At 36.4% G+C, this 288,358-nt stretch overlaps 1 protein-coding gene across 1 annotated transcript; it reads right to left on the bottom strand.

The window, feature by feature from the left end:
* Positions 1-174,269: 174,269 nt before the first annotated feature.
* Positions 174,270-286,046, bottom strand: ZBBX (zinc finger B-box domain containing). Its single transcript, XM_082625499.1, has 20 exons — positions 286,011-286,046; positions 278,795-278,911; positions 274,660-274,773; positions 271,934-272,024; positions 265,595-265,643; positions 264,617-264,726; positions 258,474-258,569; positions 226,730-226,882; positions 221,243-221,417; positions 213,561-213,681; positions 204,453-204,562; positions 203,972-204,072; positions 202,495-202,574; positions 200,724-200,863; positions 195,409-195,716; positions 191,348-191,501; positions 190,509-190,622; positions 184,947-185,204; positions 176,324-176,462; positions 174,270-174,553 (listed from the first exon to the last, which is right to left on the bottom strand). The coding sequence occupies exons 2-20, from the start codon at positions 278,860-278,862 to the stop codon at positions 174,427-174,429; spliced, it is 2,508 nt and encodes an 835-aa protein (XP_082481625.1). The 5' UTR covers positions 278,863-278,911; positions 286,011-286,046; the 3' UTR covers positions 174,270-174,426.
* Between the last annotated feature and the right edge of the window lie 2,312 nt (positions 286,047-288,358).

Here is a 288,358-nt window from a genome sequence, read left to right as displayed (position 1 = left end):
ATGATATTTTAAGTGTCTTAGGAATGTCAGATGAGAACTGTTGTTAAACTGGACAAGCACCAACTGTAGTTAGTAGCAGTGCTCTCCCGCCCCCTATTGGTTAGTTACTTGAGCATCAAATTGAAATTAAGTCATTTTGTGCCCAGAGAAAAATGTTCAGTGCTTTTTCTTGGACTAATTATAGGTCATATACTAAAAAAATACTTACACACACACAGACACACACAGAATTTATCTCTCTGGTTTCACTTTTGAGTTGAAGCTAAAGGAAAAACGGGGGATTAAAAAAGAGGGTAAATTTTGCACTGGGTGTAAGAATACTCCTACACCCAATTATATTCAACTATTGGTGAGTGCTAACTATGCACTAGGTATTTCTCATGCAATGTTAATGTTTCAGTTTAATGGGCTTTTAAAACAAGTAGCCCTAAATTTGAATCAAGGGAGTTGTTCTTCATTATCACATTGAACCATATAAACATGGGAAAGTTATTATATTTTATCTTGAAAATGATATGGTTTATAATTATTATTGCACATGATGATATAAAAAATGATTTATGTGAAAATGCCTACTAAGCATATAGTAAATGCTAAGTTAATGTTAGTTTAATTTTTGTTTCTTGCAATAACTGTAATATAATCATTACCTATATTCTCATTTTATAGATAGAAAAACTGAGGTCCAGAGAGAGAAAGGAAACTACAGCTACTAAATAGTAACGCTGGAATTAAAATCCAGAACATTTTGTTTCTAATATAAAGATTCATCTTCTTGTGTTATATACACTGGAACTTTATTATAACTCACTGCTATAGAATCAGGTCCATACAAGCTACTCTCTCTTGAATTATACCTTAAAAAATTTAATAAGCTAGTGCAAGAAAAAAAAGTTTTGATCTTATTTGTGGAAGTGTTCTAGACAATATTTTTTAAAAGATTTAACTTGTGTTATGAAAAATATCATGGGCTATTATCAAAAAAATGAACAAACAAAACATGTACATTTCAATGACATAAAAGATTCGTCACTCAACAGCTATTCACATACTTTGTAGGTATATTATCCTACCTCTTGGCACTTTGCTTCCATCTCTTCTATTAGAAATATTAGTGGGTTTTTATGCCTACTCCATAAAGAAATGAAAAGTAACTATTACAGCTTTTGACTACTACATATACATCTACAAGCAGAATTAATTATTTTTGTAAGTACAAAGATGTAATTACTAAGTAGAACTGGTAATGTTCTCAACATAATTAAGACAGTTAAAATATTTTGATTTTTAAAAAGAGCTACAATTCATATTACACCCAGATATCACCTCTATCACGTTAGAAATTGGTCAAACTTTTAAAATCATGTAATTAGAAATATATGCGAAATGGTACAGATGAATCAGTTTGCAAGGCAGAAACAGAGACACAAAGGTAAAGAACAAATGTATGGCCACCAAGGGGGGAAAGTGGGGCTTGGGGGGTGGTGGTGGGATGAATTGGGAGATTGGGATTGACATGTATACACTAATATGTATAAAATGGATAACTCATAAGAACCTGCTGTATAGCATAGGGCACTCCACTTCGCTGTACAGTAGAAACTAACACAACATTGTAAAACAACTATACCCCAATAAAAAATAAAGAAAGAAAGAAAGAAAAGAAAAAGAAAAAAAATAAAATTGATGGTGGTGATAGTTGAATAACCCTGTGAACATACCTAAGTGGGCGAATTGTATGGTATATGAAATAATATCTCAATAAACCTTTTATATGTTTTTTAAAAGTAAAAAAAAAAAAGAAATACATGTGATATGTTTGTCTACCAGTGCTCTGGCTGAAAATTATTAAAAACTGCTTGAATCATGTCCCAATTCTAATTTTTACAACAGAAGAGAATCCACATTTGTGAGCAATTGAATACACACTTATTTCCATTTTAGGATAATGTGGAAGAGCTTAACAACTTAAATATCTGCCCACTCATAGTTATTTCCTAGCTAGATCATAAGTCAAAGTTAATTAGGCCAAGGCATCATTTCTTGATGAGTCTGGAATTTGCACATATATGTTTAATAATGAATAATTATAGGTCATTTTATTATCAGCAAAGATACGTACCATTATAATTGCATTAATCTTTGTGGAAAGTGCTAAGCTAAGGTTATACAAGTCAATTAAGCTTTTCTGAATGGGATAAACAAAAACAAATAATTATATACCTGGAGCTCCAATGGTGTGTTGTGGGACACTGATACACTGAAACATTCTTGTCAATTCATTAATTTATTCATTCACTCAAAAAATTTATTGACTTTCCATTTCATATACCAAAGAGATAATTAGGTTCAAGCCTAATTAACCACTTTTTAACTAGCTGGTATACAGGAGACCACCTCATGTTTTCAAGTCTCCCTTATCTGTAAAACAGGGATAAGAATATCAACTTCACAAAATTGCTGTCGGATCCCAAATGCAGTATAAGTGCAGTTCCTGGCATTTAATATTGCTGCAATAAATATTCTCTTGATCTAATCTTGAGCTTCTTTTTCTGAAGTGGGCAAGTCATTTCACTTCTCTATAAAGGTTTCTTGATCTATAAATTGTTGGACAAGAATATGTGTGAGGTCCTTTTTGAATCTAACCTTCTGCAATTTCTGCTACAATTCCACTGTGCCTAAATGTCAGGCTTAGACATTGAGCTACTTTGTCACATTCTTCTCTGCAATGGATCTTTTAAAATGAAACCTGTGTCAACCTTATTCTATAATTTGAACTAAGGTATATTGAGTGTGGAAAGAGATAACTGTTTTATAAAAATATCCAAACAAAGCTTTAGTGTCAATTGGACTATTCTGTTCTATCTAGGAAAATTTTCAATATGTGTGTCTTAAAACATTTCTTAACAACACATAAACAATACAAAAGAAGAAAATGTAGATTATAAGCACAGAATGTTACTTGAAAATGCTTCCATCATGTAGTTATCCCACAATAAGTTTTTGTCGATGCCTAAATCTGGCCCAAAAATGTCCCATAAGAAACAAAAGTATGAAAGTAAGCAATAACATCACACCATTGAGATGTTTTACTCCCAAAATCTTCCTATAAATAGTTGGTCCCTGAGTGAAGTATTTTCCTGTACAAGGAGCTGTATTTTGTCTATATCTTTTCTGACATACAGGCAGTTGGAATGCTAATAATTGTTGAAATGTAAAGAAAATGAAAAGATTGTTACACAAACTTTCTTTTTTTCTTTTTTTCTTTTTTTTTGCGGTACACGGGCCTCTCCCATTGCGGAGCACAGGCTCTGGACGCGCAGGCTCAGTGGCCATGGCTCATGGGCCCAGCCGATCTGCGGCATGTGGGATCCTGCCGGACCGGGGCACGAACTCGTGTCCCCTGCATCGGTAGGCGGACTCTCAACCACTGCGCCACCAGGGAAGCCCAACACAAACTTTTAAAGATTGTTGGAGCCTTGATCGTGAGTCCTTAGGTTGCCTTCAAGAACTCTGGGGTAGTTTCAACAGCAATCTCTTTCTGCTTCTCTGTTCCTTTTAAGTCAAGTTGGACAAAATTTGTCAAATTCATACATTTATTGAATTTGAATGTCCTGAAAAATTCTGAGGAAATAATCCTCCTTAAAATTGTCTCACTGAGGGTCAGCTGGAGCAAAAGGAAGTACCTTGAAAGTTAGTTCTGTTAGTCTGGCCCACTCTATCGTGACACAGTGTCTTTGACAGGCTGGCAGCAGGGATGAGGGAAGGAAGAAAAAACAGATAAAAACAACAAGAGTTCTTTTTTAAAACCTCATCCTCGGCCTTTCCTGTAAATCTGCCTCTTTGACTCCCTCATGTCTGCCATATGTTCAAAACAAAAACAAAAACAAAGCATAGCAAAACCAGCCATCAGGGACAGTAAGAGAAAGCATCACAGCATGCACATATAAATCCCTTCAATCAATAATTAGGAAGCATATACTGCATGTTCCTCAAAAACAGTAATAGGAAAACAAATGAGATGTTATTTTGAGAGATTAGGACTATCAGGCAACATTGATGTTATTTTATAGATGTCAACCTAAATAATAGATGCTATTTTGGTTATGATAATGAATCCTCAAGTTTCTTTTCATGAAATTTCCATTTCAGAGATTAATTAAATTTGAAATGATGCCTTCTTCACCTTAAAATATATTCTGCATGAGGTCAAATGAGTGTAAAATTGAAATGCCCTTATTTACATGCTTGGAGGTGGTGATTAATTGCAGCTAGTGAAGAATATGGAAAGATTAGGGATGTTGGAGTCATATGAGGATTTTGCGTGCATGCACACCCGTACGCACCAGTATCCTACAGAAGTGAGAAATCACTGCTATGGTAAACCGTTATCTATCTCTCAGGCATATCAGAGTAAGAAATACCCTGAGAACCATAGGTCCAGATCATGTTTCCAAAATATATTTTATTTCAAAAGCTAGTATGATATAGATACCTATATATCTTTAGCAATAACATCTAAATGGCTCTAACTACCAGAAGCCTGTATAGATAAAAATTAAAAAAACAGCTAGAAGTTAGAGTACCTACTCTTAGCCTGGCACTGCCCTGAGTAATTTACTTACCTTTTATTTGTAAATATCTTGTTTAATAGGCTTTAGAAGAAGAGAGGTAGTAGTATAAAATCGTTTCTTCAGGTGGCAGAATGGAGTCTTAGAGAATTAGCATAGTTTGTTCATGTTTACATATCTTGTAACTATCAGAGCAAGAATTAAGACTCGGATATGCTTAACATCAAAATTTACACTGTTTCAATTGCATACCTCAGAGTGCTTCCCATGCTAAGACATGTTTGTCAGTTTAACTCAAAGATGTGGTCAGAACGGGCTTCAACCTTCTTTTATAACAGTACAGAGAAATATAGCCTTACTGATTCTTTTTCCTTACTTTAAATCTCTTCCAATGAATTAGAATTCAAATTACTTCCACATGTGATTTCTCTCAACTCTTGAATAATTTTAGTCATGTGCCCTATCTCATAATAAACCACAATAGTATTGAGAGATTGGCATCCTTTAGTGACAGGGTGTTATAAGAAAGCACTCCCTAACTTGGAATTGCTTTACTGTAGGCAATGGTATTACCAACTTTCAATAATTTCAGTTTCATCTTTCCCGTAATGAATTTCCCTACACATTTAAATAGTGAGTGTCAGAGATACTGAGTCAATTAATTTCTCAAGTTCCAGTTCCATAATGTGATTGCAATGTATGCAGTGTAAAAATCTAAATAGAACTGTTATAAAATTTAAAAAATAGTAATAATATAGAGAGAGACACAGAGATAGAAATTCTTGCTAGCAATAGATTGGCCTTTCCAAACTCTAAAAGGAAAATGACTAGTCTCTGAAAACTTTTATTTTTTTTTCTAGCAGACATACTTTAGCTATGAAATTCCAAGTCTATATTTAACTACAAAGTTCTTTTGACATACATCAAGTTCAAAGAGAACAATCTGTGCCTGGTAGAGCAGATTTGAAAACATCCCAATATGATATTAAATGATAATGATCAAGTTCTGAAAGCATAGTCAACCTTAATAACCCGATGAATTCTATCTGGTTGCCTTTTTAAAGTATGATATGCAGTATGTTTTTCCTACCTGGCCCTCTACCCAACTACCAAATTGTATTTAGCTAACTGAAATAAAAGTACAAAATCTTCATGTCTATCAACTTTATAATTGAAGGGTAATTCTATTGGTGTTTATCATCTGAATTCTAACAATCTTCAACTAGAATTATATGAAATACATTCAAACTGAAGAATAAAACATATTTGTAAAATCTTTTTAAAGTTAGAATAGAGAACTGGAATGCAAATGATCATGTAATGACAGAAATATGCCAAAATGAGTTCCTGACATAACAGTTAAATTTTCTGAGAGAAAGGCATTTAATTGAGCTTACTTTCTTCCTAAATACAGAAAGCTTTCTGAGGAGAGAAAGGAGCAGCAGTTTCTTTTTCAGTACTAACATAGTTTACTTTTTTCTAGTTACAAAATTAATCAATTAGGTTTTATTTTGGAAATTAAGCCATCATTAAGGTACATAAAATATTCTGGAACTAGGTATAGGTGGTGGTTGTACAACATTGTGATGCACTAATTGCCACTGAATTGTTCACTATAAATTGGTTAATTTTATTATATGGGATTTAACCTCAATTTTTTAAAGTACATAAAATAAATATTATATTTCCATTTTAAATGATGAGGTAACTGTATTATATAAATATTATATAATTTTGAGTTAAAAAAAGTTTCAGAGTTGTGTATCACATATGTATATCTCATATGCATAGACCAGATTCCACCCTCTCACCCTTCAGTCTGTCTTCCTGGCAGAGAGTTTAGCTAGGGCTCCACCTTCACATAAGATGTTCCCCTCCTGAGGCCAGGGCGGGAGGAGGGGAGACATGACTGACATAATCCAATTTTGGACATTCACCTTAGTAGTGACTGTGGAGGTGAACCTGCTAGTAGGCTTCCAGGAAAAGCTGTCCTTACTAGTAAAAAGAGACAAATGAGAAGAAATGCCTTTCTTGTCCTTGTTGCATATTGTGATGTCTGTTTGTGACACTTGGAACTACTTTAATCATCTTGCAACCATGAGTGGAGATATCAAAACAGTCTAACGAAAGCTTCGTGTTATACGCATCATTGTGCCACTCATTTAACCTCCAGACTTCTGGAAAATGTCACATCCAGACTTTGGTTATGCGAACTAGTAAATTTTCCTCAAGGTCAAAGGCACTTTAAATTGTATATTTTACTACTTGTACCTGAAAGCATCCTACTTACAGTATGATTCCCAAATTTCCCATTTTTGTGGAGAAAAATATGGTATGTAAAATACATAATTAATATATAGTTTTATGTGTATAAAATAATGAATACAAATATGAATGTATATTAAGAATTTCTTGCAGGTTACACATAAATGGGTAATCACGATTCTTCTAGGAAAGGAGAAATAATGAGGAAAGAAGCATCATTTTTTATTTTATAGAAGTCCTGTTTGAATTTGTTTTACAACAAATGTATGTTATTTATCTGAATTTAATAATACATGTGAAAACAAAAAGTAAACGTTAACTACCCATTCATACATGGGGAAAATAGCATCTCTTTTTAGGAGGAAAATTATATGTTATATGATTATTTATACATAAGATATACATTTATGTTATTATTTCTGCTCTTCTTTTCAAAAATTTTGTTTACATCTTGCATCAGTCAAGACTTAATTGGTTAAAAAAAAAAAAAACTTACTTGGTTACCATGAAGAATGTCTTGGTTAAAATAACCAACCCAAGAATGGTAGGATTAGAGCCTACTTTGTGGAAGACTGAAACCAGGGATGTATATACTGTCAGATTTTGCACTGTAGCTTCTCTGCTATTTGAGACTTGCCCATCCCTATGGAAATGTCACCTGGAGATTCTGACCTATGCCAAATTCTCACAATTCCACAACCAGAGAAGTAAAGACTCTTTGCATCCAGCACCAGTTTGAAAATGTCTTGTCAGCTTGGGCGATGTGCCCATCCCTTTGACTAATCATTGTGACAGAGAGTAAAGCAAAATGATTGTCCTCAATTGAGTATTATGCTTCCTTATACCAGGATGCATCTAACAGACCCAGCTCCCTGGAACATCTCTGTGAGCTGGAGACTACCTTCATTTATGTTCACTGCACATCCTTTGTCCTAGGGACTGACAGTTCTTTTGCACTTTCCTCCTGTTATGTGAACCTTAATGACCTTGTCAGTCAGGCTGCAGCATCACAAGGGTAAAGGAGGGGATGAGTGCAAAGCCTGTGACAGTCTCCAGGCTAGGACTTGCAAAACTTAAATTGCCAACATTTTATTTAAATGCACCTGTATATTAGTGTATTAGTTTGCCAGAGCTGCCACAACAAAGTGCCATAGACCACATGGCTTAACAAATAGAAATTTATTTTCTCATAGCTCTGGAAAGGAAGTCTGAGATCAAGGTGACAGCAGGGTTGGTTTCTCTTGAGGACTGTGAAGGGAAGATCTGTTCCAACCCACAGAATGGGAGAAAATATTTGCAAACAATGCAACCAACAGGGATTAATCTCCAAAACTTACAAACAACTCATGCAGCACAATATTAAAAAAACAAACAACCCAATCAAAAAATGGACAGAAGACCTAAATAGCCATTTCTCCAAAGAAGAAATATGGACAGCCAAGAGGCACATGAAAACATGCTCAACATCATTAATTATTAGAGAAATGCAAGTCAAAACTACAGTGAGATATTACCTCTCACCAGTCAGAATGGCCATTTTCAAAAAATCTACAAACAATAAATGCTGGCAAGGGTGTGGAGAAAAGGGAGCCCTCCTATGCCGTTGATGGGAATGTAAATTGGTACATCCACTTTGGAGAACAATATGGAGGTTCCTTAAAACACTAAAAATAGAGCTACCATATGATCCAGCAATACCACTCCTGGACATATATTCAGAGAAAAACATGGTTTGAAAGGATACATGGGCCCCAGTGTTCACTGCAGCTCTGCTTACAATAGCCAAGACATGGAATTAACCTAAATGTCTATCATCAGAGGAATGGATAAAGAAGATGTGATATATATATATATGCAATGGAATATTAGCCATCAAAAAGAATGAAATAATGCCATTTGCAGCAACACGGATGGACCTGGAGATTATCATACTAAGTGAAGTAAGTCAGACAGAGAAAGACAAATATCATATGATATCATTTATATGCGGAATCTAAAAAAAATGATATAACTGAACTTATTTACAAAGCATAAACAGACTCAGAGACTTATAAAACAAACTTACGGTTACCGGGAGGAAGGGTGTGGGGGAGGAGTAGATGGGGAGTTTGGGATTGACATATACACACTGCTATATTTAAAATAGATAAACAACTTATTTTGATGATGAATATGAAGGCAGGCTAAGCTGGGCTGTAGCATAGTGTCTCAGAGGTTGTGCTCCTTCCAGAGCCCAAGAACTTAGAGCTTCCTCCACTGCCTTCCTGTTCCAACAACGCCCAAAAAAGCTGTGATGCTTTTCTTCACCCAGTGCTTTGGGGCTGTATTAGATTTCATTCACCTCTGCTTTCAGCACTACAAGGCAAAATGGGTGTTCTCCGCCACTGGGCAACTTCTCTGCATTGCAAACCCTGTGCACAACCTGAAGCCATGTAGCTGACAGGGTCTTGGTGCTCTGGCCTGGTGTCAGCCCTGAGCCTCTGAGGTGGGAGAGCTGAGTTCAGGACATGGGACCACCAGAGACCTCCGGGCTCCATGTAATGTCAATCAGCTAGAACTCTCCCAGAGTTCTCTGTATCAACCCTAAGACCCAGCTGCACACAATGGCTAGAAAGCTCCAGTGCTGGAGGCCCCAAACCAAACAACTAGCAAGACAGGAACACAATACCACCCATTAGCAGAGAGGCTGCCTAAAATCATAATAAGTTCACAGACCCCACAAAACACACCACTGGACGTGGTCCTGACCACCAGAAAGACAAGATCCAGCCCTACCCACCAGAACACAGACACAAGTCCCCTCCACCAGGAAGCCTACACAGCCACTGAACCAACCCTACACACTGGGGGAAGACACTAAAAAAGAACCGGGAAATATGAACCTGCAGCCTGTGAAAAGGAGACCCTAAACACAGTAACTTAAACAAAATGAGAAGACAGAGAAGTATGCAGCAGATGAACAAGCAAGGTAAAAACAACCAGGCCAAACAAATGAAGAGGAAATAGGCAGTTAACCTGAAAAAGAATTCAGAGTAATGATAGTAAATATGATTCAAACTCTTTTTTTTTTTTTTTTTTTTTTTTCTGTACGCGGGCCTCTCACTGTTGTGGCCTCTCCCGTTGCGGAGCACAGGCTCCGGAAGTGCAGGCTCAGCAGCCATGGCTCACGGGCCTAGCCGCTCCGCGGCATGTGGGATCTTCCTCGACCGGGGCACAAACCCGTGTCCCCTGCAGCTGCAGGCTGACTCAACCACTAGGCCACCAGGGAAGCCCCAAACTCTTGAAAATAGAATGGAGAAAATAAAATAAATGCTTAACAAGGACCTAGAAGAACTAAAGAGCAAACAAACAATGATGAACAACATAATAAATGAAATTAAAAATTCTCTAGAAGGAATCAATAACAGAATAACTGAGGCAGAAGAACGGATAAGTGACCTGGAAGATAAAATAGTGAAAATAACTACTACAGAGCAGAATAAAGAAAAAAAGAATGAAAAGAACTGAGGACAGTCTCAGAGACCTCTGGGCCAACATTAAATGCACCAACATTCTAATTATAGGGGATCCAGAAGAAGAAGAGAAAAAGAAAGGGTCTGAGAAAATATTTGAAGAGATTATAGTTGAAAACTTCCCTAACATGGGAAAGGAAATAGTCATTCAAACCAGGCAAGGCAGAGAGTCCCAGACAGGATAAATCCAAGGAGAAACACACCAAGACCCATATTAATCAAACTATCAAAAATTAAATACAGGGCTTCCCTGGTGACGCAGTGGTTGAGAGTCCGCCTGCCGCTGCTGGGGACACGGGCTTGTGCCCTGGTCCAGGAAGATCTCACATGCCGCGGAGCGGCTAGGCTCATGAGCCATGGCCACTGAGCCTGCGCGTCTGGAGCCTGTGCTCTGCAACGGGAGATGCCACAACAGTGAGAGGCCCGCACCGCAAAAAATAATAATAATAAATAATAAAATATAAAAAATAAAATAATAATAAAAATATGTAGCATGTAAACCTCATTTTAATTGTTTTTTCTGCTTAAGTCACAGAAGTCATATGAATACAGATGAGTTTTTATGAGAATTAGGACACTAACTACATTAGTTATACCTAAAGATGACCCAGTGAAGGAACTCTGAGCTTGACAGCATTTTTCAGTAGATATCTTGGGAGAAATGTGTGTTCATTCTTAGCTGAAATGACGAGGTAATCAGATATATCCAATTTTTAATCATATGGCATTGTCATCTTCAGTTTCACTTCAGTTTCTCCTGTTACACCCCAAAATTGCATTAGTTATATATATTTCTGATGTAATACAAAGTTTTACATTAGAAAAAAATGGTAATTTTGGGAAAATAATTACATTTATCACTTTCCTCTTTTGAAATGTGTTCTATATTTAGCTGATAATTCTAGCTACCCGAGGAGCAATTAAAAATACTGGTCTGTTAGCACTAGCCCAAGTTTTTCTAATAAAACAGATAGGGATGTTTAGTGGTGATGGGCGCCAGGATGTATGTTCTTAAAATATCTTTCTGAGCCATTTTGATGATGGGGAAGGCTTGGAAATACTTTTGTAAACCATCTATATTCACTGTGGCAAAGAATTTTTAGAATCATTGCAGGGGTAATTTAGAATCAAAGAAACACTCTGTTCCTGTACAAAAAATCACATTTGGTGAGCCTGACATTTCTAGGTCTCTACAAACCATAACATCAGAAGAGTGGATTATAGTTAAAACCATCATCAGATTGGATTTTGGAAACATTTTCTCAACTGTGCTATCCCTGACCACTTGTAACAATTACGAATTTAAGAAAGTCACTTAGACTTTTTAGCATTTCACATTCCTCATTTGTAAAGTGGACAATAATAATAACATTGATAAAATTTGAAAACTTCTAAGAATTCTGTAGGCTGTTAATCAGTATAAATATATCATATATCCTTAATTTCTTTTTCTTGTGAATTACCCAACTATCATTCAAAAAGCAGAATCCATCTTCCCTCAAAAGCTTTTCTAAAGCTCCCCAGTCAGAACTAAACTGTCTCTTCTCTCATAATACTTGACTAAATTCTTTACTCAAGGACGTCACCTCATATTTCGTGTCAAAACTATTTGTGTATGTTAGTCAGCGCCATTAGGTTTAAAGCATCTTGAGAAGGAACACCTTTTCCTTATCGTTTGGGTGATTCTTGGTGTCTAGTACAGGGCCTTATATACAGTAGATCCTCAGCAAATATTTTTTAAACTGCACTGATGAAGACATCAGGCTGTGAGAACCATGAAGTGACCCTGCCTCTCCATTTTTTATTACATTGCTATCTGAGAATACCAGTGCAATTTCTTTGCTCCTTTGCCTAGTAGAAGCAATAATAAATATTCTGAATCTATTATTTTCCCTGTGTTTGAGCCTTCTGAGTTGTATAGCACTATAAGGAAAAAAATTCATATTCATAATGTTCTTGCAGGACTGCTATTACAACCCATTATAGCAATTTGGTAGGTAATACCCTTGAACCAAATTGTACAAATTTGTTTATTATATTTAAGAAATAATTCCAAACTATTAGCTGTTTATACACTCATTCTTCTTAATTTCTCATATTTTCTAAATGTCCCAAATTTATGAACCAGAAGCAATAAAAACTCTTTAATATTCATTATTTTAACTTTTGTGAAAATTTATCTTTTAAATTATAAATAGGTTTGTTATTATTACCAAAATCTTTCTTTTTCTAGTTATTAAAGGAACTGTCATTTTAAATTTGAAGTTCTACTACATCAGGGACATTCACAAAAATAGGTTTTTACATCTTATTTCTGCTTGCTGAATTTTATCTGTTAGATACTTTTTGTAGCAATACTTACAATGTATGATCACCCAAAAATTCAAGAGCTCCTTTAAGTAACCAACAAGAATTACAAATAGCCTGAAACATGGCAGCTATCAAGTCAAAAAGGAAAACTATAATAAATTTAAGTTACAGAGCTTTGACATAGAGCCTGTTCCACTGGAGAAGTTTAGGTACAATCTAAAGACTCATATGACTACTTCAGTCACTGTCATTAGCAGATCAATACTCTATTGCAAGAAAGAAAGATACTGTATCTGTAATAGGCATGTTTAGTTCTGCTTCCCAGTTTGCATGTATATGATCAAACTGGCACATACCCTAGTTGTTACAAACAAATGACTTATTGGTCTTAGGGCTGGGATGCAGAAATGAGGAAAGAGAGCACTGAAAGTGCATTCAGCAGCTGGAGGAACCAGAATAAATCACAAATGGGGAAAACAGGGGATCCAAGAACCAAGCACCCAACACAGGAGGGCAATAAAGAAAATCACTAAGAACACAAAAGGAAAATCCAGGATGACAGCTTGGCTGCAGACTAGGCAGTACTAGGTCAGATAAGTGAAGAAAAGCTTCTGGGATATCACCAGGAAAAAGAAAATTGAGACTGATAAATTATGAGGCAAGTTTGGCTTTGTGGAAATCTGGCATAAGAGCAATGTCAAGCAAAGAAAATAAAAGAGCCAATTACTTGCTGAAAACAATACAAAATTCTTGAGGAAAGGAAATAAACTCGTAGAATACTGCTTGACTCAGCAATAAAATCAAAACAAAACAAAACAAAAGATATGTCTTCTCGATGATGAAAACCTCTCAACATGGAATTAACCAAAAGTGAGTTACAACTGTATTTCAAGGATAGAGGAGGGGACATATGTTTGGAGGCGATGGATGATAAAAGAGAACTAAATTCTAAACTCTAATTCCTAAATAGTTTTAATATTATGGAAAATTTCTAAAACTGAAAAATTAAGAAATAGTATAATCATTTTAAAGAATAATAATGTAAATAAAGGAGTAATAAATTTAAGAAGTGCAAATGATTGTCAATGGAAATTGGGCTAGGAGGGAACCATCGTCTTTCTTTATATGAACTACTGTTTCCTTTTTAGCACTCAGAAGAGCTTAAAAATAAATAAAATTTAAATATAAACAAGTTTATCAAAATAACCAGACACATGGACACATTCAGCTCATTCATGTCTGTGGACATCTGCCCTCCCAGAGTTCATGGTGCACACATTCTAATGCTATCAACACACGCCCTAAACCCAACAACAGTTATCTGTTCAGAGTTGTCTGCTCTCTGAACAGAGTTATTTATCTGTTTAGACCACCAGCGTCTGTGACTGTGGAAAACTTGGTTAAAAGAAACCCTTAGAAATTAGGCATGGCAGGGCTTCCCTGGTAGCGCAGTGGTTGAGAGTCCGCCTGCCAATGCAGGGGACGCGGGTTCATGCCCCGGTCCGGGAAGATCCCACATGACGCGGAGCAGCTGGGCCTGTGAGCCATGGCCACTGAGCCTGCGCGTCCGGAGCCTGTGCTCCGCAACGGGAGAGGCCACAACAGTGAGAGGCCTGCGTACCGCAAAAAAAAAAAAAAAAAAAAAAAAAAAAGAAATTAGGCATGGCAGAGTTTGGGATTGACATATATACACTAATATGTATAAAAAAGATAACTAATAAGAACTTGCTGTGTAAAAAAACACATTAGGCACGGCAGAGAAATCTGTCATCCAAGTTATCACTTTCATAATTTGACACTTGAATGAGGGCAATTCACCAGATCCTCCTCATAATGTAGATGATATTATTCCCATTTTCCAGATAGCCTAGATGAGGCTGAAGAGATTAACCGATTTGCCTAAAGCCACACCGTTGGGAAAGAATAGTCAAAAAGCTCAACTGAGGTCTGGTACCAAGTTCCTGCTTTTGCCTGAACCAAGCATTCTCTCCCCGTGAGGTGGAAGGACCCTTTTACTGTCACTGAGGTCTCCGGTGGTGACTGACACCGGGGATAAAACCCCACGTATTTGTAGAGCTTTACAAAGCGACATTTTGTCCTCACAATAACCTTCAAAATGTGATAAGGAAGGCACTATTGCCTTCGAAATGAGGAAGTTGAGAAGGCTGCCCAAGTTCTCACTGCTGGTTAGAGAGAGTCAAAACTGACACAGATGTTATCCAACTCCAGGGCTGCTCACGCTGGCAAAATCACATCCAGTGTGAGAAAAAGACCCATGGCCCTGAACTGAACCAAACATAACTTGCCCAGATAAAGCAGTAGTTTGGGATTATTATATTTGAAAAGTGCATCTGTTTCAAATTTGGATCAAATTTTAATCTAAGCATTTTCCCTTGTCTTCCCTTACAATAAAAGGTCAACTTCAAATTCCACTGAAGTGAATTAAGCACGTATTTCTTAGGCAATTGGGCATAAAATATCACAGTTACTCCTCTGAACAGTTCTGTGGAACCAGCATTGTCAAATGGAGGTATGGAGGGGTTAATTGACTTTCCCTTTACATTTCCAATAAACTCATGGCATTGAGATTGCCATGTTTCATAATCTGAAGGTTTATTAGTCTATAACATCATGTGCTTTATACACAGATCTCAACTGCAAATGGAAAAGGAATAAATACAATGTGTTAAAGAGCTCAAGCAACTTAGATTTGTGTCCCACCAGTTTAAGACATAAACTACCTCCTTCTTCAACAAGACAATGATAGACTTGTCAATCATCTGAAGTTTCTAGCTTATGTCCTTATGTAATTTATGGTAATAAATAGAATATATACAATATGCCAGGCACAATTCCAAGAAATTTATGTCTATCAATTTACTTAGTCATTATAACAATCCTATGATATAGCTACTAATGCTTTACACAAGAAGAAACTGAGTCACAATTACAGAGGAATTAGGGAATTTGCCCAGATCCTTGCAGCACCAGGTAGCAACAGTATTCAGACCCAGTTTTCAGGAACAAAGCTTTTAACCACTACCCTCTACTAATTTTCTATGTAGAGTGTGATAAGCACACATCAACAAAATAGCATCCTAACTGCTTTTTGTACTTCTTTTGTGTACCAATTTCCCTTTATTGTGGTGCTTCTATGGTGCAGCTAAGGGAAACATCTTTTTTTTAAACACAGATATGAACATATAACTCAATTGTACAAAAGTAATTGAATAGCTCCACACTAACTCACTCTTTAGTACGTAAAAAAATTTCTTTCACAATCTATCCCACTCTTCCTTTGTCATGCTCCATCCCTTTGAGACATAGTGCTACTCGATGTTCCAGAACCACCTGAAGGCAGTAGAAGGTTACAGGCCCAGGGGACTGAGGATCTATTTTGTTCCAGTGCTGGGCTACGGACTTAGAGATCTGAACATAAATAGAGCTCTGAATCTAATCCCAGCTCTGAAACTTCATTTTGATTTTGTTTCAAGGAAGATCACACAGCCAACCTATTTCTTCCACCAGGGCAACGGTTTGCTGTTTCTACATAATGCAATTCAAGATCCTAATGATTTTTTTAAAAATTTAGATTAACTTTCAAAATTAGCCAGACCCATGCAACCAGTTACAGATAAGGTTTCCTCTTGGATGTTTCCATAAAATGTGTGTGTATGTCTGTGTGTGTGTGTGTCTGCATGTGCATGTGTGCACACATGCGTGTTTGTGTTTGAGAAAGAGTCCAGTTACTATGGAGTACTGATTGCATTCCCAGTACCCTGCTAAGGTTTTACTTATTCTATGCCTTCACAGCCACCCAGTGAAGTAGATATCAGTGTCCCCATTTTGTAGATGAACAAAGTAAAGCTCTGAGTACCTGAGATGACAGAGAAGACAAAAATGATACATGCCAAAGGACTGAAAAATCTTGACAGTCTCTGTATTTTTATTGTACATAGATACCTTGGTGATGACTAAAAGTGTCAGATAATAAGTTATTAGCAGCTAACAGTGAGATTTTCATTCATATTAAAGTAAACATCTCTATCGCACAATTCAAGTTTAAGAGTGTAATTTTAAGTCAGCAATACATCTAAACAGAAGGCATCTGAAGATGCTGAATTAAACATCTGTATTTTAGGCAACCTTGAGATTTGCCATTAATAAATGACAAAAGAAGTCATTTTACTGTTCAATAATTTAATTTAGAGTGCATTTCTGGTTTTGGATTTTTATACTTTGTCACACAGTTCTGGAATCTTTTAAAGACTTCCATTGAAACTATTTCTGTTCATGCGATAGGCATAGGGTTTTTCAAAATGTGTAAGGGAAAGCACTCCCCTACCTGTTATTTAAACCAGTGTGTCCTAAAGCACCTCTCATTCTCTTTGATGCTACACTGCAATGTGTCTCATAGAACAACCTTTTTAAAAACATTCAATTTCTTTGGTCAGAGATTAGGGTATTTGATGTCATATATAGACAATAAAATCATTTTTATCTCAGTGGTATTTCATTATACCTTGTGACTTAGAAACAAAACAGATTTAAAGTCAAGCCAAGGCACATCTTTAAGATTGCTATGATAATACTAATATGCCTTTTAAAATTGAGACCAGCTGGGAAATTGAAAGGGTGACAAGTGAAACCAACTTGCATCTAACTGGCATGACACCAGACATTGGCATAGCCTAAGTGACAGCTGCAGCATCTGGAGGGAGCTTGATAAGAAAATCCTGTTATAATACTGAGCTGGTTTTCCTTAAATTACATCTTATATGATTTCATAGGTGCCATATTTTATTTTAGAACAAAATTCATTTCTTTTTGAAACTGAAACTCTCTTGTCCTTAATCAAAGGTGAAGGAAGTGGTATTTGGCTGTCCTTTGGCAAAAGGAAGACCCATGTATATTTAATTAGGCCCTTTACCTGAGGGATTTTCATTATAAGAACAGTGTCAGACTATAATTCTGGTGGCACCATAAATGCTATCAGAGCATTCAGAGCAGAGTTCAACAAAAGATCTGCTGTCTGTTACAGGTGTTGCAATGCACAGAGAAGTCCCGGACTGCAAGTGATGAAGTAGAACCAAGTCTCATTTTCACTCCCAGTTGAGTATTTTCTTTGGACAGAAAGTCAATGGGTAACTACTCAGGTGTCTTGCTCCAGCTTATGGACCACCCCCATGAGCCTCTTTTCATTGCAGTGGGAAATACTCTAGGCAAAGACTATTCCATCACCATCTCAGCCTATAGCTTCAGGCTGTGAATCTGCACCGAAGGAGATGGCTCCTTTTAGCAAAATGCCTCTCCTCTGGGGACCAAAAAGACCAGTGGTCTCTCTTCTCTTCTTCATTTATTCCATGTGAGTTTATTAAACAACTATTCTATGACAGGCACTGTGATTCTATGATTTGGACTCCTGAAATATAAAATTAATATCATATGGACTCTCCCCCTCAGCTCATACTGCAGAAAACAGTCAGCTATATAAACAGACAATTGCAATGTGATTGATGAGAGCATCAGTAGAAGCAGGTACAAAGAATTCCCACCACTGCAGCCCTTCTTGGCTTTCCCACCATGCAGAAGGTACACACTCTGGTTATTGATGTTTTCAAATCGCTTCTGCTAATTTCAGGGAGACTCTTCTCTAAAATGTGTGAGCATTCTATGACCCTTTGAATTTTGACTGATCCTTTGTAAACATTAATAGTTAATCTGTCACTTCAATAAAACAGTTCAAACTCAAAAATTAGAAAGTATACAATCTAAAAATAAAATGAAAATGAGGCTGGAAAATTTCTAGTAAGTGATGTGACATATTTTACATTTTTTAAAAAGCACAAACCTAAGTCATAAGAAGGAAGTAATAGTGTTTGGAATATGTAAATTTATTACATTAGTTTCTTAAATCTTTTCTGAAATAAGGTGGAGTATACAAAGGAAACAATGAATACAGGATTGAGATATAATCAGTGCACGCATAGAAAGATGATAAAAAGGGAAAATAATGTAATAGAACAGACAGCTAAAAATAAATATTTACAGATGGCATATCTGATATTGGCAATAAATTATCAGCTGGCAGCAGTTCACCTCAAAACCAGAATTGACAATGATCTCCGATATACATATAATAATATTTAATAGCATCGACAGATATCATAAGCATATAATCTTCCACAGAATCATAAGTGGAGGTAGTTGGTGTCATGTGGGTGATTTATCATTAAGTCTCAGTGAGGATCCTAGGAAATGCTAGCTTCGGAGATGAGCACCATCTTCCCTTCCCACTCTACATTCTGGACTCTACCACCTTGGCAAACCTTATGCCAATGTTCAAACACTTCTGTTCCATGTGCTCTATGTCCTCTATTTCAAGGATGTTTAATGATGCTTGTTCAATTAGCTAGTTGATCCAAAAATATAACACAGGAATTAGAACCAACACAGAAAGTAACTGCCTCCCACCAATATGTGAAATGTTGCCCCTCTGCATTGTAATTTTCAGATTCACAAAAGAAAAAGGGGCATTTTCTAGACACTTGGCTCACAGGCCTAATATTTTAACCTATTTCACTTGACTGTTGACTATGAATACTCCCCTATAAAGTATTTATCACCTACTGCAGGAATTTATTCATCTTAGTATGTCATGAATGTATTACAATTATATGTTTTTCTTTTTACTAATACTCTTTGTTTCTACCCTGTGCTTCTGAAAGAGAGAGAGCTCACTAGAAAGAGAGAAATAGAGAGGCTTCTTGTCATCCCAATTTTCATAAATTCCTGACTATAAATTTTGCTTCTGACTTTAAAGTGTCTTGTAGTTCTCACATTCTGTCAACTAGCATGGACGTCCCAGCTCTCTGCCACTAGAGGATCACAATGCATCCCAGTTCTTGCATTAAAATACATGCAGAGCAAATGAAATTCCTGGCACCGGAAGTTTTCCCCTGCTCTCTCCGTTCCCTCTTTTTTTCCCTTTGTTATATTTATTTTATTTTTATAGTAGAATCATCTTGCTATATCACCAATGGGACTGCTACACTGTAGCAACAAAAGAAGTGTCTGTCAAATAATGTACACTGGCTAAGAATGAAAAAAACATCAGCTAAGTTGGGGGTATTATCCAGATCCTTTACGGTGACCTAGTCTCATTCATTGTTTTGTCCCGAGCCAATTATTCTCTGCCTGAGCTTATGACCAACTTCCTCTCTTGACCAATGCATATTGCATGACTCCAGCCAATTTTAGCTGGTTGTGTCCCCAGGCAAATCCACATATTGTTTGTTCCTTTGGATGAATGGTCATTCAGCAACCATTACTCAGTGCTTTAGTAGTGCCTCAGGATAGGAATCATATCCAGAAATAAGTGTTGACATCCCACACACTGCCAGCTGTTTATTCACTACATGATTACAAGACTGTGTGTTCTAATCCACCATGCCAATTCTAAAAGAGTTTAGTCATATCAGTGTGGGGGAGAAAATACCTCATTGGAGGTGGATACAGAGATATAAATATAGAGATAGAGATGAGATAGATGTAGAGATAGGGATAGGGATAGGGATAGGATACATGGAGATAGAGATATAGAGATAGAGATAGAGATAATTATTGCCTAATCAACAGCCATTCCCAATTCTCTCCCTAACAGACCCAGATCCACTCTTGTTATCAAGTATCCATGATCTTAGTAGAGTTGAAGGACCCCCAATTCCCAAGACCTAAGATGAGAATTTGATTGGCTTGTGTCAGTTGTGGTCACTTCAGTTACCTTAATTAATTGTGAATAGTTGAGTCGTGGGCATGAGACCCAGTTCTGGTTAGTGGACACCAAGGGAGTTTCTGTGGGACTTTTGGGAAAGGATAGCTCATTTAAAAAGGAGATGTATAAGAGGAAAATCTTCTCTTCTAAAATATGTCATCAAGTCTGCATATGGTGCCTGGAAGTGCTACAGCCATCCTGTAGCTATGAGGGGAAGCTCACTGACATGCTGAACAAATCAGAGTAGAAACATGGATGTGGGTCCCTGATGAGGTTCTTCAACTTCTGAATGAACCAATCATGGATACTGCTTACCTCTAGTTTTATTATCATGTAAGAATTTAAATGGCCTAATTTTTGTGAGTGATAAAAAGTGGGTAAATATGCCAATTTTAGTTGGATTTTCTAGAACTTGTAGCTGGAAACCTCCTAGCAGGCACAGCCTGCATATCTAATTTACAATACTCTTTCTTCTCCTATTATCAAAATGTCAAAGTTAACCCATTCTCAGTGTAGTGGAAGTTAAGGATGAGCAATTGCCTACTTCTCTAAATTTTATTAACCAAATATTATGTCTGTGTCTCCTCTCCTATTATGACAGCTAGATTAAAAATGAAACTCTTACCTTTGATAACACTGTATGAAATTAGAGTCTGAAAACTAGAATAAGTCACTAAGGAAGATGCCGACAGTGGGCAGAAAAAATGATCCAAAATAAGTCAGCCTGTACAAGAACATATGAAGCTCTTGCTAAAGAAGGAAACCCTAAGAGGCTGAGAGAAGCCAGTAATAATGAGGAATAGCAAGGTGGAATTGGAAAATTTCACAGTAGGTGGAACACAATGAGTGCTTTTATACACGTGGGGAGGAACTGGGTTGGATTAACTACATAATTTGTGGTTCCCAGCGAAAAGTAAAAATGCTGGTCCCTTTGTTCAGAAATCATTAAGAATTTTAAGATGAGACAGCAGAGCACTAAACAAAGCATAGAGTTCTAGAAGGATTCTTAGAAAGAGTGGGGCCCTAAGCAACTGCAGGGGTGGCACATCCATGAAGCCAACCTGAAACCTGGATACACCTAAGAGGTATGGTTCTTTCCAGCCTGTGTAAAGGCATTGGGATGGGGTGGACATGGTAATGAGGTTATTGGTACAAAGTGGGAGTGAGCCCCAGCAAAACTTTCTTAGGCAGAGTTGATTTCCAGCCCAGAGTTAGGAATCAAGAGGCGGGTGGTACATAAACAGCTCTAGAGTTAAACCTACCATAGATTCTTTATGAAAATCATAAAGTTAAATGCTATTTAAATGAGAGGGAAATACTTGATTACAATGTTAGCAAAGGTAGCCAGATATAAAAGTATATGACTATATCTGTATTTGTGGGGTGTGTATCTTAATAGACTCAAATAAGTACACCAAAATATATTAATAGTGTTTGTATTTGTTTACTAACGTACCATATAAAGTACCACAAACTGAGTGACTTAAAAACATAAATGTATTTTCTCATAGTTCTGGAGGCTAGAAGTCTGAAATCAAGACATTCATAAGGTTGGTTTCTTCTGAGGGCTGTGAAGAAGAATCTGTTCAGGGCCTCTCTCCTTAGCTTGTAGTTGGTTGTCTTTATGTTCACACGGCATTCTCTCTGTATGCATGTCTGTCTCCAATTTTCCCCTTTTTATGAAGACACCAGTCATACTGGATTAGGGCCCATGCTAATGAGCTCATTTTGCCTTGATTACTTCAGTAAAGACCCTACCCCCAATAAGGTCCATTCGACATTACTGGGAGTTAGAACTTCAGCATATGAATTTTTGAGGGACACAGTTTAACCTGTGTTTTAGGTTAACCATATGAAAGAATATCACTTTTTCTTTATGTATTTTCATAGCTTTCACAGGTTGTTAAATCAGTTTTTAAATGAGAAGAAAAGTTATGAAAATATGCATCTTAACAATGTTCTAAATAACAGACTAAATAAAATATCACTAATAAGATATTGACTGATTAAGAGTCTTGGTGAGGAATATGGAGAACTAACAAATGATGCATAAGAAAAAACTATCATGTAGGGTGAATCAATCTGTAGTACCTACACAGGTAATTCATTAGAGTAGAGGACTTCTATGAAAATAATCTTACACCCTTAAGAATAACAATCCCAAGTCTCAACTTTTACCTTTTACCCTCTTCCATACTTCTTCCACCACTATGTTGATCCAAGAGTCCAGCTCTACATATCAAACCACACCATACACCTATCCATTCCAACTTCCAGAATCCCAAACCAAGTGCATCTAGCACATTCTAAGGAACAATCTCAAACTCTGATTAGATTGAAATTGCAGGATAAGCATCTATTCAGAAATATATTTTACTCTTTAGTATGCTTTAGGAGTGCAACAAGCCCACATTCTCATAGACCTTAATCACTTTGGAGTTGTGGATTCATAGTAACTACTTTGTAAAGTCATTGTAACAATCACTATTAGTTATTATTTTCATTTGTTTATTGTCTGTCAATATTTTTATTCAGAACTCATAGTGTATACAACACAATGTAGGATATATTTGTTCATGGTTTTTTGAATGGAGCAATCTATGAATATATTCAAGGCAATGGCTCAATTGTTAGGGGAACTAATTAAGCTTTGCTGTATTCCATTCATACAGATTCAACCCCCAAATCCCCATCTGACTACGTGGTATCTTACAGGAAACAAACAACATTGTCCAAGAATATAAACTAACCAAATAATCCCAAGGAGGAATTACACACACACACACACACACAAACACACACATCAGACATATAAAATTTCAGCAAATGCCAAGATTACTAAAAAACATTTTGGAAACACTTCAAAGGAAGTTACAAGAACATGTCACCCATCAAAATCAAAACTCTTAGCTGTCACTGAAATTTCACAAGACAAATTGAAGCTGCCAAAATCTTCTAGAAATCCCATTCACTTCAAAGATTAATATAGTCTTTGCATTGCTTCTTAATAACAACAAAAATATAGATGGAAACTATAAACATAAATTTAGACTCTTCTAAGGGCTTAATTGCTTAACATTATGACTTTCTAGATACTATCATATATTTTAGCTGACATTAACAATGGTTTTCTTCAAATTAACATTCATAATATAAAGCAGCAATTATAGCTAGAGATATCATCTATTAAATCATACCCTGACAATGCCAAGTTGTTTTTTGTTTGCCATTATGGAAAATAACATTCTCTTGTTAACATTTATTTTCTACAAATATGATAACAAAATATCAAATATATATTTCCATAGCAATGTGAAAATATAGAAGTTGACATGCCTTCTACATAGGGTTTCAATATTCAAAGTCAGGAAATACTACTGTCTTCAGAGTCTGAATTTGGATAACATCATCATGTTGAATCAATGTCATTTACTTTTCAGTGGAGGTTGAAATGGCTACTATGTGTAAACTCCTGTTACATATTTTGTGTGAGTTAAAAATATACAGCCCCATCTCCATTCTTCAAAAAAATCACAGTCTAGTAGAAGTTATAAGGCATAGGAAAATTACATTACCAGGAAACACAATCGCTTTGTAATTGATACAAATAAATAACTATGAAGATTTAAATGATGGAGAACACCTTTCTGTGCAGCATGATCATGAAAACTTTCAAGCAGAAATGCTGAGTCTTAAGAGGTGGGAAGGATTTCCATAGGAGTCCATAACAAGGAAGGAACTCCTGAAAAATGGAATATTTTCAGCCAATTCATAGAGAGAGCAAAGTACAAGAGGTATTTGAGAAACAGCCAGAATTATAGTTGGACTAGAAGGAAAGCAGGCTGATAATTAGGAGGACCAGCATCATAGGATGGGAAAAGGAGAGAGAAGGCAAAAGACCAAGGGATGGCTGAAGCAAAGAGGGACAAAAATGCATCTTCCACGAGTATATTTCATTCTAATATTTGGCATTTTGTCTCTTGTTTTTCAAGTGGGGCTGGCCTTGGTTGCAGAAAGTACTGTCAACAAGCAATTTAGATTTCTGAAATTTCAAAAGTTATGATTTCTTTTTTTTCCTGATGAAAATACTTTATAACAAAGGAATATTTTATGTATTATTGATCATCTTGGTGAAAGTGAGTTTACCAGTCATGGGAGTTTGAGCTAGAATAGAATAAGAGATAATGACTAAAATAGCATAACTGAAAACAACTGCTCACTTTCATTAGTTCAGGTTTTAGAGAGAAACTCATGTCTAATCACCTGGACTCAAAATTTTGATTTTTTAGTAGATTAATCAATTTCATTTTCACACACGTACATACACACACGTGCACACAATATCTCTGTTACCATTACTTTTAGCCTTAAGATTGAGCAGGGCTTGATAAATTTGACACAAATCAGCAGGCAGTTCTGAGTTTCAATAGAGAACCAAAATGTTTGACACTTATTTACTGTACAACATTTAAATCAGCATGAAAAAGATTGCCTGTTTTTATGCTAACAGTCAACCCAATATTTAAATAAATATTTAAATAAAAAAATAATAATGGACACTGTTTTTTTCAAAAATGTTTAAATTTTGTCTCATCTCATACATTATCTTGTATTTTTATTAAGTATCTTTCTTACTAGATATCTTGTATCCCTAATACTATAATTTCATGCCTCCAATACCAAATTAGTTATTTACAAATAGCTCTATGACCTTGGGAAGTTACATAAGTTTTTTGAGCCTATGCTTTCCTATTTGAAAAAAAAAAAGTTATACTATTTAAATGAACCATTCCATGCATCATTCCACGATTCTGAATTTCTACATTTTACCTTCCTTCTGTGAAAAATGACAGTCTCAGTTGCCCCTTTGAGTACCAGATTGCACCATTTATACATTATGATAATTAAAGTAATGATTAGAGACAAAATTTGCAAGTGCACATTTCGGTCTGAATACATTTCTCAATCCTCCCCTTCTGGCTTGGGAGGACGCACCAGCGTGCTCATGCCAGCCGTTGAGCTTAGGATGTGTTCTGCCTGTGAGGAGCCTGGATTTTCACTTCACAATGGCTTTATCAGCTTCCACAGCTGCAGGATAATGCAAGCTCCTAAGAGGCACTAAGAGACGCTTAGACACCTGTCAAGCCAGGTGCACAGGGACAGCAGTTGCCCAAGAAATATCTCGGCTGGCATACAGCCAACTCCTTCTCCACCCTAAAGAAAGAGGCTAATATGATCACATTTAACTAAGAGGACCCTTCCCCATCCAGACACTTTTACAGGTACTGAAAATACAGAAAAGTGTGCTTTTTAAAAATCCGAAGCAAGGCTAAGCCGCAATCCAGAAATGAAGCTTACTCAGCCTGTTCTGAAGTGTTACCTAGTTGTTAATCATTAATGAGACTCTCAATTTATGAAACATTGAAGTGAAATGGAAGACTAAGATTTTGGCATCAAGTTTCATTTGAATCAACTTTCTGGAGGAAAAACAGCCCAGTAATTTGGACTTTAGGCTGCTAGGGCTACCCCAGGGCATCTGGGTTGTTCTGGGGGGCTATATCAACAGCATACATGTGTGCAAGGGAGAAAACACATTCGACTGTAAGATAATCATCAAGCAGAGAAAATAAAATACTCCCTCAGGCGTCCCATTTGTAATTCCCTTGATTCTATGTTCACAGAGCTTTCTTTCCTGTACAATTTCTCAAGTTAATGCAAATCACCTTATGCAGTCTCTACAAGGCCCCAAATTTTTGAAGTTTCGTAGGGGTAATTTATGGCCTGCTAAAGCAAATGCCTTAGAGAGGTCAACAAAAATTGAACCTATCACAGTCTTCATCCATTGCACTGGAGGTACCTCAGGTGTCACATCCTGGATGATTGGTTTGCTGTGAAGCCTGACCAGAAAGGAGTCAGCAAGTCCTTTGGCTGCAGTAGTTTGAAATGTGTACATATACTTTTTTATTTTTCAGAAACAGAACCCAAATAGGCCTTTGCTGAAGCAAGTCTCTTAATTTCCCTTCTGCAGACATGAAGTACACTGGCACATCTCCCACACTGAATAAGGAAAGACCTCATATCAGAGATCTTTTACCTCAGTTGTTAAAGGAATTTCCAAGTATAGAAATTTGGGTTTTTCCCTGAGATTGTATCTCAACTCAGTGTTCACCAGGAAATAATTTCAAACCTTCCAGTGCATGAATTAATCTCCCTCCACCAGGTATCCACATTCCTGACTCTTGTGTGCATTTATGAGCATGAGGTCACAGTTCCCACCACTATCACCAAAAGAGGAAATTGATCAAAGAAAGAACAGCCATAAAATCTGTGTTTGTTATCAGAGGTCTACTGTTATAGGTGTTTATAGTTAGATAGATAAATGAGATATAGATGGATAGATAGATAGATATATAGAGGTATAGATATAGATATATACCCCTTAGGCATGTATCTCCATTTTCTAAGAAAGACTTTCCAGATGTTTCTGGAGATGAATTCACTAGTTATGTATGTATTAGACAGAAGAGTTGGCAGGTTTCGGTCTTCTGACTACAAACCAATGTATATTAGTCAGTGTTCTCCAGAGAAACCGAACCAATAAGAGAGAGAGAGAAATTTATTCTGGGAATTGGTTCACAGTGATTGTGGAGGTTGAGATATGCCAGGGTATGCCATCTGCAAGTTGGAGAACCAGAAAATCTGGGTGTATAATTCATTCTGAGATGTAAGGCCTGAGAACCAGGGTACTGCTGGTGTAAGTCCTGGAGTCCAACAGCCTGAGAACCAAGAGCTTCGATGTCTGAAGGCAGGAGAATATGAACGTCCCAGCTCAAGAAGAGAGAGTGGAAATTTATCCTTCCTCACCTGCTTGTCCTATTCAGGCCCTCAACAAACTGGATGATGCCCACCCACATTGTTAAGGGTGGATCTTCTTTACTTGGTTTATCTAGTCCTACTTAGTGTAAAAGAAAGCAAAGTTATGCATATTCAACATTAGAATGGCTAAAACACGAAAAAACCAACTGAAACACCTGACAACACCAACTGCTGCTGAGGAAACAAAGCAGCAGGAGCTCTCATTCACTACTGCTGAGAATGCAAGATGGTACAGCCACTTGGAAAGGTATTAGGGCATCTTCTTATGAAACTAAACATAGTCTTATCATACAATCAAGCAATCACATTACTAAATATTTACCCAACTGGTTTGAAAACTGGTGTCCACACCAAAATCTAAATGTGAAAGTTCATATCAGTTTTATTCATAATTGCCCCAAACTAGAAGCAATCAAGATGTCCTTCAGTAGATGACTGGATAAACGTGATCCTGTAATGGTGAATACAAAACACTATGCATTTGTCAAAACCTATATAACTGTACAGCATGAAGAGTGAATCTTAATGTATACAAATGTTTAACATCATTTCAGGGATTAGGGGAATCCAAGGATGGAATACAGAAACTGAAAAAAAAAAAAAAACCTAACAGTATTAAAAATGTGTAACATACTTTCACTGAACAGGATGGGGAATAGGGTATTAACATAATTAACTAAGGAAATTAATAGTCTGAAAGACTAAAGGCTAAAGAAATGTACATAAGCATTACACTCTAGTTAATAAAGTTGTCTTCCATGGGGATACAGGTTAACAATTCAGATATCACTATACCTTCATGCTGGAATTAAATTAAGTGAATGGATAGTTTCTCATTGCTAGAGTGGAAATTTATAGATAAGCAACAGGTGGAGGTTATAATGATCTAAACGGTAATGGATTAGAGTTGAACAGATCAATATGAAATCATGTTTACCTTAATATTAAGATAGAAATATTTATAGATATTGGGTTAGTATAGACATATATTTCCTTGCTCTGTCAGCTGAGAGATCCTAGAAGTAACTACATCTCAGAACCAATGAGCACTCCTAGTGCTCAGATCTTTTTTTCTAATATCATTTTCCAGTAGGGAGAACTAGGTTTCCTTAGAGAAGTGTCTGATTCTAAGACTAGGCAGAAAATACAAAAGATGCCATCCTATCTAAATTAAGAGCATAGAATTGGTTTAGACAATTACCCATTTAAGTCACAGAGTTCTAGTTATTTCTTACATGTCTCTTCATCACCTCTGCAGGCAAGAGGTGCAGGGCAGTAGCTATGGAGGTAGGGTAAAGTCATCAGATCCTACACATGATATGTAGGTAGGAATACTTATTTTCTGTATGGATATGTTAAGGAATATCATTTTATATACATGGCCATGAAAGTTGTGACTATGTAAAACATAGTCATGGATTGTTAAATATCTGTTTGGCTTTTGTTTTCTTTACTATATCAACAAGTTTAAATACTCTTCTCATTTCCCCCAGCTATTCATTCTAAGAGTTTGATCTGAATAGGTACAGCCCCAGGTATGGCTTATTTTGCTGGCAAGCATTTGTTTTAAAGATCAAATGTGGAGTTTTAAATTTTGTTTTCATGTTCAAAGGCTAAGGTGTTTCCTTTTTTAAATTTTATTCAAAATATACTGAAAATAACATATCACCTTCAATTTTCTCATTTCAATTTTCCTCTTATTTTATTGATACTTTTATAATCCCTACAGGGAGTTTAATTCTCTTGATATCAAAAATACTTTCAGGATACTCCTAGTATTCATAATCTCTTTTGGACAGACAACTTACCCATAATTTAATTAATGTTAACCCTCATCTTACAAACTCGAGCAGCTAGAAGTTTTCTTCATGTAAAAAAAAAAAAGAGAGAGAGAGAGAGAGACATGGCCATTTTCATGACACAAGAAATATTATGTCCTCCAGAAAAGTAGACAAGTATTTTCATCTTTAACAGGGAGACAAATGCTACCATATCAAATTTTTTTCTTCACTGAAGTTGTAGCTTAGAGAACTATAAATGGAATAATGTTATTTTAAAATAGTTAGACACCTATAATATTTTCAAAGTAAATATCCAATGAAGTAGACAAGTAGACATATCATTATTAAATTCACAGAGAAGTATGCTCAAGAAAATGATAAGTGAAACTGGGCGATATATAGAGAGCATTTACCATACCAATGCATTGTTCCAGGTATCATTGAGATATAGACAGGATCCGTCACTAAGACAATGTGGAATATGATAAGAATCAAACAAGAAAATACTTAATCATTCAGAACAACTGTAGGAAAGACATCATTTGAAATGAACAGATAAATATTGCTCTAAGAAATAATTGAAGGAAATTATCACTTCAGACTAAGGTCATCAAGGAGAGCGTCAGGAATTTGAATTTGAATCAGGTCTTTGAAACATTGGATTTGTACAAGAACCAAAGAAAACAAGGAAATAGAAATTTAAGAAAAATGATGGTTATATACAAGTATTTAGCAACAAACAGTAATGTAATATGATAGATGTAGAAATGGAGTGAAATGATAAAAAGAAATTAAGGGATGAAAAATTTAGGCATGTATCTGGCTATACACTTTTAAACAACCAAAGTCACTCACTGAGGTGAATGGGTTATTAGGAAATTTAAAGCAAAAATGGACTGAAGAACAAATGTAAAGATAAAAAGCCTTGATTGTTATTAATAACTTTAACAATTTCCAGCCAAATCTTCAACCCATTTCTTCTTTTTCATGCAACACTCAGATTCAGTGGGATTGTGTTGCCTATGAGAATGGAGGTTACGGATGAGGGAAAAAAATGTAGGCTGCTCTCTACACAATCATTGAATCAGTTGTTCCTCAGCTGATATTTTTCCTCCCTATAGCCTCAGAAATTTATTTCTATACAATTGCATTAATAATACTGTCTATCATTTCACCAAGGAATCAACAATTTTAATCCTATTCATACTTCTTTATAAATAAAACAGTAGAGCAGCAAATAGATTTTATAGTTTCACACATCTGGATGTTCCAAAGCTCACTTTTCCTTTGGATATTCCTCTTGGACACTTGATTGGCATCCTTTTCAAGAAGGGAACTTATTTTCTCAAGTTTCAAATAATTAGTATTTTGAATCACAGGATACCATAATTCTCAAACTAAATATTGGAAATTCAAATCTACACACTGGTATTGACCTCTGTTGCAATCCCATAGTACAGAATGTTTGTTGAAATTATCTCATAAGTGTAATACTTTGATAATCTGAGCATAACTTTCTTTTTCCTCCAATTTCTTTATTATTTTTCCAAAGAAATTATGTTTTGTTTTAATAAGATAACATCTCTTACATATGTATTTTAAAATTTCCTAATATGTTGGAGAAAGAAAAATATTGACTCTTAAACATGCTTTGCTTTTTACTAGTTTAAAGAAGTAAATTATCAGCTCAAATTAATATGCAGAATTACTTAGAACAGAACCTCTGATGTATATATCATCACAATGGGCTTAACCTCATACTAAATTCAAAAATCAGTTCAGTTGTGCTGAACTGATCAACTTTAAATAAGTCTATATTTTAAAATACTATTACATTAAATTCAAAATATACAATTAGGTTGATCATAGTGGATGCCTCAATACTAGTAACTAACATTTGGATATTGGGTTTTGTTTTGTTTTATTTTTATATATAATTTCCAAAGTAACTTCCACAAGATCTGCTTGCATTTTTGCATTCATGTGATATCTTCATCTAAAAGCATCTCATTGAAGAAAATCATCATTTCTTATAACCTTGATTCTCCTCTACCACCAATATTATAGATTTTAAAATGCCAGAGACATTTTTTATAAGTCCAGAATTACTCAGCACACTTATTGTGAGATCCCTAATTTATTTGATTTTTTCACATGGGAAGCAAAGTTCAAATCTCCTTGGACCTATCTGAAAGCAATCATATTATGGACCTTTGGTGGTCTAGGTTTCAGTTCTCCTTCACAAATGTGATGAGTTAAGCCTCTGTGGGTATGTTTCATGGTACTCAATAAATACTTTAAAGTGCATTTGTGCTCACAGGCAGTATCAGGAAGGTGAATACATAATAAAATAAAAATTTAAGAAAGAACTCTCCAAGCTTTTATTGTAAATGATTCCAGTGAAGTGACAAGAGTAAAGACACAGATGTAGAGAATGGACTTGAGGACATGGGGAAGGGGGAAGGGTAAACTGGGACAAAGTGAGAGAGTGGCATGGACATATATACACTACCAAATGTAAAACAGATAGCTAGTGGGATGCAGCCGCATAGCACAGGGAGATCAGCTCGGTGCTTTGTGACCACCTGGAGGGGTGGGATAGGGAGGGTGGGAGGGAGATGTAAGAGGGAGGGGATATGGGGATATATGTATACATATAGCCGATTCACTTTGTTACACAGCAGAAACTAACACACCATTGTAAAGCAATTATACTCCAATAAAGATGTTTTTAAAAAAAGACATAATGATTTTTAAATGTTTCAAAACAAAAGCCTAGGAAACAAAACATTTACCAATGCTTATCTAAATAATTACATCTGGATATAGAATAAATTTCATGGAAAAGAAATATGAACCAAAAAATATATATATAGGGGTGGAAAGCAAAACAATGATTGTCAGGGATTGGGAGTGGAATGAGGGGGTGACTACAAGAAGACAGTATTAGGCAATTTGGGGGGTACATGGAACTATTCTGCATCTGACAGAGATGGACACCTGGCTATATGTATTTGTCAAATCCCACAGGACTCCACCCCATAAATTGTACATTTTACTGTATAAATGAAAAATAAAAATAGTAAAGAGAGATTTCTTAAAAGTAGAAAATCTAATGTCCTTTGTTAGTATCAGCTACTATTACATGTATCAAATAAGTCATTTTATTTTTTGTGTTTTGTTCATATTTTTACCCACAGCCTCAGGATACAACACGTTAATTTTTAGTGAAGATAGAAAAGCCTGAATATGAACGTAAGCCAGTGAGATAAAAAATCAAAACCACCATTAAAAAAACCCTGTTTAATCATTCTCTTCATGCATCTATATTAAGTCTCCTGAATATAGTGCAATAATGACATTGTAATAAGTAAGCGATCTACTTAATGCTTTTCTTTTTAAAGTGCTAAAAGTTAGCTCAACTTCAGAATAAAATATGATTAGTTATACTTTGTATAAAAACAAAAACCGGGCTTCCCTGGTGGCGCAGTGGTTGAGAGTCCGCCTGCCGATGCAGGGGATACGGGTTCGTGCCCCGGCCTGGGAGGATCCCACGTGCCACAGAGCGGCTAAGCCCGTGAGCCATGGCCAGTGAGCCTGCACATCCGGAGCCTGTGCTCCACAACGGGAGAGGCCACAGCAGTGAGAGGCCGGCGTACCGCAAAAAAAAAAAAAAAAACATTTCAGACTTTCATATATTTTTAGTTGGAGCATAAAATGGAAAAACCATGTTGGACAATACGTTTTTTAAAAAACCATATAGTTTTTTTAAAGGGTTAAACAAATATCTATCATTTGACTGAGAAACTTTAGTCCTAAATTTACCCAAGAGCAATAAAGTTACCTGTCCACACTAAGACTTATAAACTAATATTCATAGCATCTTTATTTGTAATAAAGAACAATCCAAATACCCACTGATAAGTGAACGAGTAAACAAATTGTGGACTATTTATACAATATATGATAGAATACTACCCAACAATAAAAAGAACAACTTACTGATACATTATTCTAAAATTACGAATTCTAAAACCATTGAGCTGAGTGAAAACATTCAGATGCAAAAGAGTACATACTATATAACTATACTTATATGAAAGTCTAGAAAATGCAAACTAATCTATAGTGACAGAAGAAGATAAGCAGCTGTCTAGGGACTGGAAGTGGGGAAATTGGCCTTAAAGGAGCAGACATATTTTGGGAGAGATAATGGAAATGTTCTAAATATTGATTTGAGTCATGGTTATAAATATATAAATATATATATATATATATATACACATATATATATATACATATATTTGTCAAAATTCATTGAACTGCATATTTTAAATAGGATGATCTTAGTGTATATACTACACTTCAATAGAGTTAATTTCAAAAGTTCAAAAATTAGATCTTGCAGTTAGATCTTCATTTCTAAATACCATTTTCCAATAAAAGGAAATTATGGCTTATGAAAAAGTGGTTGATTTCAGGTTTGGGACATTTTATTGTACCAGAAAATAAGAAAGTTATAAAATGAAAGAAAAGAAGAAAGGAGCATTAAGAACCAACCTTAAAGTATTCACCACAATGATCAAAGTTTGAATTTGAGCAACAAAATAGTAACCTATAGTACTGAATATAACCCAAAGAATTTTTTAAGAAAGAGTCCATACTGATATAAATAAATAATAGACAAATAAATGGAAGATAAGTGGCAACTTTTCCCTACAGAAGAATTCCAATTAATAAATATGGAAGGAATGAGGGAAATAGAAAATATCCGTTAGAGTACCACAGTAATAATTGTCGTAGACAAAATATACTGATAAATGCTAAAACGAGTGGGCAAAAGTTCAAGTAGAAACAAGATGTTTACATAGTCTCAAAGTACCTCTCCCAATGTATTTAGTAATAACAAAGGGAAAATTGATAAGCTTATGGCATAGAATCCTGGCAGACACCCCATTAGCCAAAGGATGAAGTATAGCATCAAGAGTATGAGGACATTCTGACATCGTATGCCTTCTGATATAATGCACGAAGAAAGGCCCCTCGCCCCTGTGATGTCCTTCCCGATAATACAGAACCTCAATTTAACTATAAGAAAACATCAAAGAAACCCATATTCTGCAAAAGACTGACAAGGACTCACAAAAGTGTCAAAGTAAAACTGAGGAAAGGTCATAGATTTGAAAAGAGTAATGAGACAAGGCAACTAAAGTGTGAGATCCTGAATTGGATCCTGGAACTGAAAAAAGATATTAATAGGAAGACTGGTGAAATCTGAATAAGTGCTGTACTTCAGTCAATAGTATTGTGCCAAGGTTAATCTGCTAGTTTTGATAATTTTTTTATGGTTATGATAAGATATTAACATAAGGACAAACTGGGTAAAAGCATATGAGAATTCTGTTTTATTTTTATAATTCCTCCAAAAGACTAAAATTACCTTAAAGTGTTTATTGTTAAAAAGCATCAAATATTACTGATGATATTTCATGTTTCTAAAAATACATAGAAAACTAGATCCTTAGCAAATATTCAGTGGATTAGCTTTTCATCTTTGAATAAAATTAATCAATTAAAAATATATATTTAATTCTTACTCTGTTCTAAGTACAGAGCCAGTTTCCTATAGACAAGAAATAAAACATCCCAACTTATAAGGTTCCAGTATTGTTCATTTATTCAAAGTTACCTAACATCTACTATAAAAAATATACTAGTAAAAATATGCATAGAAAAGCTAACTTAAAGTATCAGCAAGTATGACAGGACTTGATGAGTCTCCTGGATATCACTCAAAAGCCATCATAAAAACATTTTTCTTAAAATTTTTCCTTTAAATTGCTTTAAGAAAACTGGTTATAATTTTTTATAAAATTATGTTATTAAAATTATTATTTTATTCCAAACAAATGCCTGACCATATACATGGTGAAATAATATGAAATCATTATTCTCACCAATTTATACTACTTGAAAGAGGTTCCATTCTCTAAAAATTAATTTTTAGAAATACCCTTACATTGTACCTAGATTTGGTTAGAGAACATCAAATAAACAACAAAAATAACTACAACTACAGAAGAAAAAAGTAGGGCAAAGCTTGTGCATTATTAGCTTTTCTTTAGTTAATAAACTTAAAAGGGCACAGAAACTTGATTGCTACTTTTAAGGGTTTTTTTTAGTTTTGTCTAAGTGTATTTCTTGTATGCAATATGCAGCTGGGTTTTATATTTCAACCCAATCTGATAGTCTCTGCCTTTCACTACAGAATTTCAGACTATTTGCATTTAATACAGCAATTAATCTATTTCTTTCAAGTGATAAAACATTTTACACTTTCTTTGTTATTCTTTCTTTTTCCATTTTCCTTATTTTTATAACTCCTTCTTGAATGTGAAATTCCTTGCCAATGAAGCATGAATACAATAAAAATGAAAGAAAAGAAGTGAAGAACTACTTTATATCTATGCATCAGATATTGAGAAATTTTGTACAATAAGAAGGTTCATATTAAACAGCCTTGAACTTTACCCCTTGATTTGTCAAAAAACAAAAGTATCCTCATTAAAGTATCCTATTACATTGGTTATTCTATTATTAAACAAAATAAATAACAGTCAGTGTTAAATTATGTACCATGGAAAAGGTTGAACTCATTTGTAGCTCTGAGTAGAGGAAAAAAGATACAACTATGTTCCTGTATAATGCCATCCACTTAAATATCTCTGAAGTTTTTCCCACAACTTTGAAACAAATTATCAAGGAAGCTGGCATCTCTGCCATTTTCCTGCAGTGGGCAATAAATTGGAACTACTGATTTCTCCCAATGTAGCCACTTCTTGGGTTAGTGCATTGTGTGCTGCTGATGACATCACAAAAGCCTCCCTATTTTAAGAGCTCCTTTTTGAAATAGCAAAGATTGTCAACTTCTTCAATATTGTAATTTTTGTTTATTTTAGCAGTCAAAATTTACTGGAAAAAATCCCAGTACTCTGAAGATAAATCTTCTGTGACAACATCTGGCTTTTCTGCTTTGGTAAAGAAAGAAGATTCAAACTTCATTTTTTTTCTTTTTCCTGTTTCATGCTTTGGTACCAAAGACTGCCAACATTCCTGAAAGAATGTATTCACTGTGTAGAAAGGATTCAACTTTATCAGAAGCAGGGTCTACACAAATCATCTTTTTGAGTTTTATCTAGAAAAGAAATCATAGTATGAAGTTAAATACCTACCACACAAAACTGTATCATTAAACTGACCAGAAATGTTATTATAAAGAGAGAAAGAGGAATCTAAGCTCAAAATAATATGACAGAGAGAGACTGAGGCATAGCTTCATTTTCTTAGTAAATATTTTATAAGACTTTGGTTGTAAGGTAAATCACTAAATCAAGACTCTTCTGAAACAATTAGAGACATTGAAAAATCATGAGGTTTTTAGCCACATTGTGTTAGATATTGGAGGTAGACAAATCTCAAAAAAGAGTTTCTGGCTAGCTGATGTACAGGGTGACAAATCTATGTCTATTTTATCCCCAAGTGGAAATCCATAGAACTTGTAAATGCTGAAGAAATTTTACTTCTGTTCAGAAAAAATTAAAAATTGAAATATGGATTTGTGATTATTTACTGATTGATCTAGATAAACCACAACAGTGAGACAATCCTTTCCAAACATGCTGTCACTGACTTACAAAGAAAATTGTTCAACATAAATCTATGGCTAAGAGTTAAAGTCCAATATTTCTTAATACAAGTCTTCCTTCATTTAGTAAAGTTAGACACATGAAATTTGGGAGCTATTTGTTTTCCTATTTGTATAAGATTTTGCATTAGGACTTAGTATGATTGAAATGCAAAGTTAAAATTTATGTGATTTCAAAGATGTTACGTAAGAGATTGGTCAGTAATTTTTGACACTCTCACTTTTCCCCATCTCAGGTGTCTCAACCTTCTCTGGTACCTTTGAGGAGTCTGATTTCCCTAATCCCATCTAGGAATTAATTTGCAGTGATACCACAGGCAAAGTATTGCAAAGCCTGATTTATTTTCACTAAAATGTCAAGGTAGTCAATGAGAGAAACAATGGGCCTATAGTATCCCAAAAGTTCTCAAATACACAAACTTGAATTTGCATACTTACACAGTTTTAAAAAATATTCGTTGGGCTTCCCTGGTGGCGCAGTGGTTGAGAGTCTGCCTGCCGATGCAGGGGATGCGGGTTAGTGCCCCGGTCCGGGAGGATCCCACGTCCCACATCCCACATGCCGCAGAGTGGAACAGTGAGAGGCCCGCGTACTGCAACAAAAAAACAAAACAAAAAAAATATTGGTTTCTCTTTTGACTTAGATAAGCCACCTCAGTAAAACCATATTTCAATCAGTTCTCCTCTTAACTTGTTACTTCCTTAGGGTGGTAGGTTTCCCTGAGCACCCACGTTTATTCACACTGTCTCTGCATACTCTAAAAGCCCACCTCAAATGATATTTGTATGTCTGTATCTTTGTTATCACATGATTAAAGAAATGAAGAATGGTTTTATGTCTTTGTCTTCTGTTTGAAACCTTCACAGTCCCTAATAATGGTAATCCTATAGCTGCTTGATTTTCTTCCCTAAAGCTCTTCGATTTTCTTCCAAGTATGTGAATAGCATATTGTAGTTCCTTAAAATATAACATTCAAATGGAAAGGTTATTTAAATTAAAGATAAATAAATCAATTAAAAGTGTGCTTACAACTGACAAAGGATTAATCTCCAAAATTTTTAAGCAGCTCATGCAGCTCAATAACAAAAAAACAAACAACCCAATCCAAAAATGGGCAGAAGACCTAAATAGACATTTCTCCAAAGAAGATATACAGACTGCCAACAAACACATGAAAGGATGCTCAACATCTTTACTCATTAGAGAAATGCAAATCAAAACTACAATGAGATATCATCTCACACCAGTCAGAATGGCCATCATCAAAAAATCTAGAAACAATAAATGCTGGAGAGGGTGTGGAAAAAAGGGAACACTCTTGCACTGCTGGTGGGAATGTGAATTGGTACAGCCACTATGGAGAACGGTATGGAGGTTCCTTAAAAAACTACAAATAGAACTACCATATGACCCAGCAATCCCACTACTGGGCATATACCCTGAGAAAACCATAATTCAAAAAGAGTCATGTACCAAAATGTTCATAGCAGCCCTATTTACAATAGCCCAGAGATGGAAACAACCTAAGTGTCCATCATCGGATGAATGGGTAAAGAAGATGTGGCACCTATATACAATGGAATATTACTCAGGCATAAAAGAAACGAAATTGAGCTATTTGTAATGAGGTGGATGGACCTAGAGTCTGTCATACAGAGTGAATTAAGTCAGAAAGAGAAAGACAAATACTGTATGCTGACACATATATATGGAATTTAAGGAAAAAAAATGTCATGAAGAACCTAGGGGTAAGACAGGAATAAAGACACAGACCTACTAGAGAATGGACTTGAGGATATGGGGAGGGGGAAGGGTAAGCTGTGACAAAGCGAGAGAGAGGCATGGACATATATACACTACCAAACGTAAGGTAGATAGATAGTGGGGAGCAGCCACATAGCACAGGGAGATCAGCTCGGTGCTTTGTGACCGCCTGGAGGGGTGGGATAGGGAGGGTGGGAGGGAGACGCAAGAGGGAGGGGATATGGAAACATATGTATATGTATAACTGATTCATTATGTTATAAAGCAGAAACTAACACACCATTGTTAAGGAATTATACTCCAATAAAGATGTAAAAAAAAAAAAAAGGGAGGGTATAGAAAAAAAAAAGTGTGCTTAGACAGACATTTATTTTTATAATAACACCAACTAGTGTTAAAGTAAGCTAACCATTTTCTTCACTGTCTGATACTTTTCATGCTGTTATTTTGTGCAGACAATAAGTCTGCTTTTTCAGATATAGGAAATGAACATACATGCCAATATATCATGCTGTTCAAATATACTCCTCATCATTGTCCTGACCCAAAATTTCAAATACTTTTCATGCTAAATAAAAACATCTTTATTATTGTCATTTACTTTTTAATAGAATTAAGTTTGGGTTTTGGCTTATTTTCATAGTTTGAATTTCATCTTATTCAAGAAATTGCAATTATATTTTGCTTGAAAAGTGAGAAAAATTGAATCCTTTGTAAAGATTGTTTTTATACCCTATCTATGTAAAAGGAAATATTTTTTACTTTTTATGAAAAGTTTCCACTGAATCTTTTAATTTTACATTTACCATGACAGATTTGTCACTGTTTTTAAAATATATCATTGTAATCCAACCAGTCATCTTATTCTTCTTAGATAAAGTTGACCTGATGTCATGGTATATAATTTTAAAAACAATTTCAGTTACATTATTTCATTTGATATTGACAGTAAACCTACAAGTAATGGGCCAAACTTTCATTGGCTAACTCTTCCAGCTGCCTTCCTCAATTTCCCAATTTTGCAGTTGATGACACAGAATCAATGTGATTATTTATAGATATTTATAAATATTTATATTAGATACTTATATTAGATATTTATATTAGAGCTTATTTATAGTTATGCAGCCACTAAAAAAGGAGTTAAGACTAATGTTTATCCCTCTGGGACAGAATGTTCCCTTTGCCACACCCCTTTTTATTGTGAGAGAAAAGGGAAGAAATGGGGTTCATTATTCATTAATTATCCCAGCATATTAAAGATTTCCCAGAGTGAATAATTTAATTACTTTTAATATTTACTTAAAATCTACCAATGTTACAAATGAAGAAACTAAAGGAGTCAACAGACACAATTTGCAATTTTATATAAATCCTAAAGTATTTTATACATGAAATGAAATCCTTTTACTATCCCTGAATATGAAAACTATTTTTCATACAAATTATCAAAATTACATCAAAATCTTTATTACCTCAGCCTACGTATGTGAGTCAGTTGAGATGTTTCAGCCAGAAACATGTCATCATCTAGATAATTTATTTGATTTAAAGCATGTTATTGATTCTCAAACTGTACAAAATTATTGAAGACTAATCCAGAAGATTATTATTAAAATGTTTCTAAATCTCTATTATCAGAATGTATTCACATTTTGCTTTTTATTATATTTAATAATACTTTGCATCAATATGCAACCTATTCACAGAGGTTATTTTGTCTAATTGTTACAGAAGGATTATTGGTTTGTTTTATTGGTTTGCTTAGTTTTGGAGGTAGAATGGACAGTCAGATGATTATCTTGTCTTTGTTACTTACTTTCAGAAAGGCCAACCAGAGGTCAGCAGACTTTTTCTGTAAAGGGTCAGTAGTAAGGATTTTAGGTTTTGAGGATGAAAAAGAAAAATAGAAGATATCATGTGGGTTTTTATATAACCATTTAAATGGAATCATTTACAAATGTAAATAGGAATCTTAGCTTTCAGGGGCAAAAGCCCACACAGAGCTAGATTTGTTCTCAGTCATAGTTTGCTAGCCCACCACTTTAGGAAATTGATTAAATGTCTTTGATTCTCCAGTTTTCTAATCTGTAAAATAAAAGACTGATAAGGGCTCAGTGACAGGAAAGAGGGAATTTGAAAGCAGCATGAGATTCAGGTTTGAATACTAATTGTACTGCTGACTTGCAAAACCACTCCCAATTAGAGACCCCCAGACCCTCCTTGTTTCTAAATCCAGTGTTTGTTTCCAATCCTTGTCTGAGCTCTAGGCAGCCTTTGTCTTCACTGATTAGCCTTTCATCCTTGGAAAGCACTCTTTTCTTGGAGTCTAAGGCTTCATCTTCTCTCTATGTTTTTTCTTCCTACAACCTTAGAAACTCATTTGTAAACCCTACAGTGAACCCCTCTTTCACTATCTAGCCCTTAAGCAGTGGTATTTCTCCATGTTACTTCCATCCCAGATCTTCTATGTATTTCATTCTTCCTTAGCGATCTCATCTACTCCACACAGATTCCATCACCATCTTTTTGTCTACTAGTGACTTGAAAATTCTGATCTTCAGTCCTGATGCTCCCAAACACCAGATCAAAATGTCCCACAAAGACATCAAGTTCTATCTAGGACTGGGACTTCCCTGGTGGTCCAGTAGTTAGGACTCAGCACTTTCAACACCGAGCCTGGGTTCAATCCCTGGTGGAGGAACTAAGAGCCCACAAGCCACATGGCACAGCCAAAAAAAAAGACTCTAAGACTAAAAGATTGTATATCCCTACCTCCCAAAACACCTCCCTAGGCTTTCTTGAATTGGAAATGTTACCCCTTTATTCCATCATGCCTTAATCCTCAAACTCCTTCACCCCTGGTATACAGTTGATCACCACATCTGACGATTCTACTTCTTAAGTTTTACTCCATCTATCTCAAGGTTCCTGGAATCAAGACACACCCTCCTGGGAGCTATGGCTTGGATGCTAACTCATACCTTTTTGTTTTCCAGATTCCTTTTACTTCCCTACAAATTCAGGTCTGTGTTTAAAGGACATTAGTGACATTTTCTCTAGGCTTTCTATGTATTTTGCAGAGGGAATATTTTTGCTCCTGTGTTTTTTTCCAGTTTATTTCATATGCCAAAGTGCCTGAAGTAGAATCTCTACACTTATTTCATAATCACTGAAAAGTCAATTTCATTTGTTGTGTATGAACTATCGGCACAGATCCCTTTTTCCTCCTTAACTATTTATTTATTTGTTTATTTGTTTAGTAGAGTCATTCAAAGAAGCTCAGCCCTGGGGACTCTCCATAACATTCACTTCGACCTTAGGAAAATTCTCAATCTTTGCCACTGCAACCTGTGGAAGTGCAGGCTTCTCCCACTATTTCCCTCTCATTTCAGGCTACCATTCATTGCAAGACTGTTTCAGCCTGCCTGCAAGATTCAGACACAGGAACTCAGACTACAGGTATACAAGCTGAGCTCTTCCAAAAAATCTCTAGAAATGCACTGACAATAATAAGGAGTGGGTCTGAACTGGAATTTAGAAGAAAAGCATTTTCTGTCTGAACTTCCCCTCATGTGGGTGTGGGTACAGGAAAAGTACCCTATCCCATTCCCCAGAGCACCCTCTGCTCCCAAAAATTTCCTTCAAAGAAATCTGCTCTGGTCTCTGAAATTTTCACCTTCTATTACATAACCTGCATATGGGGTTCCAGTGATTCCAGATCCACCTTATTATGTTTTACTAAATTATCTCTTACTAAATCCCATGCAGACTCATGACCTCTGGGACTTTGCATTTCCCTTTAAAGGGAGAGTAAAATTATCTTTATTTGCCATAGGAGAGTTACATCTTGTCAGGCAAGAGCTTAGTGTTATAATTCCTGTTATATTAAAGTTTAAATATCTATAAAGGGGTATTTAAGGATGTTCTGTAGCCAGATATTTGGCCATAGTGGCCATTAATCTATTATTTCTCAGCTCTAAATCCACCCATCTAGACTGTGCTTTGTAAGGTTGGTGACATGACTCTGCCAACTATATTTTTCTTTGGACTACAGCCGAGGGCACTAGAGGGAAATGAGAAAGCAACAGCAATACTTGACTGCACCCTCCAGCTTCTTTTAAACTCTCAGAACCAGCCTCATTGCCTATGCTGGGCATAGCAGCAGCAGCAGTGGCAGCACCCTTCCTCAAAGGCCTGAGTCCCAGCTTCACTGGCCTTTCCCCCATGAGTCCAGGTCTGTGCAATCCAATCTGTTCTCTGGGGGTAACAGCTGCTTCCTGCTATTAATACCTCAACATTTCCTTTTTACTTTTTCAGCTCTCCATACCTATGTTCCTATCGTTCCTTCTATCAAAGATCTTTGTTGAAATGTCGAGTGTGGTTTTTATTTTCCTGTCAAACACCTGTCTGATGTAAAGGACAGGCTAGATTTTAGTTAAATTGAGGTTGTAAAGAGATTATTAATGGAAAATAACAAGATAGTGGTAGGTTTTTTGCTTTTTTTGGGGGGGTGGTGCGCGGGCCTCTCACTGTTGTGGTCTCTCCCATTGCAGAGCACAGGCTCTGGATGCGCAGGCTCAGCGGCCATGCTCACAGGCCCAGCCGCTCCGCGGCATGTGAGATCTTCCCGGACCGGGGCACAAACCCGTGTCCCCTGCATCGGCAGGCGGACTCTCAACCACTGCACCACCAGGGAAGCCCCTAGTGGTAGGTTTTTTGAACGTAGAGCAGGAGGCATATAGTAATAATCATAATTTCAAAACAGGATCTACACTGTTACATGTCTACTGATGGCTGACATTGGTCTAAGAGTTCTATGTTTATTAAATCTTCACAAAAGTGCCACAAAGTAGGGTCACTATCTCTACTCCACAGGTGAGGAAACTGAGAGTCACGATTTAAATGATTTGCACAAAATCACGAAGCAAGTAAGTGGCAGGGTTAATACTGAAGTCCAGTTCTATCTGATTCCAAATTATATCATTCTACCTCCCAAGGAAGACACCATTAGAAGGACAGACAAAAGGGCTATGAGAGTGCTTAGTAAATAATGCCACATAGCTAAAGAGGGATATGAGAAGAAACAAATGTTGACGAAAAAGTTTGTTTCTTTGACAGTAAATATATGTAATAAGTTTGGAGAAAGCAAGACATGTACCAGTTGGAGACTGTGAGAATAGAAGTCTGCAAATTCAAGGAACACACTTGAGATCAAAAGGGCATGTCCTATTTGGGGACACTTATTTGAGTCAATTTGAAGAAGCAATTTTGATTTTAATACTGACTACCTCAGGCGTATATTCATGTTATGCTACAAAATATTGTAACATGGAAAGAATTAATCTAATTTTTAGGGGATTTCTCCCATTACTTAGAGGCCAGATTTTCTGTAATAGGTCAAAAGAGCTCAATTAATTAAGGGGGTGGAGGATGTAATTTCAAATCTAGGATCGGGGACTTGGAAGCGAGGGGCAGAAATGGGGCATTAGTTGTGGTGACGATAGTAAGAGAGCCAGCCAGGGTATTGGTTCAGAACAATAATGGCTGTGGAAAAGCCATTGCAGGGCCACTGGAAAGCAAATGGATCAGGGCATTTTCCATAACAGTAACAGCACTGAGTGATATAAAGTAACAACATCTGTGATATTTAAGCACTTGGTTGTTCTGATAGCTGGTATGGATCATAAGGTATGATAAAAGGTAAGCTATTTAGAGTGTAAAGTCTATTCTGTCACATATCCTACATTCTGGCCATTTTGACCTCTCCCCTAAGTATAAAATGCATCACAGGTTCACCTTAAGCAGTCTCTGAGTAGAATGTTATGAACAAATCCTCCATCTAATAAACATTTACTCATCCTCAATGCCAAATCAAATTTTATCTGTTTGATGAAACTGTTTTAGGAACTATCAGGAAAAATTCATTATTTCTCTGTGTTCCCCGAGCAGTTTGTCAAATTCCTTTAATTCTACTTAAAATGTTGTACATGTTTAATTACTTCTATGTCTTCCCCCAACTCTCCAGCTATGGACAGGAAACTTGTTTTCTACATTTTCTAAATCTATCTAAAATGATTTCTTGCAGAAGATAGTTGGAAAATAAGACAGAACTCTTCCCTCACCAAGAAATATTTGTTGAACAAATTAATAGCATGAGTTGATAAGTTGATTAAGCACACAACTGCAAGTTGGTTATCTGATTACAAAGAACAAACTATTCTACTGTCAATTAAATATAAAGTCAAGGGGAATGAATAATCACAAAAACCCAGGAACAATTTCTCTAAATGCCACAATTTTATAATTGTGAAATATAACCAATTAAAGCAGTGCTATACATTAATGATGTCTGGTAAATTAAGCAACTTGGGTATTCATCCATGCTGTTTAATTACCTGTGTTCTTAAGCATTACCAATTATCTATCTCCTTTATGTGAAAAAAATATGGCTGTAAAGCGTCACTCCTTCTGGACAAGGAAAGTGAGTAGTTAATTAGTGAAGAAGACAAAACTGCTTCCTTTTGGATGAGCAAAGTGGCATTCAGGAGCATCTAGAGCATGAACTGAGAAATAAGTAATTTTAGGTAAAAGGGCTCTTGAAGTAGTGACTTCCACAAATTAACACCCCAAATGTAGGCTATAGTATACTTTGGCAGGTGGTGGACAATGAAGGAAACTAACAAATACTCAACTAAATTAGTTTATTTGTATGATTTTTTGCTGCAACTGAATATACTTTCTCCCAGGTTTTCAATGATACTATAATTAGTGGTCAAACGGGAATACTAATGTTACTCCAGGTGACAAATATATTGATATCTGAACCATGAGATTTCTTCAGTGATGCTTGCTCAGGTCATCTTTCTTCTGTTTTGCATATGTTTGTCCTCTTCATGCCTAGCAATATTTCCCCCTTTCTTAATAGCACAAAATGTGCAGTTCATCAAAGATCAAAGTTGATCAAGAGGTTTAATGTATAACTTTTTGCTGGAAATTATGTTTTATTTTACCAATCCTTTCTTCCTTGTCATCCTCCTATATCCTAAGTCTTTTGGTTTCTGACTTGGCAATTGAAAAATTTGGATAGTAAATGTGTTCCTTTCATGGTAATGATGTATAAGTGAATACGTAAACATTCTTTCTGAAAACTGGTTATTTCCTGATGCTAGGCTACAACTATGAGATTCTCAAATACAATTAAACCATCCCCGTTCACACCTGACTAATGAGTCATCCATTTATCAACCTTTTTTTTGAGCATCTAAAAAGTTTAAAAGGTAGTCCCTACCGGAAGAAGCAGCATGTGTTCAAAAGGAAGAATAAAGTAGCAGAAAGCATCAAATGTGGGCTGAGAACAACGAAGTTATGGAGATAGTTAACCTCTCTAATGTTGTTTGTTTCATGTTCTAAAAATGAGGGTATTAACATCAACTTTACAGGGTGTGTTTGAGGGTTAAAGATGATAATGTTTGTAAAACATTTGGCTTGACAGAGATTGTGACTTATTATAGCAGCCATTTTGTTCCGGGTATGCTATATTTCCCAGACTTCTGCAGAGTAAGATGTGGCCACAAGCCTATCTTCCGAGCAATGAAGTTAATTAGAAATGCTATGTGTGGTTAATGGAAAATAGTGCTTCCAAGCACTCCTCTTCTTCTTCTCACCTCCTGGTGTCTTGACCGTACCTATGTTGGGTATAACTCAAGCAGCCATCTTGGCTCATGTGGTGGCTTACCAAAAGTGGTAAAGCAACAGTAGAGAATGAATCTAGTTCTCTGTAATCATGATGTTCTAACCCTACTCCTGGACTCCTCCTATGTGCAAGTAATAAAAACTTCTGCCTTCATTTTGCACACACTTATTTGTTTGTTTCTTTGTCCCTATACATTCAGCACAACCTAGCATAAAGTAATACAACTTACAACTCCTATAATCTCAGGTGATTTTAAAAGAACAGAAATTGAAGGCAAAGAGGCCAGATAAGAGACTCTTACACTTGTTAGGACAAAATATCCTAAATGCACAAATAGGAACAGTGGCGATGGGATTGGCTAAATGAAAAATATTGCAAAGGTAGAGTGAACAGGCAAGGCACTGAACTTTGAAGGGGCTAAGATGATGCTATGGAGTAATATATGACTGAGAGTTTACCTGGAGTGTCAGGGAACATATAATGACATTCATTAGAACAGGAAATTAACAGTAATGAAGGTATTGTTGAAGAAAATATTAAGTTTGATTCTAGAGATGTTGAGCTTGGTGTGCTGATTTAGTATATTGGTGAAAATGTAAAGCAAATATCACAGTCTTATACTTTTGCATGGTACAAACTTAGGTTGTAGTTGATTTATTATAATTATCCATTAATTCATTCAAAAGTTTTTCTTAAGTGTCTACTTTATTCCAGACATCATTTGGGGCCTTTGGGATACAGTGGTGTCCTTGTCCTCAAGAAGGCTCATTCTAGTAAAAAGCACATTTATCTCTGTTCTAGGACATGAAGAAGGTAACTTCCTTTTACAGAATTCTTTACTGTTAGGGTAGCACAGTAATTGCATTGATACCTTTACATTATCCAATACCTTAGCCCAAATTTTACTTTTTTAATGTAATTTCATTTTGATTGTGTCATACCATGAAGGAGCTAGTTGCTTAACCTTGAAATTTTCAAGTTGAAAGAGTAATAGAAGTAAGGTGCAGGACAGAAATTAAGGGAAAACAGTCTTACACATTCCACAGATTTTAAGCAATAATGTCCTGAGTAAAATCTGGAACAGCACTTTGAAATTGTAGACATTAATAAAGCCCATTTCTTGCCCTTGTTAGCAATTTGGAGCATGTACGTGTATTATTGCAAACATAAATTCAGCTACAGGACCATGTAAACAGCTCTATTAATATTTATTACCTTCTTTCTTTGTTTCATGAGGTTTCAGCAAAGGTCCTTATTTTGGTCATGGGAAAAAAATATTTCAAGGCATATAATCCTGAGATTGCTGAAAAGTAAATGATTATTCTTCAGTTAAATGCAGATGTTTATATTGGTTTTATTGGTTTTTACTGGTTTTACTAATCATCTCTAACAATTTTCACATTCTTTAACTATCTTAGCTATACAGAAGTATCAGTAATACTATGTTGCTGCAATTGTATAACAGAAATATTAAACTATAGTTTAGGACTAGCTTCTGACTAGATAAATGGTTTTGAACCAAGTCATAAACTCCAGATGACTGAGCAGTTCAGTGCACTAAAATATTTATTTCTGGCTTTAAACATTCCATAAAAACACCAACTTTGGTTCCCTGAACTCTTCTAACATTTTAAAGGTTTACATACCAGTTAGTTTGGGAGGCTTTCGGTAAACTTTTTTGTAAACTTTTTTATAACTACCTAAGTTGCTCATTTTACACACAAACCATGGGTCACAAAGTCACTCATATTGATATAGCACTGCCTATGCACTTACTAAGTTGTCTGTTGTGGGTTTAAATAATTAGAGGAGAACAATTAGTTTATACATTAAGGTCAATAGACCATACACACTGATTCAGATTGGCTGCCAATCTCATCATTTTTGAAGGACATCACATGAACTTGAGGATAAATATTAATTTTAATTGCAATACTTGCCACTTACAGGACAAACTTATGCTTTTCAAAGTGCTTCATCATTTCTAACCCTACGACATTCTGTGAGGTAATATTTAAAGAGAGCCAACAGTCAGTGGATATAACTGAGAACTTCATCTTTATAAAAATGTGAAAATCTTATTTACCATATAATATTTTTACATCACTTATGGAAATAAGTGTATAGGACCTGTTTTTTGTACTTAAAAGATGTTTTCTTTGATACATTGTTCATGTTATAATGTTTAGTTATGCCCACCTGCTATGTCCATTCAGCAGTTAGTGGCTGTAAGACAAATGCATAAAACCTGCATGGGTAATATTGTTTTTCTTAAAACGTCAAGAAACAAGAACACAAGTTACAAACCATTCATTTATGTATATATTTGTTTTAAATTGATTCGTTTTTTAATAATTTACTGCATTCAAGAGGGTATGATTAGGATAAACGAGATTGTGTATTTTATGAAGTCTGAAGACAAATCAGCAGCCTGCATCAGGACTCGGCTATGATGGCATTGATCAGAGGAGGCGCGAGCTGAAGGGTTGGGCACCTTGGTTCAAGTGCCAGCTTTGCCATTTAATAGATGAATCACCTTGAGCAGTCTTTCCACAGTCAGGAGTATCTGTTTCCTTCTTAGAAAATATATTCTTCCCTACATCACAGGAAGAATATGGCACTCAATTAGGATAATTTATCCCAAAGCACTTTCTATTTCAAGCACATAAAAAAATGCAAGTTATTAATACTGATGCTGGGTAGTTACCACATTTTTGTGGATCACTGGAGAGTAATCAAATGCCACATGTTCCAGAAATGACAGCCAAGGTCACCTCTACTCTATTCAGTTCATTGGGAATTGAAGTTCCTCATCCATGGATCTGATCCTGTTCATCTTCTGTTCACACGCTGCTGGTCTGTCTTTATAGTACTTGTCAGGGAGATGATAAGTCAGTTAACTTCGATGGTCCAAAATAGTGATTCTACCCCAAAACGTCAGTTCTGAGATTTGGGTGATACTCACTGAGCTGTTCCCTGGAATATATTCCCTAGCATATTATCAAGGAAATAACAAGTATACTGAAAAACTGAATTGGGATTTACAACCCAGCAGTGATTCTGCATCTCCATTTGTCTTTTTCTACCCTCTTCTTATATCTCCATCATTCTTTGATATAGGTCTGTTCTTGAGTTAATCCTGAAGGAAAAGTTAAAGCATTCATAAATTCTGAAGACATTCCACTCATTATCTTCTCACTACTTCTGCTTAAAAGAAAAATAATTTCAATAGAATTGACCAACAGTGTTAAATGATATTTGGTTAACATTATATTTATTAGGAACGTCGTTTTGCCCAGTTTTCTTTTTTTCATCCTTGTGGTTGAGAATATAGAATTTGAGGTCTCACTCAAACATTAAGATCTTAGATCTTTGAATATTTCCCTGTTCAGGCTTTTTCTGAAGCATGGGTTCACCAGTTAATTGTTTAAGAAGAAATTAGTAAACATTGATATAAACAATCAGATAATCTCTCAAATTACATTTTATTGTTCCCTAACAGTGAATCTCTTTTAACCTGTCATGTTTTTTCTGCCTCAAAGTTTTTCCTACTGTCAAAAAGTCAAAAGTGTTTTTCAGAACACTTTTCCTGAATCAAGAGCTTTTTAAATTGATTCCACTGCCTCTATTATTATCATTTTCCTTAAGCCTTTTATGCAAGGTGGCAATAACCATTTGAAAAATTAATAAAAATGCATACTATATAAAACTTTTTCCCTTATTAGCAGTAAAATAATTTTGAGTGCAGACAGATGATGAAGGGCTGATTCCCAAATTATCAAAGACCTATCTATCTAAATATATGGTCATATTCTTTATCTAAGCATATTATGTTTGCTATATATCCATTTTAACAGAGAGCTAAAAACTATTCATTCAATCTTTTCAAGATATAGTTATGGAACACTTATAGGACTGTATAATATAGGGACTAAATGGGATATAGCAAAGTTACAAAATATGACCTTTACCATTTGAGAATATATAATATACATGGAGAGAAAATACAAACAGACACACTCACTCATGGACAATTTTTGTTCATTTTTTGTTCACTACTTCCTTACACGGTGCCTGACACATAGTAAATAGTAAGGACTTTGAATGAGTAAATATACAAATGTCATAACCAAAGGAGCATGTATTCTACAAAGAAAGAAAAAAGGAGATAGTTATATGAGTTGAAGTCAAAAAATACTATATGGAGAAGATAAGACACACAAATAGTATTTGTCTAGGTGCAAAATGGCAAAATGTATTTCAAGTAGAAATTATTTCAGAGTACTAGGAGATGGTGAAGTGTTTCTACCGCTATTTATGTCAGCCAGTGAAGTTGTCACTACTCAGCCTCTTACCACAGCGAAATTCTGAATATCCTCTTTTCTGACCCCATTGCTCCCACTTCCCATTTCCTGAACTTTCCAATGCACTCCCTGGAATTCACAGACAAATCCCTTATATGATTATCAGCTTCTCTGGATGTTCCCTTCACATCCTTGCTCTAACTTATCTGGCTTTCCCCTGAAGATATTATTACCCAGAAACCCTCCTAAGTGTCTCCTGATTTTCTCTCTTCATCACTCATACTATCAAGCTTAGAGATGGGATAAAAATCATCTTTGCTCCTCATTGCTACTTCCAAACCTTCTTCTAGGATTAAAAAAAAAAGCATTCAATCTAATGTTTTTACATATTACTACAACCTCTCCTTGTTACAATCACCTACAGACACCTTGGGTCCCATCTATGAAGATTTTAGCTCCAATATCATTGTTTATTTGACATAGTTCTTATAATTATTAGTGATTCTAATATTCATATACATTATATTTCCAGTATGCTGTGTTCTCAGCTCACTGGTCTCTTCTGATAAACAGAACCTTTCCTTTTCTCTTAGCTTCTCACCTCCATTATCATTCCCTACACTTTGTCATTAAGAACAAGTTAATTCTTTCATGGTCTCAATTTCCATCATCTCATTTTCTCTTCCATTACTGTCTAATCCTTCTCAGTGTCTTTTCTGATTAATCCTTATCTACTTGCCCAGAGCTTGGTCCACATATATATTATCTTGTCTCTCTATGCTTACTTCCCTGGTGACTTCATCCAATCTCACAGTTTTTAGTACTACTCCAAACTCTAGAATCAAATATCCAAGAGTCTTGACACATTTACATGAAAGTCTAATAGACATCTCAACGTCAACATGTCCAGAGCAAGATTCCTAATTTCTTTTTTTTTTTTTTTATGTAGCTCCTCTCCTCCAGTGTTTCCTATGTTAATAAATGTCAATCACATCCTTCTGGTTACTCGGGCCAAAAACGGTGCAGTTATTTTTGATTCTTCTCTTTTTTTCAAGCTCCATATTCAAGATACTGAACTTCACATTCAAACCATATTATTTATATTACAAAAACTATGTTTCTCTGTTACTACCATCTCGGTCTAAGACAACATTTTTTTCCTGAATTACTCAAATATTCCCTAAGTGGTGCCCCAGCCCTGCTTTCACTGCTCTATAAACTAATATCCAGAATGATTCTTTCAAAATTTAAGACAGATCACGCTATTGCTCTACTTTTAAAAATCCATTTTTTTTTCTATTTCACTCAGAATGAAAGCCAAAATTTTTACAAAGGCCTACAGGGCCTTAAATTTAATGGCTCCATATTATTTATATAACCTAATCAACTCTAGTCCCCTGTCCACTCCATTTCAGCCATAGTGAACTCATTGCTGTTCCCCAACCATGCCAAGCCCGTTTCCGCCTCAGGGCCTTTGGACTTGCTATTTTTTGACCTGAAACACTACTTTCCAGGTAGTCACATATCTCACTCCCACATCTGCTTCAGGTATCTGCACAAAAATCTCCTGAGGATATCTCCACTTCTTGTCAATGAGACCTTCCTTACCAGCAATCTGAAATTCTACTCTCCTAGAACTCCCTAATCCACTTCCCTGCTATTTATTTTCTCCATAAATTTTACCACCATTGACATAATATCTTTATTATTTATTAAATTTATTGTCTCTTTCTTCCCAGTTGGAATGTAAGCATCACAATGGAAGGAAGGTTACCTGGTTTTTTCTCCTGCCATATCCTCAGTGCCTCTTACAGAATCTGGCAACATAATAAATATTCTCTGTTGAATAAATGAATGAATGAGTGAATGAAAAAATAGTGAATAGTAAAAGGCTAGCACTACAACAGGGTAGAAAGGGTCTTTACTACCAAGCTAAAGAACTAAGATTTCATATCTTACAAAACTATCCATGCTGCTACATTTCTGGTGCTTTCATCATTTCTCACTCCTAAGATTGTCTCCAGGCTTCTTTATTTCAACTACCATTAAACTACCAAAGTCATTTTATTTCTAAAAGAAAAATGTGTCCGTGTCACTCACATTCTTAAAGTCTTTCATTTGTTTCCTATTTCCCAGTGGATTAAATCCAAATTCCTTTTGGCACTTCAGGACAGAAATAAGATTTATCTAAGACAGCATCCTGGAAAGATATTTTTACCAAGTTTGACATCAGAATATACCAGAATACCTAATGTATCCATTAGGAAACTCTATCTGGTCTAGTTAACTATATATAGTGCTACCTAATCTGTTCTTTAACTTAATTATTTATATGCAATACAATTTTATGTGAGATTGGTATTATGGAATGAAAGTTCTCTATAATACTATATAGCTAACTGCATAAACAGTTATTTTTATGCAGTTATAAACAACTATTTTTGCTATACAGTGCAGTTCTGATATTAATTATAAGAAATTGATGGAAATGTGGCTGAGGAAAATTTCTATTCTCTTCCTTCCTTCCTTCCTTCCTTCCTTCCTTTTTGTGTCATTTTTCTTCAGTGTGTCCCACTCTCTTCTGGCCCCATTGCACCTTGTCTAGAGGCTTTGCTTTCTTTCATTGCCAACTATAAGAATTTTACCATGAATTTAATTTACCATCTCTTATAATTGCATGATACTGTAGCACTAATTTTTCTCTTCTTAATTTGAAACCATATTTCCCTGTACATACTTTCTTTTTCCTTTTTTTTTCTTTTTTTTTTTTTTTTTTTGCGGTACGTGGGCCTCTCACTGCTCTGGCCTCTCCCGCTACAGAGAACAGGCTCCAGACGTGCAGGCTCAGCGACCATGGCTCAGGGGCCCAGCTGCTCCATGGCATGTGGGATCCTCCCGGACCGGGGCACGAACCCATGTCTCCTGCATCGGCAGGCGGACCCCCAACCACTGCACCACCAGGGAAGCCCCATACTTTCTTATTATCCTTGATCTAACCTTTGCCTAAGGGACTCTACTCATCTTTTCTAAGACACTGGACACTACTACATTTCATTATCATCACAGGTCTTTTGCTTGTTTGTTACTCATAATGTACTTGATCCTTTATTGCCCAATTCCACTACAAAAAACAATGCTTCATACCTAGTTACATCATTCTTACATTTTACCTGTATTATTCAATAACTTTATGTTGGTACTGTTAAGGATTTTGCATATTAATCTCTGGTGTTTGGCATTATACCAAACACATAAGTACCTCAAAAGTATTTGTCGAATTATCTTGTAGAAAGTAAGGAATGTGGAGTTTCTATTATTTCTAATGGCTGACTATGTAACTGAGACCAACATCCCCACTAAGGACAATTAGAAAAGATGTCCAAAAAAGAAAACAAGAAAAAAACTTTTTTTAAAAGTCAAATTAAAAGCAGGAGAGTACTAACTGAGTACCAGGGAATTGAGCCAGAGGGTTAGAGCTCCATTTTTCCCTGGAGCTATATGGTAATTCAGGAAGGCGAAGCTGATATGTCAAGAAGCTGGGCAGCTTCTTATCTAGTCATGGGACTAAGCCAACTGGAAAGGGTGTATAAGGCCTGCCAAGGTGGGTAGAAATGTTCTGGGCAAGTAACTAGAATAGCCAAATCGCAAAAGAAATTATTTAGTTTGCCAATGGGAAAACTAAAAGCACAATGAATTGCCACATTTAATTTGGCCTACCTTTAAGGGTCAAAAGTAAAAGCATTGGCAAGAATGTACAAAATAATAACTTTCACACATGCTGCCTGGGAGAGCAGACTGCTGTAACTACTTTAGAAAAGTTTGGGATTATCCACTCAAGTTGTGTATATGCAACCCAGTGACCTCAAATATGCTATTCTTATATACCCAACAGAATACATGTACACAAAGAGACATATAAAAGAATCTACATAGCAATATTATTTATACTGACCTCAAACTAGAAACATCCCTAATATATATTTAGAGTATAGTGGAGAAACAAATTCTCTAGAGTGATAAAATGGACTACTATGTAGTACTGAAAATAAATAAATTACAGAAAAGTGCAACAACAGGGATGAAGCCGACAATGCTGACTGAGAAAAATAGTCACAAAAGAACACATTCTGTATTATTCTATTTATTGAATTTTCAAACAAGCAGGCAAAACAAAATCATAGTATTTAGGAATGCAATCAATGAAATAATAACTGTAAAAGTCAAAATAGTAATTACATTTATAGGTGGGAATTGGGAGTAGAGATTGCAAGTTTGCAAGAGAGAGACTTCTGACATGCAGCTACATTTAAAATTTTTGAGCTGATGTTGATTACAAGCTTGTTGGTTACAAGTTAGTTACATGTCTTGTAACAACATTTTTGTTCTGTAAACTCTTTTATACATGTTTTGTCCCCCATCTCAAATAATTACTTGTGAAGTAGAATGTGAGGATCCATTGGAATATTTTATGAAAGGCAATCATATGTTGTGGAGACCAAGAATAGCAGCCTATTTAAAAGACCATTAGCAATGCCCAGGTCATCATGAGAGTAAGGTTCTTGTTTTCTTGGAGAGAAGAAAAATGAAAAGAAGAGGAAGAAAGGAAGGAAGGAAAGAAGGAAAACATATTCTTGAAGTACATGAAAGTCTGTATCTTGTGATCTTAGCCACAAGTGTGACATCAGATGGGAAAAAATGTTATATTCAGAAATGTGTTAGAACAGTCAAAAAAAAATATGAGCTACATTGTGAAACAGATGTTATAATTCTGTTTTGTTATGATGATGAAATCGTTATTCTCCCTTAAAAAGGAACTTTTCAAAGAAAAAATTGGTGGTGGGTCTGCATTGTGCCATCTTGTAGAGAAACTAACCCAGCTGAGTCCAAATTTTCTGTGCCTACCCCCTACACTGACCCACACCTTCCACACAAACTATTCTTTGTAAATGCTGTGCCTATATTTTAAATACAGAATAGTTTCACTGAGTCTTCCCTGAAATGATCTGCATAACATTTTGGTATGATCTAAATGGTGTAATCGATAGAAAAGTAGCTGAAGCAAAGCAAGAGAGTCAAGTGTTTTGTTAGACAGTCTGTTTTGAAGCAGGAAGTGTGATTGTCACAATAGGATATAATCCATATGATATTTATTCCTCCAAAAACCACATATTCAACAATAGCTAGAAAATTACAAAAATTAAAGAAAAGTATGCGGATATTATTTAATTGATCCTTTCCTTGCTCAGAACACCTCAAGTATTACTGCTTAAAAATAAGTAATTTTATATGTATTTAAAATCAGTACCATGAGAGAATAAAATATAGCACCCATAGAAACTCAGTGATTATCCTGATCTCAATTTCCTTCCACAGTTGTGAAAAATAATACTGCTTTTAGGTAATCCATATCACAACCACAGCAGGATATCAAAGTCCTTAATTTTTGCTTCTTCTGTCATAGCAGAACTTTAATAATATGAGATAAATTATAATGTTTAAATGCTGATATGCCTCTAATGTAAGTCAGGGGTAGATTAAACTTATTCTTCTCCTTCAGAGCAAAAGCACTATAAGTCTCCCATGGAGAAAAATTACAAATAATATATGTACATACTCGATCCTTAGAGAAAGAACATAACTGCCCACTCTAAGTGTGGGTTTTGCATAGTGACTTTCTTCCAAAAAGTACAGTATGGAAAGGGGGATGGGGAAAGTAATTTTGCAGCAGAGAAACTGGCAAATGTGTCTAGCCAGCTGACTAAGGTTGATATCAATGGTTTCATTGACAGTGTGCAACCTTGATATGATAGCATGAGATGGAACTTCATCTTTGTGGTATCCCTCCCAAAAACATATACTCTCGTCATATTATGAGAAAAACATTAGAAAATTCCCAGTTGAGGGATAGTCTGCAAAATTCCTGACTAGTAATCCTCAAAACTGTCAAGGTCATCAAAAACAAAGAACATCTGAAAACCTGTCACAACCAAGATGAGCTCAAGGAGACATGATTAATAAATGTAATGTGGTATCCTGGATAGAGCCTTCAAATAGAAAAACGTTATGGCAAAACTGACGCAATTTGAATAAAGTATAGAGTTTAGGTAATGACAATGTATTAATATTTTCCGTTAATTGTGACAAATGTACTATATTAACTTAAGAGTTAATAACAGGGAAAATTTTGTGTGGGGTTTAAAGAACTCTTTGAACTATCTTTGCAATAATTCTATAGGCCTAAAATTGTTCTAAAATTAAGATAATTTTTTAAGATAATTTTAAAAATAGGTATAGTTTTTCCCAAGTCCAGACTTTTCCTTAGGGCTTTGCCATGTGCAGGAAGTGGAAGTGGTCCTAAGGAGGTGGGCATGAGAAGGATTCACCAAGTCTATCGGCCGTGGTCATCGAAGGTCTTTTCCAAACTCCCTGAAACTTCGAATTTTCTTTCACTGTCCTGAAAATGAGGACACTGAACAAGTGTCTCTATAAGAAATTAAAATATAATTTTATTTTAAAATAGAATAAAAAATATTTTGTAACTCTAATGGCACCTAGTTAGCATTAAGTAGAAGAGCATAAAAAGACAGCAATTCCGTTTGAACTCTCCTTATAGAATGTACTTTACAATTTGACTTTCTCAACTAATTAAAATCTTTTATGGATCCCCTGAGACTCACAGACCTGTCCTAATCTGCTAATTAGGAGGCAGCAATGTGCTGGCTAGGTTTTTTGGAGTGCCTGCCCTGAGCAAGTGTTTAGTACCAAGTGTTTCCCTTGGGGCTGTCTACAAATAAATTTTAATGAACAAGATATTATCTGTAGTGCTCCTATGAAGACCTGATGAGCACTGTTAGTTTAAGAAAAAGCACATCAGCTCGGTGCTTTGTGACCACCTAGAGGGGTGGGAGGGAGGGAGACGCAAGAGGGAAGAGTTATGGGAACATATGTATATGTATAACTGATTCACTTTGTTATAAAGCAGAAACTAACACACCATTGTAAAGCAATTATACTCCAATAAAGATGTAAAAAAAACTCCAGTGTACAAAAAAAAAAAAAAAGAAGAAAAGAAAAAGCACATTTTCATTGATATCCATTGGCTTGATTTAGAAAAAGGAACAAGAAACTCTGCACTGGGAACTAGGAAATCAAAGGCATCAGCTTAATTCTATGACTACAGACTTTTTTATTTTTTTCTCAAAGATTCAGTGTTCTCATCTGTAAAATGAGGGGATTGAACTAAATATTAGCAAACTGGGAGCAAACTGGGAACCCTGAGATCACATGGGTGTCAACTTATAATATTCTACATTTGACAAAGATTTTTTTTTTTTTCAGTATGTGGGCCTCTCACTGTCGTGGCCCCTCCCGTTGCGGAGCACAGGATCCGGACGCGCAGGCTCAACGGCCATGGCTCACGGGCCCAGCCGCTCCACGGCATGTGGGATCTTCCCAGACCGGGGCACGAACCCGTGTCCCCTGTATCGGCAGGCGGACTCTCAAACACTGCTCCACTAGGGAAGCCCTGACAAAGATTTTAAATTGGTAGATTTAACTCAATAATATAAATTAGACAATTTTCTTGAAACATTGGAAGATATGGTATTATTGGCTTCATTTCTCCATGTGACAACAACCAGCTGAAATTGGGTAGTAGCACAGAAGGGTTATGATGATGCACTGTTCAGAGTCCCTCTTTGCAGTTGACATAACCATCATACCTCTTCACCCTGCATTCAGTCTCCACTGGGAATGTCAACTGCTGACAGCTCATAGTTGTGTCCCATATTCAGAATTGCCCTTGACCAGCTGCAAGGAACTATCTAACTCAAGACTGTATTCCCTCCCAGTAAGGGCCCTTAGCTATTGACTGGCTCCTTTACATTAGTTGAAGACAATTCTAAGGGGCCATCCCAGCCCCTCAGAACTCTCCATGTAACCAGATGATATCTTTGCTCAGCCCTGCCTTCCTCATTTTCTTACAAATGCATCTCTTAAGAGCACACCCCTGTGAACCTACATGTCATTCTCTTCCTCAGAGTCTGTTTCCAGGGATCCAGTGTAAGGCATGCATCTCCAATTTGCCCAAATTGCCACCACACACTAACTTTTCCTAGTTATAGAAACTAAAGTTCCATTTCTATTTATCAACACTCTCCCACTCTTGTTTTCCTCATAGTAAAAAAAAAAAATTAAAATATCCATATTCAAGTTTCTATCACATATGAGAAAATTAAAGGCAAGAGGGTCACAAGACTCTATATTCATCATTCTTCACTCATGCCTAGAAATTTGAATTTATAATTCCGGGAATGGATGTTTTCTCAGATCCTTTCCAGGGCAACTATTCTGTGTTATAAGATCCCATGCCATGTTTTTCTTGCAAGTAAGAGCAATTTTTATACAAAGAGTTGACTGTAACTGTGGAATTTCAAGACTAAGCAAGAGGCAACAGCCTACTTGCAGAGTCAGGTAAGAGCAGAGTAAGAACAGAGTCAAGGTTGAGCAGTAGCATCTAGGATCATAAAGAATAAGCACAGGGGATATTCTATACGACAATTGTTTCAGTACTAATTACATAATACAGCTGGAACATATTTTCTCTTCCTTCTATATTATATAAGATCAATGAAAATTAATAAACGACCTGGTAATATAGTCCAAAGATAGAGCCCTTGCTATATCCAGTAACTATGTCTCTAGCCCATTAGTACTCACTAACATTTTATCAAATAATTTTTTAAATAATTTATTTATCCTATTATTATTATTATTATTTGTCTGTGCTGTGTGGCATGTGGGATCTTAGTTCAACAACCAGAGATCGAACCCAGGCCCCCTGCATTGGGAGCATGGAGTCTTAACCAGTGGGCCACCAGGGAAGTCCCTCAAATAATTTTTAAATATGAATGCACATTACATTTTGACAACAGCCATGTCAGGAAGGTATTTTTAGCCCCACTTACAGATGAAAAATCAGAAGTTCGGAGAAATCAAATCTCTTGTACAGCTGGTAAGTAGCAAAGCAGGGGCTGGGTGTGCAGATCCCAACCTTATACTATTTGACTCATTCTCAGTCATGAAAAATACAATTCATGGGATGCTAGCGTTCATCAGAATCACTTTGGAGTTGTCAGAATTTTCCAGACTCAGTGTCAGTATATGAATGACCAAACTGACATTGTGGCAAATCTTAGACCTTGTGGCTTTATTTCTTCTCCACGTGTCCAGTCTAGTATATGGGGAAGTTTGGTTGGCCATATGAGATTTTCTTTATAAGTTCTACAGTTCTGTTCAAATATAAGACATTATCATTACCACTCTTTCTAATCTGCTCAAAATAATTACATAAAGCCAGCTCCAAGAAGAGTTTATTCTAGGACTGAACTCATTGCCTGGAAACAGTACTAGTTTCCTCATATCTTTGGCAAAATTTAGAGAGAAAAAATTGGACCAAAAAAGCTAGAATAAGAAACTCTCTGTACAACAAAACACAAACATATATACATATATGTGTTCCAAATAAGTGAATAAATAAATCTATATATATAGAAATAAAGATATCTAAACATATATATATATATGTTTGTATATAATATATTATATACATGTTTTGTTATACAGAGAGTTTCTTATTCTGGGTCCAGGCAATGAGTGCCCTCCTAGACTAAACTATTCTTGGAGCTGACTACATTATATATATATATATATATATATATATATATATATATATATATATATATAGAGAGAGAGAGAGAGAGAGAGAGAGAGAGAGAGAGAGAATATTTCAAATTGAATATATGTATCTATTATTATGTATGTATATATTTATATATTTTCATATATGTATGTATATATTTTTACATGTTACCTATGAATATATATTTATATATATGATATATATTTGTATATATGTATCTGAATGAGCAAATCAGATTAGATAGTGCTACCCTCAAAAATGTTTATCACAGTTTTATTCAGAGTAGTGAAAAACATAAAATGATCCAAATGTTTGGCATAAGAGAATGAGTTTGTAAATCATGTCACACCCACAAAATAGATTATCATGTAGTCCTTAAAATTATATTTATGAAGAAAACTTCATGACACGAGCAAAGAGAAAATGATAATAGAAAAAGGAAACATGAAATTTGTGCAAACTATGTGATTTCAACTTGTTTAAAGAGCAATTAATAAAAAGCTAGAAAGAAATGACCAATTTCTTGTATACCCTCAGTATCCTTACCTTTAAAGAGTTATAATAACCTATTTCATCAGGCTGCTGAGAGAATTAAAGGAGCCAGGGAGGCAATATGGTGGAGTGGATGTATCTTCAGGGTCCTAACAGGAAACATAGCACTTTCAAATTGGGTAATTAGAGATAATTTGAAAAGGAACTACTTACCAAAATGCTTCAAGGGTATAAGAAAACACAAAGGAGGGGCTTCCCTGGTGGCGCAGTGGTTGAGAGTCCACCTGCCGATGCAGGGGACGTGGGTTCGTGCCCCGGTCTGGGAGGATCCCACATGCCGTGGAGCGGCTGGGCCCATGAGCCATGGCCGCTGAGCTTGCGCGTCCGGAGGTTGTGCTCCGCAACGGGAGAGGCCACAACTGTGAGAGGTCCGCGTGCCGCAAAAAAAAAAAAAAAAAAAAAAAAAAAAACACGTGGGCAGTCATAGACAAGGCTGAAAACTTTGAAATTATAAATGTTGAGGCTCCCTTGCCAGTTGGGGTATAACCAACCACCCGGTCAGGAGACAATCTTCCATCATTCTCTTGCATTTCCACATGCCTTATGAGCAGAGACACTGACTACCTTTGTTCCAGATTATTTTTCAATGGATATATATATCTATATAGTGAACAGCCTTGGAAGATAGAGATAGTGTTTCTTTTTGGAGAAAAAGGCAGGAATACTTACTATCTTGTATGATAAAGTTAATGTCTCCTGCTAGAGCAAAAGGCAAGCAGGTTTGCTGCTGTGAATGATTTGAGTTCTCAGAACTCACAGTTCTTCTCCTATGCCTCAAACCACTGCTTGAACATGTATCATTTGTTCCTCTTCCCATCACCAGGGGACTAGAACAAGAAAATGTTAAAACTCTGATAATTGCTATTGTTGTGGGTAATAAAGCCTTTTGTGCCTGACACAGGAATCTCCTGTCTTCTGCCCACCTCCATGGGCAGGCAAACTTGTTAGCTTGTAAATGAGGTAAAATCTCTGACAGTTACCAGTTCTAGATAATTTTATCAACAAAGATGAGATGCTGATAGAGGTATGGCTTTCTAGAAGGGGAAAAACGAGGATCTTTCAAGTCAATAAATGAGATTTGAGGCAAGCCCATGGGGATTGGTAATATTGGGTTGGCCAAAAGTTTTGTTCGGTGTTTTCCATAAGATGGCTGTAGTAGCACTTAGTTGTCTTTAACTTCATTCAAAACAGTTTTGTCAGGTTGTATTGTGACAGCTGTCATACCAGCTTGCATTAAAAAAAAAATCAAAATTGGTGAATTTTTGTGTAGCCATTTTAATATTGAAGGTGGAAGAAAAAAAGCAATATTTTCAGCATATTATTCTTTATTATTTCAAGAAAGGTAAAAAAGCAACTGAAACGTAATAACAAGATTTGTGCAGTGTATGGAGAGGATGTCATGACTGATCCAAAGTGTCAAAAGTGGTTTGTGAAGTTTCATGCTTGAGATTTCTTGCTGGACAATGCTCCACGGTTGGGTAGACCAGTTGAAGTTGATAGCAATTGAATCGAGACATTAATTGAGAACAATCAATGTTATACAACGGGGGAGATAGCCGACATATTCAAAATATCCAAATCAAGCGTTGAAAATCATTTGCTCCAGCTTGGTTATGTGAATCGCTTTGATGTTTGGGTTCCACATAAGTTAAGGGGAAAAAAGCCTTCTTGACCATAGGTCTGCATGCGACCTCTACTTAAACATAATGAAAATGTTCCGTTTTTAAAACAAATTGTGACAGGCAATGAAAAGTGGATATTGTACAATAATGTGGAATGGAAGAGATCGTGGGGCAAGTGAAATGAGCCACCACCAACCACACCAAAGGCCGGTCTTCATCCAAAGAAGGTGATGCTGTGTATATGGTGGGATTGGAAGAGAGTCCTTTATTATGAGCTCCTTCCGGAAAGCCAAACGATTAATTCCAACAAATACTGCTCCCAATTAGACTGAAAGCAGCACTTGACGAAAAACGTCCAGAATTAGTCAACAGAAAACACATAATCTTCCATCAGGATAGCGCAAGACCAAGTGTTTCTTTGATGACTAGGCAAAAACTGTTACAACTTGGCTGGGAAGTTCTCATTCATCCGCCATATTCACCAGATATTGCAACCTTCGGATTTGCATTTATTTCGGTCTTTACAAAATTCTCTTAATGGAAAAAATTTCAATTCCCTGAAAGACTGTAAAAGGCACCTAGAACAGTTCTTTGCTCAAAAAGACAAAAAGTTTTGTAAAACCGATAGCTAGTGGGAAGCAGCCACATAGAACAGGGAGATCAGCTCGGTGCTTAGTGACCACCTAGAGGGGTGGGATAGGGAGGGTGGGAGAGAGGGAGACGCAAGAGGGAAGAGATGTGGGGATGTATGTACCTGTATAGCTGATTCACTTTGTTATAAAGCAGAAACTAACACACCATTGTAAAGCAATTATACTCCAATAAAAGATGTTAAAAAAAAAGTTTTGGGAAGATGGAATTATGAAGTTGCCTGAAAAATGGCAGAAGGTAGTGAACAAAATGGTGAATACGTTGTTCAATAAAGTTCTTGGTGGAAATGAAAAATGTGTTTTTTATTTTCACTTAAAAACTTAAGGAAACTTTTGGCTAACCCAACACATATGTTGACCAAATCGTACTGTCAACCACACAATAACCGTTTTTCCAATTCATTGTTGTAACTGTCCTCCAGGTGGCAGTATTTCCTCACCAATATGGTGGTCAGTCTCAGGACCACCACACTGTAAAAACTAGTACTAACATTTGTCCTGGGGGTGGGGGGTCGGACAGAAGTCTCTGACGCCCTTCAGAAAACAGTTACAGAGAAACACACCTAAACCAAGAGTGCAAGAAGGGAAATCTATGATCACTACTGGCCGAAGACAGGTGAATCATTAGAACTTTGGTTGGTTTGCCTGAAAGATGAGGGAGTGGAACGTGTAATATAAAGAAGGTAACAGCTAGGTTATTTTAGGATTCAACCCCTCCTGCAGTCTATCATGTTAACCTTCAATCCACTTGCAGAAGTCACCAAAAGTTCTCCAACACTTTTGCAGTAGATATTGGCTGCTTTAAGAAACCTTTGACCTTCAGATTTCCCTGAGGAAAACCCCCATGGTAAACCATAGATGAGGCACTGAATACTAAGTTCGTACTGATACGGATTGAGTTTAACTGTAGATGAAGATGACCCACTAGAGAGTGAGAAACTGACTCAAAGAAATCCAGATAAAATTTTGCTGTCAGTCTCACCACCCTGGAAATCTTAGCTTGCCCTTATGTAAAAACTAGGCAATAACTGAAGAGGAAGAGTTGTTCTCATGACAATAGGAAAGAAAACACCTCAGATTTTAAGGTGGACTGTGTTAAAAATAAATAACCACTGTGCCAATCAAACCCATGACAGCCAAATGCGACAAAGCCCAGAGCCCCAGCCAGAAAGCAATGTGACTTTGGCTGCTGAGTCAAAGGGTCCCCAAAGTAATAAAGACCTTGCTGCCCCATATAGAGCTGTGAGTAAACTGAAAATATTGACAGTTTGTGTGGCTGAGTTGCAAGCAGCAGCAATATTGCTGGAAATCAGATGAAAATATGACTGGTTTACTGGTTAGAGCCCCTCTCTCCCTCTGTCACCCTTTATCCCAAGTTCAGTTAATTTAAGAAGAAAGATGATTAAGGGGCAAGCTGAAATCTCTTGTACCAAGAGAAACCAGAGACTCTAAGCACCCATTTGAGTATGCTTGGGAACTCTGGCGAAGGGAGGAATTGAAACTTAACTTCCCATCACAATATAGTCTGGAGGAACCTTGATTTTCTTGATGTTTAGCATAGTATTTAAGTTTAGACTTTGGATTCAATCAGATCTTTAACTAGCTGTTTGACCTTGAGTAAATATTAAACCCTCTATGTATCACTTTTCCTCCTTGTAAACTGAAAACATTAATAGTACCTATTTTATAGGATTATTGTGAAGATTAAATGTGATAATGTATATAAAGCTCTTATCATGTTGTCTGGCATACAATATAGTCTCTTTTCAATCATTATTAGCTATTGCTGTCATGTATATAAAATGTGTTATGGATATAGCATCATAATCATTTTGCCATTGATAGTTATGCAAAACAAAGTCTCCTAACACTGCTATAATAAAAATGCAGTTTGTACTACAAATTATCATGTGTAAAATTAGTATAACTATAAACTCCAAAGATTTAGTGCAGACATTTTGTTAATACTTAAGTTTACATATGAATATAAATTTAGACTCCCTGGGAATGAAAAATTAGGATTTAGATCAATTTATATTCAAATATAGACAAAATATTGGAGGAAAAAAGCAAGTTGCCAATTATAATTGATAATATAATAGTATTTATATACATATAGAAAATTATCCTGAGAAAGAGTAAGAGATGATGCAAGTCTGCATGTATATATATGCAGTCTAAAAAGATATGCTGTAGATTTTAACTGGCTATCTCTGGGAATAGAACTAAGAAATATTTGTACTTTCTTTTTTATTGTCTTATAACTGTTTACTTTACAACAAGCATGGTTCATATACCAAAAAATGCAATGCTTTTTTCATTGTGGAAAAAGTAAATTTTTATATAGTGTACATCTCTCTGAAAATTGAACAGTAAGCGAGATGATAAGTGTTCAATATATAATACACCTTCTATTATTTTTCATATATTTCTGCTATATAACTCCCCAAATCCTCTGAATACCCAGAACACGTATAATCCCAATGTAATAGATAAAGAAAGGACTGAGAAATATTTAGATTACACTTTCTTATGTAATCCTCAAAAGAACCTCAAAGACTTTTATTAACATGCACAAGGTCAGGACAAGCACAAGGATTCCTGTTCCTGAATGCTTGTCCAACACTTTTTCCATTACTTCACAAGGATCAGTTTATCAGAAGTTTACATGAAGGTGCAGTGAGAAGAACAGAGGAAACTGACATGTCCAGGTACAAGTTGCTGTGTTAACATGTTGTTAAACAGAGAGGAGATTTGGGAAGAAGAAGTCAAATCAGCTGTGACCCACCGACTCCCTTAACCGGTGAGATACTCCTGAGAGAAATAAAAGAAGGCAGGACATCTAGTCTAACATCCTTGCCAACAATTTTCTGCACCTCTAGGTAAATAGAATGATAATATTTAGTAAAAGGAAGATCTTTATTCATAGAATATTCTTTACAGGAAGCCCATGGCTTAGGATTGCTTGTAGTTAATAAACCCAGAATCTACAGATTTACGAAGCTTGGACAATATTACATAAGCAATGGTATAAAACGGAGAGAACTAAAATCCTTCTGCTGTGTGAGGGGATAATCTCTCACTTGGAGACCATGTCAACTCTGGCCAGAGGGCACATGTCAGAGCACATGTCTTATGCAGGAACAAAAAGGACCTAGGAAGCCACCCTTCATGTCCCAGACTTCTCCCTACTTTGTCTGAGCCTCCCAAATATCTTTAAGATTAATAACAGGCAATATTTTTGGTTCATGTGAGTCAGATTCAAAAATAAAATCCTTTGCTTTAGCTCAAAAAGAGTGTTAAAAGAACTAACAAACAAAAATATGTACTTAGCAATACATTTCTCCAAATAACAGGTATGATTTAAAAATGCAAGGGGAAGTGAATATTAACTTACCATGTGCCAGGAGCTTTCCCTATGTTACTTCCCTATACTACCTACCATGTGAGGTAGGTAGAATCATTCCCAACTTCTTATAAAATAAACAAGACATAAAGAATTTTTTTACATGTGCAATTATTCTCAGCTACTAAGTCAGGAATCTGGTGTTCCCACCTAGATCCAACTCTCCTCTACTTCCTGCTGCCTCCTAGGAGGAAGTTAAGTCTCTGATTACCCTTTTCATGGGTTGAGTTTAAGAAGCAGTTCTCTAGGCTTCCCTGGTGGCGCAGTGGTTGAGAGTCCACCTGCCGATGCAGGGGACACGGGTTCGTGCCCCGGTCCGGGAAGATCCCACATGCCGCGGAGCGGCTGGGCCTTTGAGCTATGGTCGCTGAGCCTGCGCATCCGGAGCCTGTGCTCCGCAGCGGGAGAGGCCACAACAGTGAGAGGCCCGTGTACCACACACACAAAAAAAGAACCAGTTCTCTACTTTAGAACCTGATGTGAAATCCCAAATATATTAAAAAACAATAATTTCCAGGTTTGGCGGCCCTGTACTTATACCCTTCTAAGCTTCATATGTTCAGTAACTAACTTCATTGCCTTTGCTTAGATGTCCAGCAGTAGGGTCCAGGACTCAGGCAGATGAAACGATTCTTCATCTAATAGAAGTTCCTTTGATGACACTCAGCACCCTCTCTTGGAAAAGTCACTTTTAATTACACTTTGACATTTATTTTACTTTACACCAAAAAAACTAAATAAATAAACCTCATGACTTTTAATGAAATGGATATGGCTTTTGCCCTGGTAGTAGGTCAAAATTGAAAGTCATCTATGAAACTTTTCAAAGAGTTTGAATGAAATTACTTCATGTTTCTTCAGCTAAAACTAAAGAAACTGAAGTGATACTTCAGTGCTCCATAAATAGAATGTTTTCTTCTTTTTTGACATATGATCCAAGGGGATTTATAATGCTTCTGCAGAAAAATGAATTCTAGAGAGGCTGAGACGATGAATAGTTACAAGTAACAGTGTTTTCCTTTTCATGTTATTCCCAGTTACTCCTAATTCTGCATAAATAAATATTCCTAGGAACAGAAGGGCAGTGAAAGAGTAGGAGCAGGTAGGAGTATGTCACATTCTACAGCTCCAGCATGCATCTGCAGGTAGGCATTATGCCCCGAAACAGAAATCCACAGGTGAGCAGATGGCATCAGTCCACAAGCAAGGTCATTCATGCCACCTCTCTATAATTACACTTAGGATATATAACTCACAGGGAAACAAAGATAATTTTCTTGTTGCTCCATGATTTTTAATATTTTTCCAGCATTTACAGAGCCTATTTGTGTTTAAAAATAAAAAAAGAAAGAAAGAAAGAATGAAAGAAAGAAAGAAAGAAAGAAAGAAAGAAAGAAAGAAAAAACACACAGTCAACACACACAAATGGCAGAAAATCTAAAGCAGAGGTGATCAAAATATCTAACTTCTGGATGATCTGTTTTAAACCCTTTTGAAAAAAATGTGTCTAATATGGTAAAATTGATTATTTTGGCTGCAATTATTGTTTTTGCATAAATTAATAGTGATGTGCAGTTTATCTCATCCAAAGCAAGCTGGTTTAATTATTGGTATGATTTTTCTAGTGTGAAAAGTGGTTAAGAGAAGAATTCCTGGTTCCATGGCTGTCTACCCCAATGAGGGGATGCATTCACATGCTGACAGTTCATTTATAAATACTAAAGTAATTGACTCAATTCATTATCAAGGCATGTAGGACTTGCTTTTATGAAACAAGGAAGAGAGTCCCTCTGAGGTTCAGAAGTTGAGAAGAGCACTATCAGGGCAGATGCACAAGTCTCTGCTTGTAGTAATCCATATTCTGTAGACTTTCCCTTGGTATACACCCTTAAAGTGTGATATTTGCCAAAAAAAAATTCTTTTAATTCATTCGGTATTTATATGCCAAGTTATAAAATGATGAGGGAAGATACATTGCCCATATTTTTCAAATAGACAGATGTGAATTTATGAAATACATATATATTCATTTGTAATATATAATATAAAATATATTATATATAATAGATAATACATTATATAGAGATATAGAATGTAAAAGAGAGAGAAAGAAAGAGAATCTTGTTCAGTGTTCCCCTTGGTAAACTAAAGAGAATTTAATTCAAGACTGAATGATGTTTCCTTTGAGGCAGTGCAGTCAATATCCCCAAATACCTTTTACCTTATTGCCTAACTTTCTTACTGCTTCAGTTCCTATTTGGAAATGAAATTAGTTATGCTACTAAATGTGACTGTCAGTAACCAGATAATCAGGTCTTCCCAGTGATTTTCTGGGGACCCATTTTAGACCAGAATCTTTTTGCTGTAGAAAATTGATACATGTGCTCAAATAAAGTTCCCATCTGAGTTGACTGGTTTGAAGACAGCAAGTTTGGGAACCATAGAGAGTGGGAACAAAGAAAGAGATAGATAGAAAAGATATTATGTCAAGTCTGAGTAATACTACTTATTTTTTACAAAAGAAAATAAACAAAATACCTTGTTGTTTCTAATACATGAGTCAAAGTAATCTCTCCTCTCTCATTCAAAATCACTCCATTCCCTCTAAGCACCTTTTGTTGAAATTCAGCTGTCTAAAACTGATTTATCTTTCCTCTCTAGCCTACTTCCCCCCAGTTATCCCAATCCGGTGAAGAACATCACCATTCACTCAGACAGCCAACAGATTTGGAGAACTCCACTTCCTCTCTGATTCCTCTCTCTCCTTCCTGTGTCATATCCAATCACCAACTAAGTCCAGTGGTTCTCTCTCCTGCATGGCTCTGGAGAGTGGCTCAACCACCACTGCATCAACTGTCTTTCAAACCCAGACATTTCTCACCTGGGGAAAAGCAGCCTCTGAACTGGTACTTCTGTATTTCCCTAATCCCTCATACCCTTAGTGGTCAAAATAATTTTTCTAAAATCATATTCTGTTACTTCCTCTTTAAAATTATTTAGAAGTATTGGAGAGCTCGCTGTCTAAAATATAGGTATCTTATATGTTGTATATTATCTTCTGGGCTCTGCCTATGCCTACAGGCCCCATTGATGAGGGAAATGTCACTCTTAATTGGCTTATCTTTCTAGCAAACGAATTGTGTAAAAAAAGATGTTGACACAATATATGCAAATATTATCCCTTTATTATAGGTCATATGAAATATATTTTGTGACGCTAAGACTTTAATGCAGAAGTTATCAGGGATGTGGAAATAATGTGAAGGATGAATTAGGCAGAGGAAGAGGTCAATCTGTGAAGCTGTTGCATCAGAACCTTGGCCAATCCTACAGTGAGTTTTGAAGCTGGAAGTGCCTTCAAAGTTTTCCATAATGGAGGCGAGGGGCCAAGTTTTTATGCCCCCACATGGTCAAGTCATTGAATATTGGCTGTCCCTGGGGAGACACATGCCGGGGTGAAGCAGCTACCTTCCAGTGAGGTAATTCCTGGTAAAGGATTTACCTTTGAGTCATTAGCTGTCAATACTAGCCAGAGCTGGAGGAATTGGGTATCTAGGTGCCAAAGGGGCTCCCGGGTGGAGCATCCCAATCACCCTTACATCTTACCAGAACTTCTTTATTTTAGTAGTTATTGTGATTTAAAATTGGTCCTAGCATGACATTAATGAAAGCCAAATTCTAAATTTAAAATGGGGAGAAATGTTAAAGATGATCATCCTGAAACCTTATATAGCTTAAACACGATTTCCAACACAAACAGAAAAAGTAAAGTGAAAATAGAAGAAACAATTTGTTCATAACCACTTGTGTTGACTTCAGGATGTGGATTGTTAATAACATGGATTTTTCAGATTTCCTCTCGTCTTAGCATTTCTATAAAAATAGAATGAGAACTCAAGCTTTCAAAGAGCACTTGAGAAAGTCAAATATCCTTGTCCTTTGGTTAGTCTCATTAATATCACATATCTCATTATTGCTGTCTACAAGAGATTTTCTGCAATAGTTGGTGTTACATTTAAATTACAGAAATAGATTAAAATTTCAAAGTTTCTTCTGAATTTATTTTCTGTGCTGAAATATTTTCTGAAAATATATAAATAAATGTGCTATTTTGAAAATTATTTATTATTATTATTATTGTTCCTCATTGAAACAAATGCAATTAGGATTTACGTAGAATTACTACCACTCACATATCTTAAGCCAACCATACCTACAAACCAAAAATGCAGAAAATTCTCTCTAAGTGATTGTGCAAAAGACAGTAGGAATGAACAAAGCCCTTTCCCCAATACATACACACATTCCTCCATGAAGAAGAAATGAACAGTCAGTTGCCCTTACAGTAAGTGCTGTAGGACAAAGGGACAGTCCTCAGAGTCTACATGTAAAGACGGCTACTAATGACAGGGAGTGCAATAAACTGCAGCAAGGGAATTTGGGGAAGCAGAATGAGTGTGCAGATTTTTTAAAGCACTGAGATCAGAGCTGACGTGATACTCTCAAATTTTTAAATAAGGACAAGAGATACATCTTTTATTTTTCAACCTCTTCTAAGAATAATATTCACAATGACACCCATATTTCATTAGCAATACATAGCTTCTCTCAATCCCTCTCAGAGCCTGTTCAGACAAAGCTCACTGAAGCTGTTGAGACAAAGATCACCAATGCTGACTTAACTTGCAAGTCCAATGAACTTTTCTCCACCTTCATCACATTTTACCTTTTATTGAATTCAACACTGTGAATGTATATGTAAACACACATATACACACATACCTGCATACATACATAGAGTTTGGAATTTTTGTTGTTGTTGTTTTTACAGTTGACATTCGAGCCTTTATTTATTTATACATGGTAAAAATGACTGAATATAACATAATTAAAATCAATTGCATTAAAATATATACATGTATTTTTTGGAAGAACATATAACAAGGAGACATTTAAATTAAATTGTGAAGTATGTCTTAATTCTGATATTTAAAAAAAAATAAAATAAAAACCAAACAGATAACAAAGCCCAAAAAAGTATGATAAACTCATGTTCTCCTTTGAAGGCTGAGCTGGTTTATTACTCTATTTAGTTTGAGCCGACCCCCACATCTTTCATTACTGGATCAATCTTTCAAAGAAGCCAACACAGTCAGTAAAGAAAAAAGAGAAAGCCACTAGATTTGATGTCATAGACCCAGAAGTTCTTATTCACTCTATGGATCACTGACCAAAGGCCACAAAATTTCCAAATTAAAACAATGAATGAGAAGAAAAGTTAGCCGCTGACTGGGACACCTTTGTCCTGATTCACAGCAGCTCATGGCTCTCGGGTTTGATGTGCATCAGCAGTGTTATTTTGGGTTAGTTACTAGGCAACTCCGTCTATGAGTCATGGGAGAGCACTCAGCAGCACCATCATCCGTGTCATCTTTCAATAGACTTAACACAATAGCTAAACACCAGTCACCTTTTTTCCACAAAGACCCATGTCAGGAATCAGGAAGCTGGGTTGCGTAGGATGGTTTTATATTGTAGCCCTCATAATTGGCTTTCATGTAATTTCAGAAAAAAAATGCCATTAAGACTGTTATGGAAATAAATGGCTTACTAAAAGTCAACCACAAGGAGTACAAGGTAAAAATAAATAAAAATCCCTGAGTTGGGTAGATCAATAAATAAGGTACCTTTAGAAGATTATTATCGATTTCAAGTCTCCAGGATTCAGCCTGGGAGAGCAGTTACTGTCTTCAGTGCCTTAAAATAATCAACTGGATTCTCTTTCCCAGCGTTTAGCACAATATACCCTGTAATCCTCATGGAGACAAAAGCCTTCTCTTTGTTACTTTTAAGCAGATTCAATTATTCTTTGGTTTAAAATTTTGATTCATCCTAAAATATAAAAGTTACTAGGGATTGTGGATGTGGGACCTGAGAAGGAACAGGTAGGTAATGAAGAAAATAAAAGCAGATTTTTTTCCAGGCAGATATTCAAATGCTCACTGGACACTACCTGATCAAAGTGTCACAAATAACTAAATTTTAGCAGTTCCAACATTTACCTAAGTCTGCTCCTCTCTCTCGATTAGTTTTCTCCACCATAGGTACCTCCCATCTTACCCTTGTGCTGAAAATAACCCTCATCTCCACGCCCTCCCTTCGTCAGGGCTAGCTTCAGGAGTATGTGATCTATGCAGGTACAATGGACCCCGTTCAGTGAAGGGCCTCACACTTGATCAAATGCTTCAATGTCACCATTTGAAATTCTTAATCATTCGTTAACAATGTGCCCTGTGTTTTCATTTCGCACTGGGCCCCACAAATTATTTAGCCAGCCTTTGCCTTTCATTTGTCATATGAAATTAGCCACCATCCAGTCCATTCTACCTCCTAAGCTAACCTAAAAACCTGCCAGCTCTTTACCCAACTTTCATGGTTCAGGCCTTCAGCATCCTAACCCAGGAACCTCACTGTGACAAGTATTTTAGGGAAAGTGTCTCCTTAGAAATGAACAGAGCCTATATGTGTATGTATAGCCGATTCATTTTGCTGTACAGTAGAAACTAATACAACATTGTAAAACAACTATACTCCAATAAATATTTTTTTAAAAGTAATAAAGTTGCTTAAAAATGAAAAAAAAAAAAAAAAAGAAATGAACAGAACCACGAGTAGGAGTTAGCCGAGAAGAATAGGGGAAAGAACATTCCAGGCAATAGATAGAGCCCTGGACAGTTCTGAGGAGGGAAAGAGGATGGCAGCTGGATGGAGAGAGGCTCAGAAATCCCAGATGTTCTCCCTTTATTGCTTTTCCTCTTCTCTCAGTCTCCCCCTGCATATTATCCAGGTCTAGGATTCCTGGTTGGAATTCCTCACTCCTAGCCCCATGTACATCTAGATCTAACGTGAGATTTTATTATAGCTGTTTTTAATTTGTGGCACAGTCTTTAAAAAAAAAATTAGAACTCTCCCTTGGAATCTCTATACATCTAAATACTCCACTGTTAGGACTATCCTACTCCTTCTAGTAAGGGGACAAGGTCAGATAGAGTTTTATCCTTTAGCATTTCTGTGCTCATTACCTGTGATACAACAACAAACTACATGTCTCTGTGCCTTTGCACAGACTGCTCCCTTGGCCTGTAATTCTCAAACGACACAACTTGCCAAGGAGTTTAACTAGCAAATTTCTAGCCAACCAGTATCTTCCTGGAAAGACTGAACTTCTGGAGAGAATCACCCCCTTCCTTTTCTGTGTTCATGTAGTTGGTTTGTACATGTCTACTATAGAACCAGCTAAATTGTTTATATGGTTAGAAGAAGAAAGGAAGGGAAAGAGGGAGGAAACAAGAGTTCGGAACTTCTAAAGAGAGGGTCTGCAAATTAACAAGCCAAGGCATTTGAAATGGAAACACTATAGCCACCAAAGACAATTCACCTGTTTCTCAATTTCCCCTACATCTCTTCCCTAGGAGAAATCACCACAACTTTCCTAAATGGGTTGACGCTAGTCTGGTTTGTGCCAGCATTTCTCAGGAGAAATGCCTGAGTGCTCTCCTTCTAACCTTAAGAGAGAAAGTTAACCAGAAGTCAGCAAGATCAGCCACCCCAGCCTCCTGTATGCCTATCTGCTCCCTGCATGTATAACAGAAGACCTCAAGAGTTGTTCCTTCCTTTCCCACTGGAAGTGACATATTGACATTTATGCTAGTTCGCTGATTCTAAAGGGACAGGATAAGAGAGCCACAACTCCTTCCAATTACCCAGAATAGCTGAACTCAGCAGACAGTAGAAGACTCCCTCCACAGACTCTTTTACAAAGAGCCAGCTATAATCCAGTCATCTATGTATGTACAAAAGACTAAAATAAAAGACTAAGTCATTTTCAAAGAACAAAACACTTAGATCACACATGAAAGATCTCTCACCCTCCTCCTCCTCGCCAAGTAAATAATTTCAACTAGATAAACTGTTCTAGAACTAGGAATTTGGATATACAATTAAATAACACCTTAAAATGTTATAAATGTGCTCAATAAAAGTCCATGCATACTAGTGCACGACTTTAATATCAAATTGAAATATGAAAGAAAAATCATTTTGCATTATTTTTGTACTTTAGTTCCTAGCTTAATGTAGTGTGTGAGAATGTTCATTTTATCCCTAGGGACAATATGGGGAAGAAAAGAAAAGGGAATCACCCCTCTTCATTACCCATTTTATCTTTACTCTGAATTTATAAATATATAATGTGAATAAATCTGGCAAATTAACATTCAATGCCAGGATAACATTACTTGATTTCTGTTATTTTGCTGTTTAGCTCTTTATTCCTATTACATTTTCAAGTTTTTCCTAAATTTTTTATCTCTTTTGAGTTTAAATTTCTGATTCTAATTTTCTGTTTTCAGTTTGCTCCTTTGCAAGATTTTTTTTAAGTTTATACACCATGGCATTCTGTGGCCATTCTGTAGTGGATAAGAATGTATAGTCAGAAGCCAGTTTTATCTTTCAGCCATGAAATAACATGCTTATTACCACACACACAAAAAAAGACCCTGATGAAATTTTCTTTTGTTTTTATGGTCACACCACCTGTGACAATGCAAAGTGCATTAAAATGCAATTGCATTATGCTACACCATTAATGACTTAATATTAGAAATATATTCCAAAGAAGCAGAAATGCTTTACTTAAGTGCAAGTGCTTTTGATATTCCCTTGTACTAGTGACATCTGTGGAGAAAGGATGCACTATATTTAATAGCATGAGCTATTCAAGATGATTGAAATAAGCCCTCCCGCGTCCTTCCATGCTCAGTGCCTAATGGTGTGTGCCTTGTACTGTCTCCAACCTTGTTGCTTTAGTGAAGCATAATGTCTATATTTTCTAAATTCTCCTCCTGTGGATAAGTTGATTATAGCTTAAGTTTTTATAGAAATCTAACTCTCATATAGATAAGGTATAAAGTTAGATTTAAAGAACTGAGATGTAAAATGTATATCCTTATTTTCTACTTTACAATTCAATGCAGAAAAATGACCTCAGTATCACTTCTCTCTACTAATTTCCTTATTACTAGTAGACATTCATGCCCATCCACAGTGCCCTAAACCCCCAAACCTATTCATTTTGCCTTTCTTTTACTTAGAATACTAAACTTAATTTTAAACTATGTAGAAATAAGATGATTATGGTACAGGAACTATAACAATAGTAATAATAGTAATAATAACAATATAGCAACTAACAGTTATACAGCATTTGCTATGTGCCAAGCATTTAAATAAGGCTTTTATTGGCAATCTGTATGTCTTCTATGGAGAAATGTCTATTTAGGTCTTCCACCCATTTTTGGATTGAGTGGTTTTGTTTTGTTTTGTTTTTTTTAATTGAGCTGTTTGTATATTTTGGAGATAAATCCTTTGTCAGTTGCTTCGTTAACAAACATTTTCTCCCATTCTGAGGGTTGTCTTTTCATCTTGTTTATGGTTTCCTTTGCTGTGCAAAAGCTTTTAAGTTTCATTAGGTCCCATTTGTTTATTTTTGTTTTTATTTCCATTTTTCTAGGAGGTGGGTCAAAAAGGATCTTGCTGTGACTTATGTCATAAAGTGTTCTGCCTATGTTTTCCTCTAAGAGTTTTATAGTGTCTGTCCTTACATTTAGGTCTTGAATCCATTTTGAGCTTATTTTTTTGTATGGTGTTAGGAAGTGTTCTAATTTCATTCTTTTATGTGTAGCTGTCCAGTTTTCCCAGCACCACTTTTTGAAGAGGCTGTTTTTTCTCCATTGTATATTCTTGCCTCCTTCATCAAAGATAAGGTGACTATATGTGCATGGGTTTACCTCTGGGCTTTCTATCCTGTTCCATTGATCTATAGCTCTGTTTTTGTGCCAGTACCATACTGTCTTGATTAGGGTTAGGACAGGAATAAAGACTCAGACATAGAGAATGGACTTGAGGACACGGGGAGAGGCAAGGGTAAGCTGGGATGAAGTGAGAGAGTAGCACTGACATATATGCACTACTAAATGTAAAATAGATAGCTAGTGGGAAGCAGCTGCATAGCACAGGGAGATCAGCTCGGTGCTCTGTGACCACCTAGAGGGATGGGATAGGGAGGGTGGGAGGGAGACGCAAGAGGGAGGAGATATGGGGATATATTTATATGTATAGCTGATTCACTTTGTTATACAGCAGAAACTAACACAACATTGTAAAGCAATTATATTCCAATAAAGATGTTAAAAAATATAAAAATAAATAAATAAGCCTTTTACATATGTTAACTGATTTACTCCTGTAAGGTTGGTACTACAGATCTTTATAGAGTTTCCTGTTCAAATTTCATTCTTTGTGAAACAGCTGTGAAACTCACAACATAGGGTCCACTATTTCTTCCACAATCTCAGTACTCAAAGCAATGCCTACAATAGACTTCAAATGGCTCTGCAGTTCTGAGAAGGTACCATTCTATCTTGGGCCACAGCAGTGCTCTTTCCTACTAGCTAATGGCTAATTCCACTGGCTACTATGCTCACCTTCTATACATCACTCTCAGTCAATTTCTACTTGTTCTGCTTACAGTTACTTCCACTAAGACTATCACCTCTGCCAGGCAGCAGTGCTGGTTCCATTAGAGCGTTAGCAGGGACATGTCACATGGGACAACATGGATTGCTGAAATTCATATGTTGAATATATCTGCATGTATATGACTCTGGCATAGGTTTATTATTTTTACCAAAGGTTAAGAATTATTGCAGAGGTATGTCACAAAGTGGGTAAAATTCTTTTCTCCTCTTCTGCATTTTACTCCCTTAGCAGGAATCTAAGGCATCATAGTTTGTGTTCCAATATTTTATACAGTGTTGATACAAAAAAAAAGCTTTTATTGGCTTTATTTATTCTTCTTCTTCCTTCCTGCAAACCATAAATATGAGTTCAGGCAGGCCTGAGATGACAGTCATATCTGAGGAACAAACTCCCTGTTCTTCCTCTAAAAGCTCCTTTTTGAGATCAAGGATTTCTATATTTGGCCAAATTCGAGGACTTATTCCTTCTTCCCTTAGGATAAGTTCTTTGTCACAAGGCTCAAGGCTCACCTGGAAAACATCATCTCAGTGGACCTATCTCATCAATTCAGGATGTATGACTAGCCATCTTCATCCAAGAAGTAGATATGAATTAGATTATAGGTAATTTCACTGCATCAGAATAATCATTATTCATTATTAGCAAACTGATTTTCTCAAAAGCAATAGAATCTATAAATAAGAATTAAGGGTTATTAAATTTAACATTTAACCATTATCCATGGCATAAACTTTGGTGCTCACAAAACATACCATGTGATCCTCATTATTCCCTTGCTTTCTTGCATTTAAGCTCAGCCATTTACTTAATTCAGGACAATGGCTGTGAGTGGAAACCAATGCATAGAAAAGTAATACACAATCTTCCAACTGTTCTTTCTCTGCCATGGCTAAGGTACCATGACACAGATACAAAATGGTAGAACTTTCATGAGCCTGAAATCTTGATTTATAACATTTGCTAATTTCCTTGGTGTGAATATTCCCAACATGGTTTATTTCAAGCTCTTAACATGAAGTTACTAAATTGGGACTTGGGAAAACATAAGGAGAATTGACTCTCAACCATTACACACCATGTCTAGTACACTCTATAAACTCCAAAGGAAGACATACCTATAATTTAGGGACAGAGGAAGAAAACATTGCCCTGTAAAACCTAAGTAAATAATATTCAATATAGACTTAGTTGAACCTAGACATCTACATAGGTAACACTAAGGAACTGAGAAGGTATAAATGTGTGTTGCATTTGAGATAGTGAATCTATCAAAGGGAAATGTTCTCTTAAATATATTAAAGATAAAACAGGATGCTTCCTACATCCTGTAAAGGTGATCTGCATGAACTCAGGTTCAATCAACACTTTACTGAATGCACGTTATGTACCAGGAGTAATGCCCCTTGTTTTTACATATGTTATCCCATTTCACCACAGTCTCCTTTGCCTTATCTCTATTTTGCAGATGAGAAAAAACAAGACATAGGCAATTAGCAAGAAATACAAAGGGGATTTGAATCCAAGCACTCTGACTCCAAGCTCAACATGCTGCTTCTGGGATCAGAGTGTCTCTATAGTCTCAAAACAAAAGCAAAAACAACACAACGAAAAGGTGACTGAAATTTAATTGAAGGAAAAAAAGTTCTATTCTGCTCAAGCATATCATAACATTCTGAAGCAAAGGGTGATCACAGCCAAAGAACTTAGAGACCAAAAAAAAAAGGAAAGAAAACATTAGATCTTTTTCATTTCTCTCCCTCACTTTTGTGCAATCAGTAAACATTTAAGAATTTCCTACATGTTACTTTCTCCATGTGAAAAAGGGAGTGGATTCTAAAGAACCAATATTCATTATTAATTATAATATCACTAGCATAAAGAATGATTTATTTGCAGTTACTATAGTTTGAGAGAAACATCCCTTAAAAAAAAAAATCCTAATTTGTTTTTTGTCCATCTGAACTCTTGTGCTCATGGAGTCCTGAGTGTACCGCCCCAACAAAAGGGAGACTTCCTCAGCAAATGTCAAATATTGGTCATCTCCTAAGATATATCTCCCATTACAATAATAATTTGATGCTCTAATTTATAAATCAGTCCCGTTAGGGTGTTTCTGTTGTGTAAGTCATTCAGAAATTGAAACTATCTAGAATACTTAAACAAAATTTTTTTTTTTTTTTTTTTTTTGCGGTACGCGGGCCTCTCACTGCTGTGGCCTCTCCTGTTGCAGAGCACAGGCTCCAGACGCGCAGGCTCAGCGACCATGGCTCACAGGCCCAGCCGCTTCGTGGCATGTGGGATCTTCCCAGACCGGGGCACGAACCCGTGTCCCCTGCATTGGCAGGCGGACTCTCAACCACTGCGCCACCAGGGAAGCCCTGTTTTTGTTTTTGCTTTTTTTTTTGATCCTGTTACTTTGGGAGACAGTTTGTGGACCCACGGTGGCCCACCAAAAGTGTCTGACTCTTTCTCTATACATCTCATTAGCAGCAACTGCATTATAAGCATATTTAACTATAAAGACATGTTAAAAGTTAATTTTAATTTAATTTTCTTACTTTTAAGTTAAACATAGCTAAAGAAATGACTTGACAACTGAATTAAATTTTCTTGAAAAATAGTAGATTTTATTCCCTCATGGTATTAGAGACATTTTTCACAATGTCTACCAAGAGCATCATTTTACAATTTGCAGAACTACCTTGAATTAGTTTTATTTTCAAAGGCAAACAGAAGTTTTCTTATTCCCAAAACTCTTTTTAACTTCAGCATGCCAAATAGCAAATTAGTCTTACCTGTGCGTAAGAAGACAGGATGAGCAGTGAAAAGTTCATTAGATTGTTCTTTTTGAAGTTCTTTGAGGTGAAGATTATATAAGGCTGCCTGAAGATGGTATAACTTGGCATAACGTCTAAAATGCATTTAGCAAATGACTATAAAATGCCTCTTCTGTCTATTCTGTGTTTATATCGGATGTTGTTGCTTTTCTGAGCTATCCCCAGTTTTTCTCAGGCTTTGAGCGTGCCCACATATAATGCCTTTCAGAAGGTTACTGTCCTTACTAAATATTTTATTTTTGAATGACTATTCAAAATAGACTTATACTCTGTCTATATGTTTCCCTCTGGGACTTCTCAGACTGATAAAAAATTGGTGTAGAACAAGACTGACATTCAGCCTCTTAGGTCCCTAGTCAAATACATTTTAATATCTCCTTATCCCATACAGAGGGTTTCACTCCTTAAATAGCTTTGAATAATACCTAACTGCCATCAGAGCAATAATTCTGCTACTGTCAAGGTTCCCTAAAAGGTTATGTATGAATGAGAACATATACTTCCCAAATGGAGTTGAAGTCTTGAGATTATTGGAAATATTAGGATTTATAATCAGGAGTTCTTCATTTTTAGACTCACCTTTGCCACTATTTATTCTCTGAGTTTATGCAAGTCATTCTTCCTTCCAACACTGTTTCTTGACATGCAAAATAAGAAGATTGAACTGAAGTTCTTTTTGTATCTAAAATGCTAGCAGTTAAAAAATTGATGAAGCAGAAACAGATGATGTTTCTAGGCGTAAACAAGCCCAAAGAATTCTAGCTATTTTAACAACTGAGAAAGAACAACAGCTGCCAGTCTGCTCTTCGTCCATGTACACTTCAGAAAATCTACCTATCAATACATTCCATTCACTCACACCAAGCTTACAGTCCCCCTCACATTTGGTGGAAAGGCCCAATAGAGAAAGAAATCATCACTCTGCAGAGGAAAATCTCACACATACTATTCAAACTGATTCATCATAATCAGAACAGACCACAAAGAGATCACTGGACATTTGAAGAAAATCTGTATCATGTTAGTGAAAGGCTGAGATGAACAAACAACACAATTCATGACACTGAAGGAAACAATGCTAATTTAAGGAGCAGAAGATTTTCATGAATTTTAGCTTAATGGATTTAAAGATATTAGAGGTAATATTCTATTGACAAAAGCAAAAAAATTTTTAAAGGATATTATATATAAAAGAAAAAAATTTTTAAAGAAGAGAATCACTTTCTCCCTCTCTTCCACCTCCCCACTCCCCAAACTAATTCTTTTCTACCTGTTTTGAATATTTGATAAATGTGTCTTAAATCCTTACTTGATATCAATGTCCAGAGGTTTTGCCAGACATTGTTTTACCTCATCTTCTATCTCTAACCCCAGCATGCAGCAAAAATTTAATCTATAATGGGAAATAAGTAAACATTCAATAAATGTTAATTAAACCATTTAAGAAAAATGTTCAGAGCCAAAAAAGGACAAAAGTGTTCAGATTGATTAAACCCACCTAGTACCAAGCAGAATAAACGAGGAAAAAAACAACAAAAACAAAATTATACCAGGAAATTTTCTGGTAAAATTTCATAATCCAAAGTACAAAAACTTTTTTTTTAAATAATTAACTGACTTTATTGGATATCCCATTAATAACATTCAAAATGATACATAAGATCATCTTATGTCACTAGAATTCTATACCAGGGAAATTATCAGGTATGCATGAGGGCATTATCAGAAATGCAAAAATAATCCTAAAATTCCTTACAAAATAAATTGTTCAAAGAGATGTTCCAGAATAAGAGCAAGGAATCTAGAAATCGGAATGCCATAAGACATAAGAAGCAGTGGCAATATGACACTGAAGAACTGTAGAAAGTTTCATTTCTTTGGCATTTCTTTTCCTGATCAACAGATTCTATTAGAACAACAGTTAGAATATTATTTTGAAGAAAAAGAATTAATAGTACAAGAATTTATTTTCTTACATCTGTGTCTACTTGTTCTACTACAGTGTTATAATATTTATATAATCATAACTTGCAAAGGAGGTATTGGGGTTTTGTGTTTAGAATCTACCTATTGACAAAGGAATGGATGATGAGTTAGAATTACAGAACGTAATGCATTGTCTTCAGCTCTGACCATGTGAAAATAATAACAGAAACAAGAATGGGAAGCAGAAGAGGCAGAAAAAAAGGTAGATGTGCTAATTTCCTTGTTTCAGAACAGGAGTCAATAAATAGTGCCTAAATTTGTTAAGTCAAGACACATAGATTCAAGAAAGTTCAGGTGAACAACCACAAAAGAACCCCTAAAACTAAAAATATAATTATTAAAAATTATGTAATGAAGAAGAGTACAGGATATAAAATAATGATACCAAATTTCTTAGACTTCATGATGAGGAGTCAATAGATATGATGGCAGTTGATCCATTTAGGTGTAGGTATAGTGTCAAATTAACGACAATTACTAGAAAAACCAAATTCAGAAATCCTCAGTGGTTGCCTCTGGGCACTGGGGAAGAGGACTCGTGAGTGGGACAGTGGGGAGTGAGATCATTTTAATTTATACAACTTTACATCACTTGATATTTCTTTAACATACATTATTTCATAGTATTTTTCATGAATACCTTGTTATAGAAAAAGTCTAAAGTGATGTAGATAATATTAGTAGCTTATATTGGTGAATTACTTAGTTTATAAAAAATATATTCTTATTAATTGTCTTATCTGTGCCTAACAATACTTAAGAAAGTAAGATTCTGGTCACCAATTCCAGTGTGTGGGGGTTTTCCCTACAACACCAAGCAATTCTCTTTAACACCAGTTGGCTGTCTTACAATTCAACTCAGTTCTGACACACTGTACCAAGAGATAGCATCAGATACCTCAGTCTAGGGCTCAGAGCTACAAGACTCCTCCTCCCCAACTTCAGCCACCAATTACAAATCCAGGTTGTCACTTGTGCAGCTACAGATAGAAGATTCCAATGACTCCCTCCTTGGTTTGATTAATTTGCTAGAGCAGCTCACACAACTCAAGAAACCAGTTTACTCACTAGATTAACAGCCAAGGACACAAATCAACAGCCAGATGAAGAGATACAGAAGGCAAGGTCCCGAACAAAGGAGCTTCTGTCCGCCTGGGGTTTGGGACCTGGCACAGTGGTACATGGAAGCAGTCTGCTTTGGAAGCTCTCCAAATCCCCTCCTTTTGGGTTTTTCTGGATCCTTTATTATGCACGGGCACTATTGATGAAATAATTGGCCATTGGTGACTGATTCAAACTCCAGCCCTTCTTCCCCACCCTGAAAGCAGGTGTGGCACTGAAAGTTCCAACCTTCTATTCAAGGTCGGTTCCCCTGGCAACCAGCTCCCACCCTTAGGTGCTTTCCCAGTCAGCTCATTAACATAACAAAAGGCACCTTTATTGTTCTCAGCACAGGAAGTTCCAAGACTTTTAGGAGCTCTGAACTAGAAACAGAGACAAGAAACCAAATACACAAATATATTACTATAAATCACAATGTCAAAGAAAGATTCTGTTATTCTTACATAAGATTGAAGAAAAAAAAAAGGTAACAATTGTTGGTGAAGATATGGAGAAATTGGAACACTTGTAGACCATTGATGGGAATGTAAAATGATGCAGCTGTATGATCCAGCAATCTCATCCCTGGGTATACATCCAAAGGAACTGAAATAAGTATCTCAAAGAGATATGTGCAGTCTCATGTTCACAGCAGCATTATTCACAATAGCCAAGGCATGGAAACAGCAAGGGATGGATGGATAAACCAAGTGTGGTCTATAAGCACAACAGAATACTATTCAGCCTTTTAAAAGAAAGAAAACCTGCTATGTACAACAACATGGATGAATCTATAGGACACTATGCTAAGTGAAATAAGTCCGATACAGAAAAACAAATACTGCATGATTCCACTTATACGAGGAAGCTAAAATAGTCAAACTCATAGTAACAGAGAGTAGAATGGCAGTTACTGAGAGCTGTGGGGAGGGGGAAATGGGAGTTGCTGTTCAAAAAATATAGTTTTGGGCTTCCCTGGTGGCACAGTGGTTAAGAATCCAACTGCCAATGCAAGGGACACGGGTTCAAGCCCTGGTCCGGGAAGATCCCACATGCAGCGGAGCAGCTAAGCCTATGCACCACAACTACTGAGCCTGCGCTCTAGGGCCACGAGCCACAACTACTGAAGCCCACATGCCTAGAGCCCGTGCTCCACAACAAGAGAAGCCACTGCAATGAGAAGCCCGCGCACCACAACGAAGAGTAGCCCCCACTCGCCGCAACTACAGAAAGCCCACATGCAGCAACGAAGACCCAATGCAGCCAAAAATAAATAAAATAAATAAATTTATTTAAATATATATATATATATATACATATATATATATATATATAGTTTCAGTTATGGAAGATGAATAAATTCTAGAGATCTGCCTTTCAACACTGTGCCTATAGTTAACAACATTGTATTGTTATGTACAAATTTGTTAAGAAGGTAAATCTCCTGTTGTGTTCTTACCACAGTGAAAATAATAATAATAACAATAAATTAAAAGGAGAATAAAGACATGGGGGAAAACTTTAGAGAAAAAACTCATTGACTTGCCCAAAGTCACACAGCTATTAAATGACAAGACTGAAGTCTCCTGATGTCAATTATTTTTTGAAATTTTAATATTAATCCAACTAAGTGCCATTTAAGTGAGTTGTTTTATTGTTTTTGTTGTTTTTTTTAAAATTTACAACATAATTTGTAATAACTCTGTCTTATTCAGGTTCCCCCAGAACCAGATTCTGAGACAAGGATTCAAGTACAAGTAGTTTCTTAGAGAGGAAATATCAGAAAACAGTAGTACTGTGGAGCAGTGCTGAGATGGGGGAAAGAATGAAGAAAATAAAAGATGTGTTAACTAGCAAGTTACCACTGCAGAAGACTGGAGTGGGTTCCTTGGAGACCCAGGAAAGAGTGTGAAATACACACCTCAGAGTACTCCATCAATGGGCAAAGGAGTCTAAGTATTTAACTACTAAATGCTCCTGGGGGCGGTAGTGGGGAGGGTGGAGATAGGTTGGAGATGTTTATTACTTGGCATTTCCAGTTGGCCCTGTAAATAGGGCAGGTTTCTGTGGTTTCCATTGGGAGTTGGATCTGCAAAGTACAGAAATGGTTGTGCTAAGGACATATGTGTAGGACTCTGCTACAAACTCCCAGCTAAATTATAACATTCCTTGTAAGCAGAACCTACATCTTGCTCTTTATTTCTCCCAGGTAACATGGGACTAACGTTGAATAAATATGTTACAATTCATTTGAGTTGAGAATACTCAAGCACTTTGAACACATGACTGGCTTAGCAGACAGTCTTATTTTCCCCAAAGTGAGAAGAGTTTTGTACCTATTCTGCCACCAAATGCAAAGATTTTCCCTATGGCATCAATTCCCAGATGTTGTTTTATAGATGAGTGCTGGTCTAGAACTAAGTTTTTACCAGTACATGGTAAAAGAAGAAAAAAATGATAATTTCATACTTGTGTGAGATTTATAAAAATTGGATTCAAGAACTATAATTTGAAATTATCTCTGTCCTGTATTTTTGGTATTAAAATATCATTTTTCTTATGAAATTATAGTGAGAACAAATGATACTTTATTTTTGCCTTTCAATGCCTATGTGTTCTCTTTATTTCCCTGGACAAAATTTTAAGTGTGGTTATATGTTGTATAAATCAATTTTTAATTAAAATCATACTACTCTATAATATAAAAAAATCTGGAAATATATAGGCTATTCCTTAATAAGATTTTGTGTACTCATATTATCCTATCAGTTATTTTTCAAACCTAAAATAGCCTTAAAGCCATTGATGTGATTTCATCATCAGCACTTTCAAAAATGATAAATATAAAATTTGTTTACTTATAAAGAAACAAAAATATGAACATCTGATTGGCTATTTTAAGATTACATGGTTAAAAATTAATGCTGTTTACTTTGTAATTAATTACCTTTATTGTATATTATGTAAATTAAATGCTTCACTTTAAACATGTTATATATGGATTTATTGAGCAAATGATTTACAAAGTAAAACAAAGGAAAATGATATTTGACACAAAGTCTTGTTTAAAACTCGTATATATAGGATTATAATAGCCATATTTTACATGTATAAGAAGACATTCAGTGGTCATAAATATGGTTCTGAGATCACATCCTCCTTGACTTTAAAACAATAACTCTTTGTAGCCCAAAATGTTTTGTACACATTTATAGATCTTCCTATATACATATTTGAATTCCTATATAATTCCTTTTTGTTTATGGAATGTTGAATATGACATAAATAATTTGATTGGAAGATTTGAATAAGTGGTTAGCAACAATCTGCATGATATTTGGGAATCTGGCAGGGCCCTCTCTAGTAAATGATGGAGCAAGGGCCACCTGGAAACAGATCACATTGCAAGGCTCTAGCCAAACAAATGCAGACAGAAACAGGTTAAAGTGAACAAACATACACACAAACACACACAAAGAGACACACAAAACTTTGAAGGAAAAAGAAAGCCACCATAAGGCAATTTATAGCTTGGGAATATGTCTTAAAAGGAGGCTCCATCTTTGTGTTTGTAAAGGAACATACTCAAAATCCCTTTTCCATTCATGGATATTAGTCTTGATTCACTATTTAGCATACATTCCAGGCTTCCTTGTCTTTAGGCAGTTCTGTTTTGAACTTACCAGATATGTCCTTATTCAATTTCTCCTATGTTTTATATGTTAACTCACTCACGAGGCAGTGAGCAGAGCCTATCAGGCAGAGTTTGAAGATGTATGGTGACTTGGCATCACCTCTGTTTATTTTTTTCAGACATGTGGCACTCCTTTTCCTCATAGTTAGTATTTCTTATGAATCCACTGGAGTATGTCAGAGTCTGAGAAAAAGTTCACCAAACCTGTCTCTAAGTAACTTCCACATATTAATGTGAACTTATAAATCCATGTATGGCCTCGTTTGCATGAGGGCGCAGAGATTGCTATTATTATTACTCCTATACTAACTGGCAAAGTCACCTAAAAGATTTAATTATCCTCCTAATACATAACTTACTGCCAAAGATTAAGAATTTAGAGCCCATTTAGTTTTGAAATAATGAATTTTTAAACCCACAAAAGGTACTTGAATAGATATTTCTTATGAATATTCTAATAAGAAATTATGCTAATAGCAACTGCTAAAGCTAAAAATTGTTGAGATTAATTACTTATAATATGCCATGAGCAACATGAGACAAAAATAGATAATTCTTCAATCTTTAATGCTCAAGAATTTTATTGATATATTCTTGATGAGAAAAGAAACAATGATTAACCTTCAGAAGTTTAGAAAAATATTTTAAGAAGAAACAAAAAAATTTTCAATATGTGTTTAAATGTTATAGCTTAACTTCAGCAAGTACTATACAATCTATGAGATGCTTTTGTAAAAACTAATGACTTGGTTGTAAACCACTAACATTAAGAAGAAACAGAGGACTTACTCCACCAGCTATTAAGATTTATTATAAAGCTAAAGTAATATGTGTGGCATTGTTGCAAAATAGATAAATAGGCCAGTGGAACAATAAAGAAGTTCCAACAACTGACACACATATATAGATAGATGATTAATGACAAAGCCTATACTTGATTGAAAAAGAAATGACAAAAAATGACCTTTTCAAAAGATGGTATTGGGTCAATTATACACCCACATGTAAAAGAAAAAAATAAAATTGACTCCTACTTTCAAACATGCTCAAAAATTAATTCCAGGTGGATTGTTACTCTAAATGTAATGTACAAAACATTAAATCTTCCAGAAGTTAGGAGGGAAGAATATTTTCATGAACTCAAGATAGGTAAGAATCATTTTTCATTATCACTAACCATAACAGAAAAAATTGATAATTGGATTACATTGTCAGAACATCTGTTCAACTAAAAACACTATTTTTAAGAAAGAGAAAATACAAGGAACAGAGTGGAGAAAACATTTTCAACACATATAAGTAACAAAGGGCTTGTATATAGTATATATATGTATACATATATAGGAGGAAAAAAAGCTCTTACAAGTCAATTTTTTTTTTAAATGGCAGATAATCCAATAAAATGGGTGGCTGGGCTGCACCCTGCAGGCTTGCAAGCCCTATACTTGTCCATCTTCAAGACACAAGGAAGGGCCTGAGTCAGTAACAGAGACATCAATGGCTTAATGGATAGGGGGATCCTACATGTCTGAAGCAAGGTTCTGGAGCAATACCCCACAGTGCAGATGGCTAGCAGGATGAGGGGGAGGGGAAGGTTACCAGTTATAGAGGGAATTGACATCTGGTTGGCTCATCCGTTACCAGGGAAACAAGCAGAGGGGCATGCCCCTTTGATAAAATATCATCGTAGAGATAGTTCTGACCTAAAGATTAGGACAATCACTAGCTGGGGCCCATGGCAAGTATGTAAGCATTTACTGATTAGGCTCTATGATTAAGAGGAAAGGTCAGTCAGCTGAGTAAGGTGTGGGCAAGGCAGGGACTGGTCAGCAGGGGATGTACCAAGAGCAAGAGAGCAGCCATCTTGAGTGGCCTGTATGTAAACAATAGCACTATATAGTTCTATAGGGAAGAAATGGAAGTACACTGTTGACAGGTTCTTGTATTGGGTTGGATAGTGTTCCCCAAGTTTTCATGTTCTTCCTGGAGCTTCAGAATATGACCATGTTTGGAAGTAAGGCTGTTACACATTTAATTATTTAAGATAAAATGAGATCATACTGGAGTAAGTAGGGTAGGTGGGATCTTAACTTAGTATGACTTCTGTCATCACAAGAAGAGGAGAAGAGCCACAGAGATAGACAAACAGAAGAAAAATGCATGTGACAACAGAGGCAGAAACTGGAATGAGACAGCTATAAGCAAGGAACACCAAGGATTGCCAGCCACCACCAGAAGCCAAGGACAGGCAAGGAAAGATTCTACCTGGAGTCTCAGAGGGAGCATGACACTGCTGACACCTTAATTTTGGACTTCTAGCTTCTAGAACTGTGAAAGAAGAAATTTCTGTTGTTTAAAGTCAAACAGTTTATGGTACTGTTACAACAGGCCTGGAAAATAAAATATAGTTCTTACACTACATGTGAAATGTTATATCACTCCAGAGTAGTCTGTGATAAGTTAAAGATGCATACAATAAATCCTAAAGCTACCACTAGAAAATGCACTTGACAAAATCTAACATTCATTCCTGTTAAAAACAGACAGAAAGCTAGGAATAGGAGAAAACTTCCTCAGTCTAATATCAATAAAATTCATCCATGATCAACCTAATACTAACATCTCACCTTGAAAAGTTTCCCCCTAAGATTAGGAACACAGTAAAGATACCTACTATCACACTTCTAGTCCACATTGTGCTAGGGGGTCCAGCCAGTATAATAGGGCAAGAAATAAAAATAAAATACCCTATTTATATAATAAAGACAGAATTTAGAATGTCTTTATTCATAGACAACATGATAATGTATGTGGAAAAATTGATTGAAAAACTACCCAAAAATGCTATTCATACTAATAAGTGAGTTTAGTAATAGTTACTTAGCAAGGTTCATTGAGCTTCTTGCTTCCAGATACAAGATCAATATACAAAATTTACCTGCATTTCTATATACTAATAATGAACAATTGGAAACTGAAGTTAAAAGCAAAAATAATGCCATTAAAAATAGCACCAAAAATATGAAATACTTAGAGACAAAGATCTGTATAGTAAAAACTACAAAATACTGCTGAGAGAAATTAAAAACTTAAGTAAATGGAGAGACATACCTGCTCACAGGGTATATCTCAATGTTAATGTTAATATTAATTATATTGATATAATCAATATTTGAGTCAGTTTTCCCCAAATTAACTATAGATTTGTTATATTCCCAATAAAAAGTCAAGAAGTGCTCTATTAGCATAAAGATAGATGTTTGGCATCCAAAAGATCAAAGAAACAATATAGAGTGTCTAGAGATAGACCTAAACATATGCAATCAACCAATTTCTGACCATCCAAGAGAGGCAATTCAGTGAAGAAAAGATAGAGCTTTTTTCTTTTTAACAAATGCTGGAATAATTGTATCTGCATATGCCAAAAAATGACTGATTCGTACCTCACCCCACATAAAAAATTTTAACTCAAAGTTGACCATAGTCTTAAATAAAAAATGAAACCACACAACTTCTAAAGGAAAATATAAGATAAAATCCTTGTGAACTTGGGTTAGATACAACAAACACAATCTATAAAAGAAAATAAGTGTTAAAGAGTATTACAACAAATTTAAAACTTCTGCTCTTCAAAAGACACTATTAAGAGACTCTTGTGTCCCGCAGAGAGGGAAAAAATATTTTCAAAGCCTATATCTAAAAAATTATTTTTTTCTAGAGTATATAAAGAAGTTTAAGAACTCAATCCTAAGAAAAGACAAACTAACTTTAAACAAAAAATGAACCAAAAAATAAAGTAGACACCTCATGAAAGAAGGTATACTGATGACAAATATACACATAAAAAATGCTCAAAAACATTCATTATTAAGGAAGGGCAAATTAAAACCATAATGAAATATCACTATATACTTATTACGGATGTCACTACATATTTCTGTTAAAAGACTAACATTAAAGACACTGGCAAGTTTGTGAAGCAACTGAAACTCTCATGCACAACTTCTCCTGAGAATGTATATTGACACAACTGTTTTGGAAAACACTTTGGCACTTTCTTTTTTTTTTTTTTATTGATCATCCATTTTATACACATCAGTGTTTACATGTCAATCCCAATCTCCCAATTCATCACACCACCACCACCACCCCTGGCCGCTTTCCCTCGTTGGTGTCCATACATTTGTGCTCTACATCTGTGTCTCTATTTCTGCCCTGCTAACTGGTTCATCTGTACCATTTTTCTAGGTTCCACATATATGCGTTTCTCTTCCGGACTTACTTCACTCTGTATGACAGTCTCCAGATCCATCCACGTCTCAACAAATGACCCAATTTTGTTCCTTTTTATGGCTGAGTAATATTCCATTGTATATATGTACCACAACTTTTTTATCCATTCATCTGTCAATGGGCATTTAGGTTGCTTCCATGACCTGGCAATTGTAAATAATGATGCAATGAACACTGGGGTGCATATGTTTTTTTTTTTTTTCCCCCTGTGGTACGTGGGCCTCTCACTGTTGTGGCCTCTCCTGTTGCAGAGCACAGGCCTTGGACACGCAGGCTCAGTGGCCATGGCTCACGGGCCCAGCCACTCAGAGGCATGTGGGATCTTCCCAGACTGGGGCACAAACCCGTGTCCCCTGCATTGGCAGGCAGGCTCTCAACCACTGCACCACCAGGGAAGCCCCATATGTCTTTTTGAATTTTGGTACTCTCTGCGTATATGCCCAGTAGTGGGATTGCTGGATCATATGGTAATTCTATTTTTAGTTTTTTAAGGAACCTCCATACTGTTCTCCATAGTGGCTATATCAATTGACATTCCCACCAACAGTGCAAGAGGGCTCCCTTTTCTCCACACCCTCTCCAACATTTACTGTTTGTAGATTTTCTGATGATGCCCATTCTTACCGGTGTGACGTGATACCTCATTGTAGTTTTGATTTCCATTTCTCTAATAATTAGTGATGTTCAGCAGCTTTTCATGTGCTTCTTGGCCATCTGTATGTCTTCTTTGGATAAATGTCTATTTAAGTCTTCTGCCCATTTTTGGATTGGGTTGTTTGTTTTTTTAATATTGAGCTGCATGAGCTGTTTATATATTTTGGAGATTAATCATTTGTCTGTTGATTCATTTGCAAATATCTTCTCCCATTCTGAGGGCTGTCTTTTCATCTTGTTTGTAGTTTCCTTTGCTGTGCAAAAGCTTTGAAGTTTCATTAGGTCCCATTTATTTATTTTTGTTTTTATTTCCATTACCCTAGGAGGTGGATCAAAAAAGATCTTGCTGTGATTTATGTCAAAGAGTGTTCTTCCTGTGTTTTCCTCTAAGAGTTTCATAGTGTCCAGTCTTAAATTTAGGTCTCGAATCCATTTTGAGTTTATTTTTGTGTATGGTGTTAGGGAGTGTACTCATTTCATTCTTTTACATGTAGCTGTCCAGTTTTCCTAGCACCACTTATAGAAGAGACTGTCTTTTCTCAATTGTATACCCTTGCCTCTTTTGTCATAGATTAGTTGACCATAGGTGCGTGGGTTTATCTTTGGGCTTTCTATCTTGTTCCATTGATCTATGTTTCTGTTTTTGTGCCAGTACCATATTGTCTTGATTACTGTAGCTTTGTAGTATAGTCTGAAGGCAGGGAGTCAGATTCCTTCAGCTCTATTTTTTTCCCTCAAGACTGATTTGGCTATTCGGTGTCTTTTTTGTCTCCATACAAATTTTAAGATTTTTTTGTTCTAGTTCCATAAAAAACGCCATTGGTAATTTGATAGGAATTGCACTGAATCTGTAGATTGCTTTGGGTAGTATAGTCATTTTCACAATATTGATTCTTCCAATCCAAGAACATGGTATGTCTCTCTATCTGTTCGTATCATCTTTAATTTCTTTCATCAGTGTCTTCTAGTTTTCTGCATACAGGTCTTTTGTCTCCCTAAGTAAGTTTATTCCTAGGTATTTTATTCATCTTTTTGCAATGGTAAATGGGAATGTTTCCTTAACTTCTCTTTCAGATTTTTCATCATTAGTGTATAGGAATGCAAGAGATTTCTGTGCATTAATTTTGAATCCTGCAACTTTACCAGATTCATTGATTAGCTCTAGTAGTTTTCTGGTGGCATCTTTAGGATTCTGTATATACAGTATCATGTCATCTGCAGAGTGACCCTTTTACTTCTTCTTTTCCAATTTGCATTCTTTTTATTTCTTTTTCTTCTCTGATTGCCATGGCTAGGACTTCCAAACCTATGTTAAATAATAGTGATGAGAGTGGACATCCTTTCCTTGTTCCTGATCTTAGAGGAAATGCTTTCAGTTTTTCACCATTGAGAATGATGTTTGCTGTGGGTTTGTCATATATGGCTTTTATTATGTTGAGGTATGTTCCCTCTATGCCCACTTTCTGGAGAGCTTTTATCATAAATGGGTGTTAAATTTTGTCGAAAGCTTTTTCTCCATCTATTGAGATGATCATACGGTTTCCATTCTTCAATTTGTTAATACGGTTTATCACACTGATTGATTTATGTACATTGAAGAATCCTTGCATCCCTGGGATAAATCCCACTTGATCATGGTGTATGATCCTTTTAATGTGTTGTTGGATTCTGTTTGCTAGTATTTGGTTGAGGATTTTTGCATCTGTATTCATCAGTGATATTGGTCTGTAATTTTCTTTTTTTGTAGTATCTTTGTCTGGTTTTGGTATCATGGTGATGGTGGCTTCATAGAATGAGTTTGGGAGTGTTCCTTCCTCTGCAGTTTTTTGGAACAGTTTGAGAAGGATGGGTGTTAGCTCTTCTCTAAATGTTTGATAGAATTCACCTGTGAAGCCATTTGGTCCTGGACTTTTGTTTGTTGGAAGATTTTTAATCACAGTTTCAATTTCATTACTTGTGATTGGTCTGTTCATATTTTCTATTTCTTCCTGGTTCAGTCTTGGAAGATTATACCTTTTTAAGAATTTGTCCATTTCTTCCAGGTTTTCTGTTTTATTGGCATAGTGTTGCTTGTAGTAATCTCTTAGGATGCTTTGTATTTCTGTGGTGTCTGTTGTAACTTCTCCTTTTCCCTTTCTAATTTTATTGATTTGAGTCCTCTCCCTCTTTCTGGATGAGTCTGGCTAATGGTTTATCAATTTTGTTTATCTTCTCAAAGAACCAGCTTTTAGTTTTATTGATCTTTGCTATTGTTTTCTTTGTTTCTAATTCATTTATTTCTTATCTGATCTTTATGATTTCTTTCCTTCTGCTAACTTTGGGCTTGGTTGTTCTTCTTTCTCTAGTTCCTTTAGGTGTAAGGTTAGATTGTTTACTTGAGATTTTTCTTGTTTCTTGAGGTAGGCTTATATAGCTATAAACTTCCCTTTTAGAACTGCTTTTGCTGCATCCCATAGGTTTTGGATCATCGTGTTTTCATTGTCATTTGTCTCTAGGTATTTTTTTATTTCCTCTTTGATTTCTTCAGTGATCTCTTGGTTATTTAGTGGCGTATTGTTTAGCCTCCATGTTTCTGTATTTTACGTTTTTTTCCCTGTAACTTGTTTCTAATCTCATAGTGTTGTGGTCAGAAAAGATGCTTGATATGATTTCAATTTTCTTAAATTTACTGTGGCTTGATTTGTGACCCAAGATGTGATCTATCCTTGAGAATGTTTCGTGTGCACTTGAGAAGAAAGTGTAATCTGCTGTTTGGGTAGGGAATGTCTTATAAATATCAATTAAATCTATCTGGTCTATGGTGTCATTTAAAGCTTCTGTTTCCTTATTTATTTTCATTTTGGATGATCTGTCCATTGGTGTAAGTGAGGTGTTAAAGTCCCTCACTATTATTGTGTTACTGTCAATTTCCTCTTTTATAGATGTTAGCAGTTGCCTTATGTATTGAGGTGCTCCTATGTTGGGTGCATATATATTTATAATTGTTATATCTTCTTCTTGGACTGATCCCTTGATCATTATGTAGTGTCCTTCTTTGTCTCTTGTAATAGTCTTTATTTTAAAGTCTATTTTTTCTGGTATGAGTATTGCTACTCCAGCTTTCTTTTGATTTCCATTTGCATGGAATATCTTTTTCCATCCCCTCACTTTCAGTCTGTATGTGTCCCTAGGTCTGAAGTGGGTCTTTTGTAGACAACATATATATGGGTCTTGTTTTTGTATCCATTCAGCAAGCCTATTTCTTTTGCTTGGAGCAACCTATTTACCTTTAAGGTAATTATTGATATGTACGTTCCTATGACCATTTTCTTAATTGTTTTGGGTTTGTTTTTGTAGGTTCTTTTCTCCTCTTGTGTTTCCCACTTAGAGAAGTTCCTTTAGCATTTGTTGTAGAGCTGGTTTGGTGGTGCTGAATTCTCTTAGCTTTTGCTTGTCTGTAAAGCTTTTGATTTCTCCATTGAATCTGAATGAGATCCTTGCCAGGTAGAGTAATCTTGGTTGTATGTTCTCCCCTTTCATCACTTCAATTATGTCATGCCACTCCCTTCCAGATTGTAGAGTTTCTGCTGAGAAATAAGCTGTTAACCTTATGGGAGTTCCCTTGTATGTTATTTGTTGTTTTCCCCTTGCTGCTTTCAATAATTTTTATTTGTCTTTAATTTTTGCCAGTTTGATTACTATGGGTCTCGCCGTGTTTCTCCTTGGGTTTATCCTGTATGGGACTCTCTGCACTTCCTGGACTTCGGTGGCTATTTCCTTTCCCATGTTAGGGACGTTTTCGACTATAATCTCTTCAAATATTTTCTCGGGTCCTTTCTCTCTCTCTTTCTGGGACCCCTATAAGGCAAATGTTGTTGTGTTTAATGGTTTCCCAGAGGTCTCTTAGGCTGTCTTCATTTCTTTTCATTCTTTTTTCTTTATTCTGTTCTACAGCAGTGAATTCACCATTCTGTCTTCCAGGTCACTTATCCATTCTTCTGCCTCAGTTATTCTGCTATTGATTCCTTCTAATGTAGGTTTCACTTCAGTTATTGTATTATTCATCTCTGTTTGTTTGTTCTTTAATTCTTCTAGGTCTTTTTTAAACATTTCTTGCATCTTCTTGATCTTTACCTCCATTGTTTTTCTGAGGTCCTGGATCATCTTCACTATCATTATTCTGAATTCTTTTTCTGGAAAGTTGCCTATCTCCACTTCATTTAGTTGTTTTTCTGGGGTTTTATCTTGTTCCTTCATCTGGTACATAGCCCTCTGTCTTTTCATCTTGCCTATCTTTCTGTGAATGTGGCTTTTGTTCCACAGGCTCCTGAAGCCTATTTTTGAACATCTCTGAGGATGATGTCTTTTTCTGGCTCCTTAGGCGACACTGTCAACAGCTGTGGCTCATTAGATGTGCTGGTTTTCTGAGGTCAGGCTCTGTGCAGGTGAAAGATCCCATGGGGTCCTGCTTTCTGCTTCCCAGTCTGTCCTCCTCTTTGCTAATCAAAATTATCTCCTTCCCTCAAGTCCAGCTCAAGTGCAGAAAGTTCTTCTGACCTTCTGGAGGAGGGGAAAGGCTGCTAGTGTTGGAGGGTCTCCTGAAGAGTTGGGGGGTGGCTCTGTCTCACCATGAGGACAAGGATACTGGCAGCAGAAGTTCTGGGAAGTACTCCTTGGTGTGAGCCATACCAAAGTCTACTTTGGCACTTTCTTAAAAATTAAACATATGACTACTTCTTGACCCAGCCATTTCTCTCCTAGGGTATTTCTTTACCTAAGAGAAAATAAATCATATATTCATACAAAGACTTATACACAAATATTCATAGACACTTTATTAGTAGCACATCCAAAAGTAGAAACAACTCAAATATCCATTAATAGGTGAATGAAGAAACAAAACACGGTGTATCTATACAATGGAATACTACTCAGTAACAAACAGTGATGAAAGTGATGAAATATCAATTCATACTGCAATGTAGATGAATCTCAAATAACTATGCTAAATTTTTAAAAGGCAAAAAAGAGTGCATATCCTATTATTCCATTTATATGATATTCTAGAAAGTGCAAACTACTTTTTAATGACAGAGAGCAGGCTAGCAGTTGCCTAGTTGGCAGAGGGGGAAGAAGAAGGGATTACAAAAGAGCAAAGGAGCATGAGATAACTTTTGGTGGTGATCAACTTGTTTACCATCCTTACTGTGGTGATGGCTTTATGGGCTATACATAAGTCAAAACATATTAAATTCCATAATTGAAACATGTACAATTTGGTGTATATCAGTTATATCTCAGTTTTAAAGTCTTTGTACCTTACTAAGTTATGTCTCTGCAATATTTGCAAATATATTCTAGAGGACTGATTGTTTACCAGGACCATATCTTTTGAGACTATATATTCAGTGGCAGAAGATTACCTTGTTATTTATAACACTCCTTTTCAATCAATAAAGAGTAGCCTCCCTCTCCAATCAGAGCTACTGCTAAAAGTATGTTCTTTTCAAATATATGTAACTTAAATATTTGGATTAAGAATGTTATTATTGGGCTCCTCATTCCTTTTTATCAACATTTATACAAATTTTCTACTCTTTCCTCTCAATGAGAATATATTATTCATTATGAGAGACAGCCTGGGTGACAGAATGAATGGCACATCAGACAGCCAGAATTCCCCATTTCCTCAGTTTCATTTATTAAGTGACCATGGGCAGTCCCTTAACCTCCCTGAGCCTTGGTTACCTACTAGAAATATCAGGACATTAATTCCTTCCAGAACTACTGCTACAGCAGATGATTTGTTTTGGGCACTTCTAGTTCAAACAGCCATGACACTGCATATACTACCAAAATTTTAATCAGACTTTTTAATAAGTCAAGGTCATATAATGATTTTTTTCGAATAACATAATAAACATCAAAATTATGTAAGAATCCATAGAAAATTCTTTCTACTTAGGAAATATCCTTCTTCGAAAGATGACAATTTCTCCTAATGTTTATTTTATGCACCTTTCAATGAAGTCATACAGGGAATACAGGCATTTTAAAAATATTGATTTTAAAATTCTCCTTGGTAATATTTCTAAAAATTACCATTCTAACCAGAAAACACACACACACACACACACACACACACATATTTAGCACTTGCAGTTGATATTCATAGAGTTTTGTAGCACTTTAGGGCAGTAAAGGACTTGAGAGATCATGATGTTTTAAACTTCTCATTTTAAAGTAGAAGAAAAAAACAAAAAATACTGAATCCCAGAGGTGTTAAATGACAAATCAGAAGCACTCTGCTATATAGCAGAATTTGGTGTGATGCTCTAATCTACAGAGAATTCCTAGGGCAACAAAAACCCTATTTGTCCCGAGGAAATGTCCAGATAAAGATGTTCAATTCTTACTGTCTAAAAATAAAGAATTGTCTTATTGAAATTATCAAAATAGACTTGATCCAGTGGCCATATTTGTCCATTCAATAGGGACTCACTTTTAAAATGTATGATTTGTTGTTATATTTGACCAAAGATAGCTGGAATATTCTAAAGGTGTCTTCACTTTTGCCATTGTGAATAGCATGTTTCATCCATTGTTATCTATGAGAACAGAGAGATATCACCCATATGGATCCCATATAGGCAGATAATCTTTTGAACTAATGCTCTACCTTTGTATCCAATACTACTTCATGTGTTTCCTGGAAGCTCTTAGTAATTACAGTATTTTATTCTGTCCCTTTAGGAAAAGCATTTAATGCCAACACTAGACATAAAATACTAGGATTGATAGCTAGTTAGATTTTTCCAAGATATACTTATATTTCTGATTAATACCTCTAAGCTGACTAGTATTTAATGCCTTGCTGGGATGAACAGAGATAAAGTAATCATATAACCATTCATTGTTTTGTTGCTTTCAAGAAATAGAAAAATCAAGTTCCTTGAATTCCTGCTTCTCATAAATTTTGTTCAGTCAAAAAAGTCTAGCACAAATTCAGTACATAATGCAAGGTCATTTTTTAAATATAAATGTTACATATTTCTTAATCCCTTAAAAATATTGTTATCCATCAAAATTGGGTAATGTAGCATGTATTGTGTCTTTCCATTACTTTGTGCAAAGATTTCAAAATGTAACTTTCCCTAGCCTAGTCTGTTTCTTTCTGTTCAGCTTCAACAAGAGGAAATGTTCTGACGTTACAAAAAGATGTAATAGTGTTCTCTTGAGTTTCTTGAAGATCAGCTGCTCTGTCAGGCATGACGTAATTCGTCAATGATTACTGTAAAGTCCACTGCAATGAAACAACATGCACCAACAGCCATGTTGTATCAATATATTGCAGGAAGGAGGGTGGGGCACGAGAGGATGGTCATGTCCCAGGTCTCAAGCACGTCCCTGGGATGGCTGCCAAGTGTGGGTTCTTGGCTTTGCACAGGAAAGAATTCAAGAGCAAGCCATAGTAAAGTGAAAGAAGGTTTATTCAGGGAGAAACACATGCCACAGACAGAGTGTGGACCATCTCGGAAGGTGAGAGTGGCACCAGGGTATGGGGTTGTCAGTTTTTATAGGGGTGGGTAATTTCATAGGCTAATGAGTGGGAAGAATATTCCAGCTACTTTGGGGAAAGGGTGGGGATTTCCAGGAATTGGGCCACTGCCCACTTTTTGACCTTTTGTGGTCAGCCTTGGAACTGTCATGGCGCCTGTGGGTGTGTCATGCTGATGTGTTACAATGTTGTTGTGTTACAATGAGTATACTGAGGCTCAAGGTCTAGTGGAAGTCGACTTGTCCACTATTTTGGACCTAGTTGTTTCTAACCAGTTTATGTTGTGTCCTCAGGCTATGTCATTATTTTAAAGGTTGTGCCATGCCCCCTTCCTATCTCAGGTAGGCAAACAAGCCACACAGCAACCATAACCTGAGTCTACAAAAAGCTTAGATTTCAACATCAAATCAAATGTAAAGATAATTAACATAATGTGCATTGACATTTTTCAAAAAGGGTAAATACATTTCATGTTGACATTGTTTCACCAGTGTGCAAAAGGATTTCTTAGGCCAGATGGGCAGTTTTTCTTTGTCTATTATTCTTTTGTGGTAATATTCTATCCCAGCCTGAATTAATACAAAAGTCAAGGTTATAACTTTTCTCTTCCCTTAGTTTATTTTTCAGTGTTTATATACCATATCAGAATAAACAGATTTCTCTAATGCAAGGCTGTTTGCTTTTTTTTTTTAATCCTCTATACAGCAACGTATGTGCAAATTTACAGGTGTTAAACTGCATACGCCTTTATTTCTAAGAACTATGATTCCCAATCAGGCTGAGTTTCCTCAGGCTTTATCACATTTTCCCTTTGTTTTCTTCTGTTGTTCATACTTGTGTGGTCTTGGCTAAATACGTTCACCTCTTTCCTGCTCCCCTATTACTTTGCAAAAGAACCAATCTTATTTTCCTTGGAATCTGTAATCTTTCTATTGAGAGGTGGGAAAGAAAGAGCTTCTGGAGGAAGGAAGGAGTAACCCCACCCAGATACACTGGTTTGGAAGGAGAAAGAACTTCCTGACATTTGGGAGAAAACAGGAACCTTTCAGATAAGAAGAAATATACTTCTTCATGTCTCAATTACTGGGACCTTGAATTAGCGGTAGCCTACAACAGTTCCCAGTAAAAGACCTTCATCCACCTAGAAAAAGATACATACTCTTACCTTGAGTGGAAATAACTCCTCTTAGAAAACTATAGATTATATGGAGGGAATAATATTAGAATGCTAGGGGAAAAGGGTAGGGATGAAATGAAAAAAAAATTTTATTTATAAATTAGTGATATCACTGGTCTCTAGCCAAGACTAGAATATGCAACAGTTAACAGAATAGAAACTCACAAGGTAACATCTTTAATGCATTTTATTTAAAATTTTCAAGGTATATGTACCCACTTTGAAAAATGCGTATCATGTCACTGTGGATTCAGTCATACTCAAATAATTCTTTAGTTTTGCATATTCCCCAAATCAGGACTGAATGCTTATCACCTAAAAATATAGGATTCTGGCACTCAGAACAGGAAAAGACAGGTAAAGGAAACCCCCAAACTTAAAAGCAAATGAAAATGGTATTTAAAGGAGTTTTCTATTCATGAATTATTCAAACGGGAAACTTAAAAAATTACTTATGCAAAGGCACGAATCAGTTCTGCAATATCCTGCCTCACTCAGAGGGTCACTGATTTGTTGAACCATAGAAAAAAAGGCACCAGAAATGGCAAAAATCTATGACAATTTTAAACAATTGTTTTATCAAACTACGGTCCATGAACTACTTGCATGAGAATCATTGGTGTGCTTTAAAAAAAAAAAAAATGCAGAGTCTTAGGCCTCATCCCCAGAGATTTGAAGTCTACCCAGGAAGAGGCTCAGGAATCTGTTATTTTATCCAGCTCTTCAGCCTATTTTTCAGCTACCTTAAAACTTAAAGATCTGTGCCCACCACCCAGTTCAGAGATCTCCCTGTGAAAATATAGAAAGCATCCTCTATTCTAGGACCCTACAACCTCAGGGACATGTCTTTTAAAAAACTATCAAAACCAGTCTCCCAACTCTATCCCCATCCCCAACTCTGTAACCTAGTATTCTCTTTTTCTTCCTCCAGAGTAATTATTCTTATCATATTTTTTCTAACTAAAAGCTGAGGTCCATGAGAGCAGAGATATGCCTGACTTAGTCACCTCTATCCCCAGTGCCCAGTAACATAGGTACTCAAAAGTTAGTTGTGGATTTAACCGATGGATGAATAAATAAACAAAAAAGACAAAAGGATCCATTGATCGTAACTGAAATGACACTCTAGTAATATGCTTTTTTTTTTGGTTTTTTTCGGTACGTGGGCCTCTCACTGTTGTGGCCTCTCCCGTTGCGGAGCACAGGCTCCGGACGCACAGGCTCAGTGGTCATGGCTCATGGGCCCAGCCGCTCCGCGTAGCATGTGGGATCTTCCTGGACCGAGGCACGAACCTGCGTCCCCTGCGGCTGCAGGCGGACTCTCAACCACTGTGCCACCAGGGAAGCCCTAGTAATATGGATTTTATTATGGAGTTAAACTAGATGTTAGTAGTGTGTGTGTGTATCCAATTACAAATGAAGTCTTCCCTTTGTGGGTGAGAAAACTGAAGTACAAAAGCCTTGTGCAGTTAATTCCAGTTTATCATGTGAAGATGGCAACATTTGGGGTGCCATCTCCACTGCGGATCTGTTATGCAATCAACTCCCTGATCATCACTCATAACATCAGGAATAAGGATGCCCTTGGTGCCCCTTTCACACCAGATTCAGAAACAGAAATATGAAAGTTTGGTAACTTATGAAAGAAACATAATCAGCAAACAACAGAGAAATAAAGAATACACATTTCACATGGTGATCAAATGCTCTTCATTCTCCAAACACTAGCATAACTCCTCATTAATTCATGGAACCATTTTGCAGGGCTCCAGCACTGCTGTGAAATCCTACTACATTTTCTTTCTGTAGCATCAGTATGACAATCATATACTTTCTGCCGTATACTGTTGTTATTTAACATAGGGTGTTCCCCATAAATAAACCAGGAGCTGCTTTAGAGGTGAAACAGTGTATCTTACTTATTGGAATGTTAATTTCCCTATCCACTAAGAGTTTAAAACAGTGTTAAGTTTGTAGTTAGCTTTCAAGAAATATTTGTTGAACAAATAAATTAATAAATGGACTGCACTGGGTTGAGTCAGACAAAAAGAAACACAAACCACTGAGCAGATTGTCCAGAAAAAGAGCTATTAAAATTGAGAAAGAGCTCTATTTCTTTGCAGTTAAATTATTCAACTAAATCAGGGTAATTAATTATAATTAGACAGAAAAACTATTCAAAACTGTATTTTACTTTGTTTTAATTTTTCTATGTTAATACTGTATAAATAAAAGCTCTCCTTCTTGACTGCAGTAAATTTAGAGACCATATGTAAAATGTCTCATATTCACAGAACTTGGTCATAATAATAATTAATTCTCTCCACATTTCTAAAATTCACACTTTCACTATTTCCATAGAGAACATTTTAAAATAAAGTTTCTTAAGAGCTGATATGGTTTATATTAAGTTAAATAGAAAAGGCCCAAGGCCTCAGACACAAAGTAAAACTCATCTCTGTAAAAGAAGAAGATATGTCTGTCCGCATTTCTTTACACAGAAAAATAATCTAAAACAGAGTTAAAATACACTTGGGGCCAAGGAGAGTTTCTTCACCAAATGCTGTGAGTGTGAACATTTTACTATAAGGCTTTGGGCCTTCATTTTTGGTTGTCATGAGCCACTTTAAAAGGATCTATTGAAAATTACAGATTTCTCCAAGGCAAACCACACCTATACACAAAATCTTTATACAATTAGGAGACATTGCTCAAGTCAAGACCCACACCCCATCTTAGGAAAGCCATTCATTTGTAATTGCTAAATAAGCATGTCTCTACATACTCTGTTGGAGGCTATAATAGGCCCTATTTTGAGGTTTCTCTTTTCTCTGTTAGCCTGTTCCCACCTGCACAGCCTGCTTTAGCATTGCTGCAAGGCTGCCACCTCAACTTTGAACTGCATCTCATTCATGGTATTTATCTGTATGTCTTGGTTTCCACTCACTAAAATCCTCTTTTTCTTCCATCATTGTTCATGGTCCCACATGATCCAGCTGCACGAATTTATATTCACTATGACAAATTATTCACCTTGGAAATTGTAGTATCTTATTATTTTTCATTTTTAGAACTAAGGTAACATGTTAATGACTGATGAACGGACATATGCCAAATACCAAAGTTCTCTGGTGCAAAGTCCTAATGTAACCCATGTAGCATAGCCAAAATAGCAATTTCTACTTCATTTGAAAAAATTGTCCCCATTGTGCAACCATAACATTCTAAAGGGGATACACATTGAATAACATGAGAGTAAGGAAGCATTTCCCTAACTAACCACAGCAGAAAATATTAGAGATGGAAGGGGGTGTCAAAAGCAGATTCTCTTCAGAACTTTTTTTTTTAATTCTATTTAATTTTATTTTTATTTTTTATTTTATTTTTAACATCTTTATTGGAGTATAATTGCTTTACAATGGTGTGTTAGTTTCTGCTTTATAACAAAGTGAATCAGTTATACATATACATATGTTCCCATATCTCTTCTCTCTTGCATCTCCCTCCCTCCCACACTCCCTATCCCACCCCTCTAGGTGGTCACAAAGTACAGAGCTGATCTCCCTGTGCTATGCGGCTGCTTCCCACTAGCTATCTATTTTACGTTTGGTAGTGTATATATGTCCATGCCACTCTCTCACTTTGTCACAGCTTACTCTTCCCCCTCCTCATATCCTCAAGTCCATTCTCTAGTAGGTCTGTGTCTTTATTCCCATCTTGCCCCTAGGTTCTTTATGACCTTTTTTTTTTCTCTTAGATTCCATATATATGTGTTAGCATACGGTATTTGTTTTTCTCTTTCTGACTTACTTCACTCTGTATGAAAGATTCTAGGTCCATCCACCTCACTACAAATAACTCAATTTCATTTCTTTTTATGGCTGAGAAATATTCCATTGTATATATTTGCCACATCTTCTTTATTTATTCATCTGTTGATGGACACTTAGGTTGTTTCCATGTCCTGGCTACTGTAAATAGAGCTGCAATGAACATTTTGGTACATGACTCTTTTTTTTTTTTTTTTTTTCGGTTCGTGGGCCTCTCACTGTTCTGGCCTCTCCCGTTGCGGAGCACAGGCTCCGGATGCGCAGGCCCAGCGGCCATGGCTCACGGGCCCAGCCGCTCCGCGGCATGTGGGATCTTCCCGGACCGGGGCGTGAACCTGTGTCCCCTGCATCGGCAGGCAGACTCCCAACCACTGCGCCACCAGGGAAGCCCACATGACTCTTTTTGAATTATGGTTTTCTCAGGGTATATGTCCAGTAGTGGGATTGCTGGGTCATATGGTAGTTCTATTTGTAGTTTTTTAAGGAACCTCCATACTGTTCTCCATAGTGGCTGTATCAATTTACATTCCCACCAACAGTGCAAGAGGGTTCCTTTTTCTCCACATCCTTTCCAGCAATTATTGTTTGTAGATTTTTTGATGATGGCCATTCGGACCAGAGTGAGATAATATCTCACTGTAGTTTTGATTTGCATTTCCCTAATGATTAATGATATTGAGCATTTTTTCATGTGTTTGTTGGCAAAACGTATATCTTCTTTGGAGAAATGTCTATTTAGGTCTTCTGCCCATTTCTGGACTGGGATGTTTGTTTTTTTGATGTTGAGCTGCATGAGCTGCTTGTAAATTTTCGAGATTAATCCTTTGTCAGTTGCTTCATTTCCAAATATGTTCTCCCATTCTGAGGGTTGTCTTTTCATCTTGTTTATGGTTTCCCTTGCTGCGCAAAAGCTTTGAAGTTTCATTAGGTCCCATTTGTTTATTTTTGTTTTTATTTCCATTTCTCTAGGAGGTGGGTCAAAAAGAATTTTGCTGTGATTTACGTCATAGAGTGTTCTGCCTATATTTTCCTCTAAGAGTTTGATAGTGTCTGGTCTTATATTTAGGTCTTTAATCCATTTTGTGTTTATTTTTGTGTATGGTGTTGGGGAGTGTTCTAATTTCATACTTTTACATGTACTTGTCCACTTTTGCCAGCACCACTTATTGAAGAGGCAGTCTTTTCTCCACTGTATATTCTTGCCTCCTTTATCAAACATAAGGTGACCATATATGCGTGGGTATATCTCTGAGCTTTCTAGCCTGTTCTATTGATCTATATTTTTGTTTTTGTGGCTGTACCATACTCTCTTGATTACTGTAGCTTTGTAGTATAGTCTGAAGTCAGGGATCCTGATGCCTCCAGCTCCATTTTTCTTTCTCAAGATTGCTTTAGCTATTCGGGGTCTTTTGTGTTTCCATACAAATTGTGAAATTTTTTGTTCTAGTTCTGTGAAAAATGTCAGTGGTAGTTTGATAGGGATTGCATTGAATCTGTAGATTGCTTTGGGTAGTAGAGTCATTTTCAAAATGTTGATTCTTCCAATCCAAGAACATGTCTCCATCTATTTGTATCATCTTTAATTTCTTTCATCAGTGTCTTATAATTTTCTGCATACAGATCTTTTGTCTCCTCAGGTAGGTTTATACCTAGATATTTTATTCTTTTTGTTGCAGTGGTAAATGGGAGTGTTTTCTTGATTTCACTTTCAGATTTTTCATCATTAGTGTATAGGAATGCTAGAAATTTCTGTGCATTAATTTTGTATCCTGCTACTTTACCAAATTCATTGATTAGCTCTAGTAGTTATCTGGTAGCATCTTTAGGATTCTCTATGTATAGTATCATGTCATCTGCAAAGAGTGACAGCTTTCTTTCTTCTTTTCCGATTTGGATTCCTTTTATTTCTTTTTCTTCTCTGATTGCTGTGGCTAAAACTTCCAAGACTATGTTGAATAATAGTGGTGAGAGTGGGCAACCTTGTTTTGTTCCTAATCTTAGTGGAAATGGTTTCAGTTTTTCATCATTGAAGATGATGTTGGCTGTGGGTTTGTCATATATGGCCTTTATTATGTGGAGGAAAGTTCCCTCTATGCCTGCTTTCTGGAGGGTTTTTATCATAAATGGGTGTTGAATTTTGTTGAAAGCTTTCTCTGCATCTACTGAGCTGATCATATGGTTTTTCTCCTTCATTTTGTTAATATGGCATACCACATTGATTGAGTATATTGAAGAATCCTTGCATTCCTGGGATAAACCCCACTTGATCATGGTGTATGATCCTTTTAATGTGCTGTTGGATTCTGTTGCTAGTATTTTGTTGAGGATTTTCACATCTATGTTCATCAGCAATATTGGCCTGTACTTTTCTTTCCTTGTGACATCTTTGTCTGGTTTTGGTATCAGGGTGATGATGGCCTCGTAGAATGAGTTTGGGAATGTTCCACCCTCTGCTATATTTTGGAAGAGTTTGAGAAGGATAGATGTTAGCTCTTCTCTAAGTGTTTGATAGAATTTGCCTGTGAGCCACCTGGTCCTGGGCTTTTGTTTGTTGGAAGATTTTTAATCACAGTTTCAATCTCACTGCTTGTGATTGGACTGTTCATATTTTCTATTTCTTCCTGGTTCAGTCTCAGAAGGTTATGCATTTCTAAGAATTTGTTCATTTCTTTCATGTTGTCCATTTTATTGGCATAGAGTTGCTTGTAGTAATCTCTCATGATCCTTTGTATTTCGGCAGTGTCAGTTGTTACTTCTTTTTCATTTCTAATTCTATTGATTTCAGTCTTCTCCTTTTTTTTCTTGATGAGTCTGGCTAATCATTTATCAATTTTGTTTATCTTCTCAAAGAACCAGCTTTTAGTTTTATTGATCTTTGCTATCGTTTCCTTCATTTCTTTTTATTTCTGATCTGATCTTTATGATTTCTTTCCTTCTGCTAACTTTGGGGTTTTTTTGTTCTTTCTCTAATTGCTTTAGGTATAAGGTGAGGTTGTTTATTTGAGATGTTTCGTGTTTCTTAAGGTAGGATTGTATTGCTATAAACTTCCCTCTTAGAATGCTTTTCCTGCGTCCCATAGGTTTTGGATCATCGTGTTTTCATTGTCATTTGTTTCTAGATATTTTTTGATTTCCTCTTTGATTTCTTCAGTGATCTCTTGATTATTAAGTAGTGTATTGTTTAGCCTCCATGTGTTAGTATTTTTTACAGATTTTTTTCCTGTAATTGATATCTAGTCTCATAGCATTTTGGTTGGAAAAGATACTTGATACAATTTCAATATTCTTAAATTTACCAAGGCTTGATTTGTGGCCCAAGATATGATCTATCCTAAAGAATGTTCTCTGAGCACTTCAGAAGAATGTGTGTTCTGTTGTTTTTGGATGGAATGTCTTATAAATATCAATTAAGTCCATCTTGTTTAATGTATCATTTAAAGCTTGTGTTTCCTTATTTATTTTCATTTTGGATGATCTGTCCATTGGTGAAAGTGGGGTGTTAAAGCCCCCTACTTTGATTGTGTTACTGTCTATTTCCCCTTTTATGGCTGTTAGTATTTACCTTATGTATTGAGGTGCTCCTATGTTGGGTGTATACATATCTACAATTGTTATATCTTCTTCTTGGATCGATCCCTTGATCATTATTTAGTGTCCTTCTTTGTCTCTTGTAATAGTCTTTATTTTAAAGTCTATTTTGTCTTATATGAGAATTACTACTCCAGTTTTCTTTTGATTTCCATTTGCATAGAATATCTTTTTCCATCCCCTCACTTTCAGTCTGTATATGTCCCTAGGTCTGAAGGGGGTTTCTTGTAGACAGCATATATACAGGTCTTGTTTTTGTATCCATCCAGCCAGTCTATGTCTTTTGGTTGGAGCATTTAATCCATTTACATTTAAGGTAATTATCGATATGTATGTTCCTATTACCATTTTCTTAATTTTTGGGGGGTTTGTTATTGTAGTTCTTTACCTTCTCTTGTGTTTCCTGCATAGAGAAGTTCCTTTAACATTTGTTGTAAACCTGATTTGGTGGTGCTGAATTCTCTTAGCTTTTGCTTGTCTGTAAAGGTTTTAATTTCTCCATCAAATCTGAATGAGATCCTTGCTGGGTAGAGTAATCTTGGTTGTAGGTTTTTCTCCTTCCTCACTTTAAATATGTCCTGCCACTCCCTTCTGGCTTGCAGAATTTCTGCTGAAAGATCAGCTGTTAACCTTACGGGGATTCCCTTGTGTGTTATTTTTTTTTCCCTTGCTGCTTTTAATATGTTTTCTTTGTATGTAATTTTTGATAGTTTGATTAATATGTCTTGGTGTTTCTTCTTGGATTTATCCTGTATGGACTCTCTGTGTTTCCTGGACTTGATTAACTACTTCCTTTCCCAAATTAGGGAAATTCTCAACTATAATCTCTTCAAATATTTTCTCAGACCCTTTCTTTTTCTCTTCCTCTTCTGGGACCCCTATAATTTGAATGTTGGTGCATTTAATGTTGTGCCAGAGGTCTCTGAGACTGTCCTCAATTCTTTTCATTCTTTTTTCTTTATTTTTCTCTGCAGTCATTATTTCCACTATTTTATCTTCCAGGTCACTTATCCGTTCTTCTACCTCAGTTATTCTGCTATTGATCCCTTCTAGAGAATTTTTAATTTCATTTATTGTGTTGTTCATCACTGCTTGTTTGCTCTTTAGTTCTTCTAGGTCCTTGTTAATCGTTTCTTGTATTTTCTCCATTCTATTTCCAAGATTTTGGATCATCTTTACTATCATTATTCTGAATTCTTTTTCAGGTAGACTGCCTATTTCCTCTTTATTTGTTAGGTCTGGTGCGTTTCTTCCTTGCTCCTTCATCTGTTGGGTGTTTTTCTATCTTCTCATTTTGCTTAACTTTCTGTGTTTGGGGTCTCCTTTTCACAGGCTGCAGGTTCGTAGTTTACATTGTTTTTGTTGTCTGTCCCCAGTGGCTAAGTTTGGTTCAGTGGGTTGTGTAGGTTTCCTGGTGGAGGGGCCTAGTGCGTGTGTTCTGGTGGATGAGGCTGGATCTTGTCTTTCTGGTGGGCAGGACCACGTCTGGTGGTGTGTTTTAGGGTGTCTGTGGCCTTATTATGCAGCCTCTCTGCTAATGCATGGGGTTGTGTTCCTGTCTTGCTAGTTGTTTGGCATAGGATGTCCAGCACTGTAGCTTGCTGGTCATTGAGTGAAACTGGGTCTTGGCGTTGAGATGGAGATCTCTGGGAGATTTTCGCCATCTGATACGACATGGAGCTGGGAGGTCTCTTGTGGACCAGTGTCCTGAACTTGGCTCTCCCACCTCAGAGCCACAGCCCTGACACCTTGCTGGAACACCAAGAGCCTTTCATCCACACAGCTCAGAATAAAAGGGAGAAAAACTAGAAAGAAAGAAAGGGGATAAAATAAAATAAAATAAAGTAAAATAAAGTTATTAAAATAGAAAATAAAAAATAATTATTATGAAAAAAAAGTGTTTTAAGTAAAAAAAAAACCATAGAACAGCGGACAGAACCGTAGGACAAATGGTAAAAGCAAAGCTATACAGACAAAATCACACACAGAAGCATACACATACACACTCACAAAAAGAGAAAAAGGGGGAATATTTATATATCTTTGCTCCCAAAGTCCACCTCCTCAATTTGGGATGATTCGTTTTCTATTCAGGTATTCCACGGATGCAGAGTACATCAAGTTGATTGTGGAGATTTAATCCGCTGCTTCTGAGGCTACTGGGAGAGATTTCCCTTTCTCTTCTTTGTTCGCACAGCTCCCGGTGTTCAGCTTTGGATTTGGCCCTGCCTCTGCATGTAGGTCGCCTGAGCACGTCTGTTCTTCGCTCAGACAGGACGGGGTTAAAGGAGCAGCTGCTTCGCAGGCTCCGGCTCACTCAGGCCGGAGGGAGGGAGGGGTACAGAGCGCGGGGCGAGCCTGCGGCGGCAGAGGCTGGCGTGACGTTGCACCAGCCTGAGGCGCGCCGTGTGTTCCCCCCGGGGAAGTTGTCCCTGGATCCCGGGACCCTGGCAGTGGCGGGCTGCACAGGCTCCGGGAGGGGCAGTGTGGAGAGTGACCTGTGCTTGCACACAGGCTTCCTGGTGGCGGCGGCAGCAGCAGCAGCCTTAGTGTCTCATGCCTGTCTCTGGGGTCCGCACTTTTAGTTGCGGCTCGCGCCCGTCTCTGGAGCTCCTTTAAGCAGCGCTCTTAATCCCCTCTTCTCCCGCACCAGGAGACAAAGAGGGAAGAAAAAGTCTCTTGCCTCTTCGGCAGGTCCAGACTTTTCCCTGGACTCCCTCCAGGCTAGCCGTGGCGCACTAACCCCCTGCAGGCTGTGTTCACACCGCCAGCCCCAGTCCTCTCCCTGTGCTCCGACCGAAGCCCGAGCCTCAGCTCCTAGCCCCACCGGCCCCGGCGGCCGAGCAGACAAGCCTCTTGGGCTGGTGAGTGCCTGAGGGCACCGATCCTCTGTGCAGGAATCTCTCCGCTTTGCCCTCCGCACCCCTGTTGCTGTGCTCTCCTCCGCAGCCCCGAAGCTCCCCCACTCCGTCACCCACAGTCTCTGCCCGTGAAGGGGCTTCCTAGTGTGTAGAAACCTTTCCTCCTTCACGGCTCCCTCCCACTGGTGCAGGTCCCGTCCGTATCCTTTTGTCTCTGTTTATTCTTTTTTTCTTTTGCCCTACCCAGGTACGTGGGGAGTTTCTTTCCTTTTGGGAGGTCTGAGGTCTTCTGCCAGCGTTCAGTAGGTGTTCTGTAGGAGTTGTTCCACACGTGGATGTATTTCTGATGTATTTGTGGGGAGGAAGGTGATCTCCGCGTCTTACTCTCCCGCCATCTTGAAACTCCTCCTTTTTCTTGATTTTCAAAAAGACGTCGTTTCCTTTAATTGACACTGAGAACAACATTCATGCCTTTAAATTACCAGTTTTTCCCTGATAGCAAAATGAATCATCAAACAAAATTAATTGTTGCACCACCAATGTCTTATTTCATTTATTTTACTATTGGAAAGCTCATATTTAAAAAAAATAAACAGCTTATACTAAAACATAGTGATGAATCCTTGGTGTTAAAATATTCCTGCCTTTGCTATCAAGTGGTTTGTGATTACTGGAAGATAACTTTGCTTATTTTTCCCAAGCCTCTGTCTCTCAGATTAAAAAAAAATGGTAGTATTGACTGTCAAAGATATTGTATTTTGATTTTCTTCTATGTCGATTTTATTGATGAATAAACATGGAAACATTCATGATGAGGAAAGAATCCTAAACCACTGATACAGAGAAGGGAAAAATGAATGGGTTCCGAGCACAGGAAAGTTGACATCCATCTCTTATGTAACCTACATGGGAAAATTCATTTCTTTTCTTGCTTTGGGACACTGAAATTCTAAGCAGATCAAGTACCAAACCAAACAAAAGACATTTGGTACATCTGTTCAGCTGCTAGGCTTCAGCTTCTTGACCTGCAGGATAGGAATGTTCCAGGAGCCAGCTACCCAATGTGCAGTCTGCAAATCAGCACCATGGGCATTACCTGGAAGCTGGTTGGAAACAGGGACATTCAGGCCTCCACCCTCCAGAGACTTTCAGAATCAGAGCATATCTTGTAATAAGATCCCCAGGTGATTGTTTGGTACATTCCAGTTTGACAAGCATTGATCACGACAGTTTTTCCCCAAGACCTGAAGGAAACCGTACTGAAAACAAAAAAAAAAAAAATAGATGGAAACTTTCCCTCTGCATTTTAAAATCTCCCACATATTTCACAGAAATAATTATAGCCCCAGGTTGTCTGTCTCTGGGAAAGCACATGTGGCCACTTGTGAGTTCAATTAAGAAATAAAAGACATGGTTTTATAATCAAAAATTGTATAGAAAACGTAAAGAAAAAGAAAGAGCAAGACTGAGTAAGGTTCTTTGAAAATTTGCCCGTTTGTTTTCTGTGACAGGAGAAGATGAAAATAGATTGACTTCTCCAGAAAGATAATAGGGAAAATTTGCCTAAGAGCATGCTATTGAAAATAAGATACAGATGCAATGAAGGAGAGCATTGACAGGTAACAAGAAAACAAGCACAGTGTAAGAAGGATGTTTATTGTAATGCCTGGGTATACGTAACACTGTTATGAATCCCAAAGTCGATTTTCCTTTCTTCTGAGGCAATGGTAACTTGAATAAAACAAAATAAAAAAGAAGAGAACACTCATAGTCCAAAGCTGGAATGAGATGCAGAAGCAGCACTACTTGGCAACCGTGTTGCTTAATGATATTAGGACAATATCACTTGAAGGGAGAAATATGCTCTTTCCACTTGCTGAGTCTCTGAAATGTCTATAAGGGTATAAAATGTGAGTAATAATGGAGCAGATGCATCTGAATTTGTCAGAGAAAATGCCCCACCGCACATAGCTCAGAAAATTAGAGCTATATTTTCCTCAAATGTTTCAAATAAGAAAATCCAGTTGAATGCTGTGGTTTGCTTAGTAATTTTTCAGTGTAAGTTTGGTTTTTTTCCCCCCATTTTTTGGCTGTATACAGCCTATGGGTTTTTGAAAGAAATAACATTGCCAGAGGAATACAAACAAAGTGAGAGGAAAGCCATTCTCGGTAAAGCAAAGGAAAAAGGGTGCTTTTTATAAGCACTGATAATGTTCTCCATCAACAAATGTGTCTGTGATAGATGGATACAAAATACTTTATCCTGGGACTGTATGGTAGGTTTTTGCTTCCCTTGCCTAAGCTGAGAAGTTCGGTATGTCTTTTTTTCATGATATCAGCAATATAAGCAAATCAAAAATTTTGGATTAAGTTTTAATAAAAGTAAAGAGACTGGGGGAAAACCAGATCTGTCACATTCAGGACAGGCTTATCCCAAGTAGATACCTAAGCAGCTCAAAAATAGCAATGAAAATTAAACTATACAATGATATTTTGGGAACAGTGATTGTGAATGTCTAACAAGTTTCTAACATCCCCAGGGCAATGCTTCATTTTCTAATATGTTTAAGTTACTTTTTGGAAGTCTTTTTAAGAATGGCACAAGCTGTTTGCATATGCAGAGGATTCTAAGACATTATGTCTATTAGCAGGAGCTCCAGGATTCTGTAAGGAGGTCATTCTGAAGAGTGTTTAAAGGGCACACAGAAAGAGTGAAGGCCGCATGTCTTAGCCCCTTTGAAGAGTAAGTAAATTTGGAACAACTTTACGCAAATCATGGTACAGACCCTGGAAACCAATTATCGAAAATACATAAACTTAAAGCAACAATGCTTTCTTGTAAAAAGCAAATCTTCATTAAGTCTTTTGGCATTGATTACTTTCGCATGATTCATTTTGAACTCTTCTTAATAATGTGAATTTAATGCATAATTTCTTTGTAATGACATTTTTTAATTACCACATAATCACGGGAAAAAAAGTATCTTCTAATTGGTCCATTTTATGAGGCTAAGCAAATAAATCTATAAAATAATTTATTCTGCTAGTGGCTTGGAAACCTTATTGTTGATATGACAACTATAGCATAATAAATCAAATTACCACTTTCTTTCATTTGCATGTAGAAGTCATACAATTTCAGAAGAAAAGTGTTCTTTCGTTTTGTTGTGCTACAGTGACATCTACAGAAAGAAAAATCGAAAGGAAAGAGCTTTCTTTCTTTTTTTTTTTAATACTCTAACATAAAGTACATTAAAATTCCCAGCTTTAAGAAATAAGTTTAATGTTTCCAATACAAAATCTTTTTTATAAGTACCGTAAAAATCTCAGTGGGCCTAATTTATAGAAGCTTGTAACTTGTGCTTCCTGAAAAATCTAGCTAATAGCAATTTTCCAAGCAAAGTTAGTCATGTTAATTGCAAATAGAAGACATTATTTCCTTCATGAGGATCAGTGAATACTTGAATTTTTAGAAAATCAGCATTTGTAATCAAGTATAAGTAATCACTTGTCTTCACAGCTTTTTTCAAAATGTCTCATTCTACATGCTGCAATCCATTACTACAGATTACTATAGTTTTTTTTTTTAATTCCCTGTCCACTTTAAAATAATTTGAACAAGTAACCCTTTGGGCTTAGAGCTGGGGGGAGAGCAGGGATAAGTCCTGATCTCCATATCAAATAAATTATAAATGAGACCTTCTTTTATTTCTCATTCAACCAAATATCTATCTTCTCTGACTACAAAGAGTGATGGAGAGGGAAAAGATCTTAATTTCTATGTTCTAGCGTCCATAAGTTATTCCACCTACACCTCATTAAAAAGAACACGAATGGAAATAATTCTCCTTTTTTGTCAGGGTCACTACCACGCAGCGATGTTCAAAAGAAAAATGTCATTTTGAGCGGAACCTATTGAAACAGCCCCCTTTCCTCCAGGGCTTCAACATGTCCCACAATGATAGATCTCAGTGTAACTTCGAAGAGGTAATAAAGTTATGTAAAGCAGTACAACAAAAGTTTTTGTATTAGTGGAAAGGAATCTTTCAAAGATCCTGTGTTATGAATACTTTCTCATTGTCTGTACTTCCCTTATAAAACAGATCAAGGGGAAAGGGGATTATGACATTGTCATTGTCATCATCATCATCATCACCACCACCACCACCACCATCACCATCATGTTGTTTTGTATGGGGGAGAATGTAACTGCATGCTATGGTCCTGTTTGATAGGGTAGTAAGGAGTCTAGCAAGTGTTGGGGGAATCATTTGAGAAAGAAAGGCATTTCAGTTCAAGAAAACAAATTGAATTATTTCAGCTGACACTTACAAAGCACCTGCTGTGTACCATGCTCTGTGTTCACTGGCAAAGGCACAAAAGAACGTAGAAGTGAGATATCCAAAAACATGGAAATTATTCCTTGGAATGGTGACGTCCTAAAGGGCTCAGTAGAGATTTGTCTTAAAAATAGCTAGACGGGCTTCCCTGGTGGTGCAGTGGTTGAGAGTCCACCTGCCGATGCAGGGGACACAGGTTCGTGCGCCGGTCCGGGAGGATCCCACATGTTGTGGAGCGGCTGGGCTCGTGAGCCATGGTCACTGAGCCTGTGCGTCTGGAGCCTGTGCTCCGCAGAGGGAGAGGCCACAACAGTGAGAGGCCCGCATACCACAAAAAAAAAAAAAAAAAAAGCTAGACGTAGACAACTAGATATAGATAGATAGATAGAGAGAGAGAGAGAGAGAGAGAGAGAGATTAGATAGATGATAGATAGATAATAGATGGTTAGATAGTTGATAGATAGATAGAAGAAATATTTACCCTCCACAAAAGACATTACTTTTGGAATTTGGATTTTGTGTTTAGCTTTGCAGGAACAGATTTAATTCTTAGAAATAGGTATGATTCCTCCTGTTGTATTATTTTAAATACACAGAATTGGTGTTTATTAGAGAGGATATTACTTCACCAAAAGCAACGCCCTTGCTTTTTTCTGCTCCTGGTATCACACATTTCAAAAGTACATGATTCAATATGTCAGAGGCTCTTTCTTTTGAAGAAAATCCCTTAATCCTGCCTTCATCTAAGAGGCACTGTGCTCATTCCAGTAAACCCCGCTGGAGCATTCTGCACAATATAGAAGGAAGTCCCCTTTCACAGGGCTGCTCCACTCACATTTAGCACTGGTCATAGCAAAGATCCCAGGGCAATCCCAAAGAAAATGCTAAAGAAAATAGTCAGTGAAGCACAAATGATGGAATGCTGATAAATGTTGATGTTAGGGTTGGATTCATGAGGGGTTTGTGATATTACAGTATGCATCTCACTATTGAAATTTATTAAAGGAACATTAACTTCACAACAGTGACTAAGATCCTGATTCTATGACAGCTGATCTACCTCACTGTTCACTATAAAATTTAAAACCTATTTGCAGTGAATTTGTATAACTTCCCTTTCAAAGATCACTAGATAATAAATCCAATCTAAGATTCTATGCAAGGTTTATGCCTGTGAGATAAGACCTGGTAAATCATGCAGAAGTTAGCAGTTATCTATGTGACTCAACTTCTCTTTTTTCAATGACTATCACATATAACACAGAAAATGGCTTCTAGGACATGACTGGGATCCTCGGAGCCAGGCTTGGCACAAGTATATGGCAGGTCAAGAGCTAGGAAAATCCAACAGATATGACCCAAGGAAACAAGCAAAATCAAAATTTTAAATTTACAAACTTTCCAAAACCTACTTGTGCCTGCCTTTTCCCCACTGACTCTATTTACACCCCTTATTTTCCCACTTCTATTTCCTCTGGCACCCTGATTCAACAGTTCTTCTGATACTTGAAACCCCTATTTTATTTCTAGTATGTGACTCATCCTGCATCCTTGCTCATACTTAGATTTTGCTTCCTTAGGGGGTACCTGGGGCCCCCTTCTCTGAACTGCATCCTCCTGCATTTCTCCAGTCAAAAGCCTGCTTTCTGGGCTTTACTCCAATCCTGGCTCGGGCCAAAGTGGTCGGGCTCTGACAGGCAGTCTTCTCTCTGCGGGGGACTGCATAAGTCAGCAATATGAACTGGCATTGGGGAATCTGATTGTCCTTTCACTTCTACCCTGTACATTACAGTTTTATCTGGCAAAGTCAGCGAATCCCTCTGAGTGTCAGATCTTCAATTGTGATCCAAAAAGTCACATTTTACTGATATTTCATAAATATTCAAAACATAAGAGCTTCAAAAGACATAAAAGCCAATGCAAGTTACCACCTCTACACATTGTATGGAAAGCCACTGCTGAACTAGAGAGTCCATGTTTGGTTTATAGAATGGTTATGGCCTCTGACTTCACTTAGTTATTCTTCAGTTTGAGAATTAAAATATGTAAGTACTATGTGACAGTGTGCAGTTATACAAAACACCAGCATATGAAGGTACTCAGATATTATCATCTTGATTTCTGAAACTCATCCATACAGTTACTCAGTAAATACATATTCAGTGCCTTTTATCCACCAGGCCCTGTGGCAAGGCATCCTGGGATGACAAGGTGAGCGTGACCGACAGGGGTCCTGCCTTAATGGAGCTTTCTGTCTTGCACAGAGGAGTGGAAAATAGGCTGTGATAAAATGATCATCAGGTGTACATTTTAAAGTAAAAGTAATTACTATGAAGGAAAATTATAAGAAGCCATAAACCCAGAGTGAGAGGGCCTGATTTTTTCTGAGGTCATTTGAAAAGGCTTTCTAGGGGAAGTGACATTTTTGCTGAGATTTGAAAGGTAAGTAGGATTTAATTAGGTAGAGAGAATGATTGTGGGTAAGAGAGAGATTTTCCTGGCAGGGGAGATTCGCATGTGGAAAGGCATCAAAGAAGCTATATGCCTTTGAGAAATTTAAAGAAGAGCAGGTTGGCCAAAGCACTCAAGGGGAAGAGGCTGTCTCATAAGGGATACAAATTCCCGGTCACTGTGGCTATGAAAACCTGTGAGAGAAGATGTACAGGTTGTATACAACTAGTGACTGTCTATATATAGTTACTAAATTTGTTTATAGCTTTCCTAATACTTAACCCCAGGTTAAATTATGTCAGCTAATTTAATTTGTTTATGAGAAAAATAATTTCCTCTTATTCATTTTGTTGATTTCCAAAATCACCTTGAACTGACTGAAGGATGTTCCCCTCTGTTTGCCACTTGATAGTAATCTACAAGTTCTCTAGTTGTCAGTAGCTGGCACCGTTCACGTATCTCCCACAGGTTCCTTGTTTTATTGGCAAGAGTTACAGTGTTTTAGTCATCGAAGTAAAACTGGTAATTTTATAGACAAATAAAGTGATACTTACATTAGCTAATGATAATTCATTTCTTACTTTGTGTCAGGAGCTGAAATAAGTACTTTATCTGGTGAACTTACCACAGCCAGAACTGGAACCCACATTTTCTGATGGTCAGCTCAGTGGTCTTATTACCACACCATGCTTCTCTCTCTACCATTAATCGTGAGATACACACTTAGAATTTAATATAGCCGTAACATGTGTGAGACCTAGGGATTTGTTTAGGACCCACTTGAGTGAATGTCAGGTATAAAGCAGAGGACAGGCTTATCGCTGAGGAAGACTTCTTGGGACAGGGCAGCTGGCTATTGTGTTCTATGATTAGGACCAGTGAAGAGAGAAGTTCTAGGGAAAGAAAGGAAATGCATCCTCTGAAAAATAAAATTGAACTTCATTATGGATCCCAGGAGTCTTCTCAAGAGATACACTCCTTTTTAAAAGGCAGGAAAAAAATAATTATTCAGTAAGTTTAAGCATCCTTGCATGCTTCAGATTAGGTTGGCCACAAGGGTTTAGGAGGACACAAGCTGAGGTAAACAATTCTTCCAAATAACTTTGCTCTCTCCGAGATCAGGACTATGGTTACCACTGGCGATATTTTTGCTTTGTAAAGTAAGGCAAGGGATAGGAAAGAAATCAGTGCCATCTGGTCTCTGTAACAAAGGGACCCCACATTTCATTTGGCCTAACAGTGGAGGGGTATATATATTTTCACAACAATCTACATCTTCCATTGAGGGAAGGTATTTATTATGTCTTGCACAGTTGGTGTCTGAGTTGTTGTGTGTGTTTTAGATATAATCAGCAATAAAATTCCCACAAGACATAACACCAAACATGAAGCATTTTCTATTTCCGCTATATGACACAGTCTGGAAAGAAGGTGAAAATGGGCTGCAGTCTTGTCGCTACACCTACATAAAGCATTTGAAGGGAGAAAGCATTTTTTTCTAAAGCAGTTCTCTAACGCTGCCTGTAGATTTTAACCGATAAGCAAATAATTCAGCTTCCTCCTTTGTGCTACCTAATTAACCATACATCAACTGGAAAATATGATTATTCTTAAAGAGATCCTTCCCAAATCATGTTTATTGAGTCACCTGCATAACTACTGTCCTATGATCCGTTTCACATTTTATTCAAGCATACCATATTACATATGGTTATATCGATTCATTTATTCATTTTTCAACCAATATTTTTGAGTAACATTGAGTAGGCGGTAAAGACACAGTTCTCACAGAGCCAGAATCTAGAAGAGGCTTAAAGATGTTACTTAAATCGTGCAAATGAAATTCAATTCACATCTATGACAAGTACTTTCAAGTGTTACAAGAGATTTTGAGAAAAGAGATTGACCTTGTTTAGGAGGCCAGAAGAAGCCTTCACCTTGTGTTGTACAAGAGCAGGGAATGAAGCATTTCCAGTGGAGGAGAGAAGGCTGAGAGAAATTATGGAAGATGGACGGGGAAGTCAGAGTGATTGGAAAGAAAGAGGAAGTGGTCGGGACAGTCTTGTCACAGATGAGAATGGAGAAGGTAAGAGGAGACCAGACTGGGCTTCAAAAGCCATGGTAATGGGGTTCAGTTTACCTCATGGGAAGCACGTGAATGACATATCAGATTTGCATTTTCAAAATTTAATTTGTCTCGTGTAGAGTATAAGTTAGGTATAGAACAGGGTAGATCACGGAGAACTGTGGCTTGAATGAGATTGGTTCTTCACATGAAAAGAGAATGGAAATCAAAAAGAATTGTGTTTTGGTGACTTATGAATTTCTATAGCATGTTACTCTAAACTAGTATATTATGATCTCTTAGGAACTCTGGAAATATTCCTGAGCCGTCACCAGCTTCCCATTTCCATATCAGCTCACTCTGGAACTCTGAGCCCAATGCAGCTGCCCTGACAACAAAATTTTCTCTTACTTTTTTCCTCACAGAATCTCTGGCTGGTATCATGTAATTCAAGCTGTAGGTGGTATTACTATTTTTGTCCAATCTGGCATGTCACGATCATCACGCCTCTAGTCCTGGAACTCATGTGGTTTGAATTTCCATTATGTGCAACAGTTTTCCTCTAATTCCAGTTACTAGACATTCCAGTGTTCCCAGTGTAATTTTGAGAAAGATAAGAGCAGCTAGATTTTAATGTCACTTGTTGATGATGGCATTGTGTTTGTTTTTATCCTCTGTGTGATCTTTAAGTGCAAAATTTTCTTAAAGTTCTATTGTTGAAAATAATAGATTTCCTTTTTTCTCTGAATTAGATTTGTTCAGTTTTTTCTTGGTTAGGAAATACATTTACTAATGATTAATAGTACATAATTCATGTTAAGTGCCTTAATTGTCATTTTTTTTCTATATATGTTAGCACCTGCTAAGTACCTCCACAAAGGCAGTTTCTGGCAGTAAGTTTACCCCTCCCCACCAAAGCAAATGTTAAGTAAACACTTGTCTCACTAAGGAGCTCAAAACAATGAAAAAGTCCTGTCATTTTTGAGTTGCAATTGCCATTATGTTCAAATTATTGCCATATAGGATTTACAAATTCTCACTCTCAAATATATATATTTGTTTTAATTTAAATTTAATTTTTTTAACATGGGACAAGACTGAGTCTTGCCAAAATATTTCAAAAGCATACTTTTTTCTACAATGTTTTGTAATTCATTTACTTAGGAAATCACAGCTCAGATGCAGCATCTGGTTTTCAGTGAGTTCTGGCATTTTCTCCATTTTTCCATCTGGATTGACGAGGTACATGTCAATCAAGTGTGAAGCCAAATGTCTCACAGCAAGCTAGAGTCTGGTCCAGCAATAAAATCCAAGAATTCTCCTTGAAAGCAGTGGGCCATGAGCCTTCTTTATATATGGATATTGTTTTACTAATTCTATATTTAAACATGCATTACTGCAGCCCTGCTTCTGTTAAAATTGCACTTTTGACTAAAGATTGCAGTCATAATAGCCATCATTTTAGAACATTTGTCACACCACACGTCCAAGTTAGCAATTTTAATATTCAGCAGCGTGGCTTCCTTTGGTAAGCATACATCCTGTTTGGAAGACTACACTATACAATCTACCACTAAAAAAATGACCAGCAAATAAAAATATATCCTTCATGAAGTAGAAAGTACAAGATTTCGTGGAAGAAGGTCTAAGTTTAAGACTCAGTTTTTCGCTACCTGACTCTATGATCTGAGCAGAATCTTTAACCCCTTGAGGCATGTTCAGTGTCCTTAAAATGGGTGAAAGTACTTATGTAACTCAAAGTAGTGTTATGAGAGAATAAAATTTAAATGACAGTTTGCTAATAAACATAGAAATACTTTAAATATCATATCAAATAGAGAAGAAAAAAGATCATTGGCTAGTGATTATATCAACTTCCTACTTAAATGGTTACATATAGAGTAAGATGGGGCCCAGGATATGCTTATTAAAACTTCAATGTGTGTGTGTGGCTTTCCTGTTCTCTGTGACAGAGAAAGCACTGCACATCAAACATTCTACGGACTCTCCCACATTCCCTAGTTTCTTGCAGTCAGGTAGGTCTTTGTGATTAGCTGTGGAAAGGGGCTTTCAGTAGACAGGACCCATGTCACATCAAGGTGGAAAGATTTAAGTCCTAGAACTCAATATTCCAGTAACCTCTTCCCTTACTGTATTATTTATTTCTATATAACAAATCACCCCAAGATGTAGTGGCATTAAACAACACACATTTCTTTATCTCCCAGTCTCTGTGGGTCAGGAATCCCCCTTGATGCTGAGTCTTCTGTTTCAGGGTTGTTCACAAGACTACAGTAAAGATATCAGCTAGGACTGGGATCCCAATTGAAAGCTCAACTTGTGATGGATCCACTACTAATCCCACTAATGTGGTTGCTGGCAAGAAATCAGTTCCTTGAGGGTTGTTGAAATGAAGCCTCAGTCTCTTTCTGCCCGTTGGCTGGAGACCACCCATGTGGATCTCTCAACAGGGCCTCTGGCTTCATCAAAGCCAGGAAGAGAGGGAGTCTACTGGTAATACAAAAGCCACAACTCTTTGTAACCCAATAATCAAAGTGTCATGCCTTCCACATTGTTATAGTCTACTGGTTAGAGGGAAGTTAATCAAGGCGGGGGAGATTTCACATGGCCATGAATATCAGAAAATGGGTATTCTAGCAGGCCATCTTAGAAGCTGCCTGCCACACCTATCAAAAAGTTTATCTAGAAGACAAAATAGCCACTCTCAGCTTGATTCTCCAATGACTGTGTAGAGCAGAGCCTTACTTGTGCTGGATGTGTACCACTGAGATTGCAGGGTATTTTGATACTGTGACTAATATAACATGTATTTAATTTGACCCCTATGGCAATAATCTATAACATAAACTAGGCAAGACATTTCCCAAATGCAGCTAAGAGAATAGACTCAGAAATTAGGTCATTTTTTTCAAGGTAATAAAGCAAGTTATACCCAAACCTATGCACATTGAGGACTTTTGACCTCAAAACTTGTGTTCTTTTCTTTTACACTTTGCTGTAATGATGTGTCAGTTAGAACTCCTCTCACTCCCTATACTGCCACTCCTTTCTTCCCTAAAGAATGAAGTGCAAACTCATAGAATGGCGCAGGTAATTTTGTATTTCTGTTTCTGACTCACCCAAGCAGAGTCACTTGATGTATCCTCTATGCGATCGCAAAGTTTGCTCATACATCTATTTTAGCACTTAATACCCTGAAGTGGTATTTGTGGTATTGTTTATATCTGTACCTCTTCTAGATGGTAAGCTCCGTATGAGCAGAGGACCTAACTTACTCTTTGTATTTCCATAGCAAAACGTGTGATGAACTTGGAAAGCACTTTATATCTCATCAATAAAATTTGGGGAATACTACAATTTAGATATTTTACAAATTCCAGGTCAAGTTCAAACAACAGAGTACACCATTTACTAAATTTAAAAATAGCAACACAGATTGGTAGGTCAATCCATGTAGAAAATATAAGCTAGTTAAGAAACTAATAAAGCTCACAATGACTCTTGTCACTGAAAGATTCCAATTGCAATGGAATATTTCAAATATTTCATGGATTTCATATTGTAAAGAGTTCAGATTCCCTTTCTTCTCAGATTAATCTCCCAATAAAATTCCATTGCTCCTGTAGAATTTATGAATCCTTACTCCCTGATGATGGTGATGATGATGATGATTTGGTGACACCATCAACACCTATCCCATGCCAGACATTATTCTGTCTGTAAAATGTGCTATCTTATTTAACCCCTATTAAAAATAAGAAGTACCATTATTTCTCCACTTTATGTCTACAACTTAGAAAAAGGAAGAAAATTGCCCAGGATCAGACTGCTAGGAAGTGGCTGGGCAGAACCTGAGCCCATTGTGGTCAACACCAGAACCAATGTTCTTAATCCCATTCTGTACTGTCACTTCTGCCACATACAGACCAAAACACCACTGCAGCCTATGGACACCCTTTCCTTCTGACCTGGTACCATAATGGAATCAGCAATTCTACCTAACATGACTACATTCTCCAAACTTAAACCACACCTATTCTAAAACAATGCGGTGGAGTAGCTGAAATTATGACTGTCCAGAATAATCCAAGACATATGTTTTTATACTCTCATCTTTCTCCTGCAGAGCCTCTGACCTTGTAAAAAGACAAAATGGTTCCCAGCTTTTCTTCCAGGTCTTATTTTAGCCTCTTAACTGTCTAGCATCAAACCCTACTCTAAAAGAGAACACAGTCCTAGTTCTCCAAGTGGGCATCCCACAAATTACTGCTCTCAACCAAAAGAGCTCAAAAGACCCCAAGAAAATAATTCCCACAAAAATTTTAAAAGTCATGAGTCTCTCTGGTAGCTTACTTTTGAATGGAAGTACTTTAGGCTAGGATAATAGCATGCACTAGATCCAAGAGATCCATTGTCTCTCTACCTTCTCTAAATCCACACATTGGAATGGCAGTATAAGACTGCTTGATTGTCTTGATAGTTCCAGACATTTAAAATTGTGTCTGTATTACTCAGATAGATTCATTTCTCCCCTTCATCTTGCTTTAAAAACATAGCATTCGAATCTAAACCCTATTTCTCCCAAATGTTCTCAGGCTGGTATGGATCTTAAACAGTCAAATGTTTAAGGCATGTTAATATATACAAAAATGTTTCCTGTCTAAGCACATGTTTTTCCCCACACATCCCTGTTGTGGCCAAGTGCAGAGAGGAATGAGCGAAACTGATATTCAGAGGCACTTGACTCAGCTTATTATCCACTCGCAGCAAGAAGGTAAAATGGCTTTGTAGGGCTAATCTGGTGCGTTAGCCTGTTCTCAAGCAGAATCAGAGCTTTAAGAATGGTGTATGGCCACCAGCTGACAGATGAGAATCTATCCTACTCTTGAAACTTCCAGTCAAGGAGAGTCCTTTGTGTCCTTCAATACCCTTTAAGGGAAAAGTGCACTATTTACAAAACTGACTGAAATGGGGGCTCATGATTTCCTTTTCAATAACTAGCAACAATGTAATATTGTGCATTCTTTCATAAATGATGATGTGAAAATGTAATAGTAAAATAAAAAGCAATAATGACAGACAACATTAAAGGAGTGCTTATTATTTGCAGGCACCATGCAAAGAACTTTACATGTGTTATCTCATTCAGTCTCCATAATGTAAAAAGGAAATGTTACCAGAAGAAACCAGACTGAGAAATTAGATAACTTGCCCAAGGTCAAAAACACAGCTTTTTATGGAATTATGATTCAATCTCTGGCTTTCTGATTTTAAGTCCTAAGTTGCTCTGCTATACTTTCTTTTGAGTAAAATATACATTCAAATTTTATGACACTTCCAAACATTTCAGAGCCAGACTAATTTTGTGAATCCAGAGGAGGTCCCATGTTAGAACGAGAGCACAGAGATCATTCTAATTGCTCTCCCTGCTTTCACCATTGCAAATCTATAGCTACTGTCAACTCAGCAGCCAAAATGATCCTTTGAAACATAACTCTGATCATGTCACTACTCTGGCTTGAATACCTCGAACGTTTTCTCCCTCATACTAAAAGGCAGAATAAAAGCTCTCCCCAGCCTGCTCCACACCGTCTACCCCCTCTCTTTCTGATCTCATCTTCTACCCCTCCCTCCATCCCCCCCACAGAGCTATACTCACTCCCCCGTGGTCCCCTGAACACACTCTTCCTCCTCAGGGCCCCTGCATTTCCTATTTCTTCACATTGAAATGCTCTTAGCTTGTGATCACATGGCTTGATCTTTCAACTCCTTGAGGTTTTTGCTCAACTACAATTTTCTAAATGAGACCTTCTCCGACTACCTTTTTATTTATTTATTTATTTATTTATTTATTTATTTATTTATTTTTTGTGGTACGCGGGCCTCTCACTGTTGTGGCCTCTCCCGTTGGGGAGCACAGGCTCTGGACGCGCAGGCTCAGCGGCCATGGCTCACGGGCCCAGCCGCTCCACAGCATGTGGGATCCTCCCAGACCGGGGCACGAACCCGTGTCCCCTGCATCGGCAGGCGGACTCTCAATCACTTCGCCACCAGGGAAGGCCCGACTACCTTGTTAAAATCACAATCCCCTTCTGACTTCTCTTGGCATTCACTGAACACCTTCCACAGCACTTACAACCATCTGATGTATTATATTTCACTTACCATCTCTCTCTTCATGAGAACTGAGATCTCCGAGAGAAGGGCTTATTTTTGGTCTATTTTGTTTGCCACACAAATCTCGAGTGCCTAGAATGGTCCACAACACATATTAGGCACTAAATGAATTCTTGTTAAATAAATAGAAGAGAATAAATGAGTGAATGGTGTTCACAAAGACCACAAGGCACATTATAATACCATTCTTGACTATATTCTATTAGCAAACTGGAAAAACATGTATTTGAACTGTAAATGGGAAATATGATCTACAAACCTAGGTAAAAATAAAGACTAACCTTAAGGTAATTTTAAATTAAAAAGGACAGAAAGATCTCTCAAGAGCACATTTTAAAGTTGTTAAATGGCCAAACTGAGAGTTCACAGAAGAACAAAGACATAAGATGAACCATGCAGACACTGCGAATAGAAAGTGCTGCAAACAGAGCAACTAATAAAAGTTACCGACACAAAATGTCATGTTCGGAAAAATCGAGATTACAGTGTCATGACTTCATTGTTCCTGTCAATTGAGAAGTGTAGGAAATTAAGTAAAATTTAACCAGGAACACTAGCGAAGAGACTGATAAGAAGACAAGGGAATAATAGCTCCACAGTAATGACTCACACACACGTCAATTTGTGCTTGCTCTTTACCAGTTTCACATTAAAACATGATAGAGAAAGATAAGAGGGAAATCCTGCCACACAAGACCTCTATGAGCTTGTCCTATGAACATCAGAGAGATCAGAAGTCAGAGAGAAGAGTGATCCTTAAATAATTTTTGAATGATCATTAATTCCTCACACTGTCAGCCATGGAAAAGAAGGCAAATTAAAAAAGTGATCTGGGGCTGGGAAAACATTTGTGAAGAAGCATTATATCCCCAAATACTCATTGACTTGCTTTTTAACCATCTTTCCTTGGTACCTAAACCAGCCAAACTTTGTGAACTCGGCTTTCTCACCAGATAGAGTGTTCGTAAGTTCCTCTCTACTACTATCTTCTCCAAGTATAATTGAAAAAGGCAAAAAAAAAAAAAAAAAAAAAAGGAAAAGAATTCCAAGAGCTCGGCAGAGGGAACCATTCTTTTTATTTTGGCAGTGATGTGCAGCTCCTTGGCAGGCGGCACTATTAGTTAATGTCATTAGCACTTTGGAACTGTCTATGACTTTTGTCATGTGTTTAAGCTGATTAGCCCCCTGGGTGACTTTGGCTTTCAAGGCAGCATTTCCTCTGACAGCTTGATGAGGGTACAGATGTCTGGACAACAGATAAAGTTCTTAACCCTTATTTCTGATTTGGTTTCTGCTCAACTATTTTGATAGCACCTTCAGATTTATAAACAGAAGGCAATGGTTTGTAATGTTTTAAGATGCTCACTTACGGGCTAACCACTATTGGCTAAGGCAAATTTGCATCAACAGATGCACAGAAAAATGTGACTCTTCTTTCACATTCTAACTTCCTTCACATGCTAGACTGTGTAGATTCGACCTCTGCAATCTCAGATTGGCTCCAGCATTTTCATTGCCATTACTGCTACCTTTCTCCACCCTGTTTCTTATGCCTGAAAACAGAATTAGCCTTCCACCTCATTCTTCATGATATGAGCTCATTTTCAGATTTATATTCTACTGTTTCCATCCAAACGATCAATGCTCCATCCAGAGTGGAATAATTTCTAATTCCTGATTATACCCACTGCATTCCAGGCTCAGTGCTTTTGTTCATGATTAATCCACTTAATATATTTTTATATAATCCTTTGTTCAAAATCAGTTATTTAGCCACAGCTAGCCATTGTGATATATATTTTCTTTCATAATTTTAAATTTAACATATCAAGTCCTAGTTCTGTTTTTCAAGCACCTTTAATTATTCCTATATATGTTCTCCATCGCATTAACCTTGCACACTGCTAACAAAATTCATTTTCCTGAAGAACAAATCTTAACTGGCCATAAAATAAAATTCCAACCCACATTGATATAAGCTGTTATCACTATAATAAACCCCTTATTTTCATAATGATTGTGGTACTTGTGTTTTCCTGACTGAACTATGACTGATACAAATCTAAAATTTAAAAGCACAGATTCTTTGACTCAATTATTTTTTAATTTACCTATTACAAAAAATACCCATCCAGGTACACAAAGAAAATGGATAGCATTGTTCAATGTTTCACTGTAATCGCAAAAATTAGAAAACATTGAAATATCTATTAATAATGAAGTAGTTAAATGTATTTTGAAACTTTCTATGGAATGAATACTAGCAGCAGTTAAAAATATGTCTAGATCTAAATGGCAATCATCAATATGAAAAATTTATCAATATAAATTGCAAGTGAAAAATAAAAAGTTGCAAAAAACACATACCATGTAAATAATTCTTAATGAAAACAAATGCTTTGAAAAAATTCTGAAACAGTTTGCCATAAATGTTTACTTCTTGAGAATGATGTATGTTTGAGCAATGGAAATAAAAGGACACTTTCTTTTGTACTCACTTTACCTTTATTTGAATTATTTGTTTGAACTATTTCAGAGAAAATTATTTAAGTGCTGTGCATTTATTTTAAACAGTATATAAGAAGGCAAATGTCGGGCTTCCCTGGTGGCCCAGTGGTTGAGAGTCCACCTGCTGATGCAGGGGACAAGAGTTCGTGCCCCGGTCCGGGAAGATCCCACATGCCGCGGAGCGGCTGGGGCCGTGAGCCATGGCCGCTGAGCCTGCGCGTCCAGAGCCTGTGCTCCGCAACGGGAGAGGCAAAAGAAGACAAATGTCTGGCCTCACAGTGGATGAAAAATGGAGACCTGTTGTGTTATTTATGTTTGTTTTTTTGTTACTAAACAACCACATCAGAGCCAACAGCTTATTGGAATTATCTAGAATGCTAATTTAATTTTATAGGGCACTGGCAAAAACAGAAAGATCCTCTCAAGCAGCACTGGTCATCCTGTGTAGGGTATAATCTTCCATTTTGGGTACCACATTTCATGAGGAAAATTAATAACCAGAGTGGCTCTGAAGTGGAATAATCAATGTGGTAGTTAATTTTACATATCAACTTGACTGGACTAATGGATGCCCAGATAGGTGGTAAAATATTATTTCTGGGTATATCTGTGAGGGTGTTTCCAAAGGAACTTAGTATTTGAATTGTTAGACTAAGTAGAAAAGATCCTATTCACCAATGCAACTGGGCTTCATCCAGTCCACTTAGGTTCTGAATAGGAAACAAAAGGCAGAGGAAGGGCAAATTTGCTCTCTGCTTAAGCTAGACCATCCATCTTCTCCTGCTCTCAGATATTCCTGGTTCTTAGGCCATTGGACTCAGATTGGGACATACACAATTGGCCTTCTTGGTTCTCAGGCCTTCAGATTTGGACCAGAGCTATGACTCCACTTTTCCTGGGCCTCCAGCTTGCAGACAGCAGATGGTGGAACTTCTCTGCCTCCATAACTGTGTACCAATCCCTCATAATAAATATCTTTCTGCATATCTCTACATATGTATCTTACTGGTCTGTTTCTCTAGAGAACCCTGACTAATACAATGAGGATATAGAACCCATGGGATATGAAAAACTTTAAGCTCTGAGAATATTTACACTGAACAAGAGAAGGTTCTATCATTTAAGATGTGTTTAGCTAGAAAGCATCAGACTACTTGCCTAAACAAACTTCCAATATATCAATAACAAGATAGCCCCTGGTAGTCATTTTCAGGATGAGATACTTCGCCAGATCTCTATGATTGTTTTAAATTTTCCACTCATGGTTGCAAAATGACCCCAAGAATCATATGCTTTCATGGAAATACTGAAGGCCAAGAAGAGGGGGAGGGGTCATTTTTCCACGTTCACTGGTTAAGTATAGTCAAACAGAACCTCTGCCTGTTCACACATCAGCCACACAGGAGAAAATGGCCACATGATGATACCATGTGAACTGAAAGCCTGTAGAATTTATTCCAACTCTAAGATTCTAGGTTGTCCAAGTACCTCCATAAATCTACTAATCAACATAGGAGAAGCAGCCATCCAGCACTGTTAGAGAAGTAGAGAACAGTCTTATTTTTATTTCCTTTTTTTTCAGTTTTTTAAATTGAAGTATAGTTGATTTACAATGTTGTGTTAGTTTCAGGTGTACAGTAAAGTGATTCAAATATATATTAATATGTATATAGTATAGTATATATAAGTAAATTTTTTCAGATTCTTCTCCCACATAGGTTATTACAAAATACTGATTATAGTTCCCTGTGCTATACAGTAGGTCCTTGTTGGTTATCTATTTTATATACAGTAGTGTGTATTTGTTCATTCCAAACTCCTAATTTATCCCTCCCCCACCTTTCCCCATTGGTAATCATAAGGTTGTTTTCTATGTCTGTGTGTCTATTTCTGTTGACCTTATTTTTAAAGAACCAAAATCCAAAACTTGAAAACAGTTTATCTAGCCAGTAAAAAGAAAAAATAGCAGTTTTCTTAAAAAAAAAAAAAACCCAAAATATTATACCTTATTTACTAAGCACCTGAAATAGCAGTGGTGTCACATTCAGGGCAGAGAAAAAATAATCATTTTATACAGTTATAAATGTCATTTAGAAATCAGAAAATTGCTAAAGTTTTCCCATGTAAATTTTTTAATAAACCAATCTAAATGTACTATTATTGTGCCTTGAGATATAAAGCACATCCTCATAGGAACATTTTTAATTATTATTTTAGAGTCTTATCTTTAAATTCAGTACCATATTCCAAGATTCTGTTATTTCTCCACATGTTCAGTCAATTTTTTCTGTCACCATTATCTACTAAGCCTCCTCACTATGTGAAACTCATCATTATTTCCAATTCACATCCCTGAGAAGATGGATTTAGGAGCTAGGTAGTGATTATACCATAGTAATTTATAAAGGTCTTTTTAGAATTGGTCCATTTTACATGTGCTAATGACCAGCCCACTGAGTTTTACTTTATCCACTATTACTAAACCTGCAGAGATGTTTCCCAGGGTTTCAGCCTCAATAACAATGGAAAAGCAGATGGAAGGACCCATTTATAAAACCTCAACATCTAGTTTATTTACTAAGCAGTAAGTACAGGCCATTATATTGACTCAGTTTCTTTCACTTTACCAAACACCTAAGGCTATTGAATAATTTCTTCATTATTTGCTTATTAATTTTAAATCTAAGTACTAGATTTATGTTGCACTATCATCACCTTTTAAATCTAAAATGCTGTGTTTATATCTCTTTATCTCCTCTCTTGACATATGCCTTATCTATCAGCTATAAATTGTCATTTGATTTCTAATACATACTTTATGATGTTTGACCAGCTTTCTGCTAAAAATGAACACTTCCATCTCTCAGATATTAACATTAATCAACAGCTAGCCAATGACAATGGGCTTGATTTTTTTAAAGGATTAATACTCTTTAATTACATTAGTAGATTTTATTCAGTTATATATATATTTTTTCAGATTATATTCCATTATAGTTTGTTACAAGATATTGAATATAATTTCCTATGCTATATTGTAAATCTTTTTTGTTTATCTATTTTATGTATTGTAGTTTGCTTCTATTAATCCCATACTCCTAAGTTATCACTCCCCACCTCCATTTCCCTTTTGATAAATATAAGTCTGCTTTCTATGTCTGTGAGTTTGTTTCTGTTTTGTATATAGATTCATTTGTAATATTTTCTAGATTTCATATATAAGCGATATCATATGATAGTTGTCTTTCTCTGTCTAACTTACTTCACTTAGTATGATAACCTCTAAGTCTATGTTGTTGCCAAAAGAAGCATATCATTCTTTTTTATGGCTGAGTAATATTCCATTGTATATACAAACCACATCTTCTTAAGCCAATCTACAGATTTAGTGTGATCCCTATCAAAATATCCATGACATTTTTCACAGAACTTGAACAAATTAATCCTAAAATTTATATAGAACCATAAAAGACTTAGGATTGCCAAAGCAATCCTGAGGAAAAAGAAGCTGTAACCCTTCCAGACTTCAGACAATACTGCAAAGCTACAGTAGCCAAAACAGTGTGATATTGGCACAAAAACAGACATATAGGTCACTGGAACAGAAATACCCACACTTTTGGTCAATTAATCTATGACAAAAGAGGCAAGAATATACAATGAAGAAAAGGAAGTCTTCAGCAAGTGGTGTTGGGAAAGCTGGTCAGCTAACTGTAAATCAGTAAGAATTAGAACACTCCCTCACAACATATACAGAAATAAATTCAAAACGGTTTAAAACCTAAATATAAGACATGACACCGTAAAACTGTAATTCAAAAAGACACACCATCAAAATGACTAGGAAACTCCAAATAGAAAATACATAACTTCATAAAAATATATGTATCCCATTTTTTAAAAATCATCATGAAGCTATGATTCTGCATGCTGTGTGTGGTTCATTAAAAGTACATCCTACATTTTAAAGAGAGCTTTCAATAAAGCTAAGATGTAGATACTGAAAATTCTGAAAATTAGCTTTTTTAGCCAGACACTTTCTTTTTTTTTTTTAAAGAAGATGTTGGGGGTAGGAGTTTATTAATTAATTTATTTATTTTTGCTGTGTTGGGTCTTCATTTCTGTATGAAGGCCCTCCCCAGTTGTGGCAAGCGGGGTCCACTCTTCATCGCGGTGCATGGGCCTCTCACTATTGTGGCCTCTCTTGTTGAGGAGCACAGGCTCCAGACACACAGGCTTAGTAGTTGTGGCTCACAGGCCTAGTTGCTCCACGGCATGTGGAATCCTCCCAGACCAGGGCTCGAACCTGCATCCCCTGCATTAGCAGGCAGACTCCCAACCACTGTGCCACCAGGGAAGCCCAGCCAGACACTTTCGATAGCTGAGCTGGGAGAGCTAACAAGAGTGTTACCCTCTACAATTTCAGAGATAGAGGACACAGAGCCATAAAATAGTTTGCTTTTTCACTGGAATATCTATATTTTGAAAACAATCAAAGCACGTGGAGGTTTATATAGCTCCAATATTAAACCACCTATAAAAAGGATTAAGAGTGAAAATTAAGTATGTTAAACTAACTTTCTAGTCTTGTTGAAATGTAGTCAATTAATTAAGGGAGGTAATTCATAAATCTGCATGCTTTTTTCTTAAAAACTGAAACCCAACACTTAAAGAGTCAGCAAGACAAAGATTCTCATCTGAATGACTGAAACACATGACACACACACAAATATATACACATACATGCACGCACACACTCATACACCTCTGTTGAGCAAGTGGAAATGCATTAATATGGTTCCTTAAATTTCCATCATATAGTCATTATCAAGAACCAGTTGGTCATTATTACTTACAATGTCACTTAAAAATGCATAAGATAATCTTGTTTAATTAATTTTTAAATAAAACCAATTATAAATAAAGTCATATATGTTGGGGTAAAATCCCAAACTAGAATAATCCTCCAATTTCTCCTTTGAGGGTGATTACTCTCATTATCTACCACAAATAAAACTATGGTGATAAATAATGAGAGTAACAATATACTTTTTAATTCAGAACTTTTTTGCAAGGACTTCCCTGGTGGTGCAATGGTTAAGAATCTGCCTGCCAGTTCAGGGGACACAGGTTGAGCTGTGATCCGGGAAGATCCCACATGCTGCTGAGCGACTAAGCCCGTGCGCCACAACTACTGAGCTTGCACACCACAGCTACTGAAGCCTGCATGCCTAGGGCCCGTGCTCCACAACAAGAGAAGCCACCGATGAGAAGCCCGTGCACCACAATGAAGAGTAGCCCCCCGCTAGCTCACCGCAACTAGAGAATGCCCACGCACAGCAACGAAGACCCAACACAGCCAAAAATATTTTTTTTTTTTAAGGAATGTTTTTGCTTTATGGACTCCCTATTTCTTTTTGTTTTTTTCTTTTTCATCCTGAAGTCCAAGAGTGTAATGAATAGTATGATGATTTATACGTACAAATAGCTGGAATGGTATGCTTAATAAATCAAAAAAAAACATCTAGGGCTTCCCTGGTGGCACAGTGGTTGAGAATCTGCCTGCTAATGCAGGGGACACGGGTTCGAGCCCTGGTCTGGGAGGATCCCACATGCCACGGAGCAACTAGGCACGTGAGTCACAACTACTGAGCCTGAGCGTCTGGAGCCTGTGCTCCACAACAAGAGAGGCCGCCATAGTGAGAGGCCCGCGTACCTCAATGAAGAGTAGCCCTCGCTTGCCACAACTAGAGAAAACCCTCGCACAGAAACGAAGATACAACACAGCAAAAATAAATAAATTAATTAATAAACTCCTACCCCCAACATCTTCTAAAAAAAAAATCATCTAAATATGGTCAATATCATTAAAATTATAGAACCAAATATGTCTCAGGAGGAGAAAACTCATCATTCAAAATGCATAGTGAGTAAAGTGATTTTGACTTTCAAAACAAACACATTTCATTCAGCATATAAAATTTAAGTTGGTGATTCTTATCTAATACAGTTAGGAGAATTTTAATTTGTATTTTAAAATGAATTGTACTTGCAAACAAGATTGTAAATTAAAGTCTTGAACATCATAACTGTCTTTTAAATTGTCAGAAATAGGCTTGAGAATTACCCAAATTAATGTGCAACAATTACTTTTATGATAGGTTTTGATCAATTGTACAGCATATTTTCCCAAAATTATCAGTCATAAAGAAAAACCTTCAACAAAGATGAAACCTAAAAATAGTTTATTGCATTCACATTTACTCAGAATCTTAAAAAGATGCTCATTTATGTTTTTTGTTCCTCTATTTCAGATGATTTTCTTGACCTCATTTCCTATATTATCTCTAAAGCAATATACCGGAACATTTCTTGATGTTTGACTTAATTTTTGCAACACAAAACTTTTAATGTGGAACCAAGATAGGTAATTATCTTAAAAATATATTTGCATTTATTTGCCAAAATTCATTTTTCAGAAGTGCTTTGTTGTTGCAAACGATAGCCGGTTGGAATACTGTCTCCTTTTAATTAAAGAGCAGTCTGATTTCTGTGAGATTTTATAATTAGCAGAAGCAAAATAAAACTATGTCTCAAACCTTTCTCAGTCAAACTGTAGCAAACACCTAAAACTTTGAAAGATTAAAAATTGTGCCCAAGGAAGAAGGAATCAGTTTTGTAGAGCCTAAAATTTATACAATTGGGGTTGGGGTGGGCTCTAATAAATACAATATTACAGACACGGAATTAGGCCAAGGAAGGAGCTAGTAAGGAGCCCTACAGTTTCCTATTTATTAACTTCATGGCACACTCACTCTGACTATTCACTAAAAGCATATCTATATACTTATTTTAAACTGGTAAAATCACCTAATCCATATTAAATCTTCTATCACATTTCAACAGATTGAAAATTAAGGATTAAAACCAATTCCAATGTGGAAAACAGGTCAAGTGCTGCCAGAGATAAATATCATGCTGAAAAATAAATCTTTATTATGAACAAAAAAATCACTGAGCATTAAGGTAAAACCTGATCATTACAGAAATCTAACCATCACCTCCCCCTTTGGAATCCTTAGGTTCCGAGAGACCTAATGGCAACTTATTTGTTGTTGTTTGTTTTCTTTTAAATCTAACCAAAGAAATTAAACTCTAATGGCCCCTCCAAGTGTCAAAAAAATGTATGATAATACAGTGAAATCTGAGGTTACACAAGTGTTGAGGAGAAAGAAAAAAGTCTTGTTTTGGAGCTAAACTTACAGTTAAATTATGACTCTGGGGCTTCCCTGGTGGCGCAGTGGTTGAGAGTCCGCCTGCCGATGCAGGGGACACGGGTTCGTGCCCCGATTCCGGAAGATCCCACATGCCGCGGAGCGGCTGGGCCCGTGAGCCATGGCCGCGGAGCCTGTGTGTCCGGAGCCTGTGCTCCGCAACGGGAGAGGCCACAGCAGTGAGAGGCCCGCGTACAGCAAAAATTATGACTCTGTCTCTTACTGCCTCTGGAACCTGAGGATATAATTTAATCTTCCTTAGATTGAGTTTTCTCATCTGTAGAAGGCAGACCATAACGCTTACCCTAAAGCAGTGCTGCAGAAATTAGAGCTAATGTATGCAAAATGTTAACCTGTAGGAGATTAAGGAAACAGTAGTTTCTCACCCTGTAATTGTCAGTAATAGTATCCTCTAACCCTGTCTATAGGTAGTTTCACTTTGACCATATGTTTATGCACAACTGACCAAAGCAACTAAAGATATGACTCACTCTTGCTATTAGTATTATAAAGCTATGGACAAGTTGTGTGTGGCTATGATTTTGTCCATGATTCAAATCAATCCAGCTAGACAGGTTAACCCCAAAATCACATTCAAGTGAAAGCTGAAATTCTACTCAAACATTTGCCATATTCTAGAACAAACCAGAGAGATTGGTGACTTCTGTTTAAGATGCAGAAAGCTGAAAAGTGCATTGCTTCTACTGTTATAACAAAAATAACCAAAAACTCAGGTAATCAACAAATCCACAACTTTCTTGAACCCATCAGAGAGCTGTGGTCTCAGAACAAACAACTGACCTGAAATCTAAGGAGAAAAGTTGCCTCCAAGAAGAAACAGTATAGGAACACTTGTTTACCCAGGAGACAATCTACCTGTTGACAAAGAAGATGGTAAGAAGAATTAAGGTAAAATTGTTAACCCATTTCTAAAGGCCAACTGTAGGCAGGAATGAGAATACAGAATCCCTGGGGGCCAAAACACAAGGGAGAGTTCACATCAGTTCAAAGATTCTTCAAAGACTTCAAATGATGCTTACAAGGAAGACTGGGTAGCAATGACAAGGCCTGAGAAAACCTCCTTCACTGTGAGGGTGTTAAAGAAGATAACAGTAGTGCTGTAGAAAAAGCACAAAGTCCTTCCCCAGACTCTTTTCATCTATCTCTCCTATGGAAAAAGACTTAGACATCTGGGTTTAGCGCAGTAAAGCCTGTTGCCTTTAGAGCTGAAGAACCACTGCAGCTGGGGAAAGGAAACAAAAAAATAACCTTCTAATCCTGGGGCTGTGTGTGTCCTTGGACAATACCATGAGATATCTAAGCAGGCTTTTTTGTTGTTGCTGTAGAAATTCACAAGATGATTTTTAAAAGCAAATAAACTAAATTAGCCAAAAAACTTTAAAAAACAAAACAAAATTTGAGGTTTACAATAACTGATTTCTAACTGTATAACAGCAGTCAGAATAGTTTTGTGTTAGAATAAAGATAAACCTATGGACCAATGGAATTGAATGGAGAGTTCAGAAATAAAAATAGATTTACACATACATGTTCAATTAATTATCAGTAAACGTGCAAGGAATTCAATGGAGAAGGAATAGTTTTTTCAATATATGGTGATGGAAAAATAGCCTATCCATAGGCAAAACAATATAGAACCTTCATTTAAGCATCTTACCTTATATAAAAAATCAAATAAAAATTGATTCATAGAAAAGACCCATTAAAGAACAGATTGATAAATTGAACTTCATCAAACTTTAAAACATCTGCTCTTCAAAAGACAAGGTTAAACAATAAAAAGACAGGCCATAAACTAGAGAAAATATTTGCAGACCACTGATAAAAACTGATAAAGGGCTTATATCCAAAATAGATTAAGAACTCTTAAAAGTCAATAATAAGAAACAAAATGGGTAAAAAATTTGAATAGAAATTTCACCGAAGAAGATATAAGGATGTGAAATAAGCACTTTAAATGACGCTCAATATCATTAGTAAATAGAAAAAGGCAAATTAAAACCAAACTGTGGGTTTCCCTGGTGGCACAGTGGTTGAGAGTCCGCCTGCCGATGCAGGGGACACGGGTTCTTGCCCTGGTCCAGGAAAATCCCACATGCCGTGGAGCGGCTAGGCCCGCGAGCCATGGCCGCTAAGCCTGCGTGTCCGGAGCCTGTGCTCCGCAGCGGGAGAGGCCACAGCAGTGAGAGGCCCGCGTACCGCAAAAAGGGGAAAAAAAAAAACAAACTGTGATACCACTACACTCATATTATAATGGCTAAACTATAATAGATATAAAGTGCTGGTGAGGATGCAGAGCCACTAGAACTCTCATATCTTTCTGGTAGGAATGCAATAATGGTGAATCACTTTTGAAAATATTTTGGTAGTTTCTTATAAAATGAAGCATACATTTACCATATGACCCAGCAATCTTACTCCTTGGTATTTACCCAAGTGAAATGAAAACATTTTCACAAAAAACCTTATACATAATGGAGTGGATGGGCAGAATAGTCAAGAAGGTACCAGTCACATCAAGCACCCAGGTCCTGGATGCCTCCATGGACATGAGATCCCTCTTGCCCATCCAGAAACATCCAGTGCCCTTGCCTGGGGAAAGCCCTTCTGTCTCTGGAAGAAGCACCAACAAGAACTAGTAGGAGTCCCAGTGGCAATAAATAAACCAAGCAGACCAAAACAACGTGTCAAAGGCTCTATAAATTACACCGTCTTTGGAAACACAGCCCACAATAGGCCAGGACTTAACATGTTAAATACAACAGGGTAACTGCCTGTTAAAAGATTTAAATAGGACCCCAAGTCATTGTCAAAATATTGGTTGTGCTACTGTACTATAGTTTTTCAAAATGTTACTATTAGGGAAAACTCAAAGTCTCTTCATTATTTCCTACAAATTCATGTGAATTTAATAATATCTCAAAACAATTAAAATACAAAAAGAAAATCTATACATAAATGTTTTTATAGCAAATTTATTTGTAATTGTCCTAAACTACATCCAACCCAAATGACCCTCCCCCGGAGAATGGATAAAATAATGGTGGTACATTTATACAATGGGAAACCAATAAACAATAAGAAGGAAAGAACTACCAATACACACAATAACATTTTAAAATCACAAATGCATTATGCTGAGTGAAATAAGCAAGACTCAAAAAGCTACATATTCTATAATTCCACCTATATAACGTCCTTTCAGAAGCAAAACTATGGGGGAATAAAATCCAAAGATGGGCATGGGAGTAGCAGTTGACTCTTAAGGGCATGATAGAATTTGGGGGGATAGAACTTTATTTTATTTCCTATCTTTTCCTTTTTTAATTTTATTTAATTTTATTTTTTTTTAACTTTCTGAACTGTTTGCTATAAGGATAGATTTTGTTGTATGTAAACTTTACCTTAACTAAAGAAAATGGAACAAAGAAGCCACATTAGTTTCCCCTGAATATGCAATACTGATTGTGATCATAAAATGTGGTCCCATTATGAAGCCTATAAAAACATTAAAAGTGCAATTGTAGCATTCTTTAAAATCACCCACAAACCTGCCATCCCAGGATGTTACATTCTTTCATTTTTTCATGTATCACCTATGTTTACTATAATTCTTTAACTGAATTCAACATATACTCTGCTTTTCCCACATAGAAATAAGCATTTTTCAATACAAATATATTCAATATTTATAATCATCATTTTCCATCTGTACATTATTCCATCTATTTAAATTATAATTGACTTAACCTTTCCTCGGTAGTGGACATTTGGGCTGCATTAAATTTTGTTTAGTATTATAAGCAAAAATCCATTGAACATCTTGATATACATAACCAAATTTTCTTTAGATTTTTTTACCCTCAGGGTAAATGTCAGTGCATGGAATTATATCCATAAGCACTTAATTTTTCTTCATGAATGTTGCCCATTTTTCATAAAAAGATTTTTACTTATTTTTCCATCCACAGTGGAAATTGAACAATTTTATAATCTCTCATATTCATTGGGGTATATAGATGTTTTATATATAGAGATGACACATTATATATTTTATATAGCATAGATTTATGTATAGCATTTTAAACTTAATATGTATGAAATGGGGTATTTTGCTTTCATTTTCATTTTTCTTATGTATTACTGATCAAATTATGTCAAAAGTTTGCTTCAAACTTTTATCCATTTGAGGTATAGTCTATCGATGGCCTTTGTCCATATACATTTTTAATATATAAGCATAGCAATTTTGCCATGAATCAGTAGTCTTTCCCTAAATGTTCCCTTCTGGGTTTTGGTCAAATTACACTGGGAAACTCTACTAAGTAAAATTAAGCTAAAGGCCATGTGTTGTTCATCAGTTACTTGCATAGTGACTGCCATATACCAGATGCTCAAAAAATATTTGTTGAAAAGAAGGAAGGAAGGAGGGGAGGAAAGAAGATAGGAAAGAAGGAAGGAAAGAAGGACTCAAGGAGAAAGCAATTATAAACAAGTACCAATCATCTTAACAGGCAGGTCTGGGAGAAGTCTTTCTGAGATAAGCCCTAACACTGAAAATTATGTGGTCCTTATTCTCTCATGAGTCCCCTTGGCCTGAATCCCATAATATTTCTATTATGTAGCTACAACTGTATTGCTGCTTTTCTCTGCTTCAGAGGAACAATTACAAAGAGAAGCACAGACTTAATATAAATTACTGACCTCAGTAAATTTTCATTCTAACAGTGAAATATATACAAAAGTGTTTCTCAGCCAACAATATCAATAAAATGAGGCAGATAATTTGGAACTGAAGAATGAAAAAGTAGTACCCACCTTCAAATATATTGCTGATACAGATGGAGGAGTAAAGTCACATTGAGCAGGTGGCCATAGTCACAAAACTTCCTCTAGCTTACCATATGTTGCTGATTTGAGCTTTCTTTTCATTAGAGGAATTAGGATGCCATATTTTCACCCTTTTAAATGTTGACCTACTCAACTTTAAAATGTATTTTTTCTGGTAAGGTGAGCATGAAGTGTCATCTCTAACTGGAATACTACATTTCTATTCAGCAAAAAGTAACAACTCCAGGTATTTGGCTTTCGGGGTTTTCACTGTTTATTTTGTAGAGAGGAAAAAGTGCTAAAAGTAGGGGAGGTTTGCTACTAGACCCAAAATGCTCAGTTTTGCTGCATTTTGTGTTTTAACTTCCACTCTCTTGCCATTATACTGTATATGATACCATTCTTATTCAGATGAGACATTTTTGTTTGCCAAGTGAGATGACAAATCTAACAATACATTTCCGGCAGAAGGGTGAAAATAGTGAGAAAGCTATCTTTGATAAAGAGTAGCAAAATCACAGATTAGTGGTCACATGTGAGAACTGTACTACACAGAAACATCTTCTCCCACCCCACCTCCAGAAGAATAGCTCCTGGGATATTGGTGGTCCATATTGAGTGCTCAGAGCCAATTCTGCTAAATGCAGGAGGATGGTGTGTGCATCAGAGCAAAGCTGGAATAATCCTGACAAGTTAGAAAATGATAATTGGTGACTGACATTGAAGGTTTTCAGAAAGGCCAGAATCAAAGAACATCTCTCTTTTTACTATGAATGATGGAGCTTTGCTTTCGACTGTCACACTAAATCCCCTTGTGCTGTAGCTTTGTAAAATGAAAGCAAACATTATTTGGAACATTAGCTATAAGTCATGCAAAATTCTGTAGCTCCAATTTGCATTTGAATAATAAATTGAAATGAGCCCAACAAATACCAAGTCTGCAGCAGACTAATAGTGGAAAATATATTCTTAAGAATATTACCATCCAAGGTCGCAAGGGATACAAATGAATGTTGGAGTTCAGCATAAACCTGTCCAGTATTTCATTCATCAATATTTATGAAAATTTGCAACTGATTTATGATTTCCATTTCTGGCATTGAATCACAGAACAGGAACTTTTCAAAGAAATGAGTTAATATTGACAATATATTCCATTGTTATAAAAACTGGTAGAATGTCTCAAAGTAGAAAACTAGCACAAGAGAATCCCAGGGATCTCCAGAATGACATACTTTCCAAACTTTACCCCAAAGACAAAGAAGACAATTTGGGATTATAGTAAAAAAAAAAAATAGAGAAAAAATATGACTGAGGTTAAAGACAGTGTGGTTAAACTCTGTGGGATCAGTGGAACTACTATAAAGAAATTATTTGGAGGAAAACCTTGTGGGAAGAGACCAAAGAATTTTTTGACACAAGAAAGTAGTGTGGTATTGGGGAAGATTTAGTTTATTTATTTACTCACAGATTCATTTGTCAAAATATTTCTTGAGTATCTAATGCTTCTTATCTGTCTGGTAAGATCTAGAAATAAACAGGTAAATATAAAATATGCATTTTAAAAAGATTTCATAACTCAGTGGGAAGACAACATGGAGAGAGAGAGTAAAACAATGTGAAAGTCCTTCAAGGGAATTATGTACAAGGAAATCATTATTAAGAGCAGCTCTAACCTCTTCTGGTTGACTGTGATGCCTAAACTAAATTTTTTTTTTTAATTTATTGGGTCTTCATTGCTGCGTGCAGGCTTTCTATAGGTGCAGTGATCAGGGGTTACTCTTCGTTGTGGTGAGCAGTCTTATTGCGGTGGCTTCTCTTGTTGTGGAGCACGGGCTCTAGGCGCACGGGCTTCAGTAGTTGTGGCACATGGGCTCAATAGTTGTGGTTTGTGATCTCTAGAGTGCAGGCTCAGTAGTTGTGGCACACAGGCTTAGTTGCTCCGTGGCCTGTGGGATCTTCCCAGACCAGGGCTCTAACACATGTCCCCTGCACTGGCAGGCAGATTCTTAACCACTGCGCCACAAGGGAAGCCCCATAAACTAAATCTTAAAGGATGCATAAATGTTATGTGATCAGTTCAAGAAAAAAAGATCCATAATGTAATTTTAAATGTTCATTATTATGATACTGAGAGTCAGACACACATCTAATATTTATGATAAGAGATATTAAGAATACAAACTATTTCCTCATCCTTATGTTGACTTTGAAGACCTGATGACTTTAACTTTTCATCTCCAACATGGTTTTCCTTTGCTCATTTACTGCCTGGCTGTTTGAGTTAGAATACCTGTGTAAACGAGTCTGATTCTCAGGAATTGCCTGGAGGTCCAGTTGGTGCTTTCACTGCCATGGCCCAGGTTAGAGTCTCCAGGTTAAACAAGACAGTGGTGGAAAAGGTAATGTGTGTGTGCTTTTCTCTATCAGGTGTATAAGGTCAGGGCTGCTGATTTTTGGTAAAAGGCCCTGAAAGAAGTTGTTGAGGAACCCCTTGAAATTTTAAAGGACAAATTAAGAATTTGCTGGACAAAAGTGATTTTCATACTTTACTCTCTCAATCTTATGAAGGTGATTGTTACATGTTTGGATTGAGGGATGTGTTGGAGAATGGGACTAAAATTACAATTAGAAAATTACAATTTGGGAGGTTATAAGATATTTAGAATGTCTGTTTCTTAGAATTAAGTTTGGTCTAGGATATCATCTGATATGCAAATGTCACATTGTGAGTCCAATTAAGTTGCCAGAATTTTTGGCAGGGCAAAGTCCCTGTCCCCTATAGTCTCAGATCACATTATTCCAGAAGATTGGAAGTCATAGAAAGGCCTCAGGTTTTAGAGAAGAAAACAGATTTCTGTGATCTGAACACAAGGCAGCCACTTGCAAAAATTTCTCTCTCCATTTTGACATCTAGAGACTATTTCTTACTTCAGCTTTCTGTATTGAAAGACGTTAACAAGCCCATGAGGAATGTACCATATTCTTCAAAAGTTTCAAAAAGTAAAAACCAACAATTACTTCACCACAATTTTTTTCTTTTTTTTAACCACAATTTTGAAGTATACTAATAAGTGAATGCCAACCACACACACACCCATACCAAATCCTCCTGAATTCTACATCCCAGAGTAATAACTATAAATAGGTATAAATCTTTCCAGAATATTGTCCATCTTATATAGATATATATGTAATGATATATGATATATAAATATTTTAAAACACTTTTTTTTAAAAAAAGACTTTATATTTTAGGGCAGTTTTAGGTTCACAGAAAAATTGAGCATAAGGTATAGAGAGTTCCCAGGTACTCCAAAGTCCATGGTTTACATTAGAATTCACTCTTGTACATGCTATGGGTTTAGACAAATGTATAATGACATGTGTCCATCATTATAATAGATACATTTAAAAGATATTTTCTTATTTTACATAGTCATCTGTAATTTCCTTTTTCACTAAATATCTGTTTATGTCCATATAAATCCACCTTACATTTGGATAACATTATAGAATTTCATGAACATCTGTACTTTAATTAGAAATACTTTGTTGATAAACATTTAGTTTTTTGGTCTACATTTTTTATCACAAAAAGGGTACAATAAATATTCTTGCTCGTATATATTACCATTTCATGTACAAAGTTCTGGAGATCATATGTATAACATCTAAGTAGTACAGTAAAAGGATCATTGTCTTTGGAACCATAAATATTTTGCTTTCAATTACAATTACATCATTTGCAATTTAAACAACTTTGACCAAGTGAAACTATAGTTTCATCATCAATAAATTGGTGGTAATGATAATCTCGTCACAGGATTCTGAAGCTAGAATGACATATATAGAGTTTATTTTTGAAACTGAAAATAATGCATATGGTTTTATTGCTAGAGGTTTTGTGCAGTTGTGAGAATATCAACTTGACAGTTGTTATCACTTATCTGAAGCAAGGCTATTCACTGAAATTCACACCAAAAAGATTTGGGGTGGGGGTGCAGAATAGGGAAATGAGGATGCCAGTGAGCTGGTCAGCCTTTGAAGTGAACTTCAGAACATCCCGGTGCAAAGAGTCTACTGGAGGTTCCTAGACTAGTTACAGGAATTGGGAACTGTACGTCTCTTCATGAAGGCATGGCTCAGTTTGAAAGCAGAGTAGGCAACAGGAAGCATTAGACAGCTCTCAGCATTGTCCTAGAAGCAGTGGCTGCCAAAATAAATATGGTGGTTCCAATGTGACAAATCCTGAAAGGCAGGAGCCTTAAAGAGGTCTGTTGATTTTTTTTTCAACTAAGTTATTAAAATGGAAAACCCAATCCAGAGATCTAGAAGTGTCTCCCCTAGAAGTAAGGGGTAGGGGGAGATCAAACAGATTTTGTCACATCCAGTCTCTGAAGAATAAAGAGGAAGAGGCTGCCTTTGCTGACAAGAAAACACATACTAATTCAAGCTATGTGTGTGATTCCTGCAGAGGAGATAGAAAATTCATAAATTAGGACCCTGCATGGGCTTTGCCACTCTAGGGGAGCTTTTCCCTCCCCATCACCACACTCCTCCATCTTCCTCCATCTCAGCAATATTGGGAAGAGATCTTGTGATCTTGTTGCGAAGGTCTGCATTTACCTCTCCCCAAGAGAGAAGGTGTGGTCTCTTGATTGGTGAAACTGGCACATGGAGCGCAGGGCAGAGCAAGCCCAGTCCACACTGCCTTTCCTTAAGATCCAGTCTGTCCACAGGCCACATGTATTGTTCACTCCTCCACACTGTGAGTAGCTTGTGCAGCAGTGGGAGAGAGACCTGAGTTCTCTGCCTTCTCTGTCTATGACTGTGTGAGTGAATCAATTCGTGGAAAAGGAAACAGGACCACTTTTGATCTCAAGTCCAAGGTTGCTTCCCCAAAATACTTGGTAGAATAAAAGGGATGTCTTGGTCTTAGACTCTTGTGTGTAATTTCTCATCTGGTTCAGAATTTGGAAATGAGTGAGATGTGTATGAAGCTGAACAAACACAAAGAGTGTGGCAATGATCAACCAGGGAGCTGTCAATGACCACATTGTTTAGGCTGAAGCCAAAGAAAGGCAATGACATCATTATCAAACTTGACTGGTTTCCACGTATCCTCCAGCACTCATTTCCTTCAGGTGGACATTTTTTTTACTATTTTGACTGTTGGCTTGGGCTCCACAGAGCAACCAGGACTGATCTTAGGTAGGAAAGATTTAAGGGAACCTGAGTCTAACCTTTAAGACTAGAGGCAAGTTCACTGTGGAGCTAATGAAGCTCATTCCCTTGCACAGGAACTTCCCAAGGTTTCAGTGGCTTCTCTCTCTGAAACACTGGGAGGAACAAATGACCCTGGCCAAGCACCAGAATTATGGGACACTCCTGCCTTCCTAGAGATTATCCTTTAAGGTACTGGGAAATAGGAAGGGTCAACGAGCTTCTAGCATTATCTTTACTCAGTCTCCAGCAACAACCTGTCCCTGAAGACCTCTTTGAGCAACCAGATTCTATCTTTTACCCCAAGGAATAGAATGTGAATTAGATGCTGTTTGTTCCATGGCAACCTCCTCCCTAAAGAATGACCCAAGATGAGGAGGTGATGGTGTTGAGACAGTTACCAGCAACAAGGACCTGGCTGAGCTGGACCAGTTGTAGAATCAGAGGTAGTTCCAAGGAATAGTGAAGGCCTGAAGTTTCCTGAGGGTTTGCCCTGGTCAAGAACCCCCAGCAACTAACTACAGAAGTTACAAACGTGGGATTACCAATAATGAGATGTGAAAATGATAATAAACACATTTTGATTAACCAAGCAGTAATAAATTTACTTCTCCTCTCAATATTAAAAATAATATTTTAAAAAAGCATTGTCAGATTAAGAGGCAATCATACACATGCCAAATAGTGTAAAAATTATATTTTAGAGATGTACCAAGTAGTTAATAAATGTGTCATTTTACTGATTTGTGGCAGTTCTGATTTTGTCAACCTTTTAAAATTTAGAGTTTGCTTTGATTTATTTTTTCATGGCTTAAAAATCATTTTATCTTTCACATTTCTGTGGGTTTACTGGGCCCAACTGAGTGATTCTTTTGTGCCAGGAAATGTGGGCTGGACTCTAGTCCTAGGAGAGCTTGCTTAGACTGGACCATTGAGATGGCTCATCCCATGGGCACCAACTAGCAGCTCACCTGGCTGGCTTATCAACCAGAGCTCCTTCACGAAGTCTCTCTGTGTGTTCTGAGTTCTCAGTGTGGTGTTCAGAGTCTAAGGAGCATCCTGAAAGTGACATTCTAAGATTAAGAACGCAGAAATGTCCAGTCTTCATAAAGGCGAGGCCTGGAACTAGCACAGCACCACTTCTGCCATATTGGAAGGGGAAATCTAGTCAACCTCTCAATAGAAAGAGTGACAAATAATTTGTAGACATTTTTAATCCACCATACAAGAATATGGAGTACCAGATTCCCAAAATTTACCATTAAAGTCCCAGATGGTAGTTGTTATGTGAGGTCAGTGGCTCTTAGGTGAATGGTTTTCCTCTTTTGTACATTGGCCTTTGAATTCTGCCTGAAATTGTCCCTATGCTAAAGGACAATCTGACAACTCCTTTTCCTTCTCCCATCTATTTTTCCTGTCTAACAGAGCATTATTTTCCTAATGAGAAAAGAAATCTGTTAAGAATAAAGTTCATCAATATCATTGAATTCAAATTCATTATTAACTCTTAGGTTAATCATTCAAATTGACATGGAGCCTGTCAATAAGAGATTAGTGTTAGTCAATCTGCTTTTGAGTAACTATGAACTGAGAGCTTTCCTTCCTATCTAGAATGAAATAATATGAAGAATCCTCAGAAGAATCATGAATATTCTAAATAACCTGGAGACAAAACACATGCCAAACTAATCCTTTTCCAAATAATATTTTACATAGAAATTCAAGTCACATGGTACTGTTGAAAGTATACATTTAATCAGTATCAGTCTTAATCAGACTGACACTTAATAAAACAAATTTTCTTCCTGGTATATGTAGTAATTCTTATATTGAGAGTCATACCATCTGCTGTGACAATAATATTTTGGAGATTTCCTAGAGAACAAAATCACCATGTATGCTGTTAAAATTGAAGCCTCGTTGGCACCCTTTAAATGCATCAATTCCGATGTTTATAATGGCCTACAGAGAGCCTCAAGCTATCTCTACATTTCGAAGAATCTAAAGCAGTGGTTTCCAATATAAACTAATCAAGAGCTGTCACAGGACTTTACACCATCTTGTATCCCATAAACCCAAGTCTTCACTTAACGTTGAAGTTCAGGAGTTTCACTCTCTCTAGATTAGCTCATTTTGGGATTGCACAGTATATGCAATCAGTAAAAAATGGTACATGCACACTGCAACTCTCGTGGTCTGTCTGAAAGCAATTCTTCAATCATTTCTCTCCCCATTGTTGTTAAAGTTACTATGGCTGTTATACATTCTTCCCCACGATGTCAATTACTGTATTCTTCAGCTCTGATGGGTACTTTCTTACAGATTCTAACTCAAAGTACCCATGGAGTTCATCCATTCTTTTCCCGTTTGCTGAGCCTCCTTTTGACCATTGCTTTGAACTCTTTATTAGGTAAATTACTTATCTCCATTTCATTTGGATTTTTTTCTGGAGTTTTATTTTGTTTTTTTGTTTGGAACATATTCCTTTGTCTCCTCATTTTGTTAGACTTTTTTTTTTTGCGGTATGCGGGCCTTTCATTGTTGTGGCCTCTCCCGTTGTGGAGCACAGGCTCTGGAAGCGCAGGCTCAGCGGCCATGGCTCACGGGCCCAGCCGCTCCACGGCATGTGGGATTTTCCCGGACCGGGGCATGAACCTGTGTCCCCTGCATCGGCAGGCGGACTCTCAACCACTGCGCCACCAGGGAAGCCCTAGACTTTCTGTTTAGTTTCTGTGAATTTGGTGAAACAGCTACCTCTCCCAGTCTTAAAAGAGTAGACTTCTTTAGGAGCCTCCCCTGTGTAGACTGCATGCATGTACTGGGTGGCTTTGGCCAGCCAGCTAGTTCTAGAGTGGGCCTGGGCTGCAGGAGAGTCTTGGGGTGCTCCTTCCTGTGGTCACCTTGTCGGGATGACTGGACCTAGAGTGAGTGTGACCAGAGGGAGTCCAAGGTGTGCTACACCTAGGCCAGTTTGGCAAGATGGCTGGAGCTGGGGTGGGCACAGGATGGGATCAGTCCTAGGGGTACTCAAACAACGGCACTTGCCTGTTGCCTCCAACCTTGGAGAGAGTCCCAGCAGTTCCGCATGCATCTTGACAAATATTTTAAGCTTAGTAATTGGATTTCCTTTCCATATAGTCTAGGTGCCCATTCAACTGCTATTTTTTCACTATATCCCAGAGTAGGCAAGTCTGCACTTGGGCCCTTCAGTTATACTCTTACTGCAGGACACTGTGGCAGGGGTGGGTTTCCTGTGGATACCATGTCTACATCTTTCCTATTCATTTCTGTGTGGTCCCTCTATGTTCAGAAGCTGTTCAATCAGCCCTCAGGTCTCCTTCAGGAAAAAGTGCTCTGTATGTAGGTGTAGATCCAGTGTGTCCATGGGAGGAGGTGGTTACAGGGTCTTCCTTTGTTGCCATCTTGGACTCCTCCAAAAATCTCTTTTTTTACACCATTATTTTCTTTGACAGCCTCATGTCATACAAGGGAGTCAAGTAATATCACTAAAGTTTTTGTTTGTTTATATGAGCTGCTATTTTCAAGTTTATCTCAGCTATGTCTATGAAATGATTAATTCTTTAGTATATGTGTAGGGAAATATTTTTAATCATGATTAATTTCATTTCTTGATCTTGAACCATCATTCTAGCCAATTGTCTGTTTTCCACCTTTTTTAAAATTAATTTTCCACTATATTTTTATTTAAAATTTTTTTCTTTCAGTTTTTACTGAGATATAATTGACATATAGCACTGTATACATCTAATGACAGCATAATGACTTGACTGACATATATGGTATAATGATTACCACAATAACTTTAGTTAACATCCATCATATAGATACAAGAAAAAGAAAAATAAATAAATACTTTTTTCCTTGTGATGAGAATTTTTAGGATCTACTCTCTTAGCAACTTTCAAATATACCATACAGCAATGTTAACAATAGTCATCATGTTGTAAGTTACACCCCTAGTACATATTTATTTTATAACTGGAAGTTTCTACCTTTTGACCACCTTCATCCAATTCCCCCATCCCGCATCCCCACCTCTGGTAACCACAAATCTGATCTCTTTAAAAAATAACTTCTTGACTCTTATAAATATGTTATGGTTTTCTACACATCATTATTTCTAATAGAACTGTTTTTACCACAATTAAAGACATTTTTAACAGAAGAAATCTTGCCTGAGCTATCACGGTCAAGACTCATTTATCTAAAGCAGTCTACAAAGGCAAGGTACATTGTTAGATGAAATAAGTAATAAAAATTTTCATCTTTCCATCTCTCAACATGTCATTCTTTGTTCAGTTACCCTAATCAGTCCTACTGAATTACTAATCAAATGGTATCTCTATATTTGCCTCAATCATCTTTACCCAGACTGAGCTGACTTTACAAGACATATATATAAATATGCACCCTTGCACATACACACACAAACACAGATATAAACTAGATGTTTCTCTGCCTTTACCTCTTTGTCATTGTCATTTTTACAAGAGTTAATCTTTTCTCATTCTCCAGGACTGCTGGAGCTGGACGAAGGTAAATGTGTGTGTTTATGATACGAGTCTCGCAGCTCAGTCTGTAAGTACCACATAAGTACCATTGTACTTACAGGCTATTTTAGAAAAATCTCATTAATCAACACTGAAGGAATTATTCCCAGGATTCATTGCTTGATAAAAACAGGGCCATTTGAAGGATCACTTCTAGAAGATTGACATTGATTTTTCTATCATATTATTTGAGAATTAGCCAAGACCGAAGAGGGAAGGAAAACATAATAACCCTCTCCAGGCATCTTAGTTATTTGAAGAGGCATGTCCTGGTAGTCTATATCCAGCATTACAGAAACAATTTCTCAGAATCATCCCTATACTTTCCCCTTTCGGTTTGCTGTATTTTTTTACATGTGTCAATGAATGTGGGTAGAGTTTGTAAAAGGGCTTTATTAACCCTAAAAAGGCCTCTGTTTCCTTTTCTATTTTATTGTCACAGACACATGGGTATCTAATATAATAATGTAAAAATTTATTTATAATACTCTTGAAACATATTTAGTGTTGTGAAATCAAGAAAATCAACAGTACTATATTTGAAGGTGGCATAGCTCTTTTAAAGGTCAATTAAAAAGTTGTTAGCATAGATCCTGTGACTATTTCAAAAGAAGAAAGTTTAAAAAAATGAAAGCCATAAAATAGTGAGGCTGTGTTTTAGGAGGTGAAAGATTAAGTGAAAAGGGTCTTATGTAAATGGTCCAGTTTATAATTATGACAGGTTTCCAGCCACATGATAGAGATAAAAATACTTATCAGGTCTGAATGGAAACACAAGGCTTTAAAAACCACTGGGCAAAAGCATAACTGGTTTTTGACTTAGGCATTTTGAGCAACTCATTAAAATTTCAGCTGCTGGACTTGTTAATGACATAATGTACCTTCAAAAGTGCCCTACACCTGTCAGACAGCCAAGGGTTATCTTTGTTACACAGGATTCAGAAGCTTGGGCAAGTCTTTAATTTGGTTTTTAAAAAATGAAAGTAAAGCCCATTTAGTAGGAATGCATGCAGATTTAATCCTTCTGGAAAGCAATTTAATGGTATTTATTTTAAAACATAAACCTTTTAACATGTTCATTCACTTTGTTTTTATTTGGAGTTTTCTAAAAGCAGAAAGAGAAAGAAAAAACAAATAACTTGGCATGTGATTTCAGGGGAAGCAGGACAGGGAAGCAGGGGAAGCCAATGAAGGGTGAGTTAATGAGCAGGTTACCTCTGTGGATAACTTGGTCCCAAATCCACTGGGAACCATCTGAGAGACTGTAAAACACACCTCATGAGTGTACCACTGAGAACTGATGGAGCTGGAAGATCTATCCACCAACTCTCATCCTTTGTTGATTGAAGGTCACTTCAAGGACATGAACTTTCCAGTTCATCTGGCCTTATGTTGCCAAGTAGGCTAACTACAGCATTCAGAGAATACTTTGAAGCAGAAGAACTCAGGAAACCATCAGGCTGTATAGGAATTGTATGCAGGTGACCTCCTGGGTAGGCAAAGAGGACAACAGTGGGGCACTGATGCCCTCTGCTATGCCCTTTGACCCAGGGAATCACATGTAGAGACACATTCTTTCATCATGCCTCTCACAGTGAGTAGAGGAATGCTAGCAGTAAAATTTCTAAAAGGTTTTGTTATATGCATATGATTATGATTGTGGATGAAACCAGTGGATTTTTTGATGTGTTAGAGTTTATCAAAAAGTCATCTTTTCCTATAATCAATTCAAATTTCCATTGAAACTATGGTCTATTATATTCATTTTACAAATATATAGCTATAATCACAACACATCCTGCTATCATGAGATGGGTAATATGACCAAATGAATATTCTTAGGAGGCTGAAGAGATCCTCCACAGGGTTGCAAGATTCGGCAAATAAAAATATGGGACACCCAGTGTATTTGCTTTCTCAGCAGCCATAACAAAGTGCCACAACCTGGGCACCTTCAAACAACCAAAATGTATTGTCTCACAGTTAGGAGACTAGAAGTTTATAATCACAGATCAGCAGGGCCAGGCTATCTCTGCAGGCTCTAGGGAAGGATCCTTTCTTGATTCTTCCAGCTTCTAGTGGTTGCCAGTACTCCTTGGTGTTCCCTGGCTTGTAGATATGTCACTCCAATCTCTGCTTCCTTCTTCACTTGGCCTTCTTCCCTCTGTGTCTGTGTGTCTGTGTTTCTCCTTATAAGGATATCAGTGATTGGATTTAAGGTCCACCCTCCTCCAGTAGGACCTCATCTCAACTTGATTACAACTGCGACAACCCTATTTCCAAACAAGATCATATTCATGGGTTCCAGGTGGCACAAATTTTGGGGGAACACAATGTAACTCAGTACACCCAGTTTAAGTTGAATTTCAGATAAACAATGAATATTGCCCCAAAGTATTGCAGGAAGTATACTCACACTAAAAATTACTTGTCTACTTGAAATTAAAATTTAATTGGATGTTCTATATTTTATCTGGAAAAAATACGCCTGGAGGGTATTCAGGCTCTTCAGCATCACCTGACTTCTACCAGTCTTTTGGACAGACTCAGCTGCACTTGAATTTTAATCCACTTTATCTACATATTTGCATAAGTAACCTTCCTCTCCTTTTGTCACATTTTCTCTTGAAGTCTAAATTCTTGATGAATGCTTCCTAATAAATATCTATTGAGTTATTCACAATATATAAGAATACATGTGAAAAATGACTATGTGCCCTCAGTCAGATGATAGAAGAAGAGAATTAATATGTGCTCCTCGTCTCCAGAGAACCTACAAGTTAGTTCTAGTGATGAGAAGACACCTCCCCCACAAGTGCTGCAAGACAGAGCATGTACTGCCTAAGATATGTAAGCAAAGTGGAAGGAACTTGAACTCATTGCTATCCCACCCATTCTGGAAGGTTCAGGTCAGATTTCATACAAAGGTACCTTTGGAACTGGGCCTTAGAAGATGGAAAAGCTGGAGAGAGTGTCCTAGGTAGAGAGAATAACTTGACCAAAGGAAGGAGTCATTAGCCTGTTTAAGGATGAGTCATCTAATTCAGTGGTCCCTAACTTTGTTGTCTGTCAGAATCCCCTGTGTTCTGCACGTATGTAGTTCATCCCAAAGGGTGCTGATTCAGTAGGCCCAGGATGGTTCAATTTTTAAAAAATTTCCCTAGGAATCACAATGTACAATATAGACCCTAATGTGCAATAGCTCAAACACAACTTAAGTTTATATTTGGTTCACATAACAGTCCAAGGTCCATGTGGTAGACTAGGGTTGGGTTTGGTAAAAGTAGATTGAAAGGGGAAAACTATTTTGTATTTCCAAAGCAGAAGTTATTTTTAGATCTACTCAGTAGTTTGAGTAGAGAATTTATAGCCAAGAAGATTTTTCATTAATACAAGTCTCTTCTTTCCTTCCTTTCACATATACTAAAACATTTTTCTCATAATTGAGGAAGAGAAGTAAGATGTGCTCCCTGCCCTCAGAGAACCTACAAGTTGGTTCTACTGATGAGAAAGACACCTCCCACATAACAATAGGGCATGTACTGTCAAAGATGTATAAGCAAAGTGGAAGGAACTTGAACTCGTTGCTATCCCACCCATTCTGAAATGTTACTCATTCCTCATTAAACGAAGTCAAAGAATAATTCACATTCCAAACTAATTTGTAAATGCCCCATTACTAATGATTTCCAATTAGTAACATAAAATGAAGACTGGATGTTCTCAGTTCTAAACATGAACAAAACTATACTAATTGGTGATTTATTTTACATTACTGTATAAACGAGTCAGGAGATCCTAAGGTAAGAATTGCACTAAAATAGAGGAAATGGCTAATTTTTCATGTAAACCACCAAAATAGTTGTGTGAAAATAACAGTTTAAATAACTAAAAATAACAGTGTGAGACAAACTCCAGGAAATGCAGACTGTAGCTTGCTGTGTCTCTGCATTTCAAATAATGTGTATAATAATAATAAAAAAAAGAACTTATCAAAACAGAAAAAATATGCAACTCTCCACATAGGAATGCAAACTTCTAGAGAGATGTTCCCCTGACAGTATGAGAAATGCTTAAGGTCTTTAACGAGGAAATGTCTGGTTCTCCTTGTTTTAGGGAGGCCTCGCATTTTAAGCACCAAGCACAAATTATGTATTACCTCTTTGAAAAGGTCAACATAGTTCTCATCTACATACCAGTTAACAATTATAAATGACATTTGTGATTGGTGAAGCACCTGGGCTCGCTTGGTGGCATTTGGTCCCTAACAGTTGTGGTGAGGAGGGACAAGGGCTACTGTCAGTGCTACATCTATCATACAGGTTATCAGTGTGAGGCTTAAGGATGTCCTGGAGATAGCCAAGTTCGCATGGCTCCTTAGTTAGAGAAGCAGGGTTGAACCTGATTCACAACCCTGACTAACAGTCTAGTGGTCTTCCTATCATGCTAGGACGTTCCAAACTGCTTCAGGAAAAGCTTATCCTCATGAAATAATGTACCAGAGCAGAGAATGGGCAACTGTTCTCTTTGACTCAGATTTGTGAGATTATCAGGATGTGAGTTAAATAGCTGAGAAGAAGATATTGGAGATATGCAACCTTTATTAGGATTTAATGTCTCTGTGATTTTGTTTTAAAATAACTTAGTAAGCTGAACTAATCAACATGATCAAATAATGGTCCATGAAATTCTATTTTAAAGCAAAGCTGTTAGATTAAAGAATCCAAAGATAAAATCTGAAACTAGTAAGCTTCTGCTCATAAGCCCCTTTATCATTTTAATGAAATTCAAACCAAGTCACAATGAAAGCTCAGAAATGAAGGGTTTAAAAAAGAAAATGTGAAAATTGATTCTGCAGGGTTTCATTTCAAATAAAGTCTTAATAGCCATTAAAACCCTGAAAATGGAGGTTCATTTGACAGGACTTTAACTGTTTTAGCAATAAGGAGGTGCCTCTGTAATCAAGCAACATTGTTTGTGGTGGAAAGTGGGATGCCTATTTTACCATTCTTAGTTGAAATAAACCGTCAGTGTTATTATACCCCAGAAAATCAACCCAATAACTTCTTATTCAGATCATCTTAAGGGACCCATGTTTTCATTAATTCTGAACTTTGAAATTTCCTTAGCAAACAGGAACAAAAGCCGAATATCCAACAATAGGGAACAGTTAATTAAAATATGATGTTTCCCTATGGTGGCATATTAACTCATCAAGAATTTTTATTGACATGGCAAAATGCTCATGATCTAATATTAACTGTGGAAAAGATGTGATATAAATTGAATTAGCTTATGAGGGCTGCCTTAAAAAAATACCACAGACTGGGTGGCTTAAACAACAGAAATTAATTTTCTCACTGTTCTAGACGGTAGAAGTCCAAGATAAAAATGTTGGTAGCTGGTTTCTCCTGGGGCCTCTCTCCTGGGATTGCAGATGGCTACCTCCTCACCTGGCCTTTCTTCTGTGCATGCTGGCTCCTGGTGTCTCTTCCTCTGCTTATAAGGACACCAGTCATATTGAATTAGGGTCCCATCCTAACAGCTTCATTTTTACTTAATCACCTCTTTAAAAGCTATCTCTAAATAAGGTCACATACTGAGATACTGGGGTTTGGGACTTCATCATATGAATTTTGATGGGACATAATTTAGTCCATTACACCAATCATATGCAGAACGATTTTCCTCTGGCTAAATGTATGTGTATGTTATGACAAAAACAAAAAGGAAATATGACAAAGTGTTAACAGAAACAAATGAGTAGGGTAAATGAGGTTAATTATATTTTCATCCTTATGTTCTTCTAAATTTTAAAACAATACATGTTTATTTAAAGAGAAAGGAACCAAATTATTTGCATGAAATATCAGAGCATCTCCTGAAGGAAATGTTACAGTGGTGAACCAAAGTACTTCTACACTAATCTATCTATGTCAGTGTTTATCTTTTTTTCTTTTTCTTTTCCTTTTCCTTTTTTTAAACTATAAGTTATTTCTTCAGCAAAAGTCTTAGACAGTCACCCAAGGTGTAATGTTGGAAAAAGCAAAACTACTCTAGTTAATGCAAGGCCATTTTCTTTGTATCCTATAAAGAACTCTGTTGCCCATAGTAAATTTTTAAGTACTTTAAGACTAAATCTTATTCATCTTTGAAACTTCTAATCCATAGCATAGTGCCTTCATCTGAACACATACTCAATAAATATATCAAAAGACAAGACACTGAAGTATCTCATAGCTATTTCTTAAATAAGAAGACAACAGAAAATGTATTGGATTTAAGTGCAAGCAATTCAGTTCAAGCACTTGTTCTGCTGCATATCATATGGGTAACTTTCATCAATCCACATAAGTTCTCTGAGTTTTGGTTTCCTCATGTTGTGGTAATGCAGAAGAAAAATCAATTTTCTTAACAGCTGGTCTAGGTCCAGGGAGAGAATTGCCTTTATTTAGAAAAAGTCTGTGATAAGGCACTTGCAATAGAAATAAGGTCCTGAGAACAGGAACCAAGACAAAAAAAAAAAAAAAGATAGCTTAGTTGTTTCTTTACATGAGAAAATGAGATATATTTGGTTCTTACTTTTAAAGGGACAGTGAGAAGAGGAAGAAAAATCAAGGCGGAAATAGAAGGAGAGAAATATGAAAGCAAGATGGCAAGAGTCTGGGGACACAATATAAGATATCACAAGCATGGGGAATTTCTTCAGCGGGGCAGGAGCATGGAATAATATACAATTTTAAGTTGTTAGCTGTGTAAGGTCCAATTTGACCACTCGTCAAAATTTTCAAATTTCAGTGGAAGTTCTATTACACTGAAGAGTAATATAGTTACAGTATATTGATAGTTGATGGTAAGTAGTAGGGGACACGGAGGGAGAAGAGGTGACTCAATGAGAAAGGGTGAGTCCACCTCTAGAGTAGAGTGAAGGAGCAAAGGCAACCATGAGAAGGCAAGCCATGATGACTGCAAAAAAACTTCAAGAAGATTGTTGGGCTTCCACAGCCCATGACCAATCTCATGAAGATCTTAAGCGGTTTTGAGATCTCAAGTCATATGTGGGTCATATGTTAAATGGGATAATCATGTGTTACTGCTGACTTTATAGAATTACTGTATTAATCAAGTAAGATGATAATAGTTAACATTTATACACAACTTACTGTATGCCAAGCCCTTTGAGGAGCACTCTAGATATTTTTACCCCTTAAGCACTCACAAGAATGGCAGAAAGTTCCTACTGCAAGCTTTGTCTGAGTTTTATAGGACAGAAGTAACTATCCCTGGTTTACAGAGCTAACGAGTAATTGGTGTAGCCAGGATTCAAAACCTGTAATAAATACACTATTGTAGCCCAGAATAATAATTTATGTAAATTAAAGTATATTGCAAGTAATACAAGGTATCACTCTGGCATTTAGGCAGATTAGGGAGTTAGAGTTAGGAAAGGAAAGAGTGGGAAAAGTGTGTAGGATTTATCCCATCTCTCTTAAATTAATAACGCCCTCACAGATGTGAGGTCATAGAGTTTTTCCTAGTATGATCTCTCGGCATGGAACATTCTTCTGCTTATGTTGTGGAGATTGTGCCTGATGTAAGAATTTAGGTGCAGGGAGGAATTGGGGTTGAAATCCAGTCCTGTAGCCATTATTCAAACTATGTGCCCATTGGGCTGCATCTTCCCAAGGAGGACACCTTTTGAAACTTTACACAAAGGTGCTTGTCATCCACAGTAGGTCCCACTTCCTCCTCTTCTCAACCTAACAATCATCTACTCATCAGTAGACTCCCTTTCCACCCCTAATATGGCCTTCCCCTCAGACTCCTCACTGCATGCCCAAATCTGGCATTCTGCTTGAGTTCACCACACTCTATACCATCCTCCCAGCCCTGCTTGTATGTAAGCCCCTTGAAGCCAAGAGCTTATTGGTTCCTAATTCCAAAATGTCCAGCAAAATGCTAGGAAAACAGTAGGTCCTCAATAAAAAGGCTTTTTTCAATGAAGGAATAAAAAAACCAAATGGATTTTTCTTGGGAGAGATATGTTAGGAAACCATAAGTCATACATCCTGGAAGAGATTTTGTATGAGAATCGAGAGATAAAATTTAGTTTTAGCTCTGATTCTAATTTGCTCCATGACTTTAGGCAAGTTAGTTAACCCCTTCTGGTCTTCAAGTTTCCCTTATAAAATCATTGGTTTGGGTTAAATTGATCTTTCAGGTCAATTTTAGCTTTAACTTTCTACTAACACTCTTTCTCCTCTGTCAGAAATATGATTAATGACCAAACACACCTTATAACCTATTGAAAATAGGTAACTTGAAAATTCAGGCAAAATGTCTGCTTTAAATCATTATTTTATGTTTTCTTGGTCCAAGATCAAATATTTACAGCCCTTGAGAATTCACAACTTCTCTTCTGTTATTCTTGCCAAATGTGTTCTTAGCTAGCCCCATGGTCAAACTTGTATATCCTTATAACTAGTAGCTCTACCTAAATTATGTGGCATTAAAAGAGAATGATTTCTCTATGATAGCTAATTGTTTCAACGTTTCTTTTATGAAGTACTAAAAAAATTTTTAGCAGTAGACGAGAGTGAAATGGCTGGAGATTTTAATGCCTTCAGCACTTTAACCTTCTCCAACCGCTCAGGTTGATCTGCTTTGGCAGACATGCCAACAGGAGGGAACATAGCAGGTGGGAAACAAGATATTAACAGGCTCAAATGTATGCCAATTAGCAGTCCATTATCTCCACATCAGGGCTAGATTGGTTTCCCAACAAGCCTCTGAATTAACCAGCTATCACATTCCATGTAAATCAATTGAAGATATTTATTATATTATTTTCAGACTTCTCATAAGTAAATTGATTCATATTTGTTTAATTCAATGTATTTTTGATCAACTGGCATACCAAAGGTCTTGCTGTTTTGCAGATATGATAGATATCACTTTTGAATGCTATCAAACCACAGAAGAAAACAGTGTGAATCTCAAATTAATCTAATTTCATAGTTTATAAAAGTTAAAAATCATCATTAAATGTGGGAGTAGGTAGTTCTAACTCTGACCAAAAATATACATTTGAGAAATGTTATGGTATAGATTAAATATATAGTAGATTAAATATAGAAATATTTAATTATATGAAATGTTCCTTCTGAAGTTTGTCACTTGTCATAACATTCCTGTAAATGTCAGCACCATCTCCCAATTTGACTTAAAACTTGAGAGCCACCTTCCATTACTTTCTCTTATCCGTGACATCCATGTTATTGCCAGTCCAGCCTAATGGTACCTTCTTTCCACCACCAGAGTTATAACATCCTCCACAAAACTTCTATACCCCTTCCTGCCCCACAGAGGGTTTTAAGAAGTCAAGTGGTTTAGAGTCTATATATCTAAACTAGTCCAGGAAAAAGAGTCTAAGCCACTCTTCCTCACTTAGTCTTGCTCTATGATAATAAATTCTCTACAGAGAAGCAAGAGTGAGCTTTTTGAACCCTAAATTCAATCATGTCACTTGACTCCTTAAAGCCGTCCAATGGCCTCCTACTGCAATCAAAATGAAAGGTAACTACCAGCCCACTTTTTCAGCCTCATTTTCAACCACTCTCCTCTACTCTCTATTATTTTCTGGTGACACCAATCTTCTGTATGTCCCTAGTGTCAACTGAAAAAAAAATGTACAACGTGAGAGTTGTACGTTAAATATTATTTGGGGCAAAATGAGGACTATAGCCCAGGAGACAGCATTTCAGGTAGCTCTGAGAAATTGCTCCAAAGAGAAAGGGGGGAAGGTCAGTATATATCTGATTTTGGTGAAGAAGGATTATATGCAATCAAGCACATATTTTTCGCAGAAAGCTACTTCTAGTCATGAGGAGCAGATGTCACCATGAAAGGTTTTAGTGCTTTTCTAGATATGAGTAGGTGCAAACACTGGGTTCATAAAATCTTCTCCTGAAAATACCTATCTGAAGACCTGTTCTGCCAGTTTTTCCCAGAGCACAGAGTGCCTTATTCCTGATCTCCACCCTGAACACCTTTCAGAGGGTGCTGAAGGTCAGCAGCTGCAGTGGCTCATAATTTGATACTGTAGAGGTAGATGGCATGTGCCAATTTGTAGGTGACACTAGAAAACTCCAAGTTCACTCTTATCCGTGTACGTTGTTCTCTCTGACTAGAACTTACTTCCCTTCCTCATTTCATTGTCTTATACAAATAGCTAGCTTTTTCCTTATCCTTCAGATCTCAACTCATATATCACCTCTTCATAAAGGACTTTCTTGACTACTTAATCTAAAGTAGCCCCCCCAATCATTCTTTATATTTCTTTAACCAAGGAAATATGAATGGAAGTGACATGTGTCACTTCTGGTCACAAGTTTAAAGAGGGACTATCTGATTGCCTCATCCTCTTTCCCTGTGCCATAGTAACCAATAATGTCCCAGATGGGAGAGATGTCATCAGCTTACTCTTCAAACCACAGTGATGAAGAGTAAAGCTTCAGTGAACCAGCGATGGATACATGGCATGAGTTGTATTAATCCACTCATTTTAGGGGGATGTTTGCTATTGCTGCATAACTCAGTCTGTCCTAACTAATGCAATCTCAGAACCCTGCTTATTTCCTTTATCTCTCTAACCACAATCTATAATTAATTATTATTTTTATAGTTGGATTACCCTACTAGAATATAAGTTTCATGAGAGCTGGAACCTGTTCTATGCCTACATGGGGTGGATTACATGGTAGTGCTAAATAAGCATTTGATGAATGCAGGAGAGAACCTAGGTCCTGGGAGATGCTGCTCACTGGAAAGGAAGCATACAGATCTCTCCCCTGATGAGCTGGGAGTGGTAGTCTTTGTTAATTGCCCTAAATCTAGCTAAAGAGAATCTTCAGGAAAGACAGAGCTGCACTTTGCCTAATTTCCCCTACCTCCTCTCAAAGCAGAGGCCAGCTAACCCTTTTGGTAGGCTGACTCCCACACACATTCTGCGTCCTTCCCTGTCCTTTTGGGAAGCAGTTTGTTATTCAGATATCTCATCCTCAAGTCTACCTTTACCTCAGTCCAATCTACTCTTGGGTACCATACACCATACAAACTTTTCCACATGTAGACTCCTTTAAAACTCGGAAGAAAGCCATGGACTCTTTCCACAGTACAAAATCATGCAAGTTTACGATTTCATAGGATTCACAAACTCCCTGAAGCTTCTTCAGGGACTCCTTCTCCCATATTTCCAGAGACCTCAAGGTAAGAAATGGACTTCAATCTGATCAAGCCCCCATGTATCTCATTGTTTCTGAGCTCTGTTTTGATGATCTGTTCAACACCCTGCATCTTCTTTTGCTGGGGTTCTGCCTTGATCTTACTCTGTTTACTCTCCTGAATACCAGGTGGGTGGCAGGGGCTCGGCTAATTGCTCCTCCCCTTTATTTCCAGTGTGTCTTCTGTAAGGCTGGACCATTCTCCTTGCTTATAGATGGATAATGGTACCTTCCCTGAGACCCAGTGCATGTCCCACCAAGGGAATATGTTTTTAGTCTAGGTCCTGGACCCTTCCAATCTCTTCAGGCCCATCCCGAAAACACTTTCAAACACTCTAAAAGTAGAAAAAAAAATCCTCTGATATTGACTATCTCTTAAATGAAAAGACTTTTAAAATCTCTCTTATTTGTTCAGTTCCTTACAACTATAAATGAATAAAAATAGGTTGTAGAGTCACTTCACACGTTAAGAGGTTATCTCTTAAACTCCTTTCAGCAGAACCAGAGGCTACAGAGTTAAAGTGCTTCTTAAGTTGATAAAAGTACATCATCAGAACAATGACTCAGCTTCTGAGTCAAGCTGAGTTTTTCCAAAACAAGGTGCTCTGCAGTCTTTCTTATGGATTTGTGCATTATGCTGCCCTAAGCATGTACACAGTACTATTCCACTCAATTAGAATAGCACCCATAAGAAGGGCTCCTTTCTCATTACAGCACACTTAGGATTGAGCAATGCTATTTAAATATTTCAGATGAGAAATCTTTGGTGGAGAAAAATCTTACACAAAAAAGTGATAGGGAAAAGACAGAAGTAGAGTTTCTGAACTGAAACGTAAATAGGGGTTGTGACCATGCCCCCTGATGCCCTCCACCCTGAGAGTTCTTCTTAGAACCACCAGTGCTCCATGGAGCAGAGTTTGAAGCATATTGACATAAAATATTTTCTGTTGAGTTGAATCTAAGCTGCATATGACAATACAGGAGAAACAGTACAGATAATGCTTCCCATCTTCCACAAAATAAAAAAAGGAAGACAGCCCATGACACTGTCAATCATTTTGTTAGATTTTCCTGGTGATGACTATTTTTCCAGGCATTCAAGAAGGCAAATCAGTGCATTGCTGTTCTGCTGAATGACATACTCCTGCCATGTATGGCTGGCTTCAGCTTGTCCCCATGTATCAGTGGAGGTCCCCCTTGCTCTTTTTCCATCCTGTCATCACTACTTAATGTATAAATTGAAAAATAGATTCCATTGTTTCCTGTCCCTTTAGGACAGAATGTCAAATCCCTAGAGCTTAGAAGAATATGTTGATCCCTGATGTCAAAACTTAAGATAACCTTAGCACATGAAAATTCAGAATCTTCCATCTTCAAGCTATAAATTGTCTGAATACAGAATGATAATTACTGAACTTATTAATGAGAAACCCCAAAAGGCAACTGTTGCCCTCTATGGGGGCTATTTCTGTCACACAAGTTTGCCCAAGACTGCTGTTCAACCTCTACCCAACTATCTTGGTTGAGATGACAAAACCTAAATCATTCTCAAGACCCAAACTGAAGATCACTTCATCTGTGAAGATGTCCTTAACACAAATCTCAGAGAAGTGAGGTCAATCTGCATTCATTAGTGCAATTATTCATGTGTGTATCCTCCTGATCAGACCATACATTCCTTGAGGTAGGATTCACACTTTATTCATTTAGCCCCAGAGCCTACTTCAGGGCCTAGCACATAATGGATTGTCAAAAATGTTTAAGTGGATAATACTGACTACTGATATAAATGAGGTGCCTCACAGAATTGTTTTGTAGGCAGGCATACTATGAATCTGAAGATCCAAGTGGTACCTGAACCTACAGCCAAGGACCAAAAGGCCACACATCAGCTTTATCCTTCCCACCAGCCACCTCCTATCCACTGACAAAACTACATACCCCACCTCTGGAAGAAAAATGACCACTATGATACTAAGAGTAAATATTTCCACACATCTAAATTTTGCTATTGATATTTTATTCAACTAAGACCTATTGAGTATTTACTAGGTTCAAGGCAGTGTAGGAGATTTTCTTTATTTTTTTTCCAAGGAAGCACATCTTAAAGAATTAAACTACAACTGACATACAATACAGCTATATTCATATATTTTACTAAGGAAACCCTAAATCCAATCCCAGCACCTGAAGTTAAGATCTGTTCCATAAATCAATAGTAAGCTATTGTTTAAAAGTTTACTAAAGTGGAAAGAAGTACAAAGGAAGTATTGTACATGTTGGCAAGTGTAGAGTCTGGAATCAGGAGGCCTATATTTGTAATCCAACACTCCCACTAGCCCAGTAGCCTTGGGGCATGTTATTTAATCATTCTGGGACTCCACTGTTTCATATGCAAAACCGGAATTAACAGTAATATTTACCATGCATTGTTGTTGTGAAGCCATGAAAATGTTTACAATATATTACGAAGCTCAATGTGTTAGGAAGTTGCTATAGAAGGTTTCTCCTATCAACTTCCTTCTCTACAGATCTTTGCAAAGAAAAAAATTTTTATTCAATCAATAGTCACTAATGAATGATAATATTCACTAATTAATGCTCTTTGTGCCAGATACACGCTGATGACATGGTTATGAATGAGACAGCTTTCAGGGAAATTATATTCTGAGGACATGGGTAAAAAGGTGAGCCAATGCTCTGGTAATAGTGAGAAGAAATTTAATGTACAAGGAGATAGAGTGAAGAGGTATATGGCTCCTTTGTATACAGAGACCAGTGAAACTTCTCTGAGAGATATTTGAGGTGAGATCTGAACCTGAAGAGGGAGCTTTGCAAGGATCTAAGGGGAGAGTGTTACAGAAGGGAGAGTGAGTATAATGGTCCTAAAGCTAGAACCTTCTTAAGTTCAAAAAACAGCAATCAGATTGGTGTGGTCAGAGCATGGGGAGCTCAAGGAAGAAGGGTGGGCAGTGAGGTCCTCAAGTAAGGCAGGGGACTGATCATATGAAGCCTTGGTGGACACTGGGAAACTCTGGCTTTAGTTCTAACTGTAATGCGAGGAAGAATTTGAACTGGGGAGGAATGTGATCTTGTCTTCATTTTTGAAAAATAATTCTGGCTGTTTTGTGAAGTAGAGATTTTGGCTCAAGTGTGAGAGGAGTGAATGGGATGGGGGTGGTGGAGGCAGTTGGATGGGGTCATTTTCAGGGTATATTTCAAGACAGAGTTAACAGAAATTACTGCAGAATAGGTATTCACCTGCAAGGAAAAGGAAGACTGAAAGGTAAAACTCCTAATATCTTTGACCCAAACAATTAAGTAAACAGTGCTGTCACTGAAAAATAAATGAAGAAGACCAAAGGAGGAGCCAGTTTGCAAAGAAAATTCAACAGTTCTGTTTTGGACCTACCAGTATCCTAATCTGGAGTTAAGGGGTGATTTTTTTTTTTTTTTTTTTTTTTTTTTTGCAGTACGCGGGTCTCCACTGTTGTGGCCTCTCCTGTTGCGGAGCACAGGCTCCAGACGTGCAGGCTCAGCGGCCATGGCTCATGGGCCCAGCCGCTCCGCGGCACGTGGGATCTTCCCGGACCGGGGCACAAACCCACGTCGCCTGCATGGGCAGGCGGACTCTCAACCACTGCGCCACCAGGGAAGCCCTAAGGGGTGATTTTTAAGGTGAAATTATGAATTTCGAGTTAGAAAGGATCACTTAGGGAGAGTATCGATATAGGAGGGCACAAGATTGTTCCCTGAGCACATCGATATTCAGAAACTGAGAAAAGGAGAAGGAATTTCAGACAACACTGTAAAGCTGCAGTCTGAAAAGAAAAATCATGAGAATGTTGTGTCCCCAAGGATATGTGAAGAAGAGTTTCATAGAGGTTGGAGGAGTTAACCACATCAAACGGTGCTGAGAGGCTAAGGTGAGCTCTGAGAGATATGGAGGTTGCTATGGACAAGAACACTATGATCAGTTGGTGAGAACAAGAGCCTAATTTCATGGGTCAAAGAGAACACAGGGCGTGAGGAAATGGAAGTGTGTACAGATATATCTCTCGAGAAATTTTACTACAGAGGCAGCAAAAGTGATTGTGAGGGGAATGGTTAATGAGGATATGGGTTCAAAGAAATCTATTTTTCAACGGAACTCACAACAATATGCTGTCCTCTCTCTAAAAAGAACTTTTTGGGGCTTCCCTGGTGACGCAGTGGTTGAAAGTCCGCCTGCCGATGCAGGGGAGACGGGTTCATGCCCCGGTCCGGGAGGATCCCACATGCCGCGCAGCGGCTGGGCCAGTGAGCCATGGCCGCTGAGCCTGCGCGTCCGGAGCCTGTGCTCCACAACGGGAGAGGCCACAGCAGTGAGAGGCCCGTGTACTGCAAAATAAATAAATAAATAAAAATGAAAATAACTTTTTGGATTGAGCAAGAGATGGGATGAATTCTATCTCCTTTATTAACAAATCTCACACCAAATCTGTGGTGGGTATTGAAAAGGGTATTCACTCCAAAAAAAAAAAAAAAAAGATAGATGCTTAAACTGGATTTAAACTTTGTACAGTTGGGATTCCATGAAGACAATGCAAAAACACTTCTTCTGAAGTATAATTTATGTTGACTGGTGTTGTATAATCAAGTAGAATAATTTCTCTAAATCTAATTGAAAAACTGAAGCATTTCTATTTCTAGACCAGAAAATACCATACAGTGAAAAATTGACCATTTGGTATGATTGTAATCTATCGTTCTTGTTTATAGAAAAATAAAATATAATTTTATCTATTCGAAGAAGTCTCAGTGAGTCAGATACTTTAATTTATGAAAAGATAGGAAATATTTTTTGGAAATATGAAAAATTAAATTGAGACCTTTTTAACTAGCTTTATGTCAAATTTGACTTTTACATAACAGTGCAATGAACCGTTTCACTAATACCAACTAAATATGTTTTTAATGATGTTATAATAAACCTAAAATCTTGAGAGGAGAGTGATGCTGTCAAAGTATAATTGTCTCAAATTTGGAAAATAAACCATTTACCCCTAGTGCAATGTTTATTTGTGGATAAATGGCTCGTTTTCACCTTGGTATTTAGCTGATAGCAGGAAGAGACATATCCTTGTTAAAAGTTCTGTCATCATTATTCCTTATTTTAATCACAAGCGTCTGGTTGAGGTTTCATTCCTCCTCTATAAAGAAGAAAATGGGGCCATTTAAAAAACCAATAAAGGGGAATCTGTGTGAGACAGGCTGTCAGACTCATCTGGCCCTGGATGGCAGGCAAGCCAAGGGGAGGCGCCTGCCACATTTGTACCATTGCTTTTGAGAGTCCGCTGGGACCTCCAGAGAATACTCTGCCCCAAGGGGAATTTGGTGTGAAATTTCCTTTCATATTTGTCAAGTAGATCAGTCCTGGAAATGAAAAAGTGTCTGTGATGAGGACATTAGGGAACAAAATTAGAATGAAGCTCCAGGTTACTCATTTCCAGCAATGGCTTTTTGAGAATAGAGTAATATTTACACTCCAGTCATGTGTGGGAGGATGGCCTGGAGGAGGTCTAGTAAGAGCACCTGCACTTCAGGTTGATGCTGTCTGAGACGAGGTACCACCTGCACTGTCCCCATACATCAGGGTGATCCTGACATGCCACCAGCCCTTCATACCCTCTCCTTTACTGTCCTTCTCCTCACACCCACCCCAACTTTTTACAGCTCGGTCCTACAAACCTCCTCTCCTTGACTTTGTGTTCCTCCCCTGTGGGTCTTTCAGGGAGGTCTGTGGCCTACCAGACCCACTTCACTTTTTAAAACTGCCTTAAATCATAGCCCTGGGCCTGTTGAGATGCAAAGGCCATGTAACAAGTTGCCCTTCCCTCTCTCCACTTCCTCACCATGGCCTGGCAACAATTGTTTGAGCCTGACCCAGCACTGGGCCCTCCTTAGGCAACCACGTTACCTGGTTTGCAAATATAAACTGGACCAATCTAGCTTCTCTCTCTAGAATTGGAACTGAAAAACCGACTCAAGAGACTGAGACTGTTAGCTGTCTGAGTAGTGCTGAGAGGGAGGCTGTGAGCAGGATGAGAGGCCTGCATGAACATTAATAAATTAAATCCCTGGGCATAAGCAGAAAGGCCAAGTGAACGTAAGAAGTCAGTCAGTAGGGAAAAACAGAACTAACGTGCCCCCGAAAATCAAGGATCCATGTGTGTCCATGATCATCCTGGTGGAGAACTGTCTCAGGTCCAGGAACCGTAAATCCCTGTGAGGCCAACTCTTCTGTAGTTCCTGTTCTTGGATTACCATACAATTCCACTTCTCATTAAAATAAGCCCACTTTAAGTATTTTGAGTGGGTTTCCATACATGAGGAAAAAATTCTAACTAGAAGTCAGTTGGCAATACAGGCAGCTAAGGTTGGATAATGTTTGGATACCTTCCAAAGAACTGAGGAGGAGAAACTATCTTCTCTCTGTGGTTCTCTGGGGTCTGGTCTTAAACCAAAGATATAAAAATCCAGTCACATATCTAACAACATTTAACATTCTGTGACAACATAAATCTCAGAATACCAGACTGAGGGCCCAGAGACCTTCTAGGACACTAGGCCAAGGATCTCTAACTTTTCTCACAGAATTCTTTCTTCAGTTTTACAAAGAACCTCTTTATATAAAGAAAAATATCCAACTACAGATGCTTTTGTTGGGCATCCCCTTGATACTCCCCCACCAGATCAAGAAATGCTAACAGTCCCCAGAACTCAGTTTGAAAGCAATTAACCTCTCATTTTATATGTGGACTATAAAGGATTTAAGCACCGCCCTATGGGAACATAACCACAAGGCTTTACCTCTGAAACCATCTGTAATCTCTGGCTCTACTGTACAAATATTCAGCAGTCCTATAAGAAGAAATTATTTTATATTTGTTCTCTATGTGTTCTTTTGAAAATTTCCAACATCATAGGTTTCAAAATAGGCTAATATTGGAACATTCATCTGAGACAAATATTTCCTATCACAGTATTTTTAACAGAATGCACTGAAAGTCTTTGCTAAAGCAGATTGGATTTGGGTACCAGCCCAAAGACTGAACTTTTAAGAGACGTGGAATGTGTTTCAAGAAGTCCTAAGGTGAAAACTTGAAGCTGAACAATAATGACGTCTCTGTTTTGTGTAACTCAAGTATGTCTTTCAGACTAAAAAAGAGGTACGGTTTCTGTAAGAAATTGAATGCTATAAGCATAGTAGTGTCTCTTAAATTTGACTTATTTAAATCTCAAAAAGTGGTTTCTACCACATATTTCAAACCACATTAACTTCAAAATCCATATATTCTGAAAGTAAGAAGCTGTGGATCAGTGATGAGAATAACATTCTCTAACAGAGAGGCCAGTTGCCCCAGTATCTACTCTCCCCATCTTCCCTAGCAACACAGTCCCAGTTTTATTCTGAGCAGCAATGTGACCACTTAAGCAGCTAGAGTTCCAAGCTCCCTTGCGTCTAGACGTGGCTAAGTTCTGGCCAATAAGATGTAAGCAGAAGTGTTGTGTGAGATTTCCAGAAAGGCTGGTTTCAAGCAAGCTGCCTCAGCGAGGAGGTGCCTATCTTTCTCTCCCCACTGACGGCCCTCTCGGTGCCTCAAACTCAGATTGTGATGGCCAAAGATCTACAACCTTCTCCTATGACGAGGGGGCCTTGAGGATGGAAACAACATAGTGAGATGTACTGCCCGAGGAGCTCTTGAGTGCCTAATTCCACACTTGACATACAAGGGGAACACCCCATGTTATTCCACTGTTCTTTGATGTTTCCTATAATATAAAATTAAACCAAATCCTAATTGATCCAGTAGTCTAACTTACAAGATATTCTTCCAGGGCTACAGCATAGGAGGTCAGAGGAGAAAGTAGATGTGATGATTACTTTTGAAGAATAAAATGTGCATCCGTTTATCTCATGCCTCCACTTGCAGCTCCCTTCTTTTAAGTACAGAAGCTGTTTAAGAACTCTGCCATCGTTTGAATAAACAACAAAACGTTATCCTATAAAAGTATTACAATTACCTAAATAATGTGAAATTATATCCAAACTCACCTTAAAACATCTCTTTCATACTTAACTAATTTTGAATATATAAGGTTTAGTTAACTGTAAATAGGGATAAAATACATTTCCCCTCTTAGAAATCTTTCTAAGCACTTGTATGTTGAATAATGCGTATTTGTTTTCTGGATAGAAAACAATTCACATATTGCTTCCTTCTGGGAGAAATAAGGGCATATAGAAAGCACTTTCACACCGATGTTTCCATAACTGTTATTGTATAGTATATGTATCTGAAAAAAAAAAACCCACAAGATAATCCCATCAATCAATTCTTTTCATTTTAAACATAACTGTCACCTCGTGGAGAATATTAAGAAGATTCTCTCCTTTTTCTTAACTATGAAAGACATTTGCATTAAAAGAAGAGGATCTTTATTTCCTTAGAGTTCATCTATGCCTGCTGGTTATTCCCCAGCTAAAGCCATAATCCTGTTTGCAACATCATAATCATTTACCCAGCAAACAATCAGGGTGTCACTAACAAAGAATTATGACTTTAGGTAGGGGATAAACTACAGGCACAGATGAACTCTGAGGAAATAAAGATTGTTTTCATGCAAATGTGGCTAGTAATAAATAACAGGGATGAAAATTATGATGAAACAGAATACTCTATAAAAACAGATTTGAGGAGGTATAAATAGTATGTTTTTTTTAAAATTTCTCCTTTCTGGAAGTATGATGCACAGGGTGTTTATAAAGTACCAGTGCAATTATAATACTCAAAAACTCTGAATTTGCATGATAGAAGAAATCTATAAACACAGGGAAATAATGTTTCAGAAAGATTTTTAACAAAATTAGATATTTAGATTTTAACAAAAACACCAGCTTTATACAATATTCAATCTAATTGCCCAACTCACTGAATGCATCCTTCACTTTTGATAGTGAGTGATTTTTATGGATCATTTATGTCAACTTGGTTCTAAATTCACTAATCCATCCTTTAATTTGTCTGTATATTCCATGATTGTAGGGTAAACTCATGAGAAATGATGATAATAAGCATGGCAGAGCCCTTTACAGTTCCCAAAGGGATTTTGCACTCGTTACTGCATTTTATACTCACACCATCTTTTTTTTTTTTTTTTTTATCTGTGCCACGCGGCATGTGGAAGCCTAGTTTTCTGACCGGGAATCGAACCTGTGCCCCCTGCAATAGAAGCACGGACTCTTAACCACTGGACTGCCAGGGAATTCCCCACACCATCTTTTGAGCTAAGTCAAGACAGTTTTTTTCTCCAATTCATGAAGAAACACATTCAAATAAGTGATCTGCCGTCTAGTAAACAGTGTAACCTGATAACCTGTGTTTCTCGCACTACATATATCATGCTGTCTCCCCTCAGGAAAAGTTAGGGACTGAGACAGCTTATCAGTTGGATCCTGCACATTCATTCATTCGTTCATTCGTTACTAATGACCACCTAATCTCAGCCAGGCACATGATAGGGGCTAAGCTAATAGAGTGGTGAACAAAACAGATGTAATCCATGTTCTATAGAAGTGTATCATCTAGTTGAGAGACATACATAAAAAAAAAAACCACACAAATAAATTAATAATTATAAGTGCGACAAGGAAAAAGTAGGATGCTGTGAGAAAGAATAAAAGGAACAAGGGAAATTAATTTAGATAGACGTTAGAGAGTCTCTTGAGAAGGTACATTCTGAGACCTTGGAGGTGAGAAATTGCACGTGCCCAAAACCAAGATGAGCTAATCATTGCTCGAGATCTTTCCAACAACTGAATCATAGGGACAAAAAGAACTAGTTTTTCTGAATCAAGGCATGATTTAAAATATTTGAGCACCTTATTTCAGAGATGGAGCCATTGTGTAACATTCATGTGTTTAAGAAAAAATTTCTGTGTACCTCACATATAAAACACAGAATTAGGTGGTCTTAAGGGTGGGGTGTGCCACTGGCCTGTGTTGTGTGACACACTCAGAGTGCACCAGATGTGAATGACTTCAATGAATATCAAACAACATATTAGAACTATCAAATATAATTTAATTTCAATTTGTTTCCATCATGTGTATGGCCAGAGTTATAAAATTACAGAATTTCCTATGGCTATACACCAGAGACAAATCTTCATATAAACTGCTAAATCCTAACATGCATGTAAAATCATATGATTATTTGTCCAATAGTTGCTAGAAGCACACTATACTAACTCTAGAATTAGGAATATGGTTGTGATTCTTCTAGAATGTCTGTCACTCTCTCAATTCCACAGTCAGAACTAGGTGCATGCCTTTCACAGTGATTTTTAAGCTTGATCTCCAAGATGAGAGAGCACATTGAAGCTGCTTCGGGCAAAGTCCCTAATCTTATTTAGTTTTTACTTCCTCATTAGACTAATGGCAAATGAATTAAGGAACTTTTCTAAATGTCTGGTTATGGGAAGCAAATAAAGGCAGAAGGGGGTCTGCTCTGCCCCGGAGGACCCTCATGTTTAATTTCAATGTCGTATTAAAAGTCAAATGACAAAGTCATTGGTACACTCCCTATTTCAAATTCTGGCCAGAAATGTACTGACGACAACCAATTACCAGCTTAATTTTTATTTCAAAGTTCTTATATTGTAAAAGGTAATGGCATCTTATAAAATCTCCTTCTGAGCTAGTTTATAAAAAGACTCAAGCTATGGCCAAATACACAGAAGGAATAGTAGTGATTCTACTTTCCTAATGAGAATAAGACAACATCTCCTGTCATTTTGTCTGAGAAAAAACATTGGAGTTTTATAAATTGCACCCAGAGGAACAATTTTCTTTTCCATCAAAAGGGAAAAGGAAGATGTCTTAGAACAAAGGAGGAGAGGGAAAGCCAAGAAACCTTAAACCTGAGCAGACATGGTAAAAAGAAAAACAGTATCTTTTCCTTTCTGAACAGATGAAAAGGAAATCTCCATTTAAACTTAGATACTAAAATTCAGAAAGCTAGCAGCCTCAGGATAAGAGGCCAGAAGGGCTTTTGACACAAATGGCAAAGATTCAAGGGTGACTCACTGCTGTCTTTCTATGGGATTGCAGTAGAAGTACTAAGAGAACAGTAACAATTACAGAGGAGTCACGCTCTTAATTTTAAGATATTTCTTCTGAAAAATTTTAGTCTGATACTATGATTGGCTTCCCTGATTACTTATTGTTCACTTATGTTAATCACTTTTAATAAATGGCATGTTTATGCTAAAAGACATAGAAAGGGCTATAGGTTCTCTTCACCATCATTTTCTATCCTGTCAGTAGATGATGTTTGTGAATGCCAGTACAATTTTTTGATGCTGTGAAAAAAGTATCCAAGATCGATTTACACCAAACAAGCATCAGTCTTATGTCAGGGGTTTCTACCCAGAATCTCAGAATTTAGAATCTTGGAGTACTACTCAGAAGGGTTTGAACCCTGAGATATGACTATGCTGTGGTGATAGCATAACCAACCTGTAGGGATGTTCTTCTGATAGGTCAACAAACTCCTTAAGGGGAAAGTGTCCTAAAGTGTCACAAAGAGACATCCATAAAACTATCCTCCCATGTCGTCTTCTGCTCTTTTTAAAGCCCTTGCATTATAAAATTACGTAAAACCTTGAACACCTACCAACCCCGAGATCCACTACCACTCAAGACTAGCAAAACACTTCCAAATGTGTTATTTTCTTTGGCTACCACAACAGTCCTTCAAACTGACTATGTTTGAATTAGTCAGTGTTCTCCAGAGAAACAGAACTAACTGTGATGGCTAGCAAATTCAAAATCTATAGGGCAGGCCGGCAGGCTGGAGGCCAGGGAAGAGTTGATGTTGCACCTTGAACCTGAAGTTGGTCTGAAGGCAGAATTCTCTCTTCCTTAGAGGACTTCAGTCTTCTTTCTCTTAAGACTTTCGAACGATTGGGTGAGACCCACACACACTATGGATGGTAACCTGCTTTACTCAAAATCTATTGATTTAAATGTTAATCTCATCTAAAAAATACCTTCATAGAAACATCTAAAATAAAGTGTGACTAAATATCTGAGTACCTTAGCCTGGTCAAGTTGACACAAAAAATTAACCATCACACTGACCCTCCCCAAATAAGATACTTAGGGGATCTTTTCTGTGTTTTACTAGAACAGAGAATGGCAAGTATTATGTCCACTTTATTTTAGGTCCCTTTTTTCTCTTCCAGCAGAAACTTTTGATGTTATCAGAACTTCTATAAATGTCAAAAACACCAAAAGAAAAAAAAAAAAAGGTGTAATCACCAAAGTAAAAAATGGATTCCAGGCTCAATTAATGATACTGCCAAGTATAACTTGGCCATCAAATGTACATTGATGACATAATTATTTAAAATGTAATTTAACAATTAGTGTTACTTTAAAGATAATCATGTACTAATTTATATAATATTATACATCAAATGTACTTCAATAAAAATAAGTTAATTAATTTAAAAAAGATAATCATGTACTATCTTATGATAAGTTCTTAGAGACATAGCTATAACTTACTTTTTATCAATTTCCTTTTTTAAAATTTAATTTTATTTATTTTTTTATACAGCAGGTTCTTATTAGTTATTATATATATATTAGTGTATATATGTCAACCCCAATCTCCCAATTCATCACACCACCACCACCACCCCCGCCACTTACTTTTTAAATTTCACTAAATTTTACTAATATGATCTGCAATATAGATTAGTATTTGACATACAATATACCGTTTGGAAGAAAAAGCCCTTAAACTTGTAACTTCACTAACTTTTATTAGTCTCCAAACCTTGAAGTATCAGAGACAATAATCAAAATCTCCAGCACCTGGACACATAATCACTTGATTACTTTTTTCAGTTGTTCGATTTATTCTGGGAACAAAATGGAAACAGTAATGAACAAATGATCATTAGGTACTCTTTGACCACGGTAGTGTAATGACATGTTGCTCGTCAAGAAAATCTTCTTCCTCCTCATCCGTACTGCTTTCAGAAACTGTCAGCCAGGACTGGGTTTCAGTATCTCTTTCAGAAGAGCTGGAAATACATTAAAAGATCAATACACAATATACAGAACCAGGTTTCAACTCTTCATTTATCTTCTGATCAATACTACACACGCTGAAGTCATCGAAGGCAGGCAGACGTGAGGGGGCCGTCTTAGACTTAGACCATAATTTTCAATGTGCCCAATACACCAAGCCTCCTTGTAGTGAGAGATCCCCATCATTCTCCCTGTCCCAAGAAATAAAGCCGCGGTGGAACCAAGGAGAGAAGATTTTATGGTCTCTTGTTGTGTCGTTCACTGATGATTCAGAAGGTAGTTCACAAACTTACAGAGCCTCCGGGTCATCGTTAAGAACATTCATCATTACATTGGCTCTTTAACAGAATCCCGGTGAATAGACTGCCAGATAAATCACCTCTTTTGTGTACAGTAAATTAGGACTATGTGGATAGCCAGTCAAGATATGCCAAAGCCAAAATTCAGAACAGCAATTTTATAGTTATTTTGTTGCATTTTAAGGTGGAAAGGAACTCGTGGAAACTCTAGTGTGTTGCTGTCTGAGATTTGGGGAAAGATGTAGAATGGGGGAACAGAGAGGAGCCTGCATAGTTCAGATATTTTGGTCCAAGTTATCCAGAATTTCAGCCGATGTATGCTATTAAATAATATCCAATAGCTCACCCTGTGACAGATAGAACTCTTCTTTGGATTTTATGCCCAACACAGGCTAAACCAGCATTTCCTAAACTGTTGTCGGTAGACCAGTTCATATCTAACTATGATTAAAAAAAAAAAAAAAAGTTTTCACTGGTCTGAGAAAAGAAGGACAAGGTAATAACTTTTTCATGAAATTTTTCATTTTAAAGAACTGTGCTTTATTCTATTAGTATATTCTCTTTATATTTAGTACTAAATGTCTTTCCTTTTATGAAATGATGGTGAGAGCATGAAGTTGGTTTAGTTACTTTGTTCCTAATGACTTTTTTAGGGAAAAAAATAGCAACTTTATATTGATCCCTTAAAAAAAATATTCATGGTGTTAGAAATGCAAAAATCCTCAGACCACAGCTAAATGATTTCCTCCTTCAGAAAGACAAAGTAATGGACTCTTGATTCCCTTTTACTGCAATATTAGACTTCAACCAATCAAAGGAATTTACAATTCAAGGGACTTTTATTTTACATTTATCTCAGTCTTTTTAGAAGAATCCCTCTTCCTTTTTCAGGGAATTCCAGTATGTCAAAAGTAGCCTGACATGATAGATTACTTTTCTGAAGATTTATTAGTATAACCCATGTTCCTTATAAACAGATCACCATCTCTAAATAAATGTTCTTATGTAAGGAAACAATGAAGTTATACAGATTAAAATATGCTACCATTAATGATCTAGGCTTGATTTCAAGGAGACTTCTCAATATTCTATTCTATACATTGAGTAAGAGGCTATTAATGCAAAGTGTTGAAATTCAGTAAGTTAATGAATGCAAGCAAGGCAATTGTTTTTCAATATAAGAAGAAATGCTGAAGGATTATTAAATTCCAAATTTTTTTTCATTTTCCTGACACACATTGTGCAGCAGAGAATTATCTCTTCACGTTAAAGTAAGAACTTCGTAAGCCTTTCACTAAATCCTGATAATAGGTCAGCAAAGGACCTAAACATTTTACAAAGAATGGCCATATAAAGTACACACATGAGGACAACCTTTCTTTTTGTTGTAAAGATAACTAGTTGGGGCTTGTCAAAAATTTTATTATGCACTGTCTGTACATATAAGCTGCAGATTTAACCTACCTCTGTTCCTCAACTCCACATGGGCCCCTCACACGTGAGCTTTTACGGAAATTCCAGGTAGTCTGACTTGTATTCAGCGAATGGTTGTTGAAGGCTGGTAACTCTTCTGAGGTTAGGCTGTAAAGTTTTTCTGAAGGATCTGAAATATTTTATTTCATGCATTGTCAACACATAAATTCAAGAAACAAATGTACAGCATATGGTGCTGGAAGTTTACTCAAAGTAAACTACAAGCAGTACAAAGATGGTCAGTACAGATTTTCAATCATCTCAATTTTTTAGTGTTGGTGGGGTGGGCTGAATGTGAGGTACGTTTGATCTGAGATTCCAAATGAGGGCATGGGTATCGTCACTTTAATCACACTGATTTATTTTTAGCAAATTCTCCAATTTTTTCAGCTTTGTTGAGATACAATTGACATGTAACATTGTGTAAGTTTAAGGTATACAATGTGTTGATTAGAGACACATATATTGTAAAATGATTACCACCATAGTGTTAGTTTATACCTCCATCATTCCACATAACTACCATTTCTTTTTTGTGGTGAGAACATTTAAGATCTTCTCTCCTAGCAACTTTCAAGTATACAATACAGTATTACTAACTATAATCACTATGCTGTATATTAGATCCCCAGAAGTTATTCATCTTATAACTTATTCATCTTATAAGTTTATACCGTTTGACTAACATCTCCCCATTTCTCCCACTCTCCTCTCCTGGTAACCACCACTTTTCTCTGTTTCTATGATTTTGGCCTTTTCAGAGTCCCCATAGAAGTGATATTTGTATAGTACTTGTATAGTGTAGTACAGACAGTATTTGTCTTCCTCTATCTGACTTACTTTACCCAGCCACACTGATTTTTTAGTATACGAATTTTGATTTTTTGACATTTTAAGTGTCAAATGCCCTGAAAATTCCCAAAATTCCAAAGAAAATCAAGTGAGCCTCTTTAAAGTTACAATACTGGGCAACTCCTAAACTTGCCTGAATGTTAAATACTTTATCATATCTTTTTATCTTCTAAGAATTAAAAGGTTTGCCCACACACAGTCTGAGGCAATGGTTAGTCTTGGAAAAGCTACCCTTTCTTTTTAGACTTCCTTGCTTTGTTTGGGTAGGTAATAGCCTTGTGTATGTGAAAGGGGTGAAGCCTTAATCTTCTTCCTTTTCATGAATCTGGCCGGTGATTCAGCCTGAGTAAGGACAAATAGTGCAAGCTAAATAAGCAAACGTATAAGCAAACACATCTTTATATGAACTACCAAAAAGTCAAGTATAGAAATAAATACAATTGCTATGTTAGGTCATAATGCCCTCATTTTGTCATTGATAAAGTTGTAAGAGCCATCTAACTTATACATGAGGTTATGTTATGCAGACTTTTAAACTGTTAAAACTACTGGCTGCTGTTCCTCCCTTCACTCTTATGAAAGCGCCAAGATCGGAAGGATCAAACACCAAATTGCGAGTATTATACACTTGACAAAAGATACTTTTGTGGTGGGGGGCTGGTTAGAAATAACTTGAAGTTTTTAAGCAAGCAGAGCTTCCCCTACAGAAGGTAACTTAGATTATTCCTCCTGCAAGATAGAGCTCAATACATTTACGACTGGAAGTGTCCTTAAAATCCCAGTGACTTCTAAATTACGATACGTGGAGAAATTCAGTAGGCTGAGGGATAAGGCTGCGGCTCCCACCACCACCCCAAAGCAAGCCCGACAGCTTTCCCTGGTCTCGTTTATGTTTGGGAACTCTCTATTTGATTAATTTTGAGAAAAACAAAAGATTCCTCAGCTAAAATTTTTGTCCCATCCCCACTTGCTGGAGATTAGGAAATTGAGGGCCCTCCGGGGATTGATAACTTATTCAAAGTCATGTAACTACATAACAGAAGAACTGGAACTCAAACTAAGCTCTTTTAGCTCACCAAAATAATAAATCACTATGTTCCAGAATCTAATTCTTTAGCATTAGGCTACTATCTTCTCTCCTGTTTTTCCACAAGATGAAAGAAAACAGGCAGGCAAGGTCCCTTCACATACTCCAGTGATAGAGAATGTTACCCGTGGGAAAGCAGTCAATTCAGAATTTGGAATTGGTAGAACCACAGTGCTAAAACCCAATGGTGATACTTAGATCTAAGGAATCCCACCAGGAGAGATATTCAACCTCTGTTAGGCATTTGAGTCCTAACTGAATGAGTGCAGAGCTAATTCAAATTGTGAAAATAGGATGAGACTATTTTTGTAAAATTATTCATTCTCACAATTATATTTCAGAATACCTTGTGAAGTTAGCAGGAACAAAGGTGACATCACTTGACTTTCAAGGCAGAGAAAAATAAAACTGCTAACAAAAACCCTACTGCAGGTTAGCATTAAAACCTAAGAGGTCAACCGTACAAAAACCTAAGTCTTCTGATTTTCCTCATACAGGACCAAGGAAGCCTGCATTGATGTTTACATTGGAGATTTTACTTTATAACTGTCAAGTCAGCTGATTGTTGAGGAGTGGACTGAAATTAAATCTTTTCTATCCCTGGAGTAAGAGTGTATGTTCTCTGATCACTGAAGAATCTCTTAAATGCAATAATAAAGAATGGCCAAGGAAGAAAATTGACTAAATACAAAGTTCTACAGTGTATTTCTAAAACTCAGGTCATTTAAAACATGTACATAAAACTTTATTCTACGGGGAAATAAACACATATGAATATGGGGATATATGTATACATATAGCTGATTCACTTTGTTATACAGCAGCAACTAACACAACAATGTAAAGCAATTATACTGCAATAAAGCTGTTAAAACAAAAAAAAAGAAATGGAGTAAAGAAGAAAGGCAGGACCAAAGAAACAGGTTAAAAACTTCAAAGAACAAAAACAAAGCAGACAGGCTATTTCCCAATAAGGAATTCATCACCAACAACAAAAACAAGAACTAGATACACATACAAAGGGCACCCCAATGTTCGGGAGGTGTGACACCCAGGACCCTCGCCCTGTAACCTGTGAGCCTGTGTCCAGCCTGCCAGCGTCTTCCTCCTCACCCACGGTCTTGCCTTCTTTATCCTCCATCCCTTCTCTCCTTTGCCTTCACTCTGCCCACACCCTCTCCCTCTCAAGTCATCACAATAGTGATTTGAAGGAAGGATTTCACACTGTTTAAGTGGCACTGTGGTCTGATGGTAAGACAAAGGAATGTGGGGCAGACTTGCCTGGGTTTGTGCCTGGGGACTTCTGAGCACCCAGGGGAGGCAGTTACTGCACCATCCAGAGCCTCAGTTACTGTAGCCACACAGGGGGGACTAAAAGCAGCACCGGCCCCATCTACCTCATGCCCCATCTACCTCACGGGGTAGCTGTGAAGATCAAATGGAGCAACATTTCATGGAAGAATAAACAGTGATTATTACTACTCACTGAATGGTTTCATATTCCTTACATCAGAATGTATTTAATATGTTGACTTTCACTTTTATGTGTCAATTTTTTTTCCCGAAATTCAGATGCCCTAAAGCAAACAGATTGCCATTCTAACCCAACTTAACCTGACTGTCTTTACAAGGGTTATCTAGTTAATTAGCTAACTATAAATCCTGATTAGCCCTTTTACAGTTTAATATCTTACTTGATGGTCAACCTTCTAATTACTCAGGAAACTACTGCCTCACTCTTTTACTTCACAGGCAGTATGGCTACATCTGCTAGTATCAGGTAGACTTTTATTCTTTCTTGTTTAAGAAAAAGTCTTTTCCTCTCTTTAATTACTTGGCTCAGTACCTTTGGGCTCATACAAGTATAAGATTGCCATGGAAATGTAAGAGCCACAAAAACTCTTAAACCACAAATCAGAATGAGTTTAAAACAAATGAATCATTTTTAACTATTGAAAAGATGAATGCTTTACTGTGTATTATTACTGATACTTTCTCGTAATGCGTATCTTCTGATATTTCCAAATTCTTCAGGCTATAACAATATCCAAAAACTGAAAAAGTGCCTTGGTAAGTAAATTATACTGATATGTTGAGTTCATTAAGGGAGTGACTATAGTGTTATTTACAAAGATATTTGTGGAGGGAGTAAAAATAAGGCCTGAACTATAGCTAACTATAATCCTCAAAGTGCCCAGAAAAAAACATAGTTCTAGAACAGAAACAGCTTTTATATGTTTTTGACTAAAAATTGGACTTGTCAAGTGCACCATACCTTACTGTATGTCAAAAGCACCACCCACTGGTTTCTTATATAATTTAACAGTATTTTCAGGACAGACTACGTGCTGGGCACTTAAATGTTAAAATGCATGTGTGTGTGCATGTGTGTGTGTGGAGAGAGAAAATTTTTATAAATATAATATTTAATATATACCTGTACTCAAATTCAATCATTGAACAATTTTATGATAGGGCCTATTATCATCTTTCATACATGGAAATTGATGCAGCGTGAGTTTAAGAAAGTAATTTGCCCAATGTCAAGAAGGTAGGAATTGGTGGTTCTAAGTTTCAGAGCTGGACCCCTGGCCCCAGAGCCTGATTCTCAACCACCCTGCCTTGCTGCCTCTTGTCTCCTGATTCAGCAGGAAGTTGTATCTGCAACCTGCATACATGTGTGCGCACACACACACACACATGTGCGTGCACGCGCGCACATCCCTAGCCCCCTGCCAGCCCCACCTCCTTTTGAAATGGCTCTACTGTCAGCTTCAGCAATCAGAGTCAAAGGAGAAACTACTCAATGTATTATAGTTATTTTCTGTCTTTTCTTCTCCAGGCTCCTTGGCTCTTTTCCTAGAGCTTAGAGGAAGCTGATGTATCTATCCTAGAGCTAACAGAAAACAAGCCAGAAGGTTTGCTGCTCACAAAAAGGCAGGTTTCACAGGGATGCGAACTCATATATATTTGCTTAAGAGTCCAATTGTGTAGCTGTGTCTGTGTGAGACCAGACCTCATGAAGTTTTTCCAGAATGCACCATGAGTAGTGACATGTAGGCAGAATTTTTCTGCCCAGTGATGCTGAACAGAACACAAAAGCCTGTGCTGAATCAGTGAATTTTCTAGAATAAGGGCTGATTGCACCCTAGCATCTGTCCCCTCACTGACTGTTGGGACGATTCAGCTGATGTGCTGTCTTCTTCCTTCCTCAGCTCCAGGTGAGTGTCTCCAAAGCTGTGCACTCATCCAAGGCCAATCTTCCCAGATAGAAAGAGAGCTGTTCCTGGGTAGAGTATGTATAAGTGATTGCATTCTGCTCCTGAACTATCAGAAAGGCCTGGCAGTTCACAGGCTACATAGTGGGTGCTTGCTTTTATATATGAAAAGTTATGTATTCTAGTGAAAATATTGGTGTTGGAGTACGAGGAAATAAGTGACATGGAGAAAAAGTGAAGCATGTAAGGACAAACCTGACAGAGGAAATGGAAAAGCTGAGAGGTTAGAAACAAAAAAAGACTACTGTTTATAAAATATTTCATTTGTAAATAATGGAACTTATCAATTTATCAAAATAAAAAACCTTTCACCTTCTGATTTAAAATTGTATGATTATTCTTTTGATCCAGTTCAGACCTGACATGCTTCATTTTAGAATTGGCTTTTAATGTGAGAATTACCTCCAAGGATATTTCCATTTGATTTTTAGTAATGTGGAGTCAGGCAAATGAATGACGGGTAAAGATGGATCACAATCTCTCCTCCCCCAATCCCTAATGAAACGAATGGAAAAAGCAGAAAAATAAAAAATAAAATAAAATCATAAAAAGAACCAAAGAAAGAGGTGCAAGTTCACATAATAAACTTTGACAAGGGACAACCAAAGGAATAAACAGAAGATTCATTAAGGTATAGCTGGGGGCTACTGCTGTCCACCCCCTCCCCTCCCCACCCAGTAAGCACACAAACTAGTAACAGGAAAAGGAGAGTCATCTAAGGTGCTGACAAGTCTCACCAATACCACACGAATTTAGAGAAATGTGTGTGAAGGGGAAGTAAGGAGAAAACATTATAAATATTTTTAAGCCCTAAAACATCCACCAGAAGATCTCAGCAGAGGCAAGAAAATTGCAAACTCGCAGGTGTCCCCCCAGGGACAGAACACAATTGAAATCAGGTCCAGTAAAATTTGGTGTTTAATAAAATCCAGAAAAAAAGACAAAAAAGCCCAGATCCTCCAACAAAAGAGGTTAAACTCCCCAGTCCTTCATGTATCCTTCCTGTGCCTTTGAGCCAGCAGGATACAGAAAAGAGTGCAACAGTCAACCCCCAAATAATAGCTCCAAAGAGAAGATTAACACATCTCAGTACAAGTGGAGACAGTTTCAGGGATAATGCGGTCTCACTATATCAGAAAAGACAGAAGATATGAGCAAAGACACCCACAATGCATGTGAGCAAGTAAGATACATGGAACTGACAGCAACTAATTATGCAAACAAACTGGAATCCAAGAATCCATAGCACACAAAGAATGATTAAATGAAAGACCAATCTGATAGATAACAGATCAAGACTATAACAAAATCCCCCCCTAAGTCCTTGGGCTACAGAAGAAATAATGAAAATGACATTTTTAAAAAGAATAAAACTAATATCAAAGATCAAACAACAGCATGTCAGACATCAAAAAGGATAATAAATTAAATGATCACTTTTTCCTGGACTGTATCTTGCACCAGAAAAAAACAAGCTATAATGAACATCACTGAGACGATTTAAAAAAATTAGATACGCACTGTGGATTAGAGAATTATAGTGTATCATTGTTAAATTTCCTGATTTTGATCATTGTACCATGGTTATATAAGAAAATGCTATTGTTTGTGGAAAATACACTGAAGTATTTTTTGGAAAAGGGTCATGATGTTTATAACTTCTTCTCAAATGGTTCAGAAAAAGTGTTGTGTTTGTGTGTGTGTGTGTGTACATATATGCAAATGAGGTAAAAGACAAACAGGTGGTGAACTGGGTAAAGTGTATATGGCAGTTCCTTGTACTATCCTTGCGTTCTTGCAAATTATCTGTAAATCTGAAATTATATCAAAGTAAAAATTACCCAAAAACGTCAAAGCAATACCTGTAAAGGGCTAATTTATTAAGTCAATCAATAAAGAATGGACTAAACCCAGCTGAAAATTGAAATTCTGACATAGAAGATGTCAGTAAATGCAAAGGAAGATAAAAACAGGTTAAAACAGTTGAAGAAAATGTAAGAAGATCCAACATAAACAAAACAGGTCTCAGCAGGAGAAAGCCAAATGGAACAGAAAAGCAACTCAAATATACAATAGCAGACAATTTCTCTGAAAATAAGGAGGAACTTAAGTGCTTTAAGAATGCTGACTTACTGACACTGAAACATAATCCTGGTCCAGTAACTAAATTTCAAAGATTAAGAAAAAAATTCTTCTAACATCCAGTCAGGAAAGAAGCAAGTCACATGCAAGAGAGAGGGTGAAGTAAAAAATTGGAGACCTCAGACTATTTCACAGCAAATTCAGACCCAGGAGACAATGAACCAGTATGTTCAAGGTTGAAGAGAAAAGTGACCCAAGGAAATTACCCGCAGTCAATTTGCCATTCAAATACAAAGGTAGCAGGCATTCTCAAACATGACAGGACTCCAGTAATAGAGCTACCATGAGCTCTACCTGAGGGACAGAAGTATTTGACAATTAAATTCAACCAAACAAAAGTTAAATGGAAAAACCACACCAAAGGACTAAATAGCACCATATCCAGGGACAGAGGACACTGGAGAAATGTCTACTGAGTGCAGAGGAGAAAAGCTGTGATCCACTAAATTAATCTAGCTAACTTGCCAATTGACCATAAAGATAAAACTCAGACATTCTCCAGAATGCCACAATCAAAACTTCTAGAAATGAATCAAAATAAAAGGTTCAAAATTGGGAAGTCTTATAAAAATGCAGAATCTCAGGCCCCATCCCAGACATAAGAATCAGAATCTGCATTTTAACAAGACCCCTGGGGGATCTGCGTACACATTGAAACTTGAGAAACATTGCTTCAAAAGATCAAACCAGGGCTTCCCTGGTGGCGCAGTGGTTTAGAGTCCGCCTGCCGATGCAGGGGACGCGGGTTGGTGCCCCGGTCCGGGAGGATCCCATATGCCGTGGAGCGGCTGGGCCTGTGAGCCATGGCCGCTAAGCCTGCGCATCCGGAGCCTGTGCAACGGGAGAGGCCACAGCAGTGAGAGGCCCGCGTACCGAAAAAAAAAAAAAAAAAAAAGTGAACAGCTCACTTCTCAAAGTGTGTTGGGCAATGGCTTTTATAAAGCAACAGAGATTAGCCACTCACTGAGTTTGTAGGAAGGAGAAAAAAAAATTTTTTTCTGTCCGCATGAAGGATGAAGGTCCTTAAGCCACAATTTAACTGTGTATTATGTGAGCTAAGGGGACTACCTCTGATATGGCTGGGCACCCACATGTTTTATAACATTTTCAGGGTGACATCGGGGGATAGTCAAGAAAACAGACACAAAGGTTGATGGTTAAAAGAGAAGGGAAAGGCTTGTTTTCTTGGAGCATGATATGAAGAATCAGGTAGAAGGCAGAGTTAATGTTGTCTAGGGTGAAAAAATAGCATTACCTGCAGGATTTCTCAGTGCATTTAATTCTTTTTCCAAACTGTCTAAGTTTTGTTGATCAGCAGTGTCATCTAAGAAAGGCTCGTCATGGTCAGTATCATCAATATATTCAATTTCTGAAATTTCAGAAGCAGCTCTAGAGAGTGATCGAGCAGCTGTATTTCTTGACTGGGGATGAGAAGAAGAAAGGCGGCTGGAACTTCTTTTCACAGAGTTGCAAAGTGGTAAATTTGCTCTTGAAGGTCTCTGTGATGTCCAGTCTAAAATTAAAAAAAAAAAAATTTTAAATCAACTGTTTTTAAAATTCTGAATGAGTGCTTAAAGATATAAAAGACCAGTCCCCTGAACTTAGAACAGTTAAATTCATGCAACAGAGTTTATGAGAAAATGAACTTTAGATTATCACCCATTTTGGTTTACCTCAATTTGTGAATCCCAAATTACTTTCCCTATGTCATAGAGAACACTTCTGGGTTATTCTTCCCTAATTTTTTCTACATTCAGAGAAAGACAAGCTAATTTTAATATTAACTAAAACAAAACATCTGTAAACCCAGTCAATTCCACAACAATTCAACACCCCAATCTTATCATCTACCCCATAGCCAACCACTGTGCCCTGTATCTTAAATTCTAGGACAATGCCACACTGTGCTTTGTAAGAGGATAGGATAAACAAGGTACCTAGTGAACCAATTTTATTTGATGGTGTGTAACATTCTTCTATTAAAACAGATATGGAGACAAAATAGACCAGTATGCAAAATCTTTTAGAAAAACACAGGCTTTAAAGAAATTGAGAGCACATCTCTAATTTTGCTAAATATGAGTTCACTCTCAGCCACTTTATAGGGCGCTTCAGTGGAAAAGTTCCAGAAGCACAGATCTGAGTCAGGTTATCACTTTGTTCCAGTAGGGTAGTGACCACTTTATCTTGACCTATTTCAAAGGTTGACTTAGTTGGTTTCTTCAATATGTGTGTTTCTTTCATAGTAGGAAAATATAATCCGTTCGACACATACTAACAGAACATAACTATATATATCATTTGGTACTGCTCACAAGCTTCTTTAAAAAAGGCCAAGGGAATGAATATTCAAGGCATAAATTTGGAAATGCATAGTGCAGGTATATTTTTAATATCCTGAATCATAGTTCTGATTTAGATAAATATATATTAAATGTAAATAATTTATAAGATAATCTTGCATTCTCTTAATATAAATTGCCTTTGTGTAAAATATTGGATTCTTTAAAGAAGTGCTATTGTCATTATCATAAAAGTCATGATTTGACTTAACATATGCCATATAACATTATGCCCACTCTATTGACTCAAAGGAAAATGTAAGATTTAGAAGGGTGGCTACAGACAACTGTCATGTATTAAACGGTTAATGATTATTGAGTCTGTCTTTTATTTTTAACTTAAAAGATCTATTTTGAAGGTAGCTAGTACTCTAAGAAGAATCTTAATGCAGTATGTAATTATTTAAGCAATTAAAACTGACTAAGGTAAGTCCCAAAGGGCACCAATTTTAATGAACATTTCAAAATCAATTTTGAAAACAATTTTTGTGGGAGTGAAATTGTGAATAAATTAAGATTCTGACCTTTTTGAGTCTGTGCTCAGAGACAATTCTGAAGAAACATAACTGACAAAAACGTGCCTATGTTTTTTAAAAAATAAATGTAAATATCCCTAAGATTTATTTTAATGACTAGAATTTGGAAATGATTTTACCTGTAATATGTAAGGAATCAATATTTTATTTATAGCCATCAAGAAAAGCAAACTTGCCATTCCCAAGAGTGAAGTAGTAGTAGGAACAGTAAGGGTGGAAGTAAAGGTCAGAGAGTATAACAGTAATTCAGCTATATAAATAGAAACTTCTAGATCTATGGAGAAAACCACACCCTTCTATTTGTATTGTGCTATGTCTCAGTCAAAATTAAAAGGAATTTAAAACTCATTAAAATAAACAAACAAGGACACCAAGGGGGGAAATCGGCGGGGGGGATGGTGGTGGGATGAATTGGGAGATTGGGATTGACATGTATACACTGATGTGAATAACATGGATGACTAATAAGAAAAAAATAAATAAATATTAAAAAATTAAAAAATAAACAAACAAAAGAAGTTATTAGGAAGAACTGGACTTCTGCCAACACAGGCAAACATGAGGTGAGAAAAATTTAACACAGAGTACAAACGCTTGCTGAACTCTTATAACAACATCTGGCTGCTACAGTATTAGAGGTTAATTGATCCCAGCTGAGAAAAAAATAGTACACTGGGGTTGGATCAGACTTATGCTTAGCACACAACAAAGAGACAGACCATCTTTCTTACTGGACATATACTCAAAAGTGTAATTTAAAGTACCTAAAACATAGAAAGACAGTGAGGCTTCAGGTTGGTCCTTGATTTTATTTATTTTGTTCATTTAGGTACGTCATTTCCTCTGGTGTTTCCTGTATAATCTTATTAATGTTATTGCTAGGGTTAAGATTAGAGAACCAGTTAAGATGGGCACTAATGAAAAATGCCACGACTAAAGGGATCATCCCATATTTTTTTAAAAGTCCAATTTGTAGATTATAAAACATAAGAAATTCCTTTTGGAAGTAACTTATGCTATCATTGGCAATGTAAATAATATTCCCATATATGTTTCAGGAACTCTTAGAAAATACATTTTTTTAATGTATAAATTCTCAGTAATTTACACAGTGGAGCAAGAATATCAAAAGACAGTAATGTTTTGTGACCTTTATCCAGGGAAAAAATATTGAGTCCTTTGGTCAGAATGTCACTTGTTATTGAAAGAGTTTGCAAAAAGCATGTTGCTCTGCTTATGTTTCATCCAATTCTAATGTTTTATTTAGAATAGTAATAATTACTATTGTATTAAAGGCTCTTCAGTGAGTGATTAATATTTTAATAAATATTAAATATATAAATATATATAATATATATTATATATTATATATATATTATATAGAATTATATAAATTATATAAATTTATTATATATTTAAATAAATAAATATATATATAAATAAATATAATTAGTATTATAATTTATTTAATAAAATCCTTTGATTTCACTCATGCTACTTCTGAAGATCTCAATATACCTGTGCCCTATTCTTTCCTTGTGTTTCCCCAGAGCATTTTCTGCTATCTCGTTTGAAGCAAACTGCACGAAGGCCTCCCCTGTGCTTCTCCCCTGGTAGTCCATCGTCAGTGTTATATATATCGGCATTCTTATGCCCATTAATGTAACCCATAGCACCATTTTACATTATTTTCCCAATATTTCACTGGTCTTATTACTAATCATAGCCTATATTCTTGAGCTAATACCAAGGACAATTTCTTCTGTTATATTTATAGTATATCTGTGATCAGTGTTAATCTATAATTTCCTCAGATTACAGAGATAGGAAGTTGGAGTCGGGGAGCAGTAGGTTTGGACAGCGGGTGGGGAGAAGCAATGGACTTTCTGCTCAACACACATGTATTTCATAGCTATCATGTTTTTATATTCACAAACTTAAAAATCTTACAGAAAGAGGCATTCCTTTATATACTGGCATCAGTTCAGAACTTAAGATTTCTGTAACTTGTGGCATAGTCAGGAAAATTTCATTTTTATTTCAGGCCACTATCTCTGTCCAGAAAGACATCTCTTTCCACCTCTAATTGGGAAGTCTTAATAATGCTTTAAGATTTGGCTGAAATGTCACCTACTCTCTAACATCTTAAATATCAACATGTTTCAATGGCAAAGCAATTATTTTACTATCTCCATTCCTAAAAGACTGCACATGCATCTACCTCTATTATAACTGATCATATGTACTATTATTAGTTACCTATCAGTCTCCAGAAGCATGTTACTTACTCATGGATCTTTCATAAATCTTTTATTATTAATACATATGGTGCAATTTATGTATTTACATGTCTATACAGCAGTTTTCTCAAAGTATGATTTTTGGACTATCTACATCAGCATGACATGGAATTGTTGATAAAATAAATGCAAATTCCTGGACCTTATCTCAGCCTTAATGAATCAGAATCTCTAAGAGTGACAATGAAAAATCCTCATTGCAACAGGTTTCCCAGGTGATTATGCTCATGCTCACATTCGAGAGCCTTTGAACTGGACTCTAAGCTCTCAGGCTTCTGGGAAGAAGGCTTAATTTATATCACCAGCACCAGGCCTCAAGCAGGTGCTCCTTCAAATGTTTTTTATAGTGAATTATTGACTTCAACAGATCACTCTAAGTTTATACTTAAAGGCATTTGGCTGCTTACATATAAAGATTTGTCTTAGTAACAAATTCTCATAGCATGCATGTGAACTTGTTTTTAATCAATATATAGTGACTTTAAAAGTATCTTTGACTGCCTCAGAAGGAAGCAGCCAGAGTATTTAAAGCTGCCCTAGACTTTGATGTGAGAATAGGTATCTAATTATAGAGCCAAAAAACATTTATCATAAATAAATGGATTTTCCACTAAAAAAAAAAAACCTTTAATAATCTGACAGGTTTTCAACATAAATGAACATGGAAAGAATCTCAGCTAGCCAAGTAGTTTTAATCACAGGATTTAGGGCAAGAGAGACATATAAACCTTACATATTTGGGCAAATCATATGTAATTAAATTTCTAGCTTGAAGGTGGCCTTCAGACGAAGGCAAACAGTCCCCTTTGTCAAGTGTTTCTCCTAAACCATGGGCTCCCCAAGATCAGGGAACGTGCCTTATGCAACCATTTTCTCCCAGGGCCCGGCACAGTACTGTCATACTCAACACGTGTATTGAATTGCCTTAATTCCTCAGTCATCTATTACAACTTCATATGAAATTCAGCACAAAGCAAACCTACTTCAGAAGGTATTTTAGGATAACAATAATGATCTAATAATAGTATTGATTTAAATCATGCCAAAATTCTCTGCATACCCTCACTAGGAAAATACTGCAAATGAGCATTCAGTATGTCGAAAGAGTTATCCTATAGAAAATCTTGAAATTATTTTGGCTAGAAAATAGAGTTAATGAACTGAAATCAAGATTCCAGGGCCAAAATATTAAGCATCAGGTTTAAAGCAGAGGTTTCTTAACCACAGCAGCAAGTAGCAATCTTATGGCTTTGTGTGATCATAATACGAATCAAGAAGAGGAGTATGCAAAATCTAGTATAGATATACTCTTTCCTGAAAGTGTAATGAAACCCAGCATGTATTTTATAAGCGTTGTTCAAAATATATGCCATATCCTGAGCTACATTTTAAAAATATTATTCTCTAATACACTGTTACAGAAAGGAGCTAAGACTGTAAAATTTATGTTTTTGAGAAGAATAAAGACTACTCTTGGTTTTTTGGTTTTGGAAGAAAAGTCCAGGACAGTTTAAATGAGTAAGTTTAAATTAAGTAACTGCAAAAACTAATTTTCAGGTGCCTAGTAGACTGCTAAGAGACAAACTAATAAATGACGTGAGCCACCAATATGGCACTGCAGTCTTACAGCCAATCTTACCAGTCTTTTGCTGTGTTCTCCTTGATGGGTTCTGGGCTCTCTTCAGAACACCCAAGGCAACTGCATTATCAGCATAGGCACTTATGCTATGGTCTGGGATCCATTCTCTGTCTCCTAAAAATGGAAAAATGGTAAAATTATATAAAGTTGGAAAAGAGGAGACATCCATATTGTTGCTTTATTATACGTATTGCCTTACTGGATAATATTTAGCTAAATAAAAAACATTTTTAACAGTGAGGTGTATATTATGAAAGAAAGCAAAAGGAATAAATTCTAAATTGCAAAGATATTGCACACACACACACATACAAGTTTGAACAGAAACAAATATTTTAAAAAGTATACAGCAATATAACATAAAATATAATCATTTGTATGTGAAAAAATATATTTGAATACATAGGAAATTTAAGAATACAGGAGACACCAAGACATGGCTTTAAAAGGAAATTATGGATATGTCTCAGAAATCTCACAGATCCTAAGATTTTAAGATGGCATTTAAGAATTATCGTACAATACTTAACATTGATTGATTGCTAGTCAATCAAGTGAGTTGAAGAATTACTATTAATTTATTAAGGGCCACACTTCTAAAATACAAAAATAATCTCTCTCAGTCTCATTATAGCCATGTTTTCTGACAATAGCCTTAAATATAAATATATGGCAACTCAAACAGGGTTAATAATTCCAGCCAGAAAAGAAAAAAATGATTTATTTGTTGAACAGAATTGCCCAATATTTCCTAAGATGTTGACAAACTGTTTTAAAAAAAGGTGTCAGAAAACTGTTAGCTTGGTCCACAGGCCGTCTGATTTTATGTCTGAATTTACCTGCAATTGTAATCCTAGTACTGGAGTAGCTGCATTCTAAGCTATGAGAAGGAAGTAAGTTGAGTCTTTCATTTTTATCACAAACAAAGAATCTTTCAAGTCCTTGATATTTTTCAGTTATGGGCTTACTTCTGAGGGCTATTTCTTGTAATAACTAGGAAGCAAAATATTCAACAAAGTTAAGTTTATTTTATCTCATCCACACAAACCAGCATGTTCATTCACTGAGCATCTACTATGTTCTTGGCATGGATTCTACCCACATCAAGTTTAGGTTCTAGTTGTGGAGACATAAGTAATCACACAACATTTATATAGAGTAAATTCGGAAAAATGCATAAACCACAATTACAGTAATAATCTGAAAGTTGCCATCAAATCTAAGGAGGACAGAAGTTCATGAAAAAAAAAGTAAAGTTTTCCTATCTCTTTCCTTTCCTTTATTTTCTTCCCTCAGTGTATTTGCACATAAATTATTCTGGAAAATAGAGTCTCTCTCATATGCTGTGCTTTTGTACTAGTAGTGTCTTTGTCTATACATAAAATAACTTCAGAGAAAAAGTAAAATACTGATGGAAACAAATCTGATCTGATCATGGTCACAGAGAAAGTCCAAGTTAACAAAACATTCACCATGAATAAAATACACAAGTAGGAAACTGAGGCAAGGGTGAGCTAAGTAATTTGTGAAGTTTATACAGGTAGAAACTAGCAGACCTAGATTTTGAATATATAGATCTGGCTGATCTGAAGCCTAGGCTTACTCAACCACCCTATGAATTCATATTTTGATATGCTTTCATCCTAGGGAAGAATATAAATATGGGATTAAAAAAGTACATGGGTCTAGTAGGAAACAAATTAGAGATGCACCAGTGAGAGCTCTGGATGGACTTAAAATATAATCAGAGTGGCTATCAGTATTTAACAGTTCCCTAAAGCATCTAACTAATGCCCAGATGCAGTCTGTTTCAAGGTGGTAATCACACAAAGAAAATTACGATAACTCTATTCAAATGTATAAATCATATAAATGATATTACAAAACCAAGCTAGTGACCAATAAAACACTTCCTTCAAAGACAAGTCCAAGTCCACCCTACTCATGACGTCTTCACTGGCTCTCCCAGACACTGATCAAAAATTCACAGGACCCCTTCAGCTCTAGTGGAGCTCATATTTGGATCAGACAATTGAAAATATGGAAGTTTCTTTTAGAGCCTAGGCTAACAGAGAACAACGAGAGTGAATTTGCTTGTTTGCCCAATGTCACCAAGTTAACTATTGGAAGTTTCAGATTCAAAACAAAGAGCCCCTGCCTAGTCCATGTTCTTCCTGGCACATGCCCCTACCTCACTGCTGCTGCTTTACAACTTAGTACTCAATTCCACACCTTTATGAAGAACTCAATTTCTGGAAACTAAAGTGCAAAATGTACTGTCTTATACTCCATTTTGAAGTCAAGTAATGCCATTGCTTAAAATTGCCCCTACTGTCCACTCCTGAATTTTCTACTGGAGCATAACTGATTTCTAAATAGTTTCTGCTCAGGGAATGGTTTCTACTAGGGCAGGGGAAGAGTAAAAGCAGTTCATGTAGAGTCATTAGGGATGAAGAGAAAGTAGATTCTACCACTAAGTGTAAAGCACTGTGGTTCTAGGATATAATCATTTACCACTTATTTTTTTTTTTACAATAGAAGTATAAGAGATCAAAATTAGTAGTTTTTTAACATTTCAATTTTAATGATGAAATACTTTAAATATATAGATGTGTACAACACATAATATAACTTTCTCACACAATATCAGTAATCTAAAAGACTTGCTTCAAATTTCTATACCAAAAATATATATATTAGACTTTATAAGTAGAATTTATTGTATTATTGTATTGAAGTTGACATACACTATTACAATGTAAGTTTTTGACTATTATTTCATCTGAGTGTACCCATAAAAAGTTCCAATTATCTTAAATGTTTCCAAAAATGCTATCAGACTTATATATACCCTATGTATCCTTTCATATTTAAATTTTAACATCACATTTTTGAGATGTATCCACGTTAATAAAAGTAGCTATGGGGCCTCCCTGGTGGCGCAGTGGTTGAGAGTCCGCCTGCCGATGCAGGGGATACGGGTTCGTGCCCCGGTCTGGGAGGATCCCATATGCCGCGGAGCGGCTGGGCCCGTGAGCCATGGCCGCTGGGCCTGCGCATCCAGAGCCTGTGCTCCGCAACGGGAGAGGCCACAACAGTGAGAGGCCCGCATACTGAAAAAAAAAAAAAAAAAAAAAAAAAAAAAAAGTAGCTATGTTTCATTCATTTTAATTGTTACATTGCTTTCCATTAAGTGAATTACCACAAATTATGTACCTGTGAGTTTTGCCAAATGTCTTTTATTAGGTTACAGAAAATAATGTCCCCCCCAGGGCAGAGGTCAGGCAGGCTGACACCCAGTATAAAAGAATTGGGCTCTATATGCTCAGAATTCCTCTCTTATAACACAGCACATAGCATGTGCAGGTGTCACCTAGCCCTCCGCATGATGCCCTGTGGAAACTGGAAAATCAGAGCCCTTGTTTGTTCTGTTTGCAGAAATTCATTCTATGATTAATTGTTTTCTTCATTGGGGGAAAGGGAGAAGCTCAGCTGCCGTGGGCATTGATTTGGGGAATCTGTTATTGGCTAAATTGTGGGAATGTCTTCCTAGAAGGGATTGGGGTTTACTTTTGCCAGATACATCAGGGCATCAATAGACATGGATCAACATTAGTGTTAATTTATTGGCTTGCAGATTCCAAGTAAGGAACGTACATTCAAACTCTAAACCAAAGCTGGATTAAAGTCCAAGATTTCCATTTTTCAGATAAGATATTTATTGACTTGGGCCAGATCCCCTGCAAAAATCAGTTTCCTTTCATCTTGTTGTACCTGTGAATATGTTTCCTTGTGTACTCCTTCAGAGACTGAGCAGACTTTTAGGGACCTAAGGTTTTTGCAGAGGTCTCAATTCTAATTTCTCACTTTGAAAAGGAAAAAGACCTGTCACTAAGTGGGCATAGAAATCCAAACCCCTAAGCAGAAGTAGTAGCAACTCAATATTCATTCTTCAACTTTTTTGGTACCTCCTTCAGTTTAGGCACCATGGAGATTCATTACAAATGACTGTAAAGTCTTGTTAAAGTGTTTGACTTCCTCAGTTTCCAAATAATTTAACATTTGACTTGTCCAATTTCTAAATAACTTATTATTAATAATCATAATTACTTAAGATTTTTAGTACATAGAACAGAGATTCAAATATAGTTTTTTTTTTTTTTTTTTTTTTTTTTTGCGGTATGCGGGCCTCTCACTGTTGTGGCCTCCCCCGTTGCGGAGCACAGGCTCCGGATGCGCAGGCCCAGCGGCCATGGCTCACGGGCCCAGCCGCTCCGCGGCATATGGGATCCTCCCAGACCGGGGCACGAACCCGTATCCCCTGCATCGGCAGGCGGACTCTCAACCACTGCGCCACCAGGGAGGCCCTCAAATATAGTTTTTAAATTTGGCAATAATGCAATAATGAACCGCTTTATCTTTTTTTCTCTAAGAAGAAACAAAAACTACACCCCTATTTCTTTATTAGCCATATTCCTGAAGAATTACCTTTTCAACCTTATATTTACATTAAGGCACAAAAACTGGTTTTATCTACAAAACTGCATTTAGTTTTTCATTTTAACCAGTGACTATAGAGTAGAAAGCTAGAAAGGATTTATTACAGTAAATTATTCATAATAATGAATTTCATTTAGAAAAGTAGCAGCACTCTTACTATAGTGCATGAGGTGGGCCTTAAATTATCTGTCATGGAAAATCATTTCTTATAATGGCATTTACCATATTAGAATTTGTTCTGCAAGTCATTTATATTCTTTCTCATGTGAGTTACTCTTCAACTATAATGTCGCACACTTTAAATTCAATAGGAAGTAACATTTAAGAATATATTGTGTCAATATGAATTTTTTATGTTTATTTTAAATTTTTTAATACAATAAACATAATTGATATTTACCAGTGGTGACTCTGTAGTTTTAGAATCTTCAGAGTTTGGCCTCTCATGGAGATTGCTAAATTCCAAGGATTCCTTGTCCTCTTGAGATAATTTCCCTTTAATGGAGGCTTTTTCTAAATCTGTACTTGGCAAAGAATCCTTGCTCTCAAGTGATATGCAGGAATCATCATACTTTTGACTACTTTCTATATCTATGCTGTCTTCTTTGAAATTTCTCTCAAAAAAGCTGTTTTCCTCTAATTTTTCAACAGCAGGAGAGTAAGCATCAGGATTCACAATGTCACCAAAATCTGCACTTGAAGTTCCTGCTGTTGAAAACACATATTTACAAAAGTTAAATAAATAAATATAAACAAATAAATTGATTAAACTGTTCACTAACCAAAAGTTCTGTGCTATAAACTTTTATCATTAAACACTATTTTTTAACCAATGCTTCTTTACTGAGTTCTCAGTGTTAAAATACTTTTACATGGCTCATGTTCATAAATGATAATTATATATATATATTCAAGCCTAAATTATTTAGAGTAATGGAGGGAGACAAGATATTGTTTTGTAATGCAGTCTTGAAATTGATGCAAATTTTCATTTCAGCCTGTGGTTCAATTCCCACTTTCCTACTCTCTCTCCCACTCAAGTTTTATATCAGCAATTTATGAGAAATAATACAGAGGACACCTTATTTCCCACATTTTACCTCTTTTGCTTAGCATGACTAGTGATGAGGAGAGGGCAAAGGGAAATCTGTCAGATGAAAGAACAGCAGCATTTAGGGGCACAGAAATGTTTAAGCTGGGACACCTGCCTCTGAAAAACTACAAAATGAGCAAAATTATATTAGTCACCCACCTCATTATGTCTGCTTTAAAAAATCACTTGGTTTATATCACTGGTTTTCAACCTGGCTGCACAATGGAATCATCTGAAGGTACTCTTTAAAACTGTCAGTGTATGAGCCTGACCCCAAACCTATTAAATCAAACACTGACAGTGGGACTTAAGCACTGTTTTTTGTTTTTTTTCCCCTCCACCAAGTTCTCCAGGTGATTATAATGTGCAACCAGGATTATGAAACATTGTTCTAGATTTTCTTAAGAATAAAAATTCTTTAAAAAGCTTTGTACTATACTGCTTTCATTATCTCTCTCTCTCTCTCTCTCTCTCTCACACACACACACACACACACACGCACACACACACACACATATTTATCCAGACTGAATATAGCTTCATCTGAGTATCCCTTATTCTCTTTCCAATATACATGTCTTATCTCTATAAATAGACTGTGAAAATAGTAGAGGCTACGACTAAAATAGTCTCCAGTGATACAAACTCTGCCTTACAGCCCAAAGGACTTACTTGTTGAAATCAAATGTTTATACAATTCAGCAATTACACACAGTACTTAGAACTTCCACTTCCAATATCACCTCTTAAATTGCACAACTACTGTGAGAAATGCAATAAGTTGTATGTCAGAGAAATATTTTATAGAAAAACTTTATAAAAGCTATTCAATTTAATGAAACTTTAATGCTGTACTTTCCTACTAAACTTGAAAAGAAATTATCTGAATCTAATATTTTTGCGGATAGAGCTGCCATTTCCTAGGTACAAATGTCTACAACGAACCTCTACAATATTTGTGCAAGACTGTAAAATTCCATTATTAGGATTTATTGCTGCTAAGAAGGTGAGAACACAGCCTCTTAATAACGTTTAAAATGCAATACAGAAAGTACAGATATGATTTAATTTAGTCTCATTAGAAGCCCTTTTAAGTCATAAAAAATAGATGTCTTGGTTCAACATTCAAAAATCAATTATTCTAACCTGTCACATCAACAGGATAAAGAAGAAAAATCACAGGATCATATCAATAGATGCAGAAAAAGCATTCAACAAAATCCAACACTCATTCATGATAAAAACTCTCAGCATACTATAAATAAAGGGGAATTTCCTCAACTTAATAAAGAATACCTAAAAAAACTACAGTTAATATCATAATTAATGATAAGAAACTAAAAGCTTTATCTCTAATATCACGAATGAGATAAAGATGTCCACTCTTACCACTTCTTTTCAACATTGTACTGGAAGCCCTAGCTAATTCAATAAGACAAGAAAAGGAAGTCAAAGGTGTACAGGTTGGGAAGGAAGAAATAAATATGATTTTGTTCACAGATTAGATGATTGTCTATGTATAGATCCAAAAGAGTTGACCAAAAACTTCTGGAATTACTAAGTGATTATTGAATGGTTGCAGGATATAAGGTCAACATACAAAAGTCAATTGCTTTCCTACACACCAACATGAACAAGTGGAATTTAAAATTAATAACACAATACCATTTACATTAGCACACAAAAAATTGAAATACTTAGGTATAAATTTTTTTTAAAATGTAAGAGCTACATGAGGAAAACTAGAAATCTCTGATGAAAGAAATCAAAAAACTAAATAAGTGAAGGGCTAGTTCATATTCATGGATAAGAAGACTCAATTTGTCAAGATGTCAGTTCTTCCCAATTTCATCTAAAGATTCAATGCAATCCCAATCAAAATCCCAGCAAGTTATTTTGTATATATTGACAAAGTGATTTTAAAATTTATATGGAGAGGCAAAAGACCCAGAATAGGCAACACAATATTGAAGGATTGACACTATACAACTTTGAAAATTATCACACAGCTATAGTAATCAAGACAAAGTGGTATTAGCAAAAATATAAAAATAGATCAATGGAACAGAATGGAGAATCCATAAATAGATTCACTTAAATATAGGCAACTGATCCTTGACAAAAGAGTAAAAGCAATACAGTGGAGAAAAGATAGTCTTTTCAACAAATGGTGTTCAACACCATTTCAACAAGTGGACATCCACACGTCCCCAAATAAATCTGGACACAGACCTTACACTCTTCACAAAAATTAACTCAAAATGAATGATAAACCTAAATGTAAAATGCAAAACTATAAAACTCCTAGAAGATAGGAGAAAATCCAGATAATCTTGGTTATGGTAATGACATTTTAAAATACAACACAAAAGGCAGGATCCATGGAAGAAATAATTGATAAGCTGGACTTCATTAAAATCAAAGACTTCTGTGAAAGACACTGCTAAGAGAATGAGAAGACAAGCCAAATATTTGGAGAAAATATTTGCAAAACACATACGTAAAATACTATTATCCAAAATATACAAAAGAACTCTAAAATTTTCAACAGTAAGAAAACAGACAACCCAATTAAAAAATGGGCAAAAGGCCTTAACAGACACCTCATCAAATAAGATATATATGGCAAATAAGCATATGCAAAGATGCTCAACATCATACATCATTAGAGAATTTCAAATTAAAACAAGATATCACTATACAATTATTAGGTTGGCAAAAATCCAAAACACTGACAATGCCAAATATTGGCAAGGGTTTGAAAAACAGGAAGACTCATTCGCTGTTGGTGGGAATGAAAAGTGGTAAAGTCAATTTGAAAGACAGTTTGGTGGTTTCTTAAAAAATTAAACATACTCTTACCAACAGTTGTGCTCCTTGGTATTTATCGAAATGAGTTAGAAACATGTCCAAACAAAAACTCAAACATGGATTTTTATAACAGCTTTATTCATAATTGCCAAAACTTGAAAGCAACCATGATGTCCTTTAATAAGTGAATGTATAAATAAATTGTGGTACATTTAGACAATGGAATATTATTCAGCACTAAAAAGAAGTGAGCTATCCAAGCCATGAAAACACATGGGGGCACCTTTAAATACATATTATTAAGTAAAAGAAGCCAATCTGAAAAGACTATTGTATGATTTCAGCTATATGACATTCTGGAAAAGGCAAAACTGGAGACAGTAAAAAGATCGGTGGTTGCCAAGGGTTAGCAGGGAAGTTTGTGTGAAAAGACAGAGCACAGAGGATTTTTCGGACACTGAAACTACTTTGTATTATTCTATAATGTTGGATACAAGTCATTATACATTTGTCCAAACCCAGAGAATGTACAGCACCAAGAGTGAACCCTAATGTAAACTGTGGACTCTGGGTAAAAATGATGTGTCTATGTTCATTGATTTTAACAAAGTATTGTTAAGTAATTTGTACTACTCTGGTTTGGGATGCTGATAGTGGAAGAAGCTATGAGTTTGTGGAGTCTGAGGGTATATGGGAACTCTGTACTTTATGCTTAATTTTCCTATGAACCTAAAACTGCTCTAAAAAATATAGTCTATTCAAATAAACTAAGTATCTTTAAAGTAACACTTAATGGGCATTTGTATTCAGCATTTTCCCAAAGGCAATTGGAACTCCATGCTCCCGGTAGGTTAAAAATACCTTCTGGCTTAGACCTGGAGCCTTGTAAAGTCCTAAATTCCCATGTGGGTATAGTTCATTGTCATATGATTTAGAGGCTTCGTAGCTGAAAATGTTAAAACCAGCATGATTACTACAAATCATTGTTCTCTACCATCTGTTTCCCAATGAAAAGGTAATCATCAGTTTTACAACTAGTCACTTTAAATAATGATCTCTGGCATCTCTCAAATTCTTCACGTAAGATATATTTATTGGTTTTTCTGAAAATCCTAAGTAGATAAAATAAAATCCTAAGTAGGTAAAAGCAGATTAGAAATAATCTAGTTCCCATATTTTAGTTTCGGAAAGTGAGATCTAAGAAAGGAAGTGACATGTTCAAGGTCACACAGCAATTTAAGGCAGAAATGAAAAAAAAATCTGACTCGCAGGCCAGGATACTTTGCTATGACTGTCTTTAAATGATGATCTCAGCATCTAGAACTTAAAACCAGACATTAGCACATGGTATTCTAATCTATAGATCCCAAGGGTACTACTAGTAATAACAATGTAGATATATAAACAGATGATTTGCTTTGGTTTTATCACTAATGTAAACTTTACACAAACTTAAATATTTTAGGAAAAGATTTAGTGCAAGGGAGGGAGGACAAAAGAGTGTCAATCAGACTTTTGTCACTAAAAGCCCATCTATGCAATCCTTTAAATGCTAGCTCAGTCCGTAACTTTTAGAGTAGTCCTATACTGGTTGCTTTTTCCTCTGAATACAAATACCATTGTCCATTGACCAAAGAGTATTTGATAGAAAATTATATATTTTCAACCAATTTTCTCCTGAGGACTAAATCTTCTGGGTTTAAAATGAACAGCAAAATAGGCAAAGCTTTTATATACTGCAATATCTATTGGTTTTATTAAGTTACTAACATTCACCATTAATAATATTAAGCAACAACAAAAAAAGTTACCTTTTGAGTTATCTTTACAATAAGAAGTGTTGTTGCTCAGATGAAGATGTAAGACGTATGTTTTTCCCTTGGTGAAAATATGATGTTGATGGATGTCATTTTCATATAGAAAAGTATTCTGATAATCATGAAATGTGCAACTTTCATGTTTAGGGACAAGCAAAAGAATAGAGTTGAAAGAAATTATATATAAAAAAGTTAAAAGACCCAGCTTATTAAAATAAATACAATAAAACCTTAAGGGAATAGGGTTATTCACATTAATTTAATATTTGCTTCAATGTACTGTGGACAATTCTAAACTACAAGTAACTAAACAGTATTATGAATTTAAAGGAAATAGGCAACTGGGACAAACCTGATTTAACTACAAATTTTTAACTGACAGTTTCTTGTTAAAAATATTCTGAAATAAGTTTGGTTTCTCATGGTCTTTCTTCTAAAAATGGAGTTATCTTTCAATCTCATCAAGCTCATGAAATCAAGGTTTTATTGCTTAAATAAACTTTTTATTTGTTCATCATGAACTATATGAGTTCAAAAGCCTTATGTGGTATTTATATCTCAATTTTAATGAAGATTACCATGTACAAGCATAATTACAATTGAATAACATTTTCTATGAATGGAATAATATATTTAATAATACTTGATATTTATGTAAGCTCTACATAGTACCACATAAAAACTCATGGATTATACTTAACCAAAAAGGTCGTCTTGTGTCACTTATGATGCTTTATGACTCTTAGAAAAGAAGCTCTATGGGCACCTCCAAACCCAAGATGCAAAACTATTGCCAAACTGTAATCAGAAACTTTCTCTGCCTTGTCTAACATGGAGGTCAAAGCAAAGACTTGTGATAAGATATATAAAAGAATCAAGTTAGAGAGTAGAAATCCATTTCCTTAGGGATATAGTAGTGCATATAAACCTCTTATATACTGACCAGAAGTTTGTCTCCTGCCAAAAGCACATTTGCTGCTAAATATCTGGGTCTATGTGTCCAAACGTGGGGCTTTTCGGGTCTGAGGGCATCACTTAGGCCCACTGCTGCTCCAAAATGCTGACAGGGGCCTAAGGTGATCTGAACATATAAACAAAGAATCGGTGTAGGGGCTACTTAATAGGAACTTCATTCTGCTGTTTACCCAACTTAATGCTTTGTAGTCAAAACATGAAATCCTAGCTAAAGTTTCAACAGCAAAGAGGACTTAGAATAATTTTTAGCATTACTAACAGATACAGCTAGATATTATTTTTATTTGGAAATGACAAAATTCTAAAAAAAATTTACAAGCTGAATCATTATAATTCATTATTTAATTTATCACACAGTAAAATCTACCTAGGAAGTAATCTATAGTTTGGGGGCTTTTCTTGTCTCTCAACTTATTAACGTACCTGTTTTTATTTAGGGTTCATAACAAACTGAAGAAAAATCCAAAGAGTATCTTTGGAGAAAGTAAGGAAGTTCATATGAAATATATGACTTGGGAGGCCATTTCAAATAATAACAATTCCTAAATTCAGAAGCATCTATTAAATAATCCAGATATTAGGTAAGAGTATAAACATATCATTATAGATAATTTTCTAATTACTGAATGCTGATAAATATTAGCAATATTGAACCCAAATTTAAACATGGCTTAAATAAAATATATTCTAACATTAAAGTCACATTTTTTTATGTTGTGAATTTCTCAAGAGAGAGTTAATTTTTTGTGAGTTTTTAATAAGTATCAAAAGTGAATTAGAAAGATCTTACCTTTGTTGACTGTCTGCATCTGCTAACTCAACTTTATAAGGCACGACATTTCCCGGTTCTTCAAATTCTACTTCATCAGTCTTATTAAACACATGTTGTATAATATTAGTATGTTCAACAAATTTATAATACATTAACCAGCTAATTTGTGCATAATATTTAGAGAATTTTTTTTCTCTCAAAGAAATATCATGAGCTCTCTGACTATATGCCATAGAGCATTAGTTCTAGGAGAACTAAACAAATTCAACAGATATTTGCTGAGGGTTTTTGCTGTGTCAGTACAGTTATCACTACTATCACACCCAGAACCAAATATAACAACTTAGGTTTTATTTTGCAACTACTAAGTGCCAAGTAGATCAGTGACTAAGATGTTTTTCATTCTCTGGCCAGCATGTCATACCATATGCATCAACAATTTAATGAAGAGCACACACAAATACACATGCATGTACGTATTTATTTGTTCAGAATCTTCAATTTATCCAGAGCAGAGATAAAAATGTTGCCAGGCATATACACACACACACACACACACACACACACAGCAGAAGCTATTAACCTCAAGAAGAAAGTAGTACTTAAAAAGGTACTTCCTCATTGTAGTCCTTCTCTGTGACAACCATAGTAAGAGAAACATTGAGGACAGTGGGTATACTCAGCTACTAGAGGACTAGAAAGTCAGAAATTCACTGAGTTTATCACAACTTAACCCTTCAGCCTGGAGCTCTAGCTCTGACTGGCTCTAGCTCCAGCTTATGCTACCTGGTGTCTTCTAGAGGTTTGTATTCAATTTATTATTATACTAAATCCCTTAAATCTCTTTTTTTGTGGGGGGCGGGGGTGTATGTGGGCCTCTCACTGGTGTGGCCTCTCCCGCTGCGGAGCACAGGCTCCGGACGCGCAGGCTCTGCAGCCATGGCTCACGAGCCCAGCCGCTCCGCTGCATGTGGGATCTTCCCAGACCGGGGCACGAACCCGCGTCCCATGCATCGGCAGGCGGACTCTCAACCACTGCACCACCAGGGAAGCCCAGTCCCTTAAATCTTAATACTATTTTTCCTTTAAATAGAAAATATTAAATGACATTCAACAAACTAAATTTATACAAATTTTATTAAATAAATATCATATAATGAGAATAGTCTTTGCTAAAAAGCCTGATAACACAGAGAACTAAATAAAACAAACACTAAACTACATTTCTACAAGTTAAAAGAGTGAAATGTCTTCTCATCTCCCATACTATGACACAATATCAATTTAGCTCACAAATTTACTGTCTACATTAAAATAATAGTCTGCTGTATTCCTGTCAGCATATTTAAATTCAAATACTTGTAAATTTATAATACTTGTTATATACTTGTAAATTTATTGCAAAAGAAATCTTGTTGAAAATAACATGTAGTTGTAACTGTATGTTATGAATTTCCTGTTTGTTAAGTAATATGAGTGGTCATTATGAACTTACATCATCCAGTTCGACTATTTTTAGAGACGGTTCAGGTCTCTCTATGTTTAATTCTTCTACTGGCAGAAAAAGAGCTGGGGGTTGTATTTTGATATCTTCAACTAGAAAATAAGATTAAAAATAATATCATCAAAGCATATACCTTACCTGATAATTCATCTTCAAATAACATAGGCAACAATAGAAGAAGAATGTTCTCCTGTGCATCCACACAAAGGAATAAATACTGTCAATTTTCCCAGTTCAAGTAAAATACACATTTACTTAACATTCGATTTTTAAATGAAACTATTTAAACTAAGGCAAAGTAAATCTAGAGAATGGCAAGGAGAGTGTGCATGATTTTGATCTGGAGATAAATTGTACACAGTGCAGTTGAGAATGATACAGTAAGGAAAATGAAAAGCAGATGCTGATTAATGCTCAGTGTATATAATTTGAAATAGTAAATTTGAAAATATCTAATTAAGGCTGAACTAACCATCACTATCTTCATCATTTTCATTCTGAGAACACTGTGCCTCACTACTGGTTTTACACTGAGGTATAAAGGTGTCCAGTAGCATGTTTTGAAGTTGCTCCTGTGGAGTTCTACAAAACAAGAAAGAAGCAATTAAAAGCCTAAAGTACATTATCTGAAATTTCTCCACACAAGATCTTGCTTTATTTCACAAACAAGTGAGCCTACAAAATTAATAATGAAAACCATAGCCATACCTCTAATTCACAGAAGAAAGGTACAACTGTATAACATAATCTTAATCCACTAAAATAATTTTGTAAAACAAATTAACATCACACAAGGTTTTTAATTTCATATCTTATTGTTTTTCCTTTAGGATGAAAATCAAAGTTATGATAGAATTCGGTATTTTTGCAAAAAAACACATGGAATCCATGAAACATATCACACTGTTTAAAAAGCTAATTTACAAATGTGTGTTGTATCTCACAGACTTGGCATTATGTTGATAAGAGAACTGAAGACATTTTTCTGAACTTCCACCAAGCCAGTTGGGTAATAAAATAGGCTTCCACGATAAGAATGTGAGGTGTTCCGGCTGTAGCATCTATTATCTAATTAACAATGAGGTCTGATGTGGCCTGTCTCACATACAAGGCAATGAAGCACAGGAATTCTTAGAGGTCTTGTGCATTTGGTTCCAAAGGATAGTCCCGAACAATGGGGAAGGGAGTCACTTTTTAACTGCCCTTAAACCGCACAGCTCTTCTAGATTATGCATGCTCACTGAGTGCCCATATAAAAGTCAGGGCCTTCTTAATAATATTAGCTGGTGACAATAATACAAAAAATGTACCAGGCTATGTTCTAAACAATTTGGGGTACTGAATCTTAACAGGAATATTAAATAGGTGCTAATATTATCTAAGTTTGATGAGAAAATTAAAGCACAAAGAAGTAAACCAATTTATTCAGTCATTCAGGTAGTAAATGCAGCAACGACAATTTGAACTCAAGCAGTCTGCCTCCCTAAGCCCATGTTCTTAATCATTACTCTATATTGCCTCTCTCACAATTTGCAAAGGTACTAAAAATTTAATGATCTCCTGGAAAACTGTGACTATGTGCATTTCCCCAGTATATGTAATGTATATATCAGAACATTCCAAAATATTTATATATTATCCAGCTTTGAAGAGCATGTCATCTTATATCCATAATTTAATTAAATGATGGAAAATATTAACGAGTAACGGTCAAAGACAAACTGGCATCTGGTCACCAGAAACCTCTTTCCAGTTTGACATAGATATACTGTACTAAAAATTTAATCACTGATACACATAAATGTACTAATATCCAGATACTCCTTCATGAAGTGAAAACTTACCTAATTTTAGGAGGAAAGCCCTGAACCAAAGACTTAGAGTCCAGTTAATAGAGCACTGGAGCTGAAGGGGTCCCTTAGATTATTTATTCCAAACTCAATGTTTTTCAGGTGATAAAATTTGGACCAAGTGAATTAAAGTGATTTGCCCATGAACAAACAACTAGTTAGTCAATAAACTAACTCTACATTCTGGATTGGGACCCTAACACAATTGCTTTGTCAAAAGATCATGCCACATAAATAAAAGATGACATATGCTTTAGAATAGGATTACCTCACCAGATTTTCCTCTTTTAAAATTTAAACACATATGTATTGAGCATTGACCAATTCATCTGGGGAAACCAAATTGACCAAATCATTCCTGTGATGAGTGGTTCTAACACTGTGAATCAGTGTTAGGCTGTTTGCATCAGAATCACCAGAGAAGATCTTTTTGAATGCAGAGTCTCATACCCATCCTTAGAAACACTGATTTTTAGGTCTGTCTGGGGCCGGGAGGAGAAATCAGCATTCTAAAAACCTCCCCCCATGCTTCTGATGATCAGCTAGAACTGAGAAGTACATATAATAAAAAAGAGTAGGGGAACTGGAGTAGAAATACCAGCTAATTTTTAATATCCACCCTTAAAATACTCTAAATCCAAATTGTATGATCTCTTTCATGAAACTTTCCTAGCATTTAAAAGATCCACTAGAAACAAAAGAGAAAATAAACCAGTGGGACTACATCAAACTAAAAAGCGTCTGCACAGCAAAGGAGACCATCAACAAAATGAAAAGACAGCCTACCAAATGAGAAGATATTTGCAAATCATATATTTAATAAGGAACTAATATCTAAGTAATATCTAAGATATATAAATCAACAACAAAAAACCCAAAGAACCCAAATAAAAATCGGCAGAGGATCTGAATAGACATTTTTCCAAAGACGACATACAGATGGCCAACAGGCACATGAAAAGATGTTCAACATCACTAATCATCAAGGAAATGCAAATGAAAACCACAATGAGATATCACCTCACACCTGCTAGAATGGCTATCATCACAAAGATAAGAAATAGCAAATGTTGGAGAAGATATGGAGAAAAGGGAACTTTATACACTGTTGGTGGGAATGTAATTTGGTGTAGCCACTATGGAAAACAGTATGGAGATTCCTCAAAAAATTAAGAATAGAACTACCATATGATCTAGCTATTCCATTTCTGGGTATTTATCTGAAGAAAATGAAAATAATAATTTGAAAAGATATATGTACCCCTTTGCAGCTTTATTTACAGTAGCCAGGATATGGAAAAAACCTAAGTGCCCAGCAACAGATGAATGGATAAAAATGTGGTTACACACACACACACACACACACACACACACACACTATGGAATACTACTTAGCTATAAGCAAACATAAAATCTTGACATTTGTGACAACATAGATAGACTTTGATAGTATAAGTGAAAAATGTCAGAGAAAGACAAACGATTTCACTCATAAGTGAAATATAAAAAAATCAAAAATAAACAAAACAAAACAAAAACAAACACATTAATACAGAGAACAGATTAGTGGTTACCAGACGGGAAGGGGAGTAGACAAGGGCGAAATGAGTAAAGGTGGTCAACTGCATAGTAACGAATGGAAACTAAACTTTTGGTCGTGAGCAGGTTGCAGTGTATACGTGAGCAGGTTGCAGTGTGAAATATAATCTGCACACATGAAACAGATATATAATGTTATAAACCAATGTTATCTCAACTACAACAAAAAGAACCACTGGAGATATTAAGATTGCTATTTAGGTCTATCAACACTTATATACTGGCAGGTAAAATACAAAAATCATTACTATCCAAATCAGAAAAGTGATATAAAAACAAATGCAATAGAACATATATTTATAAGCCTGTTAAGCCTTTTATAAAATATGACAATTATAGGCAGAAATGAAGTCAGTCATTTAACATTTAACAAAAGTGTTCTTCTTTTACTGTATAGGAAACTCAGTGTGAAGGGCCTTGAAAGGCAGCCACTAAAAAAGATAAGTGACCTTGGGATTACTTTTACATACTAATTCCTAAGCTAGAAAGAGGCAATTGACAGATATACACTACTAAGTTTCACACCTGAAAGACTGTTATGGACATAATACTTTAAAAGAGATATAGACAACTTGGACAATAGTTACATAGGAATAACCAGAATAGTCTATGTATGAACTTAAAATGCTGCCACGTAAACCACAATGGGATGTAACTACACACCTATTAAAACAACCATCAAAAGAAAAAATAACCTGAGAATACCAGGCACTGGCAAGGATGTGGAGCAACTGGAACTCTCACACATTGCAGAAAAAAATGCAAAACTATTCAGTCACTCTGGAAACAGTTTGGCAGTTTCTCATCAAGATAAACATATATTTACCATATAACTCAGCCATCCTGGTCCAGGTATTTACCCAGGGAATTAAAAACTTATATTCAAACAAAAACCTATATGCAAATGTTTATAATAGATTTAGTCATAATTGCCCAAAACTAGAAACCAGCAGGATGTTGTTTAACAGATGAATGGATAAAATATATACCATGATTATGAAATACTACTCTACCATAAAAAGGAAGACTTTGATTCACTCAAGAACATGGTTGAATCTTAAATGCATTTTGCTAAATGAAGGATGCAAAAAGCTACATATTTTATGATTTAATTTACATGACATTCAGAAAAAGGCCAATGTATAAGGATGGAAACAGACCAATAGTTGCCATGGGTTGAGGAAGAAGGGTTGACTAAAGAAAGAGGAAGCATGAGGGATTATGGGGTGATGGAACTGTATTCTTCAGTACTGTGGTGAACACATGGCTCTAGGCATTGGCAAAAGCCCATAGAACTGTACACAAGTTTATTCAAATTTTAAAAAGTACTCAGGATATGGGCATACCCCAAAGAATGGTAGAACCACTCTAAAGGAGATGGGAAAGTAATGAGTGCCATGGCCTAAGCAACTCTGGAAAACAAGATTTTAACTGGATACTGTAGAAAGCACTATACACAGTGTACTCTAATTGGTAAATTTGTTTCTCACAGTGATATTAGTTAGAGATTCTGAAACTGCTTTACACATATATTAAGGGTGATAAATTAATAAATATAGATACTGAGAGCCAGGATTCTCACTGCAGGTGAAAGAAACCACAAATAAGCAAAGGGAGAATGTAAATGAACCAGTTGATGTTGGTTTGGATGTATGAATATGAACTCATGTTTACTTTAATAGATATCCAGGTAGACAGGTACAGAAGTAAATTTAGTTGTGTGTGTATCCTGGGTTAGTATACATACATGTATCTCCTAGATGTTCTCTGAGAAAACCTAGGATCTGTGACTCCTGAGTAGCAAGGTGCACACCTAAGTTGAGATCTTGGTTTCTGAATAACAGTCTCCACTAAAAGGAATCAGGTTTCCTTGGAAAAATGATTCCCGGGTTAGGATAGGAAAATGAATCTCAGGTGCTAGAAAAATAAAGAGATGTTCAACGCAAACCAACCAACAAACAAAAAATGGCAAGAACGTATTGAAAGGAGCAAGAAGTCAACCCGAAAGAGCTCTCAATGATCAAAGCAGGAACTTGAGTCAAAAAATAAATGACAATCGTATTGGCTATTAATCCAAAATAAAATAAATATCCATGAGTCCACATAAATAAACAATTGAATAAATAAACCAAAGTGGGAAAAGAGATATTCTTCCTTGAAGAATTCCAATTAATAAATGTAGAAGGAATAGAGGAAATAGAAAATCCCCACTAGAGCAGCAGAGTAATAACTGCTACAGGCAAAATCCACTGACAAATGCCAAAATTAGTAGATGAAAGTTTAAATAAAAACAGAATTTTGCATCATCTCAAAGTATCTCCCCTAAAATATTTATTACTATGATGTGATTAAGTGCCCCCCACACCCAATTCATATGTTAAAATTCTAACACCCAGTGTGATGGTATTAAGAGATGAGGCCTTTGGGAGGTGATCAGGTCATGAAGGCAGAGTTCCCACATGGGATTAGCACCTTTATAGAAGAGGCCCACAAGAACCCTGTGAAGACACCATGAAAAGATTTCTCCTACGAACCAGGAAGCAGGCCATCACCAGACTCTGAATCTGCTGGTATCTTGATCTGGGACTTCCTAACCGCAGGAACACTGAGAAATAAATGTTTGTTTTTTATAAGCCGCCCAGTCTATGGTATTCTGTTATAACATCCCAAATGGACAAAGACAGAAATGGGTACCAGAAGTGGGGTGCTGCTATAAAATTCCTTAAAATGTGAAAGCAGCTTTGGAGCTGGCTAATTAGTAAAGGCTGGAAGAGGTCTGAAGTTCATGCTAGGAAAAGGCTACATTGCTATTAATAGACCTTTAAAGACAATTCTGGTGAGGGATCAAAAAAAAGAGAGAGCTGTAGAAAAAGTTTCAATAGTCTTAAAGAATACCGAAGTAATCCTGAATAGAATGTCAGTAGTAATATGGATGGTAAATGCCATTTTGATGAGGTATTAGATGGAAGTAAGGAACAATTTATCATACAGTAGAGGAAAGGCAATCCTTGCTAATAAAGTGGCAAAGAGCTTAGCTGAATTGCATTCATGTCCTAGTGTTTTATGGAAGGTAGAACTTGTGAGTAATGAAATTAGACATATGGCTGAGGCAATTTCTAAGCAAAGTGTTGAAGGAGAGGTCTGGTTTCTCATGACTGCTCATAACAAAATGCAAGGAATAGAGAAATGAATTAAAGACAGAATTAATCAAAAGAGAAGCAAAACTTAAAGATTTGGAACATTCTCAGCCTATTTATATTTATATTGAAAAGTATGACACAACCTATACAGGAGAGAATAGGAAGTATATGGCCAAAGGATCATCTCACAGAGAGATCAGTTAGCCATCTAAACAGAAGATATGACCTATTATCCAAGACAATGGAAGAATGATCCTGAAGGCAATTCAGAAATCATCAGGGCTATCTCTCCCATCACAGAGAGCCCCCATTAGAGCAACAGCCCAGTAAATCCCTGGGGGCAAGGCTGCCCTTGTGACCCCAGACTAGAACAGCCACACAATTCAAGCCCAGGGGAGTCACAGGCATGTCACCGAGTTCAGAGTCATCTTAGGAATGGGGCCACTCAAAGCCACAGGGAAGAACCAACCAGAGCCTTGGGGGCCCAGCCCCTGCCAGGCAAAGCTCAGGGCAGAACTGCTGCCTCAGTGTGTCCAGAAGTGGGGCTTCTATCCCAGTGGGTCTGGACAGCAGAGGATACTCTCAAGATTTAAGGTCTAATAGCATTTGCCTCATTAGTTTCAGACTTGCTCAGGACCTGTTATTTCTTTTTTATTTCCAATTTCTCCCTTTTAGAATAGGAATATCTATCCTATGGCTGTCCCACTTTTGTATTTTGGAAGCACAGAACATGTTTGATTTCATACATTCACAGTTAGAGAGCAATTTGTCTCAGAATGAATCATACATTGAATCTCACCCATATCTGATTTAGATGATACTTAGATAAGACTTTAGAATTAAGACTTTAGAATTTTGAGTTGACGATGGAAGGAGTTAAGACTTTTGGAGCTATTGGGATAGAATGAACATATTTTGCATGTGAGCAGCACATAAACTGGTGGAGGGTAAGGAGCAGAAAGCTCTCTTCTGAATGTTTGTGTCCCCACAAAATTCATATGTTGAAATTCTAACCTCCAAGCTGATGGTATTAGGTGGTGAGCCTTTGGGAGGTGATTAGATCAAGAGGGTAGCACCCCCATGAATGGGATTAGTCTCTCCCCAAGAGAGAACTCTAACCCCTTCTGCCCTGTGAGGACACAGTGAGAAGACAGCCCTCTATAAACCAGGATGCTGGGTCTCTCCAGTCACCAAGTCTGCTGGCACCTTGATCTTGGACTTCCCACCCCTAAGAACTGTGAAAAATAAATGTGTGTCGTTTATAAGCCACCCAGTCTATGGTACTCTGACAGCTTGAACAGACCACAATGTTAATTATGAAAGGAAAAGAGTGGTTTTGCAGCAGGGAACCTTGGTGAGTACCACATTAACCATGTGTTCAAGGTTAACATCCAGGTGATGAGATATACTGATAGTATGATCGGGTGATATCATGAGAAGGGTACATCCTCTCTGTGGCATTCTTCCTCAAAATGCACAACCTCAATCTAATTATGAAAAAACACCAGATAGACCCACACTGAGTATATTCTATGAAATACCCAGCAAGTACTCATGTCCAGGTCATGAAGACAAGGGAAGACTGAGGAATTGCAATGGATAAGAAGATAGGACAAAACTGCAATGTGAGATCCTGAATTGAATCCTGAAACAGAATAAGGACGTTAGTGACAAAAACTGGTGAAATCCAAATAAAGTGTGTAGTTTAGTGATTTATATTGTACTAATGTTAATTTCTTGGTGTTGATACCCGCACTATGATTATATAAGATGTTACCATTAGAAAAGCTGAATGAATGGCAAGTGGAAATTCTTCATGTTGTTTTGTAACTCTTGATTGCATGTCTTATTTCAAAATTAAAAAAAAATTAAAAGAAAAGAAATCTGCCCATGAAAAACAGTTGAAGGGCTGTGGGGGCAGATGGTAGCCTGTCAAACAGAAGCTTCAAGGGAGTCATGAGGGTGATTTTTAAAAATATGAAGGGATACCATGAAGAGAAGAAATTCAATTTGCTCAGTATTGGTTTAATTGGTAGAATTAGGACCAAGTTAGCAATTAGTCAGAAAAAATTACAGCTCACTAGGAGATATCATAGGAGGCAGAATGTTCCAAGGATGGAGTGGGCCATCTCGGGAGATGGTTTTGTACGGAACCATACTGGAAGTGAAGCAAGGGCTCGAAAACCACTCCTCAAAACCTAGACAGGTTTTGTAACACCCTGCTCCTCAAAACGTGGTTCAGAGACTAGCATTATGCACGGCAGTATCACATGGGAGCTATCAGAAATTCAGAAATGCAAGATCTCAGGCTCTACCCATACCTACTGAAGAAGAATCTGTATTTTGCCATAGTCTCTAGCTGATTCATAGGCACAATGAAGTGTCAGTAGCACTGCTGTAGGGCAAACTGAGCCCATGGCCTTTAAAGGTGCCTCTCAATGTGGTTCTTATATCATGGTAAAATTATGAATGACTCCAACATGTACTCAGTCATCATTTTGGTTTGATATTCAACTTTTAAACCATTTATGAAATGCTACATCTAATGATATGGTCTTTGAATAAAATATATTTGAATACTATTAATAAAACTATAAAATCAAAGGTCTGCTTAACTTAAAAGTAACTTAAGAAGTAACTTAAAAGTTTCTGAAGAGTACAGCCTCAAAAATTACTTCTCCAAAGTAAGCTTTCATTTATCACGTTATTTTTGCTATTATTTTTAAATTCTTTACCATATTTGTGCCTTGTTTCCCACGTACACATTTCCATTTCTCAAGGCAAACCCTAAATCAATCACACATTACATACATAAATAGAATTAAAATTCTTATCAGAACGGTAGAAGCTTCACAGGGGTTTAATATTGCTTTAAAATTATTTATGCAAATGTGAAGTGCATAAATAACATTGCTACAAAAAAGCATGTCACACACGGATCATAAATAGCTTTTACATTTCTTATTAATAATGCAAAAAATCAGAAAATACCTTCTGTATTTTTTAAGCCATAATTTTTCCATGTAGGATAGACTGTCTTCTTTAAATTCAATCCTAAGTGGTTCTGTCCAAATTCTCAGATTAGTTTGTACTTCACATTCTTCCAATGACTCTATAAAAATAAACATAATATGCATAATTAAGGTAACCTAGTCTACAAATTACCACATCTTCTCTCAAGATATAGAACTCACCATTTTGGAGGCAAATGTGCTTTGACATTTGTCTGTATAATCAATAGTTCTAAGCTTAAATGATGCAAAAGTGTTAAATACTGATGATTTATTATATTACTGTATAGATAGTTTTCTTCAATAATTTCTTGAAATGAAAAACATCTTATGATTCACAAGGTTGTTTAAAGCAACTAATTATTTTACACGATAAAGATAAATACAAATAGATTCATTATATATTCCATAAACGCACACACACATAAAGGTATGTGTTAGAGCCACTGACAATAATATTTACACATTATGGGAAACAGAAAATAAATAACTCAAAATGGCACCTGGAGGAGACAACTGTCCTCATGAATTTATATCTACATGGCAACTTACTTCCAGATGCTTAAGATGTTTCTGAAGTACTACTAAATTAAAACCACCATTCAAAGATATTTAAAACTGATGGAGATTTCTGGGAAAGAAAGCAGCATAAATACAGAGTTACTAGTCTCTCCACCCTCCTAGATATTAGCCCTTTCTCCATAATGACCACAACAGGAGGAAAAATGTGGGAGAAGATAGAGTAGTGAAGAGGGGAACAATTATTTTTTTATAGACGGAAACTAGAGAATAATCCCAAGCTCATACTGCAGCCTTTAATAAATAGCTTTTAGAAACAGCCAAATGCCAGCAATAGAAATAAACCAAAAGAATGTAAGTCATCCACTCCTATTCTTCCCAAAGTGTACAGCAGTGTTGAAGAAAGCAACTGGAGGATGTTCTGAGAACCACCATCAGATCGCATGAACTGAAAGAGTAGGAGTCAAGGACAAGAGCAAGTCATAGAAAAAAGGAGAGCCCTCCACTGTGAGTCCTCCTTTTCATAAGAAAACAAAATATTTCTCGGCAGGGAAACTGAAAGAGAAAAAAAATGAGCACTCACTTTTTTTTCTGTCCAGGTCATGGAGAAGAGTCACTTGGCTTGAGAGATAACCCCCAAGTCTAGAAGAGTGATGAGGAGGAAGGAGATGAAGCAGCTGACCTGTGACCCACTCTTCTTCCATCACCAATGGCACGTTCCCAGGAAATAAAGATGGCAGGTGGCCTGGGTTAACGTGCTTGTGAATATGCTAATAACTAGACTTTCTGGCAAACAGATTAATGATATTTTCTAGAACGAGAGTCTTTAGCTACATAATTCATTCAGCAGGATAACCTTTGTTTCAAATTGCTTACATAAAACAAATAGAACATGTGGATTCATGAGTCATGTCTCCCTGAACAATGTCACACGAGCTATGGAACTGAGGTTTTGGTTTGCTCCCTTGTTTAATGGTTCCCTAGCTACCTTTTGTGTGAAGTTGTGTAAGACGTCCCATTGTTCATATTGAAGGGATGATGGGTATTTTCCTTAATAGACAATGCTTTTAAAAGTCTTAAGGTAAATTTGCCCAAGGTATTTAAGGAACAGCAGGAGGCCAGTGTGGCTGAAACAGAACAAGCCAGGGAGAGAGTAATAGGAAGTTAGATCACAGAGATAGGGACTTCAGATTACATTGAACCTTCTAGGCCATTGTAAGTATTTGCCTTTCACACTGAAGGAAATGAAATTTTACAGTTCACTAAAATGTAATCAAGTTAGAAATCAATAACAGAAATCACTAGAACACTTGAAGATTCAAAGCTAATGGCCAAGAAACACAGGAAAACATACTCAATGTCATTTGTAATGAGGTACACAAATGAAATATACAATTTCATCTCTATCAGACCAGCAAAAATTTTTAAAAACTGACAGTTAAAGTGTTGGTGATAATGGGAAGCAGCCAAACCATTTATATACTGCAGAGAGGAGTATAAAGTAACACAAATACTTTGGTGAAAAAATTCAGGTTTACCTAGTATAGTTAAAGACACAGACACCCTATGACCCAGCTATTCTGCTCCCAGGAAGAGACACCTAGAAATGTGTACACATGTGTATTAGGAGACCTGTGCAAGAATATTCAAAACAGCAGTGTTTGCTGGGTAGGGTTAAGAGAATAAGTGATGTTGAAGCACTCAGAAACTAAAAATAATGGAATGCTGTTACCAACCCTAGGCTTGAGAGGACCAAGTAGGAGAAATTTGTAAGAAGTCATTGAAAGCAAGGGCTGTGGATGAAAGGTCATCTAAGTGCTGCTCTGTAACATAAGTAGAAAATGCAGTCACTGAAAAATCTCAGCACATCAAGGAAAGGAAAAGTAAGTACCTCTACCTCTTTCTTGCCCCAAATGGGAGTCAACCTAAACAAACATCAATATTTAAACAGGTAAACAGTGGTGTAGTCATATAAAGAAGACTTTTAAGCATAAGACTCTTAAGCAGGGAAAATGAATGAAATACAACTATGCACATCTTTATGGGTAAATCTCAGTAAATTATGTTGAATAAGTTAAACAGGTTGAAAAAGAGTACACATACTAGTTTTCCATTTACACAATGTTTAAATACATGCAAATTTAACAATATATTGTTTAGAGATACACACATGCAGTAAACTGCAAGGAAATCAAGGGAATGAAAAAATACAAATCCAGGCTAGTGATAATCACTTAGAGGGGAGGGAAGAGAAAGAGAACAGGTTCTTATTGTTTTGTTTTTCTCCATAAGGTATATAAATTTTATAAATGTTCTTTTTATCTACTTAATATCTTAGGGGAAGGAAAATATTTACGAACACATACATATAATATACACGCACATAAACAATCACATTTATAATACTCTGAGGCAAAATAAAATCACATATTATAACAGAAGTCCTCATCTTAATGATTTCTCCATGGCAACCACACTGTTGACCTCATTTCTTTACTTAAAAACACTGTCCTCCATGGGTTTTTATGATAATACACTTCACCAACTTTCCTCCTATATCTATGCCACTCTTTGTCTTGTTTGTAGCCTTGTCTTTCCAAGCCACTAAATGTAATTCCTCTCTAGATTGTTGTGCTACAACCTTGCTCTCTGAGGTCCAGCCATGCACATCTACCTTCAGTTCCATTAACACAATATGCTCTCTTCATCATGGAGCCTTTGTACATTCTAATTTGTCTCCACTCTCCAGCTCATTTTCTAGACTTCAACTTGAATCTTGGCTTCTTAGAAATCCCTTTTTAATTATCAATCAGGGTACTGACAGGAAAGAAAAAACTCAAAGGGGTAATTTGAAGAAGATCAAATGAAGGAACTAACTTATAATCATGTTAAGGTTAAGGGAACAAGTGATGTTGAAGCACTCAGAGACTAAAAATAGTGGAGAGCTGTTACTAACCCTAGGCTTGAGAGGACAAAGTAAGGCAAGTGTTGTAAGTAGTCATGGAAAGCAATGGCTGTGGATGAAAGGTCATCTGAGTGGAGCTAATGATATATGCAGACAAAGCAGTAACTGCAAAATCTCAGCACATAAAGGAGAGGGAGAGTGAATACCTCTACCTCTTTCTTCTCACCCTTCAATGTTCTGCTAGTGTCTCCAACTGGTCAAACCCAGCCAGAAGCCAGAAAACAAGGGAGTTCACGTGATGCAGCCTCTAAAGATCAACCTCTAGGGGCACAGAGTAGGGCAGAAATGGGAAAGAACGGATCTGGAGAGACAGAGTCTTCTTAGTTTGCATCTAAGCATCCATTTGTCTGTCTGTCTCTTCCTCTGAAAACCAAACCAAACAAAACAAAACTAACTCATGTCTGAAGCACAGGGAACACAAAGTTCTAGAGCCACTATGTATCACAGGGAGATTTCAATTTAGTGATACTCCCAACTAAATTTAAATGTTAGATACCAGTTATGTGTCATATTATGTATCAGGAAAAAGAGAGGCGGAAAAAAACCCAATTACTCATAAATAAATAAAACTTAGCTGCCATGGTTCTTCATTTTGTAGTTGGTTTTGAAGCCTACCTTGATCTGTTTACCATAGTTTCCTTCTCTCACCACCCATTCTGTTTACCTTACTGTCTGCCAACCCCTTTTACCTGGTAGAGTGACTAAAATCTTCATTCTCAAAAGATTCAAGACCATAGAAGCCCTCTTTTCATTGGCTTGCCACATTTTTCCAATGAACATTATTACTGGACACAGAAAAATTAAGTATGCCACTGAATGGTTTGCAGATGAAGTCTATCTTTTCTTTATTGTATGATAACAATCTAATTGTTCCTTCATACTTGTGCTCAAACAACATGGTCAGTACAGTGACCCTTCCTGGCTATTAACTCAGTGCTGATGAGCCCCAAATGGCAGTGGGTAGTCTCAGCTTCCTGTTTAATGGAAGTTTTGCCAGAGTTTCATGTAATATAGAGCCCCTTGTAGGAAAAGCACCCCAAACTCACAAGAGGTTGTTTCTCAGCTGGAACCCATACTGAACCTTCAGCAGGCCATTCCACAAAACTATCAAGCTAGCTGGATAGTGCTGCACATGGTAAGATGAGTGAATTCCATGAGTATGAGCCTATTCCTATACCTTTTTCATAATAAAATGAGTGTCTTGATCTAAGACACTCATTGTGTAAGACATCACAGTGACAAATAAAGCTTCTGCTGGCAGATACACTACAGGAAGAGAAGGCAAATCCTTTTCTGAAATATGTAGCTTTTCCCATGAGGAAAAATTACTGCCCTACCCATGATGGAAAGGGTCCAATATAATCATTCTGTAACAGATACTCCCTGTTCACAAAATCCACTTAGCATCATGCCATCAATCTAATGGGCAAACATTATCTTCTGTGCAATAGCAAGACAATCAAGGTTCTTTGGGACTATATAATGCTAGAAAGCTGGAGAGTTAATGTAGGTCTGAAGCAAGACTGTGAAGGTATACTATAACCTCTGCCATATGATATAAAACTATCTCTGACTATATTTATTAATAGAAATAGAAAAGAATAAATTTGATATGTCAAGGAGCAGTAAACTATAGCCCTTGGGCCAAATCTGGCCTACTGCTTTTGTATGGCTTTCAAGCTACATATTTTAATGGCTGAAAAAAAAATCAAAAGAAGGATAATATATTGTGACATGTGAAAATTATGTAAAATTCAAATTTGTATCCATAAACAGGGTTTTATTAGAAAATAGTCACACTCGTTTGTTTATATATTGTCTTTCATGATACAGTGGCAGAATTGTATGGCTCTTCTGAATGGCCCTCAAAGCTTAAAATATTTACTATCTGTCACTTTACAGAAAAATCAACCCCTAGGCTAGGTCAATAGCTGTCTCTGTCCTCCAACCATGGAGAATGTGTTGGTTTTCTCCAGCAAAGACACTACATCCAGAAAAGCAACTGTGACCTGTATCATCATCATCGGATCAAGTTTACTCTAATCTGTAGTTATTTTCCAAGATCATTGGCTTTTGTACCAAATAACTAAGTTAAATGGAAATATAATAAAAAGCAGTATTCCTGCATCTTTCAGGTCTTTGATGCTGGCATTAATCTTTGCAATCCCCAGGTATTGCTTCTGGCATGGTATTTTATTAGCATGGACACGGGCAAGGGAGGGAGACAGTTCTAGGGTCTTCTACTTACGTACTACCATAACAACCTTCATGCCACAGGTCAGACCATCAACATAGGCATTATTCCTGTTACTAAGTATATCTGTTCCCAAGAATCAAGACTGGGAAAATAACCACATAATGGTCCCACAGTCCCAATGCACTATGAGACAGAATAAAGACAAGATTCTATCTATCATTCCACTTCCATAAATCTCTAAGACTGACTGGTGGATTATGGTGGTACTTAGGGTCTCCAGGGTCTCTAACTGTCAGTTCAGACCCAGAATCTAATAACCCCTCTGAAGGTCTGGGCATTGCCTTTCCTCAGTGCATGTTTATCCTGGTAAATAGCCATAAGTTCTGTAGTGAAAGTTTAGAGGAAGATTCATAGTGTACCCTGTGACCACACTACAAAATCCTGCAAAGGGATCCAGACTCTACCTCAAGGGGCTTCAGATTTGTGGTCTGGCTTAGGGCTGAGAACTTTATAATAAACTCTGAATCCCCAGTATGGTAGCTCAAGTTGGGTCTCTGTGCATCAGGATGGAAATTTTCTACTCAGATAGGAAAAACAGGAGTCTACACAAACTTTTTAATTCTTATATACTCCAATTAGTACCACAGATCTCTGTGAATTGAAACAATCTAATTACTAGTCTTCCTTGCCCCTTATTTTGGTAATTTTTCCACTATAACTTTGATAATTATATGTCAACATCTGGCCTCTACTATTCCAGGTTTCCATGATTCCTTTGAAATCAGGCAGTTCAATTCCATTTAAGCATCTTTATCCACAATCTTCAGCCTATAGAGGAAAGCTACAACATATCAGTTCTTCTTCTTCTATTATTTTTAAATACTATGTCTTCAAAGTGGACAATCAAAAAGGTATTTCTATAGAAGACTTAATCCTTTTCAGTGTAAAAAAGTAAAAAATACATCAAAATGTGAAAGCACAAATAAAAGAGCACATAAAATAACATAGTCAATGAGAGTTATGTTGATGTACATGCTAAAACAGGGTATACAAATAAAGGCTTGGAAGTATTAACAAAATTGATGTATCATGAACAAATGTAGGAAAAATATTTGAAAGAGAGAACATTATTTAGTAAAAAATCAGATTTTAATTGGGAATAAGGTGTGTGATATCTTGACATTAGGAATTACACTATGTTACAAAAGAGGAATAATCAGGAGAGGTCCTTCACTGGGAAAAAAATGAAATAAAAATCATAAAATTGAATGTTGTCAACTAAGTTACATGATTTAAGTTTATTATCTAATATTTTATTTTTAATGAAAAACAATTGGAAGCCTCAACAAGATTCTGAGTAATAAATTAATAAATTGAATACTTCTAAAGGTATGATTTCCCTCAAAAGGTACTGGGAAACAAAGAAAAGATACTGTACACTTCGGTCATCCAGATCTTCAATGTCTAGAATATGGGTGTGAAAATTACCAAGGAAAAATAAAAACAAATATTTCTTCAAAAAGAAAGAAAAACAAAAGACAAATTAATTATCCCCCTGAACTTCACAGCAGTCCCTGAAATATATTTCTCAAGACACATACAAGAAAATTCTCTATTCCTCTCATCTCATAGATCCTCCTGTTTTATGTGTTGTAATTACAGTTCAATAAAGGAATAGTTGTTCTGACAAAACTTTCTGCTAGAAGAGGAGCAGAGAGTCTAATTCTCTATTCGACAGCCTGAATTTACGTAGGAAACAAAGGCAAATATATCCCCAATGCCCAATTCAGGGGGTTATAAATATTAAACCACTAAACCAATGGTCATAGAGTGACTACTCCTTTGAAGAGTTATATCAAACTACTATCCCAATGTTTCAGTGTTTCTGAACACTGCATTTATATTCACGGAGAATGGAGATAAAATAAATTCAGCTTTATTTTAAAGCATTCATTTTATTATAAAAAAAAAAAAGCGGTACCTGGTTTTGCTGCATGTAACTTCTGTTTCTCATTGTCATCATTATGCCCAGTTCTCCACTGATTTAGAACTTCTTGAAAGGATTGGGCAGAAGCTTCTTCAACAAATGGCCCTTCACACAAGAGACTGTCTCTTGGATTTGCACATTCTTCTTTTTTTGTTGTTGAAAGTTCTACCTAAAACAATTAATAGTGTATCTAAGTATGCTATACTAAATGTTCTGTATCTTACAATATAGGTAGCATTAATTACTGAGCATTGTGAATCACACATTATTTTTAAACTTAGAATAGAATGTTTTTAAGTTGTACTTATTTATGTGCTTTACTGATTTCTTTAAAACTATAGACAGTTTTAAACAGTCTCTTCAGAAAGTACTAAAACTAGAGCCTACAGGACTGAGGGTTTAGCATTATGTTATCCACCAGTGTTTTCCCTGGAAAGCAGTGATAGCCTTGTATCTAATCCTACTTCTCCAGTCGCCTGTTCCCTGCAACCTCCCCACAGCAGAAAGAACAGTTTCTTAACATGTAAATCTGATGTCGCTTCTCTGCTCCAAACCCTCCAATGACTCTCTGTGAAACCCTCAGTTCCTACTAGGACTTACAAGGCTGTACACAACCTTGTACCCCCCCTGCCTTTCACTTCACTTCCTTTAATTCTCCCCTTCATTCAATCTGCTCCAGCTAAACTTATCTTCTTTCAGTTCTAGGAACCCATCAAGCATATTCCACTCGAGGGCCTTGCGCTAGCTATATCCAATGCCTGGAATGGTCCCTCTTCATATCTTCACACAGCCATTCCACTCATTTAATTCGGCCTTGGCTCAAACGTCACCTACTCAGAGAATAGGTGATGACGCTACTGATGACCCTAAAAACAAAGTCCCTTTCTCCCCAACTTTCCAATCCCTTATCTGTTTTATTTTTCTCTCAATAACTTATCTCCATGGGAATTTACTCTACATGTTTGTTTATTGCTGGTCTCTCCCCATTAGAATGTAATAAGATCAGGAATGTTGTCTGTTTCCTCAGTGCCAAGAGTAGTGCCTGGCACAAAGTAGGTGCTCATTAAAAGTTAGCTGAATGAATGGACAAATTAATGAATGCAGATGAAAAATTGCCTGCTTCTCAATGTAATGACGGGGGGAAAGGACAAATTCCATACAAAATATAGATCCACTGTGAACACACAGAAGAAAATAAAGGTAGGATTTGGCAGTTATCCAGTGAATCAGAGAAAACCGCCAAATTAGGAAACTAAAGCAAAATAAGTTCTGCATCAATGTTGAATTATCAAATGTGGATTACCTACACTGATAAAATTGCTAAATCTCCATTGTGTATCTTCTAGATACAACAGTAGAATCCTCTACGTTCAGCCCTTAATTGCAAATAACCAGGCAGATTGTCAGAGGACAACTGAGAGAAAATTGTTAAATATATGCATATATAAAATTCAGTATAAACAAAAAGCATCTGGAACCTACAGACACTATGCTAGTCGTTGACACAGAAACACAGAAATAGGAGAAAAGAGCAGGAATTTAACTCAGATAAACAAGAATCCTATGGACAAAAAGTGGCAGGGGCAGTATTCCGGAGTGAGAGAATGGTATATATGTTAAGGCATGGAGTTAAAGAACACAGTGGCATGGAACTGTATGCAGTTGTGTTGCTATAGCAAAAAGTGGGATATGAGAAAATATAAAGGGTGGAAAGACAAGTAGGGGCAGATTGTAAAGGATCCTGCCTGCCACCCAGAGAAAATTACACTTAAACATATTGGAAATGCAGACCTACTTAAGAGTCCCACACAGTAGTGTGGGAGAGAAAGAAATTGGAGAACAGTGAGTTTGGATGCAAGGAAACCAATTAAAATTTACATCCATTTCTCAATATCTATCAAAATTACAAATGCAAAACCCTCTTCACCTAAGAATTTTAGGATTTTATCATATGGATATACTCATATATATGCAAAACAATATTTTTCAAAATTATTTTTTATACTATAGTTTATACTGGCAAAAGATTAAAACAGTATAAATGCTGATCAGAGAAAACATAGTTTAAAAGTTATTTTAGGGCTTCCCTGGTGGATCAGTGGTTGAGAGTCCGCCTGCCGATGCAGGGGACACGGGTTCGTGTTCCGGTCTGGGAAGATCCCGCATGCCGCGGCGCGGCTAGGCCCGCGAGCCATGTCCACTGAGCCTGCGCATCCGGAGCCTGTGCTCCGCAATGGGAGAGGCCACAACAGTGAGAAGCCCGCGTACCGCAGAAAAAAAAAAAAAAAAAAGTTATTTTATATCCAATACATGGAATATTTTACAACCACTATATAGTATGAAAAGGCTGTGGAATACACTTATATGGATAACAAAACTACTGTTTAGTGTAAAAAGCATGTTTGCAGAGTAGTATGCAACATACTAACATTTGTGTTAAGAAATACATACATACAAAAGTAGAATAATTATTAACTTCTAGAAGGGGAGAGAAGAAAATGCACTTTAAGCAAAAGCTAATTTCAGTATTTGGAATAGCAATAAGAATAGAAGTGACCAAATGTTCATGAGTTTTCAGATAGTTTTAAGATGAGATGTGGTAACTGATTGGATATGCAAAGGAGAAAGAGAAATGACTATAGAAAATAAATGTTCCTGGGCTTCCCTGGTGGCGCAGTGGTTGAGAGTCCGCCTGCTGATGCAGGGGACACGGGTTCATGCCCCGGTCCATGAAGATCCCACATGCCGCAGAGCGGCTAGGCCCGTGAGCCATGGCCGCTGAGCCTGTGCGTCCGGAGCCTATGCTCCACAATGGGAGAGGCCACAACAGTGAGAGGCCCGCGTACCGCAAAAAATAATAATAATAAATGTTCCTGCTGGCTTGGAAAGCTAGAAGAGAGGCTGCCACCAACAGTAACATCCATAGGTTTTGGAGAAGACATGATGAATCTCGTTTGGAAATACTGAGTCTTAGAAGTATGTGGGAAGGTATTTACAGGTATTCAGTAAGCAATATGTGAATGCGTGGGTATATGTATGCTGCACTCATGAAGATGCACTGAAAACTCAGTGCTTAATACAAAATGAGTCAAGTATTCCGGTGATTCTAGCAGCTTTCCAGGGCAGCTCCTTTCTAAGCAATGAATCAGAGACATAAGACATTTGCATTTTACAGCTGTGTCTATGGAATACTTGGCTTCCATGCAGCAGTGGCAAGATAGGAAAAAGCCAGAGGATAGTACATTGGCTCTTAAATGTTTCAGCTCAGAACTGTCACATGTCACTTCCACTCAGAGCACATCAGGACCCTGCCCGATTCTACAGGGGCTAGGAAATTTGAAGAAGCACATGGAATCCAATGCTGTGCATCCATTACCCCTCTAGGCTACATGATACCCCACAAAATACGTTTTAATATCCCCACTTTCCAGAAAAGGAAACAGAGAATCAAAAGGCTAAAGTAAACTGCCCGATGTTACAAAGCTAGAAAACCAGAGTCAGGATTTCAAACCCAGGTTTCAGTCTCTAAAATGAAAGTTCTTTCATGAACTGCACCCATTTCCATGGATATCCACTGGCTTGAATCCATAAGAAAAGTCCTAAGACAGATATCAGGCTTTAGCACCATTTTGACTCTTCCAGGCATTCAAATTGCTTGGTAAGCCAATTAAAAATCAGATTCCTGGGCCCAACCTAGATGTAAAAAAAATCGAAGTTTGAGTGGCAGGCCAGGAATGCACATTTTTTACAAACTTACCCAGTGATTCTGATGCTTATTGCAGTTGGAGAACCTCTGCTCTTCAGCACAGAGTAGTACTAAGCATATGAGGGGGATACTTCTTTAGTGTGTGCACTGTGTACAGGTGCACACCTGAGGGTCGACAGGAGGGATGCCCAACCAGGACTACTCACCAGAATGACTGAGCAGGTGTTAAAACCACATGTCTGGACCCACCCAGAGAGATGCTAAACTCAGTCATGTGTGTTTCTCTAATGTTTCTCCAGTTGATTATAATGTGCATTCCTGGATGAAACCACTGAATTAATGGCTTTAAATTAAGACCAGGGGTGGAAGGTCTATACAGCATACACAGTTACCAATGGGGACAAGAGGCAGCATTTATTTTAGGGATTAAAAGAGCAGGCAAAAGAGTAGCTCTATAGCTTTCTAGTAGAGCTAGTTACTTAAATTCTCTCTGGCTTTCTCATCTGTTAAGTGAGATAAAAATAAGGTAAAACTTATATGGTTATTTTGATTATTGGATAAGATAAAGCAATTAAAGGATTAAGCCTAGCATACAGTGTTTAATAAATGTTAGCTGTTGATTTATCACTATCTTTATTGGTAGGATAAATTAGATAAAATGGCAGGCATGAAGGAGAAACCCTTAAAACCACAGCCTCTGGGGTAATGGTTAAAAGCAGGTAGTTTGGGGTCATAAGGCCTGGGTTCAAACTGAAGTTCCACTATCAATGATATCTTGGGCAATTTAAAAAAACTGCTTTGCCACTATTTTCTCATCTGAAAAAAAGAAAAAATTTTAAAGGGTAAAAAGAGATAATACACGTAAAATATGTAGGATGGTGTCTGGCACATAGTCGGTCCTCAGTACATTATTATTCTAATAAGACTGTAACTCACTCAGTGATTATTCACAAGCACCCTTGGCAGGTCTATTAGTGAAATTCATGCCAAACTGCTAACCTTCCTGGACAATTCAAGTATAGTTTCTCCGCTGTAAAGAGGTCCTACTACCATAGAGCATGTTTTCTTTTATGTTCTCTGATCAAGGGTTAGGAACTCACGGGACTGAAGTTCAAGTCTGATTCTGTCACAAAGTAACAAGCTGTGTGACTCTGGCCAAGTTACTATTTCTGAACTACAGTGAAAAGGCAAGTGGCATCTAAAAGAATGAGGATTATTAATTACAAGGATCAAAATTTGAGGAAGTTTCTTTCTTGCTAAAGAATCAATACAACAAGTCTATTATTAAAACACAAACATGAGCTGATGAAAGCTTACCTAGTACATCCTAGGATCAGTAATCAATCTGAATGATCACACAATTTGGTATAAATCTGATTTTAAATAACTGTGAAATTGCCTGTCACCTAAAACACTTGGCAAGGTTTTGTATTTTTAGCCTCTCTGAGATCCTGATTAATATAAAATTGTTATATTGCACTGTGGTTTGTTTTTTTTTATTTCTCCCAAATATTCATTTCCTGATGTGGTGAAAATGCCTGGAAAGCAATATGATCAAAGGATCATTCATCAAAAAACTAGTAGCCAGAGAAATCAATCTCTTTAAAAGGATTTTTACAGTGAAAGTGTTTCTGATTAATAAAAAAACAAATTCATATTAACCAACAATGTGATCAAATAATCTCCAAAACTCTATAGCTCTAGTTGAGTATATGAATGACAGTTTCTATGATCATGTATGACAGAAAATGTCTACTGTATTTTCCTCAGCTTACCTCAGAGCTGCTCCCCTGAAGAAGAAATTTGGTTTTATGCTGACTTTTACTAATCTCTTCTGTAGAATGATTCTCCCCTTTGGGTTCATCCAGATTAACTTTCTTTATAAACTGATGGGCAACATCCAATACACTGGATAATTGAGATTTTGCCTATAAATAAACAAAATAGGAATAAAAAGCCTAATATGTCAGCTTAAGTAATTTAGATATATTAAATCATGTTTTCATTATTCTATGACTAATAAAATTCAATGCATTTTATTTAATATTTAAAAATACAAATTGCCATTTACATCAACCATATAATAGTGACAGTTGCCATCTACTGAAGGGCTAGTTTGAGCTCATACTATCCTAAGTATCTTAAAAACATGTTATTTAATCCTCCACTCTAAAGCATAACTATTTTTATCACTGTTTTAGGGATAAAGAAAGGAAAGTTTTGAGGGTTTAAATAACTTGCCCTTGGTCACATGGTGAGTGGGTGGCAGAGCTGGGAAGTGACCCCAGGTGTGTATAATTCTAATGACTCCTAGCCCTTCCACCATATCGACCCTAAATAGGTAGGTGTGCTGTTTTGCACACATCATGGCTAAAGAACTAAATATAATCTAGAGGGAGCCTGAATAAGCAGTAATCAGTATTTTGTTGGTGATAAAACATCTTTAGAAGGTATCAACTACTCAAAAGTGCACATCCAGAAGTGCCCTAGCAAACTCCAAGTTGTTCTTCTCGCCATGCCTTTGCTCATGAGTTTCACTTACCAGGAAGGCCCTCCCTCTATTATCTTCTTTGTCGGGCACACTCCTACCTCACCTTCTAGATTTACCCCAAGTTACTCCCATGGGTCCAGGCACCTCTCCCTGCCGCCCTCCCACAGATGCATGAGGCGCCCATTCTCTGCACCCTCTTCCTACGCTGAGGAGATCCCTACCAGCCCACACAGTATTGATTTTATATCATCTTTTGATGTCTGTCTACACCATAAAAGTTCACAGAAGAAAAACATCACGTCTTCTTCAATCTTTGTGTGGCTACCACAGTGCCTGGTAAATAGCATATGGCAAAATAACATAAAATTAAGGTGTTGGGGGAGGGAGAGGGAGAATTACAGAATTAAAATAAATAACTGGGAAACAAGAATTTAAAAAGCCTTTTCAAGTGCCTTCAGAGTGGCCGGAAAAGAACAGGCAAATCCAGGAAGGCCCTATTTTCTAAAGGACTTCCCATCAGCAATAAGCCTGGTTTGCCCAAGGAGACCCTGCAGGATTCTGGATCCCATCTGAGCTTGAACCAAACAAACTCCAGAGGGAAGATGCAGGCACTTCAGAGACTCTCTGAAAACCTGACATTAGGAACACAAGTAATAGGTCTTACTTCTTAGCAAATGTTCTCAAGATAGAGGAAAACTTCAGCAGGGATCAGAAATGATTATTTTATACTCTCCCATGAAAATGTGCCTATTTTAAAATTTTTATCTAGCTACCTATTTAAATAGCTAAGACTACTTTCCAGTTATGATCTTTAATAAATCTATTAAGATTCACTGCAATCTGATTCTGGAATAAATCAGTGAACATCAAATTAACTAGTGTTACTTCATACTGAATTAATAAACTTATCTATGAAAAATGACTAAAATGACCTATGCACACATATTGTTGTCCATATACAAACCTATGGCATCTGCTCCAAATTTTCCCAAAGATCATCAAAAAGCCTTTACAGACCTAAGCAGTCCTTATTTTTAAAAGAAGTTCATATTTATAATACAAAATTGTTGTCTATATTCATTATACTGTATCTTAGATCTCCATGGCTTATTTACTACTTGTTGCAAGTGTGTACCCTTAAACGACATCAGTCTTATCCCCTTCATGGCCCCATTCCCTGTAAACACCATTTTGCTGTTTTTTATGAGTCTGACTTTTTGGATTCCACATATAAGGGATATCATTCAGTATTTTTCTTTCTCTGTCTGACATATCTTACTTAGCATAATGTGTTCAAGGTCAATCCATGTTGTCACAAATGGCAAAAGGATATCCTCCTTTCTCAGGGCTGAATGATATTTCATTGTGCATATATACCACATCTTTTTTATCCATTCACCTATTGATGGGCATTTAGGTTGTTTCCATATCTTAGATATTGTGAATGATGCTATATAGGAGTGTATCTATCTCTTCAAAATCCTGTTTTAATTTCCTTTGGCTATATATCCAGAACTGGAACTGCTGAATTGTATGGTAGATCTATTTTTAATTTCTTGAGGAAACTCCATATTGTTTTCCATAGTGGCTGCACCAATTTACATCCCCACCAACAGTGTACGAGGGTTCCCTTTCCACCACATCCTTGCCAGCACCTGTTGTCTTCTTGAGGACATTACTTGGTTTGGGGTTAGTGGAGATTATAAAGAGGCACAAAGGAACATTTGGGGAGTGATAGAAATACTGTGTATTTATTTATACTGAAGGTTACACAAGTGTATTGTAATGTATTTTCAGAACTAATCAAGCTGCACACTTCAAAGGAGTGCATTTTACACAACAATGTGAGCATACTTATCATTGCTGAACTTAAAAATGGTTAAGATGGTTATGTTTATATTTTTTGTATTTTACCACAATTTTTAAACAATGTGGACACAGAAATAATGTGTGATTTTATTGTTCATAAATTAAACCTGAATAAACTTGATTTATCAAGAAAAAAAAGGAAATTAAGCCAATGGTAACGTTTCATTTTTCCAGAAACATCTGCATTTTAACAAATATTTTTTTAAGAGAAGTAATCCAATTTAACCTGATTTTAAATTCCCTAGAATAAAGTACTATTGACTTCAAAGGTGGTTAAAATTTCTAGTTTATATTTTATATTTTAAAAAATATCAAAAAACAATAGTATTTTATATAAAATTATCAAGATAGAATTAACATTCAAATATATATATACATATTTAAATAGCACAGAACAAAGATTATTTCTGTCCTCAAATGAATCTTGCTATCAATGATTCAGTAATTTTTATAACAGTTTTAGGTAGCATATTAAGATACCCTTAAATGGCCAAAAAAATGAGTTTATTCTTAAGTTAAATTTAGTGGGCTTCCCTGGTGGTGCAGTGGTTAAGAATCTACCTGCCAATGCAAGGGACATGGGTTTGAGCCCTGGCCCAGGAAGATCCCACGTCACAGAGCAACTAAGCCCGTGCGCCACAACTACTGAGCCTGTGCTCAAGAGCCTGCAAGCCACAACTACTGAGCCCACATGCCACAACTACTGAAGCCTGAGCGCCTAGAACCCGTGCTCTGCAACAAGAGAAGCCACGACAATGAGAAGCCTGTGCACCGCAAGGAAGAGTAGCCCCCGCTCACCACAACTAGAGAAGGCCTGCACTCAGCAACAAAGACCCAACACAGCCAAAAATAAAAACAAACAAATAAATATAGTGCTAAAAAATTAGATAAATATCATGAATAACTGATAAATTGGAATCCTATATCTAAATGTCTTAAGATTCCATTAATTCAACATAAATAAAATGTCAATAAATGTGAATTTCTTTTCCCATGACACCTTACATTTAAATATTACTCTTCTTGGTTGTTAGAGTATATATGTATACTCTATTTTTCTCATTCTTAAAAGAATTTTACAAGGAAAGTGAACAGAATTATGATCCCCATTACTTAGACAAGAAAACCCAAACTCATAAAGCTTAGGTCAAAGCCAAGTGGATACAAAATGCTGCAGCCTGAGTTAGAATCAAGGTCTTCCTTCTTCCAGCCTAATCCCTTTTCCCTACCAAATTATGTTAACACAGAAAATGTGTTTTACTTTTGACTTTCTGAAACTTAAAATTATTGAATTGTATCTCTAATAATGGATATGAACATTGTTCCTTCCATTTAACAAAACAAAACTACATATATCGTGAAATGTTTACCACAATAAGTTTAGTGAACATCCGTTATCTCATATAGATACAAAATTAAAGAAATAGGAAAAAAATTTTCCTTATGATGAGAACTCTTATGATTTACTCTCTTAACTTTCATATATAACATTGATATATACAACTGCTTGTGCAGAGATTAGATTGTTGAGTTCTTGTTTTTAATTACATTTAGTGTGCTTATTTATTTTCATTTGACCAAGTGCTAGCACATTGAAGGGAGGAATAGAGGTACTCCTTTCACTCATCTCACCTACATATTGCAGGAGAGAGGGGAATTGGAGAGCTACATGAACTTTGAAAAAACAAAACTTCTGAGCAACAAAGTTAAAAATGTTCTATAAGAGTAGAATTATACAACAAACTTAAGCCATCTATCCCCTAACTAAGAGGTGTAAAATTTAACAGAATCATTAAGATTAGAAATTCACCACAATACTATAACATGCTATTTTATAATACTTAAAAGTTCCTACGTATGTGAAAAATATATCACTCATATGTTATTTTTAACAATGTTAATTCTTCCAATGATTGCAGAATATCTTTCCATTTGTTTGTGTCTTCTTCAATTTCTTTCAGCAATATTGTTAATAGTTTTCATGCGCAGGTCTTTCACCTCCTTGGTTAAATTTATTCCTAGATATTTTATTTTTTTTATTGCAATGGTAAATGAATTGTTTCCTTAATATATCTCTCTTCTGATTTGTTGCTAGTGTATAGAAACACAACCTTTTTAATATTGATTGCAAATTTATAGTTTTTGTTTATTATTCTAATAGCTTTTCAATGAAGTCTTTATGGTTTTCTGTAAATAAAATCATGTCATCCATAATAGTGACAGTTTAACTTCTTCCTTTCCAATTTAGATGCTTTTTATTTCTCTTTCTTACCTAACTGCTCTGGCTAGGACTTCCACTACTATATTAAATAAGAGTAGTAAGAGTGGGCATCCTTGTCTTGTTCCTGATCTTAGAGGGATAGCTTTCAGGTTTTCATCATTGAGTATGATGTTAGCTGTGAATCTGTCATATATGGCCTTTATTACTTTGAAGTATATTACTTATATACACATTTTATTGAGAGTTTTTATCATAAATGGGTGTTGAATATTGTCAAGTCCTTTTTCTGCATATTTTGAGATGACTACTTGATTTTCTCCTTCATTTTGTTAATGTGGTGTATCATGTTGATTGATTTGTGAATGTTGAATCATTTTTGTATCCCTGGAATAAATTCCACCTGATCATTGTGCATGATCCTTTAAATGTATTATATCTGGTTTGCTAATATTTTGTTGTGAATTTTTACATCTATGTTCATCAGAGATATTGGCCTGTAATTTTATTTTTTTGTGCTGTCCTTGTTTGGTTTTTGGTAATAAGGTAATGTTGGTCTTGTAAAATAAACATTCCCATCTCTTCAAATTTTTGGAAGAGTTTGAGAAGGATAGGTATTAAATTTTCTCTGAATGTTTGGTAGAATTCACTCATGAAGCTGTTTAGGCCTGGACCTTTGCTTTTTGGAGGGTTTGTGATTACTGTTACAATCTCCTTACTAGTGATTGGTCTATTCAGATTTTCTATTTTTTCATCATTCAGTCTTGGAAGATTGTTTGATTCTAAGAATTTGTCCATTTCTGCTAGGTTGTACTATTGTTGGTGTATATCTATTTGTAACATTCTCTTATGATCCTTTGTATTTCTGTAGTATCCATTGTAGTTTTTAGTCTTTTGTTTCTAATTTTATTTATCTGAACCTCCTCTCTTTCTTAGTGAATCTAGCTAAAAGTGTGTCAACTGTATCTTTTCAAAGAATGAGCTCTGTTTAATTGATCTTTTCTATTGCCTAAAGTCTCTATTTCATTTATTTCCACTCTGATTTTTATTATTTCCTTTCTTCTACTGACTTTGGGCTTCATTCCTTCTTCTTTTTCTAGTTCCTTTAGGTGTAAGGTTAGAATGTTTGAGAGGTTTTTTGTTTCTCGAGTCAGGCCTGTAATGCTACAAACTTCTCTCATAGTACCACTTTTGCTGCATCCCATAGATTTTGGTAGGTTGTATTTTCATTTTTATTTGTCTTCAGGTATTTTTTTATTTCTCCTTTGACTTCTTCATTGACCCAACAGTTGTTCATTGGCAAGCTGTTTAGTCTTCATACATTTGTGACTTTTCCAGCTTTCTTCTTATAATTAATTTCTATTTTCATACCACTGTCATCAGAAAAGGTGTTTGATATGATTTCAATTGTCTTAAATTTATTGATATTTGTTTTGTGCCGAAACATATGGTCTATTCTTGAGAAAGTTCCATGTGCATTTGAGAAGAATGTGTACTCTGCTGCATTTGGATGGAATGATCTGTACAAATTTATCAAATTTGTCTGGTCTAATGTTTCATTTAAGGTTGCTGTTTCCTTGTTGACTTTCTGACTGGGATTATCTATTCACTGATGTAAGCAGCGTGTTAAAGTTCCCGACTATTAACTATTTTTGTGTTGCTGTCAATTCCTCCCTTTAGGTTTGTTAATAATTGCTTTATATATTTTGGTGCTCCTATGTTAGGTGCAAATATATTAATAAATGTTATATATTCTTGATAACTTGTTCCCTTTATCATTATATAATGTCCATATTTGTCTCTTGTTACTTTTTTTAGCTTGAGGTTTATTTTAACTGATATGTTTACAATCACTTTCTTGTGGCTACCATTTCCTTAGAATATCATCTCCCATCCCTTTACTTTAAGCTTATGTCTGCTTTTAGAGCTGAGATGAGTCTCCTGAGGCAACATGGAGTTGGTTCTTGTTTTTTAATCCATCCAGCCACTCTGTGTCTTTTCACTGCTGAGTTCAATCTATTCATATTTAGGATGATTATTGACAGATGAGGACTTAGTACTGCCATTTAATCTTGTTTTCTGGTTGCTCTATATCTCCATTGTTTCTTTTTCCTTGCGTTTCTGTCTGCCACTTTACTTTGGTAGTTTTCTACAATGTTTTTCACAGTTTCCTCTTGTTTTATATTTTATGCCTCTGCTCTAGATTTATGTTTTGTGGTTACCATGAGGTTTATATAAAAGTCTCATAGATAAAATAGTCCTTTTTCTGTTGATAGCATATTATCTTCATTTGCCTATTCAAGTTCCATTCTTGTCCTCTTCCCCTTTATATGTTTTTGTTGTCTAAAATTATCCATTTTTATGTTGTGAGTTTGTAACCAAATTGAAGTGTCTATACTTATTTTTACTGCTTTTTCCCCTTTAACCTCTATGCTATAATTGTTTAACAACCTAATTAATTTATCATTTTTGGTAAGGCAGGTCTAATGGTGATGAACTTCCTGAGCTTTTATTTGTCTGGTAAGTGTTTTATTTCTCCTTCATATCTGAAAAATAACTTTGCTGGGTAGAGTATTCTTGGCTGACAGTTTTTATCTTTCAATATTTTGAGAATGTCATTCCACTCTGTTCTGGCATGTAGAGCTTCTGCTGATAGCCTGATGGGGGTTCCTTTGTAAGTTACTATCTTTTTTCTCCTGGTTGCCTTAAAAATTCTTTATCATTGCCTTTTGACAGTTCTAATATAATGTGTCTTAGAGAAGGTCTTTTTGCACTGAGATAATAATGTGTTCTCTTAATTTCCTGGACTGGTATCTCTAGATCCTTCAGATTTGGGAAGTTCTCAGCTATTATTTCTTTAAATAAACTCTCTGCTCCCTTCTCCCTCTTTTCTCCTTCTAGGATACCCATTATCCTTATGCTGCCTTTCCTAATGGAGTTGGATATCTCTCATAGAATTTCTTCATTTTTAAAAGATCTTAGTTCTCTCTTCTCTTCTACCTGAATCACTTCTATATTTATATCTTTGAGTTCACTAATTAGTTTTTCCATATGGTCTCTATTTCCAGTGCTTTCTAATGCCTTCTTCATCTCATTTATTGAGTTCTTCAGCTCTAGATTTTCTGTTTGTTCTGTTTTTCAGAGTTTCAGTTTTGTTAAAGTATTCCCTCTGTTCATTAATTTTATTCCTGAGCTCATTTGAACGGTCTTTCTGAGTTTTCTTGTAACTCACTGAGTTTCCTCATGACAGCTATTTTGAATTCTCTATCAGTTAGATTGTATTATTCTATGACTTTAAGTTCGATTTCTAGAGAATTGTCATTCTCTTTTTGTGATACTGTGTTATCGTGGTTTTTCATGGTGCTTGAGGAGTTGTTCCTCTGCCAGCTCATTTGAAGTAGCAAACACCTGTCTTATTTAGATAAAGCTTTTTAGCTTTGATTCTAACAGTTAAACAAGTTAGTATATATTAGAAGCCTTTCTTTTGTTTTTCAGTAGGTGGCACTACAGCACAAGTTTTTGGTTTCTCTTACCTGAGCTTCCTCTGGCTATGTTTGAGAATGGGCACTTTCCACCCTCCACTGCCTCTGTCAGAAGTGTCCTCAGTATCCAAGTTGTCACTGTTTGGGTCTCTGGGGTTGCTGGTGCCTTGCTGTGCCAGTGTCACCGCTGTTGCTAGCATTGCAACTGGGGGCACCAGGGTAGTGGGCACCACACTGCATCCAAGGTCACCCGGATTGTGGGGAGAGTAGCATGGGTCATGAGCACCCCTGCTGCATCTGGGGTTGTCAGGTTCAAGGATGCCACTGCCAAAGGTAGGGGGAGGCCAGAATCACAGGCACCCACCATGGATGGAGGGACCATGGTTGTGGGCCCTTGTCGCCAGCACTGCTGCCTGGTCCCCTGTGGCCATGGGTGCCACTGCAGTTGGGATTCTGGAGTTATGTGCTCTGCTACTGGGTTCTCTGGGGCTGTGGGATCACCTGCCATGGTCAGCAGGCTGGGATCATGGGTACCACCTCCACTGTTCCAACAGTTCTGCCTCTTCTTTGTGTTCCAGTCCACTCACTTCCAGATGTACAGATGTGTGGAACTCTCTGGCATCCTAGTGTGTTGGACAGAGGAAGCTTTGCTGAGTTATGGATGTTTTACTAGTTGTAGACTGAAGGAGACAGAGCATCTCATGCTACCATGATGTTGACATCACTCCAAAAGCAAACTGTTTATCCTTTTGAGATGATGTTTTCTTCCTTAACTAACCACAGCAAAAAAAAACCTCACGTCTTCTGGGTGCTCTTATAACTCCCAGCTTACATCTATGCTGGATCTTTGCTTTTCAGTGTGATCAATATATCAACAGTTGTGTGAAAATATCTATCTTCTCTTTTGTGATGATGAATTCCTTGATTCCTTGAGAGAGGGGACCATGTCATATATATAAATGTGTACACACACATATATATATATATATAATTCTCCTCCCTGCAGCCCTGTCCTTCATGCTTTGCAACTAGAACATTGTTTGATGCTGGTAAGTACTTGAGAAATATTGGTTGAATCTAATTTAACTGACTTACTGAGATAAGAATGACTAAAATTTCCATTTGAACATTCATTCCTTATACCCAAGCTATCTGAGTCAATGTCAACACAGGCAAAATAAGTGGCACTATTAATAACAGCACAAAAGGGCAAATCACTTACCTCTTTAAGCCTAAATGTTTACACCTGTAAAATGAAGACAATCTCTACCTTGCAGGGCTGTTGTGAATACATATCTTTTATGAAAAACACCTAGCAGAGTGATGACATATAGAAATGCATTCAAATCATTGCTATCATTTTATCTAGATCACGATAGCATACTATTTCTCTGTAAATAAGATAAATAGTTTAAATATCCAGAAAATAGAATTCCTGCCAAATTCAATAGACCTCTGACTACGGTATAATGAAGAGGTCAGTAAATAATTCTATCACCATAAAACAAATGCTAAACTGGATAAATTTGTTAAAAACCATTTCAGAACTCTGGAAACCAACCAAAAGCAAACAAATTAAGAAATATTTATTCAAGAAAAACTACGCTGAAATTAATGAAGAACAGTAAAAGTGTAAGACTTCCCTGAATGGGGCTACTCTTATATTAAATGTCCCTTCCCAAGTCTGTCAATTACTAAGGCAAGACTGGCCTTGCTGAACAGGGAGTGTGCCTGATTCCCAGGGGAGGACAGAGTCTTGAAGTTACATTGGCATTATCAGTGAACTAGAAAATTTGGTTATAAATGAATGGGGAAAACCTTCAGTTCTGACAGCCTGAGGTTTTGGTCCCAGTTAGGAAGAGCAGTGGACCAGACAAACACTTAATGGAATGATCCTGAAAATGAGATCTATATAAGTGCTGATTAAAAAATGGAAATCACAGAAAAAACCCAAGTGAAAATTCTTGACTATGACTTATATAAACTAACAATAGGTTTGAAATGAAAGGAAGAAGATTCAATCAACTTGAAGACAGAGCAAGATAAATCATCTAAATTGAAAAGAAAAATGTAAAAGATTAAAGAAAATGAACACAGCTTTAAAGACTTATGGGACAGCATCAAGCATCCAACATACATTTAGTGGGAATATCAGAGGGAGAGAAATGAACATAAAAAATATGAAGAAATGAGGGCCCCAAATATTCATATTTGATGAAAAATTATCACTTCAAAAATCCACAAAGCTAAACAGGTCCCAAGAAAGATAAACATATAGAGATCCACATCAAAACATATCATAATCAAATTACTGAAAGCCAAAGACAAATAGAAAAATTTGAAAGGAAAAAGGGAAAAATGACTCACTACATATAAGGCTACATCAGTATGATTAACAAGCTGATTTCACATCTGAAAAAATGGAGACCCAGAAGGTAATGGAATGATACAAAATGCTGAAAGGAAAAACTGCCAAAGATAATTTTATATACAGAAAGAGGATCATTCATTTCTAGCATATCAGCTTTACAAGAAATACTAAAGAAAGGTTTTAAGGCTGAAAGGTATGAAATCTACCAGAAGAAAGATAGAGGCCTGGAAGCATAAATACATGAGTAAATAGAAAAGATGCTTAAGTATTTATTTTCTCTTTTATTTTCTTAATTTCTTTTAAAAGCATAAAATCATATATAGCAACATCATTAGCATTATCATTAACACTATGGCCTTACTGATTTTCTGCCTAGCTGTTCCATTAGAAATTTCAATACCTCCTTCTCAGAAATTAATGAAACAGCTAGGCAGAAAATCAGTAAGGCCATGGAAAACTTTAACGACACCAAGTAACTTGACCTAAATAACATTTAAAGAACCCTCAACCTCACAACATCAGATTACGAATTCTTTTCAAGATCACATGGAACATTCTCCAAGACAGACATATGCTCCACATAAAATAAGTATTAATAAATTCATAAGAATTGAAATCATAGGAAGTATGCTCTCTGATCTCAACAAAAATATATAAATCAGGAACAAACAGTTTTGGGAAATAATAAAATATTTAGAAGTTGAACAACCCATTTCTAAATCACCTTTGGATGAAAAATAAGTCACAAGGAAAATTAGAAAATTGACTGGAAATAAAAACACAACATATAGAAATGTATGGTATGCAGTAAAAGCAGTGGTTAAAGTGACAGTTATAGCTTTCAGTGCTATTTTGGAAAGGAAGAAAAATCTAAAATCATAATCTAAGCTTCACTTCAAGAAGGCAGAAAAAGAAAAGAAAAAAGTTCAAAAGGAGGTAGAATTCACAAAATAAGGATCAGAGTAGAATCAATGAAATAAAAACTGCAAAAAAATCAAGGCAACTAAAATTGGAAAGACTTAAAAATTTATAAACTTTTAGCTAAACGGACCAAGAAAAAAAAACAGAGTAAAATACAAATTAACAAAATCAATAATGAATAAAAATCATCACTATAGACCTACAGTAATTTCTGGATTATAGTGGAATTTGAAACATTTATGCCAACAAATGGACAACTTAGATTGAATGGACAAATTCAATGAAAGACATAAATTACCAAAATTGACTCAAGAAAAAGAAGAAAAGTAGAATAATAAGGTAAAGAAATTGAATTAGTAATTGAACATTTTCCCATGAAAAAAATCCCAGACTCAGACTGCTTCACTGGCAAATTCTATCCAACATTTAAGGAAGAAATTAAACCAATCCAATACAAACACTTACAGAAAATAGACAAGGAAATACCTCTAAATGAATTTTATAAAACTAATACAACCCTGATACCAAAGTAGATAACCATATTTCAGGAAAACAAATCTACAGCTTAATGTTCCACATGAATGTAGATACAAAGTTCCTTCCCAAAATATTAACAAATTCAATCCACCAACATGTAAATTATGAATCATGACCAACTGAAATTATACCCCAGTAATTCAATCATAACATCTGAAAATCAAGTACTGTAATAAGCGATGTTAATAAAGGACAAACAGCATGATTATTTAAGAGCAGGAAACACACACAACAAACAGAAAATACAAAGGAACTTCCTCAAACGGATAAGAGCATCTACAATAAAACCTATAACTAACATCAGAAATGGTGAAAGACTATATGCTTTTCCCTTAATCGGAAACAAAGCCAGGAAGTAAACACTTACTACTTCTTTTTAACATTTACTGGCAGCTCTAGCTAACACATTAAGACAAGAAAAAGAAATAAAAGGCATCTAGGTTGGAAAGGAAAAAGTAAAACTACTTTTATTTGTAGAGGATACAATCCTTTATGTAAAATCCCAAGGTACCTAAAATAATAACTATTATAATAAGTGAGTTCATCAAGGTCACAGGACTCAGGATCAACATTCAAAAATCTATTTTATTTCTATATACTAGCAATTAAGAAAAGAATTACATACATAGTAACTTCAAAAAGAATAAAATACTTGGGAAAACATTTAACAGAAAAGCACAAGAACTTAAGACTAAAAACCACAAAACATTGACAAAGGAAATTAAATAAGATCTAAATAAATGAAACAAAATCATGTTCATAGACTGAAAGACAATATTGTTAAGTGGCAATTTTCCCCAAACTGATTTGTGAACTCCATAAAATCCTTATCAAATTCCCATGAAGATTTTTCTTTGTAGCAATTGACAAACTTATCCTATTATGTATATGGACACAGTGAGATATCATCTCATACCCATTAGGATAGCTACTATCAAAACAACAGAGGATAGCAAGTGTTGGTGAGGATGTGGAGAAATTGGAACACTCGTGCACTATTAATTGGAATGTAAAATGGTTCAGCAGCTATGGAAAATGGGGGTTTCTCAAAAAATTAAGTATAGAATTACCATATGATCCAGCAATTCCATTTCTTGGTATATATCCAAAATATCTTAAAGAGATATTTTCATACCCATGTTTATAGCAGCATTGTTAGCCAAGAGGTAGAAATAATGCAAATGTCCATCAGTGGATGAATGGATAAATAAAATGTGGTATATAGATACAGTGAAATATTATCAACCTTAGAAAAGAAGGAAAACTGATATGCCACAACATGGATGAACTTGAGAAAATTATGCTAAAGGAAATAAGTCAGTCACCAAAAGACAAATATTGTATGATTCCACTTATATTAGGTATCTAGAATAGTCAAAGTCATACAAACAAAGCATAATGTTGTTTAATGGGGATGAAGTTTTAGTTTTGCAACAAAAAGTTCTGGAGATTGATTGCACAATAATGAGAACATACTGAGTTATACACTTAAAAATGATTAAGATGGTAGAATTTATGTTATGTATGTTTTACCACAATTTAAAATTTTTAATGTATATGGAATGTAGAAGATCTGGAATAGCCAAAATAATTTTAAACAGAAGAAAAAAATTGGAGAACTTATACGACCTGATCTCAAAACTTCTTATAAAGCTACAGTAATCAAGACAGTGTAGTATTGGCATAAGGCTAGGTAAATAGATCAAAAGAACAGAATACAGAGTCCAGGAATAAGACCTTATGTTCAAATGACTTTTAACAAAGATGCCAAGGAAATTCAATGGGAAATAATAGTCTTTGTAACAAACAGTACTGGGCCAATTAGAGGGCAATATGCATAAATATGAACTTACAGACACTTACCTCACACCATATACAAAATAAAATGCATTGTAGCTCTAAATCCAAGGGCTAAAATTGTAAATCTTATGAAATAAAATATAGGGGAAAACTTTAAGGACCTTGGATCAGGCAAAATTTTTAAAGATGACACTTAAAACATGACCCATGAAAGAAAGATAAATGAAGGCTTTGTTATGAAACTTGATCAATGAAACTTGATCTGAGAATGTCATATATTCTATACCAAAATTCCATCAGGTTGTGTGTTTGTTTGTTTTTGTAGTAATTGACAATCTTATCCCAAAATTGACAATCTTATTCTAAAATGTATATGGAAATGTAAAAGACCTAGAATTTGAATTTTTTAATTTGCATTAAAAAATAAAGTTGAGCCATAGACTAGGAGAATATATTTGAAAATCATATATCTGATAAAGACATATATCTAGAATACATAAAGAACTCAAACCTCAATAAACAAATAACCCAATTTTAAAATGGTCAAAAGATTATGAAGAAACATTTCACCAAAGATATATAAATGGCTAATAAGAAAATAAAAAGATGTTCAACATCATTAGTCATTAGAGAAATGCAAATTAAAACCACAATAAGATATCATTACACACATAGTAGAACAGTTATAATGCAAAATACTGACAGTACCAAGCTTTGGCAAAAATGTGGAGAAAATAAAACCCTCATATGTTACTGGTGAGAAATGTAAAATGGCAGACTTCCCTGGTTGTGCAGTGATTAAGAATCCACCTGTCAATGCAGGGAACACGGTTTGAGTCCTGGTCCGAGAAGATCCCACATGCCGTGGAGCAACTAAGCCCATACACCACAACTACTGAGCCTGAGCTATAGAGCCTGCAAGCCACAATTACTGAGCCCACGTCCCACACTACTGAAGCCTGCGTGCCCTACAGCCCATGCTCCACAACAAGAAAAGCCACTGCAATGAGAAGCCAGCGCACTGCAACGAAGAGTAGCCCCCGCTCACCGCAACTAGAGAAAGCCCGCACGCAGCAATGAAAACCCAACACAGCTTTCCCCAAAAAACAAAAAAGAAATGTTAAATGGCACAGACACTTTGGAAAATAGTTTGATAGTTTCTTGAAAAGTTAACAAGTACTAACCTTGGGACTCAACAATTCCACTCCTAGGTACCTACACAAGAGCAGTAAAAATATGTCTTCACAAGGACCTGTACACAAAGAAATATCCCTAGCATCATTATCCTAACAGCCAAAAGTCTTTTAAAAAAATCTATATGTCCATCAATTGATGATTGAATAAACAAAATATGATATATCCATACAATGGAATATTATTCATCATTGGAAAGCAATGAACCACTACAATGAACATGCAACACTGTGGAAGAACCTCAGAAATCTTATGCTAAGTGAAATAAGTCAGACACAAAAGATTGCACAGGAATGATTCCACTTAAATGAAATTTCTAGAAAAGACAAACCTATAGCAACAGATAATGGACCAGTGGTTGCCAGGGGCTGGAAGTGGTAGCAAGGATTGATTGCAAAAAAGTACCAGGAAATTTTTGGTGTGATAGAAATGTTCTAAAACTCAATTGTAGTGATTATTACACGGGTTTGTAAATTTACTTTAAAAATCATTGAATTGGTATTTCCCTGGGGTGCAGCGGTTAAGAATCCACCTGCCAATGCAGGGGACACAGGTTCGAGCCCTGGCCCAGGAAGATCCCACATGCCATGGAGCAACTAAACCCGTGCACCACAACTACTGAGCCTGCGCTCTAGAGACCACTAGCCACAACTACTGAACCTGCATGCCACAACTACTGAAGCCCGTGCACCTAGAGCCTGTGCTCCACAGCAAGAGAAGCCACCACAATGAGAAGCCTGTGCACTGCAATGAAGAGTAGCCCTCGCTCACGGCAACTAGAGAAAGCCCATGTGCAGCAATGAAAAACAAACCCAACGCAGCCAAAAAATAAACAAATAAATAGATCTATTTTTAAAAAATCATCAAGTTGTATAGTTATAATGTGAATTTCAGAGTATGTAAATTAAACCTCAATAAAAGGAATTTAGACTAAACAATAAAACAATAGACAAGACTAGGCTGACTTCAGCAGAGACTTGTATTAGGGTGAATGCTCAGTCTCTTGTCATGTCCCCTTCTATCATAATTTCTTCCTGACCCACAGCAGTGCTCATCCTCACCAGCCCCACCATGGAAAATACAACTGCTCAACTTATTTCTGCCCTCTGGGCCACAGTTCGCTGGACAGTAAGTGGGCACCAGGTTGAGCTCATGAAGATTTAGATTTGAAATCAAGAAAGCAACATTGGTCTCTCTGTCATTGATCCTCTATTATGTATATTCATAATTTGTTAATTACAAGAAAAAGAAGTAGATATACAGGAAAAAATAATAAAAGTGGAAGAAGGAGTCTGTCTAGTCTTTCAACAATTTCCAAAATCCAGTCCTGGTTCTTACCATGATTCAGTTACTTGACCTCTACTCTCATACAATGAGACATCTGTGAGGTCTTTAATAACAAGAAAAAATTCTTTTTAACCAAGTTAGTGTAAAGGGTCCTAACTAATGCAAGGATCAGTGCTTCCCAATTGAGGCAAGGAAACCTGAAGATGTGGGGAGGTGTTTTGTGTTTTCACAAGCATTGGAGAGCATTATTGATATTTAATGGATGATAACCAGGTTTAATACATATTCTGAAATGTGAGGAATGGTCCACCTCAAGAAAAGTTCCTGCCCCAAACACTCAGGAGATTCCCATTGAGGAATAGTAACACAGACCTAGACTTACACTAGCAACATTTTTTAAAAAATTACAGAAACCCAGTGAAAATAAATCATCATGCCATCATACTAAAAAGTAAGAAATAGAGGTTCCTTCCAATTCATGAATACTACTTCTCACGGGTAACCACTATTAACAGTTTGGTGTATATCCCTGCAGCCTTTTGTCTTTGCTTAGAAGAACACATCTAGATTTTCAACACAAAACACATTATCTTTCACTTAAAAATATATCAACTATCATTTTAAGTAATAAGTAACCAATGAACAAGAATGTAAAGGTTATTGTTATAAAATACTTAAAATAGATAACTATAAATGTTGTGTCATAACACTGTCTGATATGTATTATAAGATATTTTCAAATTTTAAAACTCAAATATTTATGTCAAAGACGGTTCTGCCTAAGTTTTCCTCTAAGAGTTTTATATTGTTCAGCCTTACATTTAGGTCTTTAATCCATTTTGAGTTTATTTTTGTGTATGGTGTTAGGGAGTGTCCTAATTTCATTCTTTCACATGTAGCTGTCCAGTTTTCCCAGCACCACTTACTGAAGAGACTGTCTTTTCTCCTTGTATATTCTTGCTTCCTTTGTCATAGATTGGGTGACCATAGGTGCGTGGGTTTACCTCTGGGCTTTCTATCCTGTTCCATTGATCTATATTTCTGTTTTTGTGCCAATACCATACTGTCTTGATTACTGTAGCTTTGTAGTATAGTCTGAAGTCAGGGAGCCTTATTCCTCCAGCTCCATTTTTCTTTCTCCAGATTGCTTTGGCCATTTGGGGTCTTTTGTGTTTCCATACAAATTGTAAAACTTTTTGTTCTAGTTCTGTAAAAAAATGCCATTGGTAATTAGATAGGGATTGCACTGAATCTGTAGATTGCTTTGGGTAGTATACTCATTTTCACAATGCTGATTCTTCCAATCCAAGAACATGGTATATCTCTCCATCTATTTGTGTCATATTTGATTTCTTTCACCAGTGTCTTGTAGTTTTCTGCATATAGGTCTTTTGCCTCCTTAGGTAGGTTTATTCCTAGGTATTTTATTCTTCTGTTGCAATGGTAAATGTGTATAGCACAGGAAAAAAAAAAGAAGGTACAATCTGTTTGCAGGACATTTATTAAGTTAACCTTAGAAATACATTTCAATATACATTAGGTGCAGACAAATACTGTTTGATTCCACTTATACAAGGTACCTAGAATAGTCAGATTCATAGAGTTAGAAAGTACACTGGTCGATGCCAGGGGCCGAGGGGTGGGGGTGGGGTGGGGTTGAAGAGGAAGAATGGAAAGTTAGCGTTTAAAGGGGACAGATTTTCACTTTCAGGAAGGTTAAAAATTCGGGAGATGGATGATGGTAAGAGTTGCACAACAATGTGAATGTACTTAGTGCCACTGAACTGCACAGTTAAATATGGTTAAAATAGTATGTTTTATATTATGTGACTTTTACCACAATAAAAAAAACATTAAAAAAACTCGAAGATAATTTTATTTCCATCTTCATGAAAATTTACATATAGCAGTACTCATAGGTAGCAACTAATAGGAGGCGGAGGGGACTAAAATTGAATAAAATTACCTGTGCAACTTCTCTACATGCCAAAAATGTTTAAAAAACAAAACAAAACAGCCTTCAGGGCACATAGTAAATCATATAACTCACTGTAAGAGTGAGGCTTAAACTAAAGCCAAAGAATGTGATTTACTACTGGCATTTCCAGAGTCCCCCACAGCCTTCACTACACTGCATGATGGTAGGATTTCATCTGGTAACTGTTCGAACTTCTCGCCTGAACTTTTTTTTTCTCCCTAGAATGATATTATCTTTCAAATTACACTCTAGAAGAATTCATCACTCTGACAATGTATCATTAATCAAAGTAAAGAGGGTTGATATTTTATAGCATTTTGGAATGGATGGCACCTTATAGAAGTTAAGGTCCAACAGTAAAAGTTTTAGCTTAGTTAGAAAAATGATATACTTTATGGTGGTGTCAGTGTTTCAAAACTCTAGCACCATCATCCCAAACCCTGGTTATCCAGCAACATTAATAATCATGTTGACATAACCATGCATCCTTATATGATCCAGAAGTTCCAGCTCAAAGAAGTTCACATGTGATTTAGACCGACGCTACTTCCTAAGTTTGAAAAAAAATGAAATGTCTCTTTTCATGGTCCTAACTTTCACTGATTTTCCAGTTGCAAAATTTTAGAAGGGATTTTCTGCAACCACAGCCTTGTATTAAAAGTGGAAAACTCTACTGATGTGTATAAAATGGATGACTAATAAAAAAATAAATAAATAGATAAATAAACATTTTTTTAAAAATGGAAAACTCTAATTCCTGTAGAAGAGTTTTGTTATTTCATTGGTACTTGCTAGGCAAATAGATAATAGAGGTAGAGACAGAGGTGTACACATATACACATACACAGAAAAAATTGTGTTACATGTACACAGAACCCAAGAAACATTATGAATTCACTGGTTACAATAACTGTTGAACACAGTTGGAATTTGGATAGCTTTTAACTATAAAAATCATTTCAGGAAGATGAAATTATGCACTAATGGAATTTTTTAAAAAGGAATATATATATATATATATATATATATATATATGTATATATATATATGTGTATGTATATAGGATTTTTTGGCCTTACTTTTGAGAAAACACTTCCCCCCCATATAGAGAATATTTTCCCAAGTACAGTTTTTTCTGGTTTCTTTGATGTGAATTAACTCATATGCAATTGGTAAATAGGGGAATGATGTCAGTATAAAACTATGGAGTTTTATTGATTCTTAAGTTTTTCTTTTCCAGCACATTACTGTTTTGAGGCAATTGGGGGCAAGCTGTCTCACAATTAAAGCCAAAATCTTAACAATATATAAAGATCTTAGGGGGAAAAAAAAAGCTGAAAATCTATAAAAATGTCTCCCCACAGTGCAAGTACAGACTAATGACTTTAATGACCATGCATTCCATGAAGTTAAGCTATCTGGAAAAAATGTGAGTTCAGATAAAGAAGTAATAAAGATACTCTCTGATTTAAAACAATGGATTAATAAAGGAGGCAACAGTTTGATTCAGAGTTTTCATTTTGACAAAAATGACGTCATTAGAAGTGAATTACTACCAGGACCTATATCACAGAGAAGGAAACACAAGTCCTCAAGGAACATGTGCCAGTGGTTTTATAAGGATGGTTAACTGTTTTTGTTAAGGCTCTGATTACAAAGTGCCATGGGATTTGAGTGGCCTTCCCCTAACCCGAATTTTTCCTGGAGCCCTATTAGGTAGGGGATTATCCAGAATGGGAAGTTTTTCAGAAATTGTATATTATTACGGCAGTAATACATGTACACTAAAGAACTGTGCTTTAATTTATAATAAAATATACTTTTTTATTAAAACTCATCAAAACATTTACTCAAGGTATATTTATCCAAAGAAACCTGTGCAGATTATTTTGCTAGCATATTTCTATTATATATATATATATATATATATATATATATATATATATATATTAAATACAGTGCATGATGATAATGTAAGGATCCTGTTAACTAAAATCAACAATAACAAACCAGACTAAATCTCTCTGAGTTGGAAGCTACATAGGAAAGAAGGAATACTAAACATAACAAGCAGATAAATTTTCTCAAATTATCATGTATCTATGATAAGATGCAATAAGCCCATGAAATTTCCACCTAGTAAAACTATCTTTGCAGAGCAAAAATTATTTATAAAAATACATAACTATAAACATCCTAACTCAATAAACAAGAATGAAAAAGACTGAGGTAAGAGGTGGACGGGCTGGACAGATGGTATTTGTCAAGCGGAGTAAAATTGAGCTTTGTTTTCCCTAGACACTTCAAGGACCAGGTTAATGACAGGAGCTGAGCTCTGCTGGAGTAAAGAGATAAAATGACCACTCTTGAGGTCAAGGAGACCTCCCCAACTGCACATGTGCAGAAAGGCTCCTTGGGGGTCCAAAGGGCGGGGCACCACCCCATAATAGGTGCTGTCAAACCTCCCACTAGCCTCTGTGCTGGAATCCAATTGGTAAAACGCAACATGCGCAGGCATGTTGGGGAGTGTCCTAGAACAGGTCAGATGTGGGAAGAGAAGTGAGATAATTGGTCAAAGGTAAACAAAGACCGGGACTAACTGCCCTGTACAAATGATTTAACCATCTCTTTACTACACTCCTCCTCATTAGGGAGGACGCCCACACCCTTTCTCTCCAGGTGTGTATTTCTGCCTTCTGTCTTAAATAAAAAAACAGTTTCTCTGTGTTCTCCCCCACATGTTGCACTGTGTCTCTAATAATAATCTTTGTACCTGTTTTTACAGTTTTTGCTTCCTTAAGAAATTGCTTTTTCAAATGGGGCAAGAGCCAGGGGAACTTTGCTTCTAGCCTCTAGCCCCTTGTAGCTAGGATTCCTGGTTTTCATTCGGGCTACACAGGTTTGATTCCTGGGCAGGGAAATAAGACCCTGCTGCTCTCTCTCTGAGATCAAGATAGAGCTTCATCTCTCAATTTTTTCACATTATTAAAATATATACTCTATTCTTAGAGCAAATTGTTATTTTGCTTTTCTGATGAATCCACCTTTACAGATAGTCTTAGTACAAATTTATTCCCTAAAAATAGGCTTTACCATAGGGTCAACTCTGAATTTTCCATGAAAGTTGAAGTAAAAGGTATCCATAAATAAAGGACTTGACCAAAGTTTTCGTCTACTGTTAGGATCAAAAGAAAGAAAGAAAAAAGTCAACTTCAGGCCAGCTGAAAGGTAAAGAAACAAAGGACAGGAATTTCCATATAGCAGACACCAGAAAGAAAAAGAGTTTGACTAAAAGTCCCCATATAAATACATGAAGAAACAGGAGAAAACTAAATATTTATAGGATGAAAGAAAATTGCAACAGAGAAACTCACAACAGAATCATGTTTCAAATCCAGTTCTGCTCATCATATTTCTAAAAACAGATACAAAATTTGCATGAGTAGTACAAAAATGTCAATGGTATAAAGAACTACTTATTGCAAGCTAGTTAGGAATCAAATCCTGGAAGTGTGAAATTCATTTGACTAAAGTTGATTGCTTATTCCAGCATCATTTCAATATAACTTTAAGTAGAACTTAAAGGACCCTTAGATTTACCTTTCCTCTAAAGGTCTAATGGAAACCACAGGTTTTATTAATCAAAGATTTGTGTTATTATTCCTCCTTGACACATAAGGGATAATAAAAAAATAAGCAAGTATCTGGACACAGGCCTCGGATTATAAATGCAATTGGCTATTCAATAGACAGTAAATGTCAAATAAAAGTAATCTGGACTCAATATTTAGTACTATCATAAAGTAACTTGAGAGTAACAAAATAAAACACACTTAATGCCATTAAACTATTTAAAAATAAGATAATATAGCATATAAATGTAATAGCTAAAAAAATAATATATTGTCAAAATTTTTAAATCACTTGATATTAAGAAAAATAACAAAATGTGATCTCAGCCTTTCAAATTTTATTACAACCTTAAAAATTCTATTTAGAGAGCAATCTTAAAAGTGAGCCAGAATAGCAACAAGAAAACAATGTAGGAAATTCACACCTGCAATCTGCTTTCTATTTGCAGTTTTGATGCCATATAATTATGCACTATATTAATTAACTTAGCAAGTACTTACTACTGTTTTCAACTAATATTACATGTATAATGCATCCAGATGAGTTAGCTGCTTTTAGCAATTATGCATATTTGAGATACATGAAGAACAAATGATTTAATATGCAATGATTTGAATAACAGATTTTTAGGCATAGCAGAATAAACTCACTAATAAACAACAATCAATAGTTTTTCATTCATTTTCTTATACATAGTAATGCTACTACTATGTATAAGTAGTACATCACAATTGACAATTTTTATCCCATAAATACCAATGAACATAAAATATAGTAAAAAAAAAAAAAGAAAAAACTACTGTAAAATTTGTCAGACTCCATGAAAAACCTGTAAGATAATATGGGTAGCACCTGTAAATTATAAAGACTCCTCAAATAATCAGCATCAGTGTGACTGATTAAAGGTTCAGACATGTGGTTAGATTAATGATTTTTTTTAAAAAAACACACATTTATTATCTCATGAATTCCATGAGTCAGAGTCTAGTTCCAGCTTAACTGGATGCTCTGCTCAAGATCTTAGAAGGCTGCAGGCAAGGTGTGGGCCAGGCTGCATTCCTTCCTGAGTTTGGGGTTCTCTTCCAAGCTCACAAGGTTGTTCATAGAATTCAGTTCCTGAGGCTGCAGGACTGAAGTTCCGGTTTTCTTGCTTGCTGCCAGCCTGAGGCTGTTCTCAGTTCCTAGAGGCTGCCCACACTTTCTTGCTATGTGGCCCTCTCCCTCTCTCAGGCCCTCTCACTACAAGGAAGTTTACTTCTTTAAAGCCAACTAGAGGATCTCTCTGACCTCAGGGAGGGCCTCAGTCTCCCTTTTAAGAGCTTTCATGTGATTAAGCCAGGTCCACCCAGAATCAGCCCCTTTTTGATAACTCAAAATCAACTTATTTGGAACCATAATTACATCTGCAAAACCCCTTGACCTTTGTCACATTCTACTGGCAAGTCACGGGTTCTCAGACTAATGATCTTTATGGTCCCCTCTAATATTGAGCTTCTATTATTTTCTATTTGGATAAGGAAGAAGTCTGTATTTTTCTAAAATTTTACCTCACTGTATTTTCACAAAAGTCTTCCAAAATATGTACTACTATAACACTTTTTAAAAATTCCTAAAACCAAAAGTAACCATTTAATTAATTCTTTAGAGTCATTATCATTAAAATACTTTGTTTTCTAGATTCTAAATTTAGATGGTCTAAGAACTGCATTGAATTTTTACAAATACTATATCCTGACTAATAAAACCTAATGCATGGAGCACCTGCTATGAGCAGAATACTTTTATATTTGTTGTCATTTAATCAGATCCTCACAACATCTCTGCAAGCTTCTGAGCTTGCATATATGAGTTTTATCTTAAAGATTCTTTTAGCATAAATATTACAGAAACACCCTCTTTTCCCTTTGAGATGAATTCAGGCCACCTCTGCATTAAACCCTAGCACTGCATCTTCCTTCTCCACTGCATCTGCAACTCTGTCACTTGATTCTGTAATATACTCCCCGAACCATTAATGTTCTTCCAGTTCTTCACTGGTGGTAACAGAAGCCCTGTTCTTACTTTTCCACACACTTTTCAAATGTGGTCTTTTCCCTTTCCCTAGCTTTTCCTAGTACTGGCATCTAAAAATATCATCATCACAGATATGGTTTCACTGAAGTGCAGGTTATTAAAATGTCCCATATTTAAAATATGTCTCACATCTTGAAACTGTCTTCTCGAAAATCCTTATCAACATTTCTCCAAGGAAGATGTAAAATTGCCATAAGCACATGAAAAGATGTTCAACATAATTAGTAATCGGGAAAATGCAAATGAAAACCGTAATGAGATACTACTTCACGCCCACTAGGTCAAAAAGTGAGATTAATAACTGTTGGCTAGGGCATCGAGAAATCAGAACTTTCATATTCTGTTGATAGATGTGAAATGGAGCAGCCACTTTGGAAAACACTCTGGCAGTTCCTCAAACAATTAAATATTAGAGTTACCATACAACCCAGCAAGTCCACTACTAGAGATACAGCAATGAAAAATTAAAACATATGCCCACAAAAACCTGTCCATAAATATTCACAGCAGCATTATTCATAACGGCCGAAAGGTGAAAACAGCCAAATGTCCATCAGACAATGAATGGATAAACAAAATGTGATATATCCATACAATGGAATGTTATTTGGCCATAAATAAATGAAGCACAGATACATGCCACAACATGGATGAAACTTGAAAACATTATACTAAGTAAAGGCAGCTAGTCAAAAAGACCACATATTGTATGATTCCATTTATATTAAATATCTAGAATGGGCTAATCCATAGAGACAGAAAGTAGATAAGTCATTGCCAGGGGATTACAGGGAGGATGGTAGGGGGGATGGGAATAGTAGCAAAATGGTAGAGGATTTCTTTTTGAAGTGATAAAAATGTTCTAAAATTAACTGTGGTGGTAGTTGCACATATCTGTGAATATACTAAAATCTATTGAATTATAAACTTTAAATGGATAAGTTGTATAGTATGTGAGTTATATCTTAATAAAACTGTTTTTAAAAAATTCTTGTCTATGATGCCTCTATAAGTGCTCTTGATCTATCTTTTGGGTAAGCCATCATTCTGTCTTTAGAAATTTTAGTTAATCAAAGACTTAATTACAATGCCCTCCAAGGAGTCTACCTGGGTAAACTAAACTTTCAGACTCACCAGGCTGTCAGCAAACCACTCTTGGAAACAGTCTGCTTACAAGGATAAGAACAAGAACAACAGTTTATCAATGGGACGGCATCAGTTGTTATTCTTGGGAGTCTTGCAATAGTTCACGCAGAAGTACAGCTCAGATAGATGAGGGACAGACCTGGTTTAGAAGCCTTATTTCCCACCAGAGTCAATCCCCATTTGCAGGTTTCCAGAGGCCCACAGCCCACGTGCCGGCTACAAAGCTCGCCATGTTCAGGGAGCTGTGGCTTACCCCAAGTATTTATAATCCTCCCATTAGATGCAATTTGCCAATGAGGAGTCATGTTTACCATGAATATGTTGTCTAGGAACATAGGTGACATTAGGACCTTTATCTGTTTCCCAGGAAAAGAGCTAGAAAGTTAACTAAAGGTCAAATTCTCAGACACAAGAGGAAAAGCTTTTCTTAACCCTTCACCAACATAACATATTAACATACCGTGCGTTCTTTTAATTGTCCAATCTTTGGTTTTCAAAATTTAGAGAGAAACTTTGCCACTTAAAATGTAATTTTAAATTATTTCACGAGCTTGATCATATCATTCAGGTTTTATTCATGCTTTCACTCATTCAAAAATGAGATTTTTACATGCCAGGTACAATGTTAAGCACTAAGAATACAGTGATGAACATGACAGAAATAGTTCCTCTCCTTACAAGATTTGAAATTTATCAGAAGAGATAAAAGAGTAAAAAGTCAATAACAATATAGTTTTAAAAATCCTTTGACAGGGCTTCCCTGGTGGCACAGTGGTTGAGAGTCTGCCTGCCGATGCAGGGGACACGGGTTCGTGCCGCGGTCCGAGAGGATCCCACGTGCCGCGGAGCGGCTGGGCCCGTGAGCCATGGCCGCTGAGCCTGCGCATCCGGAGCCTGTGCTCCGCAACGGGAGAGGCCACAGCAGTGAGAGGCCCGCGTGCCGCAAAAAAAAAAAAAAAAAAATCCTTTGACAGAAGTTCAAAGTTATAATCATATTGAATCATAAAGAATTATTTATATTTAAGAAAGAAAAGCATGCCAATACTCAGTTGTTTATATATATTTTAAATATTTTATTTTTTCTTATGTGTAATACTAATATTTATAAATAGCAAATTTATAAATTTTTTAGGATATTGACATTACCTAGACCCTAAAATCATGTGAATTTATGGTAATTCCTTTTTGAGGGAACATTTACTCCCCATCCTTATATTTCTATCTTATTTGTGAGACTTTGGGAGAAGAAAGTGAGTGTGCTGACCTCTGCCCTTTCTGGGTTCTCCAAGGGTTACCTGTCCAGAGAGGGATGTATTCCAGTCTAGATCTCCATTAAGGAGTTTTTCTGGGTAGGTCCTGCCCTGTCAAAGGGAAAAGTCTATAACATTGGGGTGGGGGGGGGGAGGGCAAAAAGTTCAGTTCCAGGAAATATCAGGAAGCTGATCTGTCTGAACACCCATGCTACAACCACCAATTCTGATTGTATCAATAATAAAACTGATATTTTGATTTCTACCTTCTGACTCTAATACCTATTTCTCAATTGGTTTAGAACATGGAAAGTGAAGAAAGAGATGTTATATATTGCCCTTCAAAAATTGCAGTACACTCTAAAACTGGCCAACAATTATCTATACTGTAATCTCATTCTGAATTACATATTGTCACAAGTCAGGTTGGCCAAGAAACAAATTCTGAGATTTGCCTGCCTCACTTTTACTGGGGAGTTCTCTGAGAAGAACACCTGTGGGCGAGTGAAGGAAGCAGAACTGGGCAAAGAAGAGAGTTGAATTTGATGCAATTGCCAATCCCAAGGGAGGAGCTGTGATGGCCCATCAGAGTTGTCCCCAGTTGAGGCAAGACGTAGCTGGGAATTTGTACCCTAACATAGACCAGATATTGGCCCAAAGGATGGGCTGCCTACAGGGATGGAGTGTAGGCTTGAAGGTGGCAGTTCTCTTTGGGCAAAGGCAATTCCAGGGGAGAGACTCAACTATGATACAAATGCAGGCAACATTCCAGGCAGCTAGGGTAGTGAGTATCTCATTTCTAAGGAGGAAGATCTGGGTGGCACACATAGCATCTACATTATGTGTGTACACAGCATTTAAAACGGGTAGATTAGGATCATCCAAGTAAGCAACCACGATATTATCCAAATGACCAGCTATGGCCTAAAATTACTGTATTATCCTGAACATTAACAGAATAATGGTAGTGTGAGCCTAAAAGCTGACACTGGTCATTGTCAAGTGAAAGAAAAAAAATCTATCATTTTTCTACCAAAGTCAGAAAGCATAAATAGTATTATGACAACTGAGGTTCTGCCTGGTAATTATTTTCCTGTAGGTATGGTCAAGCAAACAAATATTCCCACTTATAATCCATATTTATGTAGGTATACCTTACTTCGTAGATAAAAAAGTGAAGAGGCTGCATATAGATGCCTCATATTGGAAAACATAGAAATTCCACCTCAGTTATCTCTTCTCTCATTACTAACCACCCCTCTTCCCAAGGTCTCTCCTTTCCAGTTAAGAAAATCTCCATTCTAATTAAGAAAATATATATACCAGAATCTATTAATGATTTTCTTAATCCAGCCTCCCCTTGCGCATGTCATACTTCACAATGAAATGCCTTTTGTTTGTTCCCCCCCACACCCCGTTTTCCCTTATCTCTGATTAACCTTGTCTCTTCTTTGATCTTTTGTTGTTAAAAGGAAATACGAATTCCTGATATATTGAGGCCTTATTTTTCACCAATGTGAGGCTTACCAAGTGAAAAAACCTTTTGTTTTACCTTTAGTGTTGAAAATCATTCTAAATACAGAAGTAGAATTTTCATCCTTGGTAATTCCCCTCATGAATTTACACATCATTTTGCAGATAATTAACTATTTCACAGAGGTTAGAGAAGGTTAAAAAAAAAAAAAACTTGTGCTGAAATCACTTCCAAGTATTAATCAATCATAAATAAAAAGAAAGACCCTTTGAAATTATGTTAGTCAACATGGAAATGGTAATAGTTTGTCTTCAATTTTTCAGGGATTTATCTCTTAAGTGAAACAAGATATGCCAGGACAAAATGGTCCTTACTGACTGTGAACTTTGTAAAGACTTACTGGTATGTAGGCTGGGGGTTGAAATGATTAACAACACTCAAAATAAGCTATTCTTCCTAATAACCAGAAATGACAACATAGGTTAAATAATATAAAGTATAGCAATCATTAGCCTAGAATGCTTGCTTTTTATATAGTAATGCTTAATATTCAGATATAGGATGTCTACTCTAACTTCTCAGATTAGGTATGAATTCAACAGTCAACAAAAAAAAATCTCATGACTTCTTTTTCTTTGTCTTCACAGTTTGCATATTTTAAAATTGAGATACAGTTGCTCTACGATATTATAAAGTTATAGGTGTACAAAAAAAAAAAAATCTCATGACTTTAACAGTTACCAAAGTGGTAGAAAACTAAAAATGCTATGGCTGGTTAATAAGAGCTAAAACAGAAAGAGGTATCCACTCGCTGCTGAACAATGGCCATCAGGCCAAGACACAACAGCATCAAGAACCTTACCTTAATGCACAGGGAAGAATGATGGAAACAAGAAGAAAAAAAGCAAGATGACTGAAAAAAAAAAAGGGGCTAAATAGTGCACAGAAATAATAAGAAAATGGCATATAGCTAATGGCACAATGGATTAAATTCAAGATGGGATGGCAGAGAATGGGTAAGGCCATGATAGAGGAGCAAAAATAAAGTACTAACCGGAAGAGCAAATCTCTGAGGATGAATGTGTAGCAACACACATTACATCAGCTAGCTGAGACCTCCTATTAACTGTTATAACAGCTACTGGTCAACGTAATGGGCAGGAGTCACCAATATATAGTGAGACTCTGTCCACTGTACACTACTAAGATCGGAGGGAGTAGGTTATATATTCTGAAATAGCTTCCTTTAAAAAAAACTTTTTTTTTTATTTTAAAATTTTAGTTGAATAAAATAAAGGGTCAAATTTACTTGAATTATCCAAAAAAAGATCACTCCTTCAAAGTATTTCATTACTTAGCAATCTGGGTACATAAAATGATGTTATATACAAAGAGAGTAGTAACCATGTATGTTTAGCTCCCAATACAGGTGGTCTCTGTTTGCTCTTTTCTAAGGGTCAGCCTCACAATCTGACTTCCCCAGCAGACAATGAAATTCTCAGGAAAATCCTCAAGATAGCACTAAGTAGCAACTTTGGTCTCCACAGACTAGAGGGCAATCCAGAGGAGTAACATAAATATAGAAGATATATAGTTATTTATCATTATTTAACTTTAAAATATATACATAAGAGAATCCCTGTATTTGAAAAAAACTCTCAAGGATTCATTATTACTTGCTATGCTCTTTGATTTGTATACATATTATGAAATTCATTTATGTTAATTTCTAGAGATGAATGCATCTTCTACAATTAGAAATTCACTAGGAACTTAAATACCATTCTGCTATTTCTGGCTTACCAACCTTTCCTTCCCTGCAACCAAAACTAGAAAATGTGATGCTGGGATGAGATGAAGCTTATACTCAGTAAGTATTAATTCTCTCACTTCAGCATCAATTCCACATTTAGAATTTTATAAGAATATAATTTACAAAAATCATGTTCTTCTATGTTAAGATATCGAATATATCCATTTTAATGACATGGAATAGAAAAACTCAACGTTTACTATACATATGCTATGTCACATTACTTTTAGTAAGCATGATTTGACCCATGTCATATCTGCCTCTGGATTACAATAAACCATATCATGGCAAAGTCTGACTGTGTTTTGAAATTGAATGTGGGCGGGGGGGAGGACTGAGAGAGAGAAGCAGAAAGGGACAGAGGTCTGGAAGAGAGAGGGGAAGGAAGGGAGAGAGAAAAGAGAATCAGACTTAGATAAATCTTGAAGGTCAAATACTGAAGTTGAGGGAAGGAGCCATGTCTGATTCTTCTTTGTACCCTCCACACCAGCTAGCACAGTGCCTAAATTCACTGAGCGGTAATTCAGAAAATGTGCTGAATAAATCACTGAATGGAAAATTCTGACAAGAATTCACAGTGGGATAATTACACTCCTTACCCTTACAATGGAGTGCCTTTAGTTAAATTCTATATTATTTGCATATTAACAATTACACTCACTTTTGTATACATTAATTTTCATTTCCTATGACTGTCCAGTCTTAGGATACTTCCTGAGGCAGGGGAGTAGTTGGTGGATTTCTTTTTGTTTTCCCTCCATCACTTCTGCCAGAAGGCTCTAAACACTGACTAGCCACTCAAAAGTTAACAGACTTCGGTAAATACCGATAAAAAAGTAAGGTCAGGGCTTCCCTGGTGGCGCAGTGGTTGGGAGTCTGCCTGCCAGTGCAGGGCACACGGGTTCGTGCCCCGGTCCGGGAGGATCCCACATGCCGCGGAGCGGCTGGGCCCGTGCACCATGGCCGCTGGGCCTGCGCGTCCGGAGCCTGTGCTCCGTGGCGGGAGAGGCCACAGCGGTGAGGGGCCCGCGTACCGCAAAAAAAAAAAAAAAAAAAAGTAAGGTCAGTTTTATGCTTTGCGGTTCTCATGACGTGGGTCATCAGCATCTGTGAGAGCTACCAATATTTATATATGTTAAAGCAACATGTAAAGTCTACCAGTAATCTTTATAAATACAGATAATATCAATATTAAAATTTACAAGATAATATTTAATCCTTCAATCCATTATACAAGGTACTCGACTCTCACTTTTATTTCCAGGTCCTTAAGAGGAGGATCCTAGTGTTATTCATCTGTGTAGGGTCACTGCCTAGCACTGACCCTGCACAATGAATGAAATCTATGACAAAACAATGCATCATCAAACGTAACTGGTATAATGTTATATCAATATTTAACCATATTTATTGTTTAAGTATTAGAATCTTAAAGCCATCTGACAGGGTTTGAGTTTAGGCATTTCAAAAAACAACAACTATATGAGGATAAATAAAAGTTTGTGATATGTAGGAGGAAAAGTAGAAACTTGAAAGATAAGCTTATTTAAAAAATAGTGGGGGAGGACAAATAAAAGACAAATTTTAAAAAAATAAACATGAGAAGAAAACAAGAGATTTCTATTTATAAACTAGATAGAAGTAATACTTAAAACAAATCATGTGTTCGTATGAAACCACAACAGATAAAGATATTGTCTAATTTTTAAATGTCAAGTTCACAGATAGAATGTGTAATGTAAAAACTCTAATCAAGCTAAGTGTTCCAGGAGCTATATTAAAGCACAGTTTAAACAGCAAAATAAAATCCAGATTAGCATTCAGTAAAATAATTTTAAGTTATATGTAAAGACTGTAGATAATAGAATTTTCCAAGTAATGCAAATCATCCTAAATTCTAGACAATTAAACATGTTTTATATGTCTTTGTGTTGAAACATTTTATAAATACACTACAAGTAAAGAGTATTAAAAAGTCATACCTGTAAAAGAGTTGTTCTGTGGAGTTTCAGTGCCCCCTTTTGATGAATTTTAGCAAAGCATCCTAAACAATAATCTTCTCCACATTCCAGGCATACCTTAAAAGATATTGAAAAATCACACAATCTTATAAAATATGACTTTGAGAAAATACTTGCATAAAAAATTCATTGCTCTCATCTTTACTTCTCCAATTACACACCTAGATGTCAGCAGAATTGAGAAGCCCAAGGAAACGGGACAACATTTGTCCCAGTTAAGATGTAACTTTGAGAAAAATTAACTTGTAAATTTTAATTACTCTCATAGCAAAATGAATATAATAGCTGTAAGTAGGTTTTAGATATATGTGTTAGGTGCATGTATGTATGTACAATTTCTGAATAAATCACTAAAAAAACGGCAACCTCAGATCAAACTTCTTAACCTGGTAAAAATTAACAGCAATATCTCTGGGTCAAAACTATTTCATTATGAGTTCTTTTATCTTTCTGTATGGATTTACATGACACAATTAGTTTCAAAGGATGTGTATACTATTTGTGTCCAAAATTCCCCACAGTCTTCTTTGAACGGCACTACTTCACTGGTGATTCTCAAAATGTGGTTTTAAAAGCATTCTTAGAAGATTCCTCAAAGGAAAAAAAGTATAAGAAAAAAAACTGGATGGATCTTCATCAACATGTCAGCAATGTTTATGACTGGTGAAATGATTACAGACAAGTGTATATTTGTCTCGCAAGTTCTCTATGGTGCTAAAATGTCATTCTTTAAATTTGCGGATAAGTTGGAAAATGTGATATACCTCTACCTGTGATGGTGCCAAGCAAGGGTGAAAGTGAGAAAAGGAAATGGAATTTTTACTGCAAGAGTAATTACTACTGTGCAGACGTACAGCCACTCTAACACCCTTTACAGTATGATAAAAAATAGTGCAAATGGCTAGTAGCCCCCCTTTTCTTGAGTTTGGCCTAGGTTGAGAACATCCAGTAGTACAAATAAGAAAGCATGAGGCCTGGAGAGAGAGTGTCAGAAAGTCTGTGCCAAGGAGCTCACACTCCCTTTAGCTCTCTTTCATTTCCTCCCCGTTTAGGGTGCCCATCACCCTTCTCCCCCTCCTTCCTCTCCCCTCTCTCAGGGTATAATAAGCATAAAGCAGCTGGGGCAGACTGGGGAGAGACAGACCAGGTTCTTCTGCCTTGTACGGGTCACTGGTGACCTGATGCGCAATTCAGTGACACTTCTCAAACTGTACCATGCATACAAATCTCCTGGGATTTCCTTACAGTGCACACGCTGGTTTGGGAAGTCTGGAATGGGACCCAAGATACTGCATTCTAACAAGATCCCAGGTGATGCCCATGCAGCTGCTGGGTGCAGACCACACAGGGAGTAAGAAGGCACTAGAGTGTACTGGATGAAGAAAAGGAGACTAAACTTAGAGGCGTATAAATTAGGAGTTTGGGATTAACAGATACACACTACTATATATAAAATAGATAACCAACAAGGACCTACTGTATAGCACAGAGAACTATTCTCAATATTTTTAATAACCTATAAGGGAAAATAATCTGAAAAAGAGTATATATACAGGGCTTTCCTGGTGGCGCAGTGGTTGAGAATCTGCCTGCCGATGCAGGGGACACGGGTTCAAGCCCTGGTCTGGGAAGATCCCACATGCTGCGGAGCAACTGGGCCCGTGAGCCACAACTACTGAGCCTGCACGTCTGGAGCCTGTGCTCTGCAACGGTAGAGGCCGCGATAGTGAGAGGCCCGTGCACCGCGATGAAGAGTGGCTCCCACTTGCCGCAACTAGAGACAGCCCTCGCACAGAAACGAAGACCCAACACAGCCAAAAATAAATTAATTTTTAAAAAAAGAATATATATACATATATATATATCTTTGCTGTGTACCTGAAATTAACACAACATTGTAACTCAACTATACTTCAATAAAAATTAAATAAAACCCAGTAAGAGTCCATTAATTTTTTAAAATTGTATTGCAAGTTCCCACATGATGATGCAGTTACCTACAATAATGTAGCCATGTTTATTAAATATGAAATGATTAGGACAACACTCCAAAAATAGGTTAAAAGAGTAGGAAGTGGTACATAACTCAACTGAAACTAAAAAGGAAGGGTCAAATAACAATAACAATATCCACAACATTCAGGGAGCACTTACTCATTGTTCTAAGGGTTTCGTATGTTCCATCTCATTTAATTCTCACAATAACCCCATAAGGTTAGCATGACCATTGTACCTCCATTGTGAAGATGAGGCAACAAAGGAACATAATGATTGAGAATTTGTCCAGTCATACAGTTAACGGAGTCAGGATTTCAACCCCAGAGTCTGATTCAAAGCTTAAGCTCTTACTCAAGACCCACATTACTAATAATCATTGACCATTAATTTCAGTATTAATCATTTATTAGAAAACCTTCATAAAATCTGCAAGAAAATAAATCCAAAATGTCAAATGATTGCATGGTCTGGTATTTATCAAAATCCAAATGTATTTTTCAAATGTGATTATAGCTACACAGAACTGGATTTATAATTTTAGTGGAAGAAAAATAAATACTATCCCTAGTATGGGAACTAATCCTAGCCTTTCAACTCCTGTTTCAAGACCTATAGTCTCTTAGAGAAATGATGATACAAACATAATCTAAATCCATAATTTTTAAGTGAAAAATTAAAAGCTATAATTTCACATACACATATGGAAGTATTATTGTATTAACGTAGACTTCAAAATGTATTCTACAACATGTCAGCTAATATTTTAATGAATTTCTCATAAATGTTCGGCGCCATTTTTACAATGTAATATAGAGGACTGAGAGTCAGTTTCAGCATATAATTCTAAGCCAAATATTTGCTAACAATACTTTCAATGAAAGTAGTCAAACGGATGTTATACTGGAAGATCAAAGCTGGAGTCACAGAGTAAGCTTATATATTTTGTTATACAAGCATATTTGGATTTAAATTGGGTTAAAATGACCGCCAACTGGAAAATCTTTTTAGGTAGTTTGTATAACTGGCAGGAACATACTAAAAATGTAGATAAGGACGCCATTCCACCACAGATGCTTCTTTGACGATGGAATACTAAAGTACTGTTTTAGCAAATATCTTTTTAATTTGTTCAAGGCTAGATCACTTATGCTAAGCCTTCAGAATCCGTCTGAGTTTAATTAAATTATCCACATTTGCCAAATTAATATGTAATTTTTAACTATCCATTTCACTTTTGTTATGTAGAAACAGCCTAAAGCCACTGGAATTTCTTTTAAAAATAAGAAATCTGCAAATTTGGGGTTTTATTTTTACCACCAACATATATGAATGCAACATATATAAAATGTGCCAACAACAAAAGGCATACAATTTACTATCTCTTCTCAATGTGCTAGGCACAATGCTAAATACTTCACATGCAGTAACCATTATCCTCATTAACTTTGAGGTCGTTATACTACTGTTACCCGTTTTGTCCCATTTTACAAATGAGAAGACAGAAACAAAAGAATTAAGTCATTTGCTGAAGTTCACATAGCTAACAACAGGTAAAGTTGATATTCAAACCCCCAAAATGTAAGCTCTTACTCCCCACCTCCCATCCCTGTACAATTTTCCCTGATTAAGGTCCTGTCATAAGATATAGAAAGGTTGACTCTGATTATCCAGTCAGCATGACCATCTAGAATGATGGAAGCTAAGAACACAAGGTAACCTCAGAGTTCAACACTATAGAGTTCATTACATCTACCGAGCTTGAATTTTTAAATAATTTTTGTGCTTTTAACAAGTATCATGGGATATTATTTTCATTTCAAATCAAAGAACATCCTTTCTTAAAATCTTAGTAAATTCTTTAAGAATGGTTAGGGCCTAAACCCTGACTTCTATTTACAACAGTTTTCAGGCAAATCAGTTTTGTAATCACTGCACACTTCATCACTCTCATCTGCTTTCCAGCCAAGGCACATGCCATTTATATTGTCTGGGAATGTCCTTTGCTTGCTTTTCCTTCTCTCTGGAAAAACAGATCCTTTATTTCCAAGTCAAATCTTATCTACATATGCCATATTGTTTGAATTCCATGGCCTTTAAAAAGTGCTCAACATGGAAGAGGATTAATAAGAAATATTGACTCATAGCTCCTATGATTTTTCAGATCATGAACAGTGGACTGCAACAATTCAATTCTGCCATAAGACCCTTTTAACTTTCATACTTCAAACTTCAGGAATATTAGCATTTGTTTATATTTTCTAAACTTTTCTGGATAGGTATAACTTGTTAAAATTCCACCAACATATCAAGTAAGGAGAAAAGTAGTATGATGTATGATGTAAAAGTAAGAGCATTATACCAAGAGACAGGGTTTTACATTTAATATTATTAGTGCTTTATTAGACTTAAAGCACTGTAACTCTCTGAGCTCAGTTAAAACTGCCATGAAATAAGGCTAGTAATACAATCTTAAACCAGAAGTGATTATAACTAAATTCTCTGAAATTTAATAAATATTAGTTATAGTGATCCACAAACATTAATTATAATCATTAAATTCTTTTGGGGAAAACTGCTTCCTAGGTATGTATAATTTTTTTTTTTTTTTTTTTTTTTGGTGGTACACGGGCCTCTCACTGTTGTGGCCTCTCCCGTTGCGGAGCACAGGCTCCGGACGCGCAGGCTCAGCGGCCATGGCTCACAGGCCCAGCCACTCCACGGCATGTGGGATCTTCCTGGACCGGGGCACGAACCCGTGTCCCCTGCATCGGCAGGCGGACTCTCAACCACTGCGCCACCAGGGAAGCACTGTATAATATTTTAATTGCTAAATACATTGGATATCTTCCTTTCAGTTAGTTTCAATGATAACAGTGTTTTCAATAACAGAAAGGCTTTAAAGAAATGACTCATTCAACAAACATTTGTTGAGTACCTATTAAACTGCAGGCATAATTCAAGGTGGTAAGCACACATCAGGGAACAAAAGTAAATCCCTAAGCTCATGAAATTTACACTGTGGGTGAGTAGAAAATAAACAAATAAACATACACTAAAGGGTGATAAATGTTATGTAGATGAATGAGGCAGCTTCACAAAACTATAGTCATCTCAGCTGTTGCTATTTTATAAAGAGCTGTCAGGACAGGTAATGTTTGAGTTGACCTTTATTGGTATGAGGAGACCTTGTGGGGAGAAAATTTGATGGGTAAATATTAAGAGTTGAATTTTGAACACACTAAATTAATGATTTTGGTTAGACATCCAAGTAGAAGTGTTGATTAGGCAGTCTGAGTTGAAAGTTCAGGGGAGAGATATGAGTTAAAGATGTAAATTTGGGAACCATCAAAATAAAGATGGGCTTTAAAGCCAAGAGAGTAGATGAAACTACCTAAAGAACAAGTATAAACAGACTAGAGAAGAGGCCTGAGGACTAAGCCCTCTGGCACTCCAACATTAAGGGGTCAAGAATACAGAAAAACAACAGAGCCCTACACAGAAAAATACATACCATACGATTCCATTTATATAAATTTCAATAGGTTTAGCACCACTACATGTATGCTGCTAAAAATCAGAATAGTAGTTGGCTTTGTAGTGGGAGTTAATTGGAAAAGGTGCAAGGGAACCTTCTGGGGTATTCTATTATCTTGATGGGGGTGTATACATTTAAGATTTGTCCATTTTGCAGTAGGTAAATTATACCTCGATAAAAAAAAAGAGAGAGAGAGAGAGAGAATAGGAGGAGATAATGTGATGACAGCAAGTGTAGACAACTCTTTAGAAATGTTACTAAAAGGGGTACAGGGGGAGATGTGGGGATCAAAGAAGAATTTCTGTTCCAGTTTTGGTTCGAGAAATACTGCAGCATGTTCTTGTGCTGATAGGCACAATCCAAGGGAGAGAGGACAAAAGTTAGGTGGTGTCTTTAAACAAGAATGAGATGATGAGATTCAGGGTATCCTGTAGCATCGGCCTTTCCTGGCAGTCTGCACACTTCACCCTTAGTAATGGTCATGAAGGAAGAGACATGGCTACCAAGCAGGTTAAGTCAGGACAGGTGTATGAGCCCATGTGAAAGTCTGATCTTATTCCAGTGTACGTACTAGCAGAGCGGCTTTGTTCTCACACTGCCCACAAACCTTCCATTTTATCTTGGGTTTTTCATGTTCAAAAGAATTTGCCATTTTATAATTAGATGGTTGTTTCACTGGCTCTGAAAGGGAAAAAAAAGACCAATCACGTTAAAATACGATGTTCAGTTTTCTGATTGATAAAGGAAATTATGCACATTTCTAAATTCTCAAACAGTATATAAATATTAGTTGCCCAATGAGAATGGCATGTAGCCAAGTCTAATCTTCCCAGTAGACTAGGGAGCCCACAGTCCCCCTCCCACCCCCTGTGACCACAGGGCCCCACATATCCACCCATATCCATTCTGCTGTAAACTCAGTTGAACTGGACATGTAAAATTACAGAATGTTAAAAACTATGCTTTGGATAGAATTCCCATAGCGTTCTGCCCCATCTCTGGATCAAACTAAGGCCCACACAGAACAACTTCTATAATAAATGTTATATATATTTCTATAATTTGTTCTATCAAATTATCTTAACTATCCAAATTAAATGTTTATCCCCTATTTTAAAAATCTTATTTCTTTTAGAATTACTGTAAATTCAAAATTGATTTTTTTTTGCTGTTTTCAAATAATGTATTAAAATATAAAGCAATTTTCAATATTCTTTTAATTTCCCAGAGTAAAATTTCAATCTATAATTTTATACTGCTAACATTTTCTTCCTAGAGTTTAAGGAACAATGCTATGAAAGTCCTCACTTTTCAAAAATACTATTATTATGATCATATCCTAAGTTGATGTTTGACATAAAATAAGCACCCCTCCCCAAAATACAGACAAAATATATTTTGAGTATCAAAGATAAAGAGTCACCATTTTTGGGTTTAGAATCTTTATGCTGCATGAACAGTTCTAGCACTTAAATTTTCTATGTAATTCAAATGTAAAAAAAAGAAATTATACCTTCAGCATCTAATAATACAATGGTAAACTGTTTACCTTGAAGCTGCTCCTTCAGTAATTTTAATTTCACTTTTCCAGCAGAAAGCTGTATTAATAAAATAGATATTGTATGTCAGGTATACAAACTCAAATAAAGTTTAAGTTACTAATAAAAATATTATAAAGCCATAACATTTTGGTACATCTTGAACAAAACAAACATTTTGAAAGAATAATATGAGATCTTTAATGCATATATAGGAATTTTAATTAAATCAAGAGAAAATTCATAAAAGAAAAATATATTTTGGAAATATATATAAACCAGTTTTTTTAAAAAAACATGTCACAAATTATCTTTAAACAAAAATTACATATCACCATGAAATGATTTTAGGAAAGCACTAGCATTCAAATATTGTAAAGGCTCAGTAAGCCTTTTCTATCTCTGATCTTTCTGAAACACACAAAGCCTAATATTTGTGTAGACTGAATCTAAGCTGAATTCTGACTAAGCTATTCTGCTCACATAACTGTAGAAGCTAATATTATTATCTTAATTGCCCAAATTAGAGAACCACATGTTTAAGTGTCATAGGCATAACCTTCAAATATATTATTTGTGATCCCTGACTTTCCCAAGTTGTAGCCAAAAAAATTGAGTAAGTAACAATTATGGATAGGTATTTCAAATAAATGATCACTTAAAATCCTTGGATCTTAAGAGCTTAAGAAACGAAACAGACTCGCCAATTGCACATACTTGCCTTGGTCTTATTAAAACCAACATCTGAAGTACACAGACATTCACGGAGCATGGCGCACACTTACACACACACTGTCGATTCATGCCTCATTTTCAATTTTCTGTTTTCATGCTCAATTGCCCAATTTGTACATAAGAATATGAGAATAATGGTTGCCTCTATGTCTATGGTTGTACCAACTGCAGTCATCTTTGAAAATTTAGGCCTAATTATTTTCAGTGAATCTAGTGGCTTTGCTTCAAAAGGGCATTTGTTTGTTCCCATTCTTTAAGGAGCTGCTCAGATGCTATGTGCCAAACACAGCAGACAAGAAAATAGAATTGAAATAATCAGTTTTTATGTGAACCACACTTTTATTTTTAAACTGGCAGTGTTGTACAAGTTGCAGGTAATTTAATCCTATTTTTTATAACCAAATTATGCAATACTATTACCTTAATGATACATCTGAATTGCAACATGATCTATGTGTTTATAGGCTACCTGGGCAGAATGCATATACCAAAGCAAAATGAATTCATTATTAGGGACATGTTATACTTTGTTCTTGTTATTGTGAATAATATTTTTCTGCTCTATGAATATAGCCATATTTACTTCCAATGAATCAAACTGCATACAAATATTTCAATGAACAAACTGCTAGCTTACTATTTTTAGGCAAATAGAATTTCCTCCTATATCTGATTTTTATCTGTTGGGGAAAGAGATGAGGGTGGAGTAGGGTTGGACCAGGGATACACACACACACAGGCAAACACCATAAAGATATATGGATATGGATATGCATATGTGTGTATATATAAAACACCAGGAATTCAATATACTGAAGCCTATACCTTATTAACCCACTTATGACTCCACCAGGAGATGCTGAAGGGGTCTTATCAGGAGTCAGGGCAGCTTAGTGTCTCTACCACACAGATATATCATCTGGGCCCTTGGGGTCAGACTATGTTGTATTCATCGGCCTCGCTGGCATTCACAAATGCCTCCATCCTGCCACTAATGTCCTAATCCACCGTGCTGGGCCCACACTCCTTCCACAAGCCACCTTTTCAATATCCTCATTCTCAATCCAATTAGCTACTCAACCTTTGCCATTCTCCACTACTTGTCCTTCCGTCCAGGCTGCTCTGCCCTTCCATGAAGCCCTTATTAAAGAGTCCTTTAACTATCTTATGTCTTAAAAATTTCCTTAAAATATCTCTTCCAAAAGTTCACAGTAACTGGACCCACCTTTCCTCACACACAACCTTCTCCACAGAACTCTCCAGAGGAAAGAGCTCCATTTCTACCCCCTTTCACTCACCAGGAGAGAAGGAAAATGTTCTCCCTGTTTGTTCCCCAGTGCTGCTTCCAGAATACTCTTCCGCTCTCACCATTAGGCGAAGTTGCCTCTACTGAAGGTCCCCACCATCCACTTACTGCCTTTATCAATACCCAGGATCCTCTTCCACCTGAAACCTCAGCAGTCTGTTCAGTATTTCTCTCCAGCACATTTCTGGGTAATGATCGTGGAGACTTTACTGTCCATGTTCACCTGACATCCTGATGCTGAAAACCCTCCGACATGCTGACTACTATGAACATCTAAGTGCCTCCTCAGCCACCTGACCATGATGACCAAACCTTAGACCTAAGCAGCAATCTGAATGGTTATACTTTCAAAATCCCAAACTCAGAGTTTCTCAGTGCAAACCGCAATCTCCTTACCTCCTTCCTCTTAGACCTCCCATTATCTACCAACCATTGTGATGAAACAATAGCAACTGGCTCCCCTACAAATCCATGCTGAATAAGCCCCGTGGGCTCTTACGGCTCTTCAGCAATCCATTCATTCATTTGCTACTAAACCTCAAACATGATTCTCACATGATTTGGCTACTCCAAATCTTCTCCATTCCAAAAAACTCAGATCCACTCCATTTCCTTTCCTTAATCTGAACAGATGATCTTGCCTTCAAATTTACTAAGAATGTCAAGGTCTTCCTCTTATTATTTTTCCATAGCTTCCTGCCTCACCACCTGTCAAAAACAACCTCTAAAAATGTACCTTTACTGCCACTTGTTTTCTCTTCCATTTTTCTTGTCTCAGAGAAAATGTGCCCTCCTTCCCTTGGTCAGGCCCTCCTCAAGGAGCTACCTCTTCAAAGCCCTCAGCAACTGGCACCTCTCTCATTTGAATCTTCAATCTTTCTTCCACTAGTGAATCTATCCCTCAGCTACAAATTGGCTCACATCTTCCCCCTGATTCTATATATATATATATATATATATATATATATATACACAGTATTTATATATATAGTATTTGTTTATATATTTTTGTATTATATATATAAAGTCTCCTTGATTCTATTAAAGCCTTCAGAGATCACCCTCTGTTCTCACGTTTACTGAAACTTTAGCCTTTACTCATTGCCACCTGCCTTTCTTTTTCAACCACTTGAAATATATTTTTACATCTGATAACAATCCAACCATCAAATCAAATATATTGCTTTTAAAAATTCTCATTCTCCATAAATAAACATTTTAATGTGATTTTCAGTTAATATTACAATTGGTTTCATACATATTTTCTCACACCTTGCTCAAAACTCTGTGAAGTAGTCAGCAAGTACTGTTATGCATGTTTACAAATATGGTAACAGTAGCCCAAGAAAGGTTACATCATTTGTCTAAAATCACAAAGCTCATGAGATGAGTCAGGATTTTAATCTATATAGTCTAGCAAAGGGTTTCTTGTTCTTGGTACCACTGACATTTTAGGCCAAATAATTCTTTGTTGTGGGGTCTGCCCAGTGCATTGTAGAATGTTCAGCGGCACCCCTGGCTTGTAGCCACTACACACCATTAGCCAAAAAAAATCCCTCTCAGTGGTGATAACTAAAAATGTGTCCAGACATTGCCAAATGTGTTCTGGGGGACAAAATTGCCCCCGGTTGAGAAACACTGCTAAAACTAAACCCAACTTTTTCATTACGAATACATCAATCAAGGTTGACTTCTCCATTTTTTTTCTAAAAATGTTCTCCTTTACTTTCATCTCCTATGAAATTACATTACTTTGACTCTATTTCTCCCATTATTTCTCTTCTCAGGCTCCCTTTACTGGAGAGCTGGCAAATTATCTTAGAACTAGCCTGAAAGCCTGCATTTCAAATCTTGGCCCTGACCCTTGACGTGAGCAAGTTATTTAACTTTTTTGATGTTAACTTACTTCATTTGTGGAACTGGAAAAAATAACAACTGCCTCTTAAGAGTGATATAAGCACTTAATGAGATATAACAGGAAAAGCACTGTTGACTGGTATAAAACAGATAGTGAATAAATATTCAAGTTCTCTTTGCCTCCATATTCTCTGGGCTTTATCCTTCATACCTGCCCTTTATCCTTTACATCTTTCTTATCCTTTTTATAAATTCTTAGGGAGCACATTTACTCTCTCAGCTTCAACTAACACATGAGAATGCAAACAAAACTCTAAAATCTTTGAAATTTGCTAAGAGAGTAGAACTTAAATGTTTTTATTAAAAAAAAACAAGGTAAATATGGATGTGTTAATTAACTCGATAGAGGGAATTCACTCACAATGTATATGTATATCAAATCATCGTGTTGTACACTTTAAATATCTTACAATTTTACTTGCCAATTATACAATAAAGCTGGGAAAAGAAAGTAAGAGAAGGAGGGTAGAAGGGAGGGAGAGAAGGAGGAAGCCAACTATCTAGCTCTAAATCTAAACGCCAGAACTTTTTTTTCCAGCTCCTTTATTTATTCTATCTCCTAAGCAATTCATCCTGGAATATCAGTTATATATTTGACTTCTTCTTTTCCTTTCTCACTGTTTTGGGTCCATGTTTCCTTTATATTTCTTCTGCTACGTTCTCATTCAGACTCTTCTCATCTGACCTTTTAATAGACTTGTAAATAGTCTCTCTGCTTCTATATCAGTGGCCTCCAAAGTAGCATGTATGCATGCCTGAGGGAGCTCAGAAAAGATCAAAGAGAAGAAAAGAAGCATCTATTCATGTTTATATCATCTTTGATTAATTTCCATATTTTGTTTTACAATGAACATGACATATTAGTAAATTAGTATGTATATAAATAAATTATATTTATAAGCAAATAAAAAATTCATGGATAGAAAGTCCATGCTCAAAATATATTCTTTATTGCAGTGGTACATGATCAAAAGAGTTTGAATATCATTTGCTCTATACTCGACTTATATAAACTTCAAATGCACTGGATATTAACAAGATCAACCATCATACATCATTACCTTAAACTTGCTACTCTCCTGCTTCAAAGTTGTCAGGGAATTCTGTTCACCCAGTGAAAAAGTCAACACTCCTGAGTCTGGTATTCAGGCCTCCTACCCTCCTGCCCTATCTTATTTCTACTCCCACATTCTGTAACTCCCCAACCCCCCATGCTTTCATCCTCAATTATGAGGTTTATGGGAATGGGCATTATGACTTATTCATCACTTTTCCTTACAAATATATCTAGTACACTCTCAAATACTTGTAGAGCTAAACTATTATTTCCCAAGCACAAATGATTCATACACTACGTGGCAAAAATTACATAGTGATTTTTCCTATAAATATTTTCATATGTGCATAATCTTTTACATTAGGTAAGGATATTCTTGAGAACAAGGATAACTCACTATAAGACAAAGAAGGCACTTAATAAAGTCTACTGAATAAATAAATCAATAATCACAAAGAGTCAGCACTTTTAATATATTATATTTACAACAACATCTAAAGTATGGAACACTGTCTCAGAAAGATAATGAAAAACGCAAAGTGGATTATAAAACTTTTAATGCAAAAATTAAAGAAACATGTCTCAGTAAGAGAATGACACTAAAGAATAAAATGCCTTTTCTAAGCCAAAAAGGTTAGAAGTCCCAAGATGTCTGTAGATGCCAACTGACCCAATGAAAGTTTAATAATAGGCATATAAAAAAGAAAAAGCTATATAAGTTAAAACTTACAAAGTCACAGATTTTCTACTAAAGAATACAGAAGCAAAACAGTTTTCTTTACATAAGGACACTCATTTGCCTTTAACCTTAAATATTATGTAATGTTATATTTTACAATACACAGTAAAGATAAAGCAATTCTATAGCTGGGAAATTTTAAAGCATTTTCCCTTGGGTATCTTCACATATAGAATCAACAGTTTATGAATAATTATTATTCAAGCAGAACATAAATACATTAAATAAATGTGATATAATAAAAAGGCAGAAAAAAGTCTGTCCTTTGTTTTATCAAATAATTTCGCTTTCACCTTAATATAGAACTACATAGTTCTATTTCACATACTTAAAACCAGAACTGAATGGAAAAATTCAGTTTAGAAAATTCACCTGAAAATGAATTTTTAAAAATCACCTTTCAGATGAAAAACAAAAACATATCTGAATAGTGAAAGTTGCATATTAGCCCATAAAATATAATTGAAATCCAATAACATGCAAAGTTGTTAAAACAAGAATAGGAGTTTCTTAAGTATGGAAGGGAATGCAAGATCTGAAAAAATAATTTATATCTTCTCAGCAAACTGCCTAAGAATCAAATGGTATTTTCTTACCTTAATAACATTTCCTTTATTTTGTGACATCATGCATGATTGATTACCCAATCTGCCCACTTGTCCAGATTTCCAGTGACATCCACTTGACCTTCAATATATATGAACAGAAGACAAAATGTAATTACTAAATATATTTCTCCTTTTAATGAAAACAAATATATTTTCCCTGTTTCAGAAAATGGAAATTCAGTTGTTACCATTTAACAGACCACCACAAAATGAAAATGAAATATCAATAATGCCACAATATCCTCAGTAATTCTAAAATATAGCTCTACTACATTTGGAACTTTTGAGAAGAAATGAATAAAAGTGAAATGTCCAAACATAGATGAAGAATTTCATTTTTTAGACATTTACAATGACTAAAGATAGCTTTACTGATTTATAGGAAATTTTACAGATTGTCATGCAGTTTTAAAAGCTAAGTGTTCACAAATGTAAAGAGAAAAAGGAAGCAAAACAAGACCTCCCCAAATTCAGCAGATCTACTATGTGATGAATTCCTTATTAAGACTTCAAATTAGCTCCCACAGCAAAAGGTACCAGAACTTGCAAAGAAGGCAAACTGTTTCGTTTTACAGTTTTCAAAGCGCTTTTATTTCAGCCTCACAAAATCTTTTGAAGTCAACAGAGCAGGGAGGCCAATTCCCATTTTAAACAATAATGAGAGAAAAACTTGCCCAAAGCCACAGAAATAATAAATCATAAAACCAAGATTGGAAAACCGGACTTTCCATCTTCCTGACCAGTGACTGGCAGGTTCTCATTCTGGCTGTGACATTTACTATCTGTGTGACCTTAGAAAGGCATTTAACTATTCTGAAAACCCAGTCAATCTTTAGAACATTTTTGAAAACATCTAGAAAAGGTTCCTCAACTAATGAAAACTTACTCGTGGGGGCTGATTTCAGGAACTCTGATTCACAGATATATTCATGATCCACTGAGAAGCCTAAACTAAATCCAAATTAGTGAAGGTTTAAAAAAATAAAAGGGCTTCCCTGGTGGCGCAGTGGTTGAGAGTCCACCTACTGATGCAGGGGACACAGGTTCGTGCCCCAGTCCGGGAAGATCCCACATGCTGCGGAGCACCTAGGCCCGTGAGCCATGGCCGCTGAGCCTGCGCGTCCCGCGCCTGTGCTCCGCAACGGGAGAGGCCACAACAGTGAGAGGCTCGCATACCGCAAAAAAAATAAATAAATAAATAAGAAAAAGAAAGAAAAGGAAAAACCAAAAAAACACAATAAAAAAAGAGAACTGGCCATTGGATCATTAGGATAAGAGCAGCAAGATATAAAATAAACTTTGTCACCTGGGATGTACTACATTGAGATGACTTTGATTAAACCAATACTCTGGTTATTAGAAAGGTTGTGTGTATAGCTCATGAATACTTTTTCAAAGAGTTAATCTCTAAAGATAAACATTACTAAAACTATAATAAACCTTTGAATTTTCTTTAATGGTTCAGAGGGTACTTTATAGATATTTGATAATCATCATTTTGAATACTAAACAAAAGCAAATTTAATACACAAAGAGTCTGGTAATATTTAGTACCACCAAAAGCATATGAAATATGCCCACTCATTCTCTGTAGGAGAAAGTTATACACTTTTGAAGCCTATTTGAAAGAAGTTCTCCAATGTCTACCAAAATGTAAACTGCCATATACTTTGACCTAAAATTACATGGGTGGAAATTTATCCCATAGATACTCTTATATAACTAAGCAAAAATATATGTAGAAACATATTCATGGCAGCATATATAATCACAAAATACTGAAAACTTAATAAAGATATGAAACGTAAATGCTATTATAGCCACACAAAGAAATACTAGGCAGCCACTAAAAGAATGAGATCACTGTGCACTGACGTGGCAAGAGCACTAAGATATATCAAGTAGAAAAGTTGAATGTGACTCCATCCACAGACTTTTATAGATGAACTCATTTGAAAAATGTAAAAGACATCTCAGATACAAACCTACACACACACACATTCAAACACTTATATATACATAGGCTTGTACAGAGACAAGAAATTTGTGGGAAGAAACATTTTAATTGTTAAAAGTGATACTACAAAATGGGCTGGAAGTCAGCCTAAAGTGAAGAAGAGATAATTTTCATTATATAACTATCAGTTATACTTGATTTTAATTATATTTATGTATTATTTTTACAACAAAGCAAAATGCTCAGTAAAATTAGTACAGATATACAAGCATAATGAGAAGTCTCATTAATAAAATTTCAGCTAAAGCACATTTGCTAAAAATATTTCAAACATATGTGAGGGTCTGAATGATTCTATCTATATGCATGTTAACCCCTGCCCCCCAAGTCTTTTAATAAATAAAAATGCCCTACACATAAACTGGCAATCTCTTATTGATGGCAATTTTATGGGAGCAAAGGGCAAGTTCTGCATTGCTGTCCTCAACATTCCAGACTATAACTGGTTCAGAAGAGGAATGTAAGAAGAGAAATAAGAACATGTAAGACCAAATAAGTTTCAGAGGAAAGGGACACAAATAGAAAAAGTAGGGGAAATTTAATATTGCTTGTTCATCAGAGAAAGCCAGAAATGATTCATTCAGGACGGATAGTCATTGGAATGACAATAATATGTAAAATAGTTCTTGACATAAGGACTTCAGTTTATAATAAAATTCATTTTATTCCTCTAAAATCCTCTAAAAATGTCACCCACCCTCTTTCTTCCTTTTCTTTGCTCCTTGTTGCTTGGAATTCTCGTAGTTTTTTTTCCACCTCTTTGTTCTCCAACTCTAACTGCACTTTCTCCATTCTCAGTTCTTGAGCATTTCTGAAAAAGATTTAAATGCAAAATGTTCATTTGGGGTAAACAAACAAACCCCCCAAAAAGAAAAATAAAAGGCAAAATAAGTTTATATTATGGTTTGCCCTTAATTAAAATTATGAATAATAAATATGTGAAAAACTATTTTAACTACTTCCTTTGTAGTCTTTGAAATATGGTTTCTAAAGTTAGCATTTGCCTTCAATTAATATTCTCCTGAAGCAAGGTATCGCTTCAAATCTTAGACTTTTGTTTTATTACATTGTTAGAGGTCTCAAATCATAATTCATGTTATACATGAGCTATGTCTTTATATATGTACAGATATCCATGACACACAAATAGAAAATAAAATAAAAATTATTTTCTAATTTTCATACTGTCTTTAAAGGATTCAGGTATTAATACTTTGAATCATAGTGTTTAAAATAACTGTTCTGTATGGGCAGAATACACATTTTTGCTAAATTAATCATCTTGGAAAACTTCGATAAATTTCTACCTTTATGCCATGTATCTATAATACTAAAAGAGAAAGAGAGAGAGAGAAAGAGAGAGAAGGGCCTGCTTGGAGCCTACTAGGAAGAAAACACCTATCAAGTGTTTTGGAACAGGAGCCATCAAAGGGATAAATGGGAACTGAGCCAAGCACCACCTATTGTTTCCACTGAAGGAAAGCAATAAGAAGAAAAGTTTCTGAGGGCAAGGTAGAGCCCCCTTACAGATTCCTGTACAAGAGCTTTTGTAATAATATCTGAAGTTCATCAAGCTTTTGACACAAGCTATTTTCTTCATTCTACAATTCTGGTCCCTTGTCAGCATTAGTCACTGAGTCTCTCTTTCATAGAAGTAAACCAACCTAGTTCTCTAGCTTTCATTCTCTATCATGAGCTTAAATCTCTTCCTTCGTTATTTCATTAGTGTCTTATTAAAATCAAGTAGTGTGGGCTACTTGGGTATGTGTGCCATGGCAAGGAACCAAAATAAGAATAATGAAGATAAGAGACGGAAATAATTGAGAGGGGGTGAGCAATCCACCAAAGAGCAAGCAGGCCAAAGATATGTCCCCAAGTGGACAGTCCAGGAAGATTTATGGAAAGTGACAGGAGGCGAAAACTGTCTAGAGCATTCAGAAAAGCTGGTGAAGATATTGAGAGAGAGAGGCATTATTTTCATTATATCTGTTCCACAAGGAGTAATTCAGCCCCTATTACAAACAAGCACTGTCATAAGTGATAGGATGTGAGACCCAATGGAGTTTCCATTATAGAAAGGAATGTAGACAAGCATGAAGGTAATTGAAGTATAGTATAATGGTGTTTTCATTGGAGAGGTACAGGAAGATACCTGAGCACACAGAAAGGGCATATACCCAGCCCCTGGGGCCGTAGGAACAGTACCTGGTGGAAGTGAAGACTAAGCTGAGTTCCAAGGGATGAAAGGACTTAGCCAGTCAAAGGGAAGTGGTGAGAGCAGTGTTCCAGGAAGAAAGAAAAGTGTGGGTACAAGTAGAAGAGAGTGATGTGTGAGTCCAGGAACTAGAAGTTCCATGTGCCCAGGCATTAAGTGCAGGATGGGGAGAGTGGCAAGAATTGGAACTGCTGAGGTGGACAGTGGCCAGATTATGAAGAGTTGTGTGGGCCATGATGAGGAATTGGGATTTGTATTCTATGAGCAATAAGAATTTGTAAAGATTTTAAGAGAATTGAGACTTGATAATACTTTCACTTTAGAAAGATCACTCTGGCTGTATAATGGAATATTAATCAGAGGGTGTAAGGCTGAGTGCAAGGCAGCCAGGTAGGAGACTATCTCAGTAATCCTAATAACAGAGAGACTGTGCTGGTCTGACTGGACAGAGACAGTGGAGAGAAAAATGGGAACATTTGAGAAATATAAGAAAATAGACTTAACTGAACTTGGAGACTGACCAGAAGTAGGTGACTGACCAAGGAAGGGACAAGGAAGGAACCTGAGGTAATCCCAAGAGCAACCAAGAGGGCAGTGATGCCATTTCCTGAACTAATTCACTCTGGGGTGGGCTGGGGACACAGTTCAGGATTAGTGGCTCAAAGTCTCAGTGGCCCACAACACTTTCCACATGGCCTCCAGAGGAAGAGTTCAAAAGCACACATGTGATTCTGTCACTTGTTTGCTTATAAAACTTTTGATGTTTTGAAAGTCCCCACTACGGTAGAGGAAGGGGGTGCGACTGAAGAAAAGCAACTGGCCTACTGACCAAGTGGTCAAGTTGATGGTGCAATTCCATGGGTCTGGAGCAAGACAAAAGATTCTTCCTGGAGACATCCTTAGACACAGAGCCAGAAGGGCAACTAAAGTTGATCCCACAGGGACTGTGTCAACACAACAAATCCAAGAGGCAGAAACAGCCCACAGAAATGGTGTGGAGGTTGGAAAAGAGTAGAGAGGAATTGGAGAACACCAAAACATAAGACAACATTAAGACAATTGTTGAGACAATTGTCAAATAAGAAAGACTTGGAACAAGGAAAGGGCAAGAAAAGAAACTCCAGAGTAATTACCATAAAATGGGTGTTCTCGCCCTAGTTTCTATGGGTTGTGGTTCATGGATAGACCAGGGAGACATGCAGGCCAGGGAACAGTGATTCCCCTCATCTCCAAGATAAATCCCAAACTCCTTAGTGTGGCATACAAGTTAATTTATTAGCTACATGACTTGCCATTCTCACCAATTTTGTTCTATAAATCTTAGTGAACTGGATATGTCTGAAAGTCCCCAGACTACGTGTCTGTGTGCCTTTGAACAAGTTTCACCCAGTAACTACTCAACTAACTGCATCTTTCAGGCAAAGCTTGGAGACCTCCTCACCCCTGGCCTAGCAGTTTGGGCCATGTTCTCATAGCTACCTGTGCTTTAATATCACACCATGTTTCACACTACTTTGTAAATGTAATTTTACTTATTCACATCCTCCACAAGCTACCTGAGGGCAAAGATTGTGACTTTCTTCTTTTGTACCCATTGTTCCTTAGCACAGTGTATAGACTATGTGTACTTAACAAATGTTTGTTGGATGAATGTTTATAGGTATATACACACAGACTTAAAACTTATCACCAAAATGCATTGTCCCTTCTCTTTTTGCATTAAAAAAGTAAAAGTGGTGATACTAGCAATTGGATAGCTCCCCTCCCTACCAAAAACTAGTAAACCTAATAATGATAATGCCATATAAATTTTTCCAGTTGACAAAATGCTTTTCCACACAGTATCTCGAAAGTAAAGGGAGAATTAGGAAAGCTATGAAGACACTGAGTAACCACAGGACTATTTATCTGGATCAGGGAACTCAGAAACTAAAATTAAACATTGACAGTCTGCCCCCAACCCATGATGGCTGGCCCTGAATCATATTTGAGAGGAAGGCCTTAGGAATTCCCAGTGGCTCTAGATGATCTCAAAGGGAAATGATAATATTGAACCTTCTGGTACCCCTACCATGTCCTGAAATTTCTAGGATACCCAGAATTGCTTGACTCAGGCCGAATGCATCTCCAAAGCAACCTACGACAGAAGGTACCTGTCCTGGGAAAGGTGAATTCAACATAAAGTCCTTTAACAATGCAAAGTGCAAAGGTAGTTAGTGATTTCTATTCCCTGTTTAAAGGTCTCGTCTCTCACTTTAACAGTCTCCCTAAATTTCAATTTCTTTCAGTTTCTTCAGGGTGATTCTTTTCTAATTTTGTAGAAGTGTTACAAAAATATTTGTAACTTTCTGTTGTATTGCTTCAATAGTTGATGAACCCAATTTGCATAGATTCTTGTGTCATAAGTATTTTTAGTCCTCATTTTTAAACCATTATAGATTTATAATATTTCAAACCTACTCTCTTAAAATAGAACAATGTGAAGAAAATGGAGATGAGAATTCACAAAATTTTATCTCAACTCTAAACAGCCTCATATGAAAAGAATACTTTAAATTATAAAATACAGAAACTTTAGCAACTATTCTATTTAAGTACTAAACACATATGCACTTACTTATATTTTAGCTTTAAAGAATTTCCAGGTTTTCCCCATGGAAGAACCACAAAATCTTTGGTGTTCATGATTAATGTCTTAGTATTGTCTAAAAATTATCGTGATTTGTGAAAACTTCTGAAAAAGTAACAAAGGCAAAAGAATTATGTCAACATAAAGTGGTTAACGTTACAAATTTGAAAATACATATAACTCAGGAAAATTTTTAAACAAGAAAACATTATGAGGGAAAAAAGCGAATCAATGGTTAAACAACAAGAAATTATAAATGATAAATGCATTGTGTTATACAAATATTTATATGCTAATATAGTTATAACTATAACATATCTGATGGAACTAAAATTTTACCAATAATTATATAGCAAAAGACTGTGGAAACTGAAAGTGAAGAATGAATTCCTTAAGACAAATAGAGCACATATTCTGGCTCTTTCTATGATTAAGATGATAACAATATATATCAGGTATTTGTTCCCAGCCAAAAATAATATCCAAAGCTAGGTAGGCAGTGAAAAGAACCTTAGAAACACAATACAAACTTGAAAACCTTTTTTTTTACATATACAGTAATGTAAAATGAGAATTAAGGTATGCAATAATTACCCAAAGGCATTCAAGTATACTCATTTATCAAAGAAAAATTTAATGATGCTCTTTGCCTAAGATCAAAAATTAGAATATTTTGAAAGAATTTTTCAACAAGAAATGAAACAAAAAAGATTTTTTGCCTAACTCCAAGTTAGCCAGAAAATTAAATTATTCAGAACACCCTATTTCCTGAGTATCCCAATTACTCACGGTTCTATAATAATTTACTCAGTAATGTTGAACTGCTGAATCACATGCACAACTATTAGATTTTTATATGAATAAAAATTTCCAAACACACTTAAATATGAGGCAATATAATAGAGTCCATAGTCATAAATGCCCAAACCATTTGATACCGTCATTTTATATATGTGCTCCCATGTGCTCATAACCCCTATAAATATTTATTAAGGCTCTGCTATATGCACAGCACTGTACTGAGAGACATGAAGGAGTCAAGGCCCAAGGAGATCTGTTCTCTGGGCTCAAATAGTGTAGAGTCAAATAGGGCATATAAGACCTATATACAAAGCCATAAAACAACGTAGGAATTACAAAGGCTATAAAACTTACAGATATAAGAGGGGAGCAAAAGAAGAGAATTCAAGCTGGCTAGCATTTAAAGTGGGGCTTTAAGGTGAAGGGGGGCTAATATATATAAAGATATGGATGGGATGAACTTTCCTCACTGCTAGAAGAAAACAGCTCTTGAATGGAGGGGGAAAAGTAGGTGTAAACTTGGAAATGTAGGCTGAGGCCCAATAATGGGTGACGTTAAATCCCAAGTTAAAGCATTTGGAATGTGTTCTGTAGCTAATGAGAATCACTGAAACTTTTAGAAGGAAGAACAGGAAATAAGCCTAGAAGGTATGCTCAAAGACTTAAGCAGAGAAGACATCAGAACAGGAGTAATCAAGTGTTAAGTCTACTGTGACATTAAAGTCAACACAATCGAATGAATCGAATCTCTGGGAGATTATTTTACAATTCCAATGATGCAACCACTGATCAAAACATTTTTGGAATGCCTCTTTTGAGACTGTCTGCAGAGTCCATCATATATCCAACAAACACACAAATCCACTTTGCTATACCTCATTCAAAACTAAAAATGATGGTGGCCAGCAGAAGCAACTACTTTGTTCACTCAAATCTAGTTTCAAATTACTCTACCTCCAGAAATCAGATTTAGCCTGAAAGGGTAGATGTTTAATTCCTTAGAGGAAATTCTAAGGGAATTTATTCTCTGAAGAGAATCCCATAATGGAATTATACATAATAATTTTATACTGTAAGTAATGTAATGGCTGCATCATAGGACAAAGTATATTTGTGCCTTCAATCAACAGTTATTTAGCTGCTCCTTTGTGAGCCCTATTGTGGGTACTGAAGTCACAATGGTAAATAAGACATGGTGTCTTCCCTCAAAGGACTCACAGTCAAGGGGAAATAAAGACAATACCGTGAGACATTCTGAAAGAAGAAAGTACTTAGGAGAGACGTCTAAGTCAGATTCATTTCTCAACCACCAAGTCCTGTCTCTCAAAGCCAAAATCAGTGTCAAAGATGCCACAGGAATGAAAAACAAAATTTGGTTTGCTTCTGCCCCTTCTTTGTAGGTAAAACCTTCGTCTCATTTCTATCAGAGACTACAAAAGGCACCTTTTAAAAACTTCTAGGACATAGAGTAACAGAGAGTCTATGTATCCCTTTTTGATCTAAATCAGGAAATCCAACAGCTGGACACTCATCTACTGTCAGTTAAGTTTTTCTTGAAAAGTTCCATAATGTTATCATTACCATTATCATCAAAAAGTAAAATAAAAGAATCCCCAAAGTTAATATGTCTGATTAATTAAAATAACTTAAATTGCCTTAACTTCATTTATGCATTGAGGTATACAATTTTAAAGCTGAACTGACACACAAGGACTGAAATGAATGAAAGAAAAATCTGTAAATTTCATTAGGATGAGATGATTCAGATTTATAGCTCTGCTGATAATGTGATTTAGCCAATAAATAGCCTTATTCAGGGGGTATTTCACTTCACTGAATGCAATTAGTAAGGCTTCTTCTCAATTAAATGTTTTATCAAGCCACAAACAAAGGCCAATTTTCTTGCATGAAGAAAAAAAGGAAGATTATAATTGTGAGTCATGCTCTTCTGCCTGTTTCTTTTCCTGAAACCAACAGAGAATTAGTCACCGTTCTTGGGACAGCAAGGATATAACAATGTCAGCAGGAAGAATAGCAAGGCACAAAACTTTAGTCACTTAATGGAACCATGGAAATACAGATATACTCTCTGTCATGCAAACCTCATAATTCCATGTGTCCTTGATCAATAAATTTTTTCTTATAATTGAATACCAAAAGTTCAGTAGTTATTTGGAAAATTTGCTAGTTACCTGATTTATTAGACTGCATCATTTTTGTCCCCAGCCTTCTTCTTCCCCAGACACATACACACAATATGACCCAGAACTGCCCATGACGGTTTGAATGATCCTTCTACATAAGTTCCCATTTTGGGAAAGCAACCCAAGCATCAAGGCCTGCCGCAACAGAATGGAAACAAGGAATTTATGCTCTATAAATCTAGAAACTCAGAGTATTCAAGAGCTGCCCTAGACTCAGAGAATTTACCATCACACCATTGGCAGAATGGGATATTTGGGAAACCACTGTTTTCATATAACTGAAAACTTATCTAAGGTTAGTTGATTCTTCTAACAACCCAGATCATCTTAGAGCTGAAAACTTAAAAGCCAATAAATAAGGATTTTTCTTTACTTTAGCACATATTTTCAAGGGGTCTAATAAGCAAGATTTGGGGGATGGGTATTTACCATAGTACTTAGAAGTCAAAGGCCTAACCAAGAAAAGTTAAATGAAAATGAATTTAATTAAAAATAAATTAATAAAAGAATTTTAACAGTTTCTCTGCCTGATATAATCCTTATTTTAAATATATATGTGTATATATATATATTTTTTTAATCTAAGGAAAGGACTAATCTAATGACACATGGTCCTTAGCATAACATCTTATGCTTGAGTGCCCTACTAAATAAATATATGTCATTTTCTCCTACCATAGACCCTGAAAGTAAATCAGAGATTAACATCCAGTCTGCATTCAATCTTTCAACCAACCAAAATATTTGATAATTAAACACTGCTTCAGGGCACTAAATGGTACCCAAGTCACCCACTTTTTACCTTCTATGTGCCAGTTCCCTTAAGAACAACTGAAAAAGTTTGGCTTTAAATATCAAGGGGCAAGATATCCTTTTAAGATAATTTCCAACTAAAAATGATAAGTAGTTCCATGGAGAATAACAATGAAATATTACTCAGCCCTGAAAAAGGATGAAATAAGGCCATTTGTAGCAACATGGATCGACATAGAGATTATCATACTAAGTGAAGTAAGTCAGAGAAAGACAAATACCACATGATACTGCTTATATGTGGAATCTAAAAAAATGACACAAATGAACTTATTTACAAAACAGAAATAGACTCACAGACATTGAAAACAAACTTGCATTTACCAAAGGAGAAAGGGTGGGGGAAGGGATAAATTAGGAGTTTGGGATTAAAGTATACACACTACTATATACAAAATAGATAACCAACAAGGACCTACTATATAGCACAGGGAACTATACTCAATATCTTGTAATAACCTATAATCGAAAAGAATATATATATACATATATATATAACTGAATTACTTTGCTGTACACCTGAAACCAATAAAACATTTTAAATGAACTATATTTCAATAAAAATTGTTTTAAATAAAATAAAAATGATAGGTGATATTAAAAGATGCTGGGTTTAAGTTCAGAAGATCTTTGTGTCAGAGGGTCTCTGAGCTTCAGTTTGTTTATCCAGTATAAAAAGGTAGGGATCTCCCCCTCCCTAATTTGCAGAATACTGAAAAAAAGGTCTCTGATTCGTGGCCTATAAAGGGCTTCAGAGAGTTCAGGGTTAGAGAAGGGGGCAGCCTTAGAAACTACCTTGAGAAGCAAATGAGAGGAGCATCAAGGCTCTGCTTTACCCACAGCTGCCCTGATTTCATCTATTTTTACATAATGAGCCTCTGGGTCAGACTTAAGAAACTCTTCTAGAGCTTAAAAAAGTTTGAAAGGCACAATAATAAAGTAATATATAATTATTATTCTGTATCAACTAAAAACTTTATATGATTATAAAAAAATACAAGTTTTAGGGCCTTCCCTGGTGACGCAGTAGTTGAGAGTCCACCTGCCGATGCAGGGGACACGGGTTTGTGCCCCGGTCCGGGAAGATCCCACATGCCGCGCAGCGGCTGGGCCAGTGAGCCATGGCCGCTGAGCCTGCGCGTCCAGAGCCTGTGCTCCACAACGGGAGAGGCCACAGCAGTGAGAGGCCCGCATACCGCAAAATATATATATATATATATATATATATATATATATATATATATACACACAAGTTTTAAATTTATAAATCATACCTTTTAGAAACCTAAGTCCTTTTATATATTTATAGTTTATTTCTCCCATCCATTCTCATACAATCTACTGTTATCCTAGGTGCTCTCTTGTGAATATTTTAGGCATGGGAAAATTAAGGCACCCATCCAAGATTGGTGGCAAAGCCAGAAATTACAATTTTATTCTCAGTCCTGTTAGCTCCTCTTAGGATTTAAAACCTAAATTGTTCTACATACTTAAAATAACTAATTCATATCATTCAGATTCTCCCCCCCTTTCATACTCTTAACCTATCATAAAAAGGAAATTTAGAGTAAGAACTGTTTTACCAAAACTATTTTCTAAATTTTACAGCAATTTATTTAAACACCATTGAAACCCTTTTGAGTGTCAGATTGCTCTGAATTTTGCCTCTGAATAGTTCCCCCTAAACACAGGAAAAAAAATACCCAGCACTCAGCTTGGTACTTAAGATTCTCCATTATCCATTATGCCTTATGCTTTATTTTCCACGTCTCAGCTCACCAAGCTTTATTCTATTCAGGGCCCAGTTCAAAGGCCACCTCTACCATGAAGGTTTCTTCCATCAGAAACGAGCTTCTCTCCTTTAAGGACATAATGTGTATTACACTCACTTGCTACTATATTCTGTCTTGTGTTATTTTTGCTGCTTTGATTATATAGATGTTATTTCCCCAAGTATGGCAGATATTTGAGGGTAGTCCTACCATTGATCTTTGAATCCCTAGCAATTAGTAGAGTATCTACACATAGTGTACTGTCAATAATAATGTGCTAGGTTTTAGTATTTAATATTTTTCTACTGCTTTGAATTTACTGTATAATCAACTCCATGAAAAAAAATTTAAAACAAACACACCCTCTTTCCCAATTCAACAAATCTTTTTGTTTTCTTTTTTCCATGTGCCAGGTATCAGGTTAAGCACTGAGGAACAAGGTGAACCAGACAGGTACAGTACTAACCCTCACTAAACTTACACTCTGGTGAAGGAAGTAGGAAAAAATTTAAAAGCAAATAAAATAATTGTAGGAAGTATTAAATGTTTTGAAGGAAATAAAGGACCGAGATTCTTTCAAATAATTAATTTGTAATACAACTGGCAATATTATGGGAGGTCAGGGCAGACCTCTAGTAGCCTCTAAGATAAGGTGCTAGAGGGAAGTAGAGGTGTGTGCGTTGTGTGTTTTCTCACCTTCCATAAGCATACAGTTTACATAGTTTTAATCCTGGGTAGGCATCAACTTTATAGGATTTTTTTTAATGAGTCTTGATAACTCCACAAATAAAAAATACATAACTGAACCTATACAGTATATCTAAGCTTCTCTAATGCTGATGGGAGGAAGAATAAAAAACTTCCACAGCTTCAGATTTCTCAGGAATATGGCACCCCTCACCGTGACCTTTAGGGAGGAGTGGACTTCTAGAATGAAGTGTATGCATGTGGCCGCCCAGGCAGAAAGAAGGCTACAAAAGAAGGTGTGATAATAGTTTGTCAGGGAACCAAATTTTTCAAATAAGACTCAAAAAGACTTCATTCGAGGGTTTCCCTGGTGGCGCAGTGGTTGAGGGTCCGCCTGCCGATGCAGGGGACGCAGGTTCGTGTCCCGGTCTGAGAGGATCCCACATGCCGCGGAGCAGCTGGGCCCGTGAGCCACGGCCGCTGAGCCTGCGCGTCCGGAGCCTGTGCTCCGCAACGGGAGAGGCCACAACAGTGAGAGGCCCACGTACCTCAAAAAAAAGACTTCATTCGAAAAGGCTGGGTTGTAGAAAGGGTACAAGTGATGTTACGAAGGCCCGGGCTTCACTGTTTAGGGTGCACCCTCGTTCATGTCTCCATTAGCATCAAGGGCTGGGAAGTCTTTGCTTTGGAAAAAAAGAAGACTCCCAACTCCGGGAGTCTAGGCCGCTTCCTGCAGCCCGCGGGCCTGGTACTGTGTCGGGCACAAGCCAGGAGCTCAACAAACACCCGCTGGGCCGGCGCCCCCAGCTCCCCTGGGGCCCAGTCTCCTTTCCCGCCTTCCGGCCCGCTCCCCGCACCACCCAGACCCGGCGTGCTGCCCGCTACGCCGACTGCGAGGCCCGCCGCCACCGCAGCCAGCCGACCCACCTGGAGCCCGGAGACTTGTGCGTCGCCGTCGTCCGCCGCAGCGAGCTGCCTGGAGCTTCCGCCTTGGTCTCCTTGGTTACCGCGTTACCTCGGTACCCATAGCAACCAGAAGGCTTGGTACTGCGGCTCTCGGCCCGCAGAGGGAGCAAGGGAGCCCTGCAGAGAAGCAGGAAGAGGGAGAGGAGAAGAGAAAGAAAGGGCAGGTGCCGGAAGCTTTGTGCTGGAGTGGGTAACACTTGGCTAACACTTACTGAGCCCCTACCATATTTCAGAAAGTTTGAATAACAACCCAAAATTACAAAGCTAGCAAATGGCAGACGCAAGAAGAATTAACTCAAGTAGTTCAGAAGTCCCACATACATACTGTTCAGTCAGTCACTCATCAAAGGTCACAATAGGCAAAGTCAGGACTAGAATCTAAGTCTTTGACAAGCCTAGAACTCTCTTTTCCTTATATCAAATACAGGACGCATGGGGGTATGTGAGTTTAAGAGTTGAGAGAGAGAGAGAGATAAGGGGGGGGGGCAGAGAGAGAATATCAACTCACACTTCTCCAACTTTTCCAGAGTGTCACCTGTGGTGAACTTATTTTTGGCTTCCTAAATATGCTGTAGTTTTTAATGTCTGTTTATATATATGCTGCAAGTAGGATGTCTCGTTGGTTCTGCAGTCAGTCAAAAAAAATTCTATGCTTCTCCACACTGAATCTATCTTGTTACTGGACTAATAATCTCAAGTATTATAGTTAAGACACTAACTCTTGCACCACTGCTTTCCACATTAATGTGCCTGCCAATATTCATTTAAGAACACATCAAATATTTTCCATTGGCAGTCAGCTATATAAGAGTATAACCAGCATGGATAAGAAAAGACAATGATAGTCATGTGGCTATGACTGGGCTTTGAAATGAAGGCAGACCTGAGTTTGAGTCCTGGTCCTGCCACAACTCACCTACTATGCGACCTTGGGGAAGCTGTAAGACCCAGTTTAATTGATTAAATGAGGTAAGGATACGTTTAGTTCACACATGGTGTAACATGGAAGAGTAAATGAAACAATGTATGGTAAGTCTTTGGCACTAAGCCAGGCCAACAGTATGTGCTAAATATTTGAAAAATATGGTGGTTTTGAGGCTATGGTGGTTATCTTACTGTTCATGGTATAAATTCACCAAGTCTTTCCTTTAAATCTCATACAATGACAACTTTCAAGTGGATGTGTAATACTACTAGAAGTTTCTTGTGCAAGACTGTGTTTCTCAGACAGCTGTGCTCTTTGAATGATCAGGAATGGTATTTCCAGTATGCATCCCTTGATTCATTTATTCAACAAATATTTATTGAGAGTCCACTGTTCCAGGTTCCAAAAATACTGCAGTGAAGAAAACATAGCCCCTCCTGCTGTCCATCTTATAATTTTACTGCCAGCAGAAAGACAATAAACAAACATATAATTATAGGTCAGGGGCTTTGAAGAATAAGGATCAAGAAATAGAAAATAATTGAGCCCAAATTTAGGTTAGATGGTCAGAGAGGTCTCTGAATGCAGGGATAGAGGAAGACATGGGGCAGTCAGAGCAAGGAACTTTCCAGACAGAGGGAACAGTAAACAAACTTCAATTCTGACTCAATCAAGAGCAGTATGTTGCATAAAAACTCTGATCACTTCTGTACAGTACTTTTTTTGCTTCAAAAAAGAATTTTTACAATGCATTGACTGGTGCAATAGAAAATTAAACTCATAAAAATATTGTATAAATTATTCTGGCACTTTTCAGAAGCCTTAAATGGACATTATCATACTTATATTTAGGGAAATATCTTAGTTTATGCATACTTATGCAAAACAAAGCAGAGCCAAAAAATAATCCCATGCCAAGTTACATATTAAAGTGAAAAATATGAAGTGCTTGTTTTTCAAGACCATGATTAGTGACAAAATGAAATGAAACATGTAGAAACAGTAACACCTCTAGAGATAAAATATCCTTTCTGCTGAAGCAGAATGCATTTAACTGGCACACCAGCAATTGTGCAAACAGGTTACCACGTCTGTATCAGGAGGACAGTATTCCTGAGAGCTTGGGCAAATCCATGCTTCATTGTGTCAGTCTGAAGACAAGATCTGAATGCAAGTTTTCTGAACTAGAAATTCAATTTAAAGAGATAAAAATTAACCATGAAGAAATTGAGAGCACAGACTTACTGAATTCAAAAACATAACTTCAAGGTCATGCTTAAAAAGACACATTCCTTCTCTCTCTCTCTCTCTCTCTCTCTCTCTCTCTCTCTCTCTCTCTCTCTCACACACACACACACACACACACACTTCCATTAAGCAAGCC

Source organism: Mesoplodon mirus (assembly GCF_964341445.2).
Source record: "Mesoplodon mirus genome assembly, chromosome: 6".
In the NCBI taxonomy this organism is placed as follows: domain Eukaryota; kingdom Metazoa; phylum Chordata; class Mammalia; order Artiodactyla; family Ziphiidae; genus Mesoplodon; species Mesoplodon mirus.
Note: the sequence above shows the minus strand (reverse complement) of the source record. Positions and strands in the feature narration are given on the sequence as shown.

Excerpts from the sequence above, each read along its gene's own strand:
- ZBBX (XM_082625499.1), bottom strand. The coding sequence starts at position 278,862 with ATGAACACCAAAGATTTTGTGGTTCTTCCATGGGGAAAACCTGGAAAT. Across the intron at positions 265,644-271,933 it reads ATAAAGGAAATGTTATTAAG|CTTTCTGCTGGAAAAGTGAA; the intron begins GTAAGAAAATAC and ends TTATTAATACAG. Across the intron at positions 204,563-213,560 it reads TGGCTTAAAAAATACAGAAG|AACTCCACAGGAGCAACTTC; the intron begins GTATTTTCTGAT and ends CTTGTTTTGTAG.